At 42.1% G+C, this 288,358-nt stretch overlaps 3 protein-coding genes and 1 long non-coding RNA gene across 10 annotated transcripts in view; 3 read left to right on the top strand and 1 right to left on the bottom strand.

Annotated features, from left to right (window-relative positions):
• The window catches only part of tmem168a (transmembrane protein 168a), a 10,268-nt gene extending 2,189 nt beyond the window's left edge, over positions 1-8,079 (top strand). For both annotated transcript variants that reach the window (XM_035147984.2, XM_035147985.2), the window contains exons 4-6: positions 1,514-1,656; positions 4,161-4,438; positions 6,468-8,079. In XM_035147984.2, the coding sequence (XP_035003875.1) occupies positions 1,514-1,656; positions 4,161-4,438; positions 6,468-7,018 (972 nt within the window). In that variant the 3' untranslated portion in view covers positions 7,019-8,079. The remainder of the gene's footprint in view (positions 1-1,513; positions 1,657-4,160; positions 4,439-6,467) is intronic.
• Positions 8,080-48,188: 40,109 nt separating this feature from the next.
• Positions 48,189-54,366, bottom strand: ifrd1 (interferon-related developmental regulator 1). Its single transcript, XM_035147986.2, has 12 exons — positions 54,120-54,366; positions 51,921-52,025; positions 51,473-51,554; positions 51,144-51,268; positions 50,820-50,977; positions 50,608-50,658; positions 50,157-50,335; positions 49,925-50,033; positions 49,567-49,701; positions 49,282-49,410; positions 48,899-48,994; positions 48,189-48,775 (listed from the first exon to the last, which is right to left on the bottom strand). The coding sequence occupies exons 1-12, from the start codon at positions 54,148-54,150 to the stop codon at positions 48,689-48,691; spliced, it is 1,287 nt and encodes a 428-aa protein (XP_035003877.1). The 5' UTR covers positions 54,151-54,366; the 3' UTR covers positions 48,189-48,688.
• Positions 54,367-83,651: 29,285 nt separating this feature from the next.
• Positions 83,652-194,505, top strand: dock4b (dedicator of cytokinesis 4b). 6 transcript variants are annotated; one of them, XM_035147977.2, is made up of 53 exons: positions 83,652-83,909; positions 112,785-112,868; positions 115,516-115,556; positions 117,519-117,574; positions 117,656-117,752; positions 118,304-118,452; positions 120,679-120,763; positions 127,228-127,379; positions 132,806-132,887; positions 133,030-133,090; positions 133,207-133,339; positions 134,219-134,307; positions 139,673-139,798; positions 143,000-143,124; positions 143,671-143,833; positions 146,052-146,158; positions 147,718-147,871; positions 148,890-148,987; positions 149,182-149,265; positions 150,408-150,508; positions 151,325-151,406; positions 152,987-153,157; positions 155,671-155,863; positions 156,481-156,617; positions 158,254-158,388; positions 159,083-159,181; positions 160,324-160,418; positions 161,312-161,387; positions 161,908-162,008; positions 162,355-162,413; positions 163,448-163,596; positions 163,800-163,885; positions 165,506-165,532; positions 165,863-165,958; positions 166,065-166,125; positions 166,859-166,952; positions 167,094-167,242; positions 168,851-168,937; positions 169,347-169,451; positions 169,719-169,860; positions 171,175-171,341; positions 173,571-173,657; positions 174,843-175,019; positions 178,097-178,180; positions 179,366-179,485; positions 180,153-180,274; positions 181,600-181,711; positions 183,174-183,255; positions 184,467-184,576; positions 185,417-185,489; positions 188,034-188,150; positions 188,876-188,940; positions 192,410-194,505. In XM_035147977.2, the coding sequence occupies exons 1-53, from the start codon at positions 83,873-83,875 to the stop codon at positions 192,863-192,865; spliced, it is 5,940 nt and encodes a 1,979-aa protein (XP_035003868.1). In that variant the 5' UTR covers positions 83,652-83,872; the 3' UTR covers positions 192,866-194,505. The 6 variants fall into 6 exon arrangements, with proteins under 6 accessions (XP_035003868.1, XP_035003872.1, XP_035003870.1 ...); XM_035147979.2 differs by having other exon boundaries at positions 83,653-83,909; positions 188,879-188,940; XM_035147981.2 differs by lacking the exon at positions 188,034-188,150.
• A 543-nt stretch (positions 194,506-195,048) lies between these two features.
• LOC118102013 lies at positions 195,049-199,903 on the top strand. The gene is made up of 3 exons (XR_004694608.2): positions 195,049-195,370; positions 198,467-198,540; positions 199,740-199,903. It is a non-coding gene; the product is annotated as an uncharacterized LOC118102013 (long non-coding RNA).
• The last annotated feature ends 88,455 nt before the right edge of the window (positions 199,904-288,358 follow it).

The raw sequence follows: 288,358 nt of genomic DNA, 5'->3' as shown, positions 1-288,358 counted from the left end.
ACAAACTCCAGAATGTTCTAGAAGAGCTCACACATCACGATAAGGCTCCTGCTGTTATTCCTCCTCTTCCAGCTTTAGCATTTTTATCGTCATGACAAGTCCCCTGCAAACACATATTGCACCCATTCTATAAACTCAGAAGAGAAATGCTAGTGGCTGCAGTGTAGTTAGAAGATGCTCCCGGAGCGAAATCAGCTCAGCTCTCATGCGTAACCAATTTTAATTAGCACCTTAATATCCCTATCTACTTGGATAAGGAGCAGCAATAACTTATTTAGCCTTATTAGACGTTTACCTTGTAAGAGTCTCATGGGGCCGGGTCCTAATTTGAGATCTGTTCGTGTCAGATGCAAACTTGCCTGAGAAAGAAGGAGCTGTCATCATTGATGTTCGAGAAAGTTACTATTCAGCTCGTGTTCTGTGAGGTTTTTAGCTTTGCATCTATTTTCTTTACTCGTGCTGTTGCAGTATAGTAATATATGGTCAGCGACTTGCATCCACATAACGCTCAGATGCACACATACACACCCAAAACAACAGCCACATTCGTCCAGTCTGATGCAGCCTCAGCAATAAACACAGCTTTGTGAAACTAAGAATATTCTCAGATGTGTTGATTCAACTCTATGCAAATCTTTAAGGCCACAGTGTGAGCTGTTATATTGGATTCCCTGCTTTGCAATGAGTTTATACAGGAGACCCACTCAACTAGATTATTACTTTTTATTTTGTATGTATTATATCTTCCTTTCAAAAGTCTGTGTGGAAATTTGTAAGTGCGAATTGACTGAAAAGAAGAATAGCACTTTTGTTGAGTCGAAGAGAGTTTCCTCGTCTGTAAATCAGCTCATGAATGAGGTGCAGAGCTTCTCACGAGTAACGCCAGACTCCCACAGCTTGGGGTCAACGACTGCAACACTCAAGTCCTCTTTCTTACGCTGTATGGTGCTTCATAGTCAGATATTCAGGCACCTAAAAATATCGTAAATACATCTTGCAGGTTCAAGTGGGGCTCCACTTAACTATGCAGGTATTGATTTGTGCATCACAGTGACTCAGTGACACTGATTGCAATTCAGTCTTTGTAGCACAAGATCTACTTTGTGTCACTACATTTTATTATACATTTGTGTGGGGATTTGTGTAAGTGCCAGAATTTTATTTTTCATTTTGGTCTTTGACATTTAAACATTCAAATTTAAAATACTTTTAGCAGATAAAATTAGTAGTTTTATTGCACAGTCTCGAGTCCACTCGAATGTACAGGCTCATACACTGCAGTAATTGTACGCTTTTAATGGGTGCTCGGGATGTTTGGTCTTCTGCCATACAGTGTATTGTGTCTCCATTCAGTTAGGTCCTGTCATGTTTTGTCCTGCGATAATAACACTGTCAGTCCCCTATTGTATCACCGTCTCGCAAAGTGTCACCACCAATTATCTGGCTCTGATTGCTTTTGTACGCGCTGTTAGTTGTGAGAGAAAGTGACTCTGATTCTTTGATATTTTCGCAGCCCTCCAACGGCCTCTTTCTCAGCGCTCTGCTGGTGGTGTTGCCTCTGGAGTCCCTGGCCCATGGTTTGTTCCACGAGCTGGGCAGCTGCCTGGGGGGAACCTGCGTCGGATACGCGCTGGTCATACCAACGGCCTACTGCAGGTACTGGAGACATACAGACTGAGGCTGCATTCACAGGACTGCATCACTGTTGCTACTTGTACGCCTGCCGTCCACTTTTTTAGGGTCGGGTGATTCTGTGGTACTGTTGGCACAATCTAACTCCTGTTTATGCTGGCATGCACATGCCCAGTGTACGTGAGTGATCTCGTGATATGCTATTTTTAGTTTTTAAAGGAAAAGGTATCGGTAAGGATTTCGGCCGACAGGCAAACTTACACTCATGAATCACACTTGAATCACATTTTGATTATTGATCAATATGTTTATTATTCAGTTTAACTAATTAATTTATCCTTCAGTCAATATAACAACAGAAAGAAGTTTTTTTTTTAAAAATTGCCTACAAAATGAATAAAAACAAACAAAAAAACATATGAGAAGCAGTAAAGAGTAAAAGCTTTGGCTTTTTTTTCCTCCTGGTAAATGTCTTGATCACTCATTCCAACTCCCTCTTCAGTTAACACAAAACCAGCCGGATAAATAGGCCAATAACTATGCATAAACATGCCGCTAATGTTTGGGCCCTTAAGGAATCATTCCACTGCTCCCTCCACGGCATACAAAGTCGATCAGCTGCAGCACTTGGTCATTAGCTGCCGCTGATGCCTCTCCCAGTGCCCTCTCAGTCGGCCTAGCGTTTTGTGAAATAGCCGAGTTAGTTTTGATGATGCCGACGTCTTCCCCACTGCTTCTTAACAGCAGAACCCAGCCATCAGTAATACATCGCTGCTTATTTTATTTATGTTTTTTTCTCGAGAGGCTTTCCACTGTTTTAAAATCCAGCCTGCGAAGATTTTGGGCTGGTATATTGAACATTTTAGCTGATGTTAGCATTCAGTGGGGATGTCAGGCTTGCTTGTGTTTAACTCTCCCAGGTGATTTTGGATGCAAGCCGATGTCCTGTTGGAGCAGTGGGCGCTCTGTATGCATGGCCGTATGTGTGGCGTCCATAGGGAGAACCGAGTGCACGACGAGAATGCGGCAGTGTATAATCGCCTGTTTGATGGCTGCAGATCATGTTTTCCCAATGACAAGAGCCCCACAGGGAGATGAGAGCGATAGGGGTGAGAAGGGGGGAGGCGCGGAGGGAAAAACAGGGAGGTAGACATGAGGCGAAGAAAACACAAGGAGATGACTGAGGTTGTAAACGGGGGAGAGTGGTGGTAAACGCCAAAAGGGACACACAGAGAAGAGGAAGGTGAGGAATTGTGAGAGAGGAGGAGAGGGAAATGGGTGGAGCGCTGAGAAATCGGTGGAGAAAAGGACAGGATTTTTTATTTTTTTTTTCAAAGGATGAAAGAGAGTGTAACAGGGGGAAGATGTGGTCGGAATCTCAAACTACAAGCGTTCACTCCCCTGGGGGCTGCAAGATCTGAAAAGATTAGATGGCTTTGGGTGAACAGTGTATTGGCCGAAGTCACACAGAGGTTTGCAGTCATTTTTTTTCACCGACTGTTGTATAGCTCCATAAGCTGTGCAGAATACGTTGTTGTTTTGTATATGTTCCTCCACAAAAGGGCAGAAAAGGACATGAGTTGAAAACTCGGCTCAACGCAGGTAGCATCATTATCAGTGTGACATCGCAGGCCTGAGGAATACATCTGCTTTGGCTGTCAACAACTACTTATCTGCCCAGTGGCCAGAAAACCAATTCTATCTCATCCACTGGAGATAAGCTTCCAGCTGTTGTTGTCAAGGTGAGGTTTGAGGTGATGGCGAGGGCATAGGGCAGATGCCGTGATGGCTTCCGAGTTATGCAGATGTCCGTGAGAGTGAAGTATGGCTTAATCTTCTGATTGCCCATGAATAACATCAAGTACAGAGATGGAAAGAAAATGTATAGCGGCATAGAAGAGCTGCTAGCCTTGACTTGGAGTGTGTTGGTGTGTGTGTGTGTGCCCCCTCTGTGTTATCATCCACTTATATTATCAGGCAAGGCCTTGTGCGTCAACACACACACTTAAAAAAATCACCTTGCCCTCAACCATCTTTCCTCCTCCACTGATGCTACTAAGTTTTCATTAAACTAAAACTATCTGTCTACACGAGTGTTTTGACTCCGTATTTGAATCCCCATCCATACTAAAACGCATGATAACGCATATATTGCGTGATCACTCATTCACGTGTCAGTGTAACAGCTCGTCCCAAGCATGTAAGCAGTTGTATCATTGTAAAATCCAAAATGTAACTGCACAACAGCTGTTAACAGTTTCAGCAACGCTTGTAATTGATTATCCATGCTGCGTTCTACACTGGTAGCCGAGGTTAATGCCGGATGCAGGTCATGTGATAGGAGCCTGACGGATCAAGCGAAGGTTACTTCATGACCGAAAAGACTCAATTGGCAAACAGCTGAGAGAGCGTCACTTCTTCATTCCTCATTTCCTCTCTTTCACCTCTTCCTCTGACAAACTTCCTCCTCAGTAGTACGTTATGTTTTTCTTACATCCTCTCATCGGTCTCCCTCTCTCCCTGTCCAGTGCCAACGGCCAGCCCACTCTCTTACCACCTGAGCAGGTGCAGCAGTTGAACCAGCGCTCCACGGGCATGCTGAACAGTGTGCAGCGCCTCTTCTCCCACCACATGATCCAGACGTTCGGCTGCGACTACTCCACCAGCGGCGTCACCCTGGAGGCAATGCTGACCAAGCTGCGGGACTTTCTGGAGCGTCACACTGTGGACGGGCCCCGACATGACACCTATCTGATTTTCTACAGCGGGCACACGTACAAAGGCACCGGGTCGTGGGCTCTGTCAGGTAAGAGCCGCACTTCCACATTATTATTTGTATTACCTTCGCCATGGGGGGTATGTTTTAGTCTCTTGTTTTGTCAGCAGGATTATGCAAAAACTACTGAACAGATTTCCACAAAACTCATATTTCAATTTCTGTTAAATTTCAATAAAATGTCTACCAGTAATGCTTATTCCTCAGGCTTATTCCAGCCAACACTAACCCTGACCCTTTCATCCGACTCCAATATCACCATTTGCCGATCATTCTGTTCTTCCAAATTACATTTCTACCACCAGTGGAGTTGACCTATGATTTCATGTAACCTGTAGGAGGTACTTCTGCAGCTGCCAGCAGGTGGAAACACAGTAACTCATCTCTCAAAAAATAGAAAATTGTGATATGATTAGAATATACAGTACAGTGTGTGTGTACACGCTGAGCCAGCTGCTACACTTGATCATTATGTGTTGCTGTTGAGAACAAAAGGAAACTAGATTGCAAACAAGCAGAGAAGACACAAGAAAAAAATGATGGACAAATGGCCGAAACGTCCAGTGTTGTCAGCTTCATCTAAAAATTTACTCTAGTTATCACGTATTAACAATTACTGAAGATTTCAGCCAGGCACGGGTAGAACAAAAGTCCTATTTACTGCCGAGCTGTTGTGTATTTGCATTACAATCCGATTTCCATTCTTTTTCATTCCTCGCTCCCCCCAGTCAATCAGAGGCTGATTCGATTTACACATCAGACTGTGAGCGCCCAAAGAGTTAAAACCGCTGCGAAGGACTCGCCGTTGAAGTTTTGTTTCCCGCTGTGACGTCTGTGAGGGAAAGTTGCAGACGGTCTGCTGTGACACGAGCCGTCCCTCAACAGCAAATGAGAATCGCAGCAGGTTAACGTCGTGTCGGCTCCTACTCTTTTGTTCTGAGATTACTTGACACATTATCTCTGCGTGACGCTGCAAACAGGGAGAGAAAAAAACTCCCTGTTGAAAAGATAATCACTTTCCTTTGTCATCAGCATCTTGAAGGGACGTGTTTTTGAAAAAGTGGGCATGTTTTTACAGAAATCCAAATTGGGGACCGTCTCTGTTTTAAAGTCGTATTTCTGTCCTCTGATTTCTGAAGTTATAAAGCTTTTGTGCAGCAGTGTCCAGTGCTAAATTATACAGGGATGAAATAACAAGTTTGTCTTTGTTGTGTTGATCACTTAGGAAACATGCCTGAATGTTTCTGAAGTAAAGCAGCAGCTTTTTCTCTAAACACGTAGATTTTTCGTTAAGTGGAGGGATTCCAGTTTCCCACCCAAATATAAACCAGTCGTTGGCAGAGTTTTTCTGTGGCCAAAAGCACAAGGTATTATATCTTTTCCTTCAGTTCTAATTAACTCGCCTAAAATATATTATGATATCGAAGCAACATAAATAATTTGGTGCGTCTGTTGGTGAGGTAGCACAGCTCTGATCTCTGTGCTCTGGAGCTGTCGAGTGGAAAAACAGCATCTTTGTGCAGTTTGTGTGGACACTCGTCGTCATGCTGACGGCCGTCAGACGAGCACACAGACGAACCCGCGAGTGAAAGTCGACAGGTTTGATCCCTTCAAAGCCACTTTGTCAATCAACAGCCACGAGTCCTGTCGAGGTGTCCTTGAACGTGACACGGAACCGATGGTAGCTCTATAACCTCCACTACACTGCATATAATAACGAGTGTGGTAAAGAGTGCTGTTTTTTAAATGTTAATGAAACACTAGAATGCCTCATTTTTCTATTTGCGAGTCAACTGAAAGTGTATTTCACAAAATTGTGCAGCAAAAAACGGCTAAATTATCTTTTCTACCTCGGCGGCAGTGGTGTCTCCATTCATCCGTACAAAAATGCTTTTCCGTACTAGAGTGTGTTTGAAACAGAATTTCGGACACGAAACAACACTGGAAACAGGGCATTAATTTACAAGACACAGCGATAAGTACTTGAAAGTGGCTCATCCTCTCTTCCCTTTTCTGTCTCTCTCTTCTCCATCTCACCCTCTGACCTCCCCTGCTGTAGGAGGTGAGAGTCTCCACCTGGCCCAGTTGCTGGAGCTGTGGAGGGAGAAGAACGCCGGCCACTACTCCCGCCTCATCCTCGTCCTGGACACGGAGAACTCCCTCCCCTGGGTCAAGGAGGTGCGCAGGGTGGACGGGATCTATGTGGCCGTGCAGGGGGCCGAGCTGTCCGCCGCCAGGGTCGACCCCGAGGCCGGAGACATCCCTCTGTTAGGGGACTTCACCTCTGAATGGGTGGAGTTCAACTGCAACCCAGACAGCGACACCCAGTGGTCGGAAAGGGGCCGGACAGTGACGGCCTCGTACGGCGTGTCCAAGCGCTGGAGCGACTACACGCTGCACCTGCCCACCGGGAGCGATGTCGCCAAGCATTGGAAGACCCACTTCCCCAGGGTCACATATCCCATGGTGCACCTGTCCAACTGGTGCTGTGGTCTCAACCTGTTCTGGTTGTGCAGCGTGTGTTTGCGCTGCTTCAGGAGGTGCAAACTCGCCTGGTTCCCACCCGCTGTTCTGGACACTGGGCAGGGCATCAAACTGGTGCATTCATAGGTCGCATGGGAAGTTGTAACGTTCGTTTGTTGTCTTAACAGTTGGGAGTGTGTTGGGTACACGGTGTTTACATAAAGGAAGGAGAATGTGTTTATATAAGATTTTACCCCAGGAGGAGAGAGGAGAAGTTGTTCAGAGAGATTCTTTGCATCGTAATTTCTGATGCACATTATTATATTGGAACCCCAGAATGAGGCCGTGGGACGCCAAATAAAATAACCCCATGCATGCTGCACATGAAGAGCTCAAAGAATAACAGTTACTGAGTGCAGCTCCTTTATTAAGGTTTCTTCATATATTAATGATTGATCATATTGAAAGACAGTTTGTTTTATTTTGTAATTCTATTTTGTTGGGAATTCTTTCTTTTGTTACATAGTGCCATTTTATCTTTACAATGCTGTGCCTTCTGAGGGCCTTAAATTTGCTGAATTATTTTATATTTATGTGTCTTATACATCCTTGCCTTGCCTCTTATTTTGTATTTAGAGGATTAAGGAGACAGTTGTTTGAGCCGGGGAGGGGCTCAGTGTCTTCCTAAAGCCTTTCTACAGGATGGACAAAATATTGCCTGTTGTGAGGATGAACCCTCTGGTTCCAGGGACGTCCGACGTCGACCTGCCGCTCTCGCTGTGCGATCCTTTCTCTTTCTCTTTTCAAATTGCATTTATTTCTGCCCCGAACAAAGACAGATGCATGACAGTATATCACGACCAGACAATAGCCCTCTTTTTGTATTATATTAAGATTAATTCATCTTAAAGAAGTCATTTTGCTCTTTACAAACTCAGTTTCGACTTGTCATGCAAAGCAACAAATCAAGAGGTTCCGGGTGCTTGCTTTCTGTGCACTGACCTCTTTATTTCCTTTACTTGCTGCGTTTCATCTCTCCCCCACAAACACGAACTCTGGAGAGGATTGCTGCCTTGAAATAAGTTTGTTTCTCTGTGATGTTTTCAAAGAGGTCAAGTGGTGTTTTCCATGTGTCATTCCCCATGTGCCTCACCTGAGGTGTCTAAAAATACAAGAATTAAACTTGGATGAAAAGCCGGTCTAACAACGCTGTGTGAGACATGTATGAAAAGAGTAAAAATTCATAAGAGCTGGATAAAAATGGAAATGTTATAAGAACTTTTTTAAAGAAATACTCTAAGTACCTGAAAACACCTGAAAATGTACTTAAAGTATTTGCTCTTTGGCAAGACATGGTATCAGACAGATCGGCCAAACTCATTTAACATGACTGTCTCTGCAGACGCTGAGCAAATACAGACTCTGCTCACTTGAAACTCTGGATTGACAGGTGTCTGAGGGGCTTCTGGGTTCATTTGCTCGTCTCGGGGAGCGGCACTGTATCCTGACTCACCTGAAGGGCACTATTAAGAACAGAGCAAGATATATGGTGAGATCTCAGAAGGATGAAATTTGGTAATGAAGCAACATTTTTATCGGTTTTCATCCGCTGAGACGGGGAGAAAAGTCCTGAACCAGAGCAAACATATCCAGCGCTTTGAACCCACTGTGTTTAGCTTGTGTAAATACCAAACCATTAGGCAGATGCGAGCAATAAGTCCACTGTGGCAATTAGCGGAAAAGGAGACGAGTATAAATGTGGTCTTGTGAGGCCGCTCCTTTCATTGCTGCAGCCTGCGAGCTGCTGCTTACAGCTCAGGTCAGGGATTCATGTACTGTATACGGGGGGAATCATTTATGAGAATATTAGATTACGGTCCGGATTCATCTCCTAAACTGGATTAGGTAATAAAAGAGCCAGCCGCCTCTGAGGGGCCCGAGTAGATGTGCTGAGTCAGAGCCCCACCACACACACACACACACACACAGATACATGGGCTGGATGCAGCTGCACACACCAGCCTTCCTCTGTTCCTGTTTCTCCTCGGCCGAGCCTCTCGTCTGTGGGTAATTACAGCCTGTCATGGGGCATTACCTTCTAACACAGGCAGTGATGTGCCCGATGCTCGCCCGCGATTTATTTGGAGGAAATAAATGTGCTTTTATAGCACAAGTTGCACCCCTGTAAAGGAGGACTGGAGAAAATGCAACAACTGTTGTTTTGTTTTTCGATTATTGTTTGTTCCAGTCGCTGTAAAGGCACAGCGGGGGTGGCACTTTTATGCCATTTAAAAAATATCTCATTTCCCCAAACAATGTTTGTTGTGAGCCACTTTTGTGTTTAACCATTTGATATTCATCATTATCTTTAAGGCAGTTTGAAGAATGCAGGGAAGACATTCTTTGATTTTTAAAGTTAAAATGAAATGGTCTCACCCTTGACATCCTCCATCACTCATCCAGCTCAGACATCCATTTGAAGCTAAATGTACTAGAACAATACATACTCATAAATTCTGAATGTTGCCTTCTCTCTTCTTGAAATGAGTAATGGGATGAGAGAGAGAAGATTCAGCAGCGTCACTGTTCCAACTTTTCTTGCTGCGCCTTGCAGTGGGTCCGACATTGAAATGTCAAAGCCATTATCTCAAATTACAAGGGCTGAGGATGCATTTAGTGGCTGTTTAGCCGTGCGACACTCCCCACAGTGCAGACAATAATTTGGGAGCGGCTGCCAAAACCTCTCCCCCACTCTCATGCTGCTCTTTAAACGATGCACTTTCTTCAAAAACCATATGGACATGTTGGTATCGTGGTTTGCATCAGACGCTACATCAGCTGGCGTGACCTTGCACGTGATTAACTTCCTGCCGGGATGTTGGAATGTGGCCAGTTTGGACCTGTGGACATTATTTGAAAAATGCTTATTTGCTTTTATGGGTGAAGTTAGATGAGAAACGTGATATTGAAATGATGCTATAGTCAGGAGGTTGTTTAGGAGACAGTGAATATTTACTGAACAGACATAAAAGTGGAATTAATTGAACTCTCTTCAAAAAAGCAGGTGTCTGTTTTTCCCAAAAATGTCAAAGTAGGTTTTTTAAAGCAACAACCACCGTGATGTCACCTATTGTTTTTTTTATTTTAACCCAGAAGTAACCATGTTTGGCGTAGCGGGGGATGACACACCTGCCCACCTCCACCTGCGACCTGCACCCATTGGACGGTATACTAGAGTTGAAAAATAATCAAACTGAGACCTGGAGTATTCCAAATCCAATCACATTGTGTAGATATGTATACATCTTAATTGCAGTATAACTTGTAGTTTTTGCAGCATTTTGCTACATCGACATACAGTAGTTACCATCTGCGTGACGTCATAATCAGACTAAGTATCTCTGGAACAGGAATATGAATGAATATTCAACTCACGTAAACATAATCGTATTCAGAATAACGTCAATAGTTGAAATATTGCTGTCGGTATAACAATAGGCATCGTCTCATCTGGAAAAGAGTAATCGGGTTTTAACTCTGGATGCAACTGCCTGCATCCCACATTGCAGGATGGGATCAAAACTCTTAATATGCAAGACATGAAAGGCCCATGATATCAGATCATATAACGTGATGTGTTTCATCAGTGTGGATGGCTAATTTTTGAAGCTCGCCCTTAATCAAACTCTGGATATTGGCTCGTGTAAGCAGCCAAATATAGTTAGTATGAGCCAGATGATGCGGATACACTTGATTCAATTAAAAGTGTAAATTGGAGGCTAACAAGACTGTCAGTGCTGTGGGATGGGCGGTTTGGTAATTAGCTCTGTTGTCACAGTCGGGTTGAGATGGGACAGGGATAGGCTGAGCCAGGCTGGTGAAACAGATGAGTTTCCTATTCTGTTCTCACATCTGGGAGCACGGGCGTCTTCTGAAGTCAGACAAAGCATGAGGCCTCTCCTGCTCCAGGGAAATGTCCCTCTGAGTCGCAGCTTGATTTGGATGGTGGAAATTCAGCAGCAAGGATCCGAGCTGAAAGGCTTTGAGGTACATGTTCTTTTGTCTATTGTTTGATGAGCAACATCACGTTTTATTGTGCGATTGAGTTATTAACTCTCGTTTTAAAGTGTCACAACTGCTATTTTGAAGATTTAACCAATTTCTCCCTAAGGCATTAAAAGTTGAAACATATTATGCTTTTTTGCCGAGAGCTAGCTGAGAAGGTCTTATAGAAAATATAGTAGGACGCTGGAGCTAATAGTAGCTTACCTTAGCTTAGCATAAAGATGGGAAACAACCAGTCTTATTAACCAGCACTAATTATCCTGCTCTGAGATTTAGCTGTGTCCTATTGTTTAAGCTAAGCTAACTGGTTGCTGGCTGTTAGCTTCATTCTTACTGTTCAAACAACAAGAGTAGCATTGATAGTATCTAACTGTTAGCTAAAATGCAATATGCGATATGCTTTAGCTGTGCTAGCAGGTGCATTTTGGCACCTCTTTGGACAGGGACACAGGAAGTAAGACGGGAGGCTGTGTCCCCCCCTACAGGTGAGAGACTGTAATTGTAATGTAAAAAGTGTATTGAACAAAAAAGATAAACTTTTATTTTCTGGAGTAACGTTTTGACAGAAGCATTGTTGTAGGCCTAGCATCCAGAAATGGTAACAACCGATTCTTTCATATATGGGCTAAATTTAGAACGCTCAGTGTATTTTCTGTATCGTCTATCTGATGCATAAATGTAGAACTGGACGTAGATAATAGGTGTGTAGTTGAAGGATCGTAGATTTTAATGGTGGTAATCGTGAATATCTGTTTTCTTCAGAAACTCTAAAGTCAAGTTTGCCATCTATTGTTGTGTAAAATGTTCTTAAGCTGGTATAAAATGTTGTTGAATACAAAAATTATGAATGTTGCACTACTGCACTACATTTAACATTATGTTGTTACACAGATTTTTATTTCAGCACCTCGAACTCTGACTGACTTTCAGCGTCCCAGAATTTGTATTTCTACTCGTTTTGAGAAGCGAAAATGGCTGATTCTTTATTTTATATATCACTCAGGAAAAAGGTAAATACAGGTATTTCCCAGGACTGTAAACTATTCCTTTAAGAAGTTGAACATTTTGATTCGCTAAGGAAGAAAAAAAGTAGGTATCAGTAGATTTATACTTAGCCCTAGAGATGATCTCTGTACTTTATGGCTGATATAGGTGTCCTTATGAAACTCTTTCCTGAGCAAAATTTGAAGTCAGACAGAAAGTCAGCTCTGCTCTCTGTGCCGTCTCTCCATAGACTCCCATCCTGCCTTGAATCTCTCCCCACCTAATGCAGCGCTGATGCATGACTCACCCTAAGCCTGCTCCCTGCAATCTGCAGTCTGCCTGACTGTCGGTAAGTGGGTTATGGAGCCACACTAGGGGTCTCTTCTCAACCATGACATAACAACGCGCACACGCACCGACTGGAGACATACCTGTTTACTGCCTGGAATAGGAAGGTGCCTGGCTTTAACTGCAGCTCGGGCATTGAGATAGGTTGGGTTGACAGGGGGATTACAGGATGGCTGCTCCACAAGATGATAGATTTACAAGAGGTCTTTTGCTCTCTTGCATGGTTATCAGGCGGTTGTGTTTACTTCTGAGCTCGCACGCATTTCTCATCTTGTACAGGTGGACCCTAGGATGTGTGTATTTGTAACCTTTTGCACATTTGTTTCATATCCATTCACTAAAGAGATGTTCAGACTTCATCTCCTGACCTTTTCTCACAGATAGAGAAGATCCTAAAGGAGATTCTGTTGAAATATCTCCCTTAAATGATGACAAAATCCTTTTTGTAGAAACAGACGAAGGCAAATCGCGAAAATTATGCACAATTTTGTCAAAGGCTTCATTATTGCTGGTGTTATTGCTCACGTTCGATTGGCCCTCACCTGCTGGTTTTGTGATTGTGTATAAGCAAGGATAGGCACACATCTCCTTCCCTTTCTGAACGTGCCTGCATTGCACTCACGTGTGTGTGTGCATGCACGTGTGTGTGTGTGTGTGCGTGTGTAATGTCAGCAGAACCCCAGGGGGTCTCGTTTGATTGCAGCCACACAGCTGGCTCCCTATGTTAGTCAGCCAGGCTTCGAGTGAAGTTAAGAGAGAGGAGAGGAGGGGGTGAGGGCAAAGAGGAATGGGGGAGGAAAGATGACCCGATAAGCACTGGCAAAAAGAGAGGACAGCTTGTGTTGCTGTAGCTCTTACTTCTTACAGCCAGCAATGTGGGAAAACCAGAGGGAAGCGCTTATTAAAGAGAGAGAAGAGGTGTAGAAACATAAAGGAGGAATGATTGATGGAGATACAGTGGAGGGATGGGGGGGATGGAGGCAGGCAGGTGTGCCCACGGCCAGGGGCGGACAGGCACAATAATTCAGGCCGGGAATTTGACTCCTTTCCAGGCCACCCTTTTCACACAAAGCACCAGACCTCTAATTTTATTGGCTATTGCCCTATTTGTTGATGTAACGGTTACCAGACTAGTAAACAAGTAGGTCGGTGCAGTAACTCACTGCCATCTTTTCAGTGACGTCATCTTTGTCAACTGCCATAAGAATCTCCTTCTCTGTTGCCACAACCAAAACAGTGAAAATATGATATTTCCAAGGGCTTTTACTTTGAAATTCTACATCAAATTGTCCTGATATTGTCAGAGTGAGACTCTGAGGGGGTGAACTGTCATTGTGAAATGAAATTAATCTGTGGAAACAGGTAGTTTATTTTTAATATCAATCTGAATATCAGTCTGTCAAAATCCCCCTACTAATAGAATGCCCTGTGTAGTGTTGACCAATTAAATTGTCCCACCCTCGTTGTGTCAAAGAAATAAATGGGAACTGGATATCGGTAAGTCCTGCGCCCGAACTGAATGAGTAAAGAGAAGAAAAGAAAACATATCAACATATATTTTTTGCAAAGGTACACATACATGCAGCAAGAAAAAAGTGCCTATATTGTTTTGGCGACACAGATGGTGTTGCTGGGTTTATTGTGGGATTTAAAGGCAAGCTGAAGCTTTCAGTCAGTTTAACTGCTGCGGTCAGAGCCTCATGCTGCTGGGCAATTGGGCAACGGCATGGAATAGCCTAATTTAGAGGCAGATGACTTTATGTCCGTGAACAGCGGAGAGGCGGAGACAGAGAGAACGTGAGGTTCTGCGTGTAGAGGTGGCAACATAAGAGGAGAATAAACAAATTGTTGAAGTGGTGAAAGAAATAGATGAGGAAAATACTTTCATATAGAGAGAGAGAGAGAGAGAAAACAAAACACAGACACACACACAATCCCATTGAGGACTGCTGTCATCCATCGCTGCGTGCAGTGTGGGAAGATGCCAGGCTCATCTGTTTTAGCTGGAGTGCAAAAGCTTAGAGAGAGAAATTCACTGAGACAGAAAAGGAGACTGCAAGAGGAGGAGGAGCAGACAGTGAGGAAGAGAGAAAGCGAGACGGACAGATGAGAGAGGAAACAAAGAGACGGAAAAGAAGACAGTGTGTTTTGGGCTGTTAGGTGATGCGTTGGGGGCGGCGAAGGAGAACGTGCCTCTGTTTTTCTCGTCCAGATGTTCCAAAGGCCTGTTCTCAATCACTCATCACTGAAACAGCAGATTATCTCCAGACTGTGTCTAGAGAATTTTGTAGAGTTGCCCTTAAACACATGGAGCACACAATTCAATTCCAATCAATTATATTGTATGGAGCCAAATAACAACATACATTATCCCAAGGCACTTTACATTGTGGGATTGAGACCTTACAAAATTATAAAGGGAAACCAACAGTTCCCTTAACGTGTAAGGGGAGAAACCTCGAGCCGAACCAGACTCAGAAGTGAGCAACAATCATCCTTGAGAAATGAGGTAGAGAAGAAGAGAGGGGAGAGAGAGACCAGAGACCCTGGAAAAACAGCTTCACATTCTCCACACAAGGACCTGCTCTATTCATACGTGAGTTCAATCAAACATTACATGGACTCTGTATTAGCGAGCTGGCAACTGTAACATAACTAAACTAGAATGGCTAATACCTCCGCCAAGGCCCAACAGTCCCCTCAAATTCAATCAGGCTGCACCAAATCGCACACGCTCATAAATATCAGTCCTCTTATTATGCCTGATTCTTTTTCATCAAGATCCATGAATTATTCCCTGGGAAATAAGTGAAAATATTTTTTTAAATGCCTTATCTTCCAAAACGTTCCGCCCTTTGTCTGGATTTATGCCAAAATTCGGTGTGATCTTTCTTGGTCCATGTCCCATCATTCCACCAAGTTCCAAGAAAATCAGTAGTGTTTCATAATCCTGCACACAGTCAAGTGTCATTGAAAACACTATTTCCTTGGCTTACGTAATTGAAGCCCCTCCTCCTAAAAGGTGACTGTTTATATAATTTTCTTCTCACATTAGAATCGTCTCTAACTGAACATTGCCTCTTTTCCATTTTTGCATTTTTTGCGTTTTTTATGCATGTGCATGAACATGCCCACGTGCTTGCGGTGATTTACCTGGACGAAAAACTGACACGGGACATTTGCGCTCTCACAGTGCGTGTCTGAAAGCAACATGTCCAATGAGGAATTAACAAAAGTATCTTCTGTGTTAATTACCTGTCTCTTCACCTGAAAGGCTCATTGCATTTTAATGTATGAAAGGTTCTATGCACATAAAGTCTGAATAATTGAATCATTTCATGCTGAAAACAAACAGGAAGATTAAAACCTCTGTGTAGCAGCTCTTTAACAATACCTTCAAGGACACTGCCGAGACACTGTCTGAGCTGTTATGCGAACAGGTTATTATTTATTATTTTCTTGATCAGGCCTCTTTGATGACCTACCTCGCCCATTAATCTGCAGCCGGCCTTACTCTCCCCCCCCGCCCTCCCCATAACTGCTGCTTCACCTCCGGCTGCCAAACTGCTGTTTCAGGTTGAGCTGTTTTAACACGCAGCCGTGGATCATATTTGGTTTAATTACCTGTGTGTGGACCGGAGGCGCATTAGAAATCACGACCTGATGCATATTCAATAAATTGACTGAAACAGCAAATGGAGGCAGCCGGCCTGTGATGCGTAGTCATCTGTGCATTGACGGCTCGTGACCTTCAGGCGTCCTATTGATATTTGGTTATCACTGAAGGAAATGATATGCGTGATGAGGACAGCTTCATAGACTGTATTATTTACTGCATGATATCGGAGATGGTTAAAGACGCTATGTGCAGTAGCTTCGCATGTAGAGGTCTCAAGGAGGCCATTGTAATGCATATTTGTTTCCAGACGCAGCACTGGAACGCCATATATCCCATTGTGATGCAAATCAGGAAGCGAAGTCTAAAGTCAAACAGAACAAGATCGACCAGCTGAGATGATGAGAAATGTCTCGGCCCTCCTGAATGAGCGAGCGGAAAATGAGTCAGAGTTACAGATCTCGAGGGAAAACCAACGTCTCTGTAATGTTGTTTTCTTAAGTCTGTATTTCTTTTTAATGTGAAGGGCGAGAAAAGAAAGATGAAAGTGTAGTCGACCTCTCATGACACAAACCCAGAGTTTATGTTTCTAATATCTCTGCAATTTTTCCCCTGCTCCCGTCCACTTGTATCGATAAGGTGCCCATTTGTTAGCAATAGCGTGCGTTTAATGTCTGCTGAGGTAACACTGTAACATTTTTATTGTTTCTTTTTTATAATCAGCAGAAGATAAATGAAAGTAGAGTCCTGACCTGCAGAAAGAAGCAGCCCCCCCTGCATGTTTTCTTTATTTACTCGTCTTTGATGTTCACCAGAGGCTAAGAGATTCAGGGACTGACATTTATTACCCAGGGGTATTTGTATTCCTGGTCGTCCACTGCAAAAAAGAAAAAATCTTTTTTTATTGATTGTCTCAGAGCAGGAAGGGGGGATTGGGGGAAAAACATGCGCTGGCGCTGAAAAGACACGAGCTGCGTTGGCAATCTCTGTGGAGTGCATCCACCTCTTCAAAGTGGGCGACGGGAAGCAGGAATCGGCTTTAATGATCAAGGTTTTCTTCCTCTTTGCTCCCTGGTTTTGTCATCGGGTGTCTGGCCTTGTCCCTTCCGGCTGTGTGCAGAGTGTACGGAGGTGTGTGCACGTGTCGAGGTGCATACATTAATTCAGTGGGGCATTCACGACTACTGCGTTTTAGTAGTCATCCCCTATTCCCAAATTTAATCAAACAGTAATAAAACTGTATTGAAAACTATAATCAGCCTGCTGTAATTTCCAGAGCGAGAGAATTATCCAATCTTTGCTGCTGCTAGCATCAGCTGACGGTTTAAAACACTACAGTGTTTAAATCACACATGATAACTGTGACTCGTCAATTGCTTGTCAATAACAAAAGCACCCCCTGCAGCATATCTGCTGTAGATGCCACTGCCACTGCTTTCTTACTGCACCGTGCTCAACCCACCCATGAACAAGTTGTCGGCAACGATGCACAGTGTGAACTCGTGGTTTTAATCAAAAGCTGCTGTCAGCTCAACAAAAACACATGATCTCCGCAGCAGAGGTAATACATTAAGTCCTGCTTCTACCAGCTGCTCCACCCCTCACCTGAACGCTCCAGAGATTTCTGTGTTGGAGTGAACACGTCTGAGCGGAGAATCTCCTGCTGCATTGTTTATGTGTGAAAGGCAAACCCCAGAGAAAATCCGGATCCACTTCTGCAGTCATCCCCCAGAGTTCATGTGTGAAAAAGGCTATGCAGAAAACGTGCATAAGCCAGTGTGTGCTTGCACGTATATGCACAAACACAGCCCTGTAAATACACTTCACTCGGGTGAACTGTGTGCACTTTTATTGGCTCGCGCTGCATAACAGAAAATTAACTGACTGAATAACTTAAGCTCTCTCTGTGCTAATTAAAACAGCTCGCTCTGCGGCCGGGGCAGCGCTGTAATTAATTTCTGCTTTTTGGACACAAGGATGTTCTGAGGACTAGCAATGTCAAAACATCCTGCGTAGCTTGGCTGAGGTGCTGTTCCTAAAAGTGATTAATTAATGTCGAGCGGCAGCAAAAATTAATTTCCAGCCCGGTCAATACAACCACTGCAGGCGCCGTGTTTATTGTCCTTTTGTCAGACAGACTGTTTGCAAATGACTGATGAGCAGATTTCACACTTCCCGAGTCAGAAAATATAAAATATCTCCCGCAAACCATCTCCAGCGTGGTTCTTTAAAACCTACTCCTCGCTGTCTCACGGTGCTTGCTAATTAATTCAGAGGCTGTATCATATTCCTGTATAATATGATGAGGAGGGAAGATGTTGCCAACGAGTCGTCCTTGCCAGCAGCCTTATTATCAGTCAATAATGAATTTAGACGACCCATGCGATGCCAAGCGAATGGCCTCACTCGCTGAATACAAACTCCAAACATTTGTATGCATCCACGGCTGCCAAGTGCGAACGTGCTTGTGATCCTCTGTGTGTGTTTTTGTGTGTGTTTGTGTGTGTGAGCCTTTCATGTGCATGCACACCCGTGCCACTAGCAGCAGGGTATCTGAGGGGAAACGTCTGACCCAGAAATCCGAACAAGGCATGTGAGGCATTGCCCTGTCGAAAGCTCCACCCCACCATTCATTTCCATCAGGACATGTAATAATGCCTGTACTGCCGCTGAAATTGCTTTCCGCCTTTCGGGTCAGTGCGGCTGCAGCATTGGACGGATGGGGGTTGTGGGTGCAGTGAGGGTGTTGTTCCTGTGTAAGGGTTTCTCCTCGTTTTTTTGTTGCTGTAGTTAGTCGCCCCTGCTCAGCCACCATGCTACGGTCATATTAGCGAAGTGATTTATACGTGCAGAAAACCCCTGGCAGTCCTTGTAATAGAGTTTTTTTTTTTGTTTACGACAGCATGATAAAGTGGCCTCCGTGAGTGAGACGCCATCGCCACGATTTCCCCACATTTCACCTTCTTGTTCTGTTTGCGCTCTCCTTCTGCACAGCATCGAATTCATTAGCGCTTTGATGTGATGAATAATGCACTCTGTCATGTTTTTTTTTTCCTCCCTCAGGGTGCTTTGATTCCGAGCAGCAACATGACAAAGCTAAATATTTATCTCTCTTTCTATCCGGGTAGCCATACAGCTGTGCTGAGAAATTGCAGCGAGACAAATGAACCCATCGCTCCCTCAGACAACAGCAGGTCTGCGGCTTTTTTTCTGCTAAATAAATACATAAATCAATCAAAATCCAAATAATCTGCATGCAAACCCGCATTCCGCGTGATTGGTCAGAAGGTAATTGGTACCTTTCGTTTGACGGTGTGCTGATTGACCCGCCTTGACATTTTCAACTACACCGCGCCATGCTCGTCAGCCGCCCAGGGTTCTGCTTGAGAAATCACGACCAATCACGGCAAATTATGCAAAGAATCCTTGGAAATGTGAAGGGGCCTGGAACTGCAGTGGGTTAGGAGGCGGCTGCGGCGCGGGATCAGTTGAATTTTTAAAAAATGTTTAAAGTATTCGTTCTCGAAGTCGACACTTAAAGGCTTGACTGCGCAGATTTTTTCCAAGAAAGATCTCACTGATGGAGGCAGTACACTCACAAAGAGCTTTTTTTCCTCTGCTACATTTAAGGGTGAGTGGTTAAATGGCTGATTAAGCAGAGGCTGATTGTCCTCTCTGTTTTAAATTATGTAGAGAGATGCTATATCTGCTGTGTCAGCTCCTATAACAGCATCATCATCAACATCTGTTTTATCATTCGGACAAAACGTTACTCCTCCTCTTCACCGTGAAGGCCGTGTGAGGGTGAAACGGACCGAGCAAATCAAATCATTTGAAAAAAAGTTACAAGACAAAAATATCACTAGCTAATGAAGAAGAAAAGCAGAAGGAAACATCTGGACTGGTTGTGTAAATACAAATATCTGTCTCTTATCACAACAAAGCAAATAATATGATATTTCTATACATATACATCTATACTTTTTCAGTTCCATAACATGACAGCTGCCCTGATGGCTGGCAGCAGAATAGGTTGTATATTCCGCTTTCTCCATGTTAGCAGATGGGACCAAACCAAAATGTCAAAGTCCACGTCAAATAAATGTTTCTCTTTCTTGGCAGCACTCACATCCAGGATAATATCCTTGACTGCCTTTTTACTTTAATCTCTATAATTCTTCTGATTTGGTTTGGATTTTTAAAAGTGCTCCATAGATAAGGATTACATTATGAGTGAGTGATTGGGGTTTTCTTAGTGACACATTTCCACCTGGTTCCAACTGTTCTCAGTGTTTCCAGCTCGACTCCTGATGCATCACCTCATGCACATCTGCTCCCTTTTCCTTATCAGCAACACCATATATCCCCTCCAGCCACAGAGGGCCACTCACTCCAAACATTATGTCTTTTTCTATATTATTTTACTGCTTCCTGAGGCCTCTGTCATATGGGAAATTTATATTTTCCTCCTTGTTAACAGTGAACTGCCCTCAGGGTGGTTGTTAAGGGTCAGAGACAAAATAAATTTCGTCTGCAAAATTGCGATTCGATTGGTCGGCACGGGGCCAAACCCGATGTTGACATTTTGGGCTGAAAACCGGCCGATGATCTGAATAAAGAGCATCGGGCAAATGCTTTAGGATCGATTTTTAAAACTTTATCTCCACACATGCAGTGAAGCTAGTTTCCGACAGACGAAGACTGCTGCTTCTAGACTGTGAATCTTTTTGTAGGGTTGCTTCTGTTTCCCTCAATTTCTCAGCAGACTAGAATAGACAAAAAGTCCAACTTTACTTTAATATCCATCTTCTGCGGGATGTTGGATCTCTTGACCTTGTAATTTATATTATTTTGTTTTTATGACAGAGGAAGTTTCTGTGAGCTGGGGAGAAAGGCCCCCTTCGCTGCAGAAGGCTACAGAGTCAGAGCCGTCCTGGGCCACAGGGAGTGGATTGCCTATTTGTTGCATCAGTAGTTAACCAGTCGCAGAGGCGGGTAGGGGGAGCGGATGCGGGGCCCTGGGGGGAGCCACAGTCTCCAAACTTTTTGGGAACAATTATTATTGGAGTTTCTACAAAGTGGCTCTGTGGCCATGCGAGACAGACGTGCAGACAAACAGATGGGGAAAAAAAAACTCCTACAATTTAGATTCATTATTAAAGTTGGAACCCTTGCTATTTAAATCCTGGTTGAATTGATATAAACACAGTTATAGCGCATAGAGCAGTCAAATACAAGCAGCCACAACAGTGGCTGTCTTATTTTGTTGTAGCATTTTTGCAGGATTATGCAAAAACTACTCTACGGATTACCACCAAATTTGGTGAAAGGATGTGGTATTAGTCAGGGAGGAGCCTGTTTGATTTTGGTGCGGATCTGAATATATGGGCACATCCAGGACTTGTTTCACTTTCTATGTAGCATTTTCCGCAGAATTCACTCAATTAATGGCAGTAGCGTGGTTGCACGTGTGAAAGACAAGTTATTGCGTGACAGAGAGAACTGCATTAACTGAAACTATGAGGTCTGGCGGTCTGCATGGACGGTAACATCTTTATGGACAACAGCGCGAGTGAGCATGCAGAAAATTACGTTGCACAAAGCTATGCAGCAACGTAGCAAAACACCAAGAGCTCTCTTATGTTATTATGAGAAATTGGGCTCAATATAAAACTATGGCAGAACAAAGTAGAATAAAGCCACCACAGTCCAGACAAATAATAGAAAACATTAGCCTTGGTGGAGGTATGTGCTCTCAGAGTGCCCTTCTTGTTGATAATGGATCACAGTTAGTGTTAACTGCTGTGACCATACACTGTATATAAAGATAGACGACATGTCTCCACTTCCTCATACTATCCAGAAATGGAGCCAAAATATCCCGGACACCAACTTATGGGTTTAAGAAGCCCAAAAAAGGAGATATGTCATATGTCAGATAATAGACTGAACGTTCTCATCGTTCAAACATTATGTCGTCGGAAGCAAAGACTAAAAAGCAAAACTGCAAGCCACTTCCACTTCTTTTTCTTCTTATATTGTTTAATGCTGTCTCAACTTCCTGCAATGGGTCTAAAAGTTTGTCCAATCCTGAAAAATTGTTTCACACTGCAAACAAACCGAGCCATCGTTTCAATTTCATCTGGACCAAGACCCCAATCTTTTGGTTGGACAAAATTTTGGTCCGAGGCGCCTTTCACACCTGTTATCTTGGTTTTGACTTAACTGAAAACTCTGAAGGTCCAAACAAAACACAGTAGGTGTGATAGCCCTCTTAGTTTGGGTTTGGATAACGGTTAAGTATTTATTTGTGATGGTTGGCGTTGGGCATTATGTCATTGAGTGTCCTCACTAAGACACAAGCACAAGTATGTGTGTGTGCAGCCGCCTGCCAATACTGCCATCAATATCTGTTCATCTAATAAATGCACAAACTGCAAAATAAAATTGAGTCTCATTCACAGTCGCCAGCAAAGCCATATTGAAACCTATTGATCGCCTGCGCTCGTGTTCGCCTGCAGTGGCGGCAGCCAAGGGCCCGACTGGTTTGTGGGATGAGATGTGATCAGTGCAGCTGCCAAATGAGTGCAGCGACAGAGGCGGCACCAGGCGCAACTCAGCAGAGTTTTTCGGCAGCACACGCACCGGCACTTAACCTTGAAGCTGTGCTCAACTTAGCAATGAATAACGCCCTTGGGGAGGGTAAAGGGAGGGAGGGGAGGAGCTGTGGTGGAAAAAGAGAGGCAAGGTGAGAGAGAAATACAGCGAGAGACACTGCGTTGAAAGAGCTGCAGAGACGATGGGAAGGTTGTATAGGGGGAGGGAGTGTGCATGTGTGTGTGTGTGGGGGGGAGTGGAGCAGAAGAGGATGCCAGAAAGGTCACAAGGCAAAAATGATGAAGTCATCTGTATTAGATTTTCTGTGGCTGCAGCCCGGATGGGAAGCTGGCTGCTGGCCAGAGCGGTGAGCTGCCGGTACCTGCAGCCAGAGCTCCTCAGGCATTATAGCAGCTCATCACTTTTTCTGGATTCACAGAGAATTTTAATCAATATCTTGGGTTCACTGAATTTGCGACGCCTCTTAAAAAAACGGACTCTTCTTGCAGCTGGTGTAACACATACTTGCTGAGATAACACAGAGGGAATAAATACAGCATGACGTTTTTGATATAGAAGTATTTTTATTACCTACGAAGACCTGACAAAGAAGCAGGAAGCATCACATTATGCTTTTACAGCAAAAGCCGCATCAGCTTGTTTAAAACGCATTCCTCAAAAGCCAACGTTTATGGTCGACATTATTTCTGCAAAAGCCGCTCAATGCGTTTGTAGTTAGTAATGATTTCTTTATACGGACACATTTATTAGCCGTGGCGTGGTCGGTCGTTCCTACACTGGGTCCATGCTGCCTATAATAAAAAAGGGATTGACAGGAAAATAGGGCCGTTATCTCATTGGTAACAGCCTCTCTGTTAACTGTTGTCGTGTTTTACGCTGGGTGAAAGCTGCGATTAGTTACCTGTCATGCAAACGGAACATCCTATTACTTCTCCTTCACATTAAAAGCATTCAGGTGGGGCGGCTTGTACTGTGAAGCAGCCACAGGAAATGCAATTTGTCACAGACTTAGACAGTATATAAAGATGGACGATCTGACAGTTCAAGCACCTTGATCGCCCCCTGCTGGCTTAAAAAGTCAGAGTACATGTTGAATCATTTTTCTCAAAGATGGTTTCGGTCATTTGAGGTCTTCTCACACATTTTAGTTCACCCAAGTTTGGTTTTAATTACTTATTGTATGCTATAAAAATGGGGTTAAAGGTTATGATTGACAGCTGAGACTGACTTGTGATTGGTCGAGCATGTGTATTGGCAGGATCTCAACACCCTGGCTCCATTTTTTTCCACTTTGTATCCGGGATATTTTGGCTTCATTTCTGGACACTGGGAGGAAGTGGAGATGTGTCGTCCATCTTTACATACAGTCTATGGGTCGGAATAGTTAACTAAAAATATCAGAAAAGTTTGAAATTGCGAAAAGGTTACAATTGGTAACATAACAGATACATTGTTAAAACAGGCTGCATCGAGTGATGTATAAACACTTTAAATCGATGGCAAAACGTGTTGAAAAAATGTTGAAGTAGCTAAGAGTATGTTTAAATTGCTCAAAGAGCTAGAAGTAGTGAGTACATTATTAAAATGTCTGATTCCTGCCACTCAAGTGGATCCTCTGAGTGAATGAATACTTTAGTTCATCTGACATGAAACCACTGATGCTTGTTGTCTGAGGCCGTGCTGTGATCAGTCCAGAGTCACACTGGAAATTACATGTTTTTCATCTTAGGGTATCAGACCCCGTGTGTGTGTGTGTGTGTGTGTGTGTGTGTGTGTGTGTGTGTGTGTGTGTGTGTGTGTGTGTGTGTGTGTGTGTGTGTGTGTGTGTGTGTGTGTGTGTGTGTGTGTGTGTGTGTGTGTGTGTGTGTGTGTGTGTGTGTGTGTGTGTGTGCGTGCGTGTACTGTATATCGTGCCCAGTAAAGAGTTAATGCAATTACAGGGGATCAGGTGTTTTTCTCTCTTCACTATTTGATTAAGCGCCACTACACTGGCTGAGTAATCAAACCATACATGACAGGAGGGCGCACAAACACACAAAATATACACCAGGTGAGCAATCAGTATTAGTTTAGTAAAAGCCTCTTTCCATCCACTCTCCCTCCTGTGCCCTTTTCTAAGCACACACACACACACACACACACACACACACACACACACACTGTCTCCATGAGTGGACTTTACATGGACTTAAATTGGTTTCCTATAGACTTACTCTAACCTGAACCTTAGTTACTACTTACCTAACCATTAACCTAAACCATAACCGAAACCTAATCTTTATAAACAGATTCTTCATGTGAATATGCTGAGTCTGCAGGGGAGGGACAAGATTTTCGGACAGGAAGTCTTCTGGTTTCCATTTCTAGTTTGACCACTCACATTTGAGTATGCTTTGGTTGCTCGCAGGTGGAGAGCAAGAGAGACCAGAACCAAACCTTAAAACTTGTCTTCGCCTTAATTTGGAATCATTTACATCGCAGGAATTTTTGTCCCCATAAGGAAGACACGTCCCAATAATGCTTAAACAGATTTAGGTCCCCACAACTGGAGCAATACCAGGAACACACACACACCCAAACACACACTGATAGATGCTCTTCTTTTCTTGACCTCACCCAAAAAACATACTCAGAATTTTTTGTTCAAAATTTCCCAGTGCAGCTGGCAACTCTTCTTGCACACACACACACACACACACACACACACACACACACCCACACACACACACACACACACACACACACACACACACACACACACACACACACACACACACACTCTTAAACACTCCTCTGCAGCCGCTGGGAGGAGGTCAGGTGGTTTCAAGGTGTTTCGGAGCAAATCATCCATGTTTACTAGCCCCACTGCACCAGGGTCTGAGGCTTTTTACTTACAGGTCCTGAGGATGCTGTCCACTTTAGGGAGGTCGAGCTGCAGAGAGATTTAGTGGGATCATTAGAGGGAGAGGGGGGAAGCTTTCCGAGCTTCTGACAAAGTGGAGCTATGGCTTACTATATACACCAAAAATATATGGGAAGAAAAACACAGAAACACAAATCTATTTGGCTTTTTGCTTCTTTTATCACAGTGATACTGATAAAGTTCGACAAAATGTTATTTTTGGCCACTTTGCACAGTTTGTTATCATAATACCAGGTTGGGAAATCATATTTTAATGTTTGAATTATATACAATCTTCACTGCAGGTAGCTTTCAATACATCACTTTATTTATTGCATTTTCAAAGCAGAATGACATGTGAGAAATACCTGTATTATGAAGTCTGCTTGAAATAGTCCAAATCCACTGTTGCACAATTTTACCTGAGCGGAAATGTTGCCAACTTGTTTTTTTGATATGTAAATTTCTCCACTTGGCATCCTCAAGAGCGCGACTCTTATCCAACTGCCATCTGCCTTTTGACTGAAATATGTGTAGATGAATTTTTACCGAGGTTCACAGTCGGTGCCGAGGACAACCTTGAGACCAAACATGCCTTAACGAAGGCTACGCACCGTAGTCAGTCCGAGGACGCGGGCTTGAGTTATTACTTTCATATGTGGGAGACGGACGAGGTAGCAGAGGTGGAAATGACTTACAGACCCTCTGTTCTCATCTTCATCTCCGAATTACCCAGCCAGGCCTAGACCAGGTAATAACTGTAAATCAGAAGAACAAGAGGGGATGATTTTGCTATTTCCAAACGCTTAAAGAAGCCGTTGCGGTGAATAATAAGATTCAGGATCAAACGGAACCAAAAGACTAATTAGAAAACATCAATAATGAGTTGCGGGGGGGTCTCGGGTTCACGGCCACCCGTCCATAGGGTGATAGATGAAAGCGAACCTGTCCCGCTGACGTCCCATTATTTAGAGATGACACCGACGGTCGTCTCTAAATATGCAACACAACTTATTATTCATGAGCTCTCCCCCATTGATAGTAGAAACTGAAGATTATCTGAATTACATTTACGATCTCCATCATCCTATGGCGTGGACGAGCTTCTTTACCAGGAGGGGCCCCGTCAGGAAGCAGGCCGCCTTTTTTCAAGACATCAAACTCCAAGTGTTGTCACAGCGACTCAATGAATGTGGTTAACATCTCACGACTGAGTGAATGAGGCAACGTGGCGGTGGAGACTTTTATTATTCGGCTCATTATACCCCCGCGACCGACATTTCCTGGCACCAGAAATAGCAGCAGCTGAGTTATTTTTTCTTTTTACTTTGTCAGGGAGCAAAGAATTCTTCCGACTGAGGCGCATTCTCCTGGGTTATCGGGTTGCAAGCGGGGAGCGCCTCATCAACCTGATTTTCATAATGTGATGATCATTGTTGATTTATGCATAAGAGACAAGATATGCTCCTCCTTGTGACCCGTATCAGCAGGAGAAGGGGAGGGCGGGAGTCGTCCAGCAAAAAAAGAAAGAAAGGAAAGACATCTGCGACGGAGGTAGTCAGTGGAGGGACAGTGAGGTTTTAGTACTTCGAGACACGTCTGTACAAGCAAACCTTGAGGGGTCGTATCGTAACCGGTCTGCGTTTGAAAGCTTCAAGAGAAAAATGTAACCGTAAACGCTCACATCTGTGGCCTCCATGTTTATGACCGACTTCTTCTTTCTTCAGTACTCTGCGTCCATACACTGGCGTCTTGTTGTTCTTCTGCGCATGTGGGTCACATCAGGGCCATGACCAGTCCACATTGGAGTCTGAAATCGGCCACATTTTACAAGATAATGTGCACAGCTACATGCAAAAATCTGAATTGAGCACTAAGGATTGTAGTGTGCACGTAGCTCAGGCTCCGTGCACAATACGGTGCAAAAGGATCAGGTGTGACAGACGTGCAAACAATTTAAAGCATATGCACAATAATCACAAAAACATCTGTATTCCCTAAACAGTTTGGTGTTAGGTGCTTGTGAGACAAAAGTAACATTTGACAAGTTCACATTAAAAGCTACAATTAAGAGCTGATTGTCAAATTATTTTAGTTGGTTTATAGGTGATGACATAAAAAACTTGGCAAATCTTGCAGAAAATGTTCCTCGACTTTCCAAGTGGTTCTCCTCACTTGAGATATCACTGAGGCAGTAAATGTGAAATAATTTCAAACTTTAAAAATGCTGTAGGCTGGTGAAAGTAGTTTTTATGGTCAAAGCGTGTCCACAGGAGAAATTGCTCCTCCAGTATCCATTTCACTAGTTTTAATTTCATCAACGAAAATTACAATGAAGTATATCTATCAACCTTTAAATCTTTTTTCTCTTGACTAAAACTAGACTAAAATGTTCATGGTTTTCTTTGAATACAATAAAACTAAACTCATTAAACTAAATATTAGTTCTCCTGTTCACCTCCAGTTGTCACTTACACCAAAGCCAATGAGTCCTTCAATTTAAATATCGCCAATGGTCCTCACCCGTAGACACAACCAGTAGGAACGTCTAATGAAGTCGCGTTCCTATACAGAGACTAACATACTTGACCTTTATCGTTGTGATCACAATAATAAAGACGCACTTATGCTTTAACGTTACTCTCTGTACCTAGATTTTATAGCTGCAGTTGTGCTCATCTGCATAAATGTAGCCATACACAGCAGGTTCTGAAAAGGAGTCTTATACACCGTTAACCCCTGACATTTAAATGCATTTCTTATGATCAGTCTGCGATCGCATAGTTCTTGACCACATTAAAATACAAATGTAAATACAGTCAAGACTCACTGTGGATGGCTTGTGATTATCTAAACCTCCCGCCAGAGATGAGAGGTGAGAAAAAACAGCTCTTTACAATAGTGTCCAAATGAAAGGGCAAAGAGACTTAGCTCCAGTTCCCACGGACATTTGGACGAGAGAGAGATGCGCCTCTACTGATCAAATGACGTGTGTTTGCATTATTCTGTGATCGATCAGTCATAGTTTTGTCAGCACGTGAGAGATGCTAGCATACATGCATCACACCCTGAGGCACATGTGAGTGTATGGGGCAATCCCATAGAAGCTTCAGTCGATCATCACTGTCATGGATACGTCCTGGAAAATGATGGCTATAGAATTTCGTTGGAACCCTGAATTAGACTTACAACAATAATGAGCTGTCTGTTTGGTTAGTGGAGCCATTAGACCATCACTAAGTGACAGATGTAGTTATCATTCAATAGACTGATGTGCTTATTACCATGATACATCTGGTTGGATGTGTCCTGTGCATTTCCTCTGTATCATTGTCTAATGAGTTGTGATAATGACAGGCTGCCTTTGAGAAGCAAGATACTGTCAACCAGAAATGATTTTCCTCTGGGAATATTATGCCCCAGAATAAACCGCTCCATATCCAAGAAGAAAATATTACATTACAATTACTGTGTTTTGTGCAAGCATCTGGATTTTCTTGCCAACAAACAACAAAATTCTTTAACCTTGCATCTTTGCAACTGACACAGTGCTGAGCCTGGTACATTATTATTTGCTCAGTGTCGTAATATGCTGCTCTGTTTATTAACCTCCAATTATCAAAGTGTGGAGCCTGAAATGTGTATTCTCATGAAGACATGCGTCTGGTGAAAACGACACATAACATTGCATTGTGTTGCATTAACAATGCAAAACAAAAATAATTAGCTATCTGATGCCAAGAAGCTCAGTGAATTGAAACTAAACTGTTTATAAATATTGATGACACATCTACACTCCCTCTCTTTATCCAGAAATGAAGCCAACATTTTCTGATACAAACGCTGCCATCTCGAACAGAAGACCTCATTGGAGTCTACGCAGTAGCGAACGGGGGAACGCAGGAGTCGAGGTCCCGCAGATCTCATGCACGGGACCAATCGCGAGTTAGCTTTAGCTATCATGACGTTTCAGCCCATTTATAGAGCATCAAATAGCTAATTAAAACCAAACTTATCAGAAACATGAACACATGGACGTATATCAGTGGGATAAGAACTAGCTCACATGACAGAAACCATCTTTGAGAAAATGTATTTGACGTGTACTACAGCCAGCCACTAGGGGACGATCAAGATGATTAGGTGTGAGTTTCTTAAAATGTTTTTCATCTTCATATGCAGTCGATGTAAGGCTGTTGTTTGTTAGACCTTTGGTTCATTTAGAACCTATTCTGAGGCCAGCCACCAAGGGCTGATCGAGACTCTTCTTCTTCTGAGCGTAAATGTCATCAAACATTTTCATTCTTTGCGCTGTTACTGACTAAATTTTTGTGTTTCCTGGATTTTCTTCAACACTCTGAGTTGAATTTCATGTTCATTACTCCTCTGCCTGAACATTTTGACTCCGGCTTTTAAAAAAAGTTCTCTTTGATGTATTTTGGATGAAGACTTTTACCTTTGTTATTCTCCTTTTTCATATTTTTTCTACTGGAGTAGCTTTTTAACCTTATACCTTTTGACACAGTCTGGTCTCTTCTCCTAATGAATGAATACAGCTGCATTGTGGGTGCGTTTTTTCGCTTCAATGCACAGCTGCAGCTCATCCACTGAAACAGATCTGAATTCATTCTGGTGCTTTTGAGTCTTCTGCAAGCTTTTGCATCCGACCATCTTTTTTTCCGATGTTCTCTACAGCTGAGTGTCTGTGAAAGAACAGAGGAATAATGAGGAGGGATTTGACAGTAAAATAAATGAGCAGACTCCGTCATCCCCCTTGATGTATTGCATGTAATGATGATGACATTAGAATTGCGCTGGGCACTGCCACAGATATCCATCCAGGAAGTTACTAAACCAATGTAGATCTTATAACCAATGAGTCTGTGAAGCAGAAATCCAATAGAACAAACTGGAAATTGAAAGATAAAGCTGTGTTTATGTCATACTGCCAAAACTGGGTAATTTCATCAGAGTTGTGCTTCATAGTTTTAAGCAGAGCTGTTGTTTTTACCACTTTAACTCGACTTTAATAATGTCCAATCTAGATCTAGAAAATTGTAAATGGTCTGTATTTATCTGGCGCTTTTCTAGTCTTATCTACCACTCAGAGCGTTTTACAGTACACATCACATTCACCCAATCATATTATTTCTATGACACACTTTAGGAACAGCCATCAGAGGTCTATTTGGGGTTCAGTATCTTACCCAAGGACACTTTGGCTTGAAGACTGGAGGATGTGGTGATCAAACCACCGAACTTTCGGTTAGTGGACTACCCACTCTATTAACATGTCATAGTGCATTAGGGCACATTTAGGCGAGGGGGGCGCCTGGATAGAGCAAGGAAGGACATGACATATAAATTCCGCCGGAAAAATTACATTTACATCACATCATCACGTTTCTTATCAAAAAATCCTCTCGAATCTCATCTTTCCAAGTTTACATCTTCGTTGGAGTCTTCTATGTGTATGGCACCTCTTTTTCATTCTGAGATATTTGTATATGCCGAGTCATTCGCTCTGAATTCACATTTTCCTGCTGTATTTTCACATGGGTTCACATGGACATTCTTGGGACATTTTAGTCCTGACAGGAAAAGATCTGGAGAATGTCCGGAGCACCTGATTTGGACATTTGCGTTCTCACATACAGCCCCTCCGGAAGATTTCAGAGTTCAGTGCATGTCTGAAAGCAGCAGGTGTCAAATTGAACAAACATTTGTACTCTGGGATGGATAATTGGGCATTTGTAAACCTAAGACAAAGCTAGTCCCAGCAAGCAAGGGTTTTTAAAAGAAAGCTGGACTGGTTAAACAAAAGAGCAGTGCTCAAGAAGCGAGTGACACATATCCTCCAGCTTGGACGGACTGTCCCATTTCACAACCCTTTTAATACTCCTACAGAGAACACGGCCATTTGGACTGAGAGAGTAAGCCTCCAGGAGACAAGTACAGAAAGTAAAGTATAGCAAAGTATAAGTGACATATACAGCTGGCATCCAGGAGCAAGTTGTCTCTGCACTGATACTTTCAACAGCAGGGCTGAGTCAGCGGAAACATATTTAGGCAACTGAACAACAACATTATTAACAGCAGAATATGAGCAGAAGGGAAGAATAGAACCAACGCTCACTGCCCCTGCTCGTTTTTACTCCACTGTCTCTGAGCTGCCAGGGCACAGCGTCATCCCAAGAAAAACAACCGCAGCATCAGAATAATGACTCTCGTCTATTTGGAAGTAAAAGAGGAAGTAGTGTGATATTGTTACAGAGAGAGAAAAGTCCACAGAGAAAAGAGGTCAGAGTGATTGAATGAAATGACTTTTGTTGCCAGAGTGTTGGGTTCCCATGAGAACTGGGAGTGTGAAATACATAACTGGAGAAATTCTAGATAAAGTGTCGAACTAGAATTTATCCCTGTGCTTGTTTGCCTCCGACAACCAGTGCATTTTTAGTCAACACATTGTGTCAACACATTGACCTTTGATCACTGCAAAGGTCAAACAGGTTAAAATTTGAAGAAATTCCTTAAAGGCAGACCTGAGATATCATGTTTTATGAAGCACCAGTGACCTTTGACCACCCAAATCGAATCTAGTCTAAGTGAACGTTTGTGCCAAATTTGAAAGGATTATCTCAAGGTATTTTTAAGATAATGCGTTCACAAGGCAAAGAAGGTTTTTTTGGGGTCACAGTGACCTTCAGCTTTGACCACCAAATTCTAATCAGTTTTTCCCTGAGTCCACCTGAATGTTTATACCAAACTTGAAGAAATTCTGTACACACACAAGTTAACACAATTATCTTTTAGTTATTGGAGGGGAAACAAACTGGAATAAATTGTTATCATGACCGATATGAATATTATCCATTTTCATGCCCTGGTTCATTCCTGCTGACATTTATTTCATCTTCATTATTGGGGCATGTTTCCATTGTGCACAAGCAAAGGCTTTGTTTGGAGCTGTAAAGTCTGAGACAAGGTTATCTGGTCGATCTGCTGGCTGAGCGTTGTCCCTCGAGCTGTAAATCTACATGCACGTGTAAAACAAGACAACGAGGACACTGAAGAGACAGAGCCTCTAACGTGGCGACGGTAGCTGTCTCACATTTCACTGAACTCTTTGTTTTTCCTTTTTTTCTTTCAGTAAGGTTGACAGAGATACGTCCATAACATATTTTATTTTGATATCTTTCGTATTTGTGCAGTAGTCTAGTTATTTACAGGATTGAAGCTACTGCCCCTTTCCCACTGGTCATAAAACCAATTAACAACCGCTAACATCTGGCTTTTGTCTGCAACGTGAATGGATACAATCGGCATTCACTCCTGGGTCAAATGACTCTGCAGTCGACACAGGTTTTTATCAGCAGTGATGGAAACATGACAACATAGTGAATCGCAGTGTAGAGGCTGCACCTTTACTGGCGCAACATTATGATGGCCAAGAACGTCTGTGTTCTTATTGTTTTTCACATCATGCAAAAAGCAAGCTACAGCGATTTTTGGGGATTTTTAGATGCAACACTGGCAAGACAGCGAGGTGAGAGAGCTTCTCACTTTCTGGCATATTCATGACTAATGGGAAAAGCGTCGATCACCTTTTTAAGTGGGTTTACACATGTTAAAAAGCTTGCGTATACCTGCTAAATCTGAGGATATAGAGGTATGAGAAAAAGTTTAGTCAGGAAGTCCACAGTTCCCACCATCCCAAGCCTGTAAGTTTCTCCTGACTGAATCAAAGTATCGTCTGTGACCCTGCAGGGCGGATACTTTTGCTCAGCAACAAACAAGGGGAAGGGAAGCCAAATTTGTACTCTACGATGGCTGAAACTAGAACACCGTGTGTGTGTGTGTGTGCGTGTGCGTGCGTGTGCGTGCGTGCGCGCGTCACTGGAGATGTGGAGATGCCGGCGTCAATCCGGGGTGAGGGGTAAAAATAAGGACAGAATCGTGGTCTGATCAGACGTCTGCTGCGCCGGCGTCCCTGTGAGAAACACAGAGACAAATCCGTGTCTGTGTTAGACTCATCTCTCTCTGTATGGGGGCATGTGATGTTGATTATGACATTCAGCAGGCCAGAATTTAAATATGCAGCATAACACCTGGACTGTTTGGTTCTTGAGTTTGCAGCTAATCCATGTTGCTATATTGTACTTGCTACATGTTGGGTGCATTGTATTTTTATTAGTTACAAAGGTCAAGGTTATCCCTCAGACGCCAGATTGTTATAATTTACATGAATACTAGAGTATTCACTGAACTTCAAAATGTAACTATAGTTCGTAATAAGCTGCTTGTACAAACAACCTATGTGATTGATTTTTTTGGGGGGAAGGACTGTTGGTTGGTTGGTTAGTTGGTTGGTTGTTTGGCTGGTGTGTCGGTTGGTTGGTTCGTTAGATAGATGTCTGGTGGTCGATTTGGTTGGCTGGTGGGTTGGTTGATTGGTGGGTTGGTTGGTTGGCAAACACTTGAAGACACATTTCAATTAGACTTGGTGGAAGGATGGGACAAGGGCCAAGAAAGAACCCTTTAAGTTTTTGGCACAGATCCGAAAAAAGCAGTAGATCCAGGATTCTTTTTTTTAGACAATGTCTTTCACATTGTGGGAGGACATTTTCACAGATTAGCCAGGAAATAATTCATGGGTTTAATGAAAAATTTGACATTTTTGTGGAGCTGATATCTATGAGTTTGTGTAATTTGATGCAGCTTAATTGAAATTAAGTTGACCGTTGGGCCTGGGTGGAAGTTTTTGCTCTCAAGCAGTGTGTGGCTGAATCATTTAATGGTCACATACAGTATCTGTTCACAACATGTTTTTTCAGGCTTCCACAGTGTGATGCTGGAGGAGCCTCTCTGGTCCTGGAATGAACCCAACACATCTCACCATAGGACATTTTGTACAACATGCATCAAATTTTGTATTTTTGAACCATTTCTGCTGTTGGCGAGAAGCAAACGATGCTGCCAGGGAAAAAAACAACCACATGTATTTTTGTTAGCATCGCCTGGTGGGAGTGCAAGTAAAGGAGACTCGCAAAGCATGAATGCCGAAGACAAAAAACAACAACTAGATGAGTCATTTTCATTCACTCACTAACCGCTTTTTATTAGGGAGAAGACTTGATAGGAGAGAATGTGTCTGGGGATTTTAAGTGGCTCCGTGGTTCTAATGAGGAAATTAATTTGTGAGCAAAGACAGTCACCTTCTGTACACAACAACAGTGTGAGGCAGCCTGGAGACATGTTGACTGGGGCTGCCAAAAATGGAAGGTGACAGACACAAACCCAGAAACTGGCATTTCCCAGAACAGGGGCTGTCAGTGACCTCTGCGCCTCCGTCCCCTTTAAACTCGAATCCTAGCAAGATATAACAGTTGTGTTGTAACAGGGCTGAATAACAGCATTGTCCTCAGCTGTTGTATCAGGCAAGACATTTTTTCTTGTGAGGGTAAAATACACCCTCACTTTCACAGCTGCATTGTAGCTACTTCAGGGGCATGAAACTTCCAGCGAGCTCATGAAACAGCACATTTGGGCTGTCACAGTCGAGTTGTGTTAGCGGCTCAGTGGTGTTGAGAAAGGTAGTGTGCAGGACTGTGGATCTGGCTAAGTCCTGCTGTTTTCTGCCTGGCACCAACTGTATATGCCGTGTGTCAGTCCTGCATCGAGCAGCTGCCTCGCAGTGTTATAGCACCAGAATATCTAATCGAATTCGCTGCGTGACAGTGGCAGTTTAACCCAAACATATTATGCTTTTTCAGCTCTTTATTCATCTAGTGTGTTTTTAGGATTTTTGTGTATGTAAAAGTTCTACAAAGTTAAAAACACTAAAGATAAGAAAACACTGCTCCTAAAGCTCCTGACACACGTCCTCAGTCCGGACGATGCTTCCTTGGTATTGTGATCTCACGTGACATCACAATGCCCCACATTTGCTCAATGCACAGTTAGTTGCCAGTCTGGCACACCCACTAACAAACCCTGGTAAAGCAAACATTTCCAACACATGCTGAAATTAGTTGACCAATCGCAATCAGAGTGGTCCAACTGGCCAATCCGAGCCAACTGGGCTTTATTGGTAGGGGGCCCTTAAAGAGACAGGAGCTAAAACTAAGCATTTCAGACCGAGACTGAAAACAGGAGCTGCAGCAATGGACAAGTTTTAGTTTAACTTTTCAAGTAAATACCCAAAGTAAAAATACAAACCTGAATATGAGCATAATGTCTCCTTGAATTTAAAGCCAGCATTTGTATTTAACATACCAACAAGATGGAGGACAAGACAACAACACAGATGTCTCTAATATGGAAAAAACTAAGATTGTTCTAATTTTGTGTTCATGTAGGATCCTCATAAAAACACATGGAGAAAAATTTGTTTGCAGGGACCTCTGGGGGAAATTTATGCAAACAGTCATTTGGATATTGAGCTGTAGCACGTCTGCACCACCTCTCACCCAATGTCAGCTGGGGTTGACTTAAGCCCCTGGCAACCATGTAAGTACGTACGGATGTAGCATAATCAAAATCTGTGTCTTTTCTTGGACAGCGAGGATGTTGCTATGAGCAAAATTTGCACTACAGAAGTATCTTTGCACTGACAACGCAATCAATTCAGGTCATACAAAAAAACACACTTAACACACACATGAGGAAAGGTTGCATAATAAATCAGGTGCGAGATGCAGAGATGATGTGATTAACATGTTTGCCTCTGCATGTTTTATCTCAGATGTTCACTCATTGATTATCTGACAGACGACAGGTTGCTTCTGTTTCTTTTTTATTTCCGTGCTCTGCTGTATAGTGTGAGATATTTGTAGGCCCATTATATCAAGTAAACCAGCAGATTATAATTGCTCTTTCTGTTACAATATGCATCGCTGCTTCATCGAAACCCTTTCGACGAACCCCGGTGCTGCCACAGTGAAAGCAGATCTTCAGACTGAGACGATGCGAGAGCTTATAAGAGTGAAAAGTGGAAAAGTTTCCTATCATTAAACCCGGCTTCCTGTCACCGCAGAAGCGAACAAGGAGGTAAACAATCCAGGGGTGACGGCACTGATGGAAGGGAAAACCGCTGCCTATAAATAACATCGGCACGTTCACCGGCCCCTAAAAAAATGATGATGGGATACATTTGAACCGCGAATGCCTCATAAAAGGAGTGACAGATATACGGCGTACAGCTAACAGAAGATAACTGGCTTTTTTTCTAAGCTTCTGCTCTCGTGCTCATTTTTTTTAACCGGAGAAGGGGTAAAGATAAGGTTGCCTGTTAGAGAGAGGAAGATTGTGGGACATTAATATGTGTCCAATGATTTGTAGATGAAAACACATTGAAGTCTGTTGTATGTTCATATTTAATAATTAGTAACGAGAATGGCACTCAGTAGATTGCATACCTACGCACAAGGCCAAACAGTCCCCTTGTGAAACCACATTTAAATTCTCTAGATCCAGATTTCTATTTGGATCTACACACAATAAAAATCAGTCCCCGAAACATGTCAGATTTTTTCAAGATCCACAAATTATTCTCTGAGAACTCATCGAAAATGTTGAAAAAACTCCCATCTCGCAATGTAAAAGAAATACTGGATTTGTCCCCTGATCTGGATCCACGACAGAATGGAATGGGTTCTCCCCATGATACATACTAATGCCAGCACGGAGCGTTCTTCAAAACTGGAACTAGTTAAAAATAGACAGGAAACTGTCCACAAAACACTTGTCCACAAAAGACTGAATCAAGTGTCTCTGTGACGTCCATTGGCCATGTCTGTCAAGACAAGGGGGGGAAACGTCCAAAGGCGGGAATATGTATTGATGTTTGTGCTGCTGTTGTATTATTGCTGTTATTATGTCCTCCTGCTGTTTTACTTGGGTTTTTATGGCTTTGCTTTATTTGAGTTTTGCACAGCGGTTGCGTTAGTGTGGTGATTTTGCCTCAGTAAAACAGGGTGGATCTGTGCAGCTGCAGATGATCTACCTGTTACCAGTTCACAGATGCACTGTTAAGGCCTTAGCCATGTTGCTACTTAAAGTAAAGGCCGATGATGAAGTGTAAGGTTCTATGGGCCCATGACCACCTAAACCTGCCGCTGGATATCAATCACATTGAAATAGCTTTTGGTGTCTGTGGGAACGTTTTATTTAACTTTAAAGAATCTTGGAACAAATAGCTTTCTTATAGGTGGTTTTATAATGGTGCGATATGGAGAAAATGCTTTTTGAACCACAGTGGATTTTTTTCATTGCAGTACCACAAGTGACCATGGGGGCAAAGCAATGACTAAAATGAGAAAAATGAAGCCAAATTATTCCGGGTACAGGGGAGGCCATCTTGTATTGGTGACAGCATTAGGAGCCACAGCTTTAGGACCCATTACACCCGATCGGGAGTCAATCTCACATGTCATTAATGATAAAGACATAATATGTAACAATTCTTCATTAATGTCCAAAAATAACAGGACCTATGTTTTATATTCTGTTGACTTGTCAACAATGTTCAAACCCAGAGAAATCCACAATTTGATTCAAGGTAACGGGACGTTTGAAATTGGTCGCCTTTTAAGAACTACCTGAAATGGGCAGGGAACATCTATGGGAACATTTATTTGACGTGTACTTTGATTTTTTTGGTTTGGCTGGAGGCTGCGTATCTTATTTAACCTTTGGCCAGAAATAAAATAAATGTATTTCTCCAAAATGTTGGAACGATTCCTCAAAAGAGTCTCTGGGACTAAAACACCAAAAAGCTTGGAAACCACAATAATAGTTTTTGTCGTTATCATCCAGTAAATGTGTTTCAGGATGTCACTTCAAATTAAAATTTTCATGATGTGTTTTTTTAATCTCTTTTTCGAGGCTGTACACATGGAGAGAGTCTGTCTTCCTTTGGTGGGGCAGTGGGTCTATGTGTGTGTGTGTGTGTGTCTGCAGTCAGCCTTGCACTGAGTGACCTTGTTTAATTCAGCACATACATCGCTCTCACACGCATACACAGCACACACAGCCAGAGACACAAGGCACGCAAACACACACACACACACACACACACTGTCTTGCACACAAACTCCTGCTTACAGTCATGCACAAACATACACACACCATGGGACATGCGAACACACACAAGTGTGTTCTCCCTGAGGCTGAGGACATATTGTGTCATTGGTGCTTATCAACAGATATAAACCACAGACAAGGAAAATGTGTGTGCTGCTACAGGAGATTTCTTTCATTCTGCTCCATGATTATGTCCTTGTGCTGCATTTATTATATACATATACCTCTGGATACAGCATGTATCACCCCACATGCATGTGCTTGACACCTCAACCAGGCAAAGACGAGAGGAAATCAATTTATGACTCATCATTTCTTAGAATGATCTTAAATGTGAATATGTGAGAAATGATTCCTCTGCCCCTCCTTTGTTCACCTCACTCTACCTCGCCTGCTACAATACAAGCAATAAAAAAAACAACACAGCACTGTGGAGCTGAGCTAATTACATTGGAAGAGCGGTGTGGCGATAATGAGAGATCCAGCGGTTGGTTCGGGAGGAGATGGGAAAACAACCAAACAACCGACCAACCAGGCAAAGCTTTCTTCATGGAACCAGCCAATCCAACTGGTGAGTTCCTACGGTGATGAGCCGAGGCGACCAATCAACTCGCTCATTCTGAGCCTTGGCAACAACCTCCCGGCCAAGCGAAACAGTGTAGTGTGATGTGAGAGTGTGTGGATTGGAAGGGGGGGAGCTGCATCTGTGCGTGTGTGTGTGTGTGAGAAGTGTGTATTTGTGCAGTCTTGCTCCACTGGGCGTGTGTGCGGCTCGTACAAAATCGGTCTCCTCTGTATTCAGGTCCTGTGCACAAGCTGCCGTGTCACACCGGCTGCCACGTCTGTTCTGATCCACTGTGTACATTGAAGACTACGGCTGAGCCACTTTTATCCCGTGAGTGGCAGATTAATTGATGACCTCATGAATTCATCATTATGATCTCCTACAAACACACGACCTGGTACACAAACAGGTGTGCGGCTGCATAAACAGGATCGAGCGGGGAAAATCCGTCCAAGTTTAGAAATTGATTGCAGAACAGCTGATGGAGAGATAGAGGTCCCCTGTGGCAAAGATGAAAGCCTTATAATAAAAGCCATATGAATTCAGCTTCTGACAAATGGGAATTTCTTCTTTCTTTTTTTATTTCAAGTGGACCAAGATCAATGTCAGACGGGTCATTCCATCCAGCCAGGACAGATATTTCTCTGTCTGCGGGGTCATCCAGTCCAGTTTTGTTTGGCCCACACAGAACTGTTTTATTGAATCAATACATTGAAAGACACAGTGTAAGCACAGCGGCCGTGTTCAGATAGATAAGCTGTGAGACTGCTACAAAAGGCCGTAGCACAGCGGTGATAAAAAAGAAATACAGAAAAATCAGCATAGAGATGCTCCAATTCATTTCAAACTCCTGTGAGTGGCTGTCGAGGGATCAAACAAACAGCTCCTCTGCAGCTGAGGCAGGATGCACAGTTTATATTTTCTTCACCACTTCGCAAGTCTCTTTCTTTTATTGAGTTTTAAAGCGCTTGTTGCATGTAAAAGTTACAAAGTCAACAGCAAAGGGAGTAAGTGTCCTTTTCTCCCACAGAAAACACCGTCCATGACACGACTCGTTCACATTTCTGGCTTTTTTTGAAATATATAAACAACTGAAAAATGTCCTGGTCCATGCTTGTTGCTAAGGTGGTTTGGGTTTATCGGGGGGGTTCTTCCTGATTTTCATTATTAGACTCGGGCAGAACTTAAGCCATTGTTACCGTGACTACAGCAGTGCTTACAGCCTCCGGGTAAGAGCCATGATATTTCTGACCTTAGACTGTATATGTTTTGGTTTTGGTCCAGTCCCATCTGCTAACGTGGTGGAGGCAGGGTTGATGGATTTGAATTCATTCAGTTGCTATTACTTTGGGTTGATTATTTCCTGTTTACCTTGTGCGTCTCCTGCATAATGAACTTTCTGTCCTTGTCTCGTTTCCCTCCGTTGTGATCATCTGCACCTGCCTCAGTGTGTCACACCTGTGTCCACTTGTGTCTCCTCCCTTTAAAGTCTCTGGGCTCTCGTCTGTTTCCTGGTTTGCTCATTTACTTTAGGAGCTTTTTGTTGTGTTTGGATTTTTAGTTTTCCTGCTTCCAGTCTGTATTCACACCAAACCTGCCTCAGGTCTGCTTCTTGAGTTCTTCAAACGCAAAACATGACTAGATAAATAAAAAAGTATTCTAAATATCACAACTATGATACGCTTTGAGATAATTGTGTTTGTTTGTCCCTACTAAGAACCAAATGGTTAAAAAATGGCAATTTGTAGTTTTGCAGGGGGTGATGTGCTGGACTCGCTTCGCATAGCTTAGCATAAATTTCACATAAAAGCACATTGAAGGCTAAGCTAAGCATTCCCTTGCAGTAGCCTCTTGTTTTAAAGCACTTTGGGCAACAGCTTCGGTTGTGATCAGCTGATCGTGGAGCTGAAAGCAGAGGAGAACCCCACTATCTCTTCCTTCCTGTCAACAAGGTGCTGCCTGCGAATCAGGCAGTGAGTCAGTGCTTTAATGAAGGAGATAACACCTCGGCCTCCCATTTGCAGACTCTGCTTCAGGAGCCAAATACAAATGTTGACTTGAACTGAATCGCATGCTTATTAATGGTGGTCGCATCATTACAGAAAGAGGTCACGGGCTGGATGCATCCCTTTAAAAAGTTGTGTGTGTGCTGCATGTGTGGCACTGACGCCGCTGCAGACAGAGACAGGTATTTCCCCCCCCTCAACTGTGGCCTCTTGCCTCGTCTCTGCGGCGTCACCCAGTGAACAGTTGTCATCCCTGACGGGGGTCTGCGCTCATCGCTGGCCCACATCATGGAGAGGGAGATAAGGGAGGGAAGTGTGGCGGCGTTTGTCTGCGCACGTGCACCGCGCGTGCTCAAGTGTGCTTGTGTGTGAGCGTACAGTAGCTATGAGTCACGCAGTGTGGGGGCTACGATGCATCTGCGCCCAGCACGACAAATGTGTACTGCTTGACTCTATTTCAAACCTACAACCACATTCCATATGGTGTCGGCTTCGCTCGTTGCTGCTTGTTTTGCTCAGAGATGAATGAGATGTGAGGAATTCAGCGAGCGGTCGTTTTTATTGATACCGTTGTGCGGCCTGTTGCCCCGGACTCAGGGCCGTCAATTTAAGAAATGTATAAACCCTCTGAATGACTGAGTTCACACAAAGGATAAAGATGATTTTTTTTATTTTAAGATAAATAAGCATAATTCTACTCTACGAAAAATAAATAAAACATCTCATTCATATTGAGTATTCTTGCATGATCTAACAGAATCTGAGGATTTAACCTCAAAAATCCATCCTCGGTATCTTGTTTATGCTCAGTTGCATGTGCTCGGGTGATGGCTGTCAATTCCAGTGTTGCTACAGCAGACGGCTCAACGGTGAACAACTGCCACCATCTGGTCAAGTCTAGAATTACACTCCCTTTGACATCATAATTGCTGTGATAGAGGGTTCATTCCAGCAATGTCGACGGCAATGTAAGCAAAATTAACACAGGCCATAATTGCATTGGAGATTTACCATAGAGATGATTCATGGCCGCATGTTTTTAATTTCTCCCATGCTCTAGAAAAGGAGCAGTATAAATAAACTCCACTGACTTCAGCTAAAATACTTTCTCTCTGCAGCAGCACTTTGATCATTCCTCTCTTTTTAACAAAGTAAAAACCCTCAGCACCAAACAAGTGCCACTAGTTCTGTTCTATACTAATACATGTTTATTTGTCAAAATTATGTTTTAAAGGCTTAGCATGAAAGATTTAGGTGAAAGGGATCTATTGTCAGAAATTGAATATAAAATAATCACAACAAAGGATCTGCACCAGTAATAATAACATGATGACAGTAATACTATGAAGAGGCAAACAGCCTCACGGGTGCGTCACAAAATCAGAACTCCAGACTCACAAATTGCAACACCGATCTCTTATTTTGAAGAGGTGAAGTGGTGATGATTGCTGAAAGAGCTGAAGCATAAGATACGTTTCCATCCTCTGATCACTACGAAATTACACATTCAGAGAGCTAGCTTCCTCCAAGTTTCCTGCGCATCAAGTAAACCAGAACTGGCAGAAACGACTTGCAGATTAAATGGACCAATAACGAAGTGGTTTCATGCCCATTCTCTGACTTTCTCTTGCCTGAATGTGCCAAGATGTGGGTCCCACTGGATTAATCCGGTGGCAGACATCAGGCTTTAGGCCACGAGAGTGATGCTATAGCACGCGAGTCTCTATGAATTAAACATGGCTTGCACTATCGATATTTGTCGTAAGAATCAGCCCAAGTACACACTCAGTTATTTATGTCTCAATATGCTAGAAACTTGGTAAAACAAGGAAACTTCTTTGTTCTTTGGACTCTAAAGTGTCCTGGATACACACACCACCCTTTTGTGCATTTGGTTCGCGAAGTAGCGATTGGGACATGGAGCAGCAGTAGTGAGGTCACATCGATACACAAGCTCAAATCAGTGTGATAAGAAGTACCTAAAATGTCAGAAAACATCTTTTAGAAAACAAATGTACATGTATTTTCCGTTTGGTTAATGTCCCGTCCATCAACACGGAGGAGGCTGGATCTAGACGTATAATGCAGCCAGTCAACAGGTGGCGATTGAGATGCTTTGGCTTCACTTTTGGGGAGCTGCCATGTCATTCATATTTATATACAGTGTATGGCAACACTTTAAACAGACAGTATTTAGCAGGATCTATTGGGAGAAATTGGTAATTATGTTTTCACTCCTATAAATTCAAATGAAACAAAGAATTATGTTGTGTTTAATTTCCTTTTAATGAGCCCTTTATATCTATGAATCCTCATCCAGAGTCCGCCATTTTGCACCGCCATGTTTCTACAGTATTCCAGAGCCGACAAACCAAACACTGGCTCTCTAGAGGGGCCTTCAGATTTTTTAAATAATAATAATAATATCTTTAATTCGTTTAGTTCTTCTCGAAACATAGTTACAAAGTGCTTCACAAATAAAAACAATTCAATAAAAAACACTTAACATGTGACAGAATTTAAGCATGATCACCCAATACAACAACAAAATCCAGAATAAGGTAAAATAAGGGAATGCTGTACGATAAAAGTACGTTTGAGGCTTTCCCCGTGAAGAGTGTTCTAGAGCCTCTTTGTATTTTATGTTAACTGAATGCCACTATAGGTTCTCCTACGTGCTTGGGAGGGTGAGGCGACAGATGTTCAGTTGGTTGCAATTTGTCGCTAAATCCTACACAGTGAACCTGTAAAATAATGCTCTGTATTGTGATGCTGACACACATCTGTGTTCACTACAAACACACCGGGTAGTTGTCTCCAGGGTTATCATGTTCCTGCAGTGGCAATGATTTCCTTCAGAGCACGTACGTGTGTGTGTGTGTGTGTGTGTGTGTGTGTGTGTGTGTGTGTGTGTGTGTGTGTGTGTGTGTGTGTGTGTGTGTGTGTGTGTGTGTGTGTGTGTGTGTGTGTGTGTGTGTGTGTGTGTGTGTGTGTGTGTGTGTTTTATCTCTGCACCTCCACAGCTACCTGATTATTCCACAGCTGATCTGATACAGGATGATGTTTCCCTTGGAGACCGACACAGATAAGCAGACGAGCAGGAGACGCTGTTTGAGTTTTTTTCTTCAAGACTTGAGTTTATTCATGTTCAAAGAAAAAAAAAATCTCTTAAATTTACAGCCGCAGCCAACGTGTGACACGTCAGTGCACGAGAAGGTGGCAGAGCTGGATAAATGATCTTCTTGATGTATGTACACAGTGTAATTGTAGTCGTCGGAGGCAGCAGCCATTTTATCAGTCACCACAACAAGCCCCTTGGCATGTTGGGATAGAGAACACACAGCGCTCGGTTGGTGACAAAGTGCCGCTTATCTCTCGATCCATTTTTCATTGTGATAGCTACTGTACACGCGCCTCGCTCCGGGGAGAAAATGGGGAAGGAGGAAAAGGAGAGGTTGGAGAGGAGAAGAATGAGGAGGAGTAAAGGGAGGGATACTGTATGTGGGAGGAACACTGGTGTCAGTATCAGGCACTTGTGAAGAAATAGTGTGTGTGTGTGTGTGTGTGTGTGTGTGTGTGTGTGTGTGTGTGTGTGTGTGTGTGTGTGTGTGTGTGTGTGTGTGTGTGTGTGTGTGTGTGTGTGTGTGTGTGTGTCATTAGCTCACTGGTTTGGCTTCAGGCCCTTTTTTCCTGCAATTAGCTGTGTCTCAACTCAGGGGCGGTCGGAGTCTATGCGGCACACGAAGGAGGCGGTCTTCGTGAGACACATAGACCATGAAGGCCAAACTTAAATGAGACGGTCCGGTCTACAGAGGCTCCGTGATCGCAGTCACCAGCTCGTCCAGCCCTTATTGCTGTTGCCTAGCAACAGAGCCTATGTTGGACATGACGAGAAAGTTTTAATGCCCCTTAGTTTTTTTTATGTGTACCGTTAGCTGTAGAGTTGAAGTGTGATACTTAAGCATCGGACATCTCGTTGCTTGCGCCATTACCTCTTACAGTTCGTCACCAAAATGCAATGACTCCTGGGATAGGTTGTGCCGGGAGGGAGCCACCTGTTGGAGCCTTAGTTTCTCTGGGATGAAAAGACATATTTGAAAAAGCCTTCAAAATGGGACAGTCTAGTGACTGGCTCACCAACACAGTGTCACATTACACGACATTAACTCGAATGAGAGGCATCCCAGGTAAAATCAATTGCCTTGAGAGGTCAACTGGCACCAACCGAATGTTCATAACCATAACAACCACATCAAACAGTGGATGGTAGATATATTACGCTGCAGTTTCCAGCGCAGTTTCTCGTCTCGCACTCAGCAAAACAACAGAGGAGTCCAGGAGCTACCGGAACAAGAGCGTTCAGTCTCCTCAAATTGCGTCAGGCACGTAACAACACAAAACAAAACTAATTAGTGATTGAACAGAAAATGCCTTATCACATCTCTCGCTCGCTTGATCCTCAATTATCCCTCCTAATTGCATCGTGTTGGCGGTTCTTTGTGTGGAACCGATTGTGATGAAATGGGAATAATAACAATGGGCCATTAGCATTCTCCACATTCCTTTCTATACCTGACTGTGTCCGAGATAACGGGGACCTAATCAAATGATGGGAGAAATTTGTTCCACCAAATTAACTCTGAAATTAGTATGATGTTTAATAACAAAAGTCAAATTATTGCAGAAACGTATAATCTGGTTTAAGGCTGCTATAATCAATATTTTTTTTATTAATTATTATTTAAATGGTTATGTATGTATGAGAGGGGCTGCTGGGAGTGAGGACCCCAGAGCAGCTCTGAAGGGCATTCCTACTTCTTTCAGCTCATTGTTTAGGATGAATGGCCAAAGCTCTAATGCTTTGGGTCCAGATGCAGGGAAAGAAAAACTCTGCTGAACCCACTGTACAAAGGCTACCTGCCCAGCAGATACAGTAATATGCCAGTGTTGTGTTTGCAGCTTGTTTCTGCTGCCCCCGGGTGGCCAAAAGTGATGTTGATGCAGGAAGGTATCATCTTAAAGGCAAACGCCACCAATTTAACATGTCAGAGTCAGCAAATTAAAACCAGCCGGGTCTTGGAGAAGTCTACTGCATTTGTAAAATTAAATAAATAATTGTATAAAGTCTTTTAGTTGTTGGTTATCTCTGTTGGCATCAAATGTATGCTGGGATTGGATGGATGGATGGCTGTTGACTACAGAGGATCTAAGAATGATTGACGTCACTGTCACTTGACAAGGTCGGTTGTGGTTGAAGAGTACAAATGTAAAAATGAGAAAACTAAATTGGGAGACCTCTGCAGTCCACTCCTCATCTCTGCTACCTGTATATCACCCCCAACCTCTCCATCCAAACTCAGCCATGACATTTCTTGGCTTTTTGTATTGTGGGTAATGTAGGTGTGTGTAGACATAGGAGCAACATATGTGTATAAGCAACGCTCAATCAGTAGAGCACACTTTTTAGCGTTTTTGGACGCTGTATCAATTCAAACCTGTTTCGACATGGCACTTACAAGTTTACATTTCCTTGGTAACCATCTCCAAAAACAGTCAGATCTAGTTAGTGTTTATGTGAGATCAATACTTATTTTGTTATCATAATCCTGCATCAAGTCCTCTATGTCGTTGAGTCTACAGTGCATGGACCAACCTGAAAAAATGTACTAAAGCAACAGCACTTTAATAAAGGCTTCTTTTTAAAGCCCAAATCCATAAACCCTAAGAAAAAAGTAAACTTCTACCTGCTTAAAATTCATCCTCCCAAAGTATGACATTTAAGAAGTGAAGGAGTCTGTGTAATCAGTGAACCTTTGTTCAGTTTAGAACTTTCTTCTTGATCACAACGAGCTCAAAGGAAAGGGATAGGTAAGGGCTACAGGCCGGAATCGAACCCGTGCCGCTAAACTGGACTGATGCCGCAGTATTTGGTGATCGATTGTCATTTTTAAAAGAAGGCTTCGTGACAGCCTCATCCCACAAGTATGAGGTCAGGGAGATGAAGACAAGTCATTTGGGTGTGGCACTGCAAAAACAACGAGACTTTCAGCAGAATCATGTAAAGCTTTAACAAATGTATCTAGTCTAAATACTACTACTCTGTATATTAGCAAGGACACAAAGATGAGGTGTCTTATTCATGTTGACACTTCCGGTCACAACACTATGATCAACATTGTGGGGGTAGTGCTGGTGCATCAGGCTCACTACAGGACAACAACTGTCTGATATCTGAGGATCCAAATGACTGATGACGAGCATTTTCATTTTATTTATGAAAATTTGACAAATCAGATCATTCAAAAACTGAATTTGGACAGGAACGTATTAGACATCTGTCGCACATCTGGTTTTACAGTACCATAACGGCAGAAGACATTTTACCTGTAAATGAAAAGTGGCATGACGACAACACTAGTGGACTAACTAATGATCCACTTTACCAAGTTGTGGAGCAGCTCCATGTTGCTTGTTTGGGTTTCAAAATATATTCAATGATGTGTGGCGTTGATTAAAGAAATAGAGCTAAAAGTACACAAGGACTAAATGTGCACTTTACGGAATCAGGAATTGTGCATGGATGTGTAAAGCCCCGCCGATTCAGAAATATCAAAGATCTGCCACTGGGTTTACCTCTGATGTTGGTCATTTTAGAGGAAGATCCCCAGATCCTATGATGCATTGTGGGTTGGGCCTATCCCAGTCAGTCATTTTGTTAATCTTAGTTGAAGTTGGTTATGGTTTCTCATTTGTTTTAAATGAGTTTTTCGACTTCTTAAGAGAGCCTTTTCTTAGACGGCCATAACAGTAACCTCAAACATTCAGTCTCAGATCAATCTGGGAAGGTGCACAGTAGGCATGGGTGTACTGTTCAGTCACCCCCACCATAACGTTACCTTGGCTGAACTCTAATAAGATTTGTGCCCCTGCTCAAATGACATTTCTTTATCTGCCAGGATTTGAAAGAGAAGCTTCTCTTGCTGGTTTAAAACTAAAATCCTCTTCTCACCTTCCAAAAACCTGCTGGCATTTTCATTTCAGGTGATCTTTGACCCAACACATCCAATCAATGGAGAGGATGTGTCCGTTAGGCACAGTACATCTCGTAACTTAAATATGAGAAACACCTGTTACAGCTTTTTAGTGTTTATTTCTCCACCCTTGTCTTTAAATTACACACCTGATACTAAAATACAACTTAATGTTTACCAAGGTAGTGAAACATAATACAACAGGACAGTTACATGTTTTTTACTATTAACTAAAGAGAAATACATAGTGCCAGACAATTGCTCACAAAAATTATAACTTATTACAACGCTCCAAAGAAAAAGGCCACAAAATTAATATTAACATGAGGAGAAAACAAATACACACTATATGTACAACACCACAGTTAATGTGCGAATATATTAAGGTTGGACTCCACCCAAAACCCTGACACTCGCCTCCTGTAGATGTGAAATGTAGCTACTGTATAAAAACAAGTGCTTCGTCCTTTACAGAGCAGAGTGTCTGATATGAGTGTTAGAGACTCGAATGATTTCAGGGGAGAACACATGTGAACAATTTATCTAAAAAAGCAGGGAAGCATGATAAATAGGTTACTAGAGTCAAAAAAATATTAAACTTAAAATTCTCCTACATCCACTCTCTTGTCCCTGAACTTGTTTCTGGCCTTGGTCCGAGCCTTGAATGCAGCAGAGTTGTGCAGATGCTGAAGGAAAAAAAATGAGATGGGATTTGTGTCATGAATATGCGCAGAGGCATAATAAAGTCACTACGGGTCCAAATTAAATTACATATAAATAAACACCAGTAACCTGTATATTGTACGTACCCTTTCAAAGCGAGATATTTTCATGGCTTTCATTGTGGCAGCATCAACCAGTATTGGGGGTCCAAGTTCAAACACGTCTCTGATGAATTCATTTCCCTGAATCAAGTAAAAAGAAATCTATTGTTTAATGCTGACTGTTAATAGAATTGTTTTTTTAGAAGCATGAAGTACAATCTAACCAGCAGTAGCAAGTTACTTTTAGATGCTGTGAAATGTGTTCAATTCTCTCATCTTCACTTGTGAAATGTCACTTTTCCACAGCCAGTACTACTTGTAATAGTTTTTTTTTCTTCTTTACAATCATCTTCGTGTAGAAGCGCCTATTTCAGTTTAGAGTTTGGCAGTGAGACATATAGATATTTATCAAGTCATTAGAAAGATACCTGTAGGTGGTAATTCATCCCAGAGCCCACAAACTCTCTGAAAGCGTCATACGTCCTCTTTCTGACCCAGCTATCAATGGTCATGCGCTCTGTCCCGAAGCGAATGGTCTCAGATTGGAATTCACCCTCCTGGAAAGACATGGAGGAAAGTGAGAAAAATATCCAGGGCCACAAACGGATCATTCAAAAAAGAAAAGTTTCCTCTCAACTTCTTTCTGACAAAGAACAGAATCTGAATCAAAGCTCAGAGTTAAAGCTGTAAACACAAGCTTCTGTCAAACTTACCTCTACAGCCTTGAGCACGTCCCTGAACACAGAGCGCTGCTTTCTCTTGTCCGTCTTTGCTCTGTGCTTGTTACAGTCTGTGGCCAACGAGTTCAGTTTATCACACAGTTCCTCCCAGCCATCGAACTCAAAATCCTGAAGGGAGACAAATGATAGAAATTCTGGATTCAAGTCCAATGTAAAAAATTAGAAATCGCAATCAGCAGACACCATTTATCAAATTCAGAGTCGTATAAACATGCAGATTAGTCAAAGAAAAGACTAACATGACAGTGGCCTTTGCATCATGTAACAGTAATTTAGCCGACTGTAGTAATGATAAGCAGTGGGAGATGAAGTGGGACAGATGTGAACTTACAGAGTCCATGTCTCTGGCCAGCTCAAACAGCAGGGCAATGGTCTCCCCTGCAGCAATCCTCATGTTGACATCTTCACTCTCCAGCAACTTTGGTAGTTTGGGCAGGTACCTGCACGACAACACACACACACACACACACGCATGCATTTAAAATGTTAATAAAAATATGCTCATGCGTCTCATGGTTGCAGTGAAATAGAAACTTAATGTTAAGGTCGACAATGGGTCGTACTTGCGCAGGATGTCTTTGAGCTGGCTGGCGGTGCAGATGGTGAGCAGCAGCGCCCAGGACAGCAGGGCGTTGGTGTACAGCTGGCTCATCTGCGGACTGACTGAAGGACAGGTACCGTCCGTCCTCGCACAGGACCGGGAGAACAGGTTCTCAAAGCACTCCATGGTGGCATGCACGTCCTGAAGCAAGAAGCGGTGATCAGCAAGCACATAAAAGCTGATAGATTTATCATAACAGGTTTATCATTTCTGACTAATTTCTCCAGGCGGTACAGAGTTCAGCTGCCAGAGCAGTTGAGATGATGAATGTTAAAACAGGAGGCAAAATGTCAGAATCGATAAGCACAAATAATACGACCGACATAAGGCTGTAAAAGAGACTTTACTGTGTCTTGTCCTCAAGCTTAAGTCAACAACTAAAATAAATACTTCAAAAGTGATCAGAAACTTACCAAAATGTCATCTTCTGCAACTAAAGTACACAGGCCCAGACTTGTTGCCACCTATGACAGATGCAGAGACATATTTCAGCTGAATTTTCAGTGAAAATTCTACTTTAACAAGCTCACAGATGCAGGCACACCGTTTTTTACAGCATCTTTATCCAAGATGCATTTTTCCAAGGTATCTGCAGACATCATCACAATATAAACCATGTACTCACAGCCTGTCGGGCTTGTATGTTGGCTGATCCGTCTGCCAGGATGTTTTTGAAGACTGGTTTCAGGGTTTTCAGCACCTCCTCACTCTCGATGCCCGAGCCCAGCTGGATACACAGCAGGCAGGCCAAAGACGCTGCCGCTCGCTGCTCCTCGCCTTTACCTGACAACGAGAGGGATGGGCATTATGAGACAAGTAGAATTTTGAAGTAGTAAAGCACAAGTACAAAAGCCATTTACTTTGTGTATTAAACCCCAGCCTTCCAATTCCCTTCAGACAAAGAAAAGAGCAACACCAAACAGCTGACGACTGAATTCATTTCAGGTACCTTTCTTAAGGCAGCGTTCGATGCTGTCTGTGATGGTCATTCTTCTGTCAGAGATGAACTCATACAGGATCCGTGTGGCCATTGCTGTCTTAAGCCCATCCAGTGCCCCCTGTCTGGTCTTAGCACTGAGGAAACATACAAACATTCATTGTTGTCATTATACAAAATTATTAAATCTCACATCCAATTTCAACCTGACAGAGGAGTGATGCATGTCATCAATTGTCACAAAGTCCTTATTCCCATTACCTGCTCAGGTTTGCTATAATCTGTATGCTGTGATCAGAAAACATGTTTACACTGGGGGTGAAAAGGGGCCAGGTTTTTACCTCTTATCCACCGTGCTGTCTATGAAGCCCTTCAGCTTGTACTGAAAATCCTCCTGGGCTGTATCTTCACTAGCCTCTCCACCTAGAGACACAGACAGACGTTTTAAATGCACGCTCACCTGCTGGTGTGCACAAAGAGTAACTGTAGAAAAGGTTTGTTGACAAAAAACAGAGGAGCTGAAGTTTTATGAGTGGGTGGTCTCCAACGTTCTGGAGGACAAAACCAAAATTTGAGTTTTTAGTTGTTTACTCGACAGTTTATTTTCAAATAAGAAACTTTACAGCAAAAGATTCAAACCCAGAGATATCTCGTACATTCCAGCCATCCAGTACCTTCCTGTTTGATGATAAATGCTTAACAGATGAACACCAACTGGCAGCAGCAACAGGATGAGCACGTGTAATACAGACAAATGCACACCCAGCTGTAATGTACACACAAACCTACCTTCGTCCGCTACACTGGTGGCGTCACTGAAGCTGCTGCAATGACTGAGGGTCTCAATGGAGGCGTCCTCATCACTGAAGGGCTGCACATTTCCATTGTGCCCCCCTGGAAAGAAACAGAACAGGAGATATAATTCGGCCTAATCAAATTAAATGTGTTAGGACAGGGCAGCAGGTCTGTGAAAGTCCATTACATAACACAAGCTCCACACAGGTAGTGTGGCAAAAGCTGCTGTTATCTAATCAGTTTATGTCTGCACACCTTATCCTGCTGTACTTTTCAATATCTCACATGAAAATACACCGTGACCACGTCATCTGGGTCAGGGGGACGTCTATTTGCTGTGTAAACACAACATTGCTTTCGTCGTCTTGCGTGGGTCGGCGGCAGACGGTGAACTAAGAGACGTGGCATGACAGAAACACAGTGAACCACTGCATTTGCTATTCAGAAGATTCAAGTGCTGTTTGCGCGCATTCCATAAACACAAGAGTCAGCATCCACGTGTCATGCAGGGACAGACAGAAGCCAGTTTTCAGCATCCACAGATGGTGCATGTGATTATCATTACAATACATGACTCACAGTTAGAAGATTGTTTTCTGGAATGAAAAACTGCAGACAACAGGCACTTCAACACACAATACTTGTATAGTGGCCAGTCTTTGTGTATTATTTCAAAAAAGTGTTCCTGAAAACTAGAGGGGTTTGAAAACTAGCAGCAAAGTGGGTGTGAAAATCAGTCTGGTCATTTTCCAAATCTTAAAATGATTAGCTCTCCCAAGGAGATTATGTTTTCATCAGCATTTGTTTGGTAGATAGCAGAGTTATGCAAAAACTACAGAACCCATTTTCATAAAGCTTGAAACATGAAAGGATGTGGAGGGTTCAAGAAGGAGTCAATTCAAATGTTGTTGCGGATCCAGATCAGGGGGTGTCTGACTGGGTTTTAGATGGTCCCCCCCTTATTCTCTATTCCAGGTCAATTTGATATTTCCCTTGAGACAAACACTCGTGAAGATTTTGTCTGCTGTAGGAAAATAAACACTTGTAGTAGGGTGTTTTTCAACATTTCTCATGGAATAACTCAGATCTTGATTTAAAAAAAAAAAACATTTAGGGCACTGATATTTAAGAATGAAGATCTGGATCTAGTTTATCTAAATGTGGTTCCATATGGGGATTGTTGGGCCTTGGTTAGAAAATGCTTTCTACTAAATGCTAGTCTATCTCAAGTTTATTAAGAAACACATTTAACTGAAGAAAAACAACCATATTTAGCAGACACTGTTGTGCACTGAAAGCAGACTGAGCAGGAGTCCGTGCCATGACCTGACTTCACCTCTGGTAGACATTCACGTAAACGTATTACGGTTTGATTTACAGTACTCAAAACTAAGCACGGATGCAGAGCAACTATGAAAACCACGATCAGAGCTACAGGAAACACCATCAGATTCAAATCGGCCATTTAATCCATGTGTGTTTAGTGTTGACGTGGACTCTCGAACCCCCTCCACACACTACAGCTGATTTCTGAGAACCGGGCGCCGCCTCTTCTTCTCCTCCCCGCTGTCTGGAGTCCAACATGTCCGCCCACTGTGTGGAAACGATAATAACCACGAAACAAACAAGCTTTCTGCCTCACAAACTAGCTTAAAGTTAGCTAACGCCAACAGCAGGAGCTAATCGTGAGGCTAAAGTTTAACTGAGGTCAGCGTGTAAACAAAAGGAAGTCACGTTGTAAGAGTTGTGAGCTAAAGTCTGTTGCCAAAACATTCCTCTGTAATGCTAATAACAACGAGATAAGCTGGCATTTAGTTACCTAGCTACCAAAGCTACATCTTGCTAGTTGACACTAAGCTAGCTGCTGTTAGCGTACAAAGTGCAGCAGCTGTTGGAGGCTATGGTTAAATAAATAAAACATGTAATGGCTGTTAAACGAGTGTGTCCACAAATATGAAGGTAAACACTGTGGTCGCGTGGAAGCAGGTTTCGTCAACAACAGCGTCGCTTTGTGTGGCCGACCGCGAGCTAGTCCGCTTGTTGTTTTGACGTAGGCCAGCCTCCATCTTTTGTAGTCCTCGCCGCGAACCCGCTCCACTCCGGTCAATGGACTGCCCGCGCGAAAGGGAACTACAACTCCCGTCAGCCGAAACGGGGCAAGGCCGGAGAACCGCGGCCGCTCGGCACACTCACCTCGGCTGTGCTTTTTCTTGGTCCTCGGCATCTTCCGGGCGGATCAAGGTGGAAAAACAACAGAAACCTCTTGATCCAAAATCAGCCAATACACGACCAGCTTTTACTGTATTGTCTCGTAAAATGAAAACCTTCCCGCGGCGCAGAGGACGAACAGGAGCGGAGAGCGATCTGGGAGAAAGACTGGAGGCCGAGACGATACATTTTCCTCATACACTACGGCTGCGTGCACACACGGCGGCGGCGGAGCTTTATACCGGCGGACATGTCACGAGGAGGTTTCCCGGCATCGCTGACCAATCAGGGGGCGGGAACAGGGCGTCGCGTGTGTTCGCGCGTGATGCAGCGAGCACACACACACACACCCTGAGACGTCATCATAACTTTCTCCTGATGTAACACATGCTTCAGAGTTTGTATATTTATATATAGAAAAATCTCACTTATCAAACAGGAGTTTATATATGATACAAACTGGAAGACATCGCTTTATACAACTTATACAAGACTTTAGTCAATAGTTGTGTTGTGGATGAGAAGTTCCACTGTTACTCTGTGGTTCAGATCAATGGCTTCTCTGATGGAGCTGACACAACTTTAAACTTGTATTGATAGCTTTGCTGGCACAAATACAATAAAACAACAACAACAGATGATTAGTTACAATTATTAATAGAATAAAGGAAATAAAATGTACAGTCTAACTAACGCAGTTTAATACAGTTATCACTGGGCTCTGTGAAGCAGGTGACACTGTTTCCACTGGGCTCTGTGAAGCAGGTGACTGTTATCACTGAGCTCTGTGAAGCAGCTGACTCTGTTATCACTGGGCTCTGCGATGCAGCTGACACTGTTTCCACTGGGCTATGTGATGCAGCTGACTCTGTTATCACTGGGCTCTGTGATGCAGCTGACTCTGTTATCACTTAGCTCTGCGATGCAGCTGACTCTGTTATCACTGGGCTCTGCGATGCAGCTGACTCTGTTATCACTGAGCTCTATGATGCAGCTGACTCTGTTATCACTGAGCTCTGCGATGCAGCTGACACTATTACCACTGGGCTCTGTGATGCAGCTGACACTGTTACCACTGGGCTCTGTGATGCAGCTGACACTGTTATCCCTGGGATATGTGATGCAGCGGACACTGTTACCACTGAGCTCTGTGATGCAGGTAACACTGTTAGCACTGGGCTCTGTGATGCAGCTGACACTGTTAGCACTGGGCTCTATGATGCAGTCATTTTAAAAGATTCCTCTGATACAGTTGTAGTGCTGTATTACATAATGTTTCATAGAATGTGATGCTGTATTGTAATTAACAGCATTTTTTCAGTTCTCCAAGATTTATGTACGATCCAGAATACATTTAATAATGTTTACATACTGGGGTAGACAAAATAACAGGATTACTCTAAAATTAATTCTGTCCTCAGTATCTATCAATTTAGTGAAGGTGCACTTTAAGCTCAGCTCTGTGATGATCCTGAGGGAAATGTAGGTGTATGTCGTCCTTTTTACCCTTTAACTCATGCAAACAGCAACTAAATACAAAGTGGCAGTTCCATAAATGAGACACAATAAGCTAAATAACAATCTGCACGACAGGAGGAATGGACTCATTGTTCAATGTAATGCAGTAGAACATTAAAAAACTCAATTGCTCTTGCTCTATTATCATTAAAAACAATGATGTTTTTCGTCATTGTATTGTAGAGAGCAATTAACACGAGTGGCCTGCAAATCCATTCAAGTAAATGTCCTCTATCTAAACATTTTCATCTTTTGTTGGGTGTTTAAATAAAGGCAAATACAACCAGAAACATTTTCCTCAACATGCACGGCTGATAAACTAATCTATTTTAATGTCGTCCCTTTTTAGAAGAAAGAAATATACATGTTTTTATTCCCCACACAAACCCAACATGGCTTCAGTCTTGTCGCTTTATTTACAGAGGCGCAAGGACTTATGGATTTATTCTAATACCAAGATTGTGAGTGAGAATCAATTCCAGCTTGTTTCACATAAGCTTAGCGGCATCGCAGTAAACAGCAAATCTCATGAACTAATGCAGCGTAAAGTTGCTTTCTCATAATCTAAAAGTTGAAATGCTTGTTTGGCAAAATCACAATCCAATGGTAATGGGCTCCAAAGTAGTTTCGCTGGTTTGAATAAGTATAATTGTGATTCTGTTTTGTAGAAGACAGAAGACGCCTCATCATCCCAGGGAACATTACAATTACCGTGATACTCATATACTGTACCATTTCAGATTTGCATTACTGTGCATTTCACAGCTTGGCCTGCAAAAGAAAAGCCTCTTTTGTATTTCAGTAAGTGTCAATGATAATAATAATAATGACTGAACGTTATTCTCACATGTTTGGATCAGTGCTGTCAGTCCCGTGAAGAATATCCTCATTTGGATATGTAGTGGACCTGTTCAGGGGGGTGCCCCGCCTCTCACTGAATGTCAGCTGGGATTGGCTCCAGCCCCCTGCGACCCTGAAATGATAAGCGCCATATATAATGGATGGATGGATATGCATTGAGTTTTGAATAGTTGTTAACACAGTGTTAACTTGTTATGTTCATCTCTGTTCTCCTTGAACCCGGTTCAGACCTTGAATATACATCCGTCCTGACTCCTGAGTGATCCCATGAGGACCCTTGAGTCCTGAATGGTTCTGCTTGAGACCCCGGGGCCTCATTTATAAAGCAGTGCATGGGACTTTTGGTTTAATGTTTATAATGCAGTGTCTCCAAAATCTTTGCATGCATGGGTCAGAGTCAAGTTTGTTTTTATAGATCCTAACTTTTGCATGCATTGCAGAAGTGGCGTACACATCTATCAATTTGTTTTATGCATACGCAGCAGTTGTAAATGAGGCCCCTTCTCTCCCGTTATTCTGAACCAGCTCATTAGATTTCCATCCCAATAACCACAGCCTCTACTTACAAGACATTGCCGCTGCCTGATGTCCTAATAAAAATGTCTCAAATCTTGGCCCAACCTGGACCCTAGAACAGCTCGTTCCAGTTAAATATCATTTCTGGCTTTTTGTATTACTTCCAGTCACTCTGGCTTTTGCTTATGTGACATAAATAGCCGCCCCCGTCATCTCTTACCCGAGTGGAAAATCTCACAGATGCAGCCTCCTTGTTGGCGTTCCCAAGGTCCAACTGTCAGCGGCACTCCTGCCAGCTACACGACCTGACAAACATCACAACACAGGCTGGCAGCGTCCAAAGCTTCATTTTTCATGCACCTCATCTTCAGCCATTGGGACGTTTCCAGGGCTGCATCCCAAACACACCTACAGGTTGATCTAGATCCTCCAGTTTTTACCTTTTCAAAATCTAATACCTTAATAAAATGAAGCTGCTTTTTTATCATGTTTTCTTCTCTCTCCGGGGAAGCAGGTGCATTATCAAGACGTGGGTGGGCTCGAAGAAAAAATACACACATTCAGCAGCTCTCCTGAATGTTCTGCCAAGGCATTAATAAAGAACAAGCGCAGAAGCTCCAACAAACAATGGCCTCGTACAAGAACACAAACAGCAGGCAGCAGCCAACGGCAGCAGGACTCAGCAGTTAAAATCTTAAACTAAACAAAGCACAGACAGCTCTCCTTACACCGTCCAAATCCTTCATTAGTGAGTAAGACACAGAAAGATTAAGTGTGACTTTCACGAAACAGTGAAGGACCAAGGAGCTGAGTAACTGCATGTGAAATAAAATGTGAATACACAAGGTGACAAACACTTTTTACCCTTAAGATGCTCCACAACTTGCCTGCACTCGTTTTCCCAGAGAAAAGCCACAGTGCACCTCAGGGGCACAGCACATGGACAGAGCTGCTGTTCTGTTTGTGGCATCACACGCTGAATTATTCATCAGGTGTGAAGCAGCGGCTTGTGTTAACAAAGTGTGGGGGGTCAAAGAGGAAGCATCGAGTAACATGAGTGATTTCTATCGTTGTGTCATGCCCAGCCTAAAACTGATTTAACAAGACATAAGTACTTTGAAAAAGAAAGAAACCAGAATTACAGGATCAGTAACTTTACTGAACAAATAAACAATCCTGAGATTTTATCTCCAATATCTAGAAATTCTTCCTTCTGTCCTCATCGGTGCACCAGAATATTTTCATGTAATCTAAATATTTTTAGCTCATCTTAATAAGAGCAATACAGATGAAAATGTTATTTATTCTCAATTTCTTAACTCACACAACATGACGTCCTTGGGGAGGTTTTTAAATTGACCGACTTTGAGGACCAGAGGGAGAATCCCTGTTCTCAAGACCCTTGACCCTTGAAGTTTGTTGTAACATAAGATTCAGTGCCATAATTGTGCTTTTGATATATGTTTGTAATTTTGGTTTTCACACGATACCTTTTCACCATTTTCCTCAAATGTATCAGGTAACTTTCTTCTGATTGTTTTTTAAGCAGCACATTTTCAACACATTATTTCTATTTTTATTTAGCTCCCTCAAAAACAGCTTGAGACACATTTGTGTCACAACTGGGATATCTAGGTGCGTATCGACTTCTCGACCTCTCTTCTGTGTGTCCCCAGAATATAAAAGATGCAGATGAAAGAGTACGAGAAGGAGAGAAGTTTGATCTTTGCAGAAAGTTAGTTCAGAGACAGTTTGTTTATATTGTGTGATTCTCTCCAGAGAAAAATCTTCTTATCAACCCTGTTTTCAGACATATTCAGAAAAAGATTCCACAGTCTCATCGTCTCACATTTTCCTCTGTTTGATCCAGGAATCCAACACGTGTCACCCAGACCAGCCAAAGTAGGAACAAAACGTCTGACTGCTGAAAAAACAAAAGTAAGTAAAAACAATACTCAATAATATATGGCAGATTTTAAATATGCTAAATTGCTTCTTTTTTTTTAATCTCCCAAATCCCCAAATTTCCTCATTGTGAAATGTTGATGTTATGAAATTTGACTGTGATCTGCTGAGTTTGGGTATTATAGCAGAAGTAAGGAGTGTACACTGTCAAAAAAATCAGCCGACTTCGACACACAAACACGAAAATCAAAAGAGTCTGTGAAAATCGCAATTTTCAGGTCCTTTTTCAACAAACCAAAATCATACAGTCCCCGAAAAATCATCTTAGACCCAACTCACGTCGTTCCTTCAGACAGACGGTACAAGGATCCACCGCTTCTCCTCCAAACCCTCCTTTGGCGCCCTGTCGATTAAAGCCTTCAACACCACAGAGGCTGAAATATGTTGTTTCTGTTGTGAGATTTACTGCAAACGACACCACTTTTAAGAGAGCCACCAAATCCTGGCTAACAAACTTGTACCCATGTCTAGTCTGCAATGTTTGTTTACGTGTGTTTTATTGTATATTATAGTAATTGTCACTCTTTTTATTCCTCTGTATTCTCTCAATCTTTTATCCCTCTTTTTAATCTTATATTTAAAAAAAATAAAACACTGCGATACAGCTGTTCTCAATTTGTGTATGTACATTGTATTGGTCCCTTTCACATACACCATAAATAGATATATATATTTGCACTATATGTAAATTGTATCTATATATGAATATGAATGGCTCACACTTACCTGGCCCTGTTTTAATGTATTTAACCAAAATAAAAGTGGTATTTGATTGTTTTTAATCATTAAGATACAAATTACACTATAAAAGTTTGACGTTAAACCTATATTTGCTTGATTAGAACTCAGCCTCCACAGTTCACAACGGTCTTCACCACTAGGGGGAGCCATTCTGTATGAAATTCCAAGGACACGCTGCTCCCACTGCACCACAGCAAGTGAAATTCCCAGAGATGATGTTTTTGTTTTTTTTGATGAATGATTTATGGAGTCAGTGAACTGTGCTCACCGCTGAGCCTGAGTCCTGCTTTAAACGTTAAATAGGCTGGAATGTGCGATGAAAAAATATCACATAACAAAAAACAGTTGGGACGAGTGTAAAAGTAGCATTTTGAAACATGCATGCTCAGTAATGAAAGAATTCAAAGCAGACTTTTATTTGGAAGGGGGCTTGGATCGGTGCAGGCGAGCCAAAGCAGTGAGCAGTGGAAAGAGGAGAAATCACCTGCCAGTAAACCAGTGCTGGAGTGTGGAAACAACAGAGCGGCCCAGTCTAGCCTCACTCAGCATGCCTGACACGTTGCATCAATGGGCACAGGCCCGGGCTGACCTAATGCCTCAGGAATACAGATCATTACCAAAATCACAGATAGCCAGGAGAGGGAGGGAGGGAGTGAGAGGGAGCTGACAGCATATAATGAAAAATGTCTGAATTTTAATTTCATGTGTGTTTTTAAATAATTCATAAATGAAGTGGCCTGGAGCGATTTGGTGAAGCTGCTCGGGTGTAGCCTGGCGGGGAAGGGAGCGGGGTTAGGAAATGATCTCAGGCTCCGTAGCTTGATCGAAATGCATCGTACGAAAAGCTCGGCCGGGGTGCTCTCCTTGAAAAATCAGAGATCGCGTCAGAGATCTGAGACATTTGACTAATTCTTACAAACAAAAATCCACAATCTTTGCAGTTCACATCATTTGTGCATCGAATACGCTCCATAGAAAATACACTGAATGTTCTTAAAGGAAATTATATATTATAAAAAAAATAAAAATTGATCTTAAGCCTCCTGTTGAAAATTAAATGAAAGTTTCTTAAATCGATTTTAGAAAACTTGTTTGACTTGCAGTTGTAGTCCCTCACCTCTAGGGGGTGCTGCCTTCCAGTGTCCTTGCTGTATTGTCAATATGAAGCTAAAGCCGCAAGATGTTAGCTTAGCTTTGCATGTGTTTAATCCAAACTTTATATACATACATAGTCACAACTATTCCAGTTGATAATTCATTTGGTAATTAAATCATTCTCAAGTCAATACATCCTAACATTTGTCCTGTCTTATCTCTGTTTCACTAAACCGGATAGGTATACTTATAAATCTGATACAGGAAAAGGAAATAGACAACTCTTGTATAAATAAGATCGAAAACTACTCCTTTAATTTGAATATGATATAATACAATAGAGATAACTCATACCTGGCTTTTCTCTTTGTTTAAACACCACTCAAAGTCAATTTAACGTGACTCGTTTAAAAATTGACTCTAACTCTTCCTGGCTTGAGCATAAATATTCAGCCCTTTTCAGCTGCGTGTTGATGGAGGTGTGATGTGCAAATTACTCCATCCAGCTCCTAATCACAGGCTCTTAGTCATTGGCTGAATCCCATATTCCTTCCTCTTTATTTTCTTGTAATGAGACGGTTTTAGCCAGACAGCTTATACTGTGACATCCAGGCCGCGCTCCTGTCGATGTAATTACCTCCCCACTCCTGCACACATTTGTCTTACCGGCTCATATTTTCAATCTCAGACCATTAACCTTTTTTTTTTTTTAAAGGAGGCTCTTGGCAGATAGATGGATGAAGGGGAGGGGTCGTCTTTGTTCTGAGGTCCTGGTGTGCCAGGAATTCCTGACATGAATTTTTTTTGTTGTGGATCAAAGACAGTTAAAAAGAATAGAGAATAGGTTGGGGGTCAGCCAGAAAACACCTGTATGCCGCAAACCTGCTCAGACATTTCATGTCGACTTCAAACTCGATCACGCTACGAGCGGAGAGTCACAGCTTTGATTAGCTGTTTGCAAATTAAAGCCAAATTAATCACACAATCCAAACAAGCTGGATCTGTTTATATTTTTTGACTGGCAATGGCGGCACCCCAGGTTACGTTTAGCCCAGACACACACGCACGAAGCTTATGAGCTGACGTCACTGTCATCTGATTAGGTCGATTAAAAACACATTCAGTGGCTGGTTATGGCTTCATGAGGAGAATGGCTCCTTCACACACTCCTCATTACCTGCTGCCTTGTCTGATAGCCACCATCCTGCAGTCGTGACACTTGTGATGTTGTAGTTGACCTAAAACAAACCACAGGGATGTTAGGTCCATTTCGCAGGTTTCCACTAACCGCTATAGACCGAAAAGCCCCGTGCACTGAATCAATAGATGTCTGAGCAGCGATAGACGACTTGTGCAATTCTATTTCCTCTGAAAAGCCCCTTCTCCTATTAGGGGAATTTCCTCTGTTTGCCGCCTTCCTCCTCCGCGGGAGCGATTGTGGAAAACAGGTTGGCAGGAAAGCACTTGAAATAAGTTCAGACATCCTCTCTCAAGGTTCAGTGCAGCCATCCGGAGAGGCTAACTGACCGAGCAAGACAGTTCAGAGATGAACTGTAAGAAACCAGTGTGCGAAATACCCTGTGGCAATCTGGGGTCCCCCCTACCCCGGTGCTCCAGTGTTATTCTGAAGTAACCCTGTTGTCCTTGTCTTGTGTCGTGTGTGACATTTGAACTGCATGCGCGCAAAATGTTGGACTTGTTCTTCAATGTGTCAAACAAACACAAAGTAAACTCCAGTACTGTTCAGGTCATAATAACTTCATGATTAGTGTTGGTGTTTATTGAGAACGTGTAAAGTCAGCGCAGGTCAGTGGGGGAGTAAGGAGGGAGGACATGCGGCTAAACATATTACTTACATATATCTTATGTCATAAGATTTAAGCTATGTTCCGTGACTCAGCCTCATAATTCAGAGGCGAAAAGGGATAATAAGCAATTAACAAAAATAAGACGCCTACCGTGGGTAATTGTGGATGCTGCTGCGGTGTGTGTGTGTGTGTGTGTGTGTGTGTGTGTGTGTGTGTGTGTGTGTGTGTGTGTGTGTGTGTGTGTGTGTGTGTGTGTGTGTGTGTGTGTGTGTGTGTGTGTGTGTGTGTGTGTGTGTGTGTGTGTGTGTGTGTGTGTGGGAAGGCAGCTGCTTTCCAGACAATGGAATTCCATCTAAAGAGAGGACATTACGCCCAAAGGCTATTAAAACAGGCAAACTATCTTTTGGGAAATCTCAAGCGCTCTGGCTTGCAACAGAGGATAACTACACCTGCACTGTTGTATATTATCCATCTATTTCCCCCTGTATATTGTGCAATATCTGCCCCCCCCCCTACCTCTTTCCTCACTCCCTCTCTTTATTTTTTCATTTTGGTATTCATGCCTGGGTATGTGCCTGTAGGAAGCACCACAACTGGAATATCTAGGTGCGTATCGACTTCTCGACCTCTCTTCTGTGTTTCCCCAGAATATAAAAGATGCAGATGAAAGAGTACGAGAAGGAGAGAAGTTTGATCTTTGCAGAAAGTTAGTTCACATGTCACAGAAAGACCTTTCTGCTTACTTAATGCAAGCGTGGCTACAAGAGCTGCTTGTGTCTGCCATACCATACAGTGTCTATGCACCTGCACCCGCCACACAGAGGACAACTACTGTAGTGTGAATCCATCTCCAAGACCCATAATGATGCATTCTAAAGGATGGACAGTGAGTGGGTTGTTCACTCATGGAGCCCCTGCAGCTCCCGGTCTGAGAGCACAGTGTAATCACAGTATAGAAGCACTGCGGTGAATCAAAACACAGAGAGCACAGTGGTCATTCCAAGCAGCTACACTGGAAATGAGTATCACACAGGGTCATGTGAAGCTCAGCTAAAATCTAACAAATCTTTTGTAACCCAAGCTAAACTGTATGCAAAGTTGTGTACCTAGTATACATAAATGTAAAGCAAAAAGAAATACACATTTCTAGTTAGAACCAGTTGCCATGTTGTGTGGTCATGTTCATATGGAAATATATATGTTAGCATTTACTTGTCCTCAGGGTTTTTCTCTGATTGGATTTGAGACTTTCAGGTTTTTGCAGAAAGCCTGTGTAATGAACTGGGGGCATGCAGTTGGAAGGACCTGGTTATTTTCAGGGCAGAAAGGGCCGAATGAATGAGTTGCATTATGGGAATTTATGGGTTGTCCGCCCCATTCTTGTTACACACTTGGTAAAAACATACATTTGGATGGACTGATTTGAATTTTGTGGCTACAGGTCAAGGTGACCTTGTGAACGCAACATCTCAATAACATCTTGTGGGACTTTAGGTATATTTAGTGTAAATGTTCATTTGGATCTAACTGATCTAACAGGAACATCTATAGGTTGAATAACAGTTGAATTCCCTGCATACAACCACAGTGTGAAAATTCTAGTTTGAAAATGTCTGACTGCTGCTTTTGATTTTTCTTTTAAATCATGTTAGTCCTGTTGCTCATTATTTATGTGCAATACTAAATATTTATGTGCAACACTGAATCACATAGAAACCTCTTCAGCTCAGTCTCACTGCCTGTTTATCCTGATGATTCACAAATCTATATTTGTTTCAGTCACGTCTGTCTGACTAAAAGTGACCAGACGCCGGACGGAGACTCACAGCTTCCAGAAGATTCTGCACATTCAGCAAAAACCACTGTTGCACTTTTGAAATGGCTCAGTCAGTTCTGTGTTTTTCGTGTTTGCTATGAACCATTATCCATCATCCAGCTCTGCAGCAGCTAAATCAGAGGTTTTGTCGACAAAACCCTTTGGCAAAGAAAATACAGCTCCAAACAGACGAGACTTCAGAGAGGTCACAGACTCGGCTGCAGGTTCAATATGTGTCCAAGTTCCTTTGGCCGTCCGAGTCCAGGAAGTTAGTTGGGAAACCTGACGTTGTCATTTGGTGTCCAGTAGAAGTTTCTGTTCTCTTTCCAGACTTCTCCTTTTGCCCAGCATCATTAGCTTAGGTAAGCACAGATAACGGGACTGGATAGCCCTCTACCTCTGAGGCAACACACTTACAGGAGAGAACAGGTGATTAAAAGGATTGTTCGTGTGTGTGTGTGTGTGAGAGAGAGGGGGAGAGAGAGGGGGAGAGAGAGAGAGAGAGAGAGAGAGAGAGAGAGAGAGAGAGAGAGAGAGAGAGAGAGAGAGAGAGCAACAAAAAGGTTGCAGGGACGCAGGCAGGCAGACATTCTTGGAGTTGCCTGGCAACTCTGTAGCCACAAAGAGGGGGAAGTGTGGTGCTGCTTATGACGCCTTATGTAACCGCAGGGATGAGTTCGTGGAGAAAGACTGAAACAATGCCTGCCCAGAACTTCCCAGAATGTATTAAAGCAGGTTAGGTTACACGCTCTGCTGTTCCAACAATATTAACTCTCTTTAAAGGAGATATATGATGCTTTTTCAGGTTCTCTTTCTTCTAGTGTGTTATATAGGTTTGTGAAAGATCTGCACAGGTGAAAAGCCAAAAGTCTGCAGGAAACACAAACAAATTCTGCTCCTGAAGCCCCTATAACACCTCCTCAGTTGTCCAGCAGAGAATTCAGGGGTATTCACGATGGTCAATCATAGCAGACTGGGCTTTATTGGAAGGAGGCGCCATAAAGAGACATGAGCTAAAAATTAAGCCAGTCTGAAAAATGCTGCAGCAATTATAATTTTCCCATTATAAGGAAAGTTGTGCATTATTCTGAACTTTAGAGCATTTAAACCTTTGCAAGTAAAAATTATGAACCGGAATATGACCATTTATGCATCTACTTAACCAATCTACCACCAGGGGAAATAACGTCAGCATCTCAGGATGTAACATCCTCTCAAAAGTCTTAAAAAATTGCCGTATATAAACTGTATATATAAACTACACAGGTATTTTTTTATAGATTCACAATCCATAACCCTGCCTTCATCATCCATGATGGTGTCTTCTTTTCCATAGGTCAGCACCAGCTGTGCGCTGCAGGGTGGCATGAGATGAAGCCATGAGAACCTCCGGTGAACCTGCGGTGAATCCTGGCAGGGGATTCTTCTCTCCCCTCCCCGGCCGCCCTGGGGAGCATGGAGCCTGGGATAAACACAGCCCATGGGTGCAGTGAGCTAGATTTGCCTGCAGCTGTGTGGTGGATTATAACACTGGGTTAGAAGAGGGGAAGAAAGAGGGGGTCGGTTCGGATGGAGAGAGCGGCGAATCGGGAGGAGAAAGGAAAACAACAGAGAAATGGGGAAGAAATGGTGGGCAGCAGCTGGAGATGATTAGGACTCCCAGGTTGCATCCTTCACCATGCTCCAATTCCCCCTCGCTCGCTGCCTCCTTCACTCTCCTCCGTCTTCAAGCAGTGCAGAGGGACACCTGTGGTGCGCTGAGATCCACTCTGCTCTTCCCATTACACCAAATAAGGAGTGAGTAAGTGAGTTTGGTACATTTGGAGTCTGTTTGGCTCTTTGGTTTTCCATAAAAACACACATGCATTTGTCACATCCCGGCAAAGTCATCGGGATAAATGTTGCGATTGTGGATTGTTGATTATTTTCTGGTCACCTCGTGTTCCAGGGCTGGTTTGGGTCTTTTTTATCTTTTTTTTTGCTTGTCCCCACACTCGTGACCTCCCGTTCCTGCTCCTCCCCGGAAATCTCTCCATGCACCTGTTTCCATTCTGCAACCAACCCCTCACCTAAGCTCCGCGCGGATCACCACCTCTTTGCCAGAAGGTTGTTCTACTGAAGCTCTTTTCAGACCTGCATTGAACTTGGAGGGATTGTATGTGAGAACGCAACCGTCAAAGTAAAATGTTCGGAAAATGTCAGAGTGAGCCCCTGTGAGAATACAGCAGGAAAATATAAAGCAAAAAATTTAATACACAGAGGTAGATTCAAGGTAAAAAAAATCAGAAAGCACAAAAACAAAACGAATGAATCTCAGGATGAAAGAGAGCAGCCGTACACGTGGAAGGAACCAACTTAGATGTCGCCTTTGAAAGATGAGAGAATCGAGAGCTTTTTGATGATGAGTCAATCTGCTGTAAACAACAACATGTGATAATTGTCTCCGTCCCTGGAAAACCCTTTTTCCCCCACTTACATGGAACCGCAATCTGCATCCTCTCACCTGGACACTGGAAGTTATGACACCTTAATCAGCTACAATGGGTGAGTTTAAGTCAACTACTGTGCAGTATATACACAGAAAGTGCTGTTAGAATCTGTGCAGAATGCTATGACTTTACTGTATGTCTGAACTGATAAAAAGCATGCAGTCCGCGTGAGGAGAGCCAAATATACAACAGATACTACACTGCATGTATTATACATGTCAGTCCGCACACGTTCATTCAGTATTCAGTCAGTATGTGCATCCAGGCATCTTGATGGCATACTAATTCCCCACATTCACACGGCCCATGCTGCGCTCTCCGCCTGAACTCTAACATTATTGCCAGCGGCCACAAACAAGGACAAGTAAATCAGCTACATGGCGTCCAGGCAGCTCAGCCCCCGAGCTACCGAGGAAAGGGTAAACAGCTAAATAGTAAACAGTAAGACGATGAAAATGAAAGCGAGGATAAAAAAAAGATATTATTATTGGAAAGGTGAAATAGGGAAAACAGGAATGAGTGACAGAGCAAAAAAGAGTCAAAGCAGAAAGCGCTGGGAGGTCAAGTGAGCGGCAATGGAGAGAAATGATAGAGACAGAGAAGTATCGTAATGGCTGTGGGCAGTATTTAAATGAGTCTGTGTGGTGGTCCAGTGCACAGATTGACTGTGAATTATTACCACTGTGTGCCTGCGAGGCCAGTGGGCGCTCAGTAATTCAGAGAGACAGACACAAAGAGGCCAGAGAAGGAGACAACCCTGGAAGATAAAGGGTACAACATGTTAAATTACAGAGTATAGGTCTCCTTAAATCCGATCAATTACTTGGCTACTTGTTACCCTCGTGCTGGACAGCCTGTAGTAAGTTCGAGTCATTTTTACTGGAGCAGCTTTATATTGTCTCTATTGGCTGGAGGTGCTGTCAGAGCTACAAGCGGGGAAATGGTATTTGAAATATCTCATCATCTCAGCGTTTTAATCAGCCCCTGGTGGCTGGCTGCAGTATAGGTCATAAGCTCCACCTCCTCCATGTTAGCAGATGGGACATTGTTGAAACTAAATAGTCTCAAAGATGGTGTCATTTTAGATATTTCTTTTTACACTTATGTATGTTCCTGTGTTCATTTTTCTCGTTTTATTTAGTTTCTGTGATGCTATTAAAACGGGGAAACGTCATGATTGACAGCTGAGATTGACACATGATGGGTCGAGCATGTGTATCGACAGGACCACTCTACTGTGGCTCCAGCCTCTGGTTGCTCGTGCACAGACTCTGGCTCCAAATGCGCAAAAAGGCGACGCTCGTACCTGGTATACTTTGGCTTCATTTCTTGATAGTGGGAGGAAGTGGAGACACGTCGTCCATCTTTATTTACAGTTTCATTTGATGTCAATGATGCACAGGCAGATAAACAAGATGCAAAGAATTCAGTTGTTGTTAAATGTTTGTTTTCAAGATGCTTTTTTAATTGTTGAAAATTCTATCTATCACAGTTTCTCATCTTCTGCTTTATGTTTTATTTTATTTTATTAATGTAAATGCATCCTCTTTTTTAACCCTTCTTTCTTTCCCCCACCATAAATTCAAACTTCCCTTTTTACCTCCATGCCATATAACTGCACTTCTGTAATTTCTGCTTTAAATTTAAAATGTGTTCCATAAGAAAATATCATTGCACAGTGTGTGTGTATTGTTTGTTCTCAGTTTCAAGTCAGGCTCATATCAGACGCGAAGAAAATCCTCCAACATGCAGACAGCTCTTGTTACTGGTTTGTTTGGTCTGGAGGCTCTCGTGCATAATGTGTTTAGGCTGAATAACAGAGAGGCTCTTATTTTTGTTGGGGCGTAAACAGCTGGCTGAGGAGGCTTTGTCTATTCCCACCTGGATGTTTTGTTGGCTGTCTGGCTGCTGTCAGCTAAAAGAAACAGTCCTGGCAGAGAGACAGCATGGCGTTTACAAAAAAAAACTATTTGTACATTAGTGTGTACCGCCTATATCTCCAGTCTACTTCTCCTCTTTGCTCGCTCACTATCCGTCTCTCCCCATGTGTCTCTTTTACTTCCTTCACTTATCGATTCTGATTTTGGCACTAGTGTTCAAGGCAGCGCTGCTTCCTGCTGTTTGTTTGTGTGCAATGCCAGTGTGTTTTACCCTTATGTGTGATTGCATGTGTGTGTTAGACCCCCTGTCTGCCCCTGCTTTTGCAACAAGAGATCCAGCTTGTTGACACTAGGCTGTAGCACGCTCTCTGATGAGCCGTCTTGTACTCAACTGGTGTAAGTGACACAGGGACACCATTACTATGATTTCATAGATCTGTAAATCTCTGCTCATATATAACATGCATTGGCTTTTCACTGAAATTGAAAATACCTGAGTGTCAACATTGTGTTTTCAGTGTTAATAGCCTACATCATTCGCAGAAAAATGACAGCCACGAATCCAATCCACCCCCAACCTGCCTCATGTATAATAAAGCCTCAACTCCCTCCCGAGAATTGCCATGGAATTCATAATTTTCCAGATTTCTCTTCCTCCAAGGTGCTTTTACCACAAATCCACCACGGTAATGTATGCAGCCAGCGCAGAGATCAAAGATACACACACATACAGTAGATCGTATATTGGGTATCGAGCCTTTTGAGTATGTATGTGAGCTGCTAACAGGCATGCGTGTATATCTTCAAAAGCGCCATGACGAGGCCCGAGGCGAGAGGACACGGAATGCGGGTCTTGATGTCAGATGCTTCCATGTGTGCCGCCTTCATTCGAGGTCAAATTATACAGCTCCAGCATGAAGGTGAATCACTGATTGTGATGCCTCAGAGCCCCGGTAGTTTGACTGCACTGACCCTAAGTAAATACAGCTCTGCAGGATGGTGCAGAATATGAAGCTACCGCTAGCAGCTGTTAGCATAGCTTTCGTGTTGCATAATAAAGAAAGGAAACAGAGGGAAGCCTCTAGCCTGGCTCTGATAGCAACCGAAATGAGATGGTCTTGTCTACCTATTGCGTCACGAGCTTGTCCCGCCAGGCTGTTTTTGTTGCTCCAGGTTTTATACATCGCTAAGCCAACAGGCTAATATGAGTGTGGCATCAATACCCCAAAGAAAAAAAAATTGAAATATTCCTAAACTGATGTTTTATTTCATTCCTCACTGTTTTCTCTCTGTTGATAGTTAAATTCCAGAGCCACATTAAGGTCCACTGTGCCATTTCCAGACACTGTGCTGTGCTGTGCTGCAATCATTTCATCGATTCGGTCTTCATTTTCGAGTGCTACATGTCATGTTCGGTTAACAATAGCCCGGGCTGAGCCTTCAGTGAAAAATTGCTGCAATCATGGCGGGCCGCTGCTTAGAAATATAGAGCAGACTGACGCAAGAAACTGAGCCAAAGGGCTTTTTAAAGGTTATGTCATCGCCAGTGACAGTCGGAGGAGAAAAGGATTCAGCTCTTTCTGACAGGCCAGAGATGAGGGGACGGAGATAGAGAAAGACAAGCAAATGGGTTTGAGTGAAGGTTTTTATACAGGCAGCGAAAGCTAGAGGGGAAAAAAAGAAGGTGAATTGTTTAGTTTTATCCCCTTGATTTAATGTCGTGCTGCCATTCACATCTGTGCAGGTGAAGTAGTGTCGTTTAAGGAGGAGGTACAGTTTCCCTCAAGGCTGTGTTTTTATGTATAAACAACACCCAAGCTCAGGGATAAATTGAAGCTTATCCAACAACATCGTGGTCAGAGATATCAAATCTGTTTGCCCCTGTGAGGTTTTGTGCAAAGGTGTGGGGCAGGATTGGTTGGTCTGACTTAAACATACACAGTACCTGGAGTGATGAATCGTAATCATGGGAAAATAACTGCTGTTTCTTTTCCTCTGTGTATACCACCAGGTGCCAGTCTGTCTGTCACCCAAACTCTCATGCATCAATTCATCTACCTGGTAATTCCACAAACGTCTGCCTGTCAGTCTGGCTGTCTGTGTGTATGTGGAGCGCATATCTCGTGAACCATTCATCTTATCGGCTTCACACTTGGCATGTCTATTGTTAAGAGCCAGCGAAAGGGCAGTGTCAAATTCTGTGCGATTTGAACACGTGATACTTTAAATATGAATATAATTTGTATAAAAATGCAGACGAGCGGAATTGCAGAGCTTTATTTTGAAAAAGAGATTTGAAGATTGTGTCTCGGAAATCGCTGACATGAATCTTCATATTCATATACAAGCCACACACGTGAACAGCAAAAGCCTAAAGCAGATTCTGTTTCGTTTCACAAAAAGCACTGACGATGAAATCTGTGCAAATAAACCAGAATCTGCTGGTTTCAGGAAGAAAGCTGCAAACAGCATCACCACAGACCACCAGACCCATTCCAAACAGGCCCGGCTTAAAATGGACACTGCACTAGTGCAATGAAATTCCTTGTTGTTCCCTTTCCTTGTGGCTGCAGCTGCCTCTCAGATGTGAGCATGTAACAGTGCAGTGAAGGTCTAAGGTCGGGGAAACAAACCAGGAGGGCAGATCGGCCTGACACAGAAGCACAGGCAGGACTGATATCAAGCTGCCCTGACATTTTGGAAGCGAAGCCTTTTTTTTTTTTGATGTGGGAGGCAGAACAGATCTGTCTCTCTCTGCTGCTGCAAATCTGTCTGTCTCTCTCCGCCTCTAACTGCACGTCTGTCTTTGTTTCTGTCAGTTGCATAATATTTTACAACCCTCTCTTTTTTCTCTCTTCCCTTTTCTATGCACTTACAACACTCCCCCACTGTGTGCATGTGTGTGTGTTTGTGTGTGCTGCAATTGGATTCACGTGGATGTCTCTGTATTGCACTGCTGTCCGCTGCAAATAGAGCAGCAATTCGCAGACCCCCCCCCTCCTCACCTCACTTTCAGAGAGTTATCAGGGTAAAGCCTGGTGTGTCTCCCACTGAGCCAGGAGGCACAGACCTGCCCCTGCAGCAGCTTTCATCTGTGCCTTAATGCAGTGAAATCAGACACACACTCAGAAACACACTCACAGCATTTATTCGCAAGGCTTTTTCCACCGTGTCACATTTTCGACCCAAACCTTCCTCTTACTTGTAAACCAGCTTTTTCGGGAACATTTGATGGTGAAAATGTTGAGCGCGTGCACACATATGCGCAGCAAAATTTTGCAGCGTTAATTATTTGGTATCGGCAAGTGTTGATTGTGGTGTTGTTTGTTCGTCGATAAGGTTCTGGGTTGAGGGTTGGAAACCATTAAAAAGTGTTCACTTGACTCTGGCGGTGCAGACTGTCACAGGAACTGACATAGTGCTGAATTTACATTCTTAGTTAAATTAGCATTGATTATTACAGTTAACAAGTTGATTCCCAGCATTGCTGTGAGATAGTTGTAAAAAGAGAATGATGCTGAGATGTATTTCATCCTTGTGCTTGCTTTTGCTTATTTCCTCCACCAAGGAGGTTCTGTTGTCACCCCTGTGCATTTGTCAGGGAAGAACCCTTTACATTTTGGTGGGGACATCGGATCCTGAATCTGCATTTTCTCAGGGAGTCATGGATCTTGATGAAAACAATCAGGCCCATTTAGGGAACTGATATTTATGATTGTATTAAATTTAGTGCAGCTTTATTGAATTTAAGGGGACTACGAGGCCTTGATGGAGGTATGTGTTCTACTGAGTGCAATTCTAGTATAGCATGCATTTGATATCGAAGGGAAAAACACCCCAATATGGAGATTATCAAGAATGATGCCCGGATATCTGGCATTTAATATATTTTTATTGATTTTGAAGGATATTTAGCAGCTTGGTTTAGCTAACAGAGGGCAATGATGGTTGAGCAGTCCACCGCTTTGGTCCAAACCAAAACATATGAACAGCTATGGTATCAACTGCCATGAAATTTTGTACAGACGTTCATGGTCCCCAGAAGATGAACCCTACCAACTCCTCCTGACTTTTCTAGAACCCCCATGAGTGGTTTTGAGTGCTATTGGATGAATTGTTGTAAAATTCTAAGTACACATTCATATTCCTCCTTTATGATGAACTGTAATAACTTTGATGATCCCTTCCCTTTTGATCTAGCGCCACCATCAGGTCAAAGTATTTCTGTTACTTTGATTTATGACCAAATACCTGCAGCTTGTTTGAATCTAAGGTGGCTGTTGGGCCTTGTCAGAGGTACGCGCTCTTCTGAGTGCCTGAGTTCTAGTAGAGCATGCATTTGATATTGAGGAGAAAAAACACCTTAAAAACACGAGAAACATGTTTTGTATTGTAGATTCATGATTTCTATTTGCACCATGTTGGTATATTGTATGTGACAGTGCAGCACGGAGGCCTGTTAATGATAAATGTATACTGTATGTGACACAGGATGCCTGACCGAGCTTATCAAGGCAATAAATCTATGCTGTTCCACATCCTGCTGTGATTTGCAATATTGTTGACTTATCAGTGCAGATCAGTCTTTCCTGTTTCTGGTTTTGCTGACAAGCCAAATTCAAACCACACGAGTGCACGAGCCACAATAGTGCTCACACACGTACATGCACACCCTCATGCATACGTAAAAATACAATTTAACACTATAGGGTCTTTAAAGAAACTTGGATGTGAATTAATTCAACTTTTATTCTAACAACTCTGAGCAGAAATATAGTCGTTATTGCAGTTTATCATGTTCATAATTTATCTCCAGGATTTCTGGAGAGTGCCAGGCCTTCCCACTGGTGCATGAGCTCACCGCAACAATAATGAAGAAGATAATCGCATCATGTCGGAAATCCCAGATTTAGATCACTGCTGAAATTAAATTAACTGGCCCGTTGACCTTGTGTTATCGCTCCACCAAGTTTCAGTCAAACAAAATCAGGAACGGATTGGTCAGTTTGTAACACTGAAACCCAAAAAATTATTTTGCTTGCTGATTAGAAAAACACACTGGTTCCATGCAAACACACATATACACAAAAACACCATATCTTTTTTCACACACAATACTGTATATATTCAATGTAGAGATATGTAGAAATTCATATTTGCCTCTGTGTTTTTCAAGAAACCAAGTCGCACTTCCTGCTGCTATGTATTTTAAAAATATTTTTTTATATATTTATTTATATAGTTTTATGTATTCATTTATTTATCTTATTTAATCTCTTCACATATATATTTTGTATCTCATTAAATATCTTTTTATTTAAATTTTTCTTTAATTCATTTTATTGGAAGGAATACAAATTTACCATAACAGCTGACATGTACTCTTTACAGAGGCAACTGCTAATTTAAATAAATAACAAAAAGTACTACAAAGACACTAGAAGACGACAATAAATAAGATTGAAAATAAGATTGAAAAAAGTCAAGAAATATAACTCTCACATTATTCGTCCTTGAAGACGTTGACATGTATTTTGCTGAGATAAACCTACTGCTGACCTTCAACTAAATCTGAGCATCAGCAATTACAGTATGTTATTTCATGGCATTAGAAGGATCACAGGTGTCATTGGCATAATATATATGTGTCAGCATGTTTTTTTCTTTTTTCACGTTATTAGTCCATGTGAACCTGCCACCAGGGTAATCACACCCTTCTTGACATTTTGTATATGCAGGGCCCCGCTGCATCAGAGAAGCAGAAATTACCACCTCGCCCGCAAAGTGAATCTTTCACACCACCCCTTCGTGGGGATTAGATGATGTAGGTGGAGCGGTTACAGACGGTGCAGCACAGACTGCTCCTCACACCAAACACCCACAGACCAACAGGCTGGTGGGAGAGTTACAACGCCGGGCAGAAAAAGAGCAGAACAGCCACTTAGAGCTGGTCGGGCTCTCGCTAGTCTGTGGTCTTACAGATATGACTAAGACAGATGATTGAGCACAGAAACAAATGATTGCATGTCTGTGTACTGCAAAACACGGACTCTCAACATGTTATTTAAATATGTGTGTATACGTGTGTGTATGTGTTTTTGTGTATAAAGAGTGTGCTGTCAGCAGATGAGATGAAACATGTATATGGGTCATTGAGTAGGTGCAGGGAGGGGACACATTGCCAAGGATTGCTTTCAACTTGCTAACAGATACAGCCATTTATGACAGCCATCTGTCCAGCATATAAGTGGTGTGTGTGTGTGTGTGTGTGTGTGTGTGTGTATACACTTGCAGGCACAATTATGCTTTCGCTGGTGGGTGTCGAGGTCCAGGTGGCTGGATACTGTAATATTGCACACACAATGTGCAACAGCACAGGGGATGCAGGAGCCCAGCAGAGCACGTTAGTCAGAAAAATACACTCATAAATGCCAAATATGTATCCTGCTGCGACTATGAACCAAAAAGTGTTCCCTGAGGACATGTGGTACTCTGACTTTTAGGGTTGAGTGTTAAGACTTTTGCACGTCGTATGTCGTTATCCTCAAATAATGGACACCCGAAGCAATCATTGTAACACCCGTTATTCGTCGATTTTGTATCTTTGGAGGAAATATAATTCAAAATACCTGTACAAGCAGCAAACTACACATTTAAAACAGAGTCAATTCCATTCTGTTCCATTGATTTCCCTTTAATAGAAAGTGGAGGTAAAGTGGCTGAAAGGCTAAAGTCAGATCACATGGACAACGAAGTCTGTGGGAATCTGTTGCGAGCTGAAACACTTTGCCAACCGAGGAAGCACAAATTCCTTGAGCAGTTGAAAATAAGCATTAGCCGAAAAACAGAATAAGAAATAATTGGATCTCGCTCGTCGGCTCTGACTCATGAGCTTTTTGACGGTTAACATTTTGGGTGTATATCACACAAGCGGTTAAACCCGATAAGAGATAACATGAGTGGGGGAAACGCTGCACTTTGCAGTCCTTTGATTCCCACTTGAAGGTGACAGGACACATTCTTGTACAGCAAATCAGTTTTCATTGCGTCTGAGCGCGGTTTTGCACATCAAAACCTATGAAAAACCATCCAGGGTGCATTCCGCGCTGATGCCGAAGAGGGAGACGGAGGAGGTCTATTTTTACATCCAGCCAAAACAAGGTTTGAAGTGAAGGCCCTGCGGAGAGGAGGAATGAAAGTTGAGCTGATGTGCCGCTCTCATCCACAGTTGCTGGGCTCTGCGGATGCTCCTTCATCATTCAGATGGAGAATATAGAGAATGATGCCCACTAATATGTATTGGTTGTGAAGGATTTTTAGCAGTATGGTGTAGCTTGAAGAATGGACAGTCCAGAGCTTTGGTCCAAAATGAAACACGTCCACCTATGGCTTTGACTGCCATGAAATATTTGAACGGACAACAACAGCTGACATGCTGCTAGAGGATGGAGTGAGGTCCCACTGGTAAACGCGCTCGACCAATCGTAAGTCAGTCTCACCTGTGAATCATGACATTTCACCCAGCATCTAATAACTAATCAAACTAAACTTACTCGAAAATAAATGCTTGAACGTCAGTGTGATGAGAACTACCTTTAATATCAATTAGTTTGGGCCATGTCTCATCTGCTAACATGGAGGAGGCTGGGTTTATGACCGATGCTGCAGCCTGCCAACAGATGGCGACTGAGACGTACACTTAATTTGGCTTCACTTTTTTCTTTATGTACAGTCCATGAGCTGAAATAAGACAAGTACACATACCAGCTCAACATCAGCGAGCTAGCATTGTCATTTTGAGTGTGCTAGCATGCTGATGTTAGCATTCTGCTCAAAGTAGCTTTCATTTTCACCCCATTTTGATCAGTCGATGTGTTTTTAAATATTAAAGATTCCCACATGCTATGCTAACAAGCTAGCCTGTCTTGCATGTGTGAGCTCTGTGTGTGTGTGTGTGTGTGTGTGTGTGTGTGTGTGTGTGTGTGTGTGTGTGTGTGTGTGTGTGTGTGTGTGTGTGTGTGTGTGTGTGTGTGCGTGCGTGCGTGTTCATGTACTTACGCATGCATGTGTAAATATGAATGAGCTTTGTGATTGGATTATGTCCTAATAAGAGATGACGTACAATAATCTGTATAAAAAACAAATGACTAATCCCTTCTAATCTACACTACATGTGCCTGTACTGAATGTGTGCTGTCTAGGCCTGTATTCCCGTATGAAAACCCTTTATTAGAGGTATCGGGCTGTGAAATTTAGTCGTCATATGGAACAATAAACTGAGACGGGGGTTTTCTTGTAAGGCACAGCCTATTTTCTTGGCTATATTTAGCCGCCTGTTTCTACTGGAGGTGAGGATATCGCATGCTGTGTGCGAGCTGAGGGAGGCATATGTTTTTCCTCCATCTGACCTACACTTCCTGGTGTGAATTAAATCAAAGCTGAGGAGTACTGAGAAGTGGTGATAGGCAGTGTTCTCTTGAGATAAGCCACTGACAGTTTTGCTCCAGCCGGCCGAGCAAAAGTAAATCAGCCTTGTGTCGTCTCACTTTTTTTTGACAAATAAACTAGTTGTAGTTTCAGGGGAAAATGGGGAGGACGAGAAAGAGACACCATGCAGGGCTGTCCCAACATGAGACTGGAAATACATCACTGACCATGTCATCTTCAATCTCCTTTATTAGATACAACCTGTCCTGTACAAATCCATCCTCTCCCCCTCAGCCATTTTTGAACACAGGCGTTTCATTTACTTGTGACCACGCACGCGCCAGAGAGGAAAAGACGCTAATGGCTGAGTGGCAGAAATGCTGAGCTTTTTCTACAGAACCCATCTGTGGGTAGTGGATCTGTCTGTGGCAATGGCCGACTCTATCTTCCCTCTATCATCTGGATGACACCCCACAGGGATCAGAAGGGTGTCCCTGATGAAACTCTGAGCAAACATGAAGAAACGTACACGAGGAGAGGGAAGAGGAGATGAAGGGATGAAGGGAAGGAGCACCAGAGCAGGATGCTGGGTGACTTAGTCTGTCCTCAGTCCACCATGATAATCCTGCAGTGTGCTTGTGAACTGTGAACACCTCTGATCACTCTTTTTTTCCACCATCAGTCCCTCTGCTGCCACTATAGTAAACCAAGGGGACAATACATTTCTCTCTCTATATATATAGGATTAGTATTCAGGTGCTTAATATTGTCAGTATGAGAACGTTTTGTGGATTCAAGAGGGATAAAAGAGGATGTGAGTTGTGTTCTTGACAATTATTGAAAAAAGTAAAAGTACACATAAAACACAACAAGACCTTTCAGTGTTGTCTTGTATCCACTGTGTATACCGCTTCTTTGCGGGTCGCTAATCCCAGCTGACATTGGGTGAGAGGCAGGGTACAGCCTGGACAGATCCAATTAATCAAACCATCTGTCTTTGGACAGTGGGAGGAAGCTGGAGCACATGGAGAAAACATGCACAGACACGGGGAGAACATGCAAACTCCACAGAGAAACCCCCCCCAGCTGAATCAGTCACCTTCTCATGTCAGCAATTCTTTAAAGCTGTATTAACTGTATTTTATTTGTGAAATCTTAATCTGAAATGTCACTTTATCTACCAATTAAATGTAGTGAAGTAAAAGTTACATTTCCCTTGGAGTACAAGTACAACATGTACTCATGTACAATACAGACAATAATAGCAACTTATTCCACCGATGTGTCAATACATGTTTTCATTGAAAAAAAACACAGACGAAGATGTAACCTTGGAAAGTCAACGAGTTTGAAGAGCTTTTGGTGATAAGGTGCTTATACCACCCCTCGCCTGAATGTTCTTTATAATATTTATAATATATATTTATTTTATGGTATTGTGAATGTGTCAGACCCGGACAATATTCTGCTATTCATATGTGAAACTCCGGGAAAATGTCTGGACCCAATTTTTTCTGGCATTTTCTGAAGTCTGAAAATGGCACTGACAGGAACTGGCAAAATAAATCACATTTCTCCTGTGTTAGCATTTCTGCATTGGCGCCATAGCACCATCACATCCTAAGGGCTCATAGTACCAGAGTATAACATTAGACCACTGTGCGCCCAGGCAGCAGGAGGCAGAGCGTTCAGCTATCAGACTCCTCTCCTGTGGAACCAAGAGCACTCTCCACTTTAATAAAACTTTCCTCTTTAGTAAAGCTTATAGTTATAGGGCTGGCTCAGGCTTGCCTGGAAACATCCCTATAGGTCTGCTGCTGTGGGCCTTTACTGCAGGGGGGACTTCCCATGATGCTCCTCTCCCTCTCTATCTGAATACATTCATATCTCATTAATATATATTACTTACCTGGCTCCTTCCCTCTCCTGTAGTTTGGTGCTCTCTCATGTCTGTACTTTCTCTGGAGCTCTAGAGTCTGGATCTGTGATTGCGAGCAGCCAACTGCTACAATTACTATTTTTAGTCTTATTGTTATTTGTCCTTGTACCATTATTATTGTTACTGGAAACACCTCTATCTTTACAATTCAGCAGTCATTACTGCTCCCTTCATCTCTGTCAGACATAATCTTTTGTAAAAATACTGAAACACCTCTCCATTTATTTTAGAAACCCTCTTTTCTCATGAACGTTGCAAGTATTGTTATTTTGTTGACGTGCTCTGTTACACACCACATCTATCTCACTTCTGTCCTTCCTGGAAGAGGGATCCTTCACATCTCAATGAGGTATCCACTTTTTTCGATTAAAGTTTTTCTTTGGTACTTTCCCCTCACTCTTGCCGAGGTTTATGGGCAGAGGATGCCGCACCCTGTTAGACCCTATATGAGGCAAATTGTGAATATGGGCTATACAAATCAAATTAAATTGAATGATTGACGATACATCTCTGTCTCCTCCTCGCAGTTTCTCTCTCACGACCATACGAGGCAGATGGTCGCCCACTGACAGCATGTTCAAGGTTTCTTCCGTTCCACTGCGTATCTGTTAATAATATTGCAAGGAGTCCTTGACTTGACAAACAAATATGACAGCAGCTGTAGTTTGCACATAGATTCACTGATGTAGAACATATAGTTTCCACTCTGTGAAAGTGCACACCGGCTCCAGTCAGCGGTCCTCTCAGAAATGAATCCATGGGGTTTCTGTCTTACTTCGCTCCCCGGCTTATGATTTATTCATATAGAGAGTAGAGCATTCCCCCACACACCGCCGCACCCTGTACCCACAACCCCCCACCTCTCCAATCAGGAAAAATCCAATGTGTGGAAACGCACTGTAAAATGAATCCAGCTTTGTGTCCTGTAAAGTCTGTGTTTTAATTAAATGTATGTATTTTTGTGCACAAACAGGGCGGATTAGAAAACGTGACCTTTGCACTTTAAACCACAAAGCCGGCAGCAGCGGGCCTCAGGTTGCTTGCTTTTTTTTCAAGGCACATCCATTCATAATGCACCATAGAAACTACAAAGGTGGATGGGTAAGTGGACAGGCGAACAGGCGATGAGACACAGAGAGAGACGAGAGGCACATTTGACACTTCAAAGCATTTTTAATGTGCCATTTGCTGCATGGGAAATGAACCTGCGTCAGGACTTTAGTAAAAGAAAAACCTTTGTCCTCAAATGCAACACCAAGGTACATCCAGACAGGTGATGAGATTTATATACTGAAAACTACTGAGTGACATGGATGTATATTTTTATCATAAAAAATGTGTGACCCCACGTGACTTAGCACTCAACCTGGACACAACGCAGTCATGTACAAACGCACTCTCATCGCATTTGAGGATCGATTGCGCAACTACGCTTTTCCATTTCGAAGGCTCCTTCAAATGCTTCCCTCAATCCCCGAGAAACGAAGGCTCCAGTGAACAGATCCTTCCCGGCCCGACCTATCCTTGGCTTTTGGATTGTGCTTCAGTGATGATTGTTTTTTTAAAGAGGTTCTGGCACTGGCAAGTCAAGAGAAGTCCGACGCTTGAGTGTAACACTTCAACTCAACAGAAAAGCTAGAACGGTAGTCGCGTAAAAAAACATGGGGCGTGGGCTACGTAGACCACGTCCCCTGAAGGGTGCAGCAACCGAATTGAGACACAGCTACTGAAAGCTACGAGTTGAACTTTCATTTCTGCCTCCAGTTTCCTGCTTCTTCCTCTCACCATGAATCCCAGTAGAAGGCCTGCGTGTGCAGGAGAGGACTCACTGTTACCATGGTCATGCAATAGGCGGCCATTATTATGTGGCTCAGAGGCGTGCAGGTAAGATCGTGGCCGACCCCTCCCATCCTGCACACAAACTCTGTAGCGCTTCTTGAAAACTTCACGCCACAGGTACAGTTTTTTTCCCGGACTGCTGCTGGCATCATCAACAAGGCCCGGGACCTCATCATTGCACTATGTCCTCACCTGTGACTGTTATACCTGAGCTTTCCGAGGCCAATAACGGTCATAACTGTACATACCTCAAATTGTAAATATCTTCACACATATCTTTTTTCTAGTTTGTGTGTTTAACATAATTTGCTACTGTTTCTCTATTTTTCAACACACCACAGCTAATTCCTTGTAACCTCCTTGGCAATTAACCCTGATTCTGAATCTGATTCTGATTATTAACTATAATCTATGATGTGCATATCAAGGGATAAATGTGAATCTAGTTATTGGATAGAGAGATAATCACAGCTACCATATAGACCAATGTGTTCATCAGATTCTTCTCTTTTTTATTTCTTTATTTTGTTATAGTTTACAGGTTTCTCCCACAGTGAAAATACGTGATTGATCATTTCCCACTCGTGTGCTCGATGATGTGAAGATGCTTGCGGACGTACAGCCTTCATTGACGTCACTGGATGCTACTACAAGTCCCAAAATGCATCGCTCTCGTTTCTCGCGACGGTGCTGCGTTCACGGACACCTCGAAAACCGAACCTTCCACAGCGAGACTCACTGGATTTATGTACACATGCAGTATGGTGTTATTTTCCTGTGATGGTTTCTGGAGGAGGAGTCCCACACTGTTCTGTGTATGTTCGACTTTTTATTTTTTTAAGATTTGCTGGAATATGCTACAACACCTTTAAAGATGTTAGGAACAATAGTTTTCCTAATAAGCTAAGCTATATTTCCATCTGGTTTAAAACAGGCAGTAAAATTCAGTATGCTTACCTGTAAAATCCCAGACAAGATAGCATGTCATAAGGTAAGTGTAAACACATATGTTTGTATTTGGCTGTAGAAAATTAGCTTTTATTTAGGTATTCATCTTACTAGCTCAACCTTTTTCTAGGAAAAGAGGTGTAAGCTTAATGTTAGCCTACTAGCCATATATGCTACTAGAGTTTTACCTGGTGACAAGCAGATCATGTCAAAAGTTAAATTTTTCATAGAATATATAAGATATTAAATCTTACAACTTTTTCTATAACCTCATGTTAGGACCTAATAATGTCTAATGTTGGAACCTGTTATTTCTTTACCATACAAACATAACCCCATAAACATCACGATTACTAATTTATGTGTCTGAATATCTGTTTTGTTTCATCAGTGTTTTGATCAGTTTGCTCATTTTCAATCTTATCTTCTATTATTTTACTTTACTAAATTTGGTGGACAAAGCAAGATATGTGGATCCCATCATCAGGAACAATTTATGTGATGATCAGGATGTGCAAACAAGCCAATGGCACACACATTTTCCATGTGTAAAGATGATGTTAAAATAGCCCCTTTTAGAGCCTACTGTACTGTACTCCCATTTAACCCAGCACATTAGTGGTGCAGCCACAGTAATGGGAAACTGAAAACGGTTCAGGTGGCATATAATGATGCATTCAAAATTTTGATGAAGCTTCCAAGGTGTACAAGTGCAAGCCACATGTTTGTGGCTAGCAATGTCCCCAGCTCTCATGCTCTGCTGAGGAATTTTAACCCACTACGAGGGCGGGACAATTTAATTTGTCAACACTACACCTGTCATTCTATTGGTTGGGGAATTTTGTCAGACTTGTTGCATGCAAAAAAAGAGCAGTTGTTTCACACGTGCACAGAAGCAGCACAAGGAGAGATGCTGAAGCTGGAGCGCAGGAAATCTGTCCGAGCACAGTTTGAGCACAAGCAGAGCACAAGCAGAGCATATCTAAGAAACAACCAGGGGCTATTTGAGTGCAAGCGCAGTGTTTTGAGGGAAAACGTAACAAAATCTAAACGTGAAACTAATTAGTCCTGCTTTCAAACTGAAAAGCGCCCCTCTTGAATAAAGACAGGAGGAAAAAAATACAGCCATTTTATGTATAAATGTTTGTTTAGATTAAATAACTCAAAATATGTGATCATAAGGGCTTGGACTGAGACGAAACGACGAGTGGTAACCAACTTGTTTTTAGAAACATTGGCTGATATCTAATGTCTGTATCAGTTTTAAGTTTTAATCCCTGTGTGTTTAATAATAATACCAAGTTTTACTGCTTCACAAAATCCATGGCAAAAAAAATGAATAAATGAAAATAAAAGGAATTCAATTCAGTTAAATTTTAAGCACCAAATCAAAGCATAATAAGGTCAAGACCTCAAAATTAAAATCAGTTCCCACAATGAGCAAACACTGGCTGACTGTGGAGAGAAAAAAACTCCCATCTTTTGTAGTGTGATGATATATCATTATTATTACTATTTATTTTTTATTTACTTCCTTGTGTGTTTTAACCATTTGTTTTGCAGCACTTTGTTTAAATACCATTATTAATGCATCCAATTTCACAGGGTCTTCAGGGTCTGCTGACTGTGTGGGAGCCACATCTTCCGACAGCCCATGAAGGCAGCAGGTCTCTGTACCACTACGCTCAGCAGCACCACCAGCAGCTCCCTCTCTCTCCCTCTCTCTCTCTCTCTCTCACTCACTCTCTCTCTCTCTCTCTCTCCCCGTCTGTAACCTAAACAATGACTCCTACTACAGACCGGAGGACGGCACGCCAGTAGAATGCGTTACCCAGCACACAGCCCGTGCGTCTCGCTGCTACACCGACCCCTCGCTTAAATGCGCCCACCGTAAACATGTGGATACCTACTGAGCATGAGAAATACGGCGTCGGTAAGTTGATTCCCCCTCATCTCGCGTGTAGATGTGTGTGTGTGTGTGTGAGTGTGTGTTTTTCCTCGCACCGCTGTCCTCTGGCTCCAGTCGCAGGGCATGTGTTAATTATGTGTAGAGGTGAGCTGGCTCCGCGACACAGGGGGAAAGTGTTTGTGTGTTTTTTAAATGTCAGGCAGCATCAGCTTCTCTCGTTCTTTCTTTCTTTCGTTTCCTTCAGCCCCCGGTTGATGGGAGCTTTGCATTCAGTCCCGCTGCCACATTGCAAAGCAGAAGGTTGTAGCTCTGACCCCCATGGTTTGCAATATGAGCTGCCACGATCAGATTTATCTGTTTTTGCCCTGTTCTTGCTTTGTTTTTGTGTGCATCGTCCGGGTATCATCCAATGTGCTGCTTTGACTCTCAAGTGTTGTGTATTTGCTCTTGTTACTGTTTGAATGGGAGAGGAGGGGGGGAGTGAAATCAGCTGCTTACCACAGTCAGTCGCTGAATGTCTGTGTACCCCCCCCCAACCTCTGCTAATTCTCTCTCTTAAAAAAAAAAAAAGAAAGGCAAATCTGCAAAGACAATGAAAATCTGTATTGATCCTGCTGTATGTGAGGGACCGGGGATTGAGTCCTGCGAATGTGTGCAGCCACACACTGCATTGTTCCGGGGGGGCTGTCGGTGGCTTCTGGATCGGCGAAGTGAGACAAACAAGCGACAACAAGGCAGCCAAAGCCAAATAAGCTGGGGAGGAGAGGAGAGAAAAAAAGAAAAAGAAATCCCACGCAGACTTAGTTCTGTTGGTGTGGCAGGAATTTCTCCTTTTTTGCACTGTCTTTACGCACACACACAAAATAAGGGCTCATTGAGATGCGGCTGCTGAGAGGCGGCTTAAATGTCTCATAATAATATTCCCTAGAGATGTTGGCCTGCTCTGTCAGTGTGTGCGTGTGTGCGTGTGTGCGTGTGCGTGATGCTCCGGTCCCTACATGATCCCGCAGCCCTGTGAAAACGAGCCAGTAATCATTTTGTAATTTTCTCGCCAGTATGCCAGGAAAAAAGTGGCCCCGTAGAAACCTCCTTAAACTAATAAGACTGGTATTTTGATAAGTGTTAAACCATCTCAATTATACATCTCCCTCCCTTGCTGTTCTCACTTCCCCCGTGTGAATCATGTGCAGTTGCATAATAAGGCTCCCTGGCTCTTTTATAAATGTTCCCTCTAGTCCTAAAAATGCACTAGGTGCCACCTTGCCACTGTGACCTGAAATCAGCGAGGCACTGCGAACCAGAAAGTAGCCTCTGGCCTCTCCTTGTCACACTTGGTCACTTGACTGCTCAGGCTGAAATTTCCCCTGGTTTGGAGTTGTTTCCCTTCCATGTCAATGTGCTAAAAACCTGATGTCACTTACTGTGCAGTTATATTACATCACTCTTAATCCTACCCAGAGCTGAGCCCTCTGGAGCTCACAGCTTCCATATTTTGATAGGAAACGATAGATTTCTTCCGTTTTGGCCACTTAAACCCGTTTCCTGTCAAAGTTCGCTTGGCTGGATAATAGGAGGACAGTTATTTTCAAGGCTAAATACTCGCCATTGTCCCTAAACTCCTAGAAGGGGCCCTGTTAATGGGATTAAGGCTCTTTATCCCTTCCCCTCCTCAATAACAGCAATAAGACTCTGTTAATTGGCTCTGATTTATTTTTTAAGACATGTTTTGGCAGCGGCACACTTCTCTGTGGCCTTGATTTTTTGAGGAAGGAACTTGGGTGTTTTCCTGTTGTGAAATTCAGGTTACATGATCTGGTTTTGACCTGAAGCAAGAAGGGTGGGAGATTGATGAGCTGATGTTAATATCTGATTCCTTAATGGACTTGCTGAGTTTGGGATATGGAAACATTAGATTGAGCCAATGGGGAAAATCTGTTGTATCTGTCATGTTTTTCCAGACAAAGGTGGGTTAGGCAATGAGTCAAGGACTAAACCTGCTTTCAGACATCCACAGAAGTTCGGACCTTTTCTTGAAATTCTGAGGAATTGCTGTATGTTACAACACAGATGTACAAGTCAGATGATCTAGACATTTTCAGAAACTTTTCCTGCCAGCCTCCTATGAATATCTCAGGATGACAGGGAGGTGTCATACATGTGGAAGACACCTACGAAGACGTCAACTTGGAAAGACAAAGACTTGAGCGCTTTTGGCTATAGCGGCCAATCCCAGTGTTGATGTGTGGTAAACAAAAATATTTGCTTTTCCCAGAATTCATACGTCATGTCCTGCCTCCTGCCTCAGACGCCACCCCTCGCCTGAATGTTGCGGACAATTTCTTGTTATGAACACATCTGTCCCGCACAATGTCCTTCTGTGACAAGACAAACTTTTAGGATGGAAACAGCTTAAGAGGAAGCACAAAATTAGATGATGCAGAATGGAGAAAACAGCATCTCGGATGATGTCTTTCTGTAAGTAGATGATGGACAATCTGTCGTAAATGTAACCAAAGACAAACAGACTTTGACTCGGCCACTGACTACAGAAAGTACTTGAGGCTGCATTGTGTTTGAAGACAGTCGACAGACAGAGTGAGGCCTTTCTCCTCATTAAGGCCGTTTGATACAGCCAGTCAAGCATGTTATTGCTCATCATAATTTAGACACATAATTAAAGCATTTTAACGAGCTGGTTTTGATCCGCGTGCAGGCAAGTTCAGTTCACCGCCAGAGGTTGATTGGAGAAGCTTGATTTAGTGAGTAACTCTGTTCCATTCTTTGAGCTCTGTGGACAAGGCAACTAGCTCCATCGGATAGAAGACAGAATGGCGCTGCGGCCTGATTGAATGGCCCCGGGGCCGGTGTCGTCCCCAGGCCGATGTCAGGCCCTGGGCTCTCTGCTGCTCTCCCATGGCTGACATTGCTGGTTCCTCCCTTAGGGGGATGTCGCTATGGTTGATGGAGATTGGAAGGGGTGGGGGGTAGTGGGTGGTTTAGAGATGCTGGCGTGTGTCATGGGTGGACTCATTGTCGGGGCATCCACCCTGCCCTGTTACCCCCAGATCCAGCCCCCTCCACTCCGTAGGGGATTAGCAGGTTGTTTTTGAGGGCCCTGAGGCCCATTCCACCATTATACCCATGATTCCCTAATGCGGCAAGCCCGACCTATGGGGGAGAGTGGGGGGTGGGGCAGGGTGAGGCGAAGCCTACCAGCTTGTAATTGCTTCCTCACCCGTCACCTTATCCCCATCTGCAGAGATAGCGCCCCTTCTCTTCTGTGCGCGCCCACGATTTTGCACACACACTCCTCCAGAGCGATCGTTCAGCAGGGACGGAGACAGTAGGAGGCTCCCTGGTGAATTAAACAGATGCAGTAAATAAAAAAAAAGAAAGAAAGCAGCAGAGTTAATCACCAGTCCCACAAGCTGTTCCCTGGTGTGTGCATCATCTAAGGGTTAAATAAATCTACATGGACATGTGACATATGACGGGCTCAGCTAGTGTTTTATTCATGGCTGATTCACACCGACAATAATAGCAATTGTAACACAAACACGGCCCATGACGTGAGGACGGAGTTGCAGTTAAGCAACTGCTGGTTCGTTTGTGTTATTCAATTAAATCGTGCTCCATATATGATGGAGCCCTCAATTATGAAAGAAAACACCAAAAACACTAGACACAGCAGTAATGGAGACGGTTGTGTGTGACTTCAGTTGTGTTTTGTGGAAGTGAAAACACATTTTCTCTTCACCACCTTTGAGCTCTTCTTCACTACACACACTAGGGACACCCTTGCAAATCTCATTGGACACAAACAAACCAATATGCTGTAATTGTGTGTCCACATCCATGTATAATGTTGAGACGGGCAGCGGGAGAAAGCTTTTATGCATTTCCACTCCGGTCGGCCGTGCTTGCTGTAGAGACGATGCTTCCACTCAGACATGGCCGAGTGATTTCTAGTTTACCAGACTGCATCTGGCTGTTGTAATGGCCATTATTCCACATGTGGTTGACAGAAATTATTAGTGTCACATGCTTGTCTGTCTGGTGATTACTAATATTCTTCTCATAGGCTCATTTGTGCATTGTTGGTTTTAGGGCTCAAACAATCATTTTGAGTTAATCTGGTGGTTGATTGCTGGATTAATCACTTGTTCTAGTTAGTTTAAGTCTATTTAACAGGGGCCATGCACACAACCCAACCCAATCGTCGAACCAAAGTTAGACGCATGGCTAATTTTCATCTGTGGTCCCTGGGCAGGAAAATATAAAATACATGCAACAATACAGCAATTAATTGTAAACAACGGACCTAATTTACAAACAGTACATCACATAAAACATTAAGTATATGTTTTATGACTAGTCAGTGACTTGTCCATCTAAAACTCCAAGGAGCTGATTAATGCTCAGTGTTTGACACATCTACATAAACGGATGAAGCCTTCTGTACTTCCTCTGTGTTCATTTGCTCTGTATTTGTGCACATCTGCGGCAAGCTTACAGAAATGGACAAAACTGACGAAAACGGAGCAATACCGCCGAAAGTTCAACAAGATGACCATCGGACACTAGAAATACATTTTTATTGATAAGAAACTACCACCATTGAACGTGTTTGTTGTCATAAACCTTCGACTCTGCGCTCTAAAGGATGTATTACGTTGTCATTGCTTAGCAACCAGGTCAACGTAAAGAACGCATTGGAAGTATGCGGGCAGTGACGGTTACATCGTTTGAAACTGACATCACTTTTCATATGTAAAGCTATTAATGAGCCTTTAGACGCCGAACTTACAGAAACATCTCGGCAAACAAAAGGATCTTTTGTATTTTTGGTAATGGGACTTTTCTTTGTTTTCATAAAACTGAAAGAAGATTGTGGCTTTTGAAGTAATAAAACCTTTTCCCCTGCTGGCAGTTATGCACTGCTCTGTGTGTGTTGTTGTACAGTTGTGGTTCCCCCATCCTCGATATCAATCTGTGATCCCTGCGTGAGGGAGGTTAATGGGATATGTCCTATTAGGAATTCAGCAGCTTAACTGATCAGTAGCGCTCCTGGAGTGGAGGCAAGTGCAGCGCGTGCATGGGTGTGTTTTTGTTATCGAGGGCCGGCAGGGGGGGGAGGAGAGAAATGACTGACGTGCCATTTTCTTAAATGAAGGGGTGCCTGCCAGTGACAATAACTGTGATTGGCGGGTGAGAAGGGCTGTTTATGCGTCAAGCACACACTAGTATGGTGCCACAGAGATGGTCGCCTGCGCTGGTCCAGCGTCAGTTATCTGTGTCCCGTGGCGGTAATCCAGGCTCGCATGTATTGACCATAAAGGAAGGAAGTACATTGATTTGTACAAGCGTTTGTGTGGGTGACCCAGTGCATTGTAATAACCCCGAGCCTTTCATTTTCCCATAAACCTCACTTTAGTAACCGCAACCTCTGTTTAACCTCAACTTACCAAAACCAATGTGCTTAATTTATTATTAACACGCTACTAAAAAGGAGTAGCTATGGTCTGTTTAGGTTGAATCTTATGTCATTAATGGATTATTGATGGCTAATTCAGTGTCAAGCCTTGGTTAAAGGACATATGCATAATTTAAGAAAGTGAAGAGGTAATGGTCGCGGTTGTGTCTTGTCTTAAATTACCCAGTTAATTCTTGAATACAGAAGTGGCTTCTAGTGTGATTCACACGGTCACAGTGGGGGATGTGCAGCCGCTGGAGACTCACACAGATCACTGTGGCTCACTTCTTTGTTTTGTGCCGCTGTTTAATCTATTTCTCTGTGGGATGTTTGACCCTCGTCAGTCCAAATCCATACAGGGGCAGTTTTTTTGTCTCTTCATCGTCTCTTGTGGTTTTACATCGACACACTAGCATGACACATTTGGATACTGTACATATTCACTCACAAATGAAAAATATCAAGTCTGCCAACGTATGACAAGTGGTTGGATACTTGAGACATGATTAGATTCTGATCGATCAGGATTTTTGTGGGCAGATGCAGATATTGATAGAGATATTGATATTGGGTAGTAAAACATTTTTATGACACAGATATCGGCCGATTATATGTTTCCCCCAAAAAATGTTTCAATGATGTTATTAAAAGAAATGTAATTGAGGATTCATATTCTACAGTTTAACCATGAACGTTATTATAAATAAAAACAAAGCACAAATACAACCAAACTTGAATGAAGAAAATAAACATAAATCTTAATGTACATCTTTTATGCACCTGTTATTTCTGTAAAATAATAGTTTTCAAAATGGCATGGTCATACCGATATGTGGGTAGACTCATATTGGCTCATTGACAATATATGCTAATGTAGGTGGATGCACCAGCCTTGTCAATTTGTTGGTTGAGAGTAACAACCAACGTATCCCAAAGATCAGATTGTAGTGGGCTACATTAGTAGTTTAATGTGGATGGATGGCCCCAATAGAAGATGCTCTAAATACAAATCATACAGAGAGAGATATGGCTCAGCTCTGCTTAGTTCCTCTTCATAGCAGGTAGTTGAGGAGGTTATCAGCAGTGAGGTGGATTAATGTCAGCGAGAGGGACATAGACAGGGGGAAAAAATCCTCAGACAGAAAGCTGCTGGGTGCCAGAGCTCGACCTTGACTCAGTCTTTCACATTCGCTGTCCTAACGACCTGCCCTCATCTGTTCCCTCTCTCCTTCTACTTTTGTTTTGTTTTGTAGCACCTCAATTAAATGGAAATTCTTTTGTGTTTCCGTTGTACTGAATTGGTTTTCCTTTGCGTCCTGTTGCCTCCATTTGTGTCCGATTCCCTCTCCCCCTTGCACTCTCCCGCTCATTCCTGTGGAGCGAACTGTTTCCAGAGACAGCAGGTCACACTGTGATGACCCTTATCTCACTCTCTGCCTCTTTTATTCTTCATCTATCACTCACTCACTCATTCCTTTTCTGTCTGGCTTTTTCCCCCTCATCCCTTTCCTTTCTGTAGCCCACCTTCTTCTATCTGTGCTGCTGCCAGTTCGACCTTTATCTCTCTTCCACACGTGTCTCTTTCTCTTTTTTTTCTCTCCCCTCCTCTGAATCCATACTCACCTGCCCCAGATACTGTGTGTGTGTGTGTGTGTGTGTGTGTGTGTGTGTGTGTGTGTGTGTGTTTGCATACATGCATATGCTTTTCTGTGTGTAAAGTTGTGCATGTTTGTATGTTGTATTTCTGGGTGTGTGTGTGTTTGTAGCAGCCCCAGTGGACTGCATGTCTGAAGATGATAAAGTACTATAGGGGCTTTGGAGTGGAACTGTACCCACTGTAGACTGGTTACTCTGCTTCTACTAAACATCCTTCCTTCTATTGGATAAAACATTTAGCAGTGAGCAGGTTTTAGCGACGATCAGCACAGAAGCAACCATGAAAATCTCTCTGGCAAATACAGAGATTTCCCACGTCCACCATGGGTATGTCATATTAGTGGTGTATATTGACCATGGGCTCAGGAGCTGAGGCAGTGACATCGATCAGTTTGGATCCTCCTGTCTTGAGAACGATTGAAATGTTTTGCCCATCACTGTCGCTCCCTCTGTCTCTGTAAAGATCACACCGGGAGGATCCGCTGATGCCTGGCTGATTTCTGGGCAGCAGCCTCTCTGACCTTGCTGTTAGCAGCCTTATTACCCGCTCATTTTGTTCCTCTTCGGCTGTGTTTGTTTGGATTCTACATTCGCTCCCTGTCCCCCTTGGAAGTACGTGCCCGTGTGCGTGCGTGCGATCTGCTTCCTGCTCTCACTGTGCCATTGAGATGATGGCCTGGCACTCTCCTGCATGTCAACCTGCTTCATGCAAGGCACTGGCTCGCGGCCCGTCCTCCTCACCTCTCCTCTGTCGGCTCCCCTCACTTCCTCTCTCTGCCCCGCACACAGAAAAGCCAGTTTAATGTCAGGTTGACTTTCAAAAGGGCTTTTCATTGCAGCCCGCTGCTGCTCCCTCGCTTGCTTTCGTCACGCCTCCAACAGACTGAAGTGTTCAGGCCAATTGCAATTGATTTTTTTGAATGCAAGAGTGCTCATCTGATTGAAATGGCTTTATTTTATAGAAGAAGAACTTATAGGATGGAATGGTTATTCTTCATTTAGATTTATGGGGCAAAAGAACAGGGTTACAACTCTGAAACCAGATTTACTCTAATCTCAGCGACAAAGCTCCAATATATAATTACTCGGAAAACTGACTGGTTTTTCCCCGCTGAATGATTCTTGTGAACTCCCAAATTAATTGTGTGGGTGTTGTAGAGTGTTATTGCCTCACAGAGTCTGTTTAATTCATCAGGTTGACTAAACCTCCAACTGCGACCCAGTTCACTTCTTACGACTCCTCTCTTCAACCCAGCCTCTCAGCGGGGAATGCTCCTATTTGGGATGTTTATCCAGTTAAGAGGAAAGCCTTCAAACCACGCAGGGACAGAAACAGATTTCTTAGTTAAATGCTTGAATCTTGAATCAATAACCCCCACCCCCTCAAACATCTGAGCTGCTGGATCATTTGAAGTTTTGTTTGTCTGAGGGGAGAAAACCAAGTGTCTTCCCCCTTTCTTGCCTCTCATCGTTGATTGAATGGGGCCTTTTCAGCCTTCTTCCAGCGACACCAAAGTTTGGCGTCGCAGTGCGTTGTAGGGTTTATTTGCTTTGTTTGTCCTCCATTTCTACAACTGGCATCGGGCATTCCTTTTGGGCTGGCTTTTTTCTCTTCCCACCATTTTACTAAAAGAACTGCAAGTAAATACAATAGACATTTAATGTGTTTTTTTTTAATTACAAGATTGTTTGCTTTTTTGTGGGGAGTTAAATAAGAAGATTGATACCACTCATGTCGATATACAAAATATATAGCAAGAGCAAGCAGATGGTTGGGTTAGCTAAGCATAAAAACTGTCAGGCTTAGTCATCAGTAACCATTTGATGGCTATAGCCTTTAGTATGAATCTTCTCATCTCTCTTGGCAGGAAAATGAATAGGTATATTAAACTTTTCCTTTCATGAGCGCATACATGCTGCACCAGCTCTCAGATCACATGAAGCAACACATCATCAAACCAGACATTCCCGGCTCAAGTATCAGTTTCTTCTCTCTCTAACAGGCGCTACCAAAAACAGACAACATCCCGTCACAGTGGGATTGGCTTGAGTGCCCCCTGTTTGCCACAAGCCTAATCCCTCTCCAAGCATCCACCTGGTGCCTTTTATTTCCCTCCATCAACCAGTCATACCCTCAGGGGAGGGAGTCTGAAGAACTAAAAGCGGAAAGTGGCGCTGCTAAAAGTGGTTGAAATGGATCCCCTTTGTGTGGGGGCAGGAGGGGAAATGCGAAGGAAACCCTCCCCACTGTGGCAGCCTTTGTTTAGCGTGTTAAAGCCCTAGGTCGGGCCGTCGGTGGCAAACTGACACCCCGGGCTGTCGGCTCAGTGCAGCGGAAGAGATGACGCAAAGAATATGTTTTGCTATGTATGATAGCTATGTACACAACATGAGCACAAATTGCGATCCTGCAGTGGCTTCCCTCAGCGGATGGTTCTCATACCTTGTGAGGCCCCTGGCTATTCTTGTTAACAAGCAGTTTGTGTTGAGAGCCGGCCTCAGATAAAATATACAGACGCTGGCATGGAAACAGTACAGAAGCTGGTTAGAAAATGCCCACATTTACTGCTGTTTATTGCAAAGGATCCCTTTGACTACAAATGGTTTTGTTGGTCAAGTAAAAACATTGAGATTGTGGTGGTTTCCATTTCGTTCCCAAGGACATCAGAAATAGCATCACAGCTCAACAGGAAGTATTTTCTGTGCTGTTAATGGATCAATAATGGAAATCTCTTTTTGTATCACGTATCCCCCTACCTATTTATCTTAAGCCTAATGACCTGTCACTGGATGCTTTTTGACCTTGATGGTCATCACCAAGCCCAGTATCATCTTTCAGTCTTTGAGCACTTTGAGCTTGAAGTAAGATGCTTTCATGTTGTTTCATTAGATTTGACTTGAAAGACTGGTGAGAAGGATAGCTTAGCATCTGTGATTTATGACTTTTTTTCTTTGAAACATGAATCCCATCCTCTCAGCTTTGTTTACACGGCACCTCGGGAGCAGGCTGGTTTCACAGCTACGCCAGTGAAACCAGGCATATTCCCCTTCCATCTCCCTTGAAAAATAAACTTAATTTGAGTAGCGAAGAGCAGAACACGCTTTTCACTGCCAGGATACATGTGATGGAGGATCATGCCTGAGCAGCTGTCCGAGCTGAGGCAGAATCGCGGCCCGGCTTCCTCCCTGTCCGTCTTTCACTTCACTCAGAGCAGCTCGGGCCTTCTGCTGCACCGTGCTGACATAATGAGTGTGTGGATGCTAAAAATACTGATGCACAAATGGAGCATGCTGCACTGCACACGTTTTTAACATATGTTTTAAAGCGGCTGCTGATGCTGGTGTTATCTGTGGTTATCTGAAGCAGGAAAGGAAATATTCTTTGGCCTCTGATACCAAACCAAAGTGCAGCTGTTTCCTTTTGAAGACGCCTTTGATCAGCGGATGGTGACCTGGACTACACATGTAGAATCCAGTTCCTACTATATCACAATATCTGCAGGTACATGATTGTGCTCAGTTTGACATGTTGTAGAATTCAGCAGTGGCATCTCCTCCAGCTTGTATTGAGTTCAAAGGTTAGTGTGGTAATGGTAGCGATTGAACGGGCATGCATCCAGGCCATTGATTTGCAAGGGGGGGGGGATGTTTCCAGGCATCATCATTGGTGATGCGTCACCCGTAAGCTCCCCCCCTCCTGGACCCTCATCTGGACAGCAGCCATAATCCTCTTTGCACAGTCTATCCTAGTGCACTAGTAACCTTACTGTAACCACCACCTAGGGATAGAGACTGGGTGACAGTGGCTGGCTGTGTCTGCTCATCTGGCATATAGCTGTTGGAATGGATAGAAATATTACAGGCAAGCTTTTAAGTCCCCGAGGAATAAAGCAGTATGGGGTGGTCTGTTACTGTGCATCATTTTATGATTTTACCTAAATACTTCAGAATATGAGAACATATTTCGAAGGTAATGTTTTCAGGCAAGCTATGCAAGTGTTTTGTTGGTTTAGTTTTATGTTGTTGATTTTCCTAATGCCCATGTATGCATATTATATAATTTATACTGCAGTGTGATTGCAGACAAAACAATTGCTATTTTAGGCCTTAAATATACCTAAATTTAATTTAGCAATATTTGTTGATGATTCTAGGCTGCCCCCTGATAATTCATAACATCCGCTGGGTATAGTTGTAAAATAAACATCTCCTGCCCACTGTGAGCACATCCTGTCAGGCAGCGTATTAATCCTTCCTTCTTTGCTGAGCTCTAACCATCTACAAATTTAACCTCAATATAATCAGCTGATAGGTGAAGCTTTGTGTGGGTGGCTCGTGGCTGACAGACATCACTGTCAGAAGCTGGAGACCATTATAGGTTCAGGTTGAAGGTGTGGCCGAGCTGACTTTTCAACATGAAGAAAAGACAATATATGAATACATTTTTATTCTGTTGTCCTTATAAATTCATACCAATAATAAATAAGGCAATAAATCCTGCCTGGATGTTTGTTGTTTTACTTACGTAGCTGTGATATTAAAGCCTTTGCAACTTTTGTGATGTAATAAAACATTGTGCTTGGAATATTTTTTAGGGAATCCATTTCCTTTATTGTTTATAGTGTTTATTCCAACTCAGACGTTATTAAAGAAGTATTAGTGACTGCATTGTTATGTAAATGTACACATTCAGGGCTGCTAACACTGACTATTGTCATGATTGACTAATCTGCTGAATACTATCTTAAAATTCATAAAACCCATAGTTAATGATATAAAACAGAGCGATGCAGGAAATCCTTTCATTGGGAATGTTAGAACTGCGATGTTTGAAGTTTTTGTTGGAAAAGAAGGGCTTTAACGATTTATAGTTGATGTAAAAAGTTGTCATTTTCTTTGAATCCATCGTTTCAGTCCTACATACATTTGTAATATTGCGACATACATCTGTGTCGGGGAAATACACTTACATGTATTGTGTTGATTAGTGCACAAGATGATAAAATAACTGCTTAGATAAACTGCAATGTGCTTTATCTGTGCATCATCAGCGTTCGTTAAGTAAATCTCGAGTTGTTGACCATTTAAGCTGAAAATAGGAATAGTTTGCAGATACACCGGTGCATCACTAATCATGTTTATGCATCAACTGTCCCAATCACCCTGTGCGCCAGGCTTTACCACTCTAGAAAGAGAGGAGAATGTGAAGGGAGAGGGAAATAAAAAGGAGGTGGAGATGGAGCAGGAGATATAGTGAGGCGGAGAGAATCAGACGGATACAGAATGTGATGGTTGATGGGCTGTCAATTGCCGGGTCCACACGGAGTTCCTCCTCTGAGCCGAGTTGCCAAGGCTGGCAGAGCACCCGTCCCTGTGTGTGTGTGTGTGTGTGTGTGTCTGTATCCTACCGGTTTGTGTTTCAGGAACTCTTTCTGTTGCTCATTAGAATCTTTATGCTTTGCATCCCCCGGGGAGCAGCAGGCGTTGAACGGGCCACGCAAATGAGGCTACCTTTCTACTTTGTGCGATGGTGTTCATTCGCAACTATGGGAGGAGTAAAACAAAGATGAAATTAATCACTGTAGCCTCATCCCTCCCTCCCCTCCTTCCTCGCGTCCCTCTTCAAGTTCCGAGCTCCTGCAGACTTTTTAACTAGTTTTATGTAATTACAGAAAGCTTTAGAGGGTGCACACAACTGTCGCTGACCTAAATTAGGAAACTGGGACATCGCCCCCTCCAACTTTCTTACTCCACTCTATTGATTTTGTCTGTGAGCACTAGCAAATTAGCCGAGCATGGCCATCAGCTTGACACTCTCACTCTCTCCGTCTCGCTGCTGCATTTGAATTAGCCTAGCCTGAATTAGCCGGCGCGTAACTTAAAGTGCACGGCAAATGTTTCTCCTTCTTCTTCTCCTCCCAATTTAATCTGGAGAGTATCTAAGGGGAATTGTGAATCCCATCCATTCGGGGTCCCTGGCAGCACGACAGCCATTAAAAAACAAATTGCAGAGCAGCCTCTTTGTTCACACCACTGTAGTCGCAAGTAATGGACAAGATTAAGGAAAAGTGTGAAACAACTCCTCGAACTGGAGCGAAATTCAAAGCAGGCACTAGGGATTTTCTGCTGTGACAGTTGAGTATCGGTTAATTATTTTTATAGTGCAAGATGACTTGAGTGGCTACTCTCTCTGTCCCTCTGTGTCTCTCGCTCGATGTAGCTCTTGGCTCTGTGATTTCCTACGTGGTTTGCTTTGATAAACACAGCTCCACGCTGCACTCCCTCCTGCCCGAGATTGATTCCCGAAAGAAACCGATCCAAACCATAGTGGTTCTGTTTTTTTTTTTTCTTCATTTCTTTCGAGCCCAAAGTCCTCCGACCCCGGAATAATCCTCCATGATCCACCAATGGCATGCAGCGCACGGGAAAATAGCCGTGAGGACAGCTGAACCCCTTAGCCCGGCTGGAATGTTTGACCATGTGCACACACACACACACACACACACACACACACACACACACACACACACACACACACACACACACACACACACACAGGCCATACATTCAAACACACAGTGGAGCACAGTGCAGAGCACAACAACATGATTCATTCTAAAGATTGCAGCCCCCTCGCCTTGTTTACTTTTAGCTTTTATTTGTGAGGCCTGCATTTCCTGACAGCAAGCTCCATGCAAGGTGACTAAAGCAAGAGGAAGGAAGGAAATTTCATTTCCTACAGAAACCCATTAGACGTGGTAAAGACTCATTTATCCTGCCTTTATGTACGAAAAGAGTCAGTTTGGAATAACGTAATCGTCACTGCCCACATACCTCCATGCGTTCCTTACGTTGGCATGGTTGTTAAGCAATACATCCACGAGAGGGCAGTTCAGAGTCGAGACTTTCTGACAATAACAAACGCGGCGACAGTGGAGGAGGCTGTGCCAATGTACCTCTTAAGAACGAGGCAAAAGCAGTCACGTTTAAAACAACGGTGGTCTAACTTACCAACCCGCAAAATCTCACCAAACTGTTCCGCCATTGTTTAAATTTCATACTCAAGGCCGATAGTTGTCTCACTTGAACTATTGGCTACACTGCCCCCCCCCACAAGTTCCAGTGGTACTGCTCTGTTTTGTCTGTTTCATCCGTACCCGTAGGCTGTCAGAAGAAGTGCACAATACGCATCTAACGTTGAGCATAAATGAGCCTTAAAGCAAATGAGTTCCCTGATACACACAGCTTGTGCGTGAAACAATAACCTCCAGTTGTTTGACAGTTGTGGCTGTAGTTTCCAGTAAAGCAGTGTTTTGTGAGGCACCCACAGTATATCAACACTTTTCTTACTGATATGCCCCAATTCATGCCCATATTCCTGTGTGTATGTGTGTTAATGTGTGTGTGAAATCTATTATTGATCTAAGTTATAGCAGATGTCAGGAGGACAGGCATTCCCACAGGCCACATAATCCAACCCTAATTTTTTCAGTGTGTATTTTTTTTATTGGAAAGAATGAAAATAAGTGCCAATATCGACATGGACACACTCACACACACACTTTCATTCTTCATATCTTGTGGCTCATGGAAAGCAGTATCACATGAAAACATTTAATTTTTATTCTGAGGCTAAATGACAGATTGCATACTTGTCGTACTCGTTGGTTAAGTCACCCCTCACCGCCCTCGTTATCTTGTAATTTTTGAAAGAAAAGAAAACATCCAAAATGCTATAAGGTAGCAGTGTACATCAACTATTTCAGGTTTGGGTTTTAAAACTGGCTGAATAACGTCAGCCGTCATGACGTCATAATCAAATTATGCTCTGTAACATGTAAATGGAAAGTTCTATTAGCAACTCATGTAAACACCACTATTGGAATAATGTCTTATTCCTAATAAGGTCAATAGTCGGAATATTGGTTTCCATTTAAACATAGTCAGTGACTTGATTACAAATACATTGAATTTTGTGACTTCCCTTGGTGCTTTGTTGAAAAATCGACCTACTACTTTGACATTGCAATGTGCATTTGTTTTTGTGTAAATAACTTTGAAGCAGATGCCTTAGTAAGGGCAGGTTTGTCTAAATTGTTTTCTTTTGTATGGTAAATAAATATATCAAAATGTGTTACATCAAGCAGTTGTTTCCATCTTGACACCTAGTTGTATTAATCCTGAAACGAGCCATGGCACCTTTCAGGTCTACGGTACGCGCATCATGGATTCATGCTTGTTAACTTCATTCCCGCCTCAGTTGCTATTCCTCTTCTTTACTCTTACGTCTCTTCAGCAGTGCATTGATTGGAAAACCCTGTGTGCAGTCAGCGTATTAGGTTCGGGTAGCTTGTGCTTTGTTTTAATTGGCACTGCTTTGTTTGTCATAAAATTCCACTGTGCTGATAACACTGGGTTTAAATACAGTTAGTTTTGGATGTTTGATATAAGCAAGTTCCCTTTTTAAGTTTTTTAGCGTAGCTGCTCTTTTCCCTCATGTTTTGGGGAGCGGACAGACTCGTGGCTGTGGAAGGGTTCCTATTGTGAGGCAGTGACTTGCAGGCTGGCTGGCAGGTTTAACTGTTAATAAGGTATGCTCCAGTGGCTTGTATTTGTGTTGCACCTGCCATCTGTGCGTCCTTGAGTGCATCCACTGTGTGTACGAGTGTCTGTGTGCGAGTGCGCGTGTGCGTTTCAGAGTTCCTCCGTGCTGCCACTTCCCGTGAAGTGTCTTCAATAACCCTGGCTGTGCTCTGAGGCTACGACCGTCTGTCTGTCTGTCTGTGTGTGTGTGTGTGTGTGTGTGTACTGCTTGTGTGACTGTGCACGTTTCAGTCACTACTTCTTCCTGTGACTCGAGCCCACGCAGTTAACCTGAGCTCACATCCAACATCCCGACCCACGCCGAGCAGCCAGCCCCTTCAACTCAGTGCAGACAATCCACTCTGGGGTCTTTTCATTCACTCCCCACTGACTGGAATCACTCACTGACGCTTCAGTGCTGTCTCTTCTCTTATACAGTCTCTCTGTCTCAAGTTGTCACTGAGCCCTTTGTTTCATCTCCTTGGGAGGAGAAGCGAATGAAGGCCACTAGGCCAGGATGTGAAGCGAACATACAGAATAATGACTACACAGCGTTTGGGATCCTGGGCCAGTGGGATACTCCTCTTTCTCATCTGTTTGTCTCGATTGTTTCATTCTCCCCCGATTGATCTTTGTTTGCAACAAACTAGGCTAAATTAGACTCTTTGTGGTCGGTGCCAGAACGACCAACTTTTTATGAGTAGACATGGAAACAAGTGATATCATGATTGATTTGTCTTCACATCTCCAATTAGCTTCAGCCCTATCATTGACGCTGGCCTCTTTCCCCTCTTCCCTGCTTTTTTTTACTTTGAACTCTAGTTACTGCCTCTTCTGGGAGGCTTAGCATTTAGCAGAGCAGCATGGGGTCATTTGTCCATGACTTACTGATATTGTGCTTCAAAGGGACATGTATGGTCAGGCTCATCACTAATGGAAGACATATAACCAGTGTGGTAATGAGATGAAAATGGCTGCAGAGGTTGAAGTCAATATTAACCCCACAGCTTAACTGCTGACATTTACAGTTAGGTGCGGGGTTCAGTCTTCTTACCCTCGCTCTCGGGTTTTTGCATCTTTACCCAAAGTATTTTCTCTTTTATACTATTCTAATGTCGTCTTCACCTTCTAAAGTTAAAGTTGATCTCTTTCTACTTTACTGTCCCTTCTCCTTACTCTTCCTGCAGCGCTTCATCCTTTCAACCTTATCTGTCCACCGAGCCTTGCTGATCGACCCAACTCTAAGTCTCACCCTTCACCTCCTCCTTCTCTTCTCTCTGCATACATGGGTTTGTGTGTGTGTGTGCGTGGGTTTATGTGTGTGTGTGTGTGGGGGTTTGTGTGTGTGTGTGTGGGTGTGTGTGCAGCCCCTGAGCAGAGGGTTGCTAATCAGATGAGGCAGTAGCTTTCCTGCCCACAGGGACGATAATAACACAGCCTGTGGTTTAGGCTTGTTTAGATACTGTTGGCATGAATGCACACACACAAAAGTGCACTTTAACACACAGATGCACATGTACAAAAACATACTGTATTAAGCTACCTGATAGATACCAAGGTATAAGTGTATTTACAGTAAGAGGCCAGGCTGTGGGCTTCCACAGAAGCGAAGCAGTGATATGCACCCTTTAATTTCCTCCCCGACCTTTGTACCACAGATTTAAAATATGAGAGTGAGAGCATGAGAGCGAGAGCATGCATGATAGAATTACCTCTAAGTACATCTATGTGTTGATCTGCTCCCATAGAGACGGAAGGCCACCGAAACGCGGATGGTTCTCATTCTGCCAAACAATGCTTTTCATTTTAGCTCAGAGGAGGTGTATTTGTGCGCGCTGTGGAGTTCTATCAAGTTCATCCTCCGTCTGTGGGTTTGTGTGTCACGGCTCGCAGCCTGCAATTGAGAGCACTGGTGGCGATGTTGCGGGCGGCGCGTTGCCTTAACAACGATTCAGTGTCCAAAACAGGCTGCATCTGCATGCAATAACAAAAAAAAACTTGTTCCCAGGTTTGTGTCGTGCAACAATGCAGCGGGTTTAACAAAGGAGAAAGACTCCATACGGTTGTTTGTGGTTCAGTGCCGATTCAGAGACGCCGGACTGCCTCCCCCAGCTCACCACGCCAACAACGTGCACATGGGGGTGTGTGTGTGTGTGTTTGTGTCTCTACAGACCTCTCTGGTAGTCTCATGCATGCTGAGATGCTAAATGTGTGCAGAACAATATGCTTTTCAATCAGACTAGGGTGGGGAAATATTTTTTAATGAGGTGATAAGCACCAGCTGTCCAATATGATACAATGGAGTCGAATGGTACGATTCCAGCACATTAACACACTGACACATGCTGAGTGTGCAAATGAGAACAATCCTTCAAACACTGAGCTGCACACGGCCACGCAGGGTCCTAAGGCTGGAGAGAAACAAACCACTTCAAAGTTCAAGGTCTGATTTATTCACTCAAGAAAGCATGAAAATTACAGTTCACCTGCACATTAAATGGAAGCAGAAAGAAAAAAACTTGACAACTCGACACAACTCATGAACATTAAAGGGAGGATATTATGCTTTTTCAGTTGTTCACCTTTCCTCCACAGTGTGTTAAGCTTAGGAAAAGATTAAAAGCCCAAAGTCTGAAGTAATAACCCAAATTAAAAATATGAACTGGTATATGTCTCCTTTTAAACTGGAAATATAGATCTGAAATCAAACCTCAAAGACAACTAATGGAAACCAGAAATCCCATCCTTGCTTCTACACTAGACTTAACTGACAATCATTAGGCAGCATAAGAAGCAGGTGTGCTTTAGCATCAAGTTTTATTTCATAAGCTGACATTCTGGTAACAAGATGTCGACTTCAGAGGGAATGGTAGTGTCTTACTTATTTATTGCTTCCTTCCTGCATACAAATGTATAAAAATATCAATTCCATAACTCACATATGTAACTTACAAGTGGGAGCTTTGCCATTTCCTGATTTCTCCCACCGCCATGTCATTCTTTGACATAGCTGCTGCTTAGGACCGTCAGTCTGTTTGTAAAGATGAAAATAAGTGGTCAATTATTCAGATTTCTTTCTGCACATGTTGTCGATGCCTGCAGCAAAACTGCAATCAGTGACTTTTTACACATTAATATCACAGCAAGGTTGAAACTGACAGAGAATCTGGGGACTTGTGAAGTGTTTGATTCGTGGAAAATGCATTGTCGGTGCAGTAATACTATATTTATTTTAAAAACCTCAACCCTTCACCGTTACATCTTTAAACAAGTCCTTCACTTCATATCTTATTGTTATCAGATATTCATCTGTATCGTGCAGCCGTCTCTTCTTCTCTGTCCTCTCCGCGGCCGTGTGGTTTTAGCTCGCTGCTCTCGTCCACACCTCTGACCGCCGGCCCTGCTGTTGTCGGCCTGTACCTGTGTGCGAGCTGACAGGGAGCCGACAAACAGTACAGCAGCAAACAAAGTGAAGTGGAGCGAGATAAGGAAGAGCCAACATCTACTTATCTCTTTGATTCTCTCTCTCTCTCTCCCCCTCACTCACTCTTTCTGTCTCTCCTAGTTTCTGTCGTCTCTGTCTGCTGCTTTTTATCACCCCTCTCACTGTTCTGCCGTCTTTATCTGTCCTTCACCTTCTTGCTCTCTGCCTCTTTCTGTCTTTGCCTTCCCGTTGCTCCCCACTCAGCACAAATCACATTTTGTCTGTACAGTACACAAGCTCGAGGCTGGTTGCAGGCGACACTGCAGCTTTCTCCAAGTCTCTTGACAGACACCTAAACACAAATAAAGGAAGCCATTATCCCAGTTGTACCTGCTCTGCTGAGAGAATCCACTTGATTTCACTTTGGAGAAGCGTTTTCCCTCACTTTACCCTTTTCATATAAATGTTACACCTTCAATTTTGTATTTTTTGGTCGACCAGCTCCTCAAGATAAAACTACAGATGCTGCTTTTGCTGGATTTAGTTTCATCATTTTTTCATCATGGTTTCCTCATCGTCAATGTGGACCTGACCGCTGTTTGGGCAGCTGCAGCCCGAAGCAATGAAATTATGGGGGGGTTTTTCTTCCTTTTTTTTTTTGCATTGGTGGTGGGTGAGGATCTTTTGCACTGATGTCATGTGATGTCTTTTTATCACCTGATGTCATTTAATACTCTTGCTGGAAGCGACGCATGCAACATGGAGTGTGTGTGTGTGTGTGTGTGTGTGTGTGTGTGTGTGTGTGTGTGTGTGTGTGTGTGTGTGTGTGTGTGTGTGTGTGTGTGTGTGTGTGTGTGTGTGTGTGTGTGTGTGTGTGTGTGTGTGTGTGTGTGTGTGTGTGTGTGTGTCTGCAGCTGAAGTGCATAATCTGTAATTTGATTCACGAGAGGCTGAAGTAAAGATTGATGTGAGTCACACATCCCCTTCTCTGAAGGACGGATGGTCGAGTGAGAATAGAGAGGATGTGGCGAGAGGTTGTGGTTTGAGTCAGAACGAGAGACCGATCGATGCGATGGGTTTCACTTGACACCCCCTGCTTTTAACCGTTGTACCTGGAAGAAGAAAAGCAGTAGTTTCTCTTTTTCTATCTTTCTTCCGTTTTGTTAGTGGAAGCTGCATCCTACTCTCCACTTATCTCTTGTTCAGCCTCTATCATTCACTCTCTACAAGTATCTCTTTCTTGCAGCTTTATCTCCGGCCTCACCCACACCTTTCCTTTCCTCTCCTCTTGCTGTGTATATTTGAGCCCTTCTCACCCCCCGCTCTGTGTTCCTCTCTGCAGGGTGGGAGGATGGCAAGGCACCAGTGTGAGTTCAACTGCTGCTGAAAATCAACACACTGCAGCTCAACGTCGTCAGTGTTAAGATTATCAGAGGGAGATGATGGCTGCTTTTGTCAGTCTGAGGTCTTGGTTTTAACAGAAACCTCAAGTAACCACAAGTTGGTAGGACTGGGTGATGTGGCTGAAACTATTATCAAGATGAAAATATTAATATTATCAGAGAATCATAAAAAAATCTGAGGTGGAAGATTACAACCGACGATGTGTTACACTTCCTCACTGTGTTTGCACGATGCATAAGCAATACATCAACATGCATTGGACATTTTTACTATATTGCTATTGATGAAATTTATTTTGCGATTATTACTATCATATAAGCAAGATGTCAGCGTTTGTATCCAGGATAGTTTGGCTTCATTTCTGGATAGTGGGAGGATGTGGAGGCACATTGTCCTAAAATATAGGACAATGGAACTGTTATTTATACCCCAACCCACTGCAGGTGCAACCTGTTGAGCACTCAATATTTTACTTATGTAACAAAACAAATTTTTCATTTCCATGATCATCACTAACACATAGCCATATAGCAACTCTTGAGGGTCTATTAACAGGCATAAATACACTGGAATTAAAAGCTGGTGGCAACTTGGCAGTGGTCATCTTGTCCTCCAGGGAGAGTTGATGTCAAGTCACCACTTTTTTTGGGGGGGGGGCAAGAATTACATTCAACCCATTCCCAGGAGGTGAAGTTTCCCTTATACTATCCTGCAGCATCCTGAGTTACAAAAGACATGAACTCTGTAAAATAGGATTAAAGAGGATGATTGGGATAAAGAAGTGTTTTTCTGCCGTTTCACTGCTTAATTATTTAGATATCACAGATACAAAGACAGAAATATTACAATTCTACACAAGAGGGGAAATCTGACACATTTATATGGTTGAGATAAAACCTCCCAAGAGGATTATAATAATTATCACATCTCTACTTCGGCAGCAGTGGGCTATCTAATGCCGCAATTTAGCTAGCTTTGAAACTAGGTGCACACGCACACGCACAGTCAGATTAATGTCTGCGAATGAAGTGAGGTTTTATCGCACTGACCTATATTTTTATTTAATCTTGGTCATTTATGATTTCTCCTGCTCAGGCCAGTAGGACAGACTGAAGGTTTGTGTTTCTGTATTTTATGAATAAGGCAAAAAGCTAACCAAGTCTTGGCTTGTAACCAGGTTCCTGGTGGTTCCTAAAAAGTATTAAAATGTCTTAGACTCAGGTTGGATTGGGTCTTTATTATTTTAGGCCTGTCACTGCTAAAGTTCACAGCAAAAAATGTCTCTAACCTGAAAAAGAGGAAGATATATATATATATATATATATGGATTCTAACAAACATAAATGTGTATTTATTATCACTTTTCGTGCGTATTTCGTGCGTATTTCCATCACAAATTTGTTCTTACTTTTCAGGTGGTCTTAAAAGTTTAAAATTTACACCCTGAGTAAACATCCTAATGAAAAAGCTATTGGGATAAAAAGACTGTGCTTTTTCTTTATTTCTATGTTAAATTGAGAAACTCAGTGTGTATCTGCGTGCGTGGATGTGTTTACAGCAGCAGTCTCCTCAGTGATCATCGTGTTGGCGGAGATGCGGAGCTGAAAGCAGCAGGAGTTCATAGCAGTTTATAGACACGTTCTCTTTTTAATAAGTGGCTGTGCATCTCACCTGCACACTTTGTATTTGCTTTAGAGCTCTTTCACCAGTCTGATAGTTAGGCAGAGGATTCCACATTCAGTATCTGACACTGAGACATTGCTGAAATGTTATTGAGGCCTGAGCCACACTTTTTGTCACGCAGCTATTAAAAAAACAGAAAACATAATAACTTTCCTCACCCAACTCCGCTCTGAAAGGTTCTGCTCCGGCGGGATGATTCGAACGAGGGGTTATTGTTGCTAGTGAGCGGTTTTGTGATGGTGCTTCTCTGCACATACAAAGGCGGCAAAAGGAACCTGGCGGGCCGGCGATGGAGATGGAGGAGGCGAAATGAAAGCCGTTCCTCCTGGGTGATTCCGCCAGCCTGGCTTTTGTCTGTGCTGCCTATCAGACCCTTACATCCACACGTGTGTTTTCGTCTGTTTCTGTGTGCAGCAACTGCCAAGTTGATTCCTGTACAAGGCCCTTTCAGCACCGCTATGCCTTCAGATACCTGCATGTTCTCGACTTCCTGTCGCCGACCCCTTTTGATTACCCTGCTTTCAAATGCCTTTTCCCAAGCTCAACCGGAAAAATCCCCTTTTCGCAGATGCACAAGAGTGCACACACGCTGACTTAATGTCTTTTAGCGACACTACAGCTGTCAGATACTTCCTCTGCTCCGTCACATTCTTGTGAGTTTGTGCCTGCATGTGTGCGCTCCATATATATGCATAAACACGTCTCTGTGGTTTGGGTTTTCTTACTGTACAAGATCCGTGAGTGTGTCCTTGTGTGTTGCTAACCACACTCACCCTCTCGCTGGCTTAAATTTACAAGGTGGTGGGACACATACAGTATTAAGGCATGACGTGGAGGAATTTTAGCTTATTTTCTTTTTTCTTTACCACATAGAAATAAAAATGGCTGAAGCCTTTGATTAGGAAAACAGTGTCCATGAAGTTGGCTAAGTGAAAACATAGCTGAGCTGGTTTTGGTCTCAGCAGGAATGTTTTAGTCACATTGCTGGAATAAAAGGCAGTTTTTGGTTTGGCAACTGACTGTAATGCTTCTGGACAGTGTGATGCAGAATGTTCTGCGAGAGGAAGTGAAGAGCGTCTGTGTGTTAGAGAGAAAGAAACAGGATAAAAACAGATTTTCACTTCCCCTCCGTTTATCACTTCTCTTGCCTTCCTCAGAATCAACCCATCCATCTTTTTTCCCCCCTGAATCTAAGCATCCTCAGAAATGTGCATTTGCATGTGTGACTGAGTGCGTTTCGTAACACTCACACATATATTCCCACACACCAATGAAATATTCATGATCCTTACATTTGGCAGCGGTGGAGGCCAGTGGAGCTCCACCAGTTGCCGTGTTGTCAGATTAGCATATTAATGATATAAATGCTGTATAATTAACATGTGGGAGTGGATTACACACATGAATCATTGTCAGATCATTTGGGGAGAAGAAAGGGTCAGGCTAATGAGGTTAGAAAGCACACTGAGTGCTTTGAACGGAATTCGATTTGGTGAAAAAAACATTTTTTAGGGCTTTGAGATAGAAATCAGTTGTTTCATGCTTATTCTCTCTTACTTTAAAGGCGAGGTCTCGATAAATTAGAGTCTAGCAGCAACATAACATTGAGCTTTCATCGCAGGCTGTACCTGCCTCACTCAGCCGTTTCTGTTTTGAAGGAGCGCGGTGTGTTCTTGAAGGAGGAGGCTCGGCGTTCTCTTTACCCACGGCTCGTGGCAGTGTTTGCCCTCGTAAGAAGCTTAGACGGAGCGACGAGCAAACCAAACGTAACGCGGGCTGACAGGCCACGACTCCAAGTGGCAGCCTAAAACACATGTAAGCCTAATCCAAGCCAGTAGGCTTTCAAGGGATCTCGACTGGTTCGATGCGCTCGCAAACCAGCAAGCGCCGAATCGAGCACAAATGGATTAGAGCGAGGTGAGAGTGCATTACAGAGATCGAAATGCAACCTCTGACCTCAAGTCCCCATGTGGACACAGTTGCTGTCAGTTGATAAATAGACTATTTGCTCTCAGCGCAGTTGGGTTAGATATCTTGGTTATGGCTGCAACAAGTTATTGTTTTCATTATAGATGATGCTAGCACTGTTTGCAATAATCACCTCCTGCCAAGAAGGTTATGTTCTCTGTCCATCTGTTTGTTGGTTGCTTTGTATGTTTGTCTGTTTGTTTGTAAGCAAGTAGGAATTCCATGAAACTTGGTGGAAGGATGCGATGCAATTTCGGTGTGGATTTGGATCAGTGGGTTAGATCCAGAATCCAGACAATTCCACAGTTTTCTTTGGGAATAATTCTGGATATTGAAGGGAAAAAAATTGAACTTGTAGCGGGAACTGAGATTTATGAGTCTGTGTAATTTGGTGATGTGTGATTGAATTTAATGGGAGTGTTGGGCCTAGCGGAGGTTAGCGCTCTACTGAGTGTGTGCAGGATACTTCAGGGAAAAAGGGAAAACAACATTTTTTTCAACAAAAGATGTATACGTTTGATATTTTTCTGACTAAAGTGTTTTGTATTGTACTTCAATAAATAAGTTTTGACTAAAATTGTGATTTAACCTCACTGTTTCAAGTGCTGGTCCTTGTTTTGTGCCAACTGTGACCTCTGCACCATCATCTCTTGGTGGCATTCTCAAGTGGAGTGATGGATATGTTTGTTGCCCCGTGAAGCCCCAGTGACACAACGCATCAGTGTCAAACCACTAACGCTCCGCCAGAAACCCTCTTGAGTATTATTTTAGCTTCTGTAACTGCTCTCTTCTCCTCTGTTGATGCTTCTGTCAGTCTCTATTCCCTCATCCCTCGTTTTCTCTCGAGGAAATTGACAGCGTGGATTGTTCTTACCCAGCCTCTCTGGCTCCTCGTCAGCGTGCTTCTGTCCGTTATCCGTGTGTACATTGCTCTTCCGGGCTACCGCCTTTTGTGTAAAGTCTATTTGAGGAATGATGGTCTGGTTAAGAATAGCAGCGTCCTCGCCATGACCCAGTGGGCTAGTGTCGCATAGAATCAGACTGTGGGGATTTTTGTGTCTCTAAAATGACATGAGTTTTGCCATTTGGTTGTTGAAATGTTGATCATGTGGAAACTTGGTCTAACACATTCAATAGAGTGTGTGTGTGTGTGTGTGTGTGTGTGTGTGTGTGTGTGTGTGTGTGTGTGTGTGTGTGTGTGTGTGTGTGTGTGTGTGTGTGTGTGTGTGTGTGTGTGTGTGTGTGTGTGTGTGTGTGTGTGTGTGTTAATTTTATCCAAGTTTTATCAGGTCTGCAGTGTTCGCAAAAGGATATTCATGCACCAGTAGCATCTAGAGCTCAATCAATATGGATCTTTGCGGGCCATCGCTTTTTTTAAATGTTCCGATACCCCGATACTGATTCCAGTACCTAGACTCTGCTCTGATACCTGTGCATTTAAAACAATGTAACTTTCAATGTTGTATGGCCTGTTAGTAGTGCTATAATTTGCGTACTTTCCATTGCCCAACCCAGCATTTTCATTAGTATCTGAGACATTTACGATGCTGGTATCGGAACATAAATTCAATGTACAATTTTAACATGCATCCAAATCGTTTTTTGATATTGGCACACATCTGCAAACATAGACACAGATACCAATATGTCCATGAAAGGCTCACATCAGTGTGTTTTATTGGCCAATCAACAAATTGGCCGGGCGTTCGTTGCATCCGCTGAGACTTGCCACGTTTGTGTGACCTTTGGATTTTTTTTATAGGATTTTGTACTTTGTGTCAACTGTGTGATCGAACAGCCATAAATGACGTCTTTTCCACCCTTTTTACACCCTGCAATCAAGGCAAATGGGGCAAAACAACAACAAATCAATTCCCTCAAGAGTGAACACCTCTCCCGTCTCCTCGGCTGTTGGCCAGTCCGAGCATGTTGACGGACAAGACAGTCCGAGCCAGACGGATGACAGGCAGTTAGGGACAGACGAACAGACAGCAGCTGGCTTGTGGATCGACAGGCGGGAAGCTTTCATTTCACAGCAGCAAAAAAAAGAAAGAAAGAAAGAAAGGCGACTCGCAACTGAATAATTTAGTTCACTGCAGCTGGGAAAGTCACTTGGATAATTCATGCATTGGGCACACAGTGAGTATAAGTGTGTTTGCTGTGATTGCTACGGTGTGTGCGTGAGTGATTGGGCTTTGAATGAAATCCAGAAAGTGGCCAAGTTTTGCGTTTCACTATGTGTGTGTGTGTGCGCAAGTGGTTGCTCTTTGAATGAATTACAAAGTCAGATGTGACACTTGTGACAAATCCCTTGTAGAGATAGTGTTTCTGCAGCTTGAGGGATAACAAGGAGTTGGGCGAAGCTTCAACGTGAAATGCAAAAGGATGCAGACTAACACAGACACACACACACACATTTATAGCGTAACAGGCAGCACAGAGGGGTCGAGCTGCCGTTTTATTTCATCAGCAGACCCAATGTCAACATGAGAGAGTGGGTGGGTGGGTAATTCAGCTGAATGTGCTCTGGCAGTCAACCTCTGATTTGCGGCTCTTTTAAGTGCAACATGCTGCGGTTTATTAAAACTGTATCTAACAGTTTTTATTAAAGCAATTTTGTAAAGTAGGAACAGCAATTTTAAGAAATTTCACCCAAAATCGAATTCCCCAACACAAAAGGTCAAATGTTTTTTTGTTGTTGTTTGAAACCAGGAATATTCAGTAAATGCTTCTGATACAATAGTGAAGTAAAAATAGGGGTTGCATTTTGGGGGATTTTCAAATTAAAAGCTCTGGAGCCATGTCCCCAAGGAAGCCAACTCAACTAAATGTTTTGGATTGGTTGAATAGTGTAGAACGGTGTGTCTTCAAATGCAGCATCTTTATCTGCTCTCCAGTCCATGAAATCTAACCTCAGTGTCCACAGTCCCTGCACTCATGGTCTCTGGGTGCATCTCACTGTCCTTAAACTGTTTTGGATTAAATAAAATCCCTTTCCAGCGAGGGGGTAATTTCCTCATTGCTGTTTGGAACGGTGCATTCAGGTACACTGGACAATCCCTGCAGGCAGAGGAGATGAAATCCTCTCTGCACACTCCAGCTGTGACAGGATCCCTCTCAGTTCTGCATGACAGGGACTCTTGTTATATTTATGGTTCCAATCCAAATCCGAGTGAAGCTGTCTTTTCCCTCTGTGTGTGTGTGTGTGTGTGTGTGTGTGTCCATGTGTGAATGCATGTCTCTGTGGGTCCATGTGTGCTCGCATACATTGCTTTTTTAAATAGGCCACTTGTGTGAGTCCTGTGTAAGAGCTTGTGTAGACATTTCTACAGTGTGTGTGTTGGTGTGTGTGTGTGTAAATGGCCATCAGAGGTCAGCAGTTGACATATCGGTGTGTACATGTAGGTTTAAGTGTGTGGGTTAACTCATCTTGTGTGTGTGCATCAGGCTACGGTGTGTGTGTGTGTGTGTGTGTGTGTGTGTGTGTGTGTGTGTCAGTGCTACATGAAGAGTTGTCAGCTGACACTCTCTGCTCATGACTATTACATTCTCACGGCTCAATGTACCACTCAATGCTAATGGACCCTCAGCATCACTGCCCCTGCTTCTTTACTTCTTCTCCTTTATATTTCAGGTTTTTCATTTTTTATTCAACATTGATTCAAAACCTGTATAATCTTCAATCTCAGCCGACAACTTTTGGGCCACACATTACTTGACGTGCTGGTTTGGTCATATGAGAAATGTATGGAACCAAAGTTCATGCATCTTGGATTTGGGCTGATGAAGTTTGAACTTTTTGGAAAGACAGGGTCACAAAGAAATGGTTCTCTTATCTCATCTCCAGCTCCATGTATCTTTACCTTATGCAATCCTCAATCTACAAAATAACATTATTATGAGTGATTATATTAGCTAAAGTTAAATTGAAAAACAAGTTATTTTGTTAAATTGGTCACATTTTCTCCAAAGTTATTATATCATCTTTATTTTTCAGTCATTGCTGAGATTTTACAATCACACTAATTCCTTACAATGTCGTCGAACCACAATGACCAGTGCATGGTCAGGCACATGGAAAATACCAGTGTCCCACTTCCAGTTTGCAGCATTCCAGCTTTTAACTATATTTTGGGACAGTTTATCAAAAGCCTTGTGTTTCCGTGTCAAAGATATCTTTTAGTCACGTGTATGGGTCAAGCATCCTAAACCCTGGATTCCCTGGGTTGGCTGAGGATGACTCGATAGCAGGCTGTTCCCTCCACGTGTTTAACCCATGTGTTTGTGTTCAGGATGCAAGGAGTTGTGCTGCATCTCTGCAAAACGCAAATGTTTGGATCAATGTGTCTGTCCTCACAACCCTTCAGAAGGTTTATGTTTTTTTACTTAAAATACTCTTTAAATAGAAGGTCAACATCGTTTATTCCGTGTTAGTCTGAATGTATTCATGCATACTTTGTGTATCACTGCAGTTCTGAGTTTCTGCAGAAGAGCAGGGATGTTTTATAAGCTTTCATTTTACTTCACCTACACAGAATATCGATTGCACCTCCTCTCTCAAAGTTATTTTTTCATCTAGCATTTTGTTTTGTATCTTTGACTTATTCTGGCTTAGGACCTTTTGCTGACGCTACATAACCGAGCTCGAACATTTTACAAAAAATACAAAACCTCACGTGGGTGTTTTTTGTGCCTCTTCTCGTTGCAGTGCTGGCCAGTTTCCGGGGGACTGTCCAGCATGGCCTCCCACTGGAGATTGGAGACACAGTGCAGATCCTGGAGAAATGTGAAGGTACGTTGCACATTTAGTATTTGTATGTTACCCTACAATTAGCTGCTTTATGTGAGGAAACTAAATGAAACGTAATAGAATCGTACATATAATAAAAGTAACTGCTTTCAATTGAGGAGAGAAGTGAGGGGGCACTGACACACTTTTCATGTGAAAGCTTTCACACATAATAGGTACAGGCATGCACACACGCTGTGCATGGTTACATGTTCACACTCATTACACACATACATTGATCCACAGATTTAAGCACGCAACCATGAGTGCAACTACTGTAACTTCACCTGGTGGGGTTCCACTGAGATAACACACTTCTCACATTTGTTACTGAGGCGCGTCGTGGTGGAGCGTGCACACAAAGTGAGCAGCACCGTGTCTGTGGAAACTCACCTTTGTAACCATTTCCTGCACCACGGGGCTGGCTGCGTTTCCCGCCTTCCTGCCCACACAGTGTCTGTTTTTCTCCTACACATGCTTTCTCACTCTCCTTCACTGTCTCTCCCCATGTATGTTAATGTTTTCTTTCTCCTTCTGTATCAGAGAGTAAATGATTTAAGTAATGATTTTGATTATATTACATTTTTAGAAAGGAGCAAGAGTGGTGATCATAATGCATTAGAGGATCAAATTTGAGTTTTTGATTTCTTATAATTGTTTTGTCCTTGACCTTTGACACGCACACGCACACCTCCCTCTTCCGGAGCTTTTGACACACTCCGTCTCACTTCCTGTTCAGAGGCAGAAGCCCACGCTCCCACTGAGAGCATCAGGCAGTAAGTCAGGCAGTCGTGCAGCCTGCCAGCTTGAGGGATGTGATATTGCGGTAAAAGGGGAAGTATACAATAGCACAGCCAGTGGAATGCTTGGCCTAGAAGGCAGGAACAAAATGTGAATCCTGCCAGCAGCAGCAGAAGCAGTGAGGACGCTGAGAGGTGGGCTGCTGACAACACAGGAGACAGACTAATGACTTTACCTCGTGTTGACACTGTTGACACGTCAAAACACAGGAGCATTCTGAGTGAAGGTGACTTCAACATGTCGCTCCTGTCTGAAAACACACCCCAGTAATTCATTTTTGACCTGACCTGTCATTGAGCTCTAAGTTGTGCTGTTGTTTAGAACAGTATTTAGAACATAGTGGATATTACATAATTTTTTTATATAATTGAAACTTGTAGGCCACGTATGACAATTTATTGACACCCTGTCTACGCTCATGTGGTAATTATGTTCCTCTGTGTTTGAGCCTCTCGTCCACATGTTAACAGTGTTGGAAGTCATTAGAACTGAGATTTTCCAACACCTTCCAAGGTGCAGATTATCTTGTAGTAAGTGTAGTGAAAGTATTGTACCTCAGACTGTCATTCGGCCTATTGGAGGAGGTTGTTTACTGGTTTCTGTGAAAATAATATTGATTTAAGATCAGCATCACACACATGTCACGTAACAGCAGTGACTGGGGGTCCACGGCAAGTTTCATCCACTGAAATTATCCTGATATATTCTTGAAACATGTCTGATATCTTTCCAAGACATTTATCTTATGTTGTTCTTTCACATGACTAAGTAGTAGTGTCAAAAAAGGCTCTGTCAAAGTATTCCAAGGGACAAACTGTACATAAGGGGGTCCCAGGAATATTGTCTATCTTGTAGGAAAAACTCTGCCGTAGTGTATATGTTTGAACCCGTGGTTGAGAATAACTGCTTTTAAACATTGATCAGTTTTTACAACCTACTGATCTACTGCAGATGTGTTCCCTCCTTGACCCACATAAAAACCTCGCAGAGAGCTACCACAGCGTTTGACCTCTGCTACTGAAAAATTGACTCATCTAGGAAATACTGAGCTTACGTTCCACAGCGCAGACCCAGACACATTACGAGATGCTATTCTAACTGTGCATGTCTCGAAACAAATCAGAAAAACACTGCCTTAGTCACAGATGCTTTGCTATATTAGACTCATCCAATACATTTGAGCTATTTAGTGAGTGCTGTTATCTGGTGGGACTTTCAATGACTGGAACCATGGAATGAGCTTTATATCACATGTTTGGGGAAAAAGCATGAGCTCCAAGCCTCCATTGTAATTAAATTAGGTTGTTGCAGTCAGTGTTGGGATTTGCTGAAGCGTCAAGAACGTACTAATTTGGCTTGAGCTAAGATTGGAATGTGTGAGCGTATGCAAGCCACAGCTTTTACACTTCTTCTTCTGTGTTTCTCCTCACCTGCGAGAGGACATGTCATAGTGAGGTTTACAGAGCGTGCAGTGGCTTTGTGTGTCTATTTATTCTTCGTTGCATTAGCTTGTGGTCACTACATACACAGCTTGTGAAAAAACAAGTTGCTATTTAACAACATTTAGCTCTGACACAGAACAAACACACATGATGCCTCTCTCTGAATAAAAATGGGCAGATATATCGGCCTTGATGCTGCGATATGAAGGCTTTTATTTTACAGAGTGAACAATGCAGAAAAGATGTGCATTTATTTTTTAACAGTTTACGTTAATCAAAAGTTCAGTATCAGAACATTTTCAGTCCCTAATATCAGAATCGGCGCCCGAAAATCAATATCAGACGGGCTCTGGTGCAATATTTATAGTGACATACTTGAAATTAAAGTGGTGCTTTTTTCTCTGCAGGCTGGTACCGAGGATTCATCTTGAAGAATCCTAATATCAAGGTGAGTTAAACAACTCTTTGCAGTGTGTGTGTGTGTTTGCATGTTTTGTCATACACACCAATTCAACTCTTACTCTACTTTTTAATGAATGCTGTATAAACTGAAAACAGAAACGAGGATTTCAAACTAAAAGTCTCCCTCAGGGCCATCATTATTTGCCACAGCTGGAAATGTTATCACCTCAGACACGTCAATGACACATTTCATCAGCTAAACTTTTATTGATGGTTATCATATTTGTTTGTCAGTCGCTTCAACCACACATTTTAGTCTGGTAACAACGCTCAGCATGTGTGTTTCATCGGCTGCTTGTGGTTATAGCTTCCATCCCTTCATATCTTCAGTTTGGATCTGAACCTCACACGCACACGATCCATCCTCACACGTGTTTTGCATTATTTTGCCCGGGAACAATTTTTATTTCGAGCTGTGAGGGCGTGCACAGACTGTGCCTGAGTCACTCGCCTGTTAGTTTCTTTGCACCCATTCATGGTTGGTAATGTTCATATAACACCTGTGCTTCTCCTGTAGTTAGACAGTTCATAAGGTTTATTCGTAGGTTTGGTCTTGTTATTAGGCCTCTGCGGAGGTTGTTGGCATCATTTAATTCCCACAACAGCTTCAACCTGAGCAGAGGCCTCATCAGCCCCAGTGAGTTGAAACACGTGGGCGTTCAGGGCCTTTCTTGGAAAATTGTCTAATAACAGCCATTTCTCATTGACATGTCATAGCAGAAAATTCACATTTACATATAACTAAATAGGTTATGGTTAAGTTCCCTTTTAACAACATCAATAGGCCCATTCTCACAAATCATTAATTGACCTCAACAGACTTTATATAATTTAATTTCCTCTATCATTGTTGTATCATGATTTTTATGAAAAGAATAGAATGATACAATAATCCCCCTCTAACAGGAACAGAAGTTTCCTCTACTCGGTTGAGCAAACACCATATGTGTGAAGATATGAATTACTTCCAGTCGGTAGCTGTCGAAACCAGTTCTGCATTTAAGGTTCTTTCAAACAGTTTACTGTTCATAATAAATGATACAGTCCTTCATAAGCTGTTTTCAAACATGCACTGAAGTCCAGACATTTTCCGGAGGGGCAAATGTCCGAGACTGTTCCTCTTGGCATTTTACATATCTTCTCTGATACGTAAAATGCCACATGACACACTGTCAGAGTGGAAAAGTTCGGAAGTCTTACTTCATGCCCTGTCTCCTACATGCTCTACTCAGGCCCCACCCCTCATCTGAATGTTACGGCCATTATCCTGTTGTTTTGAACGCCTCTGACCCGGCTGCATTCTTCATTTGTGAAAGGCAAACTCACAATCTGATTGTTGACAATTTAATGTGATCAATAAACTATTAGCATGACAAATAGCTGCAGAGAAGAATGCCAAAAGTCAAGTGAATGACAGCTTCTTCAACTAAAAAAAAATCAAACTCCATAAATGTTTTCAATAAAAAAACCTTTCCTGCTCAAAAACCAACCAGTTAAACCCAGTATAATAATTTCTGCTAATTAAGCTGCACATCTCATGCACAAAACACACACTGCACAGCACAAACAAATGGAAGACGAGTGACATGAGCTCAAAGTGTGACTGGCAGTCGCTTGTGGAGTAAAGCGTCAAGTGTGTGTCTGTTGCATTTATCCAGAGATACTTAAACATAAGTTCCACTTTGATATCCACAAGTCAGTGGGGAGCAGGAGGGAGTTTATTAACGGAACACACACACACACACACTTTCATCTTTTTTTGTCTCCTGAATCCCATTGCTCTGTGCTTTTATCTCTTTTTCAGCTCCTTCTTTTAACCCACAAACACACTCTATGCACTTTATTGATCACATGCATCATTTCCACATAAACAGTTAAACTCCAATGCTGCAGGAAGGCGGGATCATTTGAAGCACTTCTCAATAACCTGTTTACCTTCTTCCCAAAGGGGATCTTCCCTTCGAGTTACATCCACTTGAAAAATGCCCACGTCAAGAATAAAGGGTGAGTAATGTTCCTTTTTCTTTTTTCATTTATGTGTGTGCAGGCTGTGAAAAAAAGGTTTTATCCGTTTCCTTTTTGCAGGCAATTTGAGACGGTCACCCCCGTCGAAGACTCCGTCATCACAGAGATGACTTCGACGTTGCGAGACTGGGGTGCCATGTGGAAACAGCTCTACGTGGTAAGAATGCTCTGACACACTCACACACGCACAGGCACACGCACACAGATTCAAATAGCAATTCTGCTTTAGCGAAACCGCCTTTTTTTTGCGTTTCTCACGAAGGGAATTTATCTGGCCCTGGGTAATTTAAATGCTACAAACAGTCAAAGCTTTTTTCGTGCACACTCATTGGTGAGATTGATTGTGTTTGTGGCCTATTAAGCTATCTGGGGTGCTGATTAAATTGAGCTGATGAATACTCGCGGATCAAAGTGCATAAATTTCAGGCAAAGAAGCAGCAGGACATTGAAGCTAATTTGCACCAATCCATTTCGAAGTCTCTGTCTGCTTCTCTGTCTGGGTCGCCCGCTTCTTCTCGAACTCTTCAGCTTTCTCCTGTTTGTTGTGCCGGTTTTTTCTTTTGTACATTTCTGGGGTTTGATTACAACTGTATTTTTTCACATTATCAATTGCCCACCCCCACATCTTCTCGTCTGTCAATTTCCCTTTCATTCATCACCTTCGCCTGTCTCTCACTTTTTCCGCCTCTCCGTTTTCTCCCTCCGCAGAAGAGCGAGGGGGATTTGTTCCACCGGCTTTGGCACGTGATGAATGAAATCCTGGACCTGAGGAGGCAGGTGCTGGTGGGCCACCTCACCCACGACCGCATGAGGGACGTCAAGCAGCACATCACGGCGAGATTGGACTGGGGCAACGAGTGAGTAGACGACGAGCAGACAGGAAGTGGGCGTTCCTTTTCAAATGTCCAAAATATGGCTTCAAGCGCAGAGCAGAGCCATGTTTTATAGTCACACATCAAATAACCGTATTGATTTTATTTATTTTTTATGAATCTCAGTCATATTTCATGCCTTTATAGTTATGTCAATCTTGCACCCCTCATGATGTCATAATGTGGGTGAGGCCCTGAGTAGTATAGGAAACCTACCGAGTTCTAGACACTGGTGATGGTTTATGTGATGAGTGGACTCAGCTGGGCTCGACCAGGGCTCTGGATATGGAGGCTGGAGGTGACTGGAGGAGGAGGAGGAGGGTCACAGCGAATCACTGAAATGAAAGCTGACACCGAAAGAGAGAGCAGATTTAAAGTTTGGCAGCAACGACACGGTTGGCCGATTGAGATCATGGCAAAATCTGATTGGATTCCCGTATACACCATGGTTATAAGGTAGGGAGAGTGAGAACTGGGAATGAATGGGACATAGAGAAAGTCTTGCTGATTGAACTTTAGCTCCTCAGTAAAGTCCCGGCTCTGGGGATGGTCAAACCCAACTCCTGTACAGCTTCATTCACACCCACAGCAGGCAACCACTGGCGGCCACTAACATCATTAGGGGGATGGTTGGACTTTTCTTGTTGTGTTTATTGACGTTACAAGGTTACATATGTAATTGGATTTCCAAGTGGTGTGAAAGAAACGGTTACAGAGCACAAGAAGGACGCTGGCTGCTTCAGGTGCTTATTTTACCTTGAAAGAGAACAAGAAGAGGAAATACCTGGGCACACCTGAGAGGAGGAACTGGTTATTTCCACTGGTTCACTGCACTACAGCCAATTCAGGACATATTTCAGGATGTCTGTCAGACAGTTTGAAGAACTGCCGCAACCGCTGGCACCAAGATAACAGTTTTTTATTGAATATTCAATTTGACAAAGGTCCTGTTTGGACTCAGCCGTGCACATTTGGTCTGTTCATGTGTCGTCTGTTGCTTGATTCTACATCACATCCTTTTAAAGACAAATATATATAACAAATTAATAAATAAGCTTAATATCCGACTGGATAGAGGCAGAAGTTATTCTTCTACTACGACTGCTTTAAAATGCAATGCATAAAAAAAAGATGATGTTTTAATGGTTGTTTATAATACAAGCGTATATGATCTGTAGTTAATGAGCTACAATTAAACCTGCAAATTCACCACAATATTATCTGCTAATCAGAAGATTTGATTTATATTAAGCTTCTTCACTTGGGTTTTCACATAAAAGAGTTACTTGTTTATTCTCCCTTCTTGGCTTCACTCTTCGTTCCTTGCAGCTCTCTAACTCTTCTTTCACTCGTTCCCTAGACTCTCTCTTTTTCTCCCTGGGCTCTTCTCTTCTCTCCCTGCTCCTCTGTCTTTTGTTGTCACCTACCCTCCCTGCAGGCGCTCTCTTCACTCCGTCAAGTCTCATTCCCCCTCTCACACAGACATCCCTGCACTCTCTTTCTTTATTCTCTCTTTGCTTTCCATGCCATGAGGGTGAAACAAGGACAAAAAAACTCACAAGTTCTCTCATTCTCATTCTCTTCATCCTTACCCTTCACCCTCCTTCATTTTCCCTCCTCCTTATTGAGGAGATGGCCGGACAGGCTCTCTTCGTGGGCAGTTGTGCGGTTGACCGCGCCTGCCTCTTTTATTGCTGCCAAGGAGACACAGTCTGTTTTGGTCCACTGAGAAGGAGTTGGCCTAGAGGAGGATAAGGAGAGGAAAAGAAGGAGGAAGAAAGGAGAAAGGGAGAGGTAGTTTTAAGAAACGGACGGGGACACATAGAAACAGAGAGGGTTAAAGGATGGAGAGAGGACGAGGTGCAGGGGAGCAGTTGGAGGAAGGTGGATAAAGAGGACAGTGGGAAGAGCAGATGGCTAAAGGGAGAGGAGGGTTTTCTTTCATCTCTTCCTCAGAGAGGAGGATGATCTGTCAACTTTATTTAAACGAATGACACTGCTGATCTGACAGCACTGGTGTGTGTGTGTGTGTGTGTGTGTGTGTGTGTGTGTGTGTGCGTGTGCGTGTGTGCGCGCTTGTAGCTGATGCTCAATTCAGTCGACCATGTCTGTTTTGTCCACCACAGAGTAAGATAGGAATTAAATATCATTTTAATATGTGTATGATCTGTCTGATCTCGGGTATATCCTGTGTGTGTCTTTGTGTTACAGACAACTTGGCTTGGACCTGGTGCCCAGGCGAGAGTTCAGCATGGTGGACCCAGATGAAATCAGCGTCACAGAGCTTTACAAACTGGTAAGTGGTCTTACACCTCTTCTTCACGTGATCTGTATTTCCTCTCCTCTGGCGAGTCGGGGGTGAAGTGCGGGTGATTACAGGATCTGCTTCAACAATTACCTGCTGAAGTGTCCTTGTATGAGAGGCTAAGTCCAAAAGAGCTCATCTCAGCCTCGTACTGACAGTTTTTAAAAGTGCTGTTTATTTGATCGTTATCTCTCAATGTAGGATGGACTCAAGTCTCGGAGCCCATTAGCTATCGTCAGACAACAAATTTGTCTCTTGGGGGCAACAGACAGCGGATATCTGTTCGCCGTACACTGTTTACAGTTTGACTAGTTTCTTTTATCACACAAGTTGAACATTTCTCCACACATAGTGTTTTAGGCCCAGGTGACATTTTGTTCTAAACTCTGTCAACAGCTAACTGTAAAATGCAGATATATTAAAAAGCTGATGCATTTCAGTCAATGCTCTGCCTCTTTTGCTCTCCACACAGACTGTTTACCTGCGGGCAACCAAAGCCTGCTCAAACGTGATTGATCAAAGTAGAATTAGAAACCAGAAGCCCAAACTCTTGTCCCTCACCTACAGAATCTGTTGAAGAGAGATTACCCCAAATCTAAGGCTGTACATATACTCAAAATAGCTTAAAATGGTTCTGTACATTTTGATTATATGTGGAACTGTTGTAGGGGCATGGTGGTGCAACGGTTAGCACCTCACAGGTTTGAACTTTATCAATGATGGTTGTTAGCCCTGCGATACACTGGCGACCTGTCCAGGGTGTACCCCGCCTCTCGCTTAATGTCGGCCGGGACCCTCAAAGGCTGTAGAGATAATAAATGGATCCGTTGATCTATAGCTACAGTCATATATCGAGTTTGTGACCATTTTGCCGAAAGAATATGTTTTGAAATTGTCCCTCGCTGACTTACAGCTGCTACTTGCTTCAAGCAACCTGCGTGGGGAGGAACATCCGTCAGCTGATCGCATCAGGCAGGCGAGGGGATGTTTTACCAGTGTCTCTCTTCTAGCTAACCTCCGAGGTTAGGAGAGAAGCTATCCATCACTGACAGCAGTCTGTGAAACCTCTTGCTCTAAGCTGGCAGGTGGCAGATCACACCCTCCCCATTCTGCCGCCTAAGCACACCAGGTCCCTGTGTGATTTCACAATTCCAGTTTTAGAAACATATGAAACTCATTGACGGGAGTTCAGTCAGCAACACTCTCATCATAATTACACCATCTATTGCAACTAATGGAAACGCAATTAGGCTTGGTGCTGACGGCTCCACTTGTAAAATGCTCCCTGGATTAGCCCAGCAGCATGCTAAGCTAAACAGGGAGTGCAATGCAGGAAACCCCTATACAAGACATTGAGGACCATTTAAAATGTGGTTAAAACTCTAAACTGTAAAAGTGGAGACAAACAGCAGAAACAGTGTAGCAGGGATCAGGGAAGAGGGCGTCATATTTAAATGGACCACCTTAATATGAGAATAACGGTCTGGTTCCACGACACGACACCCGGGTGAATGCTCTAATTTTGCAAGACAGTTTTCGGTGTGTTTGTGACGTGGAACATGACGTACTGGGGAAAAAAACTAAAAGGCTAAACTCCTCTTCTGGCAATGGGAAAGAAGTTAATCGCCCTTTTAAGCGGGTTTACCCATGTTTAGAAAACCTGCGTATACCTTAACCCTAACCCAAAACTCTAATTTTAGTGTATAAGAGGTATTATGCTCCACAGTGCAGAAAAATATCAAGTGAGTACTTCAAAGGCTTGAAGAAACTCCAGCCTCACTTATTTATTTTACTTTTGAGGCATTTTTGTCCCTGTTGGCTGGAAATTATCCAGCGGCAATTACAAACAAAATAATATTAGAATTTTGTGCTAAATTGAGCATTTTATCTGCCTTACACAATATTAACAAAAAGCAAACTCAGTTTCGGTGTGTTAGCCACTCTGGATAAGCACCAGTACGAGCATCAAATGAATAAATTCCTCTTTTTTCCATTTGTCCTCAAACCTCTCTCCCTCATTCCCCCCTTCCCCTCTTCCCTGCATCTCCTTCCCGCTTTCTCCAAGCCCCAACCGCTGTTACCGTGGCAACCACTTCTCTGCCCCTGGTTCGGTGCGGCGAGGATTGTATCGCACACGCAGATAGACACACACACACACACACACACACACACACACACACACACACACACACACTGTGACGGCTTTCCCTTGTAGGGGTAATTGAAGCTCTTAATCCATCTGTTTCTTTTTTTGTGAGTCAAAACAAAAGCAGGCAGCAGGATGAAAGCTTCATGCACCTCTATTAAATGGCGTACAGTACACAATCAGCAAATGACTGCAATCCCAGTCCTTTACTGGGGACGAGATGAAGGCACAGGCATCCACTGGTGTCATACACACACTCGCTCACACCAAGACATAACACACTCGAGCTTAATGACATCAGTATTTTTCTGTGGGATCTTTGTTTACGAGAGCAGCTTCTTTGTTTCTATCCTGCACCGAGCCGCTGTGGTGTGGGTTAATTAAATTGAGACAGAGATTACCTGGTGTGTGTGTGTGTGTGTGTGTGTGTGTGTGTGTGTGTGTGTGTGTGTGTGTGTGTGTGTGTGTGTGTGTGTGTGTGTGTGTGTGTGTGTGTGTGTGTGTGTGTGTGTTGAAAGGGCAGCGGGGTGTTACTGTGAAAAAAATCTACAGTAGCTTTACTGCTGCATTGTGTTGAGGAATTATGTGATCTCTGCCCAGGGAGAAATAAAGAGGATACTGAGAAGGATAAAGGAAAGTCAGTGCATTGAATAAGAAGGATTTCACACAGGTGACTCATAGACTTTTACCATTTGACTTTACTTCTCCAAAGGAAATCTGTGAACATTCGTGATGAATTTTTGGCAAAATAAAACCAGGGCCTGTCCAATTTATTGTTTGGCCAATAAAAATCGTCCAATTTGACCCTTTCACAGAAGTATTAGTATCTGTGTTTTCCAATATGAGCATTACGCTAATATGAAAACTTTTATTTTACAGAAAAAGCTTTTTAAATATACGTTGAGAATTTACTTATTTACGATAACCGCACCCAAAAATCCATATTAGTCGGGCACTAAATAAAATGTAATTCTTTTTGTTTTTTTTGGCCCAGATGTTTTGTAATCAGGTTGTTTCCCACTGCTCTCATCAATCTCATCTACATATGTGTCACAATGAAACAAAGACGAAAGAGTTTTACTAAGTTTATATCGTGGTATCACACAGACCCATACAGCTCTGGGAGTTTATGGTCAGATTTGAATGTGACTAGTTTGATGTGACTCCTGAAAACAGGCACTTTTTTAAGCCATTTTATTTTGGTAGCTCCTTCAAAATTTGAGGAAATAACTGTTCATCAAATTTCCTAATTGTCTCCCCAGTGTCACCATCAGTTGGTGATACTGGGGAGTATCAGTTGAGTCAGCTTCAGACTTCCTGTTTGTTTTTCCTTTGGAGAGTGACTCCAGTCGCCTTTTGAGTGTCCGCAGAGCTGAGTTTAGACCCCATAGTGATGGACTCACTTTCGGCAGATAGTGACAGATTGGACAGCATTGACAGATCACGCCTGGCCCCTGGACGTGCTGGAGTAAAATCTCCTCTGTGACATGAGTTATCACTGAAGAACTTAAAAGCCTGAACGCGCATCTATTGCTCTATTGAGGAATAAAAAGAAGCTTAATGTGGAAGTGAGAGAACGATGGCTCCATGGTGGAGGGATGTAGCAGTTTCACTTTGGCCTCAGTTTGACCCCTCTCCCCTTTTTAGAATCTCCTTGTGCTTTGAAAGTCACTCCTCTCTGTGCTGTGTCGTGCTGTTTAGGGAAAGATTACACAGTCAACAATAATAAGACGCTCCGCCAAACACAGACACGGCCATGCCCCCTGTGTTCAGCGATCTCTCCCTCTCGGCGTCCCCTCGTTACCCGGAGCATTATGTGCTGCCAGCAGGCCCCGCCAGCCTTATTCCAACGCTGTCACGTCTACGCCTTTGTGTCTAGTCATGCCGAAGCTGTCGTATAACCACACAGTGCTCCCGCTGGGCCGCTTTAATGACAAACTGAAAATAACCTCCGTAATAAAATCCCACAGCATAAATTAGACCTTTCAAGAAGTAGTCGTTCTGCGTCAAAACCAGCTCAGCCCCGTTGTGCACAGAATAGAAAAACAGATCTGGTTAAAAACAGTGTTGGCGCCTTGTTGTTGTTAGATCCCCCTCCAGTGTGTTTTCTTCCGGGAGCTGAGATAGGCCAGAGCAGTCGGGACAAAACGAAACATATTCATCATCTTGACAGATATTGCAACTGTACAATGATTTGTGATGTAATGTTCTGTCATGTTTAATTCTTAGAGGACCATGGCTGTGTCTTTATATAGTGCAGTCAGCTGTTTTCCAAAAGTATACAATGTATTTTTGATTTGTTTCTTACCCTCTAGGCCAGTGCTTCTCAAACCAGGGTTTTGGGAGCACCTGGGGGGTTTCGAGGAAAAGAAAAATGATTTCCAAGAAACACAAACAATTTCACAAGAATTAAATAAATATATTTGAGCTATAATTGAAACAAAAGATGAAAGGAAAAAAAAAACCTGCAGGGATTTTGACAAAACTGTGACAGAATCGTTTGCTTTTAGGTTAATTTACAGCAACACAGGAAACATTCTGAAATGAGTACGTAGCACATTTTATTTTTCCTTCCTCAAATCAATATCTTTTGGTATAATAGTGGTCCCAGGTCTCTGACACTGTTATTTTAGTGGTCAGGGGCTGACAACATCTGGGAACCTGTGCTCTAGATAGTTGCTGTTAATCTCACATTTCACTGCAGCATGAAAATCAACTTTCAGAGATTTGAAGCGTTTCCCAAAATGTTGAACTTTACCCTGAAAAGTACAAGGGTTCAAACATGGTTGCTTCTGCTGCACTAACCTGAACCAAATAAAACTTCCAAAATAGATTCAAGGAACAGTTCTCTAGAAAGACTATTCCTTTTTAACCTTTTTAAATCTCAATTTGTTTTGCAGTTAGTTGATGCAAAAACTACCTGATGGATTCCCACAGAACTTGGTGGAAAGATGTGATATGGGTCAAGGAAGATCACATTCAAGTTTAGTGCGTGTCCAACATGTCTGTTGATTTCAAAGAGCATAATTCATGGATCTTGATGAAAAAAATGCAGCAAATGTGCTTTTATAAGGTAACTGATCCATTCCAGTAGTATGTGTATTTTGTTTTACCAATATTACCAATATACCTACTGTACGGTTTGCATTTGGCTCTCAATACTCACTGATGCTTTCCTGTGGTGATGCTCCACTGCACTCTAACCTTGCATCATCCTCCTTCTCCCCTCTCCCTTACCCATCTATTTACATCCCACTACAGAAGTGAATATGGAGCAAAATTTGGCAGGGGGCACGTTTGGCCATCTGGTGCGCTGTGTGTGTTCTGGATACGTTTGTGTGTCCTTGTATTTTTGGACGTTGACGGCAGATTAGGACGAAGCTCTGATATAGATTGACTTAATAAAGCATGTACTATCAGACAGTGCCTCTGCACCACCAGACACTGAGATGTGATTCGGTTCTACGTTGTGCGACTGTTTCTCTGCATGCATTCGTATTCAACGTGATTCGTACAGCTTCTGTTCCTATTTCTCGGAGATTAAGAATCCATTTGAAAGGGGATGCGGACCACGGCACTAAAATGTCTTTGTGTCAATAAACTAATTAGCCTACTTAAAGATAAGAGGTACATAAATACAAGTTGGTTGCTTTTATACCTGTTTGGGATTATGCAAGATGTTCTTCTCGGTAAAAAGGACATAATCGTTTTCTGTGAAAGCACAAATTGCATTAATACATCTCCAAGCACTTGAAGTGTTTATGTGAGCGTCTGTATTCTCACCCATGTATGTGTCCTGTGTGATTCCTCTGGCAACAAAGAAACAGTCACACAATGAAGCTCACTTCTTAGCCTCAGGTGCTGCTGACAGGCTGCGATATCACAAGCTATATTAACTCAAATCAATATCAACAGAATCTATACCTTTTTTTGGACTGTCTTCAAATATATATGCAAATGTCCAAATAAATCTCCTCCCAACAGTGAGATGTCTCAGAGGGATGTTATTAATCTTTGACTGGGAAACTCTGCACTTAAAATACAGCAGCTCTTGTTAGAGAGATGGAACCAACATGTTGTTTTTTTCCCCGAGCATTAACTGAATTTGATAAGCTTTGATCCTGGGTTTAAGGGGCTTATGGATTTGACTGTTTTTTTAACCTTCCCAAAATCCAGACCCTCAAACCTTTATCACAACAGCATAGAATTTTAGTATTTGAATCACTTTTTTATTTATTGAATCTTTGCATTTGTGTGTATTTGCAGACTAACGTGGTCAAATTTCCTCCCCTCTCCTCCCTCTCCATAGATGGAACATCGGCATCGTAAGAAGGAGACCACCACGCCCGCAAGCACCCATCACTTGTTTGTCCACGTGAAGAGCCTGATGAGCGCCAACCTGGGAGAGGAGCTCGAGGTGTTCTTCCACATTTATGACGGACGAGAGAGCCGCCCCCTCAGGTAGAAGCTTGGAGAAAATAATCCCTTACTGTTTCATACCTATTTCAGGAACCCTGGAAAATGGCTGAAAACTAGCTGCATGTCTGAAAGCAGCTTGAAGAAAAGGATGGAAAATGCGTCATTTTTGTATTTTGCTATTTGATTATTATTCTTTTGATTTTTAATCAAACATGTGTGTTCATATGTTGTATATTTGTTGTGTTCTTTTGGCGTTATTGACCGCAGGTGGAAGAGCAGACGTCTCTAATAGCTTCTCTTCTTCTCGTGCCACAAACTCTGCTCTAATTATATTCATGAAGATTTATTAAATGAAGCAGGTTGTTAAAACGCACTTGGACACATAAAAGTGGGCCAGGCCGTGCTATTTTTCTCACATAAAACGTGTCCTTGCTGTCCACATAAAAGAGCCTGTCACCATCAGAGTCTGAACACGTCACTCGCACACACACGCACGCCAACACACTCACCGCAGCCTCCTGATTGGGCGTCGGCCAAATGGAACACTGTGTTTAAGCTCCTCAGTTTCACAGTTCAAAGCGAAATTTCGTGGCACGTCACAAACAAGCGGATCCATCCGGCAAAGGGGAAACGAGGGGGTTGAAATTACGTCGTGCTCGTGTTTGACGCCACTCTCCGCCCCACAGGGTCACATCAGAGGAACGGGGGCGACATTGAAGGGACTCATTGTTTTATTATTGTGTGCAGGGAAACTGTTTCTCCACTTCTACTTTCTGCTGAAATCCAATTTATTAGTCATCAAATTTACTGTTGTGCAAAGTGGGTTGATGCAAGTTTCTTCAAACCTCACATGGAGAAAGTTCGTCAGTGTGAATAAATAGCTCACAAGGAAATAGGCTCTGTGTCATACAAGGAAAGTGAAATGCTGGTTCAAATAACGGACATAAGAAGAACGCAGCAGGAGTCAGACGCGTTCACAACAACAGGAAAATGTCCATAGCACTCGGGCGAGGTGTGGCGTCTGGGCAGAGCATGCAAGACCAATAAATTCCACAGCACATCGACTCCAGCGTCGGCCCTTATCACCTTAAGCTCTGGAATCTCGTCTTTCTAACTCGACTTCTTCGTCAGCCCACTGTTTTCCCACTGTATTCTCAGATGGGCTCACTCGGACATCTTCTGGAAATCTTACCAGGGGGCTTGCGGGATAAACTTAGACATTCGCGTTTTCACTTACAGCCCCTTCGGACAATTTCAGGAGAATGTCTGGACTTCGTTTCACGTCTGAAAGCCGTAAAAGATTTCCTGAACAACAAGCTTCTGAGCGCGGAATATATCAGCAGATCAGAGGCCCTTTTAACCTGCAAAGTGTATTTAAATATGCTTCTGTTTCTTATAACACATACATCCATAATCGAAGTGTAAGCTATAAGGCTTGGCAGTAATGCAGGTACATTTGCTCTGATCCCCAGTCTGTGCTTTGTCTTGAAGTGGGTAATGACCACCTAGTAGCATCAAATTAAGTTCCACTTGAAGCGCTGTCTCTCTCCGTCTCTGTCATTATGTTTCTCTTTTTCTCTTTCTCCGTCTGTCTTGCTCTCTCTTTCTTAAAGCTTGAGTACCTCAGCCAGGTATGAGTCATTAGACTCCTCCACTTCTGTCGTGTATTACACTTTGATTTGCATTATATGAAACATAATAACGTCGACTTTAGTTGTTGAGCGAAAACATTTGTCACACAACAGCAGCTTCAGATATTCAGTGTATATTGCAAACAAAATGCTTTTTCCTCAATACATTTTATCTTGTTTCCTAAATCAGCTAATTACAAATTTTCTATCAGTTTCGGGAGATAAAGGCAGTGAAAGGTCTTAACTGTGTGTGTGTGTGTGTGTGTGTGTGTGTGTGTGTGTGTGTGTGTGTGTGTGTGTGTGTGTGTGTGTGTGTGTGTGTGTGTGTGTTGCAATGACATCGGTTGTCTTCAAGGAAAATCTTGCAATGGCAGCTTGCCAACGTTGTCTCTCACTGTCTGGTCGCACACAAACAGACACACACACATTTACACAAGCTGCCTGGCAGGGAGCCATTTCTGCGCTTCCCTCAGTGCCGGTGGTTTGTGTGCGAGTGTGTGTCTGCGACCAGATGGGTGTCCGACCCGTTGTTTCTGCACTGTGCCAACACCAGCAGCCCCTGTGCACCATGGCAGCTTCTTTGTGCTCAGTTCAGACTACTTGAATCGCTCTTCAGCAGGACACACACACAGGGGAATGCTGTACCATCCTCACACAATCCTCCCGCTCTCTCTGTTGTGTTGTGTGTTTAGGGGCTATTTCCAAACAAACACACATTTGTGGCAACTTTTCACACACTTGCACTTCCCTCTTCCGAGTTTGACCTCCGCTCACGTCTAACAAGGTCATCCATGGATGGCTGGACTTGGACTCGCAGCGCGCGCGTGCGTGCGTGTGTGCGTGCGTGTGTGCGTGTGCGTGTGTGTGTGTGCGCTTTTCATGAGAGACCTCAGGCTATGTGTGCATTTGTGTCCCTCTGCATGACTCTGCTGTCAAATCTTTTTCTTTTTCAGCTCTTTTACAAAATTTGCGGGTGCACACAGGTTTTTGAACACATTTAAACACCATTAAAAAGCATTTTTTCATTGCCAGTAGACGTGATTTCCATTACTGCCAACTGGAGCCGGAGTCAATTAAAACCAGTGTTTACTGCAGATTAATTTGACCAGAGGGGTGAAGGACGATTGTCTCCATTCCTGTTGCAGACAAAAGCCAAATGTTAGCGTGTGTTAGTGGGTTTTTGACCAGAGGAAAAGAGACTTTTGTGTCTTTCAGGGTAAAGTTTTCCTTGTCTTCTCCATTCAAAAGTCATTTTCTAGCCTTTCCACATGGCCTCTAAGGGTAGATTAGCTGTTGGGGGTGGTAGGCTCAATTGGCAGTTAATTTATCCAGTATTTTACACGCCAGTCAGTCACCATCCCAATCCCCACTCCTCAGTACCCATGTCGGGTGAGCTCACAGCTCCTAATGCAATCATCGATATCAGGAGAGGGAGTAGCGAGCGCTGTGGGGGCCCGAAGGGGAGGGAAATCGGCTATTCATGTTATGTTAATGCGAGCGGTGATAGAGAGAGATAAGGTCCCACTGGGGGACGCTGGTCCTCCCAGCTCGGGTGATCAACACGCTGCAGCTGTGAGGGCGTGCGAAGGGAAGCAGAGGGGTGGCGTGTGTGTGTGTCTGTGTTTGCAGGAGTGGCTGTTAATTGGTGGTTGGGGTTTCAACAATAGAGCACTAATTAGGGTTCAGGAATGCATGCGCGCAAGTCTCATGTCTAATGCAAAGGAATCCGTCTCCATATGTTGGGATAAATGGCCTGGAAAGTTACGGAGAGCGGCTAATGAGGAGCAACCGCGTCTAAAGCAAACTGTCTCTCGACTGGTTTACTCCTATACGGCCGATAAAAGGATCACTCTACTGAAGGAATACATGTTTGAAAAATCATAAGCATTTGTATAATTAATAATCAGGCGCCTAATTAATTCAAACGTGGGCACCCACTGCCCTACATACACAAATGCACTGAGTTACAGTGAGGAAAGCAGCGATGACAACTTTCAAGCTTGTAGTAAGAGCTCTTAATAGCTCAAGCTATTATAAAACATCCTAATCCATTGTAACTGCATGCAGCAGGAAGTCAAGTCATATAGGATCTGCGGGGGTAAACTCTGTTCTGGTGTGAATGGGCCCCGCTGTAGCCTCGCCTGTTAGCCGTGCCAACGACTTGGCTCATTATCAGCCGCCAGTGCATTACAAGGTTTTCTCTCTGCTTATCAGTGGACTGTGAAAGTCACCTAACTGGATTAGCCCACAGCTCACCAGACAGGATGAGACGGGGCCCAGCAGGATGCCTCCGCTCGCTTTGAGAGTGCGTGTGAGATAGAGCGAGCGGGCGAGAGAGGACGGAGCACAAAGAGAATGAAAAGGCGATCTGTGTCTGTCCTTTCTGTTTTTGCCCGACATGCACTTCATTTGACGCCTGCGCACAAATGGCTGCGTGGGGCATTTCAGGCCAGGGTTGTTCTTTTCAGGCAGTTTGTTCAGAGCTCGCTGTGTTGCTTTTGAACTATTATATTTCAAAGTCTCACTGTAGAGTGTGTTCAAAAGATCCAAACTATGATTCAGTGCTTTTTTAGACAGGAAGCCAGCCACACTGTCTCAGTGCAGCTGTTTATAGCATCGTAGATCTGGGGATGGGGATGTCAGTCAGTCTGTCAGCTGGTTGCATCCACCACTTTGGCCCAGACTGATATATCTATCACTACTATGGGATGGATTGATCATTTTGTACATACATTCATTCTCCCTAGAGGATGAATCCTAGACTGTTTTCAGACATGAACTTTGAATCTGGAAAATTGGGTCTGGACATTTCCAGAGTTTGCCTTTCACATACGAAGAACGCAGCAGGAGATTGTCGGGGTCCGACACGTTTGCAAAACAACAGGAAGATTTCAGATGAGGGGGTGGAGTCTTGGTAGAGCCTGCAGGGTGCAGGACACGCTGTATACATTCTACTTCAGTCACGTAAAAGTGTGTGAATTGGTCCCTGCAACTTTTTGGAGGATTTTGGCATCGGCCCTTATCGCCAAACGCTCTTGAATCTCCTTGTCTTTCCACATTGACATCTTCGTCAGTGTCATTGGGATGGTTATGCTAAACAAACAGCTTTATTTCACTTGACTGAACCAAGCAATTACACTTGTGAATCATGCAATTATTTCTGTATGTTTTATACAAAAATCCCATTGACAACATAGTGTCTTTGTCGTTGAGCAGCTCTTATCAGTTAGTTTCTCAGTTTCCTTCTGTATTCAACGTGCTTGTAATGGTTTCAGTCTCGCCCTTTCACAGCCACTCGATTTATGAAACCGGCTTGGCAGTTACACGACTGAAATTCTGCATTTCTTCTTGTCAGCCGTCACTATTTTTGCTGACGGTCCAGTATCTGGGCTAAAAAGTGTCAGCGAGAATCCACAGCATGCAACAACACCATGAATATTTTATCTGGCGGTGCAGGAGCCAGTGTGGTGGTGCTCTCTGTCGGATGTGTTACAGACGTTCTGTGTTGGGGATTTGGTTCAGAAATTCAAACTCTGTATATCTTCTTTTTTTCTATCCGTCTTTCTCCGTTCCCCCGTCTGCCTGTCTCTCTCCCGCCTCGCGATCTTGTTTTCAAACCGCTTCAGTTTGAAGTTTGAACTTTGAAGACATTTCTCCAGTGCCCACCGTGCAGCGCTTGACATTTCTGACATTGTTTCTAATCTTTATTCTGTTCCTGTTAGCTGTGGCTTGGATGCAGTTGTTTACGACGACAGCCAGCCGTCACTCCTGACCCCATTCATCTCAGTGTGTGTTCCCTCTCTCTCTCTCTCTCTCTCTGTATCTACTCTTGTACAGTGAAAGGTTCTTCGTCAGGCTGAATAAGAGCGGCTTGCCCAAGTCGCCGGAGAAGACAGAGAGACAATGCACGCTGTTTGTGGTGAGTGGTGTAGTAGTTTAAACTTGTGTAGAGCTGACCTAACTCTGTCATGCTACATTAAGCAGAAAAACTAAGACGCTCAGTCAGTGCTGCAACCCATTGAATCGGATGCTAATGTGTATTTTCCTGTGTCATCTGTCAGGATTTGGGAAGCAGTGATTTGCGAAAAGACGTCTACATCGTTGTGCACATCGTAAGAATAGGTGGGAGTTACGATGCTGCTTCTTTAATCTTCTGAACACAACATGCTTTTTTTTCAAATCCCTCAGGCTTTCATAACAGTACTGTTGGCACTGTCCCTCTTTGTGCTTGTGCGCAGGGAGGATGGGAGCAGGGGAGAAGAAGAACCTGTGTAGTGTACAGTACCGGCGGCCGTTTGGCTGTGCTGTCGTCAGCATCGCCGATCTCCTCACTGCTGACTCTAAGGACGACCACCTGCTCAAGGTTTATGCGTAAGTCACTGCAGACAACTAACATCTGAGTCGTTTTCTTCCAAATATACTATTATGACGCAACTCACAACTCAGGAATCTAGTGCTACAATTGCCTTTAAAGAAGCTCCATGCAACTGCAGGCAATTCAATTCAAGTCATCTTATTATCTCATAGTCTAATTAACTGGCAGCAGCATCGACATTTCACAAACAGAAAGGTAGACATTGCACATTTCCCTCTTGCACTTCAGAGGTTGTGTTTTTTTGTTGCTTTTTTCCGTCTACCAGCAGCCGTGGAAGTGTTCTGTGATCCATTCCAGTCTTCACAATGTCCCAAGGGACAGAGAAGGCTACTGTCGACACAGTAGTTTGACCTAGATTATATCTGGATCAGACTGACTGGCCAAATACACTGAGCTCAGGAGAAAACACAGCCACTGTCTCTACACCTGCACTAAGACTGAGAGCTTTCAGTTGGATTAGCTGAGTGACCATTGCAAATAGGAATTTGTTTTTACCCCATCTGCCAAACAATGAAAGCAACAGCCTGGTAGACACGTAACTAATTCTTTGGGACAACTTTAACTTAACTTGCCGTCAATTTTAGAGAAAAAAGTCACTTTACTTAAGCCAACAATCCAGCCTGTGAAAACAGGTGAATTCTGTCTGCTGTGAAAACCTCAGCATGGGTTTGGATACCACATCAGAAAGTTTAAAACTGGGGATTTTGGATTTGTTGCATTATGAGAAATTGAGGATCCAGTGTTATCTTTGTCTCTGTTGCATCAGTTTTGACCCAAAATTTGTTAAAGTTCAAGACTCTGTTATTGGAATTTCCGCGTTAATGAAGAAAAAGTTTTATTTGTTCCATTTGTTTAATATTTGTGTTTTATCTCAGGTGTAACACAGAGAGCGAGTGGTACCAGATCCATGAGAACATCATCAAAAAGGCCAACTCCAGATACAACCTGTCCGGATCCAACACCGGTGAGAACCCCATCTCCTTGATCCATTTTGCTTCCTCACATCTACACATCGCACTTGGCTTGAGACTTAAAACAACGAGGGGGTTTAGTCATCCATTATCCCGTGATGACAAACTTAGCAGATCACTTGCATCATCATCATCAGTCTCTTTGCATGTGATAATCAGCTTCCGGTCAGTCTGACTAAGTGTTAATGTGCGTGGGAAGTTCCTCTTTCTTCACATGCAGGGAGCTCGCTGTTGCAAACGCATTCAGAGGATTTTTATAAATAAACCCGTTTGCACCATATGGAACAACAACGTCGGCAGTTTCCCGTAGCAACAGGTTGGCGGAGAATTAAAACACGGAGTTCTTCAAACGTCAAAGAAATGTCACCTGATATTTGAAAGGATTGTTTTGCTTCGAGGGCTGTACATCCCTCCTTGGGATTATAGAGAGCGTTTTTTTTTGTTTTTTTTCAAAGAATCAGCGAGCTACAGCTGTCGGAGGAGTTGTGTTGCCAATAATCTTGTGTATTCAAACAGATGATGAACATCTTGATTGTGATTTCAAATTATGATGTGCAGTGGAGTCAGAAGTGGGAAGCGAGAAGACGCGCTGTAGTCATTCAAAAAAACGTCGGCCGGTGTGCAGCTGTTTGCATCAGGAGGTCAAATCCACAACCGACAGCAACAGTTCATCAAGAGTTCCCCTTGACGTTGATTTACATAAATGCAAACTTTTTTCAAGGCTGTAATTTTCATAATGGAAATGTTCATTTTCCACATTAACGCAGCTGATTGTCTTCTCACATCTCCCTCGTGTATTCTTATAGGAACATTACATCCCGGCTCCATAGAAAAGGTTGATTATTGTTGAAGGAGCGTGAAGCATGCAAACTGGAGCGATGGAAGACAAGGCTACATGATATGAATGTCAAGGATCTGTGAGACAGATCTACTGAGTCAGCTCCTCTTTCTACCTTCGCTCCGAACACCAATAATTACTTGAGGAGAAGTCGTACAGCTCCAGTGTGTCGAATTATCACGAATAGGCTTGAAGGGATGCGGTAATTAAACTGAATGACTACAAAGCCGTTTGGAACAGTCTGCAATAACCGAAAATAACAAAACTGCAACATCCAGCTCAAATCTCAGGTGGAGATGTAAAGCGTTTGCATTTCTGAGCAGACTCAAAAGTCGACATTAATTTCGGATATAACATAAAACTGAGGAATGGCACTAAAATGGACTCTCGGGGGCCGATATAAGGTAGTAAAACATTTCCGATACTGACATATCGGCCGATATACCCAACATATTAATGTATTTGAGGCTTGATATTTTATACTTTACCATAGATTTTATTATTAAAAACTGTAAATAAATACAAACTCAAGTAGAGATTAGATAACAGTTAGCACAGATATCATTGTTGTAGTTAATCTTAAAGCAGACAACAGATGAGTGTGTGTGTGTGTCTCCAGTAGAAGCTGCACAGAGTTTTGTGCCTGCTGGTTGTCATTAAGACTTTCTCATCAAAAACAAACCTCACTGACAGAAGGCTGCACGTTGCCTGAAGAAACTGTATTTCCTTGTGATGTTCTTTCCATCTTGTACGTGTTTGCTTCGGGCTTTGATTTGACAGCATTATGCACACTCAACCAACACAAACACACACACATCATAAACACACGTAAGTGAATTATTTGAATGAGTTTGTGTCCTTCTCTGGCTGCAGTTTATCACAAACACTTGGATGTTCGCTATTGATCAACTGTCCCCCCGAGACATCGATCCAGCCGAACGGGCCGATTTGCTGCAGCGCTTCCTCTTTCAAAGTGCATTAGAGGAGCGCTGCAGCTAATTCACACAACTTTGTTCCAAAAGAGTGTTTCCACCACTTATCTGAATTTGACATTGATCCCATGAAATGAAGGAAGAAGCGCTTTAATCACAAGGCAGAGGTAATCGCTTCAAGATAATGAACGCTCAATACCAGGTTTCATTTACGTGTTATGAGCACCATTCATCTGTCTCGGCTGCATGTATTAATCATCATTTTTATTAGCTCCCATAGTTCAGTTTCACTTGTCAAGGACTGTGCTCTTATTGGCTCTTTTTAACTTCCTCTATCCCTTTTAATTACAACACGCACGCACGCACGCACGCACGCACGCACGCACGCACGCACGCACGCACACACACACACACACACACACACTCACACTGCTCTGCCTCTGCCTCGTGTAGGACTGGTAACATTTGAGATAAGTTGCCTTTTTCATCGCTACATTTTTGAAGCTGAACATTCAACAACTGGTTTGAAGTAAACTAAAAATCTCTAGGTAACATCCATCCCTCCTGCTTATCATGTGAGGGTCGCAAGGCACTGGATCCTATTCCAGCTGACTTGGGTGAGAGGACAGACTCCAACACGACTTCTAACAGACTAAATATCTAGACAATGTAGAAAAAATGTGGCCGTTCTTTACAACTGTGATGTCAACTGATGTGTCAGCCTGTGAGCTGTGATTACACAGAAGAGCCGGAGGATCATTCAGAGTCTCTTCTTTCTTTCATGATGAAACGTACTTTGAAGAGCAGACATACTAGTCGGGGGTCTCTCCAGGTGAAAGTTCATGTAGTGTGTGACCCCCTGACGCGAGGGATGTATGAACATCTCAAGACCGCAAGTTGTGTAGCGTGAACTTGTCTTAACCTGTGTGTGTTTGGACTGTGGGAGGAATCTGGTGCGGACAAAACCTGCACAGAGACAATGAGAACATGTAAACCTTACGGCCTTAATGTCTGAGTTTGCTTTTTATTTTTCTTGCCTTAAATTGCCCATACATTAACAGTTCCCTGCCCACTCTACATGCAAAACAGCTACAGCATCGCTTACAGCTCAATGTTACTCGTCTGAAAAGTCAATTCCTTCCAAAGGGCGATTACTCTGCTGCGGAGAATGAATGAAAGAATACGTAACACTTGAGTACATCATCTTTAGCAAACAGGTCAGGGCCTCCTCTTCAGTAGTTGCAGGAGTTATGGAACACCCTGCATAATTTAAAGGCCACCATTTATTACACTTAGTGTCAGGAGGGCAATTAAAACAAGAGTGCAGTGGACTGAGATAACGTAATGTGCGTATATATGTGTGTGCCATTTGTGCGCCTCGTCTTTGCACGAGTGTGTGTGTGTGTGTGTGTGTGTGAGTCGCTGTGTTCCTCTCCTCTTAAACAGACCTGGCATTGTGCCAGAAGTCTCCTATTAGCAGCCAATTAGCAGGGGAGAGACAAATGCACGGCCCTTAGAATATAAAGAACACGCGGTTGTTGAGGTAATAAAGAGGCAGCGAGGGAGAGACAGTTGTTTTGTTCGCATGTAGCCTAATGAATATCTCATTCTTCTCTACCTGTATGTTTCAGGGTCACTCTCGGGATGATCAAACTCGAAAAGACGAGACGCAGAGTTGATGAGAGGAGATGTTGATTTTTGTTCGCGTGTAGCCCAGTCTAACTGTTGAAGCGTCTTTCATAAGAATCTGGCTGTGCGTGAGTCAGGTCAGGTAGATAATTCGGCTCCCACCTCCACATGCAGGCGTAGGCAGTGACAGAAGAGGCTGCGACAACTCCAACGTTTTGTTTTTGAGTTTGTGACGAGGCAGGCCGGGTGGGCAGAGAGGAGCAAAGGTTGAGATTGTTTTTTTTATTCTTTTTTATTTTATCAGCATCAGCTCTCAGCTTTCAGGCAGAATAGTAATGAATCTGGTTTGCCTAATTGTAGCCCGGCTGTAGCTTTTAGAGCCTGTGTGTGTGTGTGTGAATGTGTGTTTTGATGCCAAAGGCTTGATCCACATTAAGGGGCCAGCAGATTAGGCCTGAGTGGGGAAAAAAAAAAAACTCTCCCCTGAACTTAATGGGACTCTCCTCTCAATTCCCACCGGACCTTTGTGCCACTTTGAACTACAGTTGATGGACTGTGTGCCAGTTTGAATTATTTATTATTTTCGTACGGCTCCAAATAAATGGGTAGATCCAGGAATTTTGTTTCACTTTCTCTGCAGCATTTCCCACAGAATTCATTCAATCTGAGGCAGTAGGAAGGTGCACATGCACGCACATTAACATCGCTCTCATGGGGCTACAAGATCCAACTGTTACAGATCAAATTTGCGAATGTCGAGGGTCAAAGTTCGGGTTTAAAGTTCACCAAAGTTGAACTCCACATTGGTGGAGAATGAATAAATACATTGGTGGGGATATTTGCTTCGCCTTCACGTATTTGTGAATTTGTGCTAAAGAGGGAAAAACGAGCTTTCACCTTTGAGAAAACTCACAGTTCAACAACTTTATGGTCGCCGATGGCCCTGCACAAAGCTATACAATGCAGCAACAGAGAAAAACACTACACAAACTGTGGCAAGACAAATTAGAATATGGCGTGCAGCCATGGTCGAGACGATTAAAGGGACATGGCAAGATAGGCAAGATAGGGTATTAGCTGTAGCTGTATACTGCCGTACACAGGCAAAACACAGTGACTCAATATTTGTCTAAATTTCGACTAAGAGTACACTTGTGTTTAACAGATACAGCTATCATGGCCACAGAAAAATGTTAATAAACAAGAACACAATCCAGCCATGACAAAATTAAGTTTTCTATATTAGTGTGTTTCTATGAGATACTCAATTTGTCTCCAGCTTGAGAACCTGAAACCTCTTTTTTCCCTCAACTTCTTCCTGCTCTGTCTCTGCGGCTCTGTTTAGTTTGGCACATCGCGAACACGTTTACAAACAAGTCACGTCTCTTTGTTGACTCTCAGTGACGGAAATCTCTCGCACAGCTAATGAACCATTTCGCCGCTGCCTCCCAACTTTCCTGAAAACATCCACAACAATAATCGTCGCCGTCGTCTTGTCTCTCTCTGCTGTGCTCCCTTGCTGTTTAGCTCTCAATGTATCTGCCTCTCCTTGTCATGAGCACCGACAGACACACACATGCACATCAAGGAGCTGTATTCTGGAGCTGTGTTTTAATTTAGCTGTGCTGACATTTTGAATTATTGCATAAGGATATTGATTCCAGGCAGCGGCCTTCATGTAGGATTTCCTCCTGTTAAAAAAAGAGCGGTGCATGACTCACAGGCTGTTTGCATTTGGGCGTCCATGTTCTTTTTATGGACATACGTGTAGAAGATGGCAGGTTTAACAGATATGGTCCATGCAGCTGAATTATTCCCTTGTTCATATTTTTTCTGAGTTCACAAATACATAATTTGTGTCTTTGGTGTAAGATATGAGATTTAAATATGGCCATGATGTTGCTGCAAGTACGAAATTTACTATATAAGGTTTTGAATGTTGCCGTTGTTTCATTTCAGGCCTGGCGGTGGCTCTGCAGCTTCTCCACGGCGACATCGAGCAGCTGAGACGGGAGTACATGGTCCTCTTCACCCGCGGCGTGTCCATCACCAGGAAACTGGGCTTCTCCGACGTCATCATGCCAGGTAGAACAGCACAAACACAGCGTGTGCCAGAACTTACAGAGCAAGTGTTTGAACGAAAGCAAAGCTGTCGTCCTCCGCAACCTTGAGCCGGATGTTCAATTGTCCTCCTTCTGAAATCATCCCTAGTTATACTTCATCTAGTGCTACATAATACATAAATAAATAGGCCTAAATAAAAAACTGATAAGTAATGATTTTGTGTAATTATACACTTCTTAAAGACTGTTGATCCAACAAATCGATGGGTGAAATCAGGCTCAGACAATGAAAATATCAGATATTACATTAGTCAAATGAGCTGAAACTTAACAAACTATCCGTTAGGCTTGAGGTTATATCACGGCAGACTGCAGAAATACAGAAATGAAAAACTTAATTTAATCCTGGATGATTGAAAGAACATGGATTCATCACAAAAAAACTGAAAAGAGGACTTTCCTGCTTATTGCACGTTGTGTCGTTGCTGTGTGGATCCAAGCAGCAAAGGGGTCACCTTCACATCTGAATGAACAGACATGTACAAAAGATGTATAAAAAGATGTTCGTGCACCAGAGTCTCTGTCTCTCTCTGTGTGTTAAAGCTTTGGGAATATTTTTCAGTTTTTGTTGCGGCTTCACTGAAGTTTGCAAAGTTTCCTTATTTTTGGTGTCATGGAAATAGCCAAACTAGTCTGATGGTGGATCAACAACTCAGCCCGACACAGTATAACGGCCTAACTGAATGATTTAGCTTCTTTTGAGACTTCCTGGAATTATTTGGACATTTTAAAAACTCATTTACTGTTATGCTTCCAGCTGGGTTAGAAGAAATGGGGATTTCTGTTTCTGTGAATTCCCTCATTTAACTTCCTAGGAAACCGTTTCTTCCTGGGAAAAAAAAGTGTGGTGATCTCTGGAGGGGCGATATTTAGTTTATTCGTCATAACTACAATTTCCAACCAATAAATTGTAGAAAAACAATCCTGCTTTTTTGCCTTCTCAGTTAAACGTTTTCTTTATGATAACCTACACTTGTTTCCTAAGTAAACTGAATTAATTTATATCTATATCTTTATAATGTGTATCTCCGACTTGAGATTTTAGCTGACACCCTTGAGGCTAAGAACTTAATGATGTGTTTTCCAGTGTTTATATAGTAGACATTGATCCGCCTCATCATCATCACGTCTGCTGTAGTTGCCTTGGTAACGCTTGCTGCGTGAGTGATCTCCACCTAAGGGCGCCCTCAGATAGATGAAATATTCCCCCTGATTCAGGTAGATAGACATCACTCATACAGCCCGCTGCTCGAAAAAGGACACAGACCCCTGCAGAAACCCCCCGGGCTTATCTGGAAGGGGCCTCGTTGCCTTGGTGACAAATGTACAGCCACTTGAATGTCAGCTGATGTAATATGTAAGATATTTACATATACAGGAGGGGCCGTATGAAAGGGAAAGCGGCTGAATGAGCTGTCCCACTCTTTGTCTCTTCATTCATTTATGAGCACTGGACGTCAGGGGACTGATTTTTATTCTTTTTTTTTTGTCCTCAGCAGAGCAGTTCTTTTAAATAAGTGAGGTGTTCTGTCTGGTCACTGAGATAAAGAGGAAGCGCAGACTGTGGGTCCCCCAGCGGCTCACTAACACAGATTTATGTTCACTGTCTTTGTCTTTGTCTGACTACAAACCCTGAACGCTGAGCGCGCTCACCCTTTTTTCTGCAAGTGTAACTCTGCCCTTGGGCTCAGGAAACCGTCTCCCCTTCTTTTCCCCCCTCTCCCTCTTTTCTGGATTCGTATCTCTTTGTGTGTTTCTCCGATTTTTTCCTTTCACTCTTTTCCTCGTCCAGCAGCTCTGCCCCCTACCTTCCCCACTTCCTGTTTTCCCATTGTACGTAAGAAAACTGCTCCCTTGTGTGTCCACCTTCCTGAAGTCTTTGTGTGTGTGCGCTGCCAGCGGACAGTATGGGGTGTGTATAGAATGCCTCGTGTTGCCATGGTTACTGTTGTTAAGAGCAGAAAATCAATGCTGACCCTCGAGATGGAGATATGATGAGCACACACACACACACACTCGGAGGTTACGCAGCGAACTTATTTTACAATGTGTCAGACTACAGAGGAAACAGGCCTGTCCTTTTCTTACCCAGATCACTTTGACTTCCTCTACAGACGGAAATTAATGTGTTGCCTAAGCCAGACATTGTGCATTCAGCTGCAATAATAACAAAAAAGAGATGAATATTACTTCCGAGGATTATTCCCTAACACTCCACTTGACCATAGACTCAGAGTTGCATCAGAGTTCATAGGTCATACTTTTGTTTTTATGAGTTCCACACTCTGTATTCACTGTTTACGCCCCTACTATTACCAAGTCTTTTGGAATGTATGTGCAGGAACAGGCCTGTGTATTATTCATGATTGCAGAGTATTATTTTGAGAAGTTATGGGACTGAATAATGAAATTTGTGTCTACAGGAGTAGCTGTGACACCTTGTTTTCTCAAGTGCTTGTTTTTCTTCATTGTGCACATGTATGTCGGCCATGTTTAAACATTATATGCTCTATATGGGCCAGATAATCCAATCAAATCATATTGTATTCGTATAGCTCATATTCAGAATTAACAATCTGTACAAGGTGCTGTCCTGACACACCTGCTGCACATCTGCATGTGGGAAAACAGGTGTTGGGTACAGTAACTCAACTGTGGCTCCAGTGGGAGCTGAGGGAAATCTAAATTACCTGGAGCGATGACACTTGAGCCGGGGGTTACATGCTTTTGAAGTCTATTTATGAATTCAATTTTAAAAAATCAAGTTGTTTGGAGATGGGAAGAAATGACTCTCATTAGGCCGCATTAGGAGCTACTGTCATCATGAGATTATTTAAAAAGAATAAACTCTTTCAAAACAAGGTCATTCAGATTTTCAAAACCATCAGACACCAGACCGGCGCAGGTATTATCGCTACAGGATCTGATATGGCATATTCTAAATCCTGCATTCTCAGATGGTCAAAGGTCATGAGCTGAAGCTTAGATTTCATGTCGGCAGAAGATGTATCTTTTAAATGGCCACAATGTAAAAGCTGTCCACCGCTGTCATGGACTATTAAACCAGAAGTTGTCGTCAAGCTGCAGACAGATCATTAATAATTCTTGCTCTTATGCATAATAAATGCCATGTCGCCTTTTTTTTATCTCCCTGTTCCTACAGGAGAGATGAGGAATGACCTTTACATCGCACTGGAGAAAGGAGAGTTTGAGAAGGGAGGGAAGAGTGTCGCCAGGAACGTAGAGATCACGGTGTACGTGCTGGATATTGACGGACAGATCCTCAAGGTAAAAACACTTTTTCACAAAGACCGTCACTGTCATCAGGACAATTCATAAACACTATATTTAAGAACAGTAAAAACCTTAGCAAGTTCTTAGTCAACTCAGCTTTTTACTAAATAGTCTGTGTCTTCTTTTGGAGCCGAGCTCTTTATTTAAATATTGCTGACCCAGATGAGAGACTGAGAAGTGTCTTTCCAGTGTGTTGTCCATTTCTGCTGCAGCACAGTGACAGTCTGCTTCTGTGGTTTCCTGCGCTGCCTCGGCCTCGGAAAGAAAATAGACTCAAATATAACCCTGCTGCCACCGCCTCTGCCGCCGTGGGGCACGCAACCCTCACACACACACACACACACACACACACAAACCAGGTCATTCCCCCCTCAATTGGCATTTGTGGCGCGTGTGTCTCACATATTAATTCATCGCGTGCTCGCTATTTACCACATCCTGTCATGGCCTCTCATTTCCTCTCTTCACTTCCTGTTCTTTCTCTGCACCAGTTGCCTCCTCCTGCTCTGCTCACTGTCTCGTTCTCTCTCCGTCTTTCAGAGTCACGTGGCTGCCGGCTCGGGGGAGCCAGGTGGGGACGAGTACCACTCCCTGGTGCTGTACCACAACAACAGTCCGCGCTGGGCGGAGCAGATCAAGCTCCCCATCCCGGTCGACATGTTCCGGGGGTCGCACGTCCGCTTCGAGTTCCGACACTGCTCCAGTAAGTCGCGCTGGGACTGCGGATACTCGATCACATCACTCCAGACAGTTTCATGCATCCTCTGGACGTGCAGCAGTAAAGCGGTGTTGTCATGGAGAACAAGCACAGTGAACATTCAACTTTCCTTCCAGATCCAACCTGCCGACCATGCAGCCTCAAGCCCCAAGGCTGCTGCCGCCTCAAAAATAGACAATTCCCTCATAATGGGCTTGTTTTAGTATTTTCATAATGAGACTGTTTGTCCGACTCCTCACCTCCTAATGAGATAAAGCTTTAATTATGACCAGAATACGGCTCACCGGCCTCCCCCGCCCTCTTTCTGGGCCACAGGGGGAGAAGGCCAAATCTCCTCTCTCATAACAAGCTGATATTATCAGGCCAAACTGGGAGTGTGCAGTAGATATAGTAGCCTTATTAGCGCCGGCAGTGCTAGCGTTGCCATTCCAGGGTTGCCCATTAGGAGCCCGGTTCAGGAGCCTGTGGGGACACCAAACTGAGGAGATCATATAATTCTCGCAAACTCGGGAACAACTTTCCTGCTTCCATGTGCAGACAAAAAGAGGGAGAGAAAAAGCTCAATTTTGTTAATATGCTTTGTTAATGCTCTTGTATTTGTAGCTTTTATGCAGCAGCTGTATTTGTTAATTTGTTTGCAGGGAGTTGAGAGTTGTTCCTAAATGAGGCTAAAGTGGAGTTTAAGGACCTGACAGCCTCGGTAGTGCAATACTTTGTTTTGTTACAGCTGACTCATTGTTGACTTGCTCAAACAATTGAAATAATTTGTCGTCGTAGGCGTACTTTACCTTTACTGCTGTCAGAAGAGCCGGATTTCATTTTTCTCTCTTTTCGTAGACAGCATAAAATACGAGGTCTTTGAACGTTTAGAAATTTAAAACCCCGAATTCCCGACGAGTCCCCAAACTATAGCATTGTGCTATGTAGCAGCGTAGTGTATTTGCTGCGCATACATACATCAATCTATCCTCTACCTGTTCTGCCAAGCTCCGCTAAGCCTGCATTTCTCACAGCACCACTTAATCTTCCCTAATCTCGTTGTGCCCAAGTCTGTGAAGGCTTATAGATTAGAAAAACCTGTCTGAGGGGAACCGCACACAACGAAAAGCAAAAAAAAACAAAACAACATACAGTTTTGTAAGCAATAACTTCCCTGGTGTGAAAACTTAATCACAGCAAAGCAAGACAGAAATAAAATGTCACCGGTGAAGTAACTCATGCTTCCCCTTGGGGAGACAACACAGACACAAAACATAAACACAAGACTGACGCTGGATGAATGAATCAGAATAGAAACCTTTGCTTCCTGCTGTGCTCGGATTAGCACATTATTGTCAAAGCAGCAGATAAATCAGATTACATGTAATCATGCAAATGATGCCCAGAGCTTAAAAAGCTTCTTAAAAACACAGAGGCCCCGTAATCAGACGCTGTTTGTGCCGTCGGTCGAGGTTGGTTAGACGTTCACTCGGCTGGGGGTTCACTGCTCCCTTACGAGTAACGATGTAGATGCAATAGACGTCACACTGCCCACAATAGTGTTTCTATGCTATGGTCGGAACTTAATGGTTCCAGAGTTTCACTGCTAACACACTTTATTTACATTCAGAGTCATGGCTCTTTGTTTAAACGCTCTAATCACATAAATGCAGCACATTTTGTCTATATCGTCCATGTTTTGTTTTTTCACATTCAAAGCACATGAACACACCGAAGCCGGAACAACAACTTCACTAGAGAAAGTAAAAAAGAAAAAATTCCTTGATCTGCGCCGTTGTCCAGATCCATGTCAAAGTTTAATGGGTTGTTCTCTGGCCCGTGTCCCACCCTTCCACCAAGTTTCATGGAAGGTAGTTTTTGCATAATCCTGCTGACAAACGGTCGGGTGTGAAGACTTTGGCCGAGGTAATAATGTTTCTCTGCTCCGCAGCACAACTTGTGCTCAAAACAACTCAGCGTACCTTTAACTTCCAGACAGAATAGTTCAACAATATTTTTCTGCCTGATGCAAAGTTTAAAATTCTGAGTTCTTCTTCTTCTTCTTCTTCTTCTCTCCTTTTTTAACATATTAATTTTAGACTGCATTATGAGGAAAAGCAGCACCGGTGTCACAATATTAGCTTTTGATATGTATTTGCTTGCTGGCAGCCTGTGCTGGTGTGTTTTGGACTCAATGTCATTTCCATGTGTTGTTGTTTGGCAGCTAAAGACAAGGGCGAGAAGAAACTGTTTGGCTACTCCTTTGTTCCTCTGATGCAGGAGGATGGCAGGACTCTGCCAGATGGCACCCATGAGCTCATTATCCACAAGGTAAGACCCACACACGCACCCTCACTACCAAGACTCGGACAATGCTTGGACACAGTGCACTGCAGAAATGTTCATCTAGATCTGTAAATTCAATTTCAGGGTTGAATTCCTCATATTTGCGATTTGACATAATATGAACGGACATAACAGTAGATTTCTCCAATCAGAGGGAACAAATATCCATGATCACCCAGTGAATTCGTCATTTGTGAACCCACTCACAGTTTTGTGTCACACAGGTCGTCAAGGCTACTTTATATCTATATATGATCACGCAAATCATTTGCTCGAAATAGCAAAACGCCGTCACCCTGCTGTTGAGCCGTTTGCCGCTGCAGCCTGACAAACAGCTCACATCCCTCCATTACAGCCTGACAGCTCAGTGACTAACATCCACTTATGCAACATCGCCAAGCTGTGAGGTTTCAATTTTTTACCACAAGTGAGTGTTAATGTATGTCTGTTTGCTCCTGTAAGAAACACTTGGCGCTCGACTGGAAGTTGGCACATTTCATTTTAGGCCAAAGCTGATGCATGTCGTCTCAGAGCGACAGCACCCGTCTCTATCTCAGTGTTTAGTTTTGACCTTTATGTCCAGTTTCTGCATTTTACAGACCTTCAGAGAGTCCCAGTCATCTTTTCACACTTTTCGGCTTCGACACATCAAACGACTAAAGCAAATAAAATGTCCGTCTTCCTGAGTTAAAAGCCTCTGCGAGATCGTCTTGGGTGTAATTGACAATAATTGCAGACTACATGCTTTTCCTCAGCTGCAGCTAAGAGGGGTGTGTGCACAAACAAGGCTTTTGCGGAGAGCGGAAAAAAGCATGGAGCACAATAATACATTTTATTGCTGTGGCAGAGCAGTGACCAAAAAGTCTGATTATTTATTCCGCTGTTAACTCCGGTTTATTTTAGATGTCTTATAAAACAAAGTCTCCTCTTATTATGGTCCTCGTTTTTTTTCTTCCTCAGATTTACTGTTACATAACTTCCTGAGCTGAGCCTGCCAGTTCAGGAGGACCACTCTGGTTACCTGGTGTGTTCCCACCATCGGGGTGGACGGGGGAGTTAAGGGCCCATTGTAATGCCAGATGGAAGTTGCTGAAAAGCTCAATGAAACCGGCATGGCCTAGTTTCTCCTCAGACCCAAAATAGACGGACGAATCAGTCCAAACTGTGTGGAAGCTTTTGGAGCTCAAACAACCTCAGCTGTGCACCAGGGCTCCGCATTAAAGCCCTGAAAATAACTAAACCTCACCATTATGTGCAGTTTCTTCATCACGACAGAATGAAAACACATCTCGGAAACCACATCATGTTGTTGATGGCCTGGGATTGGTAGATTCACATGTTTCAGTCATCACTAATATACAGCCGACAAACCCTCAATCTACAGTATATGTTAAAAAATGATTGCCCCTAGTTGATCCAGACTCATGTTGACAAATAAACTGGCATTTAAACAGTGTTTCCATCATATCTTTAGCATTTTGGTAGCATCGCCCTCCTTCTTCTCATTTAAACGTTGTTCTGTTGTCTCTCTTGTTTCTCTTCAGTGTGAGGAGAACACCAGCCTGGCCGAATGCTCGCGCTACCTGAAGCTGCCATTCTCTAAGGCCAACCTCCCGTCCAACAACCAGACGCTGAAGGGCACCAAGGAGTCTTTCTGGATCACCAGCTTCCTCTGCTCCACCAAGCTCACACAGAATGGTAAACTACACTCGGGGATTGAGTGGTCTTTTGGCCACTTGCCTAGCGAGGTGTGAGTTAGCTTGTATATTGCTGCACAATCTAGTCCCGTGCATATGTATAATTCAGAAAGCACTGCACTGAAGCACTGCTGCTGCCAAAGATGGTGATCAACACCTCACATAGGGCAAACAAAAGGGTGAAATGCCACATGTTTAATTTAAAAGCAGGGAGGGTTAGGGCAGCAATGTGACACTAGTGATCAGATCACTCAAGAAGGATGTGAATACCTGGTCGCGAGAAAAAGAGAGAAAGTATGTGTATGTGCATCCAGGCTGCAGAGTACGGATCTGTAGTCTTATCTATGATGAAAAAAATCATTATCCAACTATGAACATCAAAGGAGACGTTTGTTTTTCTTCTTCTCAGTCACTTGTGCATTTCAAACTTCACTATATTACCAGTCAAGTGCATCTTCAGAATTTCAAACACTGTGAATCATTTTTTTTTATCTCATAAAATATCTGGTAGAATAAATAAACAGAAAAAGCTACGGGCAGAATTGACTTTCAGCGGGCTGGTAATTTCCTTAATATACTGGAGTCTGTTGGTGAATTAATTACAAGTATTTGCTGAAGGAAAATATATTTGACAGATTGGAACAAACAAAGCAACCACACACACACAGATGCACAAACAGATGCACACATGGACACAAATTCCCACATATAGTTGCAGACACGCACGCTTCAGGTTGAACAGAATCCGAAGAGACGGCTGAAAGACTTTCTTCTCCAGGCTTATGTTTTATTCATGCCTACGTTTGGGGACTGTGTCTCAGGAAAATGACTTTTTATCTCCTTTATCCCTCTGCACTTTAAAATATAATTTATCTGGATTTTGGGGCTATAATTGAAGGGTGTGGTGAGGTGCGCAACGCTCTTAACAAACAAACAAAGACGTTTCTCATCTGCTTGTCACTTCTGCTTTTCTGTATCTCCTTCATTTACTGTTTTATCTCCCTCTTGTTTCTCTGCAGGTGATATGCTGGACCTGTTGAAGTGGAGAGCGCACCCCGAAAGGATCAACGACAGCCTCTCCAAGCTGAAGGAGATCGATGGCTCGGAGATTGTCAAAGTAGGCTCACAGATCATCACATTCTCGGGACCCCTGAGTTCTCCTGCTCTCTCTTCTCATAGTATTGATTGTTTTTGATTGGATTTGAGTCCACGTGTGTTTTTCAACAGGTTGTGGAGAAGTAGAGTTAATTTAAAGCTTCAGCTCTGTGCCACTTGGTTCAAACTTCTTTTTTCTCCTTCTCCCATCACCAGTTTCTTCAGGACACCCTGGACACTCTCTTCGGTATTCTGGATGAAAGTTCTCAGAGATACGGGCTGAAGGTGTTTGACTCACTGGTAAGTAAGTCGTCCTCATGGTCCGCTCGTTTCCGTGGAGGTTTTTTAATATTTTCCGTTTCCTGTGTGTCGAGCACAATCTCATCACATTTGAGTCAAACCCAGAAAAACAGACACAAACCCGTTGGTGAAAGATCTCATGATGTATCGCTCCAGAGCTCGCTGAACCAATCTCCCCCTGGTCATGCTGCACTGCGCCGATAGAGCGAGGTCGGGAATCGATATCTCTCTCTCTCCATGTCTCTTTTCTCTCTGTCTCTCTCTCTCTCTCTCTTCATCAGTCTCTCACACTGACACACGTACACTCTTTCCTCGCAGCGCAGCATTATAAATGATGAAAAGGTCCAGCGAGCCGGTGCAGTCATCAACTTTCCTTTTTGTGGTTTCTGAGATCAATCCAACAAGTCTGACAAGTGAACTTTCCAAATGGTTGTAGCTTGCTTGTCATTATTGATTTTACTTTTAGTTTTTTGGGGGGTTATAGGATTTTATTTCGTTTTGATTTGTTTTGTATATTCAAATTTATAATCTTATCTTTTTTTCAGCCCCGTCAATTTCAATTTGAAAATTCGTAAATCGACTCTCTGAGAGATATCACTATAATTTATTTAATTAGTTGTCTTCAGCCGTTTAATCTCCCCCGAAGTCCTCACTGAACCAAATGTGTTTGGTAAATATGTGTAAATTGATATATGAGATGTGCATCTGATGAGGGTGTAGTCACAAAAATATGTTTTCAGTTTTTACTTTGAATATTTCCCTGTGTAAACATCAATATCTTGTGACGTTTTTACCAATATATCAGTGGATAATTCATGGATCTTGACGGAAAAAAAGCCAGAAATGAACACGTGTCTGTGTAATGTGGTGCGACATGACTGAATTTAAGGAGACTGCTTGCTCTTTGTGGTGATATGAACTCGACAGATTGCTTTTTAAAATCTGATTTATTCTTAAAATGACTCTAATCTTGAAATTTAAACTGTATTCTGTGTCGTCAAAATGAAAGGTCATTTTATTTTCCTACGGCTTTCCCAAATACTCCTCCCTAAAAAACAGTATTTTAAAGGGTTAAAAGAAAAGCATGTTCCTGGTAAAAGAATCCTGTTTAATAATCAATTCTCTGAATACATTACGTCCAGGTCCATATCATCAACCTTCTCCAGGACAGCAAATTCCAGCACTTCAAACCCGTCATGGACACCTACATCGAGAGCCACTTTGCTGGAGCTTTGTCCTACAGGTACGTGTGACGATGATATTTCTGCCTTCATGTCTGTGAATGTGGCTGTTTTAAGACGACAGCTCGAGCCTGCAGTACTGTATTATAATGAAGTGTCACATCACAGGCAGTCGTAGAGGTCAACCGACATCAGAGCTGAGAGGCTGCTCCACTCAGCTCCGAGCTTTGATTTGAAGTGTGAATAAAATGGTTATGGTGCCCCCTGGCTGATGAAAAGTGAATTATTAAATCATGACTCTTCTCCTCCCATCTGTCACAGGCTAAGACACTGTGCTGCGGCTGTCTTCATGTTTTTTTCACTTCACACTGTTCACAGGCTGCTGCTGCTGCCACATCCATCTGCTTTAAACTCTTCTACCTGTGATTTTGTTTCATTAGAAGTGTCACACATTAATTGGAACTATCTTAAGTTATTAATAGAGAAGCAAGCTGTCAATTAGTCCTGATCTGTCACCAGTTTCCTGTTGGATTGAAACAAGGTGTCCTGAGTATCTGATATCTAATATTCTTTCCAAAATGTACATATTTAAATTTTGTATTGGATTTGTTGGTCATCCTAAGATCAGTATTCCTCACTACAACCTTTGAATCAGCTTTTTATATATTAAAAGCTTCATGAAACATTTATGAGTAAATGAGTGGTAGAATTTTTTTCAGAAATTGATGTAAACAGATGTGAAGTGTTTCATTTATAAACTGTAGCGTTGCCTGATCTATATTTTTTCCAAATCCAGTGGGAGACTTTGTGTGATGTTGCTGGAGGGGAATGCTGATGGTGTGCATGTGTGTGTGTGTGTGTGTGTGTGTGTTCTCCAGGGACCTGATCAAAGTGCTGAAGTGGTACGTGGACCGCATTGTTGACGCAGAGCATCAGGATCACATACAGCAGGTCCTCAAGGTGAGACGCTTGGAATCACAAAAGCAGACTGAGATATTTCCGAGTCGTACACTCCGACATGCAGCCGTCTCCGTAGACGCAGAGTCAAGCGGCGCACACATTACACAGTCAACACAGATGCATCCAGAAACACAAACAAACAAACTTGACACTTCTGTCAGCTCCCCCAAGGCTAATTTATCTCCACACCAGCAGTGAATATGTCACGACGCCATTCATTATTCCCTTCCTCTGTCTGTTACGCCGCTTGCAATTTTAATCAGCAGAAAACAAAAATGCAGTGCCTCTGGTGCTTGGAATGCACATCACATTATTCTAATGGCTCATGCAGATGCACCATCGGAGAAGCACAGTGGAGCTCCTGTAGTGCAGTTTCCACATTTATCATTCACTGAATATATCCTGCACCAGGAGCAAATGTTTGATGCAAGTAACTGTTGTCATGCAGGAAATACTAAATAAGAGAGCAGATGTGTTTCCTCGTGTACACGATCAATAAAACATCTGTTATCAGGCTTTTGAGAGCAGTGTTTCCCAAACTATGGACAACGATGGGCGGGCACGAGATGGTTCTCAGAAAACAAACAATTAGAAGAAGCACATTTAGCAATGATCATTAAATGATTAAGAAAATAAGTTAAATTTAAAATACAACTATCAATAGAATATATTCTGCTTTCAGGCTTTCTTTGAAACCCTCAGTTTTTAACAGGTCCGTTTACAGCATAACAGGAATCATGTGCATGTAGGTAATTTTTCTGTGGACTTACTCAGATCAATATCCTCTGTCTGCCTCAACCATCTCTGGAGACAGTGCGGGTCACAAGGCAGCGTTCATTTGGGGTCAGGGGCTGAAAAGTTTAGAACCTCTGCTTTAGAGCATTATCTAAATCATTGTTGAAATGTGGTTATTTTACCTAAACTTTGTCTCTCACAATCCTTTTTTCAATTACCTGTCCAGTTATATTTCTAGAAAATTAATGAAAATCATGTAAATTAACTGTCATAAATCCAAGTTCAGGCCTTAAAGCAACACTGTGTTGATTTATTGAGCAACAGCGCCCCCTGCTTCATGTAGAGAAAAACAACAAACCACTCATGTAACTAAAACAACTGCCGGGCCTGGGCCTGATTCTTACGATTGAAGCTATGACTATTAAACAGTTACACACACGTCAGTGAACCATCAACTCATTTTGAAGCTGCTACTTCAAGGTTAAAAAGTTGCAGAGTGTTGCTTTAAGATTTTTAATTCCTCTGATTGCTTCTCAAAAACTAAAATAACTCCTGTTTACACTCATATAAAGAGGGCAAGCAAACATTTGCCACATATTTATGAAATCCTAAATCACTTTAAACAATGATTTTACTATCACAGTTGGCAAATGCCCTTGTAATTTCAACACAAGTGCTCTCAGTTAAATTAAAATGATATTGAGTCATAAAACTTCATCTGTGGATTAAATACACATCAGGTGAAAGTTCAGTATGACATTGTTCTCTCGCTTGAAGGGGAGTCTGGCTTTCTTTTTTTTATTACCCGGCACAAATGATAAACGATTGTTCCCTCTGTCCTCCAGGCCAGCGAGTACATCTTCAAGTACATCATCCAATCTCGCCGGCTCTTCTCGTTGGCGACGGGAGGCCAGAGCGAGGACGAGTTCAGGGTCTGCATCCACGAGCTCTTCATGTCCATCCGCTTCTTCCTGTCGCAGGAAAACAAAGGCACCAGCCCCGTCGCACAAACACAGGTACTGTACATGTGCCGCTTCGCATTTTTATGATCATTGTGTGCGTCTGTGAATATGTAAATCTCCGCCTGTTGGCACATGTGCACCACATGATGCTGTCTGTCTCGAGGACTGCTGTTTAATGCAGCTGTGATAGGTGAGAAATTGGCTGTAATTTAATTTCACGCCGCCGGAGGGGCTGGAGTCGGAACAGGAATTTTCCGCGGCAGCTTTTCCTTTTTCCGGTGGGAGGTTTGCACAGCAGGGCGGCCGCCTTCGCTCATTTCAAACCAGAGCTAAACAAACAAGTTAAAGACGCCAAAGATAATTGTAATTACACAGCAGCTGTTTGTGTGTGGCGTTGTCCTTTTTGTTTTTTTTAAAGCATTATCCTCCGAGAAATGCCCGGCCTCTGCGCTACCTGTGTGTTCCTCTGTGACTCTGTTTGTGTTTTATCTCATCATTGTCTCCCATTTGCCTGCTCCTCCTTCTCCTTATCGCCTTTCCTGTATTCTCCCTATTCAAGTCAGACCTCTGTGCGTGTGTTAATTCTCCAAAGCGTGATAGCAGTTTCTTTTCTTTTAATTTCTTGGTGTTTATCTCCCCCGTGTCAGCCCTGAGCATATGTGTTGTTCAAGGATTAAGGAAAAATAATTCTCATCAGGTTCATTCCTCCACCAGGTTTTCTTTTCACAGCTCATTTGAACAATTATACCGATGCGCTCAAGAGACAGAAAGAGCAACGTAATCAAAACCAGAGTTCTTCTTTGTAAAAATAGAAATCCCTTTGTAATGAGTTGGCCTCTTTTTGAAGCCATTAAATGATAAACGAAGGTAAAAGCCAAAACACAAAGGATACGAAACCACGACAGAAGTGAGGGACAGCGGATGTTCACAATGAAACCAGCAGAGTAACTGAGTGAGCTGGCGTTTGTGGAAACTCAAACAAGTCAGTCGCAGTTTAAAATGTGATGTTTTTACCGGTACAGGTGCCTAACACAAGCAGGGACAGATTTTTTGGAGTTTTCACAAACGATGGCTCACTTTGGTTGAAGTTGTGTTTCCGTTAAGTGGCTTTTGCAGTTGTGTTGTTGCTTTTGGGTTCGTGATTTCCTGTACGGCTCTTGCGTGTAACGCCTCCGCCGCCGTATGTGAGAGTGAGATCATGATTGTAACATTAGATTCTAGTCTTGCTCCCTCTGTGTAATCTGAAAAGCGCTGCGTCATCCCTCCACTTACTTCTGATTTGGACTAATCCGTATTCTCAACACAACAATTGCAGCCTGAGGATACAGGTCAGGCTAATGCTAATCCCAGTTAATCTGTGGCACGTGGGGGCACACAGGCCGCGGAGCCAGGTACACATAATCTGGAACCTTTAATGTCGGACTTTACATCACAGGTCGACTCAACATCTGATGTGTTAAACACTGAACAGAGTGATGTCGTCCCATCAGAGTGGTGATGAATGAATATTGTGTAACATGTGAATTCCGTGTCAATAGGGGATTTGTGCACAGATGGAATTTGAATCCTCTGTTAAATGCTCACAGGGACAATCTGTGTTGACCTGTGACCATGTTTTTCATCAGGAAAATACACAAAAACACAAATGTCCAAACTCGATAAACACTCGATGCTGGACAATAGTAACAAAAACCAGAAGATGAAAAGTTTCCACAAACCAATTGATGCTCTCGGAATTTTTTAAACTTTACCTGGTCCTCCCAGGTAGGTAATGACGTGTGCCCAAAACATCACCTTTACCATTAAACATTTTGGGGGCATCAACTGGTGTGTTGAATGCGTAGGTGTGTAAAATCACCTCACTACAATTGATTTAATCTATTGAGATTAATGCAAAAGAAAAATATAAATTCTCTCTAGAGCCACTGTCTATCTGAAACTTTCCAAATTAGCAGGTTCCAATGAGGACACCTTTTAAAAAGTAGCTGTACTGTAAAAGTCCTTGTTTGAACTGTTTTAATTAAACTTTTGTCAAACGTGACAGTGAAAGAAAATGTCATTGTAAAAAAAGATTGTGACAGAAGGAACTGACTGAGACAGTCACCGTCCCACTGGAGCACTTCTTCACATTAATCCACATAATCCCTGACTACCAAAACCAGTCCAGGCCAGTGATTTAAAACAGGTTCCCACACATGAAGAAATGTTCTCCCAACGAAGCAGCTCTCTGAGAATAAATTCTGTTTGCATATTGCTAATCAAATGAACAGAATCGTGTGTAATAATCACTTCTATCATTTAACAGAACTTGTTATTTCTAAGCTTTGCCCAGGAGCTTCGCATCAGCATGACAATGTGATTCCCTTATAATATCTAGTATAATAGTATGTGATGTGGAAAATGTGTTGAAATGTACTGACTAAGCACTATATTCATATATTGAAATGCTCTGCTTGAGGGATTTTGCCTCAACAAATTCTTTGTCTTTGAGAAATATATGATATTTTGTCAGTGGCGGCTTTTTCAATTTTGTGTCTGCATGTCCAACACTGCCTGTTTCTGTCCAGGCCGTGTTCCTGCGGACCTTCCCAGCCGTCTACAGCGAGCTGCTGAAGATCTTCACCGTGCGGGAGGTGGCCGGGTTCGTCAGGGAGATGCTGGGCAGCCTGCCCACCACCGTCCACGCTGACTGCCCCCTGGAGGCCGTCAAACTGCAGTGCATCACCAAAACCGTGGAGAGCCAGCTTTACATTAACCCAGGTAACCAAACAGTCGCACGGTTTATTTACACTCTGAAACACCCACACGATCAAGCCTGGTAAACACACTGATGTGAGCAAATAACACTAATACAACAGATGTTTGCGTAGAGATTATGAACACAAAGGAAAAATAAACAGCACAGAGGGAAACAAACAGATAAACAGAATAAATGGCCTCATCCACAACAAATCAGACAAACTGATCAGTGGCATTATGTTTTCTCTTGCAGTTTGTACACACAGGCTTTTAGTCCATATTACACTGTTACAGGACACAGTCGTGCACTAATTCAAGAACACACCTTGACTAATTGTTGCCCTACAGTGCAACTTACTCATGTCATTAAGCTGCTCTTAATAAAGACGGTGCACTGAAACAAATTACTGTGGCAGTGTTTTATTTCCAGTCTGCTCCCGAAGGCTAAATGTAACACGATAAACATCCCTCATGCAAAACACATTAATGTCACATAGAGAATTACCTCACATATACATTTAATGATGTTACAGAAATGAAATGAAAGCAAAACATGAACTCAAGCCACGCGCAGAAAACGAATGCAAATGTTGTCTGTGTTTGATGTCTTGCTGTGTTTGCGTGTGTGTGTGTTGCAGAATCGCGGTGCATCCTGCTGCCGGTGGTGCTCCGTGTCCTGCAGGCTCACATGCAGGAGCAGCGTGACCTGGTCATGTGCGCCCGCATCCTCACCAGCATGCTGTCGCTCATCAAGAAGGAGGAGAACGGCACCGCGGTGAGTGTTTACCTGCCCGAGGAAATTAGGCCGACCGAGTCATCAGTGTCGTCTTTTAACCTCCCGCTGACGAGGCCCTTTTCCCAGACCCCTGCTCGGAAATGTCATGCCTAAAATGAATAGTGTATATCTCTGCAACCACATGGTCTATAGGAATAATGTTGATATCTATATAAAGGTAACACTGTAATATTTTTGCAGAGGTCTAAGCATCAGTATAGATGCTACTGGAAGAAATTAAAGATTTTATTTCTTCCGAACAGAAATTTACAATAACAAGTGAAAACCAGTGAAAATCTCTTATGAAATTTGAAATTAATTTGTTGTCTTACTTATTGTGAAGCACTTTATAACTGAAAAGTGCTTTATATAAAGTATTATTATTCATTATTATTACAACTATAATTGGCTTCCGTTTTACCAGCCAAGCTTTAAAGGTATACCAGCTCTAAAGAGTAATTTGACAATCTTGTGATTTGACTCAATCAAGTGTATTTTCCAAAATATTGTAGAAATTCAGCTTCAACAAATAAGTTCAAATCCAACACAAGATGTACTTTTGTCTCGGATCTCCCTCCTATAGATAAGTGCCTTCTGGATTTTATTATAGATGACACAACCATGTGACACTGTCCTGAGCTGCAGCTACGACTTCTCTGCTATTCTAGAGGGAAACATGTACGATTTGCCTACATAACAACTGGAAAATAGCTTTAAAGGAAGTCGAGGCTCGAGGGATTAGTCTTATGGCAATTTCCTCGCCAATACTTTGCGACAACAGATTGTTTTGTTGTGTGTATACGGTCAATTAGTCTCGGTAACAGGGACTTTGGCGGCCTCGCAGTGCGGTAATGAGACCCATCAATTTAGCAACGGGTATTGTTCAAGTGGCAGTCACTTTGAGCTGTGTGTGTGTACTGTATGTTTCTGTGATTTATGTGTGTGTGTGTGTGTTTGTGTGCGTGCAGCCTGGGTTGGCCTGACTTGTACTGTGCACTGCCAGAGGGGCAGCTATTGGTAAAGGCGTCCAGTGGGACACACGCACACGCACACGCACACACACAGAGAGTGGCACCGCATCTAAAGGGAAGTGACAGCGGTGGCAGCCAACGTGCCAGTCTCAAGCTCCTTCTCATTATCGCTCTGTCCAAGACCTGCCTGTAGCAGTAGAGACTAGAGGGAGACGCTCACACACAAACTCACACACACACACAAACACACACCATTTTATCCTCTGCTCTCTTTCAAATGGTTTAAATCTCTCACCGTCTCTTTCTTCTTGGTATTCCACCTTCTTTTAGTTATTTCTTCTTCTTCTTCTTCTTCTTCTTCTTCTTCTTCTTCTTCTTCTTCTTCTTCTTCGATGTGAACTTACAGTATAAAAATGTTGCTCTCGGCCTTGAAACTTCTTTTCATTAAAATGGCAATGAAAGTGCGATAACTGGACGAAGAGGTGCGGTGTTTGGCTCAGAGGCAGAATGACATCGGCTGCCGATCACGGTTGTGAATGCAAATTAGCAGAGACGGCTTTCAGGGAACATTCATGTATTTTCAGAAAGAAATTGGTTTCATGTTTCTTCCTTTGTGTTTTTGTGAATACTCTCATTAGCTTGTGTGTGTTTTCCTCACTGTGTAGGAGCCTGTGGTGTCTGAGGAGGTGGAGCTGATTGTGGAAAGCCTGCTGGGAGTTCTCCTCAGGACCATCCTGGAAATTAGCAACCGGCCGCCGTCTGCTGGGCCCGCCATGAGACTTCAGTTCCAGGATGTCACGGTATGTGTGTGCACCATGTGTGTGTGTGTGTGTGTGTGTTGTGTGGGTGTGTGTGTGTGTGTGTGTAATACCCCCTGTAAATTGTTTTGGGACTTCCCAAAATGTGCAAAAGTAATTATAGATTTTTAAATTGAGCTGCTGCTATGGCGACTATGATTCCACTAACATTATTAACAGTAATAGCAATAATTAAAATTTGTAATACAGCACTGAAGTGAAGCACGGTGAAGTGGATAATGATGAGATCACCATCATCATTATCACTGTGTGATGATGGAGACCCGAGCAGGGGTGGAGGGTTGTAATACAGTTCTACTAATGTTACTACAATTCTGATGTGTTGCCAGTAGAGGCTAATAAAGGTTAATACAATAAATACAATCGGTTCAATAAAAACAAAAGCTTTATTTTCTATTACCTGTATTAATGGATACACAGGAACAGCAACACATGTCTCTCCTAAACTTATTCTAATTTCTTGTCTACATGTAGTGAACAAAGGCAGATGTGTCCCACTGCAGTAGATGCTGTAACCTCATATCATAACCAACTTACATTTCATTACTATTTGACTATGTGATTGTTGTGAACAATAATCCATGTGTAAAGGTCTGTTAAAATATGGCACCTGAAGCTGATTGTAACTGTATCATAATGAGGGTAAAAAATAAAAATGTGTGTGTTTTCCTACCAGGGAGAGTTTGTGGCTTGTTTGTTGGCTCTGCTGCGACAGATGAGTGACAGACACTATCAGCAGCTGCTGCAGGCGTTCAGCAGCAAAGATGACCTGAGGGTAAGACCCCCACCCCCACCTCTCTCTCTCTCTCTCTCTCTCTCTCTCTCTCTCTCTCTCTCTATATATATATATATATATCTGTCTGTCTGTCTGTCTGTCTGTCTGCGGCAACTTCTTGTTTCACTCAGTACCTGTGTGAATCTGAAGTCATAGAATAAACAATGATAGATGAATACAGTTAGTGACCGCTGTCTCATTCATTAAACACAGTCTGAGTCCAGATGTGTCCTGATGAGCTTGGGTCGGGTTCAAACAAAACATTGGGAATTATATTGGGGCTTGGATGAGGTTCTGGTGACATTGGACAGGCTTTCTGTTTGATTTTTTTACACTACACATGCCTATAATCAGGGAAAACCAGGGTCTGGTTCAGTTCGATCAGTTTTCTCTTGGGCTCAGACAGAAAAAATTGCAGCCAGAGCCACATTCTAGTCATAGATACAACTACAGGCTGCATTATATCAATGTAATAATTTCTGTGGAAGCGATGAAGTTGGAGCCTGGTCGCCAAACTCACCTGTGGATAGAGAGTGTGGATCACCACAGAGGAAGCTCCAGGATCTGTATAAAGAACTGCCAACACCCCAAGGTCGTACTTGGTAGAGACTGACAGAGGAGTTCTGAGGAGGAACAGAAACATAATTAGAGTCACAGGAAAATCCTCCTGAGTTTCAAGGGCAACTGAGAGACTTGATTTATAAGACAAAAGAAAAGAGAAGGACTTGTTAAAGTGATATAGTGCAACATCTCTGTTTGTCTCTATTCCTATTTCTCAATTTTAAGTTTTTCTTTTTGTCTCTGCTCGTCACAGACTGCATACTAAGTCTTAGACACAAGTCTGCAGTGCTTTACGCCCGATTCTCACTGAGTTGAATCTCATTTAATGTGACTTTTGCAGTAATAATTATTAAATATTTTATACATATCATATTTTATAATGTAATTCTGTATGTAAGTCCAGGTATGCACCACAACACCTGCGAGGAGGGATGTAAAACGATAGTCTTAAATTAAATAAGTGCCCTTTTCAGTTTTTTTTATTAAACCGAAGAGTGAACAGTGCAGCATCTATTTCAGCACCATGGAGAGAGACGATGATAAAGTTTCCATTAACACTACGTCTGCTGTTGTGGTTCCAGGACTTCCTCCTTCAGATCTTCACAGTCTTCAGGATCCTAATCCGACCAGAAATGTTTTCCAAAGACTGGACCGTCATGCGGTTGGTCACCAACAAGTAAGACCACACACACACATACAGAGGAGAGAAGATACAAAACAGCAAACAAATTAAAAAAAAAAAGGAATTACATGATTTGCATTCTAGACCACTAGGCCATGAGGAAATCAGAGTCATGAGCTGTTTTAAGACATTTACCTAATAATCCTGACATTTTCGCAGTTTGCCATTTTACTTTTGAAGAATGCAGCAGGAGATTATCTCAGTAAGACACACTCACAGCAATAGGAAAATGTCCTAACTAACTGACTTGGACATTTGCGGACTCACATACAGCCCCACTGGAAAGCAGCTTTTAAGAATTTACCAAGACATAGAGCTTTAATCTGCAGGAAGTGTGTGTAGAGGCTGGTTTTTCCTTTATGCTTAGTGGGTTCCACATTTCTATGTGGAACCCACTAAGTCGAGATTTCTAGACTGCTGCAAGGTGAATGCACAAACATAAGTAAAATATTTAACCAGAAGCGTAGAGGGATTTTGATGTAGTGCTCTCGATAAAAGGAGAGTTAATCCAAGGCTAATGTGCTGCCCCTCAATGGAGGACACTGTGAAACACCTAAAGGTCAATGAAAATGCTCAAGTAGAAATAGACCAGAGTCTGTGGATACTAACATTTTAACACTTATGTGTCCTTAGTCAAACAAACTTTTCGTTAAATGCATACAAATGAAAGTGAACGTCATGAGCTCAAAGCAAAAGAAAGAGACACTTTGCTCTTTTTATCTTTGTGGGTTTTTCTATGGGTTTTTCTATTTGACCTTCATCCTAATGGACAGTCGGTGGCGCCATTACTCTTTAAAAGTGCTCCTTGATAAACATGTAGACTGTTCATGGTGATGCATTTCCCTCCAAGGTGACCCTCCTCACCTCCTGCTCGCTTCTCCTTTCAGTGTCATCATCACAACGGTCCTGTACCTCTCCGACGCTCTGAGGAAAAACTTCCTCAATGACAAGTTCGACTACAAGGTAGGTGGAGAGATGTGCCGTGTGTCTGTAGACGTGTGGAGATCTGAGCGCCGCCGCCGTGCTTCAAAACTTTGCGAGCATCAAACATCACTGCAACTGCGCACACTCACACACACACACAGGCAGATGCACATTTTCATTTATTTTTGCACGTCACTCTTTTCCAAAACAAAAGCCTGCACGGAGATGCAGACATAAAACGGAGATAAAATCCATGAGTCAAGAACTGAGGGCAGACGATAAAACAAACTGGAAGCCAGAAAACTAAAATAGACAGAGACAGAAGTGACATAGGAAGGAAAGAGAAGAAGAAACAGCAACAAAATCCAAGAGATTAAATGATTTTCTTCCCTCTCAAATGCTATAGATACACATGTCCTTTTGTAATTTCAATACAGACAAAAATATTAAATTATCTATTTATTTTTTTATACCTGAATTCGTGAACATTTAATTTGTCTGAGGTTGTTATTGAAGTTGATTGACAAGTTGACTGATTAGTTTTTGTTGCCACTTTCAGGTGTGGGACTCGTATTTCTATCTGTCTGTAATATTCATCAACCAACCCTGTCTTCAACTGGAGTCCTTCTCTCCCTCCAAGAGGAAGAAGATACTAGAAAAGTAAGTGTTGTTTGCAAATGTATGCATGTACTACACACACACACACACACACACACACACAAACACACAAACACACACACACGCACACACGCACACACACACACAATATTATTTGCTGGTGTGTTAAGTAGGCTTGTATAATGAGCCCTGCGCTGACTCAACAAGCAATACTGTCCCGCTCTCTGCCAGTCCCCACACACACAAACACAAACACACACACACACACACACACACACACACACACACACACCTATATATACACACACACACATAATAACAAGTACTTAACATGATGTTCTTGCCTGCAGCGAGCACACATTTCTAACCGTGACATTTTCTCATGCAGGTACGGAGACATGAGGGTGATGATGGGCTGTGAGATCTTCAGCATGTGGCAGAATTTAGGTAAGATGATAAAACATAGATGGGCCCAACACGCGTGCTTAACATGGACTATATTGTTGTTTTTATTGTCATTTGAGGACAGCATCCCGTTAAAACCGTAACTGCAAATACAAGAATAGGAACAATAAAAAGAAAAGAGCAATTTAACAGAAATAAAAAGATGTCATGGAACATAAAAAAGATGACATCACATAAAGGCAAGTCTGTAAAAATAGGTTTTAGGAAGTGTTAGTCACGGAATCTGCAAGCCTCATCTCCTCAGGCAGATCGTACCGGGGGGGGGTCCTGATGGCAAAAGCACAGCCTCCTTTAGACGGAAGCCTTGAATTTGGAACGGCCTAAAGGACTCGTATGACTCTAGTTTAATCCGTGAAATATTATTATATATTATATATATATATATATTATTATACATATATAATTGTATATTATTATTATTATACTATGTTATAGTCACTCTTATTCTGAAAAGAAAGGAAATACCATAAAGTGGGGAACAGAAAACTGTCTGTCTTATTCCAGCAGCATGTCCTGTGTCTCTAACAGTCTGAAGTCAGTGTGATGCACCAACATTAGAAAGTAAAAGGAAAATTAACTCTGGTATTTCTTTAGACTCTCGTGCTTTTTTTAACTTTATGCTAAAAATGATTTGTCGCTATGGCAACAAGCTGGATGCCTCACTGTGCTTTGTGTGGGGGCTTTTGTTCTGTTCTGCTTCAGTGATGAATTTATACAATTTGTAGGTTTTTATAAGAATCACAGGTTTGTTTATGTGGATTAAATAGTGTTTTTGTACAATAAGAAATGCATCATGAAGCCACTTAATTTTAGTTTTTGTCACATTTGATTTCAATATGACAGAAATTAATTCAACTAGATGCTTTGTCATTATTTACTTTATGAAAATACAGTTTTTTGGGGGTTTGGTTGATGCACTGAAACCACATTAGAAAAAGCAGTTTTTATAGTGGTTGAAAATTGCCTCTGACTCGCTGCCCTCAGACTCTGACCTCAGTCTCGCCTCTCTCCTCCAGGGGAACACAAGTTGAACTTCATCCCTGCGATGATTGGTCCCTTCCTGGAGGTGACGCTGGTGCCGCAGCCCGATCTGAGGAATGTCATGATCCCCATCTTCCACGACATGATGGACTGGGAGCAGAGACGCAGTGGCAATTTCAAACAGGTACTCAGCAGGAAAAGTTCATCTCCCATTAGCGGACAGGGGAAGAAAAGAATCCTTTACCTCTTTCATCCAGACTGAAACTTTCTTTCAATAAATTCTTGTATCCAACGACTGACGATTTTCAATCTCTGAAGGACTGACGCTGCTTTCCCATCGATCCGGCAGCCTCTTTTGAGATTTATACTCTTTCCCCTTCCTCACAGGTGGAGGCCAAGCTGATCGACAAACTGGACAGCCTGATGTCCGAGGGCAAAGGAGACGAGACGTACAGGGAGCTCTTCAACAGCATGTGAGTCAGAGAAAGCAACGGGAATAGTCGCTGATGTGTGGGTGCATATTTACTTCAAATTTCCCCAGCCGCTTTAGTTTTTTTGTAGGAGAAGCATTTGCGGTTAAGTGGCAGAGCTCGACAGTAAAATAACAACAGTGGTGACAAATTGGCTCGGACAGAGGCCAGCTCAGGACAACCATTACACTGACAGTCAAAATAGCGGTTTATGGAGTCTTCAGATCGCGGTGATACGACCCACACAAGACCCCACCAGGTAAATGCCTGCGTTGGCGACACCTCGCAGGTCGTTTTCCTCCTTAAGCAGCCATTTTATCTGCGTCTCAGTATTCTGCTTTGGAAAATGAGCTTTTAAACCTGCACAGATGACTGCATCACTCCTCAGATAAGCCCCGCGCCACCTGCATATAACAAAACTGTGAGAACCTGCTGCTGAGAAGGAAAGTGTTTTTCGAAATTGAACGAATCTCATTTGCCTTCCAATTCTTTTGAAAGAATGTTTGTTAGTAATAAAGAATAAAAGTTCAACATTTTTCGAAAGTTTAAGAATAATTACGACTTCATGCATCGATTTTTTTGGAAAAGGTTCTATTTTGTTTTCACTTATGTACCAAGGCGGTTCTTCCAGAGAAATGTTTGAGCTGTTCGAGATCAACCGGATCACAGAAATGAGTTTTCTGTTTTTAATATGCGGTCTCAGTGCTGGTAGTGTATCAAACTGCGAACTTTCAGAACAAATAGAATAATAAAACGCATCGGACGTCGTGTGCAAGGTTTCAAATGTTTGGGTAGCTTGTAATTTAAAAGTGATGGTTTGGAGGTGATTGTTTTAATAATAATAATAAGAGGTAAGTGATAAATATTCATCTTGAGTCACATTCATCTTCACGGTCACCTCTTCCACGGTCAGTCCTTGTCCACTCTGTCCTTGTGTTTCCAGGTTTGTGCTCTTGCATGCTTTGTGTGTGTTTTAGCATGTGTATGTATGTGTGTGATAATATATATATATATATAAATATATATATATATATATATATATATATATATATATATATATATCCCTGCTTTTTTTTGTGGTTCTGTGCCTCTTCATATATTTATGTCTCTATTCACTACAAATTCTTTATCTTTAACACCTAAAAATAGTATTTCATGAAATGAAGTCATATTTCTGATTCACACACACGTACTGTTTGTCTCTCTAAGCATCACAAACATGTGAATCCAAGTATTTAACAAAATACGCATCTATTGTAATTGTCCCTTTGTCTTTCATAGTCAATCATTGTCTTGGCCACCATTTTTATATGTGAATTAATACTGAGAATAGTGTTATATAAGTACATATTATGAAAGCCATATATCTATATATAATATATACTGTGCTGTATATTTGAATTATGCATAAGAAGCCATTACAGCTGCTGATTTATAATTCAGCCTCAATGCAGATTACAAATTTGATTTTTGTGTTTCCTTGCTTAATTAATTTATGAGTTTCTTCATTTATTTTCCTCCCACTAACTCCACTAACCCCTGAAGTAACCTGTGTGACTGTGTGTGCTGACATTAATAGTATTAATATTAATTTATTCCGCCTATGCTTCCCGCCTGGAGTAGAATTCCTCTGTTTGGTCCGTACCCTAGGTAAGACGCTCTCCTCTTTGTTCTCTCAGTGTCGTCTGTGTGAGGGGGCAACAGGGGGGAAAAATCAACTGCAACATTTAAACACTTTCAAATTTTATGGGGGGGGATTTTACTTTGTTGAATCCCACAGGCAGGCCAGCAAGCATAGGTGACACTGGTGTGACTGGGATTTCCTTTCTTTGCTTCACCTCCTTTTCTTTTCTTAGTAATTTCTCCTTTCTTTTCCTCCCACAATCGCCCGTCCTTCCTCATCTGCTCTCGTCTACATCTCGTCTCTTTGGGTCCTCACATCCCTCTGTCTCGCTCTGTCTGTCTTCATTTGTCCTCCAGCCTGCTGAAGAAGATTGAGAGAGAGACGTGGAGGGAGAGCGGAATCTCTCTGATCGCCACCGTCACTCGCTTAATGGAGAGATTGCTGGATTATAGGTGGGAGCGCACACATGCACCGAAGAACACACAATACACACACACACACTTTATCCTTCTCAATCATATCTTTGTACATGTCTAATGGCGTCTGTTTCTTTTGTAGGGATTGTATGAAGCTGGGAGAGGTCGATGGTAAAAAGATTGGATGTACTGTCAGTTTACTGGTGAGTAGCAGTCACGCTCTGTGTGTTCTGCCTGTTTTCTCAGCTCTGTTTTTGCTTTAAACAGCAAAACAAATGCACACACAACAACAAATACACAAGAGAAAACAGTAGCAAATAAAGAAACAAGGAGAGAAAGAAACAAAAAGAAACTGACTAGTAGCTGTTTACTTAGATTTTTCAATCAGGCAAATGACAGGATGCCAGATTTTCTGAAAAGGCTCCTATTGTTTGATGTAACATTATTAAAGCGTCCTTCATTTGTGCATTATACGAGGATGTATTATTGGAGTAACAAAATTAATTGATTAGGATTTTTGCAAATTCAAACTTTCTAGTATTTCTAGTTCTGGCTCAAACAATTTTTTTTTGCAGTTGTGTATTTTGTAGCGGCCATGATTAATATCTGTGATTAGAATATACATTCTTTCTTTCAAATCCTTCTTCACAGGCATAACAAAAAAGTCAGTCAGTGTTTTTACCTACGAGGCTTTTCTTATATAACCACAGCAGTGTGTGTGTGTGTGTGTAAGTGTAAGTGTGTGTGTGCGTGTGTGTGTGGGCAGATGGATCAGAAGTCACTGCTCATCAGCTGAAATATTGTTTCGCCTCGACCACAGAACAATCTGCCACACTTTTGAAAATTGTCCTCATTTGCATGTATAAACTCTATAATTTGTATTTTTTCTTCTTTTCTATGCTCAATCATCGTCCATCCGCCCACTGCTGCTGTCAGAACTTCTACAAAACAGAGCTGAACAAAGAGGAGATGTACATCCGCTACATTCACAAACTGTACGACCTGCACTTGAAAGCACAAAACTACACAGGTACAGAAAAAGCCCCCGAACACACAGCACATGTGTTCTGATCTGTGTCTATGAGTTAAAGAGGTTCCTGAGACACTAAATCCTTAATGTTTTACCTTTAGACTCCATTCTCTCCTGACTGTTTGATTTTGTGTGTCACAGAGGCGTCATACACTCTGTTGCTGTACGACGAGTTGCTGGAGTGGTCCGACCGGCCGCTCAGAGAGTTCCTCAACTACCCCATGCAGAGCGAGTGGCAGAGGAAAGAGTATCTGCATCTCACCATCGTCCAGAACTTCGACAGGGGGAAGGTGAGCTGCAGCAACACACACACACACACACACACACACACACACACACACACACACACACACACACACACACACACACACACACACACACACACACACACACACACACACACACACTCTTTTTATTCCACTTCTCTTCAATGCCCCACATTTGCATTTGCTGACTTGTCTTCTAAACAGGCTGCTGCTGCATGGAGACCCATTTTCGGTTCAATAATTTTAGCAACACAAAAGAAGCAGCACTTGACAAGCGGTTTTGTAACACAGCTCGATGCCAGGGAATATACCGCATCACTTTGAAGCAACAATCTTTGTTAGTCAGCAGGATTACGCAAAAAAAAAACTACAGGATGAGTTACCATGAAACTTGGTGAAGGATGTGGTGTGGGTCAGGGAACAGCCCAGTAACTTTTGGGGCAGATTTAGATCAGTGGGAGAATACAGGTTTTTATTATTTTATTTCTTTAACACTGGGAAAGGCGTTTTTCAACATTTCAACATTTTCATTGATTTCTCATAAATAAGTCACGGATCTTGACGAAAAAAGTCAGACATGTTGTGGGTCGGATGAGTGAAATTTGATGCAGATCCAAATAAATATCTGGATCAAGTGAATTTAAAGGTGGTCTGCCTTGGTACTCTAATGAGGGCCTTTCTAGTTGCTCTGTAAGACGTCAACCACTCAATCATATGCTAAACTCTTACAATATACATGTACCTCTAATTCTCTGCATTGAAAAATGAACACAGCACGTTTATTTAGTTAAATGCAGCTGCAGCAGAACAGAAGGCGACAGATGACAAGTTGCCCCACTTGTTTATTGGAGACGTGAATCACACACATGAGATTAAAATCGCAGAGCAGTGAAAAAAAACATGCGGTCAGACATTTAATTTCCACCTCTCGTGAACCGTGACAGCGGCTCGAGGCGTCAAGACCTCCTCTCGGTTTGATCAGATGAGTCGCCGGCAGCCCGGCTAATTAAAGCGGCATCCGTATCATCCACACAATATCCTACCTGTGCCACCCCTGGAAGAAATATAGCTGGAGATGATGATGAGGGTGAAGGCGAACCTGACAGGTGAAGCGTGACATGCTTGGGTGGTGCAATGAAAGAGTGGACTTAAACAGAGCTTATCTGATGTTTTCAGTAGCTGTGTCAATGTTCCACACTCTCAGGGAAAAGTGACATTATGAAACACCTCCCAATACACACACACACACACACACACACACACACACTCTGAAAAAGGAAAGAAAAATCAGCATCCCCGCTGAAATAACATCTCTACGGAATCATTAAAAACACTCCTCTCGTTACTCATCGTCCAATTTTCCTTCACGTTCATGAGCTCTACCATCTGCCCATGCTGCCGAACAGGGATTAGCAGGCAGCAGGGAAGGAAAGCATTTCATTTAATTAGCAAGATGGCTGAGCGCTGCGTGTACCTGCATGAGGAGGCTAGATCTGACTCCTTACATTGTTGACTCACCAGTGCCATCCAGTGGGGGTGAGGTGGTACAGCAGCACAGCAGGAGGGACTCTGGTTTATTTTTCTTTTCTTTTTGTTTGTATTCACTGAAATTGTGTGTTTGTTTGTCTTTAGTGTTGGGAGAATGGCATCATCCTGTGCAGAGAGCTGGCCGACCAGTACGAGTCTGACTACGACTACAGGAACTTGAGCAAGATGAGGGTGAGTTTTCCACAACAAACACGCTGCAGACACACTCCCTGGAGAAGATTGTTGATGCAGTCTTTCTCTAACCACTTGGCAATGTGATATATAAATTCAAAAGCATAAAAAAAAATGGCCCAAGACTCCCAAGTCTTTCCTTTTGTTGCTTTGAGCAAAGCCACACATCATTGAATATATTTTGAAAGATTTTCCTTGTTCTAACAGATTGTTTACTTCAAAAAAGCTTAGAAAAATAAAATGATTGACAAATTGACATATTTATTCTTAGTACTGTTAGTAAGTGACTATTTTTTTAAGGACAGGGGCACTTCAGGGGCCAATCATATTCAAGCAGGGGCCTGTGCCCCCCTGGATCTGCCCCTGATCAAAGCTTTTTTTGTTGATAAAATTCGATTTTTCTTGCTAGATGATGGAAGCCTCCCTGTACGACAAGATCATGGACCAGCAAAGACTTGAACCTGAGTTCTTCAGAGTCGGCTTCTATGGAAAAAAGTTCCCTTTCTTCTTACGGGTAAAGAAATCTCCATATTCCCTGTGCGACAGTTGAGCAGTCATATTTTCACCCTCTCCCTACAAGACATGCAGGAAGAATTAACTTCCCTTATGTAAGACTCCTCCAGTGAGGTGACATTCAGCAACTCTTTTTCAATGCCATTTAATGATGTAACAGCCTCTGTCCTTGGCGGAGTTTGCAGATGAGGCTGCAGTTGCGGTGCGCGGCCACCAGATGTCAAGCTAACCCCACGCTGTCCTCCACTCCCCCTCCTCCCCTCTGCAGAATAAGGAGTTTGTGTGCCGCGGCCATGACTACGAGAGGCTGGAGGCTTTCCAGCAGCGGATGCTCAACGAGTTCCCCCACGCCATCGCCATGCAGCACGTCAACCAGCCGGACCAGACCATCTACCAGGCGGACGCACAGTGTATCCTTGGTTTTATAGAGAGACACAACCAAAATGAACGTGCGTTTGTGGACACATACATCCAGGCTGAGCAGACGCAGACACATTAAAGGCAGCACATCATACACACACTCACACACAGATCCTTACACACACTATATCCTGTAATGAGGCACTTTATCACCCTCCGTGCTTCACTCGTCCTCTCACAATCGCTTTCTTGTCATTATCAAACGGCCCATTTCCAGGAATCCACACAAACTCCCTGTGCTGATTTGCCATCTTTGAGCAGCGTCCTCTCGCTCGCGATAATCCAGATGAGAGAAACTCGACATTGATAAAAATGTTGATGTGAGTTGCCTCATTTATTACGATGCACTTATCGCTGTAAGCTTTACAAGCCGCAGTGAGTACAAGGAGGACTTCTTTGACCTGGATTCCATCACACAAGCTAAATATTGACTTGATATTCATTAGGGTGTGCAATTTGGTGCAGTTCCCAATAAAAATCCACATCTAGTTAATTTATATGTGGTTTCACAAGAGGTCTGTGGGGCAAGATATCGCATTTTTACGATCAATATGGCCAAAAGTCTCTCACAGAACGAATTCAGTCTATGGCAGTGGCGGGGGTGCACACGCAGAAAGGTCGCTCTCACATGCAACAGATTCCTAGTGACAAGGACACAGACTAAAGAGAGGAAGGGATGTTCTCTGGTGAGTGAGAGAACTGCATTTCATGGGAAGTGCAGTTACGCAAAAACGTCAACGTCTGACTGTCTGTACGGACGGTAAAAGCTTTATCGACGATAGCAACTGTGGGGGTACAACTTCTTATCTTAAGTGACAGTAATAAGAGTCGTTATAGTCAGTACAGTGAAATATGGATCCTGTGTCTATGTTTCCTGCTTGAACATCAATATGGACCCCAAGTGTGTCTTTGATGCATCTCCTCCGTCAAATGTTTTCCGTAAAAACATGTGGCCGAGGATTATGAGACACAGGCAGTGTTAGACTTGCTTGTCTTAACATTGGTGTGTTTTGGAACTATTTACGCATTTTTGTTTTCTTGGTTGTGACTCATGTCCAATAATTTTAAGCCTCTGGTGCGATCCTTTAAAATTTCTCATGCTGCACCGATGACGCACTTAAACCACCCTGCAAACCCCTGCCTGTCTGGTGTGTGTGTGTGTATTCTTGTCATCTGTGTGTAATTGCATCTCGCGACTTCCCGATGTTTCTTTCAGGTCAGTGAAGAAGCGCTGTCCGTTTTGGTCTCGAGTGCTTTCCCCTGTCGCTCTCTCGCTTCTTTCCTTAACTTCCGGCGCCTCCCAGACCTGCAGATCTACGCCGTCACTCCGATCCCGGAGAGTCAGGACGTGCTGCAGAGAGACGGGGTGCCCGACAACATCAAAAGCTTCTACAAGTTCAATCACATCTGGAGGTTCAGATACGACCGGCCCTTTCACAAGGGCACCAAAGACAAGGAGAACGAGTTCAAGGTACGGGGGGGGGAAACTCACCAGAAATACAGAAGAATATAGACAGCCACATGAAGCATGGGTAAATGCGAAGAGGGTAGTGTCATACACACATTTCTCATCTTCTGTACAATTTCCTCCCCTTTTTCACTCCATACAAATCACAGATTTTATTGCGAAATGAAAATAAGGCATTCAAAATGAACTCATGGCCTCCGTCTGCTCGTGGAGTCGCTGCAAGATGTCGCGCTATGAAATATTTTCAGAAAATTTCAATTATACATTTATGATTGTATTTGTTTTCTCCCTGCAAACCGAAACACCTTCATTTACTTCCTTTCTTACCGCGCTCATCGATCGTGAGCCTGTGTAGGTAGTGACAGTTTGAACCTGCACCCAGGTATTAGTCTGCGTGTCGCAAATGTTTTATTCATCTTGACTGCTGCATTACTAATTATCCTCAAAAAAACTGGTACCAGTCTGTGCTGCATGAAGCTTCGCACAAACACACACACACACACCTCAGAGACCCTGATATTAGGCTCATAAATATTCAATGATAACACACACGCACCATGCAGACGTGTTATCGCGGCTCCATCAAGGCTATTTGGATAAATGTAATCATGATATCACATTTCCATCAGGACTCGATACTGCTGGCCTCGGGTTGGAATAATAAATATGGTGAACCCTTGCGTGGGAACAAGAGCGCGCGGCCTCCTGCATATGGATCTGTCACGATAAAGAAACAAAGAAAAAAAAGCTGTTTTCAAAGAAGCTTCTGTCTTCAGGAGAAAGGTCAAGACTTGAGTTTTTTTTTTCATCTTTTAACTTCTCTGCTCTCTACACTGTAACACAAGTGGTGTTCAGGTCCGCCCCTTAGCCTTAAAACGCCCAAAATCAATAAAGGGCAACGGGGTCGTGTAGTGACTTGAAAGCCTCCCCTTCAACCTCAGGACGCTGGATCGATACGGCGTGTCAGCACTTATCTGCCCTGCTGGAGTGTCCTTGAGCAAGACACTGCATCCTAAACTTAAATTAAGCGGCACCGTGTCAGCACCTTGATCCTCACTTGGCTTTGGGGAGAGGGCTCAGCAGAAAACCGCTGTGATCACAGTGATACAGTTTCACCTTTCAGACCATGTTCGACTCATGGAGAAGGTAGACTGTGAGTAAAGATGAATGACGCATCTCCACTTCCTCCCGCTATCCAGAAATGAAGCCAAAATTTCAGTTAGGAACACCGCCATTTTAGTCTGAGAAGACGAAGCAAGGTCCCCGGGATACACACCCTCGACCAATCAGGAGTCAGTCTTAGCTGCCAATCATGAAGTTTGATCCTGTTTTTATAGCATCAACCAATTAAAACCATCTATTGAGAAAAATGTATTTAAAGTGTACTTTGACTTTTTAGTTTGGTCCATGTCCCATCTGCGAACATGGAGAAGGATTTATGACCTAGACAGCAACCAGCCACCAGGAGGCGATAGAGACGCTTTGACTGCAGTTCTGAGGATCTTGAAGTCTTTTTTTTCTAATTAAACTAAATTATGTAATGTTGATTTGAGAAAAATAAGCAAAATTACATTTAGTTTTGATAGAGATCAAGAAGCAAGACAGAAACTAACACTTACAATTATGGGTTGATTAGTTAATGGTGAGAATTTAAAACAGTCCTTTTTCAAGTAGAAATTCACATTTACTCGTTTTAGCTTCGCTCCCGTTATTGTGATGATTTACTGCATCTCTTTTTCTCGTGATGATAAACTGAACATCTTCGCTTAGTTGGAAATAAATAATCAACAACTAAATCTTAAGTAAAAGTCGTCTTTAATATTGTGAATTCAAACATAAACAAAACTAAGCGATGTAGAAGTACTGGACGGAGACTCGGGCGTGATGGAACTTTACTGAGCGCACTTCCGCATACAACAAACAGAATAGACGTTATTGTAAGTGCGACTCTCTCATGTCAATCGCCTGCTGTGAATGCTGTAGTTTCCATAGATTGCGTGCTGTCAGAATGACCTTGTGGGATGTTGGCGTTTTGACAAGCGTGATGGCTGACAGGCTAAGTGGTGGAACATGAATGATGATATGAGATATAAGCTGCGGCATCTGACCTACACCAAAAAGTGGGTGTTTGGCAGTGGGTGCACTCGACATGTTTTCCCTCACATTGCGCATCAGGCATAAGTATCTATGGATTTTATTATTAACTCTTGAGTGTTTCGTGTGTTCCTGCAGAGCCTGTGGGTGGAGAGAACGACCCTGACGCTGGTCCAGAGCCTCCCGGGCATCTCCCGCTGGTTCGAGGTGGAGAAGAGGGAGCTGGTGAGTGACAAAGACATAACGGCCACACACAGCCACACAGGGGACGCCCTAATACAATTTTACTTACGATTTAGAGCACGGCCGGCGAAGTATCGATCCAGGTCATTACATCGAACAACAATAAGAGCCCAGGTCATGAGTTCAGGGCTATTAGACACATTTGATTTCCTACATTGGATTGCTTGGATGCTAAATGTCATTACTTTTCCAACCAATATTTTCCTATGGATTTTTATTGGGAATCTTTGATTTTTTTTTCAATACCCTGTTTTTAGCCAGGAATCACTTTCACATTTAAGTCCATTTCCGCACCGTCTTGCACGTAAATCCCCCTCAGAAGCCTTTCGTCTCGGATCTCGTCATTCAGATCTCTGAGGAGTGGGAGGATTTGAAATGCTGTTTTGTCCACCGTATGCAAAACACAACTTGAGTGTCTGTCTCTGTTTGTCTAAGCGCATATTCCTTCGTGCCGAGCTGCTGCAGCGTGCTGTGTGTAATTGTGGTTTGTGAGAACAGTGTTATTCTGTGATGGTTATGCAGTGCAATGGCATATAAAATACAGAACTGGCAAAAGCTCTATTAGCAAGAGGATTAAGCTTTGTGGGAGACAGAGGAAGAAAAAGAAAGGGGAAGATATTGTTTTTGTGCGTGAGTGTGTGCTAAAGTAACCATATACTAATCATGTGTGCGTTTGCAGCAATACAGAGTATGTCTTATATTTAAAGCTGCTGCAGTCATTGTTTTTGTATTAACAGTGGCTCAGATGGATGTGCAATGTGTCACTGGTAGAGATAAAACCACACATCGCCCAACCACGCATTTCCCTCTCTGCTCATTGTTTTTGTGTCACAGCCTAAAATGTTGGTGTTTTGATTCAGTCTGACAGCATTGGCTTTGTTTTCTGATGAAGCAAGCGGCACTTAAACAAATTTGACACTGAATGCTACTGAACCAGCACCAAACACGGAGTTAGCAACCTGCTGGTCAACGCAATAGAACATTTAGGCCGATCAGCACTCAAATTGTACCACACAACTTATTAAAGGTGGATTTCTTTTATACATTCGTAGCCTCCAAGCCCAAACTGAGGGCTTCCTTAGGGTTATTTTCTTCTCACCTTCAGATTATAGAAAGACCTTCTCTTGATGTACTTTTTTCCCTCCTCTATATTCACTCCCTTCGCAGGTGGAGGTAAGCCCGCTGGAGAACGCCATCGAGGTGATCGAGAACAAGAATCTGCAGTTGCGCACATTGATCACCCAGTGTCACAGCCGGCAGATGCAGAACATCAACCCTCTCACCATGTGCCTCAACGGGGTCATCGACGCCGCTGTCAACGGGGGGCTGGCCCGCTACCAAGAGGTATGGATGGATATGTGGAGGAAAAGGTTGGAGGGTTTTTTAGCGAGGCGTGAGACGCCATGACTTATGGATTGCCTAATGATGCATGAAGGTGGGTTTTAGCAGTGGGATGTATGGACAGAAAGCGTTTTGCAGCAGGTGGAGGGAGGGAATAGATGGATGGATGGATGGATGCGTGAATAGCCGGGTTAAAGTTTGACCGGATGGATAGATGAGTATCGAGCAGGAAGGGGTGGAAGCGGGGAAATGAGATGGTTGGTGATGCAGGAAAGGATGCATGGGAGGATAGACGTGGGGAGAAATGACAGACAGAGGGGTGGGAGGAAGGAATGGAGCGAGATAAATGATTAAAAATGGCCGAAATAATGAGAAGGGAGTGTTTGAAGCTGCTGGTGTATCACACGCTGAAGGGGTAACACCCAAATATGGTCAGTCTCATTGACACACACTTGTATCTACTGCTCCTCCAAAAGCTCCCTGATGGGAGACAATTGCAGGGCAACAGTACGGAGCAATTTCTAAACCAGGAGGAGCACAATTGAAGAAAAATACAACTAAGGATCTTCTCATAACAGACTGAGTGGATCAGGCGACGAGCTCTTTGTCGCATAGCAACCATTCTTTTCCACCGGGAGTGCGTATATGGGGTTGAATGTTCGTGTGTGTGTGTGTGTGTGTGTGTGTGTGTGTGTGTGTGTGTGTGTGTGTGTGTGTGTGTGTGTGTGTGTGTGTGTGTGTGTGTGTGTGTGTGTGTGTGTGTGTGTGTGTGTGTGTGTGTGTGTGTGTGTGTGTGTGTGTGTTTTACGTGTGAGTGTTTATTAGGTTTGTGTAGGAGAGCGTGCCTTTGTGAAGAAGTAGCCCATTAGGGTTTGTAGGATACTTGATAGAGCCACAAAGGCATGGCTTTGCTGAAGTGCTTTCCACCCTTACTGCCATTACAAAAAGGAAGCATAAAACATAGTTTTCAGCTTCCATTACAATTACAGAACCAGACTTTACTTTTATACACTGTTGGCGCTGCCGTTCCCATGCATGCAAGTGCGTAAATGCTGTTTCAGTGGCTAAAGATTGACCACCATTTCATCCAACCATTCTTAAATTGTATGTTTATATTACACACTATAGAAAGTAACACATTTCGGTTTTATTTAGCAAGAGTTGGACCCAGATGGAACGATTTCTGCAGCAAACACGTTGCCACTCACATCAGCGCTCATTTTTCTCATTGCAGAATCTCACATGCAGCCGTGCCTCGCGGAACGCGCCTCTGTAAATCTATTAATTTCTCAGCGTAATGCCGATTGACAGCTGTGGAGGTTCGCTCGGCAACAAATGAAGGAGAAATTGTCGTTGTTAATATTCAGATTTATTGCTTAAGTTTGAGTCGAGACCCTCGAGGGGGAATGCTGTCTGATTTATTCTCCCCCCCCCTCCCCTCACCATTCCATCTCTAATTGGACTTTTCTAATGATTAACTGAGCCACTCCATGGTGAGGTCTCACTCCCCGCAGCCCGACGAGAAATTTCCATCAGTCATTGAAGATTATTGATTATTTTCGCTGGCTTTTCCGGAGGTCCTCGGATGGAATTTTTCTTGCTGAAACGCAGCACTTCTCTTTAGCACTACGTGGGCACTACTGCGTTTGTACTTTTTTCACATATTTATTTATTTTTAAAATTTTGATAAGGACAAAGACTTTAGCTCAAAGACAAAAACATTAAACACAAAAAAACGCTCCGACATTTGCTTCCTTGCTTCTTTCCTTCCTAAATAAATTAACGTTTGTTAATAATTCTAAATTGATAAATATTCAAAGAATCTACGTCCTCGGCTTTGAAAATGAATCTTTTTCTCAACACAATCATGTCACTGTCTGTTTCTGAAACATCTCCTAATACCCCGGAACAAAAGTCAGGTTTGAAACATAATTCCATTGCACTGCACATTCCTCGAACCTTCCTCCAAAAGGCATAAACAACCTGACAGTACCAGAGAAGATGTGCTGTTGACTCCTGCACTGCATTCATACTTCATAATAACTTCGTAATACTGTTGAATGAGTGGAACATCATATCATGAAGGGTGCATACTAATTTCTGCTTTTTTAATAAAGGTTGTTGTGTGACTGGAATACTATTGTTCCTTGTTTCACTGAACCATTGACTTGGTTCATTGATGAGTATCTCCTTGTTTGTGTCTGCTCCCTTTTGAAGCAGCATCTTTTTCTCTTTAATCGGCATCGAGCTCTGTTTCTTTGGAGATAGACAGCTGTGTCCTGAGGGGAGAAATTGTGCTGATCTTCTTTTTTTTTTTTCTGCAATCTCCCCCCTTTTACCTCGTGTTTCCCTCTGTGGCAGATTTGAAAGCGTGATAGCGAGCAGGGGTATTTCATCGGCCCGTTGTCTCGCCCCTTTGCATACTCTGATGAAGATTTAAAAGCCTTTGCCATAATCCGCAGACACATCACAGGTGTTTATGGCGTCGCAAACAGCGGGGACCTGGCGTTACCGTGATTCAGAGCGGACCGGGGGCATTTTTCATCTCATCCGTTTCTCTTTGGAGTTGCTTTTGTGTGTTTTTTTTGGAAGGCTCTGTCTGGGAAAGCGAAGAGAAAGCGCGGTAATCAAGGAGCATGATGTTTTTGAAGAGGCGTGATCTGTAACAGGAAAGCAAAGACATGAATGAACATGAAAAATGCTTTCAAAACCTGAGACCAAATTGGCCCCAAAATCAAAGTGTAATCGTTTAAATCCTCAAACGTCCGTTTGGCACCGAGTTGGTGTATTTTTAGCAGCTTTGCAGCTTTGTTCTGGTCCCTGAAGTTGATATTAATATCACAACACTTAAACCCAGACAGGAATATTACACCCCATCAGAGCTTGTTGTTAGTTTACTCTGTTTGCTTTTTTAACGTTTTTTTTGAGGATTCAACAAAAACAAGAACAAAAACTTAGGGACACTAATTCACTTTGTCAGCCCAGCTGGGATTCAGGTATCACTGCAATGCAGAAAGCGCCAGTGCTTCAGCTCCTGGTGCGTGTGAGTAACAGATCTTCTGCATTCTGTTTCCACGCAGGCCTTTTTCGTGAAGGACTACATAATGAATCACCCCGAGGACGGAGAGAAGATCGGGCGTCTCAGGGAGCTCATGTTCGAACAGGTTGGTATATATGAGATTAAAAGGCGGAGTATATGTTCCTAATGTGTTTCATATGCAAAGAAAAGAAATAAACAATGTATATGATGTTGATATATAAATGATCTGACAACGAGTTTGTCCTTTGACATGGAAAGGAAAATATAAAAATAACCTTGGATACAGCTTGTGACACAACACACTCAACACAAGGTCACTTACTCGCTTGTTCTGCAGATGAAGATTTTATGATGCTGTCAAAAGCTCCACAACAAACGGCCGTGGGTTGTTTTTTAATGTGACAATGCTTTAATGCCATTTAGATTAGAAATTAATATTAGGGTTAGGGTCTTTTTAAATCGGATAAAATGTTAATGAGGTAAAGTAGCTTCATTGGTGATATGTATGTATAACCTTTATATAAAGATGGACGTGGGCTCCGGGGCCAGAAAGTGAAGCCAATGCAGAAGTGCCAGAAATCTGTATTCTCTCAAATGAACAGCAGGGGGCAAATCCACTGGTTGCAAAAAGAAGTCAGTTTCTACAGAAGTCTATGAGAAAATTACTCCTCACTTGATTTTATATAGAGTTATGGTCTCATTCACCAGTTTCAATACAGAATGATCATTTATAACTTATGGTCCCATTAAGAGTAAAATAGACGATAAAGACATGTATTTATTTGGATACTGTGTGATTTGCAGCTAGTATCATATTGAAAACCTCATATTTATGTTGACGTTTCTGTACTGTGGTTTCTTATCAGCCAACAAATATGTTGATACTAATATAAGATAAGCTAATGTTGGCCAATTTATCAGTTCAGCTTTAGCACATTTAACGGATGATGAGATGAACTTGATGTATCTGATTTGACCCATATAATCTCCAAATTTTTACGATATGTCACTTGATTAAATTGTTGTAAAATATTGCAATTTACATGTAATATATTCATATTTTATTTAATCAAGCATAAATATTTTATCGTATGATGTCTATGACTTTTATTATTTGTGTCTTTGTTATTATTATTTCTTTGCTCTGATTGTTTGTGAATTTCTTATTGTTTGTCGTAAAGCAATTTGTTACTTTTATTGAAAAGTGCGAAACAAATAAAGTTATTATTATTGTTTTGTGTGGAACAAATGAGCAGAGATACACAGATGATGTGGGAGGAGACTTTGACTTGTAGCTCTCCTCTCACAGGCTCATATCCTGGAGTACGGCCTGGCTGTGCATGAAAAGGTTGTTCCTCAGGACATGAGGCCTCTCCACAAGAAGCTGGTGGACCAGTTCCACTTGATGAAGTCCAGTCTCGGCATACAGGTAGGACAATACATGGGGACATTGAGAGTTTTTAAAGGAGACATGTGAGGCTATCTTAGTTTCGTCTTTCCTTCAGTGTGTAGTGTAAAATTTCTTAAAAAGCTCAAACTCAGAAAACACTGGCTGCTCCTGAAGCTCCTGAAGCGTCAGTAGTCAGGCCGATACTTCCGCACCATGTAGCATACATTTGCATAATGCACCCCTAGTGGCTAGTGTGGTTCACTTCCTGATAAAGCCCGGTCGAGTGGCAGCAGAGGCTGACGTCTGCTACACACACTGGAGGCGGTTGACCAATCATAACAGAGTGGACCAGATAGCCAATCAGAGCAGACTGGGCTTTATCAGGAGGGGGGTCCTTAAAGAGACAGCAGCTAAATCCAAGCGTTTCAGACAGAGGCTGAAGAGAGGAGCTGCAGCAATGGACAGTATGAGGAAAGTGATGTTTTCTGAAGATTCAGGGGCATGAAAAATGATGATTATGTCTCCTTTAAAGTTAGTTTCTGATGATAAATCATGTGTAAGGAAGATTAAAACCTTTCCACTTGTATCATCTTTTTTGCTCTAATCATTAACTGGAATATTTTACAGAAGCACTCTGTATACCTCATGCTGGCGTGAATGAGCATTTAATCATGTGTATTTCCTCGTCTCTATTTTGAAACCCCAGGAGTTTCCTGCTTACGTTGGCGCAAGTCCGGTGCACTTTACCAACGGAAGCCCGCGAACCTGCAGGAACTCTGTGCCCAACATCATCAGCCCAGACGGTGGCAGAGGGATTGTCAGGCGGAGGTGACTCCTCTTCTCTCTTCTTTAATATTCTGTGTTGTATGTATGTATTTTTTTTCATACATTTTTTAAATGTATCTAAAAAGAAACTAAATATACAACATTTCCAAATAACAATAATTAAGAAATAAATAACTAAAGAAAAAAAGGAATCTTACCCATCCATCCCCCAGATCCAGGCAAAGGTCCTTGAGGTTGAGAATGAGAACTAACTAACTGATCCTTTAGCTCCATGATCTCGAGCAGATGAGAACTCTTCATACATCAGAACCCAAGAAAGGAGAGCGAGTTGGGAGGCTTCCAACACGTGGCAACCTTTTTTTCCGTTGCTATAAGCCCAGCTAATAGTGCGAAATGAGATTTTGAGTGAAAGTTATTCCATATTTGACAAGTCTTTCAGAATGAGTGTAACAGGCGAGCAGGGCAGCTTTATTTCAAACCGCTTGAAGAGATTATGCAGCGTATACTCAGATACAGTATACAAATATTCAATTTGGAATATAAATACAGTATATTCAATACGGAATAAATTGAATGTCAGTTAGTTTAAAAAGCACCAAAAGGCTCATTTACTTTAGGATCAGGATTTATTTAGAATTTGTCCTTCGTGGTGTCTGACCTTTCTTTGCTGTCTTGATGTGCTGCCCTTCACCACAGACATCGGCCGTCACCTTAGCTGTTTCCCCCACCTCGAACATCACGCTCCGTGCCTCTGCTCTCTTCTTCTTCCTTCGTTCTTTACGAGTGTGCCTCCATCTAGGCATCGGATGGGGGACTGTGTGTGTGTGTGTGTGTGTGTGTGTGTGTGTGTGTGTGTGTGTGAGTTTTGATGTGTTCACTGACCCTACCACTCTGTCTACCTGCGACATTCTGCCTCCTCGGCCTGATCCCAGGGGGCACGGCCACACAGAGAGAATACAGACAGTCACGTCACCCCAATCGCCAAGTGACATTTCGTGTTTTGCTTGTTGAGTTTTGATTTTGCTTCTTTTCGTTTGCCAACCCAAACCAGTTTACAGTCCTCTGCTTTCACCTTCCTTTAAAAAAACACATTGTGTTTGTTCCCTAACCTTTCTTTTACACTTTGACCTTTTGCCAGACAAATACTTGATGAAATGCTGTGATTGCCGAATCGACTATTTCCTTCTAATCTGACATTTTCTCCCTGTTTGTCTTGTTCCCTCTTTTTCATCTGACGTTGTGCGGCTTGTCCTGCTGAATTTTTCGGTGAGTGAACCCTCTCAAAGCTAACGCAGCATCTGTTTCCATTTATGAAAAGCTGCCACAATCATCTCTCTCTGTCCTTCTCTCACCCTCAGTCCCCTCAGCTACCCGGCGGTGAACCGCTACTCCTCGTCCTCTCTGTCGTCTCAAGCCTCCAATGAAGTCAGTAACATCACGGGACAATCGGAGAGCTCGGATGAAGTCTTCAACATGCAGGTATAATCTCTCTCTTCCTCTATCAGGCTACATCCACACCACCACGGTTCTGTTTAAAAACACTTCACCTCTGTTATGAATACACCGTTCGTCCACAATGCTTCTGAGTTTTAGAATTTTGGAAACGCTGCTGGTCCCGTTTTAGTTTGAAAACTCCAGGGATGGAGATGTTTGGAAACGAGGAAGTAGAAACAGAGACAACAGCTTGTTGATTGGGCGTTTTATAGTCACGATGGAGCCTTTACTGATTCGTTAGGCTCCTATCACATGACCCCCTTCCGTGACAAAACAACAGACACTAGCCTCAGCTGCCAGTGTAGAACACAACATGGATAATCAATTACAAGTGTTTCTGACCCTGTTGTCTTTGCTAACAGCTGTTGTGTAGTTAAATTCTGTAGGTTATTATATTAGTATTTGAAATATCTGTGTACACCTGCATGTGCATGCTGTGCGTTTTCAGGCGCTTTAGTATGGACGGGGATTTAAACTGAGCCATAACACTTGTGAGGACAGAGTTTAAAAACTCAAAAAAAAAAGCCTTCTACAGACACCCAGTGCAATCTCTTATGCCTCACCACACACCCAAACAAAGGCTCTTAAGGTAGTAGATTGAATCCACATCCCAGCGTTTGCCCTCATGCTCCCTGCAGATTTCACTTAAAATACTTTTTAATCCACCCTCCGTCTGTTCTGGCCTCATTCCTCTTCTCCTCTGGCCCCCTTTCCCTCTCCGCCTTCCCCTCTGTTTGTTTGGAGCTTTGTCTGGCCGGGCAAATTGTCGTGATTATATCAAATAAGGACAGGATTCTTTGTGCGCTCTGTCCAGGGAGCCTGCTGGAGTTGGGCAGTAATCTAAACTGGATTTGGCCAATTCAGAAAGCTGCTGACAACTCCTGGCAGGCTCGTACTTCGCACCTGGCAGGACTCGAACTATACAGCGAGGAGCATGAGAGGAGAGAGAGAGAGGATCTGACTGAAGAGATTACCACGTTATATTTGATCATCGTAGCTTTAATTCTATAGATCAAGTACCATTTTGTGAAAGGTGTATTATCACAGTGTGTGTTTGAATCCCCCACCACCACATTGGAGACACCGCACTGTAGTGAAACTGCTGTGTATTGAAAATTGTTATCGTTATTGGCTTTTAAGAACAGAGTGTGGAACAAAATAATTTAGTAATATGATCTCGTGATCTTCAGTCTTATGACAACACCTGAGCAAGTTCCACAAGCTGAAGAAGAAACATAGTTGGTTTAAATTCATTTACAAAATGGCTGCGTTTAACAAACCTACAAGCTTGTTGATGTCACCATGATGTAGTATATTGTGTAATGTCATGTGGTTTAAATTAAGCTGATTCATGTGGTACATTGTATATCATGTTTACAACTGTACATGATATTCTGGTGGTGATAATAATGCAGTTGTCTCTTTTGTCGTCTGCCCCCCCCCACAGCCCAGTCCGTCTACCTCGAGCCTCAGCTCCAACCATTCTGCCTCGCCCAACGTCACCAGCTCAGCACCGTCCAGTGCCAGAGGTGAGACCGGCGCTCTGCACCACCCACTCATTTTGCAACGTGATACACAGTAAACAGCTTTTAACCGATATCTCAATCCAGAGCAGCTGGCAGACAGAGGTTTCTCTGGCGAGGACAGCGAGGTTAGAAGACAGCTGGGGGGATCCATGTAGCCGAGGGAGATGAGGACAAGGAGGGGAAAGAAAGAGAGAGAGACACCAATGAGAAGACAGGCTTGAATGGAAAGTTAGAGGCTGAGAAATAGAGAGACTACGAAATGAGCCAAGATGAAAAACTGAATTGGGATGAGATGTGGGGACAAATGCCGTCGAGAGAAACATGCACCCAGTGAACAATCAAGAGCGAGTGAGAGACAATAACAGCGACGTGGAGTGTCCCTCTTTGACCTCACTGCGATCGCCAGGCCAGCGTTGAACCTGTCCGTCCATGTCCACCTTCACAGTGGAGTGTGAACATCTGTGTTTTCAGCCTGATCCACATTGTAAAGATTAAGAATTTATGATGACGTTTACGTGAGTGTATACACCCCCCCTTTGGCGAGCTGCCGCCATTCGGCGGCACCCATGTGAAAAGCGGCCTCTGTCTAACGATAAAGCCTTAAGAGAATTATTACTAGTGTGGTCTTATCTGAATGAGAGCCGCTGATGGGTATCTCACACTCATAAGATAGCCTTCCAAGTGCTATCGTCTTCGCTAATGGATTAAGATCCACACGGTAGCTAACACCAGATGAAAATGGTACAAGCGAGTAGTTGTGTGTTTGTGTGTGTGTGATTCCTTATTTGAGGGTTTGCACGTGTCTTGGTCAGCTGTGATTGTCCAGTGTTACAGAGGAGGCGAGGGACTGTGTGGGTGTGTGTGTGTGTGTGTGTGTGTGTGTGTGTGTGTGTGTGTGTGTGTGTGTGTGTGTGTGTGTGTGTGTGTGTGTGTGTGTGTGTGTGTGTGTGTGTGTGTGTGTGTGTGTGTGTGTGTGTGTGTGTGTGTGGCGGGCAGGCCATTTATCATGTTGTGGAGCTAGTGAGGCTGAAAGAATGGTGTGGAGTCTTGGAGAGAGGAGAGATTAGCCTCTCCTGATTTGTGGCCAGCATTTCTGGGTAACAGTCGAACACCTTGCTGTTATTTGGTCCCTTATGCGTTTGCACGCGCTCTTAAGTGTGTGTGTGTATACGTGTGTTAACACTGTGTTATCTCATACTGTGTGTGTATTACAGGTTCTCCCCAAATGGCAGAGAAACACAAGCATTCCAGAGAAAACACATGTTTGTCTCCGAGAGAGAGACCAGTCAGTGCCATCTTTCCCAACCCCCTGGACCCTGCACAGGTAGAACACACACAGACACACCCACACACACAGTTTTTGACCATAATGACTACCGCATCGCCACATTGTTAGTACTAAAACACAGAATTCCACAAACCCACAGACACAAATAGCGCAGAGTTTTGCCTTTTGAGTCAAGTTGTCAATTTATTACTTTAGTTATTATTAATAGAAAACGCACATTCCAGCACAACAAACTAATGTTCCCACAATAACAACTAGAACAACATGATACTGCAGGTTCTTCTCTCGCTGAAGGGCAGTACGTCACACAATCCCACACACTCCGTCCTCTGTGAGAAAGCTGCCTTAACAGAAACTTATTGTGTTTGCTGCTTAGAGTCGTACGTCTTCCAGTCAATGCTGCTGGGACAGTTTCCCTGTTTCTCTTGTCCAGTTGAATCACAAGAGTCGGTTTGATGTCGGGGAGGGAAAGAATGATTCCAACCTGACAACAGTGAAGCACTGCTCGCTGCTAATGGAATATTGATTATTACAAACATAGATTACATGTATACATTCTACTGTAATTACAGCAACTGGGTAAAAAAACCCATCTTATTTATATATGTTTGAGGATGGATGTGCTCACCGACTACTACAAACACAACTGCTTGACATATAGATCCATACACGTTCAACACTCTTTCTGTCCGTCTCTGCTGCTGCTGTCTTTCCTCCATCTATCTTTTCTTAGGGAATAACTTCGCACTCTATTTATTTATTTATTTACAATAATCATTTATTCCTCTATGCTTTAAAACTGTTATATACCAGTTTTATATTGTGTTCTTGCTGTGTGTGTTTGTTATGAATGTGGGCTTATTCTTCTGTGTGCAGAGAGCTCCTCCCCATCAGATAGGAGACTCCACTTTACCACGCAGTGACCCCAACCTCTCAGCGCCAGATAAAGGTAAAACACTGTTATTTTTGTATCTCACCTCCGCGCATTGACCTCTCTTACACTCCCGTGAACACTCTGAATATACTCTCACCTTTCACCACCAGGAGAATCATAATGTCAGCATGTGTGGAGTCATATTTTTTTCAACATAAATACATGAATGAAATGTAAATGTGCATGTAGGGTGGGTGGAGACAACAGTAATGGCTTGTATAAAAACTACACCCAAAAGATGTATAAATTATTAAATACAAAAGAGTCAAAGCTGCATATCTATGGCGACCAGTGTGAGCTAACTTAGCTGTGCTCAATGCTAGGACTGAAATCAAATCATCTTATAAAGAACTGCTCATGGCTTCAAATGACAAAATCATATGCAAAGAAGCATTAGCTAATTTAATAGTCAGCTGATTTAACTGCCAAATCTTGATTTAAAACTGCGACATTATTGAAAATAAATGTGTCAATGCATGTGCCTGAAACCTGTATTCTCTCAAATGACCAGCAGGCCCCCCCAACTCCACTGGTTGCAAAAAGAAGTACGTTTCTATAGAAATCAACAAGAAAATGTCTTCTCACTTCATTTCTAACGTCTGTAAATTCACGGTTTTCAGTCCTTAATACAGCAAGATGTTCATTTTGTAAATGCTCCCACTTAGAGTAAAATAAACGATAGGGCACATTGCCTATTGAGGCGTGGATACTCTGTGATTGACAGCTAGTACTGTCCAATGGGTGCAGGTTGCAGGTGTAGCTGGGCGTGCAGTGTCCTGGAGCTCTTAGTCAGGCTCCACCCTCCGATCCTCCAAATACTTCTACTTTCAAAAAACCAAGATGAAAAATGCCAGACTTGAGTGTTCAAAATGGAATTTCACAAACCACTGGGTGATGTCATGGTGGGTGTCCCCTTGGCCAAAGTTCACCTCAAAATCCTCTTACATTTACCTCACAGAGTAGATCACCGCCGTAGAGTTGCAGGCTGTGGCGAGAAGTCAACTATTTCCAGTCGCCGTAGGGCCGAGTTAAAAAAACCTCGCTGCTTTAACTCTATAATATTGCATGGTTGCTGCAGCAGTAGCCGACAACTTCCCTATTACTCACTGATGCTAACACCACTGCCCAGCGTGGTGGTCATCTGTCTGGACAAGCAGTGTGAGTGTGTAACAGTGCGACCACAGAGCGACTGGGGGTATCTGTCTTCACACAGCTGCTTCAGGGAGCTTGTCAAACACACACACACACACACACACACACACACACACACACACACACACACACACACACACACACACACACACACACACTCACACACACTCACACACACACACATGCTGGGTTTCATTACACCAGACAATCCATCTAGATTATAGCATTTGATCTTACCTTGGTGTATAAGTGTGATAAAATGGCAGGTTCTATCCCTGCAGGGCTAATGGACATGCGTGACATTCATATGTATGAATCCATATCCCCCAGGTTGTCATTTTGCTAAGCAGAGTCAGGAGATCCATACATTTATTTATGTCTTTAAGGAGAAATACGCATGTAAATCGAGAGCTGCTCCCCAGTGTGTAATTAAAACAAAAGAAACCTGAGCGGTTTGATTGCTTTTCTCTGAACTTTCCACAAAACTGAACATGTGCAGTTTTTTCCTCCCCCTCCATCATGGCCGCTCGCAGACACAAAACAGGAGCAGCTTTCAAAGCACTTTGTGAAGTAATTAAGGAGAAGACGCCTCGGAAGGAGGCGCGAGGTGTGTGGATGCGAATGCTTCCGTGAGACTCGCGCAGGAACAAACACGCCCCTCCATGTGATTGGAGTGGGATCTGTGAATAATGCAGCGAGAGATAGATGAACTGACACAACGTGGTGACATCACACCTTTGTGCATATGACAATGAAAAAAGGTGCAAGAATTTACACCGAACCCGTGATTGTATAAAAAAGTGTTGTTCATTTTGAACCTTTAACTCTGGATTCCAAATATAGCGTCGGTAAAATATGATGTTAAATTATGCCGTAATTTATGTTCACCTGGACTCAAAGGATGAACAGATTCGATCTGATATGTTTTTGGGCCATAACTCAAGAATTAATATGCTCATTATGACTAAATATATTGTATTAAAGTCCTCACTGCCTATATTAACATAAAATAGACGTGGGTTTAAACTGCAGCTTAACTTTTTTACAAAAAAAGTCTGAACGTCTAAAAGTTTGATTAAAAGTGACCTGTAAACTAAAGAACAGAACAAGGACAGTCTGAGACTGAAAGTGCCGTGAGTTAAATTCATTTTAGAAGGTTATTTCTATTTCAGTATAAGTATTATTTATTGTTCTATAAATTATTAAAAGTTCATACTTAAGTGAGCACCAATCAAACTTAACTGGGTTTTATTTTCACCACAAAACGCCATCAGAATTTTTTGGGTGTGTTTTTTATGATAAACCATTTCATCATCCATTTCACACATGATCCCACCTCTCCATGTTGTCTTTTGTGTTGTCCATTTCCTGTCATGTGACTTGTGATGTCTCTTGTGTGCTGTGAAGTGAGACCCACACCCAGTAGCTGGAGCCTAGACAGTTTCAAAACGGGCGCTCCATCCTTCACTGACTCTGTGGGCAAACTGCTCTGCCCTCCTGTCCCTCCTAGGCCTCCATACTCAGGTAAACCGGCCCGTCGCTGCGACTCCTCCAGTGAAGAACGATACTAATCTTCCTCTCTGACTTTTGACACCTGGTGCTTTCTCCGCCTCTTCTTGGCATTTCCCCCCCCCCATCTGAGGCTCTCAGCTGCCGCTTCCTTCGCTTCAGCTCACACACACGACGCCAGCAGCTTTGAGAAAAAACTGAATCAATGCCGATTGATATTCCAGTCAATTCCCGGATTTGTATTTTTGCTCCTTTCAATCCCCCTGAGAAATGCATGTCATTATATCTCAACAACAGTTTTCTCCATCATCAACTCAAACTGTGTTTAAGTTATTTACTTATTTACAGATGTAACAGATTCCACTTATTTCCCAGTGCTCTGTGATGTATCGCGTTGCCCAGCAGCGTTATGAGCAGATGGAGTGTTTTTCCCCTCCTCCCCTCCTCCCCTCCTCTTTCGTGCCCTCTCTGCGTGGAGCAGAGGCAGCTGTTGGATGTAGAAACAGCTTAAAGCAGCCTCAAGGACCTGCAGGAACATCAGCACGTATTTGATTCATTGATGCTTTAAGCGACTGGCCCTCTCATCTCCGTGTGTGTATGTTTGCATGACTCACGCTGTGTCATCCTCGTGTAAAGAAGAAAATGCACCGCTAATTTGAATTTGCCCTCTCTCTCTCTCTCTCTCTCTCTCTCTCTCTCTCTCTCTCTCTCTCTCTCTCTCTCTCTCCTCTGACTGTCAGCAGGCTCCTCGGCTAAAAACACGAGGTCACATTCACCCGTCCCCGTGTCCCGATCGCCACAAAAGGTTGGTTATGTTCCTGTCACTCACTTCCTCTCTCCTTTTAGTTTTCAGTTTTGGGGCTTTTTTCTCCGTCTCGCTTTCTCTCCTCGAGACACCCTGCTTAGCGACGGGTTACGCACGGTCCCCTATGTGGACGTCCACGTGTAGCCCAAAATCTGTGACCTCTCTGACTATTCGCATCGACTTGGTTAGTGTCAATGCATCCACCTACTGAAATAGAAGTACGTATGCATGCGTGGAAAGCCAGAATGACACGGACCCTCATTTTAGTACGAATAGAACCATTGGCATGAACGTGTGACCAGACACTAGAAGCCTATGTAGTTCTTTGAGATCAATGTTTTCAGGTAGGTGAAATATGTGAAAGTGGATGATGAGGCCTCAGACTCCAGAGGGTTAAAGCAACAAGAACTGAACAGTGGTTATTACCCATGATCCCCGGCTTGCTGAAATTGCCGCTATAACAAAAACACCAAATTCTGTTTAGAATTCTTTCTATTTAAAAACAATTCCTGGCTGGATATCAGAGATAAACGCTGGTTTTTCATGACTTTCAAGTCTTTTTGATTGATCAACAGCTCAGCGTTACTTCCTGGGCCTGATTAAACTGTGACTATCAGTCAGTTCCACACTTCTCACAGGAGATCGCACCCTCATAAAAGTGACATAGAGCATGAACAGACATTCAGGGCTACGACTGGTAAATCATTCTCCCTACTCCAAGTCCAAATCTTTTACACCAAAGTTAGCAGGTATACGCAGGTTATTTTTGAACGTGGGTAAACCTGCTCAGAAAAGGTGATTGACTGTGTTCCCATTGCCAGTGAAGGAGCTTGCCTTCCTGTTTTTCCCATCAGGATCAACATATTCAAAGTCACTAATGCACCCAAAAATGAAGTGCTCCCTCACCTCGCTGTCTTGCCAAATTAGCCCATTCACTCTAGTGAATTCAGTCTATAGCCGGAGCCGATGAAATCCTGTGTCTGCTGCAGAGTCATTTGAAGAGGGAGTGAGTGCTGATTGAATCCATTGCAGACAAAAGCCAGATGTTAGTGGGTGTTAGTTGTTTTTTTTTGACCAGTGGAAAAGGGGCGTCAGGGAACCATCAAACTCATTTTGAAGCTGCTATTTTAGGATTAGAAACGTTCCATAGTGCTGCTTTAATTCAAGCTGGATGGGATCTGTCCTGCTCGAAAAAAATATGCAAAACCAGATGGATTTATTCAACTTGACAACATGCACTTGTCGGTGAATTTAAATTTCAAAGCGTGAACCCTATTTGTTAATTTTCTTTCCCTTTACTGTTCATGTGATGAAAAACTGTACTCCATGTTCCCTTTAGCCTCTCTAAACTATGATGTGATAGAACAAGTTTTTAATATCTCTGACCCGAAGGTTTTTTTTCTTATTCTGTTTATCTACAGATAACTGATTACTCTCGCTTTGTCTCCCAGCTCTGATGTAATGTTAATGAGGCTCTTAGTAGTTAATAGCAGTCTGCAGAAGCAGAGGAGGTCGAGCAGAGGTTAACTAAGCATTGAACGAGTTTGGTTTAGAATCTCCGGTGAACCAAAGCCTTTTCTCTTGTTAACTCTTCTTTGTGGGCTTCGTCACAAGCAGCAGTGCTGAGCTTCCGGCTTTGTTGCAAGTGTGATGTGTCTTCTTACATGTGACAGCTAGAGAGAGAGAGAGAGTGTGTGTGTGTGTGTGTGTGTGTGTGTGTGTGTGTGTGTGTGTGTGTGTGTGTGTGTGTGTGTGTGTGTGTGTGTGTGTGTGTGTGTGTGTGTGTGTGTGTGTGTGTGTGTGTGTGTGTGTGTGTGCGCGCGTATGAGGTGTATGAGAGAAAGGAAACCAAAGTGTGAGTGACAGCTTGGCACTCAGCACGCTCTGTCAATCAGATTTGTGTGTGCATGTGTGTGTGGATTGGTGTGTGCCTGTCTCCGCATTTGTGTGTTGCGGCGACAGAAGAGGCCTGGAGCGAAGTTTCAAGCTGCCCATCACGGCGCAGCCAGAGACGGGTCCTCCACGGACCTCCAGCAGGCCCCATTATCTGGCACATGCACACACACACAGACACACACAGACACACACATCAGTCAGGGGCCCATTACCAGACCACAAACCCCAGGACAGTAGCGAACCGGCAGAAAACTCTCAGTGCCAGACTGACAACAGCTGCACATTCTCATCTCCAGAGGTAGAAATCATATCTAGTTGTAGTTTTAGTCTCTCTGCTGAAAACTTGACCAGGAGTTGGATCAGCTCGTCAGCACTGTATTAAATACACTTACCAGGCTAACCGCTACGTGGAAACGTTTGGTCACTTGTGCATGTCAAATGGGTGAACTCTTTGTGTAGACCCCTTGTAGCATGAACAGTACAACCTTACTGATCAATTGCATACTCCACTAGATCCAATTAAGTCTCAGCAGATATAATAGCAGAATGGTGTAATTGCTTAGAAAAACATTTTTGATGAGTGATTGGATTTTTTGAGGAGGAGCAGGAGGGGTTGGTACAGCATATTGCGTTATTTCAACTCAGTGCACAGGGCCAGCAGACGGTGCGGAAAAACCTGCTCCTCTCAATCTGTTCACTGACCAAACTTCCTTTTCTTTTTTTTTGTTTTTATTGTTGTTTTATGGCTGTGTCAGCATTTTGGATTCAACATGGGCACATGCTTACCACAGAAATGGCTCACAGAGTTTTTGAAGGACAAAGTGCAGAAAAAAGATTCATTATCGATACTGCTTATCCTTGGAGGGTTTGGGGCAGGGACAGCATAGTCAGGTCACCAGCAGGTTTGACAGACAAACAACCATCTAGAATCAGAGTTGTTTTTATTGTCGAGCAGGTCTTCAACATACAAGTAATTTACATTGGTGTTTGGTGCATAAAAATCCTCGTAAGTATAAAAAATAGGGGAAAGATAAAGTAAATTATTTTAATTAAACATATTCACACAATTTAGAATCATCAATTTACCTAAGCTGCAAGTCTTTGGACTGTCAAAGGAAGCTAAGAGCTAGCTTAAGTCTTGCTATGAAGAAACAGTGCTAACCACTGCACAAACATTTTATTGAGATAATTTAATCAAAATATAAACACTATATATACACAATACAAATCAAGGGCAGCAAGGTGGAGGTGGTCAGCACCCAGAAGACCCTTTAAGGATAAGATGGATGGAGGGATGGATGGATGGATGAATGGAGATTAAGTAATGGTAACTACAGGTTGCTTCATTTCAGTGGTTTCCAACTTCAAGGTCAAAAACCCAAAAGGGTTCCCGAGATGAATCTACAGGGAAACAGTATGATCCCTGTAGCCCTGAAGAAATGTGTTGTATAAAAGCATGTGACATACTTTTATCAAATTTTTTTAGGTTAAAAAAGTCCTTGGATTGAATCTATCTGAGAAGTAAAAATGATAAAAGAAGTATATCACATCCTGTTGTTTCTTCTCCCTCCAGACCTCGGTGCCACCTTTCACCCCTTCGCCCACCGAGTGCCAGTCGACCAGCCTGGTCTCCAACTCTCCCGTCCTCTCCGGCAGCTACAGCAGCGGCATCTCGTCGCTCAGTCGCTGCAGCGTGTCGGAGGCCTCGGGCACGGAGCTGCCCGCGGGCGACCACCTGCCCCACCCGCTGCCTCCGCCCACCACCTTGCCAAACTCGGTCTCCAGCAGCTCCGACGAGCCCATCCGCAGGGAGAACAAGACCCCGCCTCCTTACAGCGTGTACGAGAGGAACAACCCGCGCAGACCTGTGCCGCTGCCCCACAGCCTCTCCATCCCCCCACAGATTGACCCCCCTGCGCTGCCGCCCAAGCCTCACCAGCTCCGCACTTGCAGCATGAAGCTGGACGGAACCTCGGACCCTCGGGTCCCCAGACCGAGGCCTCTGCCCAGGAAGGTGTCCCAGCTATAGATGCTGGTTAAGGCTCCAGGTCTAAGGGGGGGTTTGTGGAAGGAAACAACACTGGCGTAATTTGCACTTTTCTACTGGGCACTCACTTGTTTTTTTTGTGATCTACAGTTTGGCATTCCTGACCTTCGCTCCAATAAAAGAAACAGGCCTACAGATTAACTGGCAGTCAAAAAAACAAAAGGAAGAAACTTTCTTTTTGTATTTACTAGAGGGCATTGCATTGACTTCGACTCAGTCATTCAGCACTTTTAGCTCTAGTACGTACAGTAGGTCGCCACGGTCAGTCACAACTTATGTTTACCAGAACACAGTTTTTGATAGATGTAATAATCTCAAATATATGTATATTGGTATATATGAGAGTTGTTTTTGCCTTAAGTATTGGAAACAGAGTCTTTTATCCGTGAGTCTTGCACGTTTTCTTTTTTTTTTTTTAACAACTCAGTACATTTGTATTGGATGTGGCTAAAAAGGTGCTAGAGGCCTTTAGTATGCATTTCAGTGACGTGTAGTAGACGAGGGTGTGTTCTCATATCCACACAACCAATGGTACAGAACGAAAAACTCTGACAATTTAAGACGTATGTTAATTCCATATTGATTCATATAAATTAAAGAACCAGAAAAGTTTAAAAAAGTTAATTGCCACAACTCTACTCTTCTTAAAACCTTCAAATGAAGAGTTTACCATTGGTCATTGCCGATTATGTGAACACACCCTTATCCTCCTGCATGATGTAAATGATAACAGATCTATAGGGGGGTGGGGGCTACCAAGTATTGTGCCAAAGGAAAATGTACAATGTGCTGTAACGAAACTTTTTTCTTTTTTTTAAACTGGGACCTGAAATCAAGAAGTTTGGAAATGCTCCGCTAAAGAGACATTTTTAAGAATTGAAAAAATGAATTGTACCCACTCATCCTGATTGAAACTGTAATCTACTGATCACATGTAAACTCTAGATAAGCACAAACAATATTTTATCATCTGCTCCGTCACCGCGGAGTCTCCGTGTGATGAAGACGTGATTGAAACTGGAGTGTCTCTGTCAGCGGTGACCTTAAAAGGCACGACGACTGACTCTATCAGAGAAATATTTACAAATTAATCATTGTCAAATATTTGTACAGTTGAGATTTACTTTCTGTTTGATTAAAAAATGGACGTGAGTCGACTGCACTATAAATAGTTGCTCGGTTCAACGCCATTGTCGCAGGGGAGGACGTGTTCTGTGGCGGGCGGACTTCAAACAGCTTCGTGAAACAGATTGACATTTTTTGGTATAAGATATTCATCAATCTTAAATATTGTGCAACCTTTTTGTGGGAGGGTGGGGCGGGCGGGGGAGTTAGCTTTTAGTATTGTTTGTATGTTTCTTGAGAAACTGTAAATTATACGATGAGATTAATGTACGTATGCCAAATATAAAAATTTGTGTATTACAATTAATGTAAATATTGTGTTTTTAACAAAAATGTAGCTATAACAATTTACAGCTTTGAATGTAATGTTGAAGCAGCAAATGATTATTATTATTATTATTATAAATGTTCAAACTTTTATGGTTTTGTGAGTGTAGAAGATCATGCGTAATAGCACCTAACACATTTACAATTTCAATAAACTGCCCTATGTAATACAAACGCATTAATAGACAGATTTTTACGTGATGAGAACATCGAGATTTGTGATGGATGTTTGTTTCTACTTCCTGTTTGTGTGGGTGTGTTTGAGGATCTTAAACTGAAACCACATATTACACAATCGATTATTAAACGTTTTGCCTTTCCTCCAGGTTAACACAATTTGGGGTGATAACAGGAACACAATGGCAATTTAAAAGAAAACAAGGAGGGTGCTAATTCACTTAAGAATTGAGAAAAACACCCAAGGGTGCGTTTAGCTCCTTGAAAATCGAAGTCGTCTTGGGTCAGGAGGGGAATCCGGAAAGAAGTATGTCTGGAAAAGGTTTGTCTCAATTTATGTTAAGCTACTCTAATTTAAAAAAGAAAAGCTTTATCAGAGTAATGATTCATAATTCAGTAATTTGGGGAAATTGGAAAACACGGGACAAAGGGCAGAAAATACGAAGATAATATTTTTTTCTTCATAAAATAAGTCTTAAATTTATCTAAAAGCAAAACCAAGGTCGATTTAAATAAAATCACTGACTTGTTATATTATAAAATGTGAAGTAAAACCATATATTTCACACATTGAAAATCACAAGGTTAAAGATGTGAGGCTGAAGGTCAGGGCCCTGAACACCACATGAGATTATTTACACCTGAGCTGTCACATGAACATCGTCCATGTTCAATACAAAACACATATATATTGATTATTAATTGTTATACATAATTGTTGTGTATAAAGCAGTTATCAGGTTTATTAACTGTTGATCTTCTGGATTCTCCTTCTACACACTAACCTGCTGACCAGGTGAGGTCAGTTAGCAGCGGTTAGCATTAGCAGGGCGATGAACACCATTTGTGGACTGAAAGGTAAAGTCGAGCTTTTTGAGTGAAAACATCCACCTAAATACTTTTTGTGTCGCCCGCTGTTTAGAGAAGTATTTATTTACAAATGGAGGTGTTTAGCGTTGACATGTTTGTGCTGCTTTCGGCCTGCGCATTAGCCTAGCATTGGTAGCTAGCCACTGCTAGCTACCTTCCCTGATAGCTGTGGCTAGCTCCGAGTTAGCCACCTTCCCTAATATCTGTGGCTAGGTCTGTGTTAGCTTCCTGTCAGCCTTGTTTAAAGGGACATTTCATTAGTTTATGTAGTTAGTGTTACTTGCAGATATGCTAACGTTAAACGCCCTACGACGATGCTAATTTTATTCATCCCCGTTCGTTTTTGTTCAGTACGTCACATTCCCAGCACCTTAGCATGCTAACACATGAGCTAACACATTGAACATGCTGCTGCTAACCTGCTGACACTAGCTTTCACCTCATAGCACCGCCATGTATAAGTGCTAGCATGCCTTAGCACTATCTAGCTAACTACTGAGCATGTGACATGTTTGAAGACTTTGTTAATATGTAGGTAGAGTTTAAAGATACAAATGATCACGTAACAGTATTTAATTATTATTCTGACCATAATATTACATTATTGACCTGTTTACCTCAGTTATAATAGTCTCTGTTATATGAATTATGCCAATTTGGTATTTGTGTTAGCCATAAAGATGAGTTCCTGTCACCAGGTATGTTAAAATATGTACCAAAAACAGGATTATCAATATCACTAGTTTAACAAATTGTTGGTTATCTATGGACGGCCGTTTCTGCCAGAAATTTTTTTTAATTTGGCACGCTAAATCAAACTTATGAAATAAAAACTACTTGCTAATTAAATCAATAAGTAAGTAGGTACAATTTTATTAATGCAGCACCTTTCAAAACTTAGGTAAAGTGCTAGGTTAAGAGATTTAAGGAGCACAAAATGACATTTTACCAACATCACAACAATGTAAGTCAGTGAGTTGGAGGAGCTTGTGTCCGTACTTCTGAACGGTAAGATTCAGATTGTTCTGAGCATTTAAACGATAGCTGCGTCCCAAGTCTCAGAGGAAGGTGGTCTACTCTGCCCATGAACAGCTGAAAGGCCATTACCTCTTGGGAAAAAGGTTCGTCACCGAAGCGTAATGAATTCTGGGATAGGTTGGTCGCGGGGGATCCATGTATTGGAGCTTTTGTTCCTTGGGGATGAAAGAACACATTTGATGGACATTTTTGAAGGAGCCTGTGAAATGGGACCGCCTAGTCACGCTGCTGAGACGCACCCGTCTATAGATTGCAGCCTCTGGAGGATGCAAACTCTGAATTGATACACGGCTATAATTAGCTTGAATGCTCCATAAGTTTCTGTCATACAAAGCCCCATAGAAATCTAGCTCTGCCACGTGAGGTTCAGAAGGATGCACTTGAGTTACTGGCGTGTGGAAGCAGAGGACACAGACGCACATGGGAGCGAGTTCCCTGTTCATCACAGTGTCTAATTATCCCACTGCTGCAGTCGAACTGAAGACAGCTCTCACTCTGTAATCAGCACAACAGTTATGTGTTGATTGGACTGTGCCGCTCGACCGGGGGACCTTGGACAATTGTAAATTGTTTAGGCGTGTGTGTAAATTGCATGTAATCCCTCAACGCCCTTGCTTAGAGATGTACTGCGTGCGCTCGTCTGGCTGTGTTGGTGGTGGATGAAGAACGAGCACCATTCACCTGTCATCGCTCGTCATAATTGTTGGTGGTTGGCAATTTGACAGCAATTATCACGCCAAGGAACAAGTTCCCACTTCATCGCAGAGTCTCCCTTTTAACAGGGGGGGGGGGAGCGTACTACAGCGACATGCCTTCGCCATTTAGCGAGGCCCGGGAGGATTGTTGTCAGTTGCAAACCTCCTCATGCTTGTCAGTTGGCCCATTATTGAGAAAGGAGCTGCATTTGGCTGTAGCGGAGACACACAAAGCCCCTCCTGGTTAAAGGACAAGAGAGAGTTAAGCAGGCGACAAATTTTTGCTGATCCCAGAAAGTGACATTTTTGCATTTGGGGTTCAGAGATAGCTTCCTTACAACAATGGGAAACCATAGCTGGAAGCCACAGAGCTGTAATAACATGTAAATATTATGAACCTGCAGAGCTCCCTGTAATTGTGGAGTCGCTCAGCACATTTCTAAAAGATGCAGCATTCATTTTATCCGGCACAAGGTTTTCTGCGGAACGGTCTAGCCCCATTATACAAGCACTAAACATCCCCCATTTATAGCATTCATGGGTGATGATACATAATTATCAGGGGAAAGGCAATGCTAGGTATTAATTTAAAGTTGCCCGTGGCGAATTTTGGAGAACACACAGCCGCAGAGAAACCCAAGGTGTTTGTCTCACTCTGCAAATCTCCCCAGGGAGAGGAGAAGCTGGAGCAGCTCTGCAGGGAGCAAAGAACCTCCATCTAAAGAGAAGTTTCAAAGAGAGAAACTCGCAGAGAAAAGGTGGCGTGTTTTATCTCCCTGCTCCTCTCTCCTATATCTGCTCTCCTGTATTCTGGAGCTACCGCTTGGATTTTTCACCTGCCAGCTTCAAATACTCCAGGTTGTTTTTAATGGCAGGATGAGTGAAGTTTAATTTTTTGACTTGTGCTGCTCTCAGAGGAGACAATTGCCTCAGCTGAACGGGGAGTTGACTCTTGGTTTAAGATGTTTTGAATGCCGAAGAGGAGCACAAGACAAAAAGTGATCAGGCCAGTGTGTGTGTGTATGTATATATATATATATATATATATATTAATGTATATTTATAAAATAGACTGTACATATTGCTGCAGGTGCGAGTGCAATATTTTTCTAAAAGCAGGAAGGTGTAGCGCAGGGTTCAGCATTGAAATGAGTGTTGTAACAGTAAAGAGAAGAAGGACAGGGTTTCTTTCTATCATCACATTTGTTGACATGAGTAAAATAATTGATTCACTTGAAAACAAGATCAATGAAGGAAGCAGTACATATGAAACTTAACATTTTAAAATCGATTTTTCAGCAACTATAATAAAGAACAAAAATATGTCAGTAATGGTGTTTATTGTCAACAGTGAATTGCAGCTTCTCTCCAGAGAAAACAGAAGAAACAGAAAAACACCTGATAAAAGGATTCTGCAGAGCTCAGGTGAGCATACGTCTGTTTCATGTGACATTGGATAATTTATAATACCAGAGTCACCAGAGTCTTGTTATAATTTTGACAGAGAACAGATGTACAGTTCTTTGAATATTTTAAGATATCTGATGGATTTAAGTCCCTAAATGTACTCATGTACAGTATTTTTTATGCTGCACATTGAACCAGCTGCTGTAGTAGTGGTATATTCAGTATTCTTAAAACAATTAAAAAGCCCTGAAGAATATGAGTTGGGATATTCCAAGCTTAAAGGTTAAAATTTACTTGAAAACTAGGATTTCAAAAAGCTAAAATAGAATCCCCTTAATACTTTTGTCCATTCTAATACATCAGAGCTGTAATCCTTCGGGGGAATATTGATGTTGGAGCAAGGTTTTTTTTTCTCTCTTATACCAAGAATCAGTGGAATCTGCTCTTAAACCAATCCCATTTATTACATTTCATTTGCATTGGGTTATGGAGAATCAGGAATTCCAAATACATGTCTTTTTACCCAAATCAAAAGACTACTCATTACATTAAGGGCTGAGACTTGTAAAATCTTTTAAATTACTTATTAAATCCAAAGGAAACCTGCATTAATGCACGTGTGGTTAAACAGTTTTCTGTCATTTTCACATTTTAAACATATTTAGCAAATTTTATTTCCACCAAATAATAATTGATTGAATTGACCCATTTAATCCCAAAGATTGTATTTATTAAAAATTCTAGTGCTTAGATCCATAACAAGGTTATGTTTTCATCAGCGTTTGTGATTCAATTAGCAGGATTACTCAAAAACATCTGAACCAATTTCAATTTCAATGAGATCTAGGGATTTTTTTCACTAGGCCGTAACCTTGGCAGAGGTCCGCACTTTTAGAGCAGCCTTGTAGTTCCATTTGCAACAAAAAATAAACGATTACAATATCTTCCTCCATGCGAACCTCTTCACATAACTTTAGTAAAGAGGCAAATCAAGCTGATGATTGAATATGGATCATTTGCCAAGAAATAATCCTTCTAATAGCTAAAAGTTAAAGGAAATAATCAAAGAATTTAGGGAACTTCTATGAAATACATGTATAAAAGTATGAACTAATCTCTGTATGCTACAGCTGTGGCTCATGGCTCTTGAGATTTATTTTTATCCAGCATTTAAATTAAAATCTCATCTCATTATCATATACCCCTATCCCTCCCAGTGACTCATCCTCCGAAGGTCAGTGAACGGGGACCCTGTTTATTGAGCTTTGGCGCCCACCAAGGGGTCTCGATCCCGCCTTCCACTCCAGCCCCTGCGGTTCAGTATTCCACACGGCGGGACCAGAGGGCAGCGGCGTCGAGACTTGCATCCGGCCGGCCATGTTTCAAGGTACCGCTCTGCCCTTATCTAACCTCTCGCTGTCACTTGCCCTCATTCTCCGGGGGCCGTGTATTAAATTCGATGTTGGGCTCCTCTCCGTCTCCACTCTCTTGGGTGATTGCCTTAGTTCTGCCTGGATAGTTCAGCTGTGAAGAGGCCCTTTCTTATTCTCCTACACACATGAATAAACATAAAGTCAGGTGAGATTTTCAAGCATCTGCTGTTGAGTTTAACACCAGCTCGGAGGCTACATTATGGCAGGCGGGATGGCACACATAGGAGCGAAGAGAAGTAAGCTTCTATCAGTATAAACCAGACTACTCCAGAGTAGTGGAACACAATTTAATACGTTTAAAGAGGAAATGACCTGAAGGTAAGGTGATATATTTGGGACAATAACATGTGATACTAAGAGACTACAAGTTTAAAATACACTTGAAGTTTGAAAGACATGTTGCTTACCTACCTGCTGCTGTTATCAGTCGTAGATAACACAGGCATCATGCATCCAATTCTTTTAAATATAAATCATGTAATATCCTGCTTTCTTCACTCTGCTTTTAATACCCAGAGGGGTGGTTGATTAATGACATTGTCTTAGTGAACATGCATGCAGTACACTCTAAAGTGCACTGGGGCATATCATGTTAGTGGTACTTTAACATCATACTATGTGTTGTGTTATGTTTAGCTGCTTCATGTGCTATTGGATAATTCTATATGTGACATCATATTTCTAAACAAATTACTTAAAACTCTGGCACTGTACACGGCCGGCCAAAAACAACAATGAAGTTAAAACACTGTGTTGCTTCATAATCTGCCGGAAGAACTCTCCTGTGTGTGTGTGTGTGTGTGTGTGTGTGTGTGTGTGTGTGTGTGTGTGTGTGTGTGTGTGTGTGTGTGTGTGTGTGTGTGTGTGTGTGTGTGTGTGTGTGTGTGTGTGTGTGTGTGTGTGTGTGTGTGTGTGTGTGTCTGCCCATCTCTGTCGCTTCCAAAAAATATCATTTATGTAGTTATTAATCGATGGTGTCGCATCATGAATCTGGATCGTTCCACTCACTTTAACCCTGATGTCCCGGCTGTGTGCGTCACGTCTCATGTTGTGTGTACAGGGTGCGTGCAAAGTGTTGGACTTTTTTTCCCAATGTGTTCAAATACGTGTCTCATAAACTCTCGAGCGAATAAAAACAAAACAAAGTCAACGTCCGTACAGTTGAGGTCCTAATAACTTCTGATTAGTGATGCTAATTAATGTTAACGTTAAAGTAAGGGCAGGTCAGCGGGGGAGTGAGGAGGGAGGATATGCGGCAGGGTTATACGGCACAGTACAAGGATACCAGACTCATAATGTGGATCTGCCATGAACCTGAAGCAGAGGCCACTGCAAAATGAACATAGGGGAAACACTGCCCTGCTGTAATGTGCAGGACTGTCTCTGGGGCATCTTTGCTTAGCCTGCACCTGGGGTCCTGTCTGGTGTGGTAGACCCCGGGTTCTATTGAGCATATATATGCCAATGCTAGAATTTGAATTTGTTTTAAAGGTAAAATATACAACGAATGTGCAAATAGACGAATAATGTGCACAACAACACTGTTAAGTAAATTAGTGCAAGTTGTAGTATCGTGATATGAAACAGTTCAGTTCGTTTTTTATATTATGCTGGTGTTAAAAGAGTATGACTGCAGAGGAAACCGACCTGCTGCAACTCGCTGGCACTTTTGTGGCACCATCTTGCTGCTCAAGTTTCTGTCTGTTATAGACGTTATAATTGAGTCTAGTATGCAGTGTTTCAATATGGAGAAGTAAGGGGCCTTCGTTTTCAAGAGCTTTATGTTGACCAGTAAAACCTTTTAGATGGAAAAGGTTTTATCTGTCAATAGTGGGTGTTTCTTTTTAACATACAGTTTGTTGTTTCTATAAATATCAGTGAAGTTTCTTATGCACCAGTATCCAGCAGTGATGTTTATAACTTACTGACCCTCATATCAGCGCTCATGATCAGAGCTAACAGAAGCTGGGAAGCTGCGCAGCAACCACTCGTACCTCCTTGGAATTTACAAAGTGGTTCTGACTTTTTTCTGCAGAGTTCAACAAAAGCAGCTAACTGGCTGCCAAAAGAAACAACACAAACACTTTTGTTTCTGTGCCTCTCTGCAAACTTCTCATTTTGCTGCTTGTTTTTCCACTGCCCTCGAGCTGTAAATGGTGTTTCAAAAGACAACACTGTCAGAATTTGGTGCCCGGATATGTGATGAAGGCAGCCTGGCAGCGGGGGGTACGCCAATGCGGGGATAATGCACTGCTTGAGCATGCATGGTTTGATTCCTGCAGGACAATATCTTTACTGGGGCTATTACCGCCTCAGCTAGACAGCAGTGAATTGTCCTTTTGTTCTGGCAGTGAAGCTCTGAGGGGGTTTCTCACAATGAATTCCTATTGATTTTTCTGGTCATGTCATCAAATTGTATGTGGCTTGAATCGTGACTACTGTTTTCTCATCTGTTCTCCGAGGTTCCTCTCCCATTAACTTTATATCCTATTTGTATGGGGGGGGCTAGAATGAAATTGGGAAGTAGAAGTAAACACAATGAGCAGAGTATAACTCACTCGCTCAATAAACTTTTGTTTTGTTTTGACAGTTATAAACATTAGACTACAAAACATTTGCAAGGATTAGATGTTCTTTTTAAAGAAGACATAACATCTTCCACATAGAAATGATTACTTACACCAATGAAATTAACTACAATTAACTGTTACTCAAAAATAATCACCTTTATTTTTATTGTTTAATGCACTTGGAAATGTAGCTGTTACAGTCTTAGTGTGACACGGTTCATTTTGCTTATAGTTAAAAACCATAAAATAAACATTGCCACCTAACTGACATTACTGTCAATTTGCTGACTTTATGGCTTTTTTCATAGACTAACGTTAATTGATATATTTGTCAGATAAACATCTGTACCACCTTTTGACAACCTGGTGAATCAAAGTGCTTTACATAAGACATAAAAAGACAACAACATATTAAAGAAGTACAAGGCAATTTAATAAGCTGTATGATTTAAAAGCAATAACATTAAATGGAAGATGAGATAAAATGCTGAAAGCTAAAATGGAATTTAACTGAACAGTGCAACAAGAAAATAAATAAGGTCACGTAAATGAAAAGGATAATAAGTCATATTTATTTTATTGTGCATATTTTAATGAGTTTGTCTATCTGATTGTAAACATGTCACATATTATCGTAAAGAAGAATTAGACTACAATACAGTAAATAGATATGTTTAAAACTACACGTATTCATGACTGATCAGAGCTTCTACAATAAAATTTGTTTCTTTCAATTTCTTTATTAAATGAGGAATAACAAATAAAGCCAAATGATGCTCTCTCTGGTTTTTATAACCGCCTTTACAAACAAACACACATTTGACTAATCACATACTGCAGCAATACAATAAGTGACAATGTTAACAGTAAGCAGGTATGTTTTAAGATTCACTTTGTTCAACACAAAACAGGAGAAAATTGCTCAATTACAGGAAAACCACAAATGTAAACCATGGATAAATTGTATCATGTGAAAAAACAAACATATTCTTCCATTTCATCACATTTTATTTTTAAAACATGACTTTGGGCAACTGGACTTTTGCATAATTAGTCAATGGCAAAATAAACAGTAAATTAAGCATAATTCATTCATAAGTCGTAAATGTGTGTGGGGTATATGTGGGACATGCTTAGCCTTGAGTGGCCTTGTTAAGGCTTACTGTGCAATTGTCAAGTTGCTGCGACTGTGCTTTCTGAAGCAGCCCTGTGCATGTCCCCCGTCTGTGCAGTCGATGCAGTTTTTGATGTCTTTTGTCATGAACTATTTTGCTAATATTTGTCAAACACTGAAGGAGATTCTCTGCTGTCTACTCGGCTGAGCATGCACACTGAAATAGAAAAGGTGGCAGTGAGACTGATACAGACAGATGGGAATATTGTTTTGAAGGCTAGTGGTCATAAAATGTTCATATAAAGTGAATCGCAACTCGCTAATCAAAACTTTTATATTATTATCAAATGATTAATAAAATAGCTAGCTGGATTTAAATAAGTAATTACTTATTGATAGTCGGATGTTTAGCTGGCAGCCGGCGCTTATGCAAAGCCTTCTAAACATGGTTGGTGTGAGCCTGAGCTCGCACCTCTAGGCACTGTATACTTTGATGAGGGCGATCCAGTGTGCTATAACATGCACACCAGGCATCTTCTTCCTCGCTCACTCTGTGTGAAACTGAGGCCATCTGTTAATGTGCTACAGTCTTAATTATGCTCTCATCACACTAAGTCAATCAGAGGTGCGCCTGAGACAACTGTAACACACCAAGCAGGGATTTAGCGATCAATAGATAATATCCTCCCAGGACGACTGTAGCTCAGGCCTTCTCAGTCACTTTATCTCAGCAGAGTGGTTGACTCTTGCTATGACACTGGTGGACGTGCTTTAAAAGATATGTTTGTTCTCTAGCTGAAAACTAAGTGTACATTTATCATGTTCCGTAGTGTTTATATACTTTTTCATCTCATCCCAAGAAGATTAGCTGTCTCACGATCAGTCCCTTTTTATTCAAAACATGAATGAAGAAGCGCAACAGACCGTCTGAAGTAGTTTGTGATCCAGCAGAGGGGGCTCACTAACCGCTCGACCAATTACATGCCCTCTTGAGCTATTTGTAAGCGTAGTTTTGCTATAAAAATGGTAGATGCTAGCAAGAATAGCTTTCCTAAGGGGACAATCATGACACCAGAGCATCTGAGAAGCAACGTGTGAAAGGGTGTTGTACAGATTCGAATGAGTTGCATGTCATGTCACTTTGGTTCAGTTGATTTTTAGAATGATGTAGCTCTTCTTGTACAACCCTTTTTTCCTCAAGTGCTGTTTTGAAGACTTCTTTTCAACCTTCCTGCCATTTCTGTATACCTGGAGATTCTGTGACCACATCAGCATAAACGTTGCACAAGGGTGTTAATGGGCAAATGCATCAATTTACTGGAGGTCAAATGTGCTCTGGAAAGTAACCTTGTCATTGATGAGTCATTAGTGAAAACACTAATGGTTGTTCTGCTCTTGAATTTAGTTAAATAGGCGGTTTGGATGCTGTTTATTTACCTGCCCATAACTTTCACCGTCTCTTGATGATGATCTTGAGATTTCCAGTACTTCGGTGCACCTTTTAACTAATCCATTGACATTCAGCCGACCGGAACTCAGTATCATCTCCTGGTTCAAAAGTTCATGGGAAGATGCGTGTGTGTATCCCGAGTGTTAGCTCTCTGCCCGGTCTGCGCTCTCTCCCTCAGCTTGCTATCAGGGCTCCATCGGAAGCTTGGCTCTAATCTGCCGGCTCGGGGGTGCGTTTCCTGCATCGGGGCTGTGGCCCAATCCATCTGTCTTCATCAGTGAGCCGGGGCGGCTGTGGGTTTGGGCCAGCACGATCCTGCTAAGCACCAGCTGCTAGCTGCCTTTTACACTGTTTCCCACCAAGTGGGACATATTTACAGTACAGCAAGCTGCCCGGTAAGATTATAATCCAGCTCTCTCAGCGCCTAGATTTTCCTTTTTCTCTCGTAGTTTTGTCTGTCTGTTTATACCTTCAGATACCCTCTGCAGTCTGTGTGTAACTGTGGAGTTTTAAGTATGATATCTGCAGTTTTGAAGGAGTCAGATGGCCACAAACAACCTCTTTGAAGTTTGATTCATCCCCTACTTTTATTAGTTTCTGCACTATTTCTCTTGAGTTGTTTTCATGGGCTCCGGACATTTTTTGGAGTTTGCCTTTCATATATGATGAACAGAGCAGGAGAATCAGACATCGTCACAACAACAAGAAAATGTCTACAACATTTAGACGAGGGTTGGCGCCTGGGTAGAGCATGCAAGAGGCAGGACATTGTCAGGGTATGTGAGTCAGTTGGACCCAGAAGCAGAGTTTTAACAAAAATAGTATTTTTAATGAAAAGTCTTTAACAGCAAAAATAAGAATCGCAGGAATCTCAAAAATCTAAACTGCAAAAACAAAAGCACACGGGAGAAAACACAGGAGGCTTACACAGGTGATCAGGACGGGAGCTCAGGAGACACAGGATACAAAAAAACACTGGAGAACAGGACAGGACATACCACGGTTAACCACAGAGACTTATATCCACACACAGGGAAGGCAGGGGCAATTGGACACAGGTGAAACACATGAGGACTGGTGCAGACAATCACAGACAGGAAGTAAAACTAGACACAAGACACAAGAACCCAGACTACAAAATAAAACAGGAAACAGAACACAGGGACACCGAAACAACTCAGACAAACATAAACACAAGGAAGTCAAGAAACACAAGGTAATGACAAAACAGAAAATACTCTTCATAAAGAATACAGAATACAAGACCCTTACAGACATGACGTATAAATTCTGCTGCGGTAATTATGTGTTTTTGCTTACAGCACATTGACACCGGCATAGGCCCTTATCAGTCATGCAGTCAAAATCTCTCGTCAAGAGCTCCTGAGATATTTGTATTGTTTTTCAATTTCATGTTAGAAACATCAACACGCCCACTCACTCGCTGTAAATTGTCCTTCTGTAGTCTCACATGAACTCACTGACATTTTCCAGACTTGTTACTAGTGGGGAGGCCGGAAAAGTTCTGGAAAATGTCTGGAGCAACTCACTCTCATATTCTCATAAGAGAGAAAAGGGAGATGATGAGTTCACTTACAAAAAGAAAGAGTCGACTTACTGGTACACAACACTGAATGTTCTTTTCATGTTCTCTGCTCAGCTTTGACTTAGTTCAAGTTAGTGTGCTACGCTATGCAATTGTTTTTCCTTTACATCACTTGTTTTGGCATCATTTTAATTACAGACTGCAAACCTATTTCTGCAGCTGTTCTCATATAACACAAATGTTGTCTGGAAAACCTGGGAAACCGTGAGCTCGAGAGCATCCGTGGATTCATCATATCTTTTTGTTGTCATACCGTGGACATACTGTAGCTGTTCTAAACTCTGTCATCTGTCCATATCATCTTTACATTCTTTCCACAAGCTTTATTCTCTCACTTCACAAATCTGTCTCATGTGTGCCTCCACATTGCTCTCATTTTGGTGCAAAGAGGTTTATCTTGAGTGCATAAAGATTTGCATGTGAGTTAGTTGTTAGTCCGTGACACTATGAATTGCTTTTGACAGTTTACAATAGATGGACCATACACTTCAGTAGGTTAAATGATCCAAACTACTTACTTAGACTGCCTGAGATTCATCTGAGTTACTGGTTGCCTCCACTCACACGTGACACCAAACAGAAAGTTGTGAACAATCTATAGACAAGAAAACACTTATATTTTCAGTTGTCATCGCAGCCATATTGCTATTGCCAGGTCATCAGTGTATGAGAGGCTCATACATTTCTTTGTATGCCTGCTGTAGTCTTTTCTTATGCCCATACACTCATCCATATATTTGACCAAACTGTTACACTTTCACTATAACTATGTAAAGTCACCACTTTGGTCAACAGCATCTGCGTATCTCTCTGAAGGTAAAGGTTTTGTTGTCAGCTCATTGGTGAGAAAGCTTCACTATCAACTCAAAAGTCCAACAAACATTGCTTTGAGTGCTCATAGAAACAATGCAAAAAACGACTAAATACGACTTCCTCTGCTGAGGCAGGTGACCCTGTAGAGTGGGTCACAGTGACTGGATTGATTTGGAGGGGCTGCTACTTAGCATGGTGAGACACTAAGCTAATTACCTCCCTTATAAACATCAGCCTGGCCTTTAGCTTCTATTGAATAAGGCCACGGGCTCTGAACGAGGAGACCCTGAGGCCGGGGGTCCTTCCTATGGAAATCAATTTTGGTCTAAATGGCAATTAGATTAGCGAAGTACTAATCTGATCTGTTGATTTTCTTTTCCAACTCCCCACACGCTGACTTTCCTGTTCCAACCACTATAGAGTCCGGTCATGTGAGCAAACGCAGATTAAGTAGTAAATCATGTTTTTTTTGTCTTTTAGCTACAAGCAGCATGGTTGTGGCTCTTGGTCTGCCACTGAAATATCGTAAACAATTCAATGTTTAAGGCATTGATGCTCCCATCAGCATGTATTGAAATAATTCTTTGGGCACTAGATGAATTAGGCATTAGCATGTTAGCGTCACTGCCATTGTGAGCATAGCATTGTGCTCAAAGCACCACAAGTACAGGTTCACAAGGCTGCTATCACAATGCTGCAGACTATTGGTCTTAGAACTCTGTAAACCATTATTTAATGAGGGGTCCTTTTTATAGAAGAAGGAACATTATCTCGCCGTATAAAGCAATTACACATAGCACAATAAAAACTGGACCTGAAATAACCTCTCCAATTTAAAACGGCTACATTCTTTGTGAAGTATTAGGTTTCAAATGAAGTTCGCCTTGTATATTATTCCAGCATGAAAAGTCCAGAGTAGACAGCAGTAATTGTCCCTATAGACTGTAGCTAAATACATTTTACACATAAAGTACCTGTGCACAGCATTTCCTTCATAACCTCAGTAAAATATAATATCCTTCAGTCCGACATACCAGAGTATTTAACTGCACATATATTTTCCTCGATGCACCTGCCTGACAAAGACAGAGAGTATATGTCCTTTGCGATTGTGGTGAGAGCCATCAGCTATATACTTCTCCCAGAGTCTACACGCTTGATGCTCCAGGAAATAATGAAATATACCTGCTGGCCGTTCTTTTATGTGCCAGTGTGGTCTTGATGTTTTCAACAGCGTGGGATGAGGGTAATGCACTTTAGTGTTGGCAGTCGCACTACAATAAACCACAACGAGTGACAACAGCAGAGGTCCAATTGATAGTGATAGTACAATGACAACTCTTGGCAGGACAATAAAAGAAAGTGTCCTGCCCACCATCTTGAGCACTTATCCTATAGTGAAGCAACATGATCCCATGGGGTGGGCTGACTGGGATGTGGTATAGTATGATGTGACAGAAGCATTCTGGTATCGATGTGCTTGTGTGTGTGCGCGAGGTGTACCACTGTGTTGTTGTGTGTGAACCAAGTGCCAGGTTTGGCAATCACATAGTGTGGAGGAGGTGCAGCTTCACTGTGCCCATGAGGCACTTGTGGTATTTCGTAGTCTCTATTTATATTTCATGCACATCAACCAAACTCTAGTGCAAGTGGCAAGTCTTATAAATATATGCATGGCTTGGTTAAGTGCCTATTAAACTACTATTTGTTATAACTGCTGTGGAGAGGTTAATATTTTTTGTATGTGTGCATGTGTCAATACCGACTTGAGTGTGAATCAAAGAGAAACCACAGAGAGAGCCGTGGCCTCTGCATTCTGAGCAGGTTCTGCAATATGTACAACAGGGAGGATATGGAGTCCAATGGGAATACTCGGCTCTCTGCCTGGAAGAGAACAAAAGACAGATTCTACCTAAGGTTTTATTCTCACACATGAGATATAAGATGGCACTTTGGCTTCTCTCCTGCCCTCCACCGTTTCTCTGGGGTTGCTGGTACCGTGACGGCGATTATGACACGCTAATTGTTGTTGGGTCTATCCCAGACAGAGACTTTGCATGCATCTCCATTTGTCTGCGCTTTGGCATCGCTACCTTGTTTATTTTTTTTTGTTTTTGTTCCTGGTCAAATGCAATCATGTAATCAGCGTTGGGTCAGACACTGCAGAGGCTCTTTTTTTCCCTCGTGTGCCTCACGCTAGTTATCTCTTGATGAAGTCTTGCTTTTTTTTGCCCCTTACCTATGTTGAAACATAGTCGAAACACGGCCTTTCTGCACCATGTTACTCAGTTTTTCATCATTTTCTCATAATCGTACTTTTTTCTCCCCCCTCAGTTTCTCTCTGAGGGATTATCCCTGAACCTTAAGCTTGTGTTCCATCCTAACTGTGTCAAACTCTTAAGATATGCAGTAAACAACACTTGCATCGCAAAGCAGAGTAGAATAGAGACTGTGCCATATGCGCTGTGCTACGGACATTTCCCCGCGGAGATGCCAACCTTTAAAATGTTAATTGTTGTGCTCCATGTTTAATCATGGGAGAGGACCTACCGTCTAAATATAGCTGTTGTTTTTGCCCCTGCTCAGTCAAATAGAACAAGGTTGATTTATATTGCACAGGGATGACATTAAAGACAGCTTTCTTCTGGTTCTATGCACATTTTCAATGTTGAGCAATGCTGAGCTGTCCAGGTGGTACTGTGTAATGCAGAAGCAAACATTGAGGAAATCAAGTAAATTCAAAATCTGACAAAGTTCTCTGGTTACTCACGTTTCCCCCCCTTCTTTTTCCCCCAGAATATCTATATATCTATAACTCTTCTTCTCAATGCGGCTTCGATCTTTGTCAAAACATTTGCATCTCCCATCCATACCCTCCTCCAACCCCTTCTCTCTCCACCTCTCCTCCAGCAGTTGATTTATTAGGCCTGTTACTCAGCAAAGGCATCACATCTGCGAGGCACGCTGCGACAGCAGGCCTTTGGATGCTTGTTGCCATTTCCACACTCAAATGTTATTGTTGCAGAGAAATGAAAGCCATACCATACCACACCCCACGTGGTGTTCAGAAATGAATATTTCCCTTATTTTTATTCACAGCCTGGCTCATCTTCCTCTTTTTAAAGACTGGTGAGCTCCAATCTAGAGGTAATATCAGATGGAATTTGTGTCTCTGTCTGGGTCATGCTGTGAGCAGTTATCGTCAATAATGTTGATTTCACAGAGTGTTGAATTTCACAAGGTTCTGAGTAATTTCTTATACAGTTATCAGTGGGCACCACTTAAACACCAAAGTTATGTGATACTAGTTCAATTTGATATAAATTAATGAAAAAATCTGAAAGAAATTGGATGTTCAGGCGGGTTAACAGTGCAGTGGCCCGGTCTTGTTATCTGGGCAGAAGAGCAGAAATCTTTAAAGAATGAAACTTAATCATTTAGCATGGAGCCTGCATCAAAAGCGCCTGATTGCTTTTAATGTAACATACTGCAATTCTTTCTATTCATAAACCTCTTTTTCTTGACAAGGGGACAGATCATATTCTTCACAGTAAAATCAAAGGGAAAAGTTAAATGAGTAGAAGATGAACCGAAGCATTAAGTAGAAGGCAAAACATTTTAAGCAGAACTTTTGTATTATTTTTGTTTTTCTACAGTTGCAAATTTTACCAAGGTCTCAAACCGTAATTAGCTTGTTATGGCTGTGGCTTGTTCGCACTCATCATTAGGAAAGGCCAAGTAATGCAAATTTCAAAGCTTAATAAAAACTTTCCTCAAACCTTGTCCCAACAATCAGCCGCCACAGGCTACTCTAAGCAGCTTCCTAGCAATCTGTTACCCTTACTTAAATTAATTGATGACCAAAAAGCAGGAGAAAGCTATAAGTAAATGGTAGTATAGTGTTTTTCAGGTAGATGCTTCCTCAGTTTGTAATTCAATTAAGAAATTCCAGGAATGGTGAGGGTCAAGTTCAGGCCTGGAAGACATTGTAGGATTGCTAGAAGGATTGCTGGAAAGAAAAACAGTTTGACCCAAAATACTTTCAGGAAAATCGAGCAGAGACTCTGGAGTGATGATGCAGTATTCTACTGTACAGTGATAGCATGATTTAGAAACATCAGAAGAAAACCTTTTCTTCCAAAAAGTGTATTTTGTAGTAACGACTAGTACCATGCAACTGGCTTACTTTTCAACGACAAATCTACAGGCTCACCAACCTTCTCAGCAGCGAAGGAGGCACCAGTAAAGGGGGGGTATACGAATATATTTGAACGAAATGAGTGTTATCTCAAATTCGATCAAACTTGATGTTTTAAAAGGTGTCGGCCCTAGTAACAATACAAACTTCAGTCTACCGCTGGATGCACAAATTAGGTTATTATGACCAGCAACTTTACTGTTTTGGTTCAGTTTCATTACTTTTATAAAATAATATTAAATAAATGATGAGACCACTACATGTCCAGCTCAAAATAATAGTTCAAAATCAGCAGGTCACACAAACTGTAAATGGCACTATCATTAGCAGGGTTAGCCATGTCAACTGATATATCTTTATTTTGAAAGGGAACTGTTTACAGTCAGAAATGAATTGATAGGATAGTTTTTGCAGCATCCTGGTCTTTAAACTGACCTTCATGTTTTCTTGACTATTAATCACATAACATTGTTTATGATGACTAATGATTTTTTAACTTAACACATTATCAATTCTTTCACACTCAAACGGAGAATACAGCCATGTCGTAGCATTCATAATTACACATCATTAAAGTAATTTGACTCTCAAAGGAGCAGCAAAATTAAACAGAATCCTTTCTTCATAATAAATGTCTGGAGACGTGTTGATTTTTTTTTTTTTTTTTGGGCCCAGACATCACGATAGAGAAGAGCAACAGCACACTGACCCCATCAGAGAACCGCTTGTTTGTTCTAATTAGAGGAACCAGAGGGAACATAGTCTGCAGCAGAAATGAAAGTCAACAAACTCACCTATATTTATCACTACACCTCAAGTTTGAAAATATGCTAATTCATGAGCACATACACACCTGCCTGTAATGTAATCCACATGGACTTTGTGGTGATGGGTGACCAATTAATATAGTTTGTGGCTGTTTGCTTTGGAGCTTGTTACCCTCACTTTAATAAGTTTAACCAACCTGGCTGACCTCTTGGAAATTAATTCATAAATATCAACAACAAAACTCATAAAACACCTAAACTCTTAAGTGCTCGAGGCAAAAATCACAGATGAAGACACATGAGAATCAACTTTAAAAAGCCTAAACAGCTTCACAAAATGATGTGACTGTAAAATGTTGAATTCAAATTGAAGTAATGCATGCAGGAAATTAGTTGAGTTAAACAGCACTCATGTTCAGTGTTTTCTGCAGTCTTGTACTTCGATGCATATTCATTATGGTTGAGATCTCTCCAGTTTTGTATGTGTTGGGTGAAATTCACACGACCCGTCTTCCCTGTACAGGTGTTGTTTCCCTTTGGGGAGCTGAAAATGTGGCAGTTAATTAACTCGCTGCCGATCCCACACTTGTAGCGCTCTGTCAACACTTCCTTTACAGGACTGATCTAAACGGTCTGGGAGGTTCACACTTGCCTGTGTGTGCATGTGTGAGCGCTTGTATACATGTGTGAAACTAAATGGCGCCTTCTCACCAACACAGGCACATGAAGGAGCCGAGGGTTCCATGGGGCAGTTCACTTTCTCCAGATACACAAATTGCCTGGTTCCCTAAGACACTCTTTTTCTTTTGTTGCCATGTGTATGAGTCTTAATTGTGTTTTGGTGTTATTTATGGCTCAGTTTGTTTGTCTTCTCTCCTTTGCTGTTTCACTGCGGTTAGTGCAATAAAAGCTTATTACCAATAAGTGGGTAAGTGTTGTGATTGGTCAACCACTTCCTATGTGTGTGGGAAATGTTGGCCTCCCCCCTAGGCTCACCTGGCTTTGTTAAGGGACGTGCCAGAGTAGCCAGTTGGTGTGCATTATGCAAATGTGGGAAATTGTGATGTCATGTGACATTACAATTGCCCAGAAGTAATATGAGGCGCTTCAGGAGCTTCAGGAGCATTATTTTCTGGAGGAGCTCCACTACCCACGGACTTTGGGCTTTTTAACTTTGCAGCACTTTTACACATTCAAAAGTCCTACATAACACACTAGAGGAAAGAGAATAACGGAAACAGCATTACATGTCTCCTGTAAACTCGCACAATTTGGCAATAGATGCTAGCAGCTGAATAACAGCTAAAATCTCCTGACAAACATTGGAGGAAGAAATACTTTCTCCTGGCTCTACAAGGCCAACATTGGTAACATGAAGTGCAAAAGTAAATAAATATTTACACTTGATTCACATCTGTACAATCTTGTAGCACTCAGACTGTGAACTCCTAACCTAGCCTAATCCACTTCAGTCTTCCCACAACTACTTCTGTCACTTTTAGTGCAACCACCCTATCCAACACCATGAATTCCTTTCAAGGAAAGATCATCTGAAAGTGTCATTATTCATACATCTTGCCCCTCTCCAGGACAGAAGGGTTTTCATGTGGCCTTCGAGTGTGGCTGCTGAGAGCACATAATAAACACCTTCGCTTCAGACGTGTTTCGAAAAACAAATTGAAACAAACTACCTTGTTTCAAGCAGGCTGTTCTGTCAGAGGCTGACCAAGGCTTTCCCTCTCACATTCAAATGCTGCCAACCTGTTTGCAGGGTGTTACCCTAACATGTACAGTACATCACAGAGCAGTACTTCTAAATATTGATTCACAGACTACTGTGACAACGTGAGCTTCCTACGAGAGTATTGTTGGAGCCAGAATTTACGAACAGGCTTTGTTGCTTGGGAAGGTTAATAATGGCCATAGGTCTTTCGTGAGAAAGCTGTTTGTGTTCTGTATGTTGAAGGCCTTTAAATAAAATAGAAGTATATCTCTGCTGTCAGTACCTTGAGAGAATACAGAGCTGCAGATAACATCAGGCATGATCTCTTTTAGTGAAGCTACAAACCTGGCATATATGAAATTGAAAAAATGCGGATGAGCAGTTTGCCTAATCTTTTATTGTAAGAGTGGAACAATGGCAGAAAATCTGAGATTGTTGTCTGTTAGCATCAGCTGCAGGCGTTGTGCTGTCAACATCAGAGGAGGAACACTCAGCTGATCTCAGAGAAACTGTCCACCCAATACTAGTCTGCTTCAAATATGATAGCTGCCTGCGCCGGCTCCTCCTCCACACACTGATGTGCAAGTTCCACTTTTCAATGCGTAAATTTGGCTCCAGTCCTGAGACGCATTGTTTGAAATGTGTGTCTGTTTGGGTGGAGCCCTTCGCTGTGAAGTTAAGTCATCAGAGAGTGGATGGATGTGAGGAGACAGCTGGAGTGATGCGAGCACACACATATATACTTACACACACCAGGGTCCTAAGGGATCCTGTGCACTGTGCCAGGTAGGGCAGAAACAAAATATACGCATGCGCACTCACGTACACGTATCCACAAACAGGCCCCTTAGGCTGACATACATGGAGCCAGGGCTAGTTTAGCTGGGGATGAGTTCAAAGTGAGCTGAGCCAAGAAATGAGGACAGACAGACAGTGTGCAGGCAGCCAAACTCATCTGCAGCTTGCAGGAAAACAGCGTTGCAAAGGAGCCATGGTGTTAAATATGCTAATTAGCAAAAGTGTGGTAATTGCGTCTACATTTATTAGGTGTAATAGTAACATGCATGGATGCACATGGTATATGATTAGATTATAATCATCCATTAACTGAATACATCTTCATACCTGGTTATTGCTTTGTGGGGCTCACAAAGCTGTTGAGTTTAAGTACAGTTTTAAACATATCATCACTTAAGTTGGGTTCAAACTACAGGATTTTCAGGCCGCTTCAACCCCAATTCGGCCCCCCTGAGAATTAGAGGACTAATTGGTTCTGGAATCTTGGTCAGGACCCATGTTCAGCAAAGATTATCTGGTGGTGTGAGGGTTTACATTGCCATTCTTAAACTGCCCACAGATTAATCAGGGCCGTCTTCGATAATCATCAAACATTAGAAATATTTGATGTTTAGGATTTAAAATCGGGATGATTATGTCAATATGGAACAAATGTGAGAGGTGAGTCAAGCTTTTAGAGTGTCTACCGTGAAAACAAGCTGCTGTATGAGGGCAGTGGACAGCTGAGTTGGAGGAATGGCTCGTCGACAGATAAAAATGACAATTAAAATCTTATCTCAAGTTCTCGCTGAAGACTATAGAGGTCGTGTTGACCCCGTCTCCCCAACAATTTTCTCATCCTGACTCTTGTCTTCTGTTTCTTATTAAGCAGTATTATAGATGGAGCAAGTTGTCGCACTACACCAGTCTCCATCGTATTTGTTGTGTTTGCACATTCCTCCTCATGGGAACACATCACAGAGGTGACATGAGGTGGTGCGTTGGTCTCTCTGGAGCAATAATCTTACTATCCTGTAGTGCCATTATTTTCAAGTCTTAGAGTGTTTGCATGTTTGAGATTAGACAGAAGAATATCTGTGAAGATCCTCCTCTTGTGCGTGATGCAACCCAATTTCAAAATAGGTCATCATTTTAAAACCTAGCTTTATCTGTTTACTCCTTTTTAGAGTTTTGATTTACACTTGAACAGCAGCTTAAATGTGACTCATATTCCAAACCATTCCAAAAAAATTTTTTATCTCAGATTTCTGATAACGCATAGAGTAAAATCAAAATTCTACATAGGTTTAAATATTGGATCAAAGGTATTAATGTAAGTTCTGCCCAGGTATCTAAAGCCCCCTGTCATTATCCAAACAGCACAGAGCAAGTGTTTTTCTTTCTTCCTAGTTCAAGTGATTGAAATCCAATTGGCTTGATCAATTCCTAAGAGCATTTATCCATTGGAGCCTTTTATTTTTCTGTTCCAACCAGAAAATACCCTCACGCTCCTCTGCTTCCAGAAGTCCAATATTCACACATGAGGTTAACCCAGGACATGCTCATGTAGGACGCATCTCTTAACACCCAATACCTGTTCCGACACATAGCATGATGCCAGCAAGCAAACAAGCAAGTATTGAATTACCTTCAGCACTCTGAATCAAACTGTCCGGACCATTTCATGCATCAGCGCTCAGTGCCAGTGATGCTTTTCTTGCGTGAAGAATTGAACTTTAACTATTTTTGCAGCATCTTGCAGACTCACTCACGCTTAAGCTTGCCAAAACTTATTGCTCACTGTCAGTTGAACCTCACCTTACTACCACAACATTTTCTGACCCGGACTCCTGAACTGATGGACATTATTATGCTAGGAACACCTTTCTCTGATGGGAGTATGAGCGAGTTTAGAAAACTGCTTCAAACCAGGAGACACTATAGAACTACTCTTCCTCACTGGAAACAAAAGACAGTACATAAAATGTATGTGTGCCATCAGACTTAAAAGCCAGGACAACTTTCCTTAAAGTCTATTTAGGAACTGTTTCGGAGCTTTAAATCTTTTTCGATCTTTGTCTGAAATCAATGGTAGAAGGTGCTGACAAAGATGTCAATTTGAAAAGACAATGTGATTCAAGTGCTTTTGCGATCAGGGCTGGCTGTGAATTCCGCAGCGAAATGTATTGGTTGGAGCTATGGATCTTGTTGCCATGAAGCCTATATTAACTTCACATTCTCTGAAACTAAGCCAAACAGCTTCATGCATGGTCGGTTTCATTCAAGCTTTTAGTTTAAATGTCCTGGAATGACTTTGACCCTGAACTATTACATATAAAAACATTTACAGTTTAAGTTTCCAGGGCATAATTGTTCCACCTTAAGAAACATTTTAGCATTAGGTTAAACAAAGAAACTGGAGCAACACATACACACAACCTCACAGCTTTGGCCCTTATCACAACATTTCTGAAATCCTTGTTTCTTCTCTTCTGTCCTCTTTTCATCTTTATTCATGACCTCAGTTCTATCTGAAGCACTTGGAGGGAAAACACAACTTGTGTGTTAAGAGCACTTTAGGAATAAATTTCACAGTTGTTAACGAGTACACATCCACTTTTTATAACCTTTCCTCTTTCTGTTCTGCTCTCCATACTGTTATAAAAGCTGTGTCAAGGGTCCAGACGTAATACGAGGAAGGTAATGCCCCAGTTACCCTCCTCTGTGATTCTCCCTCCTGCAGCCTTTCTCTTCTTCCTTCTTTTAGGATATGAATACACAACCATGTTTGATTCTGCTGTAGTAAGATGACATTTGATTTTTGGTACTCAGAGAACATGCAAACAGAGATTTTGTTCTTTACCAGATGTGGCACTCAATCACAGTTAGGCCTGTGGTATCAGGAAAAAATGCTGAATACTACTGTGAATCAAATGTCAAAGAGTCAGTTTCTAATGTTCTTGTCGGAGGCAAACAAAATGTTATGCTAATCACACGTCGTAACAACAGTGATGGAGTCAAATCAGTGTATTTGGCACTTAACTCCTGTCACAAGTGGATTTACAGCAGCTTTCAAAAGCAATAAATCAAAATACTGGATGAACTTGTGACGGGCCTGAATGCTAAGGACTTTTTTTAAGTAAGACCACAGCTTACCAAGGTCTTCCTCAGAGATATTCTTTATTCAAGCGTATCATTATTTAGGTTTGTGAAAATGCAACCTTGTGGTTGGAATTTCCAATGAGGAATATCACACGCTGCCTGGGGGTGAAGAGGGTGGACATGTGGTTGTCCAGAGATTTGACTAAAAATTCAAAGTGTGGTAAGCTATTTTATTATTTTTATTTACTATTACTTGTGTTTTCTGTTTTCTGGCTGCAGGACCTTACCTTGTCTAAACTGAGCTAACTTCTACTTTTTTGATTTATTGATGGATTTTTAATCAGTGATCATCACACATTTTACAGCAAGTACAAACAATATTAACAGAGTAAACAAAGTCTAAATAATCTTTCCTTTATATAGTGACTGAAAAGGCCAAGGCAGAAGCAAATGCTTGTATATTCCTGCCAATATTCTTATAAAATCAAGCAAAGCTCTAGATATATAAAAAAAAAAATCATTCACACTTGTAGTCCTCAAAAATAGTTTCGTAAATCATTATTTTTAAACAAAAAGCGAACTGCACAAGGTTAGGTTAAATTGGCATTATACCAAATTTTTCAGATAGTGAGTGCTTATAATCCTGGTTGGCAAAAAGATGAATCCTTCTAAATTATTCAGTTAATTTTGATTGACTGATTATTTTTTTGCTCAGTTCATTAGTCTGTAGGACTGGGATGACATCTTCTCATTGTTTTGTGAGACAAAATCGTAATATATTAAATTTTACTATGATGGAAAACAGTAAATCCTCTGAAGCTGAAGGTTGTTGGCTATGGCTATGGTTTTTGTTGATTTACAGTTGATGAGTCATCTAATCATTACAGCAGTTAAAATAACCACTTATCTGTTTGTGTTGAAATGTTTTTTTTATCATCTTCATCTCCCCTGAGTTTGCAGGCCTTAGTTATCATCTCCAACTTTAACATCATTCATGCAATATATAATTTGGTTGTAATGTGATGGGAGGTATCCTAACAGCAGCCCTCTGCTCTCTAAAGACACTCATCGTGTTCATAGATCACTAGATATCAAGATAAATCACTGTAAAAAGGGCAGATAGCTTTAAATAGTTTCAAGTGTATAATCCCCATTACCGTTTCACTGCCCAGAGGGGGCAGTGTGTCGCTGTGTGGGGGGATGTTGATAGGGTGGGGAGGGGGGCTGGGGCTGCAACATTTATCCCCTCTTACATCACCTCTCCTCCTGACAAAGTGTACCGAGCGCTTCTGGGGCATACTAATTTGCCTGATGTGTATTAGCTCCCCATATCTGTCAGTCAACACAGTGACAGTAATTTGTCAGAAAGGTGAAAACAAGTCTAAAACAACCAGATATCCACTGAGGCTGAGTTAGCTCGAGAGCTCTGTGCTTGTGAAGAAAACTGCCTGTGAACATGTGTCCATGCAGTGTCTGACATGCTGTGACCCTGAAGCATGAGAAATGTAATAGTGTTTTAACATTTGCTTCACTTTTTGTTTATGAGCATTTTTATTTGATGTGCAAACCTGTTTGATTTTATGCTGTTAGTTATATACATTTCTTTGCAGCCTATTTAGTACAAGGTTAAACATTTTCTAAAAAAGCTGGCAGTCAAAACTCGAGGGGTTCAATCTCAGTGTCACAAAAGCAGCCGCACAATCTTTGAGACCAGAGAAAACTTCCTCATTTCCCAGTTTCAATGTGAACGAATGTCTTATTCAGCACCACTCTTTCAAACATGTTTGTTTCTAGCACAGCTCCTAATTCCCACTCATCATTGATATTCACTCTTGGAGGCAAACAGTTCAAGGAAACATCTCGGCCCACAGAGAAAATCTTTACCCTTCATTTTCAAGATGCGGCGTCTCACTCCAAGCAGAAACACGCTGTCACCGGCCGTGCCATGGGCCCGTGTGGGGGCTCAGTGTCTCCTCCAGACTTTTGTGTCATGCCCGCAGTCGGGGCCATTACAAACCTGATTTATTCAGCATGCTCCTGTGAGCACACCCATCTGTGAGCTGCCTGTAAAACTGATTTGTGCAAAGGATCAATTTCCATCTGATGGTTCTATTTGTCTGTATTTCCTGCACGCTAAGAACAAGTGTTGCAGGAAATGTGGAATGAGATCTCATTTCCCGCATGGATCCATCACATGCAGCACACGTTGGTATGATACAGTGTCATTATTGTACATCAGCCATCTCATTTTAGTTATGTCTCTGTACAGAAATACACGTTGCATCTTCCACTTCACTGCATGGTATCCCCACTCCCAACCACAGACATATTTTCAGGATTTTATTTGTTTTGTGTCATCTTTTTTTAAATTAAATATTCATTGTATTGCATATGCAGATATTTATGCATGAGCAATGGGAAAACAGACAAACAAACTTTAAAAGACAAGGATAGTTCATTCAAGTTCAATTTGCTGCTTTCTTAGTGTATTATCATCCTTCAGATGCAGGTTTTTTCTGTGCTGCTGTCTGCGTCTTGCTCCCTCCCTCCTCTTCAGTGCCAACTTGAAACTCTCCGAGCCCACATGCAATACGAAGAAAAGAAAATCTAAAACCAAAAACATTTGGTTTATTTTCACTTTCAGAAACATGACAGATGAAAAATAGAGTGAGAGAGAAAACGCATTCTAGGCAGAGGCGACAGCTTTGAAACCTCGGAGAGCCCACAGCAACCAATCTCTGCTTCACAGGCGCGCAGTGGTGCACTGTGGGAAGTCGAGGTGGCGCACTGTTGTGTTTCAGGAGGACAGAGGGAGAATGAGAGAAAATGGTAGCAAATGAAGTTGGCGGGCTGTGGAGTATTGTTCCCTCCTGCTCGCAGTAATGAACAGGCCTTTGGAACAGACTGGGGAAATTGGTCCCTGGTGGGCCCCGAGCCCTCTCTTTCTCATCTGTCAGGTGTGTTCGCCACACGTGGAAGTACACACACACCCGTGGACACGTGCATGAAGATTGTTTGGGCGCTCCAGTATCTGTTAAAGGAAGCATTACACTACAACACACTGTACTCGGCAGAGGTGGTCCCCTCTCATCCCTATGTGTCTGTGTATTGGGGGATGCCCAGCGCATCTTCACATTCAATTATGGTGCCCTTACTAGACTTGTCATTACAGCAGATGGAGATAGATGGTGGTACACAAGATCCGCTATTAGGGCTCACATTCAAACCTAACCTTCCATGATAAGGCCTTGCTCTACTCTTGTTCATTTGCGCACTACTCATCTAAAGATCAGTGTTTATTGACCAAAGCAACTTGCTCTGCCTGAAATTGTTTGTTTAATGCTCGTTCATGAATAAAATGAATAGGATGGTGAAATCTTAGACACATCTGCACATCGGCCTTCATAAAAACGTGTTGTGATTTGACTGGACAAAATGAGTTCATGAATAGTTAATGTTGTGTTAAATGGCCTTCCATTTTATTCTACCCTGCAAAACATGAGCAGTGCAGCTCTTATCAGTTTGGGAGGATGCTAACTTTGAGCTGTTTTTAGCCTCCTAGCATTTTGTCATGTATGCTGCCATCCGGGAGAAGCGTTTAAAACATATTAGCTTGGAACATAAATAAAGCCTTTTTCACCTAACTCACTGGTTTTTAGTGTTTAGTTTTGTATATAAAAATGGATGTAGACAATGCGAGAAGTGCCTGAAACCTGAATACTCTTGAATGACCAGCAGGGGGCGAAAATGACAATAAAGCTTGGTGTAAATTAGGGCATGCACACCGTGTAATTGACAGCTAGTTCTATCTAATAGGCTCTCACTCAAGCTCAACCCCTGGTCCTCCAAATATGGTTACTTCTGGTTTCAAAAGACCGAGATGGCGCTGGCCAAAATGTCAACCTTGAGGCTTTAAATTGGCAGTTCACAAACCAGTTGGTGATGTCTTAGTGTGTTGCCAATTGATTTTATTCAACACTGCAATACATGTCCATTCAGCTAGTGAGGAGACAAACAGTTTTTGCCTGGGACTTGTAGCTTTTCCTCATGTATTCAGCCACCATGTGCATCTTTAAAACCCTTGGAACCCCTGGGGCCTGCAGCTAATTCACTTGGCTTTAGCATTAGCTAAGAGTAGCTTCTATTCAACAGTCTTCGATTCAGCTTCAGAAACAAAAAACTTGTTCAAATATTTCTGTACAATCTACCACACCATTTTAAACCACAAAAATGCGAGAACGAAAAGCTTGGGGTAGCAACAGTAACTGCAGGGCTTAGCGAATGGTCAGTTGCACACACCCCTGCCGCTTCTCAAACCAGTCAGCACTGTGCCCTCTGATGCATAATAAATACTCCATGCCAGATGTTTTTACCAGTTTTTGTTTCTTTCCCCCGCAGCGAAAAGTGCTAACCTTTTAGGAATTCATTTAAAACTTCAGTTGTGTCCAGCCTTAGGAGGATGACCTCGAATCACAGATGAATGCAGAGGTTCTATTAATATGTTGTGGCTCCTGTGTTATTATTCCTGTTTTCGTCTGTATATTTTATTCATGAGCCCTACTGTTGTTTTGAGCAAAAAAGGGTTTTCAGTCTTGGTTTGAGGACGACCCTGATGACATGAGAGCAATCGAGCCCGGATCTCTAAACCCTTTGGTCTCGGAGGAAATGCCATTTTGGCCCGTTTACAGCGAGAGAAGGGGGAATGAGTGCTTTAATAAGGTGATCATTGAGGAATGGGGCACTTCAGAGGTTTTCAAAGACATGTTTTGGTAATTCTTGATCTTCTGATTGCTGTTATTAAATTGCCCAAGTGGAGGAGAGACAGCTTGGCCTTCACATCCAGCACCATAATGTCCGCCCCCACTTAAACATAGCAAGCGTTACAAGTCAGAGGTCCTCATTACAAACAAGGCTGGGCCCTATTGTGCAAAATACAAGAAGTGTTCTCACTTCAAGCATGCATTGACCTCTAAACCTCTATTATTGTAGCAACATAATGAGCAGAATCCAGATCCGTTCTGTTGCTCTGTGTCTACAGTGCGTCTGTCTTCCTCTAAACCTCGACCCCTCTCCTTCCCCCCTTCATCTTTGTCTCTTTTCCTCTTTTTTTCCTCTTTCGCCCTTCCTCCCTGACTGACTCAGCTTCACATCAATCACACCAATGTTTATTGTCAATGAAATATTTAGTACGAGAGGGCCAGTGTGCACAGATTGCAGATTTCATCTCACCCTGAAACAATAGATGATGTGTGCCCCAAGAGAGAGAGAGAGGGGAGAGAGAGAGAGAGAGAGAGAGAGAGAGACATACTTACATCTTTGTGAGGACCAGTTTGAATTATATACCATATGGAGTATGGCCATTTTAGGAAAGTGAGGATATTTTTGCTGGTCCTCACAAGTTTAAAGGACAGTTAATGTTTACATACAGAATAAATGTGTGTTTGTGTTGTATATCTAGATCTGTTTGTTTGCTATGTCCGTGATTCCGGTAAAACATTAAAGGATTCACATCTGAATGTTCATCTGAGATTTGATGCTGTCACCACATGAATAACATGCGTGTGTGAGTGTGTGAATTATTAATATTGAAGCGATACAACTGTGTCCCATGCAAGCACAGGAGTAAAACACATGGAATGAAACATGAAAGATCCCTTTTCCACATCTGTCACCACAAATACAGTTTCATACAGTGCATTAATATAATACATTAATATCATGCATCATTCAGTCCCATAAGCCTTGCTTTGATCCAGTCTTTCCCTCTCTATTTTAAACTCCCAGTCCAACATTTATAAGTTGCATATAAAGTCTAATTAGCTGGTTCATAACACATTATATAGTTGTCACCCTGCAACATTAATTTTAAGTGTTTATTAGGGAATAATTCATAGCTAGAAAACAAACACTTGTACAGTTAAAACATATATTTGTAGGACTTATTTCTATATATACTTAATAATCTATTGTGCTTACAGCTACTTGTTAAATAAAGTGTTATAAACCATTTATACATGATATTATATAAACGTAGTTGAGATGAATCAGCCTTATATCAAAAGAGCTATATGATCAAGTATTTGCATAAACAGTATACTGTATATCTTCATGCCACAAAATGAACTAGTACAATAAGTTGTACTGGAAAAAAGGTGCATTCAATTATGAATCAGCATTTGATATTTTTTTTTAAGTAAATACAGCCTTAAGTTAAAAGTACTCAAATAGAAAACATGGCAATGGACAGAGTAAGCAATTTAGTAGCCAAGTCTAATTAAAGTGCTGCTGCAGTAGTGTTGCACTGTTGTCTGACTGGTAAAAAAGCAGTGAGGAAAGTTTTTTTAGAGAGAAAAAGCTAAGGCGTCAGATGGATAGGTAACGTATGCAATGTGTTTACCATAGATAAATATGGATACGTGTGTGTGTGTGTGTGTGTGTGTGTGTGCGTGCGTGTGTGTGTACATTTGCTTGATCACTGATAGCAAAGCAGATAGCAAGTTGTTGACTGTATAGAAATGTGGCTGAATAGAGCTGGTGCTGGATATGAAGTTGTGAAGTATCAGATAAAGAGTAGTTTCCAAAACACCAGTGTGGCCCTGAAATCGAAAAACTGAAAACCAGAAATTACACACTCTTGAGAAACTCAACATCCTCTTAAAAAATTAATTATATTGTTTGTGTTATGACACAGCAAGAATTTGACTTATTGCATCTGTTCGACTTGATAACATTTTTATAACATGCACATCTTTTTGTTATCTGGATATTTAAGAGATACTGCACACTTAGTTATCTTTTTTGTGTTGTAAATTAAATTGAAGTGAACCACTTTGGGACCCCTTTACATCATATATGTGTATATATGGTGTTTTTTGTTAACTTTTTCAGCACCATCAGCGACCGCTGGTGAGTGTGAGTCTGGAGAGTCGTACTCATTTTCAAATCAAATTGCATTTTTTGAATTTCAAGGGAGAGACGGTTCAGTGGTAACTTGGGGGAGAAGTTACACTTTAATATGCAGGTTTGGAGGTGTAGGGATGGGTGATGGCTACTGAATTGGCATGTGACGATATATATATAGCCTTCAGTTAAATGTTGTGATGGACAGTGGCATTGGGTTTACTAAGGTTTACTAAGCTCTGACGCTAATAATCATTAAGTAAAATTATTATCATTATCAATGCAGTGTAGAAAACATTCAGCCATGTCAGCCATTAGACCAAACCTAATAAGAAATACTTTGGTTTCATATGATGATAGATTCAGTACAGAACATGAAGTTTATATACTGTAGGTCAATTCTTACATAAATTCCAGTTTTTCAAACCAAAAGCTTTGGAAAAAAAGGGTGTTTGATGCTTTCTCAACAGAAAAGAGGCCATTCATTTGTGGTGACAGAGGTTTGTCTGAAGGAGCTGGACAAAATGATAACGGACGGACAGAAAGCCGACTGGGCTGGAATTGAAAACAAACTGCAGGGGACAGTGCGATACGGAGAGCTGTGGAGTGGGAGGAGAGAGATCACTCGGCTATAAGCAGCCGGGCCAAATGGTGGAGGGGACAGGGTGAATAAGCCAAACCGTTTTTAAACAGGTTTGACACGAGGGCCCCAGGCCATCTACTCACTGCACAGCTCAGTAGGCTGCTTTAATGGCACCCCACCTCCTGCCACCCACACACTCTAATGGCACTCCAACTGCCCACATGTCTGCCTCCCTCAAGGCCACCGTACACTTGCTGTAATATGTGGACCTCTGGCAGGGAGTTGGAGACAAAACACACAACACATTCGATTTTCAATAGTAGGCACAGGCTTGTTAGAAACAAGTGGAATCTTCTTTTTCCAAGTCTTTCTGTTGTCTTAGAATAATATAGAGGAGAAAACACAGACGATGAATTTATGAGTAAGTCATTTTTGTGACATAATAAATGTAATTGTTGTGGCATAATACATATTTGTAACATACAATGGCATAGAGAGAACATGCTTTGGGTTTGGGTGAAGAATAGTAACTGATCCACCAGTCACTTTCTCTACTGTCTCTGGTCACACTTTTTGTTGAGCACCTGAGAGATTACTGCCTCTATTTCAGGAGATTTTTTTTTTTATGGGAAGAAGAGCAGGTGGAAGAAGAAAAAATCATTTTCTCCCTTTTCCCTGGGAGACTGAACTGTTATCGAAATGAAAGTGTCACCATGTTTAGATCAACTGATAGTACACCTGTGCCTCACAAAATGTTTTATGCATCTAATGATTGACGCAAAGGGACATTCAGGCTTGTTTTTTATTTCTGTGAAATTTATGTATTTAGACTCAGGGTTTCTTCAATAATTCAAATAACGTTAATTTTAGGCCTTAAAAAGTCTTGAATATGTTACAATATTACGTAGTAGGTATTGCATAAATTGAAGTAGGTATTACAATAACATTCATGTAACGCTATTTTAAGCTTTAAAATTTGAAATGTTTTTGTGGCAAGCAAAATTTGTAATATTGGAATTTTTAGTACTTCTTTCTCAAGGATACAGATATTATCATGTTGTAATAAAACTACAAACTATGTGACCAATGCACTTGCTGTGGGAAAGACTATGGAAACCTGCTGCCTATAGTTTGAGAGATAATAAGGCATTTCATGGGTTATTCTCTACTCGGCTACTTCACCTTATCTTCAGCTGAGAGCATTTGACTGTGGTCAGTGAGTGATCTGTAAAATGTTTAAAAGCGTCACGACCTCCTTCTCCACCCCCCTCATGCTCACACACTTAAACACTTAAGGACGGCTTCCATCACTCTGAAATTAATGACACTGACGAGACAACCAGGACACCGCTTTGACACATTGAGAGCAATAAAAGTTAGATAATTACTCTAAATTTGTGCCACATCATTAGTGTACGTCAACTGATGATTTCACATTAGCACCATTAAAAGAGACTGTGGACTTTGACTGTTCTGGCACAAACTTAAATAAAAAAAAAACAAGTAAGACTGGATGTAAGTTTGAGTGCCGCTGGTGGAGAATAAGGATGAACTCATTTTAACAGCCGCCCTATGGAGAGAAGAGGAAAAACATCTGTTTTCGTACCAAGCCCAGTTATGAAGATTGATCAGTCAATTTGCAATGACTGAACCCTATCTCCGCTGAAAAATTGTCTCAAAGCATGTGGTCCTAAAACAAAAATTGCCTCTGAGCAGAGCCGTCTCTGTGGCTTTCTTGTATTTACACTTTTTGGTTCGCGTGTGTGTGTTTCGAGCACAGGTGTGTTCATTTTTTTGTGTTGCGTGCACATGCATTCTTTGTGGCACGCAGGCATCCTCTGTATCCAGGAGCTGTCCTCCCTGTCAGATCTCAGGTATTTATAAGCCTCGACAATGGAAGACAGATCACAAGGCCTCAAGCTGCCACACATCCATCCTTCCAAGGGCTTCCAAAGACAGCCTTCAACATGCATTACTCATTCCCATGCTGCTACAAACCAAATTTTCGGCAGCTTTCCATTGGTTTCTGTCCCCCTCGCATGCTGCGCGTGTGTGTCAGCGGGAAGCATGGGTGTGGTGATGTCTGCTGAGTTTTGCGTATCTTCAGGGGCACAACTTTCTCTTTGAATTCATGCTTTCCCTCTCGCCAATTTGAATGACACTGTCCCCCTGCGTACACTGCAAACATTTCCTGTGGTGCACCGTCTGCCACCTCAAGTTGGTTTTGCCTGTTTTCTTATTTGCATATTTATCTACACCTCTGTGTGTGTTTGGTGAAGGCTGATATTGCTTTGTTGTGTATAGTTGTGGGAAACATCTTTAAGAGATTTGTGCCCAAGCTGGATTTATTACATGTTACCGCAAATATAACAACTGTTTGATCTACATTTGTTCGACAAAACTAAATGGAGTCTTAGACAAACCACACTATTTTACTTGTGGAGCAAAAAACTATTGATTTTATAATAATTTACCTAAATTCACTTATATTTAGAAATACCTGTGTGTTGTGAGTGTGCTTCCTTTTGTGACATGTTCATTGATGTGTTAAAGTGATATCTGAAGTCACTGTGTACTCTGCAGGTATTTTAATATTGGCTGTGCTATGCTGTCAATGGACATAAAGAATGCATGGTTTTAATGGATTTGTCTGGGCCCATACCAATAATATATGTATATTTATATATTTATCTCAAAACGTTCCTAAGATGTCGTTATCAAACCCTTAGGACAAACAAATTTAATTGAGTTTTCATTTAATTTATAAACTATTATAAATTTAAATAATACACAAATGCAACCAAGTGCCTCGACACAAATGTACTTTTTTGTCTGTGTTGCTTATTCTTTAAATATTTGTTTTTATATCTGCAATACTGATTTGTTTCTGAAAGTCTCAGAGAGGTTTTTTGCCAACTCATAAATAAGTCTGGCTCTAGTGGTGATCCATCCAACATTTGTTGAGACATTTCACTCTGAACCATAAATGTCAACATGCTGGATGTGTTCGAGGAAAAGTCGGTGGATCACCAGAGCCACTAGGAGTCATCCTCTGGGTACCACTAATGCCTGTGCCAATAATACTGCAGAAATCCATCCAATAGCTGTTGAGATATTTCAGTTTGGACCAAAGCAGTGAATAGACTCAAAAACTGACATCCTTAGAGACGTGCAACAAGTGCGGTTAAAACAATTTCACACGAAACACTTCAACCCTCTTGTCGTGTGTGTGTGTGTGTGCGTGTGTGCGTGCGTGCGTGCGTGCGTGCGTGCGTGCGTGCGTACGTGCGTGCGTGCGTGCAGCACTAGATGTAACTGCCTGGAGAAGTTGGCAGAATGCTGGAGGGTTGCCAGTTTTAAATCTCAGACCAGTCAGAGAAGTAAATGAGTAATGCTCTCTGCTCACTGAGTAATAACCATAGAAATTATATGTTGAATTGGCCTTAAGCAAGGTGTTAATCCCTGACTGCCACAGAAAAGCTGCTTAGTTGCAGGAGACAGGAGATGACTGTGGTTACTCGAAGCAGTGTTTGGCTGTGATGTGTGCAGCTGTTTGAACAGTTCTGGGAGGGTGAAGATGAGAGGGGCTTTGGGTATTTAGCAGAAGTTCCTGAGCAACAATTTCTAAATAATGACATGTGTACTGCATATACTAAATATGTTTATCTTTTCTAATGTGCCAAAATATACTAATATAACTAATAATATGTTTTGTAGGCACACAGTAATTGGCCCATTATTTGCACGAGGATGCTGTGATATTTTCCAGTCTTATGAAAACGTCTGTGTGATGTTGTGATATGTGAGCAGATGGAAAGGTGTTAGGCTCATAATAGACTCTCTATTTGCATCCTGTGTGTCACATATTACAATGTATTTACACACTGAAGAATAGTGCAAACAAACATCAAGTTGACATGCACGTTTCTATACCGTGAGATATAGTAGAATGTACTAACTGTGACTCTGAAATGTTTTCATAAAATGCTTTTTATGGTTATTAGTGAATATCACTATTATAAAAAGGGGGGAAAACATAAATCCATTTTTTAAAACATCAGTATGAAGCATAATGTACTATTCAAATATATGATTAGGATACATAGCTGGTGTTTTTTTAATTGTGTCAGGGCTGTACCGTGTGACATATGTTACATGTGCTTTTAAAAAAAGTCTTTGTTTAGCACTGAAGCACCTGTGTGATACAGTTTTGTGTGCATGTTAGAAAAAAGCTGCTTGTGTGTGGACTGTGATATGAGAGTCTGTCTACTGGCTTGTGTGTGACCTGAATTGATGTCGCAGTGCAACTTGGTAGTTTTCGTCTGTTGTAAATACGATGTCTCCGTCTGTCGTCCATACATCCATCAGAAAATCCCACAATTCCCTACGAACCATCCATTATTTTTCTCAGGACGTCAAGCTAGCTTGGACAGAGATGTCACAAGATTAAAAAAGTCAAAGATCTTTATTGTCATCATACTCTGTTACAATGAAATTGTAAGAGGCTTCTCTCTCCAAGATGTGTATATGTAACTGTAAAAATATATAGAAATAGTAGCAGCAAATATCCTGAAGATAGATTAAGCATCATGAATCATACCCCTAACAAATCAGTCTGCCAGGTTGCTCTCCTCTGAGAAGGCCAGTAGGTGATGCTAACACACACACACACACACGCATGTTCTCTTATTAGTGATTTACACATGATCTTAATCTAATATGAATATACATGTCTCTTTTGATGATACAAATTTAAAGAGTTGAACTGCTAATTTAAATGTATTGATGTTTTTATACAGATGTAATGTCCCTGCATTAAAGATAGTGCTTATCCAAACAAATTAATTGTTGAGGTTTGATGTCCCTTGAGTGCAACAAGTGATTTGCTTTTCACATACCTGATTGACTGCACACAATCTATGATCTTTTTTCCTTGTGCAACAACTTAGTGGCCTGCGCTTCCAAACTGAACTTCTGTAGCACCATTACAAAAAAAGTTAGCGTTTGTAAAGAAATACCCTGAAATACTGAAAAGTGGTTCACTCATGGAAATAGGGACGGTCTTATGAAGTCTTATGAATTATATTGCTCTGGTTTTTCTAAGTAAAAACATTGTGCAGTGTTCCACCTTGAGCTGAACGGAGATCATAGTGAGGAAAACCCAGTTTTTGTTAGCATAATCCCAGTAGTGTAGCTGTTATTGATTCATAAGACCGAATTTCGCTGTGATTCTCGCAGGATTTCAGGACTATGTTACAGTAAATCCTCCGACATGCATAGTATTTCCTAAAATGCCAAGAGTTGTATTCCGCATCTGTTGAGATCATGGGTGCTTGCTCGCACACTCGGAACACCGACACGCACAACGGATACGGATAGTACACTATCATTTTAACTGACCGCAAGTGGTTTTTTTTCAAGTTCTATGATGGATTGTTTCCTTTATCCTCGGGCGGTTTTGCACCTTTATTTTTGGGTCTGCTCCACAAAAGGGAATAGCCACCAGGGACAACACTGCCTCCTCTAATCCAGCAAGTTCTAAATCTCCAGTATGATTCCAGTCTCAACGAACAATACACCCTGGAGCTTAGGGAGAACCGAGAGAGATATAGAGAGATGGGGAACGAGAGAAGTGGGAATAGAGAGCTACTGAGGGGAGTAGAGAAAGTGAACTAAATCCTTTGTGAATATATATTATATTGAGTGTTGAAAGATGGCATATTAAGGTTCAGTAGTAAGGCTTTTTTGACCCAGAAGCAGTATTTTTGTATTGCGATACTTGCGAAAGCCTCCTTTAATTCTGTGGATGCCAAATTGCATCTGTCCTTTTGCTTCCAGTATATCTAGAGATGTTAGTCCTTATCAATAAGGGCCTACTTTGGGCTTTGGAAATGTTGTGCAATTTACCTGCCAAAAAATGTGACTAAAAGCAATTGTGCCGGGAAGAAGGAGAACATCATAAAAAGAGACTGTTGCAAGAGAAAACAAGAGAAATCAGCTAAGAACGAGCTGGAGAGAGAACTGCACATCCGAGAAAACCATGTTAGAGAACACATGGAGCGCAATGGCAACCTCACCCTGAAGTTGGCTTTAGGCTCCCATGGAAAAGGACAGGAATCCCTTTAAACCCACCATCCTGCCTGGATCAAGGAAGAACTGCTGAAGTCCCTGTGGGTTCATTGAACATGAGGAAAGGATAAAAATAGGCCTCCTTTCTTCTGACAAGGAAAAATTGACTCTTTGCATCTCCTCTTTCTTTCCCTTTCTGTCTCTATTGAAAAAAACACAGCATTGCACAATCATAATTGCAGTATTTAACCTTTACTAATAACAGACAGAAACTTGATAACTCACTTATCACTACATACAATATACATACATGTATATATCCAGATTTGTTGAACCTTTTCTTATTAGCCTCATTGATTATTTATTTTAACGATGGATCAAATGACTATGTAAAGCGAAAATGTCATTTGATGTGGAAAAACCCAGAGAAATTCACCCGACTCAGTTATTCCCATATCTAAAGATTTTTGATCTTCGAACAAGAGATATTCACAATCGGCAAATAAACACAACACAACAAAGAGTAAATAAATAAGAGCAACACTAAATACAGCCCGACCTGCACTGCAATGTATATAGACACGGGAATGTCTTGATAAAGCCCTATAATATACTAATACTGTATATAATATTCATGAGACCAGGACCATCTAACAGTATTTTGGCAGTCACAGTACACACCACATGTTTTCAACTCAAATGTCCTCATTTCATCACATTATTTTATAATGAACTCAGCAAACTGTGGCTACTCTCGGTGCACCTCATTACCCCCACTACATCACAATTTTATTATTGCCTATCATATGAGAGTAAATGTGTTGATTATATGTGGTTCCAGTTTAACATAGTGAAGTGTAAAGTAGCATTCATTTGGGATGGAGATTGCAGTCAGTGAATGGAACAGCAAAATGAGACAGAGAAGTCAGTCTTGTATGTGTCGTAAGACTGAGTTGTGTATTATATGTGTTTGGGCTGTTGTACGGAGCTGTTGATGCATTTGTATAAATTATTCAATCTTAATCCTTATTTTGAAATACAACAAACCTTCCATGTCTGCAATAGGTCTTCAGAGCGATACAGTTTGACAGCAAGAGCAGTACAGGGATGCCATCATAAAATTCTCGCAGGAGTGTTTTCTGAATCTGCAACCGCATTGAAAAATGAAAATGGCTTTACCCAACAGATCCATTCACACCTTAAACAGCGGGGGAATGTGCAGCGGCAGTAGAATGCCTGATGGTAATTTTAATATGCCACTGAATGAAGGTAGCTACTGGCTGTAAAACACCTGGGCATGTTTTTCAGCCCGGTTCAGGTTTGTAGGTGTGTCAATGTGTGTATAAATCTGCATGCTTGTGTGGGCCACAATACCTGCGTTTTCTGTATACTACATGAGTGCAATGCAGGATTGTGTCTGTGTGCCTGTGTGTGTGAGACATTGTCGGAGACTTTCACAGCGCTCTCTGGCTGTGTCTCTGCTATGAAAGTGAATAGTGGGGATTCTTTACTTAAGCATGCCCCCTTTTGGCCCCTGAAATGCTCGAGCCTATTTCCCCATAATGGCTCTATCGTGTAGCCAGCTCCCATGGGAGCCTCATTGCTCGCTTCGTTCTGCTTTACTAACCCCCCTCCTCCACAGAAGTGTGAAGAGGGAGATGAGGAGGAAAGAAGGGAGCGAGCGTGCTACGGTGCTATGATGAGTGAACGCTGATGAGGGACAGTTATTATGCAGAGCTTATTATTCTCTCTCTGCACTGGGGGGGATTGTCACCAGTGGCTGCAGTTATTCATTAAAGCTGTGAAATATGACCCGGCCCATGGTGTGTACTTGTGTGTGTGTGTGTGTGTGTGTGTGTGTGTGTGTTTGTGTGTGTGTTGCCCAGAGGCCAAGCCATCAGATCTACAGTGGAGCTTTTGTAGTAAGTAGAACTCATATTCCCTCTTAGTTCTTTTCAGTGCTCGTCTGTGCTGCCTGTTTTCTTTCTTTAGACACACATGAAAAGTAAGAGCTCAATAAAATTAATTTACAATCCGGTTATTGCTTTTTAATGGTCATATTAAAATGGCTGAATTGGAGGACCTAATATTCCTAAATATATTTTTTCTGGAAAACATTAAGTAAACCCTGAGCAGTCTATACCTTCAGGCAGCAATCGTACCCGTGTTACCGTTGATAGTAGTTTGCTTTCGCTTTCACTCATCATATTGCCCCTGCAGTTTCTCTCCTGTTTTGCTTTAATCACTGTTGTATATTGTTGCATTAAAAAACTCATCATCTTAAACAGCACAATTATCAATGTACCTCATGGTGCAGACACTTAAATAAAACTTAAATGTGACTGTTTTATGCTGGTTTGTGTTGTAATAAGTGATTTTTGTTCACTTGGGGGGTAACAGAAAGAAGCTGTGCTCACAACAATGACATCACCTTTTAGTTCACATGGTGAACCGCTAAGCAATCAGTTCCCAGAGTGAGCAGTTGTGGAGCAACAGTAGAGTTCAGTACCTGGCTAGAGGGGAAATTTAAGTCAAATATTCACTGTTCCGTTTTTGGTCTCCTCCCCTGAGTAAAATATCTGGCTTCTCAGCTAAAAGAGCTGCTGTGTTCCCTCACTGGGCCTTTGCCTCTTGTCTATTTGTCATTTGGTGCTGTCAGTTTTTGCTGAAAAACTGACACCCAAGGTAGAAAAGATAAGAGCTGTGAACGAAGACAGAAAAGTCAAAGGTCGGAAAATCAAAACAAGGACTTGAAAGTCTCTTGAAAGTGCAAGAGAGCAGAGGGAACTGCAGAGACGACAGGTAATAAATTGCTTTATCCATAGACTGTATATAAAGCTGGAGGGCGCTGCCTCCACCTCCTCCCACTAACCAGAAATTAAGCCAAATGCCAACCATGTTCCAGACATGAACTCTGCTATCTTGAGCATTTGAAGCCTGCACAGTAGCAAACAAGGGATGGAGCGGCGCCATGCTCGACCAATCTCAAGTCACTCAGCTGTCAGTCACAACAAGAAAAATCATTTCATGTGTACTTTGAGTTGTTAGTGTGGCTCATGTCCTATCCACTAACATGGAGGAAGCAGATTTATGACCTATACTGCAGCCAGCCACCAGGTGGCAATTGAGACTCTTTGGCCTCACTTGTGGGGAGCTGTGGTGTCAGCCATCTTATATTGTCTATGGGTTCATCATACTTATATGATCCTTTATTTATATACAAGTATTTATTATAGCTGCTTGAAGTCTGTACAAAGAAACTGTCTCATTTAATTATCTGCCATGTCACATCTTAGCTTAAAGTGCAACACCTATTTAGCACAAGCATCTGAGGAATGTCAAGCTGGTTTTCTCTCTTTTTCACACGGTGGTGACCTTTTTTGCTAAATGGCAGCTATGTTTGCTTTCTACTTTCTTTGTCATTAAAGGTAGTTAATTGCTCAGTCCAAGCACAAAGTGTTGAGTTCCTTATATATTTTACACTATCACAGTCCAGTGTGTAGGTCACAGGGTGAATGTTTAATTAAGTGGAAAGAAAACACTGAGAGAAATCTATACTTCACTCCCTGTTTCTTCTCTGCATGCCCCTAAGCTGCCCCCACTTCTTATTAAAAATAGGTCAAGGACCCTAAGGCCCAGAGCAGCATGGGCCCCAACCCTCTCAACCATCTTGCCCTTAATCCTCATTACCCATCACCTCACAAGGTACTTCAGTAGCAAAGCCCACACCTATCTCTTCCGCACTCTCTCTCTCACTACCTCCCTCTCTCCTCTTAGCATCATCCCCTTAACTTCCATCATCTTGGCCACATAGCCCTCACCTTCAGCCCCCCACAATCCCCAGCCTCGACCTCCAGTCTCCTATATGAGATGATCTTTCCAGTGATTAATGCAAGAGGGAGGTGGAGACTCGGCTGCCGGCCCATCTGAGACCTATCTCAAATCTCCAGTCTGCTGTGGGGAAGCTGACGGGAGGCGCTGCTATTTTAGTCTCTACTTATTGCTGCTTTTGCATTTGTGTTGCTGTAATCTAAAGCATGTCGCAATACCTTTGTCGAGCGGAGTTCAGTGAAATGAAGGAAACCGGCTTGCAAAGCTTCGCATCTTTGGTGTGTTTTCAGCTGTGACGAAAGCATTTTGAGATACTGCAAAGTATAAATTGACTCACAGTTTTCCACTTTGAAAAAGTCTGCTACTTTATTCAAGGCTGTGCAGTTCTGTGAATTTACCTAATTTGGGGTATAAAGGATTGTTTCTTACTGCCATTTGTCACATAAATCCACTGGCCTATATATTATGAATGAATTTTTTACATCTTCTGAAGAAAGATTCTCTTTTAACACAATGTGCAATGCATACAGACTCAGTATAAGCTTAGATTTTATGTCCAGAGTTTGTGGGATTCTGCAGATCTGAGCAACTGTTCATCACCTCAGTCTTTCAGTCATAATACCTTTCACTGGGCTTTATAAATGACAGGCCTTGGTGGCCATTTTTCATGTGGTTGCTAGGGTAACAGGTTGAATCAGAGACGTGCTCGGAACTGTGTGTGTTTGTGTGTCTGTGTGTGTGTGCCTGTTTGCCGTCCATTGCGTGTCTGCAAGACTTTGACTGCATGATTATTTGAGGGCTCAAAACCTCTTGAAAGGGTATGAGCTGTATAATTTGTTCAAACAGTAAACCAATTGAATAAGAAGGTCGATGACTGAGTGTGTTTGGATTATGAGGATAATGATCACGCTGACAGATAAGGGCTTCCTAAAAGCAGCTAAGAACAGGCTGCCTGCACAGAGAGCTGCCTCACATTTTACCTGCAGGACAATCACGCACGTTTTGATGTGCCGCTTCCTTTCAGCTCGCTGTTCGCTGTCTTGAAGTCATTCTAATGTTATGATCAGGCTTTCGACATGTGAGAAAAAAAGGTCATATGTGCTTTACAATAAGGACAAAAGATATAATTTACCAGCACTTCGAGACTTGTCACCCTCTTTATTGCAGTCCATGGCACCTTTCTGATAAGGCCTGTGGGCCATGGTATGCTTTAATTGGCGAGCAAGTGATTTTCTGTTGTTGGACCATTGATTTTTATTTGCATAGTTGTTTGTTGATGGATACAAAGCCGGTGGCAGCCTATTGATCAAGTTTACAGAGATAGCATTGAGAAGACATGGGCTAGAGAGAAAAGTGAGGGATTCAGTTTTGTATGAGAAAATTGAGGACCAATATAATAGCAATCTTAGTGAAGCAGTGTCATTATGTTGTATGCATAATACATTTACATCACTGGAACATCCCCATGTTTTATACATAAGGTATAAAGATCAAGGAAATGTATTCAGTCACATTTATGGAATAATGTCACTATTTTTCAACATGGGTTGTTATGCTCATACATTGTGGCCATTGTGACTATGTGTCATATTAACTTTTCATTGCCACTTTGTGAGGTTACTTGAAACACAACCCTGGACAAAAAAACATACTTTTAGGGAAAAAAAGCTTTAGCCTCTTAGAGGTTAAAATAAATGAAATTTCAGTTTTACAGAAACATCATCTTGTAGGACTCGAACATTCATTCAAACGAGGGGGAGGGAAGCTCATATTCGAACTGTGATGACCTGTTCGAACTCAAATTCCCAGTCTAGCACATCAGATGGTCTGAAGTAGTTTGCTTTATGATCCAGCAGAGGGCTTGAATGCTCTCTTGACCTACCAGTAAAGTAAGCTGGTGATGTTACCTTGTTTTGTTACGAAAATGGACCAAGCTAGCAAGCAAAGCTGACACCAAAGCATCTGAGAAGCAGTTTGTGGAATTGTTTTGTGTTCCACCCTGTATGGCAAAGCAACAAGCAAAGGCCGGCTGGGGGGGGACATTTAAAGAAATTGCTTGTCATGTCAAATTCGTTCAAGCTTGATTTTTCAAATAATTGACTACCCTATATTCACTGTGAGGACGAGACTCCAGGAAATCACACTGGGTAATCACCAATATATAATAATGTACATTAGTGGAACAGATTGTATTACCTTTGCGACCTTTGACTACATAGCCAGGCGTGCAGTTCCCCCCATTTTCGTTTTGTGCAAAATAAGCTAACTACCGGCTGGCTCCATCTTCTCAAGCAACTCTCAGCAAGAAAGCGAAAGAGCGTATTTCTCAAAATGGCAGACCACCGATTGCAAAATCTATTTAAAATTCATCAAGTCTTAAAGGTCAGATGTGACATCAAACTGGTTCAGCAGCAGAAGGTCAGGTCATGCTACTGTTCAAGAAGATGTTTACTTCTTGGTTTGTGTTTCCTCCTCTCGGATCAATCCATAGCCGGATTAGAATTGTTTAACAGCGGTTCTGAGGTTGACTTTGACACATCTCGGCTTGTCTGCAGAGAATTTGTCACATTGAGGAGAGCCAGTACAATCCCACTCAATCCTTTCCAGGCTAGCATCAATGACAAAGGCTCTAAATGGATTAGTGTAGGTGATTATTTCCATTGTCACCAGTCAATAGCCTTTGAGTGCATGTTGTGTGGTGTCACCCAAGAGCGGATCACATGTGTGAGTACATGTACGAGTGAGTGTTTAGACTTTCATGTTAACACCCAATGAAAACTGCATCCTTGAAAGAGATTTGAAGAAGCCATCCCCACCTGACAGAATGAGATGGTGTGAAAAGCTGAGAGGAGAGGCAGAGGGAAAGAAGGGACTGCGATGCTGTGAGATGGCTAAGGAGGAGAGGCAGGAAGGGGCGCGAGGTGGGAGCGATTCACACTACAAACGGCATTAGGGACCCTCCCTATAGAGAGAGAGAGAAGAACATTGCCTAGAATGAAGATACACTGCGAGGGTGAGGTGGTAATGGTGGCGTTATACAAGGAGGGGTAGGGCTGGCGACATTCTGCAGAATGCAGGGAGTATTGGCCACAGATCAGTCAGTCAGCCAGGAGGACGGGTGTTGGACGGGACACGAAAGGGAGCACAGGGAGATGGGTAAAAGATGGGAGGTAGGGAGAAGGAGAAAGACAGATGGATCGGGGTGTGAGGGAGGCAGCAGGGTATCGACAGGGGAGGAATTGTGTTTCAAGAGCTTACATGCAGATATACATGTATGTTTCCATCATGCAGACAGAGCGAGGCAATAGGGAAAGAGAAAAAGAAAGGAGAGTAGTTGGTAAAATGCTATGTATTCTAGAAATGGAAAGGGGGTTAGTGAAGGTTTAGAGGGTCAACTATAAATAGTAAGACCCTGTGGTGATGATTTTCCATGGTTTTTAGCTACTAGTGCAGTGCCCATTTTCAACATGTCTGTTTGGATTGGGCTGTTTGCTCGGCCTGCGGTAATGCTCATTGCAGTTTTCTTTCTGAAGCTGTAAAAGTAACCTGAGCCATGTTAAAGAAAGACCATCTGCAGGACCCGAACTGGAGAATCATCGAATAGTCCCTGTTGCCGTTGTCGTGAACAAGCTGTTGTCCCAAGCTCTTGCTGGGTAGTGCTGGTCGCCTGGTTATTTAAAGTTTATGATTATTGAAGGTATCACAGCAATTTCGACACTGCAAAGTGAAGCCGATAAGATGAACAGTTCTGGAGATATATGAGCCACATACAAAGATTTCTGGATATTTTTAGATGGATATGTTCAAAACAGTGAAGTGGTGTACAGTACGTTGTGTTGTGTGGTCTGTGAGGTCAGGTGGAGTGCCTGATGGTCAAATAAAGGAGAGGCAAGCACTGCATGGTGTATTATTTGTGTAGTTATCTACAATAAATCACTAATGCTGAATATGATTGTCCAGACTATGTCCTGGGATGTTTTTAATGGTATTGAGAATCACATTCAGGAGCAGCACACAAAGGACTTATATCTCAAAGGGTTAGTGGATGCAGTATAATGAATAGCTGTGTGACACACACACTCTCACTTAAAAAGTCTTCCATCTTTTTTATGATTCAAAATGTTGTTTACTTAGCCGTTATTGCTTCCTCTTGCAACTCTCAGAGGACGGACTGCAGAGAGCATCGGGGGGGGGGGCTGCTTCCCTGAGCCGAGGACTCCTTTTAGCATCCGTTTTCAAGCAAGTGTTACGTATGTGTTTAATTAGCGAACATCAGGCCAATTTGAGAAGTTTACAGAGGGACTATAAGTGAAAGCCAAGTCTGTTGAGGGTACCCGACACCACAGTGGGCAAGATCAAAAACGAGAACAAAAACACAGCCTCTGCCCGCCCCTTCTTCAAATGCAGAAATCTCCAGAGTGGGTGAGCTGCGAGCCGTGCTATTACAATATGTTCTTCCCACCCTCGCTGATATTTAGCCAAATGGTCATATTAAATAGTCATATCAAGGAAGCAATTGTATGAAAAATACGATTTGACAAAATGTTTCCACTCACAGTTCCCTCGCTAGAAGAAAGATTATTCATAGTTTAGTCTACCACATATAACAGTGTTGTTTTATTCCAACAGCATTTGTAAGTATGACTCATGCGTATTGTAAATCAAAGTGCTCTTTCAACTAAAGTCACATTGAAATGACAGTAACGGAGCATCTTCTGTAAGGCAACCTCATTTTCAAGTGGGGTGTAAATTAATGAGGGGTGTAATTTGATTGCTAAAAAGTGAGTATGACTTTGCAAACATGGGAGCCACGGGTATTTTAAGCTCTTGATCGTCACCCACAACTCCTTCACAAGTGTGATTCAATTAGGGACTGGATCAGAGAGAGAAGAAAATTGATTAGTCCTTCGCTGTGCTCTTTTGGAAATGAAAAGAGTTGCTACTGAATGATATCCAACCTCACACCTCTGAACCCTGCAGTACACTTGTGGCTAATATCGCCCACAAGCTAATTCAATTTGAGACTGTATATTAAGATGGAAGATGCTCCACTTCTTTCCACTATCCAGAAAGGAAACCGAAACATCCCACATATGAACGCTGCTGTCTTGTGCATTTGTAGACAGAATCTGAGCAGTAGCAAGCGAGGGATGGAGCAGCAGTTGTGAGGTCCCTCCAATACACATGACATGATTTGACATTTACTTTGACTTTTTAATTTAGTCCTTGTCCAATCAACTGACATGAAGGAGGCAGTGTTCATGATCTATACTGCATCCAGCCACCAGGTGGCGATCAAGATGCTTTGGCTTCACTTTTGGGTAGCAATCATGTCTTCCACCTTTTATATACAGTCTGTGATCCATATTCAAACGAATAAACCCCTCTTACCAAAAACATAAATCCGCACACGCCCCATCGTATCCACATGTCAGCGTCACTGTTATATTCAAGCAGGCAAGACTGGCCTGTAAACAAGTACAAGGAAAAGAGAGAAGCTGCAAATTGTCTGGATGAAAAGCATTATGTTGTGCAAAAGTACGAAAAAAAGTTTTGTTTTCATTTGGTTTGAATGTAGACATTCAGTTATTATATGCGTAATTTAGTGATCACTACACAAAGTGATCAGAGTTATTACTGCATGTGGGTCAATAAGATATGAACACCATTCATAAAATAACCCTAACTTGTCAGACAGAATTGTTTGTTCATGGCAGGCATCATTTTATTCAGAAAAACCTGTCAACAGCAGCGTTAGCAACATAAACACAAAGACAGGTGAGCTCTGTCTATGTGTCCTGTACAAAAATGATAAATCTGTGGGCCAGAACAGAAAACAATTACATGATGATGCTTGCAGCTTTACACACAAGTTCCCAACAAGTATTGTGTTGTTGCTGGCTAAGGTCATTGTTTACCTTTTGTTTTCAGAAGCCAGTAACATGACAGTGGTTTGTGGCACCGAAACATTATGAGTGCATCCAAAAATCTGTAGTTTAAAAAGGTCAGTTTAGTGTTTTGGCTGCAGAGGTCGGCCTGAATGATCCCGTAAATTGGTTAAGTGCTTTATTGGCTGTTGTAGGACAGAAGCTCCTTCAACACCACTCATATTCTAAACTGTACAAAATATTTGGAACCTTTCCTATTTTCATGAAGCACAGGGTTGAATGGAAGGTCGATAAAAGCCCTTATCTGCTTTACTGTGTCGTCACCCAAATTGCTACCAATTCTTTGGAATTTGTGATTTGTGATTTGTTTTAATTGAGCTTTTCAAAAGAGTGCGATATTTTCTAAAACTCATTACGGACCTAAAATAACAGCTGAGAAATTATTCAAAAATATTCCTAGCTGAGCCCTGAGTTTGTCATGCACAGAGGCGGTATGGCTCGTGAGGTTTGAGAAACCATGTGCAATTTAGCATGAAGACAATTTCATACTTCCAGCTCCATCTCCCTCTCTGCCAGTCTGGAGGGTTTGCCCGAAAAGCTCTTGGCACATTCTGCTTCTCACAGGCACAAGTGGTTAGTGGGAAAACGTTCCTGGTGCGTCTATCTGTTAAAATGTTTGTCAAGCCCCCTTTTTTTCTGGTTTTTCACCACATTATTGCGTAATTGTGCAAGTTTCTCTGTCTTTCTCATTCATAACCTTTACATTTCTTCAACCTGTTGAATTGCCTTGTCAGCAAAGTGGAGTGTGACCAATCAGCTGATTTCAGCCGATCACTGGAAATTTTATGAAACAGGTATTTTTTTCATTCATGTTCTGTATATTTGGTTATGGATAAACAATATCAAGCCTTTATTATATTTTTATCACACAGGTTTTATGACTTCATCTTAGGAATCATTCACAATATTTTCCACCAATATATCTGTAGTGGCCAAGCTCTAGCGCAAAGCTCTTTAAAATGATATGAATGCTTTGTTGGAGTCTGTTTAATCTCTCTGAGTTGGCTGTCCTCCTTATTCTGACATTATTGAAGGCAGCATACACAGGTTCTCATTTTTCAGCCTGTAGTTCCACTTCATGGACATCTACAACTAGAATGGCACTCAGTAGAGCTTATACCTCCTCCAAGGCCCAACATGCCCTTTTAAATTCAATCAAACCGCACTGAATTGCACACAATTGTAGTTCTCAGTCCCCTAAACATGCCTGATTTGTTTCATCAAGCTCATTTAAGTAATTAATTTCATTTTAAAAGAAATGGTAAGATCAGTCGCAGTGTGGTCAATAATAAGCCACCTTTTCATTCTCTGTGTTGGGAAATTGGCAGAGATCAAGAGGTCAGATCTCTGTTTTAGGGGGATCAGGAATTAGCAACATTTCTAGGAGACCTGTTTGGATCTTTGTACTGTACAACAGAAGATCCCAGGAGTGGTACTGAGCCTCGAATCATTTACTGCTGGTTCACTGTGATTAGATAATGATAATTGTATAACTCTATAGGCTGTTTTGTGGTAAATACCTTGAAATGAATGTAGACTGTGCCGCATTTTATTTCTCATTACTCCCTATCATGCTCTCCTCAACAATATAACCAACTGATTTTTAATTAAAGTAGGTCATCAGCAGTGTGTGAAAATACCCTCTGATGATCAGCGGGTCCCATGCCATATGCGGTACTTTGAATTAGCCACACATTTCTAAGAAGTTAATATCTCACAATTGTCCATCCCATAATAGATAAATAGGCCAAATGAAATGCAGTGAAAATTAACACTGAGGAGGCAGAAGCAGTCTCTATGCTATCACTGCGGAACTGGTCCCAGTTGCTGTGAACAACACCACATAATTTAATAATTTCTGACTTAAGATTTTATTTTCTTCACTGAGGTCGATATAAACATTAAATGTCAGTGAAAATCCCACTATTATCCCCTCACTTAAGATCACACTCAGCAAATTAAGGAAAGTTTAATTTTCTTTTTAGTAACAATTCTTATCCCATTCATTGTCTTTTGTGAGATCATGTTGAACCTGGAAAACTGTTTATCTCAATCCTCCAGTGTGGTTTCTGTGCCGGAAACAAGCCACAGTGGTGTTTTCTTTCATTTTAAAGTAGAAAAATTACATTTATTTATTGAAAATGCTGCTAATAGCTGGTGTTGTGCATGTAGGCAATTCTGCAAGTATTAAGAAGCATTTTATAGCTAATGGATACTGCATACTGTTTCATACAAACCTATATTTTTTTAATCTCTCAGGCGAGAACCTAGCTCTTGAATTAGAGGATATTTCACAACCGCTTTTGCCATATCAGAAGGCCCCCCATTTATTTGTTTTGCCTTCACATAATTCTAATAAACATGATGAACTGTTTATACGATCGTTAAAAATGCAGGTCTGTTGTAGCCTCAGCAGCTCAAGAAGACATTATTCGGGAATCTGAAATGAACCCTGACAAACAGTCAGTGTTGGGCTGCCTGACCAGAGGGCCCTCACACCCTGCTGGGCTCAGTGAACGGACAATTGAACATAGTGCTCGCTTGTCCTCACACATTCTACTCACATTCAAGCCCCCGCACACACACACACACACTCACACACTCACACAAGAATAAAAGAAAACACTCACAGACTAGGCAGGGGAACAAAGAATTCACTCTGCAAACAAGGGTAGAGTTAAAAATGTGAGGATCCCTGTAAGTTTACAGAGCTCTGAAACAATGAGGAATACGCTTATCCAAAAATTATAAGTCATGATAATAACAAAATGTAATAAGAATGATATCTCACTGGAAACACACACACACACACACACACACACACACACACACACACACACACACACACACACACACACACACACACACACACACACACACACACACACCTGGGTGCTTTGTGTAAGCTCCTGTTCCTCTCTCCTCCTACTCTAGTCTGGAAATACTTTATTGCTGACGGCATTTTATACTCCATGCTAGTGTTTTTCATATTATATTAGGGGAATGTACAGTAGAATAGTAATAATGGTTAGTTGCCTGTATGTAAAGCACAAATATATTTAAATTTGAGATTAGCTAAACAAATAAAGTATGACTCGACGGTGCGTCTACTGCGTGTGAAGTTGGGGGACTGTCCTGCCTTCAACCCACCAGCAGAATTTCCGAGCTGTCGGTATAACAACGCGAGGAAGGTCACGCTTTATAATGTTACCTGTCAGCCGGCCAATACAGCATCGCCCCAGAAGAAATTTAATTAGGTTGAAACGGCAGCGGGGAGAGAAGCGACATTAAAGGAATTGAACGATAACCAGCTTTTAATCCTGTCCTGGCGTGAGAATAGAAGAAAAGAGGAGAAATCGCTCTTTATCGAACAGTCATGACTTTGATGGAGGTGGAATTTCTTTTAAGGTGGTATGCGCTCTAATTAGTAATGTCCATGTGTTTACAAGATAAATAAACCACCCTCACTTCCTTTGATGTGTCATGGAACCTTCCTTTAAAAAAAATAATCACAAGCTGGTAAACACTGGGCTGGCTGAGGCAGCTATTTATACCGCGTCTTACTGGAGCCCAGGAAAAGCTCTTAGTGTGGGTTCCAGCATTGTGGGCTGCAATTGTATCCCTGTTTTAGACTCTTTTTATGATCCAATCAGAGTCTGAAAGGATTCTTGGACACTTGTATACTGCGGCACACAATTTGAGTAGAATTTCAGGGTATTCATCGGGACACAAAACAAAAGAGATAATTTACTGTCTCTTTGCATTCAAGCAAGGTTTGCCAGTGTGCGGCACTTTATTGCTGCATGCTGCCTGGGTTTACAGAAAGCGACAGCATGCTCTCTCTTTGTACTATCGCTGAGGGAGAAACTGAAATCCTGCAATGTCCTTGTTCTTTGGCAAACCCTTGACCCTTCAGATCATATTCAACCTTCTTTCCTTTTCATAACGATTTCATCAAATATGTAAACATTCTCTTATTTGTATTTTACCTTTATATAGCCTTTTAATTTTATACTGTATGTCAGTTTTTATTCCAATGTTTTATTTTCTGTCAAAATCGTTACCTGCAGTTGTCCTCCCCAAAAAAATAACAGCAGTGTGGAATGATTCAAAGTCTTCAACGGCTGCATTTTAATTCACTATGTAGTCAGTAAAAACTTAAAACATTCATAAAAGTGTAGCTTTGCTAACAAAATAACTCAAACATAAATTAATATTGTGGACATAAAAGGATCAATTGGGTATTTTTACCCTTTTTACCCTATTTTCTTATTTTTATGGGTCAAAATGATTAATTGACAAATGTGTGGAGTCGGTCCAGTATTTACCAAGAACACAGACAAATAGATCTTTCTGTATTTCAACACTTCCCCAGACAGCTCTCTCTAACTCTCACTCACATCTAAAATCTAGTCTTTCTGCAACGTCCTGCAAGATTTCAGAGCCGGACTTCTGCTTGAGTGAGACCTCTGTTACATGTTTGACGCACGTCTATCTCCTCTCCGTAATGTTGTCAGACGCTGTTACTAAAAGTCTGAACCCGTTGGTAGCAAAAAACAAGAATGTTTATTAAACGCAGACATGGACAAATGCCATATGGGATTACATTGTAGTCGTTTCACTGTTGCTCGTCGTAGCATTATCACTCAATATTGCACCGACAGTTGTACAAGTGTTCATGTACATGTTTTGAATTGGCACAAATTACAAAGATAGTGTCTGAATCAAGGCTTCATAAATGTCCTCCTTAATTATATTATATTTTTATCTTGGATATATTTTCTCATCAAATGGAAAAGAATCTTAATCAATGTCTGTATTTTGTTTTGATATATCTCTGATTTGTTTCCTGTATTTGCCCAGCACAACCTGTGCAACATTTAAACATTGAGAGAGAGTGCTAAAGGTCAAGTTTGCTGATTTTCAAATCACAGCTAAATCGAAACACTTGCATGCAAACAAGCAAACCTAAGATAGTGATCATGTTATACCTGCTAAATGTCAGCATGTGAAGCATCGAGCTCAAAGCCTGAATACGCCCTAGCTGCTTGCATGAATCTTGTTAGCTATTTGTTAACTTTGTTTGACATGTGATGATGGACAGGTCATGTTCATTGGGTTCATCAGAGGTTTGGACTTGTTGGGAGTTGGTGAAAGCAGCTCAGACTTAACCATATACAAAATGTATGTCTGTAAAACCAAGACATGCTAAAAGAGGCTAAAACCCATGTTTTACAAGCCATAAAATTTATTTTTCTTGTTTTCCTCCAATAGCCACAACATGTACATACATTAACATGTACAACAGAACATCGCTTCTAATGCACAAAAGGGTGTTCACCAACTCAGTAGTCAATGCAAAAGCTGCAGTGAACTGCAAATGTGACATCATGCTTGTTATTAATAATGAATGGCAGGCATTGACTTCTATGATTATATCACAGATAATAATAAAATGTGTCTCATACACAGAAATAGAGAACAGCTCTGTCCAGAGAAATATGCTCTCTTAGCGTCATTTCATTTGCCTCATTACCCTTTGATATTCTAATAAACATGTGAGCTGGATGCAGTTTTCTGACGTTTGATTACGCACTTTCTGATGTTCGCACTTTCAAACGTTCTCTGCTTAGAGATCTCCGACTTTTAGATTTTTTTTTCTGAAAGTGCAGCAGTTCATGATTTATTAATTGATCTACAAGAAGAAGAAACACTGCTAATTTGAGTACTACACAAACCACATCACCCACTCAGCCTATCTCCATTTTCTCTCCGTCTCTCTGCCTCTCACTATCATAAGAAACACAAAATACTTCTGTTTTCGCTCCTGTTTTTGTGTGCAGCCATTCAGCACTCCTCTTCTTCTAAAATATTCCCTCTGAAGCACTTAGCCTAATTAGAGATCATTTATTCCCAGAACTAATCAGTCCAAGTGTTTTTGTGTCTTCTAAAATAATAACATGAGAGAAAGCTGTTGCGCTAAGTAAGGGTTCAACAGCCCACGCCGCTCACTTAATTTGACTGACGTGTTTTCGTTGTGCGTGTGTGTGCGTGTTTGTTGGGTTGCTGTTATGCAAACCATATATAGCCTAATTTGATTAGAGGCTAGAATGTAATTACTTATCAAAGGAAGGCACATCTCAGGATTTCTTTGATAATCTGTCTTCATAAATGTTATGTTGTGTAAAAGCACACAGCTTGTTTTTGGTGCCTGCTGCTCCTTTCCCAATCTTGATTAGCTACTGTCAGGAGCTGCATGGAGGCAAGTGAACTGATATCAGATATTAGGGTTTATATCAAGATAAAACTTATCAATCTGAAGTGCCGGAACAAAATCCAAACTGAAGCAAGATAAAAGCTACATTTTTAGACGATATATTCAATAATGTTCCTGTTTTATTCTAGAATAACAATCATGAAACATTCATGTTAATACTAACAGCAACAAATAAGTGAATTCAAAATAACACTAGTATGCACAAAAACTTGCAATCTTAAAGAAAGTGAAAAAAGCATTTGCTCCAAAATGTAATGGGCTCTTCTTTATTCATGTCCCACCCTTCGTCAATTCCACAAAATGCCTAGTAATTGATTGGGTAGTTTTTGTGTAATCCTTCTTATTAAGAAACAAACAAACAAAAAAGCTAAAGTAACTAACACAGATGAAATAACCAATTTGGTAAAAAAAAAAAAAAAGATAAATACAGCTCAGATAAACAGACAAAGGTCATAGTTTATGTTTAACCATCAAAAACCGCAGTTCAAGTTCAGGAGACATCTTGTAAAATATTGGAAAAATAATCAGCTCCAAGTCAATTCAGACATGATTGTACCTTTATAACCTTCTGCCAGTTACAGAGGTAATATTTGTATGTGGGAGGCTCCATATCCAACACACTGGGTCCAATTCTAAATGTTTGTCAAATATCTTTTCTGTAATTCTGTATCCACGACAGGTTAAAAATAATGTCTGTGATGAGGGGATTATATGTATTAATATATCAATATATCAATATATATATATTAATAATCAATGACAACTATTTTTCCCATTCACCTTTTAATCCTCTGTGTATTGGTAGGACAAGTCAGGCTGTGGTTTGCATTGCGTGATTTTTTTCTTATACTGGAAGTTGAAATGGGAAGAATTATATTGTTACAAATAAAATTCTGAATTATACTGACTGTATATTTTGACTTTGATGGTTGCAATGGGTTTAAGTGTATAACACACACGCACACATACACAATAGTCTGATGGAAAACAGTGTGCGCATGAATTTCGCATTACTGTAGGTCACTGAATTCATTTCTGAAATGGCAATTGGTCTCTCAAGGGACTTGTTGTGAGTAGTGAGCCACATTTGCCCAGTTACCCTTACATCCCAGTGTAGATTAAGAAATACATTTACCCGCCATCAACACATCAACTCGAGTCCATTTGTTCCCCTCAGACAATATTGATTGAAGTGTTTTTGTCTGTAGATAATTTTAACTGGGATGCAGCCAGCTGTGAGAACTGCATCAGTGCGACAGGCCAAAAGCTTATTCCTGGAGAACAAACACCCTCCTCCTCTTTTCTCGTCATGTTTTATGAAATACTCTCCCCTAGGCTCATTAAGAGAAAATCTTCCTTTATGCAGCCTTATCCTCTGCGATCTGAACTGGAGAACTCGGCCATACGATTCAAAGTTAACCTTGATCTGCGGGCCAGCGCTCTACTAAAGATATTTGAGATTGTTTTTCCCCCCTGATAATTTAAGTATGCTGCGACACACTCAAAGGCTTCAGATCCAAAATTTTATTTTCAAAACTTTAATATTTTTAGAGAGCAGAAGTCAGTACTTTGAAAAAAGGCTGTCACTAAGCCCAAGATCAAACTAATTTATTATTGAAGACACAATATCACAACTTCTGCTCTTGCTATTACGGGAATACAGTTTCCAACACTCAAACCTCCTCAGTGTTAAATTCTCTCTCTCTCTCTCTCTCTCTCTCTCTCTCTCTCTCTCTCTCTCTCTCGTACATCTCGGTCTCTCTCTCTGTCCATCTCGGTCTCTCTCTTTGAACGACCTTGCTGAGACAACTTCTCCTCTTTAACCCGCAGCCGCGTGTAGCTAGCTCAGCGCTGTCTCTCCCCACACCTTGTCCCCATTGTTGCTGATCTTATCGCTCAGCCTATCAGAGGACTAATGACCCTGGCAATCGTTGCTGACCTGTCGGGGGAAGTGCAGCTGCCAAAGAGAAGGAAGGAGAGTCCATTAAAAGATTAATGTAAGGAAGTGGACACTGTCCTCCAGGACCTGTGGAGCACGACAGCAGGAAAGGGGAATTTGATTTATGGCCATTCCCCCACTTGCTGAATAGGCAGAGAAGGATGAGCGGGTTGAAGTGGCTTGCTTTGTCAAGAAAAACTGACTACAGGAGTGTTTGTTTTGTATTTGAATAACAAAAAAAAAGAACCACAATATATTAACAATATATACCTAGAGGTTGTGACTTATTATAGTTTTAAAGATGTAAATGGGAATAGATTAAATGTTAAGGCAGGTGTTACTCAGCTTATAAACAAATCAAAACCAGCGTCTCAGGCCAATTAACCTGTTTTTAAAAGGACACTGCCTTATTCATCATTCAACATTAAGCATTCTATTACCTGCAAACATTTTTAATATTTATTTGATCAAAGCACACAGGCCCTGCAACCTATTTCCATTTCTCATGCATGTGGCATAATGTTGGCATGTGTGCAGGAATAAGTTTCCTTTTATATGCTTTTAGTAAAGATTTGCTGTCATGCCTGGGGAGCCTCATTTCCCTGACGAGGGCCTGAATTTTTTAAATGGGCACAAACAACCACTTCTCCTGCACTGCATAGGCACTGAGAGCCGTGATTTGACTGAGGCCGTTTTCACACCTGAAAGTCTGGACCAGGGTCCAAACTCAGGTTAATCTCTGTCATCCAGTATGTTTCTGTGTCAAGTTACAATTTAGTGAGCACACTAAAGATTTGACATACATATGTCATGCAATCATGACCTTCGCAGGTTGCGTCTACCTATACTTGACATTGATTGGTCTATAGACAGGCATATGTGTGATGTTGGAGTGTTGTCAATTCTGTTTCAATGGAGAAAATGAATGGACCTGGTTCATTTTGATAATTTTTTGCCACTGTAATATTAATATGCTTCACCAACTTCAGAGACAGTACTGAACATTTGTTCTAATGTGGCCCTATGATAGGTAGTGAAGGGTTTACCTTGCGTGCTGCCCTGTGTCAGCTAGGATGGCTCCTGCGCCCCTCAAAAAGGATAAGCGTTATAGACAATGGATGGAATGAATGGGTGGATGGATAGACCTCGGATTGTCAGCTTGCATCTCACTGTGTTGTTGATTTCAGTTCTTGAGTCTAGGTTCTATTTATCAGTGCTCGGTGGAATTTCTATGTTTGCTTAAAATATAAGCAAAAAATACCTGTTGGGGTGGTCAGGACTCGCACTCCAGTTCTCATGCACATGATAAAAGCTGTGTTTGCCATCCACAACTTCTCATTTGAATCACGATCAAGTGGACATCCTCGATAGAGAAAAAACGGCCTCTGAAGGCATGCATCCAGAATGAGGGTAATCCACTTCACATCCCTTTTCCCTCATCCTCCACCTCCAGTTGATCGTATCCAGGTTAAATGTTAATTGGACAAAATCCCAGACCTCCTTTTCTTTTAATGGCTGCACTTCTCATTTTCTCTCTCACTGCTGCGATCGTTACAGAGTTTTAGGAGAGATAAATGCGAACAGTTTCGCAAACACAGCTTGGCTCAGTTGACGAAGACTTACTGTCCACTTTTCACAATGGATCATAATGGGATTTCATGCCACTTGCAGTGTTTGCACCATTAGGCAGTGATGACTTTGCATCTCATCCTGACTCAAATGAACACGACTGTCAGATGTCAAATAACAGTAAATGGGCTGCTGAAGCAAAGTGCTCCTGGACGAAAGCAGAACTGGAACTTGTTGGAATATTACATAATTAGCAGAACACATGAATTATGTGTTCAACACGTTGTCAGATGGTGACTACACATTACAAAACTAGAGTGACTCTTTTCCTGCTCACTTGGGAGCAGTGGAAACAAGGTGTAAATATAACAATAGAATGTAATCACATTTTAAGTTGACATGGGGAGCTGCCACTTGGTGCTGGGAAAGTAGTGTAGAGCAGTGAGAGCAGTGAGACTGGACCAAAGCAATGAAGTCTTTATTCAGATAATGAAAACGGAGGGTTTCTGCAGGGTCATGAAAAAATTCAATCATCGGAATTTAGTCTTTGAAAAGTCTTAAATACATCAAAAGATCCCAAACTAATTCTTGAATACATTTGTGTAGATCTTAATTATAGTAAGATTCATTTAACCCTACTTCTGTAAACTTTATAATGACTTATTCAAGAGATATATTTGCAGCATGTATAGTTATAATGTCTCTGTATGTTGTAGTTTGTTGTCACATATACGGACTAATATGGAATTGTTAATTAATCTATAAACACTCAGGTCGGATTTTATCACAGTATAACTCTACTTGGCTGTGGGAAAGACTGTGGATACCTTCTGTGTCTGTCTGTAGTTAAGAGATAATGTGGTCAATTCAGAGCAACTCTCTACCAGACGATTTTAATGAAACTTGGGGAAGTGTAAAGGATTCTGGGACTCTAATTTTCCTGAATATCTGTCGGACTATAGTTCCTACATTTCCTTCGTTATGGCCTTAAAAAGTAAAATTTAACTTGTTAAAACCAAAACCTTGTAGAACTGGGGGGAGTGGTTCATTCTGTTGGTTTATCACTATGAATGATACCGTTTACCTTTAACAATATTAATTTGATCAATTTATTAAAATAAAAAAACGTTGATTAAAGCACATTATGTTTTTGTGCTTTGTACAATAGCCACAGAGCCTTAAAACACAGAGAAAAGAAGCAATACTGATGAAAAAAGGAAAAACCTGACTGATCTCAAAATAAAATATTGAACATAATGTTTTGCATAATGGCTTTCTAATTTAGAGAGTCCTAAGTACAGTGTGTGTCATTATAAAATGCATTAAACTGAAGCAGGTAAAATAAAACAGTGATTATTCTGGACGTCGATCACAAAGCGTAGTCATAACATCTCAGGGAATATAATTGTTTCATATTAGTCAGCTTATAAGTCTCCAAATTGACTCTCAAGCCTTTGCAGAGACCTAATGTCGGCATAAGCACCAATTTGACACAAACAACCAGAAGACCCAGATGTTTCATATTACATCAAGTGTGACAGTTTGAGACTGACGCGGAATGACAAACTAATTTCAAATGCACATTGCTTACTTTCACTTTCTCTGCCCAAGAGAGAAAGGCTTCAGATAATATTCAAATGGGGACAGAGGGGTCAAGTCATTACACCAGCACAGATGTCACTTTCCTTTGTCTTTCATCTCAAACATGCTGACAGATTACACAAGCATCACCTCGGGGGATGGAGTCACAGTGTCGGGAAAATATACAAGAAAGATGACAATTGGACACTTTTAGGTAATTTAGGTAATGTTTGTAATATTTTGCTCACATCTTTCACTCAGCGCTCCTGCACCAACTGCCATAGGTCAGAGGGAAGACAGTTGCGTAACACTTTTACCACAGTTTCTTACATAATCTGCCACTGTTGTTCACTCTGGGACAAAGTCTTTGGTCTTTAAAGCTCTTTTTGATCCATCCAGCCACAAAGGAAAGTAATGGCATGGAAGACTGTCAGACATAATGTGATTTGAGTTCATACAATGTGATGTCTAAAGTAGATCTTTAGACTCAAGTCAAAATGACAGATGTAGCTCAAGACTTAGATCGGCTTGCTCACTTTGGCAGCCTTTCAACCTCCCATAACCTAATATTCTACCCCAAAAATCTATTCCGAGTACAAAATAATCACAGGATAGAAAAGAAACATAAAGCTGAACAACAGTGGATTAATTGAATTAAGTTTAATTGATGGATTTTTCCAATTGTATAAAGTTGACACTACTTTAAACTGTACTGTTCTGTGTTTAAGAGCATTTTGTTGATGAGTCACTGACTCACGATTGGTCGAGCAGATTTATTGGCAGGACCTCTCTACCACCAAAATAGCAAGATGACAGCATTCATATTTTGGCTGGTTATTTTGGGCTTCTTTCTGGTTAAGAAAATTGAGACATTTTTTTAAAAGGCCATTCCGATGATTTAGCATTGTACTTTCATTAAGTTGGGGCACTCACAAGAGATAATGTAAAATAAATGGTCAAGGCTAATGCAGCAGATGCTGAGTTTTAGTCCCTAGTAGTCAAACTCCAAAAAACATTACATCCTCCAATTCCCATAATGTTAGCAGCATGTTTCATTAGAGCCTCAGTGTCTTGTTAATTTTAAACTCCAAGTTCAAAGCTGTAATATAGGCTCTGTGTTACAATCTCTGAATAATAGTCAATAATCCAGATGACATCATTATGGAAAATGACCCTGATGAGATCATCAGGATATTTTCTCAGACTTGAGAAAGCTCCATCACATCCACACACTGTCAGGATATATACAGCTGCTCTCTCAGTATGGGTAGTCCTCCTCATGATAAGTAAACCCAGGTTTATAGGTAGAATCGGTGAAGTGCCCCTGTAGGTTTTCCAAAAAGCAATTTTGTATCAAAAGTGTTATTGAACCTTACATTCACATTTGAACAGTGGGGGGGAAACTTGGCCAGAGGGATAGCTGGTTATTGGAACAAAAGGGTGGGCAGGAGAAAAAGGTTGAATGGTTAGCGGGCAGTGAAAAAAACACAGAGGGGTCAAGGATTCAGTTGTTCTGGAGTGTGGTCAAAAGCACTAAAAGGTTTATGCTTTAACAGGATTCCCAGGCAAGATACCTCAAGCCGCACTGGCTCACGTTGCTCAGAGCATAATGATTGGTCGCTGTGGTATTTTATATGCAGCATGGGTAATTAAATCTGTGGATACTGTTCCGGAATCGATAACAGCCCAGTGACATAAAGTATTACCACCAAACCACACTCTCTCTCTCTCACTCTCTGTGTATGTGTGTGTTCATGGAAGTGTGTACGGGACAAAGTGTGAGTCGGGAAGAGAGAGAGAGAGAGCAAGGGTGAGGAAAGGGAAAATGAGAGGCAGGGAGCAAGGGAAGGAGTGGGCTGCACAAATTGCTAGCTAAATTTTTATTATGACAGATGAGATGGGTTATTGGAATCCAGGCAGGGCTCTTTGACTGTAGATGCCATTACAGGACACGGCTGCTCTAAATCTGGGTCACCTATCGACTTAACCTCGTGTTGGGCATCAGCAGGGCCTTACTGCCGTGTAATTATGCCTGGAATAAATAGGGCATTGGCTCGTGGCACTACACCACATAGCGGCGGGTATATTGGACAGCGTGGAATTCATTTGTTCTCCTCTGTTCTTTCCTAATCCCTCTCCTCAACCTCTATTAACTCCCTACATTTTTCATTTCTTCCTCTGAGCCCCCTTTCTACCCTTTGGTTTTCATGCCATCATTGTTTCTGTCCCTTTTTTTTGTGCCCCGCTTTATCTTATTCCCTCCTGTCCTTGAGCAGAAGGGAGGCGGGGGGGGGTTATATGAGCCTCGGAAGGAGCACAACATCAAGAAAGAGTTGTGAGCAAAACACTGTACGAAGTGTAACGCAGGGGGAAATTAGAGGCAATCTGCAAAAATGTAAATTCAACTACCACAGGCCAATCAGTGAGCATAAATATTCTCTCTGCAGTGAAACCCAAAGCCTCCTTATCATCTAGTCTATTGTTGTTCAGGGTTTTGAAGAATATCTTGGGAGGCCATTTGGCTCCATAACGCCTGTTCAAACCAGATCTGAGTGCAGCACATTACTGCTACAGAAACCCTGCTGCTGGCGCTTTGGCCACACAGCGACTCAGAAAAAGAGAAACTTAAGGCCCCTGAGCTCCTCCCAGGGTGTGCTCATACTGTGTGTGTGTGTATGTGTGTGTGTGTGTGTCTCGCTGTGAGGTGACCGGCTCAGTAATTGGTCCTCGAGGCATTTTACCTGGCGGTGATGACTGGCCATGTCACTGCTGCTTTCTTTTTTTTCTCCCTCCAACTCCAAATTACCTCATTGGCCACTTACAGCTTAATTCCAATACTTCTATAACATGTTTCTGCTGCTATGCAACGTGTGGAGAAAATCTTTTGTAATTTATTTATAAGCCAGACATTTGTTAGTAGGAGCATGCGAGCTATTCACTTGCACATCACAAAGAGAACAGACGCTTGTCCTTTTGCCTTCATTAGAATGAATTCCGAACAACTCTGCTTTTATTAAAAACAACAGGGGTTCCAGTCTCCGCTTCTACATTCATTGTTTATAATCTTTCCTAATTAATTTGAAGAGGTCCTGATTAAAATAATGGAGCGGTCGGGATATACATTGTTTTAAGCTCATATGAATTCAGTGCAGCTGTTTGAACAGTGTATTAAAGGTCTTTTCAATAATTAAATACGTCTGAGTCGCTCTGACTATGCATGTGCATGTTTTTTTAAATGACGAGTCGAATCCTTTCAAATTGTTCTTTGGAGCTGTTTGAGAGGATTATGTCTGACTTAAGAAATACACAACTTCTTAGTGGTTTTACCTCAGTTGATGAATTTCCTTTGTAAATTCTTGAACTTTGGTAAATTTCATATATCTGCTACTTCCATGAAATCTTTCTCTCTTTTTATAGAACACATGTCTCAAGAACCATTCATCTTATCAGCCTCACACTTAGCATGTGTATTGTTAAGGGCCCAAGTGCCGGATGTGGTTCAATTTTGACATGCTGCACGTTCAATATTAATAAACTTTGAATAAAGTTGGAGATGTAATTTCTTCTCCACTCATCTTTGAATTGTACCGCAAATCCAGAATATGACGAGCGGAAATACACACTATTGAGGGACTTAGGAATCATAATCATCCCAGGTACATATCAGTGTGTCAGCGATCACATAAAACCCAAGTCTACAACTATACCAGGACTTGTATAATAATGTTTACAGAATTGTCAGCAAAGTTGTATTTTACTTGAAGTGGTTGTTAGTATTTTTCACATCATCAAATTGGCTGGCAGAAAATGAAATGAACAAGTTATTATTTTCTTTTTTTTAATGAAATGTTGACACGATAATGCATGCTTTTCGGATCATTTTCAAATGATTTGCCTTCAAGAAATGTAGGATTTGTGTCTGAAGGGGTTGAAAGGATATTCTGTACTATCACAATGTCTTCAACTGTGTTTTCATGGGCTCTTAGTTTCTCCGGCAGTTGTGGTATGGCCGTGTCGACAGCCGCGCTCCACAAGCTCATCGTCACCATGATAACGTTACATCGTGCCCGTGCTGACAGGCCAGATGTTGTGGAAGAACAACAAAGTCATCTCCAGAGCACAGATGTCTCTCAGAGTAATTCAGTTATTTGCAATTATATATGAAAAGAATCGAGGCACAGTCTCTCTTGACGTGCAACATCTTGTGGTCATGAGGATAATACATTTTCTCTTCAGACGTGAAAAGGAAATGTCAAATGGTTTTTTCATATCGCAGAGCTTTGTAAGCAGGCTATAGTGGATGACGGATCTTTTTCACTGCAGACATTTTTACATTTTACTGTTAAATTTGGTGCCCCATGGTGCCCATGACTACATGACCTTTCTTCCAGCATCACCATGAGATTGTGACCATTGTGTATTGTGAACAAACTTTTTTTCCCCTCTATGATAAACTGTAACAATGTACGTGATCAATTCCTTGTTTGATTTAGCGCCATCATCAGGTTAAAGTTTATATGCTAAACTCAATGGGTGACATCGCAGTGGGATGCCACTTGATCGGATATCATAGAAGCAGCGGATCAGAAGAGGCTCAGGATCACTGTTGTAATTGACATACAGAACATTTGAGAAGGTACTTTGACATAACAGTATTTTGCAATAATAATGGCATTTTTATTATAAAAAGCTATAAAAAAGATTTTAATGGATCAGATTTTTCATCCTTGTAAGAAACGCATTGCAGAGGCCATCATGTACAAAAAAGAAAACTCTTCTGTTTTTTCTACCACTGTGTTTTTGCATTACCCTTTTAAAGCATTAGTCTGTATCGGGGTCTTTTCTGTCTGGATTTCTATTCCGGCACTCGCTCCGCTCTAAACAGGTTGTTCTGGTCTGCTCTTCTCTGTCTGACATGCGGGCAGCTAAAAGCTCATTTTGGGTACAGCGAGTCAGAACACACGGAACCTGTGGTAGGAACTCTGAGTGCTCATCTCAGGCTGACAGCAGGTAGTCCCTCAAGCATTACCGTAGTTGGCCGTGACTGATTTCTCTGAGGCAGGCAGAGCCACAGGAGGCTAAATGTTCTGCTTTGGCTCGTCCGTTTTGATTTGCTATAAATGTATGGCTGTTTGACATTATGTATTTTGGTTGTGGCTTCTTTCTGCGCACGACGTTTGCAGTAATTGTTTACACCACTAAAGGACAGATGAAGCCAGGACAGCACAGGTGACTGGGATGTATCTCGGAAAATATTTTTAGATCCGCGCTTTTAGATGACCTTTCTCCTGTTTTGTTTTTTCCACCACAGTGAAGTACATTGTGTGTTTTCTCTATTTATAAGCATCGATAATACTCTGAGTGCTCTAACCTAAAGTCTCACCTGCATTTAGACTTTTAAAATATAGATGGTATGTCCATTCTCTAAAAGCACATGAAGTGTTTATCTGTACACACTTGTCACGTGTTTAACAGATGGTGGACAGAGGGACAGGATGATTCATGTGGGGAACAGCTGCAAAAATCAGCCTCAATATACTGAAAGTACTTATGATATTATCCCAGCTGAAGATTTAATTTCTTCTATTTGCGAATTATCTCCTATGTTTTTAGTAGCAGCACAAATAAGGCACAGTATACTTTGTCAGTATTTATATCTAAAAAAGGTTGTGGAGGGGAGCATTTATTTACTCTATTGTCAATTTGAGTTATATAAGGATGTTTACAGTGACAGTCTGCCAATAAGGGTATAGACATAAAGGCTCAGAGTAAGAAAAGCTAGTGCTTGAGACCCTTATGTTGTGTGTACACTGCAGAACAGTTGCCAAGGCGACGTTATCAGCCATTATCCATCATTGGAGGCAACAAATCCAGGCTCTGCTATTTATTCTGTTGTTTTCTCAGAAATGGAGGTGACAGAGTGATGGTGGAGAGAGTACATTATTGATCAACATAAGACCCGACTTGTCCCCTTGTTCGTGTTCCCATGGTAGTCCCACAGGCCTTCCAATGAGCAGGGCGGTGGGCTATCTTGTTCAACAGTGGTTTATGGCGCCTGTCATAGGGATGTGACGGAGCATGTAGCACAAATAAGCTGTGGCAAGAGACTCCCCAGGGAGGGAAGAGATGTGGGGGCGGGTTCAGAGGTCTCAGGCTGTGAGTACAACAATCTAGGGCTAAAGCTCCTGGGTGGAAGAAAGGTAATGATGGTGTTTGTGCAGGTTGTACTGTTTGTGTGTGTGTGTAGTCAATACAGTACCTCCACATATGAATGCTTCAAGCAGAGAAGAAAATAAAACAGGCAATCAACTATGATGTAAATTTTCATCTCTGTCTAGAATCTATAAAATAACTACAGAAATATGCTGGATTGTTGCACTGCATGACGTGTAGTTTCATAACGATGAACTGGGGCTTTGTTCTTTCTTTTGACTCAATCCGATATTGTCCTGTTAATAAGATATACTTGATAAAATAACAAAAACAATTGAGAGTTCACCACAACGTTTTGAAGCTACATTGACCTGTAGGGCAAGCAGGTTGTCAGCTTGTCGTCTAGCAACACCAGTTCTTAAATATCAGTCAGCCACAACATACACTAATGTCGAGGGCTGATGCTTACGTGCCATCTAAACCCCAGAAGTGTTTTATCCTCTTTGAAAAATGTTCTGAATATTCATAATAGCCACAGAACTATAGTCCTTTTATTTTCTTACACAAAAATGAAAAATACGAATACCGTTTGACTTTGACAAATCATTCCAATCTTGACAACTAAAGACCTGAGGGATGCTAAATGCCCTTTTCTGTTAAAGTTAACGAAAATACTCTATATACAGTGTGTCATCCCCCGTCACAATGCACATTAAAAGCCACTGAGAACTCCACTCAAAATAACAGCAGTGCGGCACTATGACTGGCATGGAGATGGCCTTCCTCTGTTGGGAGAGATATATGAGATGGAAGATTCAAAGCCAAGGCTCTTAATAAAAATCATCTATTTTTGTCAGAGCTGGCCAGTGGAAAATTTGCAGCAGTATCAATAGATGGCTTTTTTTCATTTATTTATCTCATCCTACTTCCAACTCCTCTTCTTTCTATCTTTTCCTCTTTCTGTCTGGGCAACAGCATACATCAGCAGAGAGGGAGAGAGTGCATCACCTCGACTGTCACTGATATCTCCTAAATCATTTTGTCTATTTCTGAAGGCTGACCTCTGGGCTGTACATTTTTGGGCTATCAGAGGGGCACTGAAAGTCACACCTATCATGGGGTAAGGGATGAATACCAGGCCGTCATTTATTTCTCGATTTCACCCTGATGGAAGCATGTAGGCGTGATTGAATTCTCCCCCTTCTCCCCCCTTCTCCCCTCCTCTTGAGCACTTAGTCCCACTGTGGGAGAAGCAGGTCGGCTATACAAAACCGCGCCATGCATTGCTCAAACTAGATTATTGTTATTTCTTCACATCCTGGGTAGAGGTTTATAGTCAATATGCTGCTATATGAAGAAAAATGTTGCAGCAGCAGCATCAGTAGAGCTGCCCCCACATTTTCAAATAATGCACCACTGTTCTTGATGGTTTGTGAATCACTTCTTATAAATGTGGAGTAGTCTGTGCTGAGGACACTGTGGGGGTAAATATGATAAGAGAATGCGTAAACACATCAGTCATACTGGTGTTGCGGAGGTTGCTGATATACTCCTGTAGGTGGGATTGTCATGCCTGGGGATGATGGTGCAACTCCTCTCCATGAGAGCATGAAACAGGATTACGAGCACATCGACAAACATGCAATTCGCATCCTTTCTTTCAGGACTACTTGTCGAAATAATACAGTAGCTGACTTTAACCTTTGGTGTTTATTTCTCTTAACATAGCGCTTACTTTAATACCAAAAGAGTGGAATCAGTGTTCACTTTCAGTAAAAAATTAAAAGAGTTTGTCACACTTACACTTCCCAGTGTGGCATTTCCACACTGTGATTTGTGTGATGTCACCTATTTCCTGGTGTCACCAGAACAACATTTTACCATGAGGATGTCATGTAGCATCTTATCACCAGAGCAAAACTGTCTACATCTATTTAAAGAGAGCGTGTCACATGCGTGGAAGTGGCTCCTCAGCATGACTGACAGCTTTCCCTCATTCAGCCTGACCATTTAGAGCTGTGCTCACCCAAAGGGTTCCAGTAGGAGGATGCTGTGGAAGTGAATGCACAGCGGAAGGCGATTGGACTTCGCCTCTCGCCCGCAAGCCGACTGGCTGCTGCAGATTTGTTCCCGACGCTTGGCTACCCACCGCTTGTCAGCCAGTTCCCATCATGCCACATGCCCCTGCAGCTGTGGCTACGGGCACACCTTGTCACCAGCAGGAGCATGATAATACGCCTGTGAGTTAAGTGCACAGGCTGTCACATCCTGAACAACAGCACCTCGTTTCACACTTTAAAACACTTTTTTCTTTACACCTGTCATATTGCGTACGTACTGCCTCTCACTGCACAGTTTTAGCCCTGATTTTTCCACTCAACAGTTTTGGGAAATTGCAAAGAAAAGCCTCAGATCAACGCTCGATCAGTGTTGGCAACCAGGGTGCTTGCTCACCATTTGTGAACTGTTCAAAGACACGATCTAAGAGACTTGTTGGTGCATTGCATCAGATGATTATTGATGGATAAGGGAACAACGTGCCTCATGCAGGTCTGGACCACTCGTATATCCTATCCTATCCTGTTCGTATCTGTAAGAAAGTCAAAATCTTAAATCAATCGTATGCACAAACTTATTGAATGCACTGTGGCACCAACATCCCACTGTTTCAACGTCACGTCCTGAAAGTAAATGGCACAACATCCAATCGCTCACAGGTTGCTGTGTGCTCAGAGAATCAGCAGATGCCCGATAACATGATCTGTCCAAGTCTGGTGGAGGGAGAAGATAGGGCACAGGGGTGGCTCACCTTGATAAGCGCAGGAGCCTTTCCTATCTTAACATAATTCAAATATGGATACACGCTACAAAGATGCATCTCCTCCCACCAGCCACATGTTTTTGAAAGGACCCCCTTCCTCCTTTTTACTCACCCCCCTCCCTCTCTCCCTCCACTCCTGCTCCTGCTCCATCCATCAGTGTTGCCAATAGCTTTTTTTTTTTTTACGGCCTGCTTTTTAAATTAGTCTGTCTGCCCCCATCCTCGCCTCTCATGTTATTTTCATAGAAGGCTATCCAAAGTGGATTGCATGTTAATTCAAATGTGGGATCACTGTCCCTCACATGAGATAGTGGCCAGAAAGCAATCCAAGCCCAGGAACAGTGCAGACATGTCTGGCAGACGAGCCCCAAATGTGTCTCCCGCTGGGATGAGTGACAGGAAAATGCAAATAATTTCCGTCTCATTTAGCCAGCGTCTAGACACCGCGCTCCTCGTGACTTTGAAGCCACAGAGCACTTTTCAATAACAATATATTGCAGGGTTGTTGTTTGAACAGCCTTTGATTGTTTATTTCTTTATTTTATTTCATTTTATATTTTCATGGGTCCATGGGTCACCAACTTCATTATAAAGGGTGTCATTTAATATGCATCAGAGAAGTAAAAAAAAAAAAAACTGATTAAAGATGTGATTAATTTGGAAAGAGCTCACATGCGCGCGCGCACACCACACACACACACACACACACACACACACACACACACACACACACACACACACACACACACACACACACACACACGTCGTTCCCCAACTCTTTGGCCCTGACAGGAATCCACAAGCAGCGAGCCTGCACTTTCCTCACAACCATATTGATGAACTTCTCCATCCAATATGTTGCTCCATTGATTCTTCATTATTCCAGTTCCCTGGATTATTTCAACGTGTCATGACGGCAAGATGTACACAATTAATTTGTGCTTTCTATTAAAACTGAGTCATTAAAAGCATGCTGCACAACAGTTTATAATTAAAGTACCAGCACAGGCAAGAGGTGAAAGTCTTGGTATTAGTATCGTTGCGACATTCTGTTTATTTCCTTGACTAATTTAAACGGCAAGCGCTGTTCCTGTGATGATTTATGTGCGGGACACACGATACTTGTTATAGGCTCAGAGATGGTGACAATAATAAAAATGGGTTTATTTAATTGCAAATAATAGTAGCAAACATCAAGGTCAGAGAAGTGTGTTAATGTAAGAAACCATGGATGTTTCACTTTATCATATGCTAATGTAGCAGTCCATATCTTTTTGAAGATTCAGTACTCATAGTTTTATTCCTGAACAAGTCCAAAAAAACAATGTCATTGCCGTCAAAAGCAGGAATATTAAAGATATTAAACATGGCAAAACATTACCTGCCAAACATCAGCATATTAGCATTAAACAGTTTCACATGGAAACCGATACTCAAATGTTAACCTGATTTAGACAATAGAAAAGACCCTACAATGTAAACTGCATTTTCTGATGACCTTAACCTGAATAAGGTCATTCTCAATAATAACATTAATATCAATTGGGGTTTTCAAAATTAAGGCGGGAATGTTGGACATATGACGCAATGGCCGAGTCATAAATATGCTCTGTAACATGTTAACAGTATTATGAATGGAATATTCCATTAACAACTCCTGTAAACTTCATAACCAAAATAATGTATTTTTCAGAATTCAGCAAAAGTGAGATTATTATCATCAGGATAAGTATTTCCCATTAATTAACTCGCCATATAATTTGTCCTGCCACAGTTTCCTAATGAAAAAAAATGTTTTTTTTACACTTTTCATAATAACATAAGAGATCTCTTCCTGGTTTTTATATCTGTTGGTGCATTACATAGAGTTTTATAAAGTTGTTACCATGCACACAGACAGTCTTTTTCAGCGGCAGTTCGGCGCGTACCCTCAAGTGCCCTTTAAGTCTGAGTACCTGTCAGAATCTGTGGTGAATGAGTACCGCCATAGATTGAATGACTTTTGTGGAAAACGTTGATGAGCATGTTAGCATGCTCATGCTTGCATTTGGCAAGAGCTATTGAGGCTACAGCTTCACATGAGTAATTAGCTGCTGCTTAATTATCAATGGCATTGACAGGTGAACTCCAATTTGCACTGTGGCATGTCACACCACTGATGTTCTCCTGTAGCGCCGAATTGTTCAAGTATCAGTCTTTTGTCGATATCTGTGCAGAGTGTCCAGTGTCACAGACATAGATCTATGCCACGATAATGAGACACAATTGATTAGCTTTGCTTCTCAAAAGAGCCCTTCACAGGGAAATTAAAACAACACGCAGTCAAAGCATACGGACATGATTAATGGTGTTTTGAGATTGGAATCTAGTGGTATTTACATAATCAGCAGGGGAGAATTAGTTAATTCCATCAGTACGTTGTGTGTGTGTGTGAACAGAAGCCTCTCCTCTTACGTCAGCCTGATTGTGTTGCATTGTCTGAAACTCTTGATTTCTTCAAAGGCTGTGATGAAGTGATTGGACAGATTATGACGACAGTCGCTATTGACAGTGAAAGTGACTTGGAGAAAACATTAAGATCCATCATTGATATGTATAGACCTAACTCTACACTTTCTGTGGACACAAAATGGAGGCATGTACGTTCTGTTTTGGAACATATGCACGTCCTAAATTTTCACTAATGCATTAGGCCTGTTCACATTTTTATCTGCCAACTCGTGTGAACAAATTAAGTCTAATTCAATTAATCCAATTAGATCCTTGGCAAAAGATCATATATGCTATTAAAGTATGTGAAACTTTGGCTTAGCTCAATCTTAAGTATTTCTCTATTGCATAAAATACTTATCAGGCACAGTTAGATTTGATCAGACTGAATGTACTTTATTGTTAAGATAGATATAGAAATCTAATTTGAAACAACTGATCTATCTTTGGCATAGGATTTGTGGAATTGTGTTTGATTGCTTATTAATTCAACTTTGCGTTTGTAAGAGTTAAAATGTGTTAATTATTTTGAATGATGCACTCTCTTGCAGCCACAATATTGCACTCTTGTTGTTTTAAATCCTCCCATCATAAAATGTACCTCTAACCACCACTGACAGTTCATACATATATTAAAAAAGGAAACAGTAAATATATGCAATTCAACTGTATGCAGCAGTGTTTTATTGCTTCTATTGAACTTTATGCAAAGGCTTGAAAACCCCTGTAGTCTGTGGTCCAGTAAACACACACACACACACAGTGTGAGAAGTGACGCCGTGGGACAACGAATGCTACTGTGCGTTTTCTGCTTGTTTCACCACAAAAAGGTCACGGTTTGATTTATGCACTTGTTTTGTGAGTTAAATGGGAGCTGTTTGAGCTTTGGGGCAACTGACCGATCGAAAAGTGAAATATGAAAATGAAATTCTGTTCGTGAATTGATTTACAAGGTTGAGCAGGTATTAAGCCGCCCAGCTGAGACTGGCTGGATAAATGCATATACTGTGGGGTTCCTGCTTGCTTCTGCATAACTGTGTTTGTGTGTGTGTGTGCTTAGTGCTGCATGCAATCATAGTGGTGCAGAGTCATGTTGAGATCAGGTCAATGTAGTATGATGTGACCAAACACACTATTAAACATCAAGTCGTGGTTTATTCATGTGTTTGTGTTCTGCTTGGAAAAGTTGTGAAGTGTATGTACACACAAATTTGTGTGGGTGTACTCACACTTTGCTCCATTTCTCCATCTGATGCAAGCATCTGTCTTGACATGACAGTGCACTGCGTCAGAGACGTGTTTTCTTTAACATGGCAGCTCACAGGGGAAAGAGACAAATGGATTTTTACTCCTTAATGGTTCTGGATGGCCAAGGATGATATTATTCTAGTTGACAAGTTGCTCCATAACTGCTGTAGTGAAATACCTATTGCATTCTCCCTTTCATAAAAATTTGAATTTCCTTCTCAATGATTGATTTAATAAAATAAATTCAGGGGGTGGCCTACATTTAGAAAATGGGAGAAGTTTACCATATTCCCACATGGTTTTTTGTTTCCCTTCTAAACTTAAAACAGATTTGAACAAAACATTAGTGGAGTACATTTTGAAAACCTTCATAAAAAATGAGAAGTGTTTTATTTACTCTGATTCCCGGGTGATCTGTGTGGTACTGAGGTCCTTTTAGTGTCTTGTTAGATACATCAAGTGCACGTCAACGTATCCAGAAGGGAATGTGCATTCACATGGATTTCTGCCCCTCTGCAGTCTTTTCTGTTCTTCAAACCCCCACACGATGTTTCCTCTCTGGTTTATTGAGTGGCCACACCAGCTAAAACTTCATTAAATAATATTTTGGAAGTTAATGATCGAGAATTGAATAAAACAAATGACTTCTGCACTCCGGAGCTTTTAATTGAGAGCACGAGGCAGTGTGTTTGAGATAACACATTCACGCCAGAGGTAAATAGATGGTACTTGTGTGCACAAGCTTGTTTAGCACGACAGCTGTGTTGGATACATTACTGCATTAAATCAAACCCAATTACTGCCAGCTCAGTGCCCCTATGCCCCGAGAGGTGTCTAATGCAAATGCAGGAGAACACAATCCCTCAGTGTTGCTGTGTGAAGGTGAGGAATCTTACAATATGCAGAGTAAAAATGGAGGAGGGAGATGTAGGCATGATGTGGTGAACTTAAACACATAAATCCCATTCAATTACCAGGAGCTCCTCTCTGTTGCAGTTTCTTGGACCTCTTTGCTCTTGGGTTTACTGCCGTGTGCTGCACAAAATTCCAGTGTGGCCTGTAGTGCTGATGTTGTTGTTATGTGTTGCTGCTGCTGCTACTTTTTGTCACTTTAGAGGGTCAGCCAACACGCTGCGATATCCGCTCCAGCACTTACATGCACTCTGTTACGCTGATGGAGGAAGCTTTTTGGGGACAGCGCTGCTGGGATTGGATCCGAGCAGTAACCTCTAAAATAGAACAATGTGTACAGTATGTGTGTGTGGTCATACCTGAGAGTGTGTTTGAAAAAAGGAAGTGGGCCCCTCGCTGAGTGACAGATGAATAGACGATAAAGGGACACTAAGGGAGAAAAAATATTTTGGGAGAGCGAGGGCACCAAACAAAGAGTAGCAGTCTGCATCTCTCTGTTCCAAGACGGTTCCAAGACGTATAGACACAAGAGTCACAATTCAATTCAGAGAAAATACAGTTTAACAATTTGATGCTATGCAATGCAGTCTGATACAATTCTTTGTTTAATGTAGATGTTCTAACTTGGTAATTGTTGACACACACACACACACACACACACACACACACACACACACACACACACACACACACACACACACACACACACACACACACACACACACACACACACACACACACAGACTACTGCTATGGGCCATGCCACTAGTCTTTTCCTGTGAGACACACTGGAGGTGTCTGTCAGGTCAATTAGTAATACTGTTCTTACATTTTCCACCTGACTTCCTTCATTAGTGTTTTTGTCTGTGGCTCTGAGCCTCCTCGGTGTGTCTGCACGTTGAGTAATGCATCAAGCCTTTCCCTCACGCTCTCACCTTATAAAAGTAGTTTGGGTTTGCCAAGAAGCCGACCTCAGAGGTCACAGCTCTCAAGTTGATGGCTCTATCGACCTGACAGCTGGTCGGTCAGTCCAAAACTTTGGTCTAGACTTAAAAATCTCAACTACCGCTGGATAGATGAAATTTTGTACATTAATGGTCCACAGAGGATGCAATTTACTGACTTTGGTGATCCCCTGTCACCAGGGGATCCCCAAAGTCAGTAAATTGCTTTTAGGTCAACAATTGATTTTAGGGCCACAATAAGGGTGGCATTTTTGGTTTTGCGTGGTTAAACTACACTTCCTCTGATACCAGCCTGGCTAGAAGTGCTGTCACTGTAAATACAGGGCAGGCCCCGGCCAGACTAGGCCACATGCACTTCCAGGGAGGGGTGTGGTCAGCCAAAGGTCATTTGCATTAAAATCGTACTTGAAAATTATGGATATTTCCATAAAAAATGTTGGCATGCTAAACACTGCCTGCTTAAGGCACGTTACTGTTTTGACATTACTATAACTTTATAGTAAGTCCTGTTTAATGCTCCTTTCTCTTTATTTACTTGTTGTCCCTGTTCATTTAACAAACGTCTGTTCTAGCAATTTTTGGTTTGGTGGAAATATAATTATTTCATCAATTCCTCCGTTTTGAGCCTTATGCTGAACACTATTTACTTAGTTCCACCTCTTTGGTTTAGGCTTCTCTGAATTTGCATATCATTTTTGTGGGTCTGGACACCTCATTTTCATTTATATATTCTGGCCTTCCACCAACACTCTGAGCATTTTACCAAGAGGCACACAAGGAGAAAAAGAGCTGAGGAGAGGGACAGAGCTATAGTGGCATCTTTATAATCAGTGATAAATGGCAGCTAATGAGAAAATTGGTATATTATAGAGATCTTCTATCACTGTGTAAAATCAATAGAAATATGTAAAATCAACAGCAGATCTCTTTGCCTGTTCATTTTTAGTCCATAGTTTTATTGATCGACTCTGTGTGAGTTGCTGAATAATCTTGGACTGTGGCAATTATGAACATTCCCAATGGTCCACTTATGCACGATTCAAACTCTAGCAATGTTCATCAATGACATGTCCTGTGATATGAGATGGGAAGGAAGCCAATATGTATTGAGATACGTTCATTTAAAACACATGCCAGTAAGTGTAAGTTTTTTGCTCAGTAGAATCCTTTAGAAAATAGTACCAAACTAGAATGGCATTCAATAGAGCGCATACCTCTGCCAAGGCCCAACAGTCCCCTTAAATTGCACCAAATTGTGCATACTCACAGATATCGGTCTCTTAAATATGGCAGATTTTTCAGATCCAAATCCTGTAAACGTTCCTTTGTCCAGATCCCCACCAACATTTAATTGGGTCTTTCTTGGCTCATGTCCCATCCTTCCAAGTTGAGTGGCAATCTGTTTTGTTTTTGCGTAATCCTGCTGTCAAACAAACCAATCGACAAACAAGCAAACACATGGACAGAAGTGAAAACATAAGCTCCTTGGCGGAGGTAGCAAATAAATAAAACTCATCCATTGTCGAGCTATATATCGAGTTATTCCCAAGTTCGAGAAGTTCACAGTTTGCACTAATTAAAAAATGCGGATAACACAATTACAGCATGAAAAGCTGAGGAGCTTTGTGCCTTTTTTAAAGCGTGTGTTTTGATGTGGTTGCACTTTAACCACGCTTAGAGCGGCTGTTTTGTGGGGGCCAGGTGATAAGGGCCAGAAAGGTTTGAATGTGTGATAGGGAGGCAGGGCACGGATTCCCTCTCAGGTTTGTTTCAGACCACCTGCTGGCTCTTTCAAACGCAGCCCCACATGGCAGATCAAAGCACGCCGTCAATGTTTTGTCTTTGGGGTTTCATACAATTAGAGGTGTATTCATGCAGGAGGAATGGATGTGACAGTATTACCAGCAAACTGACTTGAGCCAGTGACAGAAGTCATCTTGTATTAGAGAGCTGGGAAATCATTTAGCCCACACTGTCAGTGTGCAAGTAAATAAAATTGACATCCTGAACGACTTTTCTGGTGTGATCTCTATACATTCCACTGGTTTTTGTGCCAAATTCTGAAACAGAAATGGTTGAAGGAGTTTTAACTGTTATATGGCCACAAAAAATACTGGACTATTGTAACCTACCCCCAAAACAATGGTTAACCAAGATCATTGTCCATTTGTCTGCTGGTTCCAGTGGACTGCTTTAAGGCTTTACCAACCTTAACTGAGTGAATACATTTCTGTCACACTCCTCAAATGTTGTGATCGCATGTCACAGCCATTCACATCAGCTTACTTTATTTGATATGGCTCATACCTCCAGATATTTATTCATTTTACAGCAATGTACTGTAGGGGCTAACCACACAAAAGAGAAGGAAAATAGCATTAAGAGAAAAAGAAGTAGCAGGAAAGTGAGGGAGGCAGCGAGACAATAATGGTTAGGAATACAGAAGAGGGATGTGCAGAGCTTCGGCTTGGGACAGCCCCAAGATCCATCTTCCCCTGCTTAAAGCCCCAGCGCCCTGGTAATGGTCGCGCGGCAGGTGCTTTCAGAGGTTGTGGCGCAGGAGATGAGGGATCTCACAGTGGAAAGGCCAAACTGGGAGGTGATTTCCCCCAGCAGAGGCCTCTTCATTTCGGGGGTAGAGGAAGCGTTGCCACCGCAGCTCCAGCCTGGAGGAAGACAAGCAAATTGCTTCCCACAGGAACAGGGCAGCAGCAACAAACTGGATCCGACATGAGAGAGTGTTATCTGCTCTGCTGCCTTTCTGCTCCGTGCACATGTCAAACATTAATATCATCTATTTATCTAGCTCATCCTTTGTACTTTGTACTGTCAATGGTTACAGTACATTCATTAATCTATACATTCATGCATACTTGAAGCAAAAATAGATTTGCACTTGGTATATAATACCAAAAGATATATTGTCACCCACAAAATCTATTGCAGCCCACAGCACCCCCACATTTAATGAGGTCACTCCGCTGACAAGAAAATAAAAATAAAGTCCCACATACAAAATGAGACAACCCAACTAGTGGGGGAAACATCTCTTCTCTGTTTAGCATGAAAAACTACGGGTTCCGCTGCTTTAGGTATCGAGGCGACAGTTTTGAGCAGGAAAGCAAATCTCTACAAAATGTTTGTGATCGGCCATGACAAAGGCATCGGTTCTACATTAACGTCAGAGGTGTAGTATACTGGAAGAAGACAAGGCCGAAAATCAAAGCTGTCATCTTGCATTGCGAACAAAGTAGATAAAGCCTGGTGAGTGGAACAAACGTAACACTGGACTCGCTCCTGTTTCCCTGATGAGGACGGTTGTTGGCACAAAGCTGTTGTGGCCTCCCAAAGCTTTATCCCTTTCAGTGGCAGATTATATTGTCAGCTTTTTTAGAAGCAAGATATGGTCCCTCGTTCCTTCTATCCCCCACCTAAATACTCCAGTGAGATTTACTCCATTTACCTGAATCGACTTTAGCCATCTTCGATTTGTTAAAGGCTTTTTGGCACCCCTGAGTACAGAGGAGGATAATTGAATTGAGCTCATTCTTCTTGCTGATTTCTCATGTTACCTAAAGGGACTTGAGCAGGAAAAGCATTCTCAGAAAACGGCTGAATTCAATTTCTGCAAAGGATATTCATGAAAGGGAATATGCATGGCTTGGGGGGGTGAGAGAAAATGGAAACGAGAGTGGCACTCTGAGCTTATTGTTTGGGAGCAGTCTCTAGTATGAGACTGTTGTCTGTTTCATCTGCATTTTCTCTATAAAGAACTTTACTCATATTACTAAATGGTCCATTTAACTTTATTGAATTGTTCTATTAGAATGTTACCTTAAGACGGGGGTGAGGAACCCTTTTCCTGTGGAGGACCATTTTTTTCTATATACCTTTGAGAGCCATACAAATGTATTGAATACATATATCAAACTAACCTCTGATGCTCCTCTTTGGTGAGGTGTCTGATGTCAGAGGATAGTGATGATGAGGCTACACGCACAGCGGCTTCTCCAAGTTTGAAAAGAAGTGCTAACAGTAGTATTTAAACTTAAGTGCATGTCTCCTCAGAATGGAAAAATAGCTAAATAGATAACATGTTCAATTCCTTCCTCTTTGTCCTGAAACCTCTTGCCAAATGCCTGAGGGAGTTTTGCAAACTCGCCAGTAGATTCAGACGTTGTAGCAGGATTTTCTTCCTGTCTCTGCCAGAATGTGCTCTGATTGAAGCTGCTTGATGGTTCACAATCTCTTCTAAAAAGTGTTGACTTCACCAAGTTTCCAGCTGTAATTTCCAAATGCTCCAAATTGGCCTTTTTAATCACTGCGACCCCCTCAGTTCCTGCAAACTAGGCCCACTGGTTTGGCTTTGGTTTGTCCATCAACAAGGTTTGCTTGATTATACTATTCAAAAAGACCAACATAATGTTGAGTGTGTTGGTCCATAATCTATTCAGTGTTGGCTGCACATTTCATTTAAACCTGCTAGCTAGTTAGCAGTCGATTACTTATTGATTGTAAAAGCTAGTAGGTCATAAACAATAGTCAGATATACTACCCTACTAAATATGATCTGCACACATTAAGAACTGAGCAATGGCTTTTTCTCTCACTGTCAAACTATAACATTTGCTAACTAGAAGGGCACTGGGGGAGCACTTACCTTCGATTAGGCTAATGCCCTATCTCAAAATGTCCTGCCTCTGCCACCTTAATGTAACCCGCTCCCAAAGTTAATCGGCTCTTCCCTGGCCTATATCCCACCCTTTCACCATCTTTTAATAAAATTGGTTTAGTAAATTTTGCTTAATCCTGCTAAAAGTCAGTGGTGATGAAAACATAACCTCCTTAGCAGAGGTAATGATGCATGATAAAGTCAGTTAAGGTCAGTTGTTGTGGCTAAATGTCAGTTTTGATAAATATTTTAGTTTTGGGGTTGACGCCACATAAAAAACGTACAACATATTTGCAAAAAGCTCAGTTAAACCCAAATTAACCATTTCTATATTTCAGTGTAATAACAAACAAAATTAACATTACAAATCTAAAATGTCTAATTGTTTATTGTATTTGACCCTCTCCCAGAAAGCCTTGCCTCAAACACATTCTGTCAGATTTAGAGTAAAACCTGCACTGCTAACTTATAACCCAACACACAGAGCGCTGCACTCTCAGCCATCTTTAATTAATGTTGATATACCAGAGGAGCAGTTAGGATTAAATTAACCCACTGAAAACGAGAATTAGAATTCTTAACTGTGAAACCTACTGTAAGAATCAGCGAAACAGTCATGAGCCTTGGGCCTCTCTTAAATGTGTGAAATTAATATTATATAAAGGCATAAAACATCCTTATTAGAGCAATATAAAATTGAATAACTAATAGAAACAGTAATAGATTTAAAGACACAGCATATTCAAAGAGAAATCCATATTTTGCTATGACGTGTAAAATGCAGCAGAAGTTTTAAGAAAATTGCACTAAAAACAGCTCACTGTTAATTTTAAGCTGCTGCTGCATTTGACATGTTTCTCAAAAACTGTTGACACATTCTAAATTAAAATTATCCCTCTTTTTCTTTCTTATGTCGTAATGATTCATTAGTTCGGATTGTTCATCCGTTCCATGAATGCAAACCTATTTCCTGAGAAATAACAAAGGGACCGCTTTTCTTTTCTCTTTCAGAACCAACGGAAGATAAAAGGGTGAAACATTTAATGAATTGGTGTGGATAAAATCTGCAGCAGATGTGAACTCGCACAGTAAGTAAAAATTCAATTATTTAAAAATCACAATATGCAACGATGGAGAAAAAACACATTAAAGTGTTTGGTTGATATTTTTTCAAAGCCAAGATTCAGCTCAATTCAGGTTCCAGGTCGCATGCTGTGAGTGATTCGACATTTCATTTTACAGCGCTGTGAAGAGAAGAAACACATTTTTATCCTCATTTAAATGATAATGATTTATTGTGATTGTCTCTATACTGGTGTATGTCTGCCTATACATTTGTGTGTATGTGTGTGTGCAAGTGTACATGCATGGTATGTATGTATTTAGTTTTTTTAGATGTGGTTTTGGATAAAGGAAGGGAAAATGTTCCCTGTGGAAAGCGATGGGAGTCTGACTGGAAGCACTATATCTCCCAGATTGCCTCACTGTGCGGCTGTCAATCAGCCGCTGTCTTTACCAGCACAGCAGCTAAGTCTGCCGCTTCCCACACACTCAATCACATCAGCTGCCACAGTACATTACTGTGAAGATAGTCCAAGGCTTGATGTATGTGTGTGATAGGAGGGGCCAATGTTTGTGTGACACCTATCTGAATGGGTCATGGTTACATCGTTGGGCGTCACCTGCTGGGGGGTAGTTTTTAAGGCTCATACCGAACCAGTAAAAAGGACATATTGACTGCAACCACTGACACTGTGGACACAGAGATTGCCTATATATCACCTGACTGAGACATTATAGTGGGAGCGCGGCAGAGGTTGTCGCGGCGGCCTTGCTTTGACAGTCTTGAGTGACACTGGCAACGTGTGCTTACACAGACCGGGGGCAGATGGACACAGACAGACAGACAGACTGAGGCTGAGGGAGAGAGAATTCAGCACCATGGACAGCGACCGTCAGACGTCTCTCCAGGCAGCATTTGTTTGCTTTTTATTTCCAGTATATGAATCACTTATAAAGTCAGTGCTGGATAAGGTTTGAAATGTGACTTTAATAGAACAACTCCTTCATTCTCTGTTGGTTCCTTTGTTTTTCGTTTTTAAAGATTTTTCTTAAACTTACGCCAGCTTATCATTAAATCAGCTTATCCTACCATGTACAGTAATTACCATACTATATATGCAGTGGTATTGCTTTCATTAAATATAGCTTCCCACTCGTTGAGTCTGAAAACAGCTCACCTCCTTTGGCCTCAAATCCAGTCGAGTCATAAAAATGCGAGTAGCAATAATTGTATCATCTAACTCCCAGAAAGATGGTGTGTGAGCTTAGCTTTAGCTCCACACACTTCCCTGGTGCCAAACATTATATCTCTTGTGTCGAGCTATAGCAACAATTGACAGCAAGGATCAAATAAAGTGAAGTAGGCCAATGTCAGCAACCTTCCACTGGCAACTGACTGCATTTATTTTATATGCCAATGTCAATGTTTTACTTTTGATTTTGGGATTTGTGGGTACTAATTTTGGACCCTGTCCACATTCGTACACATTAAAATGAGTCAGTTGTAGCTGTTAGAGTGGAGTTATTTGTATGCACATGGGAGAAGTTTGCCTTCAAGGCATTCATGTATTTTAACCCAAGCATGATTCTCTCCTAAAACCTAAGCAAGTACTTTTCATGTCGAAACTTCACCAAACAGCGACTGAAAGCTGAAACTGGCTTTTCTGGCATCAACGCAGATTTCTCCCAAATTCCTTTCGACATCAGGACATGGTCATTTGGGTCCATATTTTTTAAATGTGCCCTTACTTTGCTAGTAGGCTAACTGTGGCTTACTTATCTTGCACAAAATTTAACTTTGAGGCTCCCCAATTTTGCCATCCACTGATCTATATCTAAAGTATTTTCAAAAGGAGGTAATTACGTAGATCGTTTAAAAAAGTGAATCCGTGACTGAGTAGGGATGTGACCTCTCTGCCTTCATTACCACATGGTGGATGTTGAATTATTCACTCTTTCAACTTGACCTACATTTCATTTTCAATCAGGGAAACTGACGTTGTGTGAATCCTGTCCGTCATGCAGTGCAGTGGCCCAAACCCATGCATTAACTCTTTTTTACAGTTGTATAATCAAATTCAGAATTTAGAGCACTCGTTGACAGCCACAAAAGATACTGGATGGTTGGTGTGTGTGTGGTGATGGCATGGTGTACTTTTATCTTTGAGCCCTCTAGTGGGTTAATCATCCCTTAATATTAAGATGTGAAAGTTAAACATCCGCAAATATAAACTTTTTAACGTTCTGACTACTGCTTCTTCCTCTCGTACCTTGTTTAGCTTTGTATCATTTCTTGTGGTGCACTGAGTGTTGATCAGCTTCAGGTGAAATATGTTCGTCCTTCACCCACTTGATCCAAAACGCTCTGTGCTTAACATCATTCACTGCTGACCATAAGCTTTTTTACATGGTCTGAGGTTGCAGTCCTTGGAATCTGTGCAGCACTCGCTTCTTTTGCTCTCTTTTCTGCTCTCCAAACATTTGATCCATAACAGCACTCCGTTTTTCTATTTAATCAGAGCTTGACCTTGACTTAAATCCATCAAGCTGACATTTCTGGTGACAAATCCCACGATCAGCTCTCTCATGTGCTCACTGAGGGCACAATCCTCTCTGCTTGGAGCAATATTATTACGAGCTGAATCCATTTGTACCCTACTGGCACCTTAAGAAAAAGAAAAAAAAAAACCTGTATAGATCCAGTGAAAGCCAGCGAGATGTAATTATCATAGGAGTGTGTGGAACGGAGCTCCATCCAGAGGAGATTTGGTCCTCCCCAACCCCCCTCCCTCTCTCCATCCTCTCCTCCTCTCTCCTCCTCCTCCTCTCTCCCCCTGTTTGAGTCACGTTTAACCTACAATCCAAACAGCTTTGACAGGGATTATGGAGTTTTGATGACAGACACACAGAGGCTGTGAGAAAGTGAGTTTGGGGTAATGAAGCAGCAATGTCAAGGAATGATTTATGAATGGTTCTCTTTTCCTTCACTCTGCCTTCGCCGAGACGTAATCATTTCAAATATCACATTTCAGCAAAATTCAATTCCGACCATGCATGGTGATCAGTGTACCATTCCAGGAAATTGGAGCGCATTGTTTGTTTAATATAGTATTCCGGGCCTTTTCCAATGATATGTCAGCAATATTTCCACATAAAGGGAGAACAATGCACATTCGCAGCAATATATGAGGGAGATTGTGAAGCATGGCAAAGAATCATTTGTTTGGGATCAGATGTTGTCTTTTTTTTTAAATGTACTTCCTGTGATGAGGGTTGTTTACTGTTTATAAATTCAGACAGATGAGTCACGGGCGAATAAGGCCCAGTGTTTCTGCCGGAGCTAATGAACGGTTTACAGGCAACATCATCAACCACAGAGTAGTCTCTTATAAACAAATCAGTGCACTCAAAAAATAACTAAACATTGCATATTTAATATTAGCTAAAATTAGATCTCTTAAATGCTTTAGGTCTTGGCATCCACATTAAAGGTAGCATGTAGGTTGTTATGACAACCGTTGATGCCGCCTTTATTGGATTATTTCCCTCCCACTGCACATTTACATTTTAAACATTAAGCTGACATTTTTATCCCGGGTTGCTCATAATGAGTCAGCAGGAAGGAGTTGAGTGTCTTGTTCCAAAACGAGTGAGCCGACGCAGAATACACGGCTGACTATGGAAAACCAGACATGTGACCTTTAAGTTTGTGGACATTTCTCACATGAGTAGTGAGGTTGTTGGAACCAGGATCTGGCAGCAATCAATCAAAATGTATCGTATAACATGACTTTCAGAAATGTAACATGTATAACAATATTATATAGATAGGAGCGTGGGTTTTCTCCAGATACAACGACTTCCTCCCAAAGTCCAAAGAAACCTGTAATGCTCATATAAAGACTACACCCAAAATATATACAGAAGATAAATTACAAAACATACCAAATCAGACATAGGTTACATGTTGGAGAGAAAAGTGGACATAGATTTGTATAACGTAAACAAATATTTGAATATCCATAATATCAATGTTGTGTGGATATGTGTTTACTTTCCATCAGTAGCCATAGGGAAATATCTTGTTAAGAAGTCCTCTATCCTCTTTGGCATTTAAACTGACTTCTGCCTGTTACAGTGCGCTGCTCTGTGCTAACCATAACATATTGTGTTTTTCATTTGTCTTCATCGCCACCACATTTCAGGGCAATCACACGGGGTGCCCATCTCGGCCAGAATCGAGAAGGATGACTGCTGACTGGTGGAGGACTCGTGTTTGTCTTCCTGTACAGATGATGTGTTACATGCCTGGCAGGCTTTTGATGGCCCTTATGTCTCCTAATCAGAATTTATCACCTCATTTGACTATATATTGTTATGACTGAGCAACAGAGAGCTGCAAACACATGGCTCTCCCAGTCCCTGACTGACTACACTATTACCATCTGTCTTTGTAAAGTGACTGGCCTTATTCATATGGGCCTTGGATAAGAGGTTGTTTTGTGGGAGGGACAGAAGCGGCTTTTGAGCGAAGCCTTGATCATTTCAAATGCATATCAACAGGCGTTTTGTTCTGGAGGCTCTGTTGCGTATTCAGGATACAACTTTGCTGCTAATCAGGAAGAACAAACTTAACCAGGCTTTTGATTGTTGTTTGTGCCGCTGTTTGATCCCATTCCAATCACACTGAGGGATGTGCACAACATAAAATTGTATAAGTGGCATAATAAGGGGTTTTACAATAGATCCTTACACAATGGAATCAGAGGTTTCTGTGAGAATGGAATTAACAAAGCAAATAGGACATTATAATTATGAACTCTTTGTACATTCTGCCCAGCTATTTGGTTTTCATTACCTTGAAAATTACGGAGGTTGCCTTTTTATCAGCTTTTAAATGTCATAGTTAACAACTACAATGGCACACAGATTTCCACCAAGGCTCAACAGTACCCTTAAGAAAACAGATTTAAATTCACAAGATCCAAACTTTTATTTTGGTCTGCACCAAATTGTACCAACTCATAAAATACCAATCCCCTAAACATATTTTTTTAATCAAGATCCATGAATTATTCTCTGAGAAATAAAGGACAATTTAAAAAATAGACACCCACATCTTTAAATGTTAATGAAAGTGGAAAAAAAAGAACCAGTACCGTAAATGTGCTCTTCCTTGGATCATGCCCCACCTGTCCACAAAATGTCATGGAAATCGGTTCAGTAGTTTTTGTGTTATCCTGCTAACTAACAAACTCAGATGAAAACATTAGCCTCTTGGAGGAGAAGACCCTGGAAGAGCACATGCCTCCTATCTCATAATGTTCAGATATATTTTAAAAAAATCCTGGATCTACCCCTTTAATTGAATCAGCTTCAAAAATCCCTGAGTTCTTGTTTCGGCCCCCATCCCAACTTTCCAAATATCAATAAAATCAGTTCAGTTAGTTTTGCATATTCCTGCAAACAGCAGTGATAAAATAACCTCCTTGGTGGAGGTAATAAAAGTGGCATCATAACCCCCATTGCATTGTCTGAATCAGTAGCAATCAACCACTGCTATTCTATTTCCAGATATTGCTTTTACCCAAGTCAGGTTTTTAATTTATTTTGAAATTTGCCCCAATATCAGCTTCAGTGAAAAAGGGAAAGTAACACGCATGCTCGACATGTGAAGTTTTGAACATATTAACCAGCATGAACATATATATGTATATATTATGCATCATATTATCACCTTATAATGTCACTACAGCTGATTTTGCCTTATGGTGCTATGCAGGTGTTTTATAGAGGCTTTTTTCACTGCTGTCGCTGGAGCCTCAGTGATGCTGATGAGAGCAGAGATTGTGAAACTAAACAGTAGCAGACCATTGAGCCAAAACGGCAACAGAAGCTTAAAAGATCAGTAGAGCTGAAACTGCAAAGTCTGGTGATAATTATCGCAACACCTTTCACTTTACTTATAATTATTTTTCTCCGAGCCGTTGCTAAAAATGGGAAGTCACGCTCAACCAATCTGCTTCAGAGAAGTAAAAACAAAAACTATTCATTTTAACCAAGTCATTTTTATGTTATCTAATGTCCTATTCAATTCCACCGTAACCTACTTAACATCAAAAATCCTGCTTCAGCAGTCCTCTGACACGAATGAAAAATATATTCAACCACTGTGTTATACTGAATTCTATCTGTCCCAGTGCCAGACCTTTGCTCAAAAAAAGAAAAACCCCACCCCACTGACAGCAATGGAAGAAACCTGATGTGAGCTCTACAGCACATGAATTACAGGCAAAGTTGAAAAAGGTTTTGAAGCAAATTCCTTCCAGGCATCTGAGCAACAGATCACCGACTCCTTTGTATTGTTGTTGAAGGGGGAACTGCCAATTTCATGTAGAAGAGGCTGAGATTCTGTACTTTTTTTTACTTTAAGTGCTGCAGTTGAATCCCTTTTTCCTCACAAAGCTGTGATAGAATCCACTACAATTCAAATAAAGTGAGGCTTTTGTCTCACTTGTGCAAAATGTATATTTTAAAACCGTATTGTAGTGCTTTTTTTAGGGTGCAGGGTTATCACGTTTGAAAGTAAAATAAAATGAAAACCGGGTTTGACAGTGCGTTCACGTACATTACCTTGCCTTTGTGGATTAATCCAGAATTCTACTTCATGTTCATCTTTTTATTTTTGGGGGCTTTTGCAGTTCCTCTGAGATAGGATTAAAAATGCATTTGAGGTTTAATTAAAGGAGAGGTCCGTCTTTTATTCACGAGCAGATTCCAGTTTGCGGGTTTTTGTGTCAATAAATACCCGACATGAATACCCGACCATTGCTTGATTGTTAGTTAACATTATGCGGAGCTACAGGAATGCCCATACATGCACATATTCACAAGGCTAAAACAAAGAAACACACACAAACACACACCGTATCCCACTGAGAGATCTCCTGAAGAGGTGTACCACACTGAGCCAGAAGGCTGCCGGCCTTTTTTTCCCCCAGAAAGGCCCCCCCCAGCAGACTCCAAAACCCACTCTCCTGCTCCTGTACATGAAATATGGAACAAAGATGAATTATACACAACACCTGCTCATCTGACATGCCAAATATACACGCCTTATGCGGCGGAACAGGAGCTTCTGCGGCAGCACACCTGTTCCCCAATGTGACAAGGCAGTGACGCCTCATTTAGGTGCCCCCACTGATTCATTCTGCCCGAATGCATTATTGATACATTTAATCTTTCATGTCGCTCAGTGTTTGACCTCTCACTGCAGGTGTCGCAGGCAGGGTGTATCATAGAGTGCACCCTTTGATTTGTCAGTGTTTAATTGCTTTTTACAGAGATGAATGTGTTTTCGAGAGGGGAAGGGTATTGATTCAAGGATGAGTGAGCAGTAATTCTTTGTTATAATTATACGTGCGAGACTGTCAGTCACATGAGCTTGCGGGTCCACTCTAATGATCTAAGAGCAATGAATGGATTTGACATTCAAGACATGCCAGGACAGAGCTGCAGACTGAGGTGGTTCACGGGGAATGCACTGACTAGAGTAATGGAGACAGTTTCTGTCCCAGAATAACAGCCTCATTCAAAGCTTTGTTCACACACCACACATACTGTTTGAATGAACTTATGGATTTCACGTTGTTGCTTTCTTAAAGCATAATTTCAACCTTAAGTGTTTGTCTCTGGAAATTCCCAAAAATGCCATCAGTACGCATGTGCGTCACATTCACTCCCCCCACACACACACACACACACACACACACACACACAACATATACCAGCTAGCTTTCTAAAACTACAGTACAGTTGTCCCGAGCCGTTGGAACTGCCAGCATGAGCAGCCACTGCAGAGACACCCGTGGCTCAACCGTGTCTGAAGCATGCGGTGGTCCTGAGCTGTTCAAACCACTGGCATACGCAGTTGTCTCAGCTAGTGAGAGACAGCTAAGGGACAGGGCACGTCTCTGAATGGTACACGATGTGGTGGTTTAGGGGTTTAGTCTTAGCACAGATTTTAAAATGAGATTCACACTCATGAGCGGTTGCTGGTGGCAGGGGAGGGGGGGGCACTTCTTGAGAAGCTAACCTTTTCAAATATGTATAAATGTCATGACGTAGAGACATCCCAAATGGTTGACTCTACGTAAACATTGACCCTGCAAGGACCAAGACGGTTTGAAACACTAGGAGGCGTTATGAGCCAGGTTCAGCCCAAAAAGCAAATTTAAGTTTGCAGTAACTCTTTAAGTAATGGGAATCACTCAATATCCTTTAAAAGCACAGAGGAGAAATCAGGTAGAAACTTTCTTGTCACACACTGCTTCTCATTGTATGTAGAAAAGTCTGTCGATAACTTGCAGGCACCAAGAAGCTTTTAAAATACCACATGCTGACAGTTATATTAAACTGAAACTCCGTCTCCTGAGCTGCTAATGCATGCTGCTCCTCATCATCCCCTGTCCCTCCCCTTTTATCCGCATGGCTTCATAATATATACGCCTCTGCCTCCTCACATTCATGATCGCCGTCTGCCTGTGCCTCCTCACATCCATGATAACAGTCATTATCGCCCTCACAAGGAGGCACGACACCCTCCAAGATGGAGGCCGCCACGGCTCACTATTGAAAGGTCACCCAGGAGGGGAGGTAGTGGGAGGTAGACAGGACGAGGACTCTGAATCATAGTGCTGGTTTTCGGGAGGCAGAGCAGGTGAGCCGGAAACAGTTATTGTAAGTAAAAAATGAGTGATTGCGGTTGTAAATGAGAAAGTAGCCAGAGCAGGAAATTAATCCAGAGGGCTGAAGATGGCAGATGGTCTTTAAAACATCTGTCCTGTATATGTGTGTATATATATATATATATATATATATTGAGGGTAATTGCTCATGAGAAGCAGCTGGCTATGCAAGTGAGCTGGGGTGGGGAACTCATTAGTGAGGGAGGGGTGGGGCAGGGATGGATGAGGAATGCCAGGTCTAGAACGTCAGGAAGAGGAGGAAGAGATTTGTAAACTCTTTATATGGGATACAAACACATTATTCAAGTGATTGTTTCCTCTTCTCATTATAGAAAAGTAAAGAATGACCACGCCTTCGTATACTGAGGTTTCCCAAGGATAAAGAACCTGGATTGGTTTTGTTTTCGTGAAACTCGCCAATGCTCTTTAGTGAAGTCATTTTTTTCCATTTTAATCTCAGCTATCTAGAAACTTCTCTGTTCAGCAGTTATTACTGACACGTCTGAGCTAACAGCAGACACCTGGCTCACTCATTGACTTACCTCTTGCATGGCAGTGACATTTAACCCACAGTAATCTGGTGCTTATGGAAAACGAAGGCCACATTATATAACAATATCTGAAGCCTTTTTTTTTTTTCAAACTCCCAACCCTCACTTAACTGACAAAGTCCGCCACATGACATAATATCGAGAAAAGCTCTGTTCCAATTCTTTAGTTTTAGTTCTAAGTATTTGAAATAGTCACAAATGTCAGTTGACCTCTAAACTTCTCATAGAGACCCCAGATTACATTCATGTGTATTTTATGTCATTCAATTACAGATAGTAGCTTTTTTACTACATCCACAAGCAGCAATTGATTTAGATTGGATTAATTAGAGTAAATGGACACAAACAGCCTTTGCCATGTAAGGAAGTGTGTACCGTGTCTTATTGGACACAACCTCTCAATATATTGTAAATCGCTGATCGATAGTCTGGGCCACCAAAGCCATAAATTTGATATTGAACTATTATAACAAAGAGCCTCAGTCTGAGAGTTGACTAGATTTGATTTGAGTAGCTATAGAGATAGAATTATATGATCATCAAATACAGTTTATGACCATCAAGTGCATCGATGTCCGTGATGAAAAGCACTAAACAAGACTCACGTGAGCGGGCGTCTGCTGCTCTGCTGCTCTGCATACAAACCCACGCTGCGCTTGTGGAAGCGAAGACATTAGGGAGACATAATGATTTACCTCTCGCTGTGAAATGAATGAAGGTCCAACTCATTAGATGGAAAATGCGAAAAATGCTGTTGCTAACTGCTAATTTGCTCAGAGAGTTCAGAGAGTTTACTGTGCTCCCTTAATAGCCTCCGTGGATTGTTTAAGTGTCAGCGTTTGCTAGTCAATATGATAAGTGTTAAACTAACCCTAAATTAAGGGGAAACGTTGAAAGGACACAAAGTGACAAGAGCTTTGCAAAGCGATGGAGGTGCATTACAGGAACGATTGAGTAAAACGATAAAGAAAAAAAAAAAAGAAAACATTCAGTCCATTCTCGCTTGTACAGATCTGCCACTTTGCTAAATGCAATTAGGCTCATCCACTGTGTCCAAGTGACACCCTGAAGCCTTTTTAAGAAGTCAGCACAAATAGACCTCTGGGCTTAAAGAGAACGGCGGGAGCTGAGGAGGGCCCTCCTCTCTTTTTCTCTCTGTGTTCACGTGCATGACGGTGATAGACACATTCCCTCACAGGAATCAGCGTTGTTTACCCCCCCAACAAGGAAGCTGGGAGAGGGGGAAAAAAAACAAGAGCACAAGTGTTTATAAATCATACTTCCCCCATTTGTTCATCTTCTCCCCATCTTCATCTCCCTCGCTCCTGTTTGTGTCAGTCCCTCTCGCCCTCAGTTGAGAGAAGTGCACAGTGGTTGTAGGAGAGAGGAGAGCCCTACTGAGATGTGCTGCGGAGTTATCTTTCCTGTGTGAGGTTCCTTGTGAGATCAAACACAGCAGCCGTCCCTCGGAGCTGCGAGCAGTCGTAAAGCAGCCAACATTTCTTTACTTTCCACACCTCCTTCTCTGCAGTTTGTCTCTGCTTGTCTTGTCTTTTTTTTCTGCACCTTGCTAGTGGATGCTCCACTGCCAGCCGAACACGGTGCTCACACTTTGTCACAGGAGCTGTCACTCTGTCTCAGTGCTGTACCTTTCAATGGCCAGACTGCATCACATTCTGTCTTGATGTTTTGTGTGATGTTGTACTCCCTACCTCCAGCACACCATCGTGCACATCAGACCAGTGATTGTGTGTGTGCTTGTGTGTTGGTGGGTGGCCTGGAAGTCTTCTGTGTGAAAGCATGGAGCAAGATTTGAAAATCGTTGCACTCCCTTTTGAAGAAACACGACCCTTCATCCATGTCAACGTCAAACTTTGGGTTTGATTCTGTCTGTAGCCCAGCTGTCTGTCATAGCACTGAGCTCAGGACTGTGAGACTGTGACTGGTCATCTGCCTGCAGGGCAACTGGAGGAAGGATTTTCCAGGAGTTATGCAGGTTGCATGTTCTAAATTTCAGTAGTCAAAGGTAAAGGTCATGTGACCTCATGTTCTTGTGAATGTAATATGTCAGAAACACGTTTTTATGCATATGTGCTGGTGATACCCCGTGGTCAAAGGCATTTTGTTTTCAGGTTGTCCTTCTGTTCTTCCGTCCCATTCTTCTTTAAATGTGATGAACGTTCAGTTCAACTCAAAGATAACCTGATTAGACCTTGGTGGTTAAAGGTTAAAGGTCCATGTCATGCTGACCTTTCAAATCACATGTTTTGCCTTGTGAACGCAATATATCAAGAATGCCTTGAGAACATTTTGTTAAATTGAATAAATAGACTGGATAATTAACTCTTGCGACCTCACTTAAAATAATCTACACTCTCCCTTTAAGCTACACATTTGTGTGGAGTTTATCATTAGACATCATTTATCTAACATGAGCAATTTTAATTGGCCTGTGAGTTAGCTGTCGAGGCGATATATACTACACTGTCAGACTTTTAGCTGCGACAGTCATCGACTTGCATTTACTGACACTTTCAGACAGGCTAACCCAGCTTTGCTTCCATCAGTATTAAATAAAGGTGAAAGTCCATAAAACGTGCTCACTGACATGAGCTGAGCCTCCCAGGCAGCACTTCCTCCCACCCTCGTACTGAGATTGGCAGACCCAAACGCCCTAACAATGACCATAATCCTCACCTGTGAGTTAGCGCTGCCTGAGAGGCTCAAATCCCTTCACTGAGCGAGTCCCTGAACTGGGCTCCGTTCCTGCTCAAATTCTACTGCTGTAACTCCTCTGGGGTGAGTCCCGACCCACTTCCACCCCTGCTTGGGGAGCCGATAAAGACAGGAACTTAAAAAATGAAAGCAAAGAGAGCGGAAAGGGACAACAGGAAGAGCTAAAGTGCAGTGTTTTGCCAGTGGGTGGTTTGCACATACTGCCCACATCCTGTGGTTTAGACATGGATTAACACATGGAGCAGTTTAGATGACAGAGCTGTGTAATAATCAAGAGGAATTAAGCTGTTTAATTAAGCTTTGCAAGTTCCAGATAGTATAAATGGTAAAAAAAAATCCACATTTTGGTAAGTAGCATACTCTTTCCCTCGAGAAAACAATAGTTTTAGCAAAGAACATCAATAAATGATCAAATTTACAGTTTTGCCTGAGGCTCTGATCATTAATATACAGATTTAATGTAATTAAAATAAAAACACTTCTGTTTATTTATCTGACGTGTGTTTGTAGAGAATGTGTGCAAGTGTGATTATTTTGTGTCTGCAAACACGCCTACACATTTGCTACACATGCATATTTAAATATCTGTGTGAAACGAAGGCAGCTTGTATTTCTTGCAGATGCAGTTGGTGACGTGTTTCACATGTCTAACCTCCAACTGGCAGACTCATAAAATCAGTGGACTGGTTGCTAACCTGGGATGAGTTCATCAGGAGGCTTCATTTCACACTGACATTATAAACTCCTCATATTTATGCAAATTGAGAAAGCGAGCAAGGGACACAGCCAGGAAGTACCAGTGGGAAGGTCTCAAAATGACTGACTGGTTTATCTGTATGTGTTATTTTTGCTAAAATACCTCTAACTACTAAAAATACACAGTTTTCTCATATTATTACAATGATATGTTAGAATTGTGAGAACAATAGTTTCACTTGAAGTTGTGTTTCGAGTGACAGCCTGTGAGTTTGAAAAGCATTTGCGACCTTGTCAAGAGCTGCATTCGTAATGTGACAGTATCAGTGCAAGTGTGTCTGTGTGTGTGTGTGTGTGTGTATTCACTGTATTTGTGAATAATCAAAAACCCAGGCACACATTGTTCTCAAAATCTAGCACACTAAACTCTTGTCTCATCTTAAAGTTTCCCCTGTGTTCTTCCCTTTAAAAATAGTATTCTTCATCACAGGGATGCCTCGTCTCAAATCGAGTACTCACACACACGTAGTACACTCTAAACACGGTATACAACTGTGGCTGTTATTAACCCAATGGAAATGGCAATAGCATCATGTGACCACAATCGTCACCCACCAACATATGTCTTGGCTGCTTTGCTCACTCATAAATGAACTTAGACCTCTAGCAGCAGCCCGAGGTTCCGACCTGGCCCTTTGCTGCATGCACTTCCCAGCTCTCTCTCCTTCCTCGATACTTCATTATCCTATCAACAAAGGCTGAATCCAAAAATCCTCTCACATGTACATTCATTCACACATGCACGCAGCGGGAAATGGTTGCTATCGAATTCTGTTTCCTCTTTCAGCGGCCACCGTTTTCATAAATGCGTCCGTGGTCCCTCCTCCTCTGCTGCATGTCCATTATTTTGCACTCAACTGTTGACTATTTTTAGTGCACTTCTAACGCACTGTAAGTTGTCATTGTGAATGTGAATGAGTGTGGACGTACCCAGAGTGAGACACAGCATGTGAGTCAGGAGCTGTTGTTGAGCAGAGCTATACTTTTACATTTGTTTCCGCTCTTATACAAACTTTGCCAACATATGAGTCACGTATGAGTCATGGCATCGATGAATTTAAGCTTAGTTTTCTAGCAGTCACATCAGTAACTATAAGTCTATAGCTACCTCTAAATGCTTTTCTGTGTTTTTTACTCTCACAAGAAACTCGATTACTGTACTTTGTGATTCTAGTAATTCAACGTAGTTCCAATCCACAAATTACCAATTTTATGTAAGACTCGTATAAGAATCCAGTAAATCAGGCAGAATTTAAAGGAGGTTTCATGTCATAAACAGGACTGCAGCATCAGCCCACCACAGTGCGCACGCTCCTGTTTAAAAGGCAGCGTTTGTTTTTGAATACAGATCAGATCTGGGTTTATCAGAGGGACACTTATCGGCGGAGCTCTTGCAATCTACGGCTGACTAAAGGGCACGGCAGCAGAGACAGATGCTGCAGCCACTGCTGCTGATGCTGCTGCTTCTGCTCAAAGATGCGACAGCTGCTGAGACCGCTCTGCCAAGATGATCATATCCCCCCACTCTGCCCAAAACACACACACACACACACACACACACACACACACACACACACACACACACACACACACACACACACACACACACACCACACAGTCTTGTAGTCTGCTATACACTGATCTCTTGCACCCTCCGTTGTTTTCATCTTGGCTGCCTGCTCCTTCTTCCCTCAGCTTCTCAATCTTTCTGTTTTCACTTTTTACATACTGTTGGTTCTCCCGCTCCCCACTGCATGTCTTTAACCCTGTACTGGGCTGTCAATTTAGAATAGAACCAATTCTGCAGCTCCATCAGTTCAAGAAAAAAAAAAATCGATATATTCCTGTCTCCATTCCGTGCCCCGTCCCTCCCGTCTTCCTAACGGTTTCCCCTCTTATCTTAAATTTCCTAATCCAACAGCTTCATTTTTCTGCAGGATGGATCCTCTCTGCCCGCTGCCAGCTGGAAAATAAACTGCTCCACAAAAACCCGAGCAGCTCATGAAAACCCCCACCTTTGCCCAGTTTAATCAATAGCAAAGCCTCTAATCAAACGCTCCTTCAGTTTCATATGCTTGTACATTTCAGACCTGTAATTTTCTGTACATTTCATGCACTCAAGACTAATCTTTTTCTGTCTGCGGCAGGTCAGAATTAACTCCTCTCCTCCACATGTCTTTACCATAGCACAGGAGCTGAACCTCCATAAATGTCAAGCACCGCTGTGGGTTTTGCAGTCGCACAAGCCATCATAGATTTAGAGTTCACAATTACTCCAAAGCGTATGAAAGAAATTAATGCAACGCCGTGTCGGGGGGACCCTAAACCTTGCCTTCGCTCATCATTTACATAAATTAATTTCAGTCAGTATATTTTTTATGGACAGATCCATATTGGCTGTGTCACATTTCATGGATTTTTCACACCAGTCTGAATCCCTTGTAAAACCACCAACACTGAGTGGAGCATGTTT

Source organism: Hippoglossus stenolepis, chromosome 22, assembly GCF_022539355.2.
Source record: "Hippoglossus stenolepis isolate QCI-W04-F060 chromosome 22, HSTE1.2, whole genome shotgun sequence".
NCBI lineage: Eukaryota > Metazoa > Chordata > Actinopteri > Pleuronectiformes > Pleuronectidae > Hippoglossus > Hippoglossus stenolepis.
The sequence above is the reverse complement of the archived record's forward strand: the minus strand, read 5'-3'. Positions and strand labels throughout refer to the sequence as shown.

Bases quoted from the DNA above. Each gene is read 5' to 3' on its own strand.
- ifrd1 (XM_035147986.2), bottom strand. From the start codon at position 54,150: ATGCCGAGGACCAAGAAAAAGCACAGCCGAG. The intron at 49,702-49,924 runs GTAAGTTCACAT...GTCTCCCTTCAG, and splicing joins TGGCCAGAGACATGGACTCT to GATTTTGAGTTCGATGGCTG. The intron at 49,411-49,566 runs GTAAGTTTGACA...ATGTCTTTCCAG, and splicing joins ACGTGCTCAAGGCTGTAGAG to GAGGGTGAATTCCAATCTGA.
- dock4b (XM_035147977.2), top strand. From the start codon at position 83,873: ATGTGGATACCTACTGAGCATGAGAAATACGGCGTCG. The intron at 139,799-142,999 runs GTAGAACAGCAC...CTGTTCCTACAG, and splicing joins CTCCGACGTCATCATGCCAG to GAGAGATGAGGAATGACCTT. The intron at 171,342-173,570 runs GTACGGGGGGGG...GTGTTCCTGCAG, and splicing joins ACAAGGAGAACGAGTTCAAG to AGCCTGTGGGTGGAGAGAAC.